This window comes from Tauraco erythrolophus, chromosome 17 (assembly GCF_009769465.1).
Source record: "Tauraco erythrolophus isolate bTauEry1 chromosome 17, bTauEry1.pri, whole genome shotgun sequence".
Taxonomy (NCBI): Eukaryota; Metazoa; Chordata; class Aves; order Musophagiformes; family Musophagidae; genus Tauraco; species Tauraco erythrolophus.
The window spans coordinates 6,117,544-6,404,092 of NC_141481.1; the positions used below are offsets into that span (position 1 = coordinate 6,117,544).

Genomic DNA, 286,549 nt, shown 5'->3' on the forward strand with positions numbered 1-286,549 from the left:
TCAGTGTTTGTCCAATAGGTCAGCGGGGCTTTAAGCACATCTTGAGAGCCTCAGGGCAGACAGGCACATGTGTGAAGCCTCCATTTAAAATTAAAAAGCCTCTAAAGCAAGTGGCTAAGCTACAGGTTAAAATTAAATGGTGTGGCCCCAGCTCCCACGTACAAACCCCCGTGCATGGAAGCTCTGCACACCCAAACGCTCAACTGTGACAAGGGGAGGGCTGAGACATGGCCAGGCTCTGCCCCTGCACAAGCCCAGCTCTAAAATCAGCAAAGTCCTGTTATTTTCAGCAAATCTACAATAATAGGCATGGGATTATGAGGGAAAAAAAAAAAAAATCCAACAAAAAACCCCAGAGCTCATTGTGCAAAACTAATCCAATCAGGGGGACGTCTTGGTCTCCCAGCAGAGCTGAGCCACACAAATAGCCACTTATCCATGAGGCTGATCCCAGCACCTGGCTGATCCCAAAATCCACCTAAACAGAATTACCCCCAAACCAGTAAATAGACTCGGTGCTGCCAAAAGCCTTGTTGGCTATTTGGCCTTTTTTCTATAAGCTGTTCTCAGCAGAACACAGAGCGCTCATCCGTCAGCTCAGCCAGCTAATCAGCCTAATGAGGCGATATGCATCCCAACTTCCTACGGTATTATAATCAGCCTGAAATTAGGTTTTAATGTAAATCTTACAAAACATGTCGCTTGAAACTTCAAAATGATGTAATTGGGCTCTTCGGCAGAAGAAATGTCCATGGGTGAGACCTCAGTGCTGGTTACTCTGCACAGGGTGGGAGAAAGGGACAGTGAGATGTGGGACACACAGAGGACGCGTGCATGTGTTTGTACCTAACATGGTTATGCTATAATAGTAATGTAATATGTAAATATATATGTGTGTATTTATATATAGTTAAACATGACTATATAATGAACATTAATGTATGTATCTATGGTTCAATGTTTTGACTAGGCTTGCTGGAGATGGAGCCTTTGCAGGACACTCCAGAGAAGTCAAATTTTGAAAACACAACTCAGGGGAAACCAACAAATGGAAAATAGGAGGAACTTAATCCTCCTTCAGCTTGCATTTGGTACCCTTGAATGAGCATAACTGCTAGACTAGGAAGGTGTTGTTTAAAGTCACACTTCAGATGACGTTTCGGAGGCAGGAACTCCACAAATGTAAGGCAAAACATATTTCAACTTGTAAATAAAAGGTACCATTATAAAAGGAGCACACTGCCTTCATCTGAGGTGGGGTTCAGACAGCCTAGATGGTGCATTTGGCCTCTTCCAAAAATAAACTTGACTCTGTTCTCCTCTCTTAGGACTATGCATTTCCCCTTGTAGGGAGCATCTGTCACAAGGGTTCTTTTTCTCCAACAGCTTAATGAGGTCTGTGAGAAAGACAAAGAGCAGGGCTTTGGGTTGCACTGCGCTGGCAGCCCAGACAGAGGTGATGGTCACTCTCTTTCTAAGCTGCAACCCCACTCTATGACCATCCTGCACATAAAAAATAGCCCCCCTTGTCCTCCTCTGCTTCTCTTTAGAAGAGGCCTACAAATACTTGAGAAAAGATGGTGGGAAGGTAGGGGAAGGGCTCTTTACTTTAGTGTTGGGTGATAGAACAAGAGGAAATGGGTATAAGCTTAGTCAGGGGAGATTCAGGTTGGATGTTAGGAAGTATTTCTTCTCTGAAAGGGTTGTCAGCCACTGGAATAGGCTGCCCAGGGAGGTGGTTGAGTCCCCATCCCTGGATGTGTTTAAGAATAGGGTGGATGAGCTACTTGGGGATATGGTTTAATGGGGATTAGGGATGGTTGGACTCTATGATCTCCAAGGTCTTTTCCAACCTAGAAATCTATGAATCTATGAATGAATCTTTTGTGAGAGGTACCATCCGGGCAGGGATCTCCTTCCTTTGCTTGTGAGAAGAATTTCAAAAAATTTCCAATAAGGAAAAAGTGTTAAGCACGTTATATCTAAAAATGCCCATTAAAAAAGCAATATATCCTTTAAAAATACATAGATACTAAATCTGTTGCATTAGAGTGCAGCCATTTGGCACATGCCATTAATTGTGTAGATTCCCTCAGTGAGCACAGACGAGGCCGCTGCCACTGCTGGAAAATTCAGACATATCCCCCAAATGGCATATTAATAATGAGATCTTTCAGAGGAGGATCCGTGACTCATCCAAGAAGAAAAATGGGTCATTCACTGCACTGAGTTGTCTGAACAAAACAGCAGCTTTTTTGGGTTTGCTCAGCTTAAACCAGAAAAATGGAGAAAGTAACGTGAGAGGGGATGCGGTGGCTGTAGCTGCCAGATAACATGAGTAGTGAGAGCCTGCACTGGCATTGTAAAGTTAAAAACCTCACTCTGACCAGCATTTTGTGCCTTGTATGGTTGTATGCTAAAAACAGGAGTGGAAGAAACTGCGAGCATCCTTTGCCACTGCCTCACCCTGCTCCACCTAAAGCCACAAGCTGAACAGTCCTTTCCCAAAAGTCACCTCCTGGGGGATGCAGGGTTGAAGGGAACAAACCCACCAGCGCCAGGATGCTTTGGTAGCCCAATGGCTATTGCCCTGGCAGTCGTCCCTGCAAGGGACATCCCTGCAGCAGGGAGCACTCAGGGGCCAGGATAACGTGCAACAAAGGATGAATTCACTGTAGATACAGAATACACCCAAACCCACTAAATCCACGCAAGGATTTTCAGTTCCCTGCCTGTGTTACTGCCAGAGCGGGAGTGGCTCCGTGTACCTGTGCGGTTACGGGGCATGGGGTAATAAACAGCACCGAAATGCCCATCAGGCCAGGTGTGCATCGGGGCTCAGAGGGATCGCATGCAAAGTGACACACAGCCCCCGAACAGCTACAGCAGGTCGCTCAATGGAGTCAACACAGATAAAAGGGCAGGTTACAAAGCTGGCATTTAAGATTTCATGAGAGCTGTTAATCTTACTGCTATTACCAAGTTATAATCACTTTCCCAACCCAGCTAAATTCAGAGTAACTATCCATATTAGATGAATACATTTGTCATTTGCATTCAGGATTTATTTGGGACCGTGACTTTGTATGATGCTTTGGAGATTAATAAAGGCCACAGCCCTTTTCTGCAAGCACTTGCTCTCCACACCGATGAAATATCACATTTAATTACTTTAACCCTCAATGCTGCTGTTTCCTTCCCCTCCCTCTGCCTGTGACCTTCAAGGTCAGTGTCTGCTGGGTGCAACCCATGGCCGGCATTGGGAGGATGGAGGTTGGCCATGATGGAGGAGACGAGGTCCAGCAGCCCCCCTGCTCCACACAGGCACCAGTGCCAGCACCGATGAGCAGACCAGGAGCCCACAAAGGTGTTACGTCCTCACATGGACAAGCTGCACAAAACAACTTCTATCTGCAGACCTGCCATGATATCCTGCCTCCTAATTTAATTATCTTGACGAGATAAGAGGAATTAGTGGCAAGTGGATTTTCACCATTAAACAAATACTTAACAATTAATGCTGAGCTCTTAAACTGCTGCTGAATCGTGTCAATTGACTTTTGGGAGCCCATGGCCATTGAGTCTAAACAGCATCCAAATCAAATTAATTTTGTCTTCTGGACAGAAAAAAAAAAAAAGAATGAACCCTTCCCTATCACCTGCTACAGCCACCTCTGAAAATTCCAGCCAGCCCTGCAGCACCATCCTTTCCCAGTGCTCCACAGCAAGCGCTGGCTTTGCAATACCAAAAATTAGGAAGCATTTAATATAAACTGGCATTTTCCCAAACCTCAAAGTCTCCATGCGCTCTGGAAGCAGAGGATGATGGTTATTCCCCCGGGAGCAGCACCGCAGCCCTCCCATGGCAGCTGGCAGGGGCTGCTGCTGGGGCCCCTCCAGCCACACTGCTCCCACCTCCTCTCCCCATCACACGGGAAGGCAGCAATTCCTCAAACTACCTTCAAGTCAAACCTCCTCACCTTCCTACGCCCAGCAGATTTCATAGCACAACCAAAGGGGGGTATTTTATTCGAGTCCCCTCCACACTGAGGTGGCACGAGAAGGAAGCTCCTGTGAGCAGTCCCCTGTCCCCTCCTTTGCAGGGTCTGCCCCAGCGGGTTGCTCAGGTTTTGTGTTATCCCAAGGAAATGCATGAGTACACATGGATGTCAGAGCAGGGCAAACACACACTCCCTAGGCAGGGAGTTATGTTAGCAGGTTTCTGCAGGAGGGACGCAGTTGTAATGTACATCACACTCCAGCAAAGTTCTCATTGGGAAATCTGCTTAATAACAGCACCAGTCACTCCCCTATGGCCCTGACAGACAACGATCTGTCGGCCCCTTGACAAAGAGCTTCACAAACGATGCAATCAACAGCCCAGTATAATTTTCAAGAAATACAAATGAGCAAATATCTAGTTGCCATGGTAACCCCAGGAGATGGACTAGACCTTTTTTGCAGATTCCCAAATACAGCTACATTTTGCCAGCATGGCAGGAGCATGGCACCCGGGACCTCATTCGGGAGCAGCAACCAGGTGCCGCTGAGGAGCATCAGCTCTTTCAGCTATTTGCCAAAAAAAGCTCCACCCTCACTCCCTGACTCCAGAGGATTCATGTTTGTGGTGCCAGTTGTGATTTGTTTCTCTCTTTGGCTCCATGGCCTTTGAGACCAACCAGTTTTATGAGTCAAAACCACAGCAGGAATCATTAGATCTGCACTTTACGTCTGATCAGCAGCGTCTCTGACCATTTGCACCCAGGAATGAAAGTTTCCAGCCAAGTTACCAAGCCCCTGCAAAGCAATAGCAGTTAATAAAAAGCTTTACCACCCTTTTTAGGTGGCCGTGCCGCAGAGCCCGGTGCCAAAAGGGGGATGAGGCTGCTGACCTGTGGACCACTGCTCCCCATCAAGGCAGTTTTTGTAGGAAGCCTGGAAATCCTCAGCCACAAAGGACAGGAGACTTTTAGGGGTATCAATAGGAGCAATCAACAGCAAAATGGGTGCTGGTATGAGGCAGCCCCTGTGCTGAGCCAGCCCCAGCCTGGGCACCCTCAGGCTGGATGAGTCCCTGGCAGCAACAAGCCTTTGCTGGCAGGAACTGGCCCTGCTTGAAGCTTGACTCAGTTTTTGCAATTAATTAAGAAGCCATCACATGCCACCAGCTTGCACAGTTGATAAATCCACCTTTGATCATGTCTCTGGCCCTTTTCTTGATGGCTTTCTCAGCCAAGTCTCCTGGCCACCCAAGGGGCAGCTGGGCTCAGCCGTGCCCAGGAGATGTGTTTCCTAGCAGGTTTGCCCCACTGGCTCCCACCATCCCACTCATTCCCTGGCAGCAGCTGGTGTGAGATAGGATGGGAAAACCCCACCACAGAACAGGAGGAACATCTCGGTTAAGCCAATATCTGCTGGGACCCACGCAGTATGGGACCAAATCCTGCTCGCCTTCCTCGTGCCCTGTCACTCCATCTGTCCCTGCAGCACGCGCTTGGGATGCTCCAAAGCTGGGGGGTTTCGTGCTAACACCATCACACAGACAGGTAACCTCATTTATCATATGGTTTTGTGGTTTGGGTGGGGTTTTTTTTTAATGATGGACATAACCGCCACAGCCAGTAGATGTCTGTAATTTACTCACTGAGCTGCTGGAAGTCTTTTTTTTTTTTTGGCCCTGAGATATTTTTGTTCCCTGCTCTGCAGCATCCTCGCCCCAGGGCAGGAGCAGCTCTGCTAGGCTGGCAATTAAAACCAAGGGAAACCAAGTGGGGGGGAAGGAGGTACACAAGAAAAAGCTCACAACTCAGCTGTGTGGGCCTTATCCTCCCAGTAATGTTCAGGGGAAAAAAACTTACCGAATTAACAGAGGAAAGGACAGCTCAGCCCAGCCAGCCATCCCAGCAGTCGAGATTAGAAACTGGGGAGGAAAATCATCTGCAGGCTGCCAGTGCCCGGGGCAGGCTGCTCCCGCCTGGCAGCACTCGCGCGCCCCAGCAAGCTGCTGACAGCACCGCGCCTGTCTTCACAGCCCCTTCCCTGGACGTCCAGCAGCGTATTTCAGGAAATAGAGAATAATAATAATAGGAAAACCAAAAGAATCAAAAGGCAAACGGTCCAAGTGGGCCCATCTCTGCCCAGGGCTGGGGGCAACATTGTCTCTACAGACTATGAAATGGGGTAGAGGAGGGTGAAGACATTTGTCACCAAGAGACAATTATTTTTCACTCCTAGGCTACATTGCACACTGCTCACGCTTACCCTGACTTTCATGCGTTACAAAGGAAGATGTTCAGCTCTTAAAATCTCAGAGACATAAAAGGACCCTCTGGCATCAGTCACTTGCAAGTGATGTGCAGGAGAGGTGTGGGAGAGTCCTGCTGTGGCAAGATTTCCCACTGCCTGCACCATATGGTGAGGCAGGACAGAGAAATTCAAGATAACAGGGGAGTTCGGGGTTATGGGACAGAGTACAGAAAAATAAAACAAAAGTTGAGCCTGAAGAGCTATAGTTCTTCCCAGCCACTCAAAGCCCAGGATCATCCATGCCAAGGGAAAGGGCATGTCCAACCTTCCACCGAGCACTGACCTTGCCAGATCCACTAGAAGTTCATTAGGGAGGTGAAAACTCCTGTTGTTTTCTGAATTTTATTTGATTACTGTGAAATAGAGGACACTAGTGAGGAGAGAGGGTTGTTTTTTAAGCAAGGATCCCGGAGCCCGGGGAGAAGGCTGAAGGGGCTGCAAAACAAAGCCCCTATTAACTTCGGTCCCGACTTTCAGGTCACGCATGTTCAGTTCTTTTTACCTGGAAACGAAGACGTTAATTGGAGCCGACAGCTTTCATAGGTTTCCCCATTAGCAATATTTTCAGCCACAGCGGGGCCCAAGTCTTCAAACACTTTCCCAAGGAAAGGTTATAACCTTTCTTTGGAAACATCCCATGCCACTTGCAGGGGAAAAAAAAGAGAGTTTTTTGGCTTGAGGCATACTGAGCCCCAGCTGTGATGAACTCCTGGCTCCTCTAAAAGGGGGACATGGGAGAAACAGAGAGAAGAAACTGGGGAGAGGCAGCCCGGAGCAGAGCTTGGCACCGTGTGGCAGCATCACCAAGTGGGGCAGGTGCCCCTCCAACACCACCACTCTCCCCGTCCGAGTGATGGGCTCTGGGCACAGCTGAGCCCAAGAGGGTCTCTGTAGGGTGTGCCGGGGCTCCAGTCCCCTGCGGTGTGGCTGATCTCCACCATGGAGATGGGACCACAGATCCCAGACCCTGCTGCCATGCTGGCAGTAGGCACAGGACCCGTCAATGAGTGGTGTCCAGGGCAGCGATCAGAATGGTTTCTCAAGCCCTTTTTCTGCCACAGATCAGATCCTACAGGTCGACATTTCATTAGTTTCTTGGATCCAATTTTTTTTTTTTTTTTTTTTACAGCTGGTTTCTTTGCATACTGTTATCATCTATATGTTATTTATTGTTTTCAGATGAAGCAAAAGCTTCGAGAAACCACAGTCAACACTGTTCCCTGCCAAGGACTGAAAATTACACAACTTGCTTACTTTCCATATAAACACATGGATAGTGTGTGCATGTATATATGTATGTATAAAATTCATTAAGATATTTTTATTTATTTGTATTATCCATTTATATATTTTAGTATTTAAAATACTTCTAATATAAAATATAAAACCACAGTAGTTCCTTATTTTACAAACCTGCTCCAACGCACATACATTCCCTCCCACCACCAGCCTTACACTCACCAAGTTGTGCAGTTTCTCTCCAAGCAGAGATGTATTTCAACCAACGGCTGTGGAGGAGGGTCCCATCTCCCACTAAGCTTCCCAAATGAGGCACACCGGGGCTGCCACAACACACACCTCCCAAAAAGTATTACCTGGTAGATAAAAGTACCTCTGTGGTACCAGCACAAAATGGGACAGCAGCAACAGCTATCAGGAAACAGGGCTGCACAGAGAGGTGTAGGCTCTTCCCCACCCGGGAGAGGTTTTAAGGGGCAGATGACCCTCAGCTGGTGCACATCAGCCCTTCACCCACCTTCCTCGTAGCTCGCTCAGCCCAAAGCAGCCAGGGCTAAATCCTGCTCACCTGCTGTGCTGCACAGCCCCAACACTCCATGCCATGATACGAGCGGCCGATGGGAGTCAGGTGAGTGGGGGGTGTGCTGACGGTCTGCCCCAGGGACCCCAAAACCAGCCAGGGTCAATAAAACAAACTTTCGGAGGTGCCTGCTCTCCCCGCAGTGCACCTTTTTAACACAGAGCAGATTGGGGTACAACAGCTCCTTCTGCATGAGACTCCCAGCCCCAGAGAGCTGCTGCGACTCGAGTGCCGGAAAGACGGAGGAGCCTCCACCTGCTGTTTGCCATTTATTGTAGCAGAAAGAAAACCAACGCGCACAAGAGGCGTTTTGCATAACTTAACAGAAAATCACACTTTTCCATCACTCTTCGTGGACCAACGGGCAAAATCATTTCCTACACGTGGCTATTTTCTGGTGCTAACGGTCCGGTGTGTTGATAAAATCATGGGTTTCCTCTCATATGCTGTGGTAGTTGATCTGAAACCCAAAGCCGGGCTCAGGCTTGGGGGGCTGTTTCACTGTTTAACAGCTCCCAGCGCCATTTGCCCGTGGGGAGGGTGAGTGCTGGATTCATCCCCATGGCACTCCCAGGACAGATTTTGCAGCCAGGGTCTGGCAGGGGAGGCCGAGCAGCTCTGTGGCTCTCACCGCCCATGCCACGTCCTGGCCGTTCTTCCCTGGCATGACTGGAGAGGTGACCCAAAACGAGGGGGGCACAGGCAGTGCCGGCAGCTTCAGTCCAGGGCCAGCGAGGGGATCTTGCAGACGAAGGGGAAGGCTCTGCCGCAGGCGTTGTCGTTCCAGGAGCGCAGTGCTATCCCCCAGAAAAATGTGGTGTTATTCCAAAAAAGGTGCAAGGGGGTAACCATGCACCGCCCTTGGGATGCGGACCTCCTGCCATTGCAGGAGGCTTTCCCTAGATGTGCTTCCATTTGGGCTGTTCCCAGCCATATCCCCTCCCAGCATCCCCATCCCTGTCCTGGGCATGCTGGCGGGGACGCCTGGCCCCAGCTTGAACATGGGAGCAGGGAGGAAGCTGTAAACACAGCCGCATACCGCACAAAATATCATAAAATCACAGAATGCTTGTGTTGGAAGGGACCTCAAAGATCATCTAGTTCCAACCCCACTGCCATGGGCAGGGACACCCTCCACTACATCAGGTTACTCAAAGCCTCATCCAACCTGGCCTTGAACACTTCCAGGTATGGGGCAGCCACAACTTCTCTAGGCAACCTGTTCCAGTGCCTCACCACTCTCAGAGTGAAGAAAACATCAAAATATCACCAGGTCGCATGTGGACAAGGGTATAGGTATGTCCAGGGGGCCTGAATACATCTGACTGGTCTCACTGGCAAGGAGGGTGTGAAGTGGGATTTTTGCACAAGCAGGGTCTTGCCCCACTTCAGCGAGATGCCCCGGCCTGGGCGAGGGAGGAAAAAGCTGGCAAACCGAGAGGTGTTTCTACGAGCTGCGTGTCAGAGGGGAAATGGGAAGATTTGATCTTTGGCTAAATTTGGTAATTCTTCAAAGTGGATGATGGTCCCCACCTGACACTGCTATGGGAGAGGGAGATGGGCTGTGAGCAGAGGGAAAGCGAGCGTGGGTGTATGTAAGTGGCAAAAGGGGATACACATCCCTTCTCTGCAAAGAAGAAAGAAAATCATAATGAAAAACTAAAATGCAAATCCTCAGCCCGCCAGCAGCCTCTTCAGAAATGCATGAGCCGCAGTGGATTGAATTTATTGGCATGCAAATAAGACTTCAGGTGCCCTGGTCTCGTGGCGTGGCACTCACCGCTGCTGTGCCTGTACCAGATCTGCACGCAGTCCTCCTCCTCCGGGATGGAGTGGATCCCGTCGTCGGGCTGACTGCCGTCCCAGTAGTGGTAGTCGAAGGAGGAGCCGTCCGTCCACTCGAAGTGACCCTCCTGGCACAGGCGAGCGGAGAAAGACAGCGATCGCAGAGCCGTGCTTGCGGGGTGGGTGCCGCTCCTGTGCAGACCCCGTCCCTGTCCCCATCCCCGGTGCCACACAGCCCAGGGACACGGGGACACTGTCACCACTCAGCAAAGGCCAAACAGCACATTTGGGTTGTACAACTGAAAACTTACCCTGGAAAGCCCCAGAATCCAGAGCATATGCACCAGGGGAGGCCCAGAAATTAAACGCATATATTTTTTAACACACCCATCCAATTCTGCGTTCCTTATCCTTTTTCTTTTCCATTCTCTTCCCAATATCTACAAAAGATTTGCTGGCATGGGACTGTTCTCCTGATGGTCTCAATTTTTCTTTGTTACATATTAGACTATATATTTCCAACATCTCAGCTCTGAAAAGTTGCAGAATATCACAAGAAAGCAATGAAACTGGGTGGTTTTTGACGTTGGAGACATTTTCAGCTTATTTGCTCTTCTTGGACCCGCAATACAATTCTCCTTCTATTAATCCATTAATAAAATATGACGTGAAAAAATAGTGATTATTGATCTATTAATTCTAGTAACACTTTTCTTTTAAAAGCACCCTGAAGGGGATGAAATGATAACTTTCCCTCATGTGCCACACAACAGACCCTACACCATCATCCAATTAATGGGGCTATAAGGAGTGAAGAAGAAAACCAAATGGCTTTCCAGGGGGAAAATGCAGGGAAGGGAATTTTTCAAAGCAGTTTTCCACATGATTACGGGGAGCTCTCACCTGCCGCAGGTCGTTGAGCCCCGTCCAGATGTCGGTGGGGATGCCTGGCACGCGGCTGTTCACCAGGTCGTACACGAAGACGTTTTCTTCCCAGCTGGCAAAAGAGAGCAACACGGAGCCGCGGAGGGGGCGCATCAGGCAAATGGTCAGGCATGTCCCTAAGCATCTGCCCTACGGCATGGCCAGACGGGTCCCCCTCGTCTAATTGCTGTCAATTACTTTCCCAGGTCTGTGCGAGAGGCATGTAGTGTGGGTGAGAGCTGGGGAGAGGGAGCAGGGAGGGGAAACCCTGTATAACCATATTGTATTTCTATCTCTTTTTCAAGAGTAAAAAATGCAGTTTGGGGGAATTTGGGGAATATTATGGCAGTTTTCCTGCCAGCCCAGGAAAAGGCATTTTTTTCCATCGCTTTTTGTGCCCAGTGCATCTGACCTGCCCCGGACGCTGCTGCAGAGCGATATCTAGGCTGGGGCACGAGCATGCAGCTGGTTGTGCTGTGGGAATGGGACTTCATTCCCATTTTCCTTCTTCCTCAGGCCATGCCAGGGTGGGATGACAAGTTTCTGCACTTCTCACCTGTGGATGGAGGCCAGTTTGGCTGATCTGATGCCAATGGAAAACTCGGCGCAATAGAGGTCAGCTTCAGCCCAGGTTTTGTTGATGGGGAAGTACCGGTAGCAATGGCCTTCGTACTCAGTCCAGAAGAGTGGGCAGGAGTAGGCATGGACAGGCTCTGGCATAGCTGGGGGCAGAGCAGAGGACATCCAGCAGCTGATGGCAGAGCAGTGTGGCTGGGCAGCTGAGCAGGCAGTGGAGGCAGCAGTGCCCAGCCCTGCTACCCCCATCTCCCCCAGGCAAATAACCACCAAACACATGCATGGAAAAACCAGCTGTTGCAGAAGCCACGCAAAAGCCAAAATGCATTCTGTGATTCACAGAATTATACAATGGTTTGGGTTGGAAGGGACCTCAAAGATTATCTAGTTCCAACCCCCCTGCCATGGGCAGGGACACCCTCCACTACACCAGGTTGCTCAAAGCTTCATCCAGCCTGGCCTTGAACACTTCCAGGGATGGGGCAGCCACAGCTTCTCTGGGCAACCTGTTCCAGTGCCTCACCACCCTCAGAGTGAACGATTTCTTCCTGACATGCAATTTAAATCTGCCCTCTTTCAGTTTTAAATCCATTGCCCCTTGTCCTATCACCACACGCCCTTGCAGAAAGTCCTTGGTTTCTTGGTCTTAGTATCTGCTTAAATCAGGAGGGACTTCTCAAGCCAGTTTAACATTATTTTAGGCAGACAGTGCTTAAAATAAAGGCCCTGACCTTTGCTACTGGGGAAACCAAGATAAGGGCTCCTCTCGCCTCCGTCAGGCACTACCGCGCCTCCGTGCTGGGATGGGAGCCGACAGCCAGGGGCTGCAGGGCCGCGGCCACACTCTGCCCTCCTGCAAGGGCAGCTTGTGCCTCCTCCCTCCGAGCAAACCCTCTCACCACGTCCCCGGCTCCGGACGCAGCTGTGCACGTACGCACGCGATGGGTTTCGGCCCAGAAATAGCCGGGCGAGGCGTGCGTGCCGCCAGGAGCAGCGCCAGTGTATCCACCTCCTGCCACCAGACACGGACTGGGGGCCGCGGCTGCTCCCCTGCCCCGCCACCGGTCAGCCCAGCCGGGGAGCCACCTCCAAACAGGCCAGTTTTGAGGGGCAGGACACGCTTCTGGAGCCTTTGCAGTTGCTGCTTGTGTAAACACACCGGAGCAGCGTTAACACATCCCTCCGACGCCTCCATGTCACGCTCCCCGTGGTGCGCGGGGAGGACGCAGCGCACAACGCGCAACGCATCACCCACTGCGAGCACACGCAGAACCCCAAATCTCGCGGCACAGGATGAACTCTCCGAGCTGCTGTTTTTTGAGCCTTGGGGAATCGCCAGCTCCCCCAGAACCAGTTCCCCCGTCCCCACGGGATCCTGTCGGAGCAACTGGGGATGCGGGTAGGGTGGGGGGAGCAGCGGGTTATGGCAGACATCAGATGCCATGAAACTATCCAAACAGGTGACAGGCTCAAGCCCGGAGAGGTCAGGGTGGTGCTACAGGGCTCCTGGTGCCAGTAACTGGAGGGGATAGTTTTCCCCCAGGGTGGAGAGAGCAAAGCCCTGCCAGCGGCAGCGCGGGGAGCGCCGAGGGCAGCATCGGCATGGGGCAAAGGGGAGGCGACGTGAATTCAAAGCAGCCGCAGGAGCGCTCGTGGAGCTGAATCCTTCTCCGCCCTGGCACTGGCAGATCCAGGTGATAATTTCATATTTCATCAGCTTTTTCCACATGGGGATCTCAGAGCGTTTTACAAACACCCACCAGCCACGCTCAGGTCCCTCCTGTCACACGTCCCTCGAAGGCGACAAATCACAAATGCAAAGAGCTTTTTTTTCCTCCTGACCAAGGCGCAGAGGCCAAGCCAACTGTCAGTAGCACCCACTGTGCCAAGCCGTGCCAAGCCCCACAGAGCTGCCGACCCATCGACCTGCCTTGGCACCCCCAGCCGTGCCCTCCGGAGGAGCCATGGCTGGGAGCAGCTCTGCACCCCACAGCAACAAACCCACCAAGAGCAGTGAGGGCTCTCCCACCCTCATCAGCGCTAGTTACGGGCTGCGGAGGGAAAAAAGATAAGGCATGCTGGGCTGGAAACAAGAGGAACGGCTTTGGTGGAGGGTCGCCAAGCCACAGCCTGCTCAGTGGCAATGCAGGGCTCAGCTCTCAGTTCACACTCAGCCATCCCTGCGTTTGGAAAAAGCTTAGAATAGCCCTAAAAAATTGCAAATTGTTGCTATTAAAGCAACAGAGCAGAAGGATCAGGAATGCTGAGAGCTGATGCGATTTCCTGGGAGCCAAGCCCTCCTCCCCATGTGGCACCGGCCAGGGGTCCCTGTCCCCACTGAAAGCAAAGCAGAGCAAGGGCAGAGGGTCAAACCCATGGGACGAGGCTTCAGCTTCACCGCCAGACTGCGGATGAGGCATGTCTCCCCCATCCAGGACAGGGCTGGGATCTGGTCCCGGCTCGCAGCGACTCTAGGCTGCTGCTCCCTCCTGCTGCTGGCACCCTGGGGGTCTGCGGCAGACGGGCTCCACCAGCAACTGGGATTTTATTACAGAGGCCGTGAAATGCCTTGACGAACTCTCCACCTCTAGCAGCATGGTGGCAAAATCCACAGGACTTAACCCAGCAGCATCCCAGGCAAATGGGGCCCTTCGCTCCCCAGTGCTAATTGCAGCGGATGTCCCAGTGCCCCGGCTCCAAGCCGGGTCTGTTGGCACCCTGGAAAATCACCCTCATTTTGTTCAGAGCAGCCGAAATCAAGTCAGAGATGGAGACAGTCCTTCTTTGTTATTCCGTACCGCTTCCCATTAGGTAGCATTAATTTGATAAGCTTCAGCGAACCAGAGGTGCCTGAAGGAATTTAAGGTTAAATATACCGAAAAGGAAAATATGGGAGGTCAGCATTTAATTAGCATCTTTTCTGTTAGGTCAGGATCAGAGGCTTTAGCTGTCTTTTTGGAGGAGAACTATTGCTCCCAGTTTTACAGGCAGGAACAACTGGGGATGCTGCTTTATCTGGGGTCTTTGGGAGCTATTTTTAGCAGAAAGGCCGGAGGAAATCGGATGTATGACTAAGTATATGAGGCCACTCATGGCTCTGTAGGAAAACCTCACCACCCAAGCCAGCAGCTGCTGATGGCATTTTGATCTAAAAAGGGACAGGGGAAGCATTTTGGGGCTATTTAAATCAGATCCTCACTTTTAAGCACTGCAGCAAACACCACCCCCAGCAGCACCAGCTCCTCTGCTGAGGGCAGGAGTGGCACAGCACTGCCCATGGGACGCGGTCTCCTGCTGACCCCAAGTCAGTTTATCCCTTTGTCCCCACATTCCCGGTGAAAAATGATGGAAAGAATCTTTCCTTCCTTTGCTTATTTACAGTGCAGCAGTTTTAAGGTCAGCGCCATATTTTAACACAGAACCAGCAAAATGAATGTCCAAACTTGGTTGACAATAAGATTTTTATCAGTCAGCTGTTTCTAACTCAGAAAAGCTGCAAAACAAGAATTTGGGGTCTGAAGAAGAGTTTTGTGCTCTCTGGGTTTGTGTCAGTGCCAAGAAAACTGGAACTTTTTTATTTATTTACTAGCTGAGACCCGCTGCAGAACCACTGGGAAATCACCTGTCAAATCTTGCAGAAGCTGGCACTGCTCAGCCAAAAAGTTTCACTTCCCCAAGTGACCACTTTCCAGCTAGAAATAATCATCTGAGAAAACCCCGGTCAGTTTCACACTTTTTTTTTTTATTCCAGGATGCTACTGAAAAGATAAAATACCAACTGCGTGACTCCCACTGACTCAGCCGGTGAAGAGCAGGATTTTTGTGAAACAGCTTCATCCCGAGGTGCAATGCTGTCTGACCCCCAGCAATCCACAGATTGGAGATGCAAAGCTTGGCACTAGGACCAGGTTGGCAGGAGATGCCCATGCAAGGATGACTCCTGGCAAGTGGCTGGGTTTGGAGGGTGTCCATCAATACACAAGAGGCTTGTTTGAAGTTGATGCCAACAGAGAAGAGCTGAGGAGATCCCTGTGATGTGGAAGGCTGGGTCCTTCCCACGGCAGAGCTGCAGGCAGAGCCTCTCCGCTGGCACCCAAGGGCTGCAATGCCAGGAGCGAGGGGCAGGAAGGGCTCCCCAGCCAGTGGTCAGAGCTGGGGCTCAGGACGAGCATCCTGGTGCTGACCAACACTGAGTCACCTCTTACCAGCTCGGCACCATGGGGAGGGCTGGTGCCACAGCTTTACCCTGTGTTGGTGCTGCCAGAGCAGCAGGCAGTTATAGGGGATGGATGAGACAACAGGGCTGGGACAGGGGAGCCCAGGACCCTCCAAGATGGCTTAAGCAGAAGCAGCCTGCAGCGAGGCCAGGGGGTTCAAAGTGCTGGCTGAGCCAGACCCCCATCCCACCACAGCCTTGACCTGTCTGCCAGCCTATGTCCTTACCAAATAAACCCAAAGAACAAGCATTAAAACAGGGATTTGGGGGGCAGGAGCATGTAGCAGGAGCTAAGACAGTGCTACTGTATGTTGCTGGGATGCCTCAGGTCACCCATGGCTTTAGGAGTATGTCCTTAAGCCCTGACACCACAGTCATTAGGACAAACAATCCCACCTTCATGTGATTTGCAATATTTGTCTTTCATTAATAGATGAAAGCCTCCCACTTAGAGTCCACCTTCAAATCAAGCAGATTCTGGGAGGGTTTTCAGTCTGTGTGTCTAGGGGACGGATGGAGCCGGCAGGGATGATATCCACTGATGGACATGAAGCTCATTTAATAACTGGGCAATATTTAATATACTCTGATGTGTTTTTTAAAGTATGTTACAAATTTCCAAGTAAAATTTTAAACACCAGGTCAACCACGTTGGAAGCGACATCCCTTTGCACAGAGGGCTTTGCTTTTCTAAATCCTGTAACAAAACCAAGCTGGTTTTACAGCTTCAAATCTCCTGCCATGTACAGTTGGAGTCATGAGGCTACCGCAGACACCAGCAGACGCCCTTCTGCAGCCAACACTGACAGATAGGAGTTATCTTGTGGGGTTTTTTTTCCTCCTTAATCAGTTTTGGCAAAGCTCCCACAGATCAGGCATCTGGCAGGAAAGTCGGGCTTGTATTGATTCTTTTTCTTACAAACTCACTGAACGAGTGAGTCCCTTTCTGCTCACATTCCCATACAAACCTAACAGGGTGCAAAGAAACCCGCAAGAGCGACTCTCGCTCACACCAGTCCATTAAAAAGTTTGCAAGAATCGTAAGCGACATAAAGCAGCCGCCGTCACCAACAGCTCAGGAAAAAAAAAAAAAAGGAGGAATAAAGGGGAATCACTTATTTGTGGCCACTTTTCACATGCGGTAAGTGTGACTAAATAAACGAGGAGCCACGGCAGCCCTTCCTGCCTGGCCCATGGGCTGTGTGGCTGCAGTCCTGCTCCGCTCATGCACGGTCACCCACAGAACTGTTTCCACCCACTGCCCCGGCCACCCACGCCAGACTCCGGCAGGGACAGCTGGTGGCCCACGGCACGGTGCCATGCGAGTGCGCGTCGCCGAAGGCCACAGCGCAGCCACTCACCTGCAGAAATGAAGCCAGCCCAGGAGTGGCTTCGGTACCCTGGGGGGAGAGACTGGGGCTGCTCTTGGCATGTCCCCCCAGTGAAGAAGAAAGTTGATTCCACGGAAAGTCAAGAGATCTGCAGAGCAGCCGGAGAAAGGGGCAGGCAGCTGCTGACCCTACAGCGGGCCCGCGCTCCACTCTCCCGAAAGCCGCCGCGGTTTGAGCTTTACCCCCTTTACCCCCGGTCGCAACCCACGCCTCGCGCTCACCTTGGCTGATCTTTATGTTGGTCTGGGGGAAAGCCTGGGCGGCCAGCAAGGCAGCGGAGAGGAGCGCGCACACGGCCCACCCAGCGCCCATCACCGCGGAGGCAGGCCGGGGCGCTCCGCCGGCGGCCGGTGCCCGGGGTCACGGCTCGCTCCGCCACCGCCCGCCTGTGTGGCAGAGGCTGCCGGCGCGGAGGTGGATATAGGCGCCGTGCTGCTCCCTCCCCCAAAAGCAGCGGCTCTCCCAGCGGCACACGCCTCCCCCCGCCCGCCGCCGGCTGAGCCCGGGCGCGCTCGTCGCATCCCACGCCGAGGGACCCGCGCCCGGAGCTTTGCCCGCGGCCTGCCTCGGGGGTGCCCGTCTGCTCCCAGAGGCTGCAGGCGGGCGAGGAAATCCCTTATCCACCCCCACTCGCTTCCCGAGGCGGTGTTTTGTGTGCCCGGCTCGGCGCTGCCCGGTCCCGCGGGGATGCAGCGGGCGGCAGCGGAGCTGGGGGCTGCCCTGCACCTCGGGGCGCCCGAAAAACGTGCCCCTTGCGCGGGCTGTGCGGGGCTGGCAGCCCCTCGGACACGAGATAGGGCCGGGAGCCGGGCGGCGAAGGCTGTGCCAACGCGGGGAGCTGCGGCCGGGGCAGCACGGACCCTGGAGGCAGGCGGGCTGCGAGGCGGGGGGCGAGGGTCCCCAGGGCTGCAGGGAGCCCTGCCTTGTGCTCGGCTTGGGGCAGCCTGTACCGTGGGGTTTAACCCAGCACGGTCCCGTTTTGTGCTTGCTTTCTTTTACTTTTTTCTTTGCTTTTTTTTTTTTTTTTTTTTCCCTTTAAAGTAGGGAAAGGGAACGCTTTGACTCACTGAAACAGCCTGGAAGGAGAAAGCACCAGCTGTGCCAGGAGGTCCAAGGCTGTGTCAGGAACTCACACTATGCCTGTCTGCCAGGTTCATGCCAGGTCCATGCAGTCTTGTTACGGCAGAAAACCTTCAGCATCAGGCAGCAGTCAATATTACTAACGGTCAGAATTATCTAACGTGTCTCCTATGATCAATTTTTTTCTTTAAATAAACTTCAGATTTTTAAAAATATTGTAGAAAGTGTTTTCCTAGCTGTTGCACTAGTAAGGGGAACAGTATAGGCACAAATACTAATCCTGCTCCATTTCCAATTTATACCCTAAATCACCATTAAATGAACTGCTTAGGAACACACTCAGCACTATTCCCTTTTTATTCTTAGCTACAGATAAAAACTTTCAGCTTTTTCTGGGACTTCAGTTGGGATGACCCATTTTTACAGGCAAGATTCAAGTAGAAACAATTTGGGGTGACATAAAGCTTTCAGTATAGTAAAGCATTCAGACTTACTCCAGAGACAGTAACTCATCCAACCCACTTTCATATACTACATTTTCTTTGCATTAAATAAAACCTTTCAAGAAAACTCCCTGCCTCTTTTGCAGTTCCATACATTGATCTGAACCTATATGGCTCAAGGAAAAGCCTACTGATATATCAGACCACTAAAAATAAAGGAATTTAGAGAGTATTAGAAGCCAAGGCGTGCCTTCTTCCTTCTTAACTGCGTGCCATCCCCAAATAAAGCCAGTGTTACAAGCAGTCATCAGCAAACTACGGAACAAAACTCTCTGAGCATACTCACCTATTCCCAAAGCACAAATGTTTATGCTCAAAGAGAGAGCAGAGATCCACAATAACTTTAATCCTGTTTCTAACAACAGACCCACCACAGCAGCATCTCCCTGCTCGAGCACAGGTGGGAGCACCAAGCCGCCCATGGGCTCCGTGCCCAGCACAGCAGCTGGGCACCAGCCTTGCTCCCAGCGCTGGGGAAGCACACGCACGTCATGCACGGAGCTGCAGCTGCGCTCAGGGATACCTCTTGATTTCACAGACCACAAGATGTGTTTTACCTGCTGGACACAGCCCCAGGAGCACAGCCACGTCGTTTCTCCAGCCCTTCGCTCCTCTCCCTCCCCACGCTGTTTCTGATTGCCCTCCCAGTCAGGCACTCCTCACTGTGCTTCAATCCTGCTTTTATTGACTTTTCGTCACCAATTTTTGGCAGCATACGCACACAACGCCCCCCTCCTTGTGAAACAGAGACCCCATGGCTCCAAGGACAGCCTATGGGCAAGAGTGCCTCCAGTTCATGTTTCATCCCCGGTGCTTGACAAAGCATGTGGCAGGTGTCAGGTCAGCTTCCGCGGGTGCCCAGAGCTCGTGCTGCTGCCCATAGACCCCACATGGATATTAATGTCAATGGCAGTGACTGCTGAAACCACTGCCCCTCCACTGAGCCTTTTTGAGTTTCGGGAAGAGATCAGCCTCCTACAGCGTGTGTTTGCCCAGGACACCCCATGGGCTCCCTCTCTGCCATGATTTATTGATGAGACAAACCAGGAGGAAACCAGAGAGCAGAGATTCTCTATCGACCTCTCTGTGAGACTGAGGAGGATTTTCACCTTGCAGAGAGGCAGGTTAGAATTGAAACGCACCATCCACGACATGCTCAGAAAAAAGATGCCCATGGACAGCCCATGGCAACCACTGTCCCCATTGCTTTGTGCTGTCAACATGGAGCAGCTGTGCTGGAGAATGGCAGGGAGCTACGTGCAGTGGTCAGTGAGAAGCGAAGGCGTTCACGAGGGGACGGCGTGCACGACCACACCAACAAGGTAAGCTCCTACCTGTGTTCACCTCCAGCCACAGCAATTGGGCGATGGTTCAGCAACAAGGTCCCTGGGGCCCTTCTCGCCATCCTCTACCCAAGGCGGTGCTGTGCTTTGCCCGGGAGCAGGGTATCCACACTGTCCCTCTCCCCCAGTCGCTGAAAGATGGCTTCTGGATGCAAAGGGAGGACAACATCTCTTGTAGCCTCCTTGTATTTGTCACATTCCCTCCTCCACGATGGCAGGGTCACCACATCAGACTCAGCTGTTGCATGGAGAACACGCACAGGGATGTTCCGAGCGCAGACAGGAACAAAACACCCCTGACAATGCAAACTGGAGCAGGTCCCAGTCTGAAGGCGTGCTGCAGGGATGCTGGTATCACGGACCTTCACGCTGGAGCACTAACACCCTGGACCACAGCAAGGACTATTGACCAACACATTAACATCTGCCCAAACAAGCACTAAGCTTTTTTTTTGCAAGACTCACCTGTCCCTAACTGTAGCAGCCAAACAACAAATGGAGGCGAAACAGGCGTATGTATGTATCGCTTTCTTTCTAAAAATCAAAATATGAAAAGCACAGGAGGTAAGGGGAGCTCCTTCTGGGCTGCACGTGCTGAACAGAGGGGTGGGAGATGACCGCTGCCCGACCCTCTACCCGCCCGCTCTGCACAAGCTCCACTCTCACCCCTGGATTCCGAAGTGGCCACAAGTGAAGGCAGCGGTTCCCGCAGCACCCAGCCCCGAGTCCCTGCCCCAAACACCTTCCTTTTGCTCAAGGCCATTCTCCTGCTTCCAGTCAAACTGGACTTAGCTCTGTGCCAGGACAGACGGATAGCACGCTGGTTGTCCTCTGCCAGGCAGCTGATGGGGATGCCCAGGACCAGCGTGGCTGCGGGAAGGCTCCACTCCACGGGGTGCATGGAGGGAGAGCGGGACATGGGGCCAGGCTACCACGGGGGCTGCAGGCTGCTGCCCGGCCGTTTCACAGGTGACCTCAGGAGCAGGACACAGCCGCGGCCCAGGGCCCTTCCCCACCTTCTCTGTTCCATCATGGCAGCACTGATGCGGCAGCAGAGCCAACCCATCCCAGACACCCCGAGGCTTTCCAGCCCAACTCAGACAGACACCGCTGAGGACAGGACGGATCTTTCCTTCTCCACAACAAAGACATGGAAAGACAATAAAGTCACTGGCCAGGCCCAGCTCTCCTCAGGGCGATGTCCTTCTTGTTTGATTTCTTGAACAGGCTGTAAACAAGATACAGATTTTTATGCAGTCTCAATGTTGATAAACAGAACAATAAAAAATAATAATAATTTGGGCCCCACTCCTGCAAAGAACCAACACCCAGAGACCAGTGCAGACACTTTGACACGTCCAACCCCCAGCACGTTGGGAGTCTTCTGGATGGGACGCACACACAGCCAGACCAACACCCTCGGCTCACCCTCCTGACTGATCTCCATCCACAGGGCCCCAGTTACTCTGAAATTCCTCCTGGCTCATCTGCAGTGAGTAACAAGGGGGTAAATGCCAACATTCTGTCTTTCCTTGTGCCACAAACTTAACCGACGGAACTCAACACAAAGCTGAATTCTGCTAACAAGTATCACCCCAGTCTACGTGGCACAACTAAATAGAATTTTATTTTCAATAAATATACAATCTGCATCATACCAGACAATATGCTGTGAAAAAATAAAATGTACAGAAGCAACCAACAGGACAGCTGGACCGTAGCTAAGTTCACTCGGTGACCTGGCAAACTACCTGGGTTAACACACACGACACACAAAGAGCCACTGCAGTCTGTGAGAGAATTAAAATTGTGTGGTTTGGGTCATTTTAGTTGCAGAAGTCCCCGCAGCAGGTTTCTGTTGCGCAACACAGGTTTGAAGAGAGGTGAGCTGGCTTTCCCAGTACGAACCTTATGGGAAACGTTTACTTCGCTATATCATCACGGTATCTACTGGACGCACACAGACTGCTATCGAGAGTGGCAGGTCTCCCCGCTGACGTGACACCGGATCCGCCTGATGAGGGGCCCCGCGCACACGCACGTGCCCCAGCACACAAATGCACGCGCACGTACTAACAGGAGCTGAATTCTGTTAACACTAGTACAAGGACAAAACTGGAGTTAGAATCGATTTCACCACAGGGTCTATCTACCATTGAAAAAAATATTCTAGCCTAATTACCACATTCACCAAGGAGAGCACACGGGTACTTGGATCTCCGAGAGGATGAGCAATGGATTTGGACTGGAAGGACAGCGGAGGCAACCCCCAACTCTTCCACCTGTTCAGCACTTCCCACGGCACCGCCATGCACGTCCCACGCTGCCCAGCCACGCGCTCCGCTGCGCAGGACACAAGACAGCTGAGCGGTGCTGGGCGCGCACAGCGAGAGGTCCGGCCCGCCAAGCCGCCAGTGGCCCCAGGGAAACAGCCGGGACCCGGCAGGACATAGTTCACAGCGGCCAGCATGGCCAGTTGGGTGCTGGCAGCTGCTTCAATCCAACGGAGCTGCTCTGGGGTGCACGTAGGGTGTGAGGTGGGGTGTTTCAGTCGGTGGTTTGTTTTTTTTCCTCGTCCGCCTGCTTGGTCTGGCTGCTCCACGTCCCTCACCTCACGTTACCTCCAGGGATGCCGGAGAGACGCGGTCGCACTCCTCCCGGGACCGCAGGCTGTGCCACTGCTCCACAGCCGTCCGGTGCGCGTCAAGCATCCGGCGCCAGTGGTTGGACTCGGGGGCCCCCGTCGAGTACTGCCCGATCACGATCCTCCCAATGAAGTCATTGCTGCTCTTCACATTGTGCCCGTACACTGGGGAGAGCAGAAACAGAGACTGGTCAAGGCGAAAGCATCGCTCGTCACCCAGAGCCCTACCTGCAGAAAGCCAAACGTCCTGCCCGTGCCCGCTCACACAGCACACCGGACACCAGCATTTTTGGCATTTAACTCAGCACCTCAAAAACATTAGAGAGACCAAATCAGGAGTCTGGAAGCAGTAAGATAAGCTGTGCTACAGATTAAAATACAATTCAAATAAACAGGACACAAATCCACAGTTCTCAGGGTATTTAGCAAGAAGAGTTGAAGAAGAATCATAGAATGGTTTGGGTTGGAAGGGAACTGAAAGATCATCTCGTTCCATCCCCCTGCCACTAGCAGGGACACTTTACCCTAGATCAGGTTGCTCAAAGACCCATCCAACCTGGCCTTGAAGTAGAATTACATTGTGTAAAGAAACACCGAAAGCTCTGACTGGGAATTGTGAAACGATGAAAGCAGCCAAGCAGCCCACACCTGGGTAAATGAATGAGCAGCATCTCCACCAGCCCTCCTCCAAAAGCACCATTCCAGCGCTGGTCGGTAGCCCTCTTGGCTCAGAGACAGGAATCACACACGTACAGGCTGTCTGCAGGATATTTATATAGAAATGATTTGCCGTAATTATCACTACAGCCCCTTGTTAGAAGTCCAGGAAAGCAACCAAGGGAGCAACATGAAGCCAAAACCCCGTCCTTGGGATTAGCCCAGTCTCCTGGAACAAAAGATCGCAGACAGCAGCAAACTAATGATGGGCCTGATCCTGGGAAAGGTTGCACACTCCCGCTGGACAGGAGCAAAAGCACTTTGCGTTCTGCAAATTGAAGCCCTTCCTCGGCTCGTTAGAAAGTTGAACAAAAAGTCTGTGCAAGCTGAAGCCAGGATAGCCACTGGCACTGGCTAGAATATTAAGGATTAAAAAATCTCCTCAGGAAAGAGAAGGATTTCTAAGAACAGATGTCTGCAGGGGCTCCAAATCCACCGGGGCTTGTGCAGTGAGAGCAAGTTCAAAGCGGGAGCGGAGCCTGGCACGGAGTTGTGAGACTGGCACGGAGCCGAGCGCTGCCACCGCTGCCCTGCCAGCAGCACCAGCACCGCAGGGCTGCCGGACACCGGCACAAAGCCGGTGCAGGATCCCAGCGGCGGCAGCACCACAGCAGCGCGCACCTTTCCAGGCAGACAGGACACCGAGCACTCGACCTCGCTTTTAGCCAGGCATCCGTGTCAAGGCTGTGCGTTTCCTATTATGACACATCCTGTGACTAATTAGTATTATTTTAACATGCTACTCGGTATCTCCACGATCTCCACACTCTGCAAAGGCTGGTTCCCAGCTACTGCACCGGTTCGGGACCTTGCTCTGAGTGACGCAGGTGCCACCTGCCAGCGCAGTCCCAAAATAAAGCTACACAGGTTACATCTCGCTTTATACCTTCCGACAGCTCTGACGTGCAGTTTATGGGCAGAGATGCTTCTCCACAGCAAATTATCTGGGAATAACAGCAAATTATCTGTTGGTAACAGCAAACCTTCAAATGTCCCAATCATTTCTCCAAATAATTGCGCTAAAAAAAAAAATTACACAGCAATTCAGAGCATTTTAACTCTACCTTCAAACTACAGTTAAAAATTGGGGTACGTCTTTCCCTTAGGACAGCTGCATCTCTCCTGCTTGTCACCATCAGTTACCCGGGGTGATGCCATCGGCCACAGTAACGTGCCGCTGAGGACCTGCCCCTGTCAAGAGGCCAGGCTGGCGTTATTTGGAAAGGCCACCTCCTGAGGATGCGGTGAAGAATTTCAAGCCATCCATCTCCAACTAGTACACAGCCTGCCAGAGTTATTAACGAGTTCTCCTACAAGGCAATGGATCGCAAGTGTAGCTAGCATGGCTATGCTACACGTCCTGCTATGATTTATGATCCTAAAGAAAACAAATATTGCGATAAAATCACATAAAAGTACCCCAAACCAAACACTTCCTGTATTTTTTATATAGCTTTTTTTTTTTCCTTCTTTTTATTTTCATTCTTTTTTTCAAGAATGAAAGAAGATGAAGCCTAATCCAGGGAGATGATACCAAGTAACTAAAACCAAGAAGTCTTAAAGGTCATCAATTAATCACAGGACAAATTAACAGTGAGGAAGTACCACAGGCATACCAGTTCTTCAGAAACAATCCACGTCAAGATGGTAAAATGAGCAGGTGTGCTAAGGGGACTTGGTATTTCACTGCTGATCCCAGTATTTTGAATTCTTATATTTGAATTCTTATAAAGCACCTTGCTAATCTCATCGTGTCGGGTAATTAGCATGTTGATTCCTTTAGGGTATTAACGGGCTAATTACACAAGCAGTGTTACTTCTATCGTTAACTAGTTTAGGTAGCACAGAGGTAGACTTAGCCTTGAAGAACAGGGGAGACGTTTTCCAAGGCCAAAGGCTCATTCACTCACAGACAGTACGAGGTGGCACTGGACTTGACCTCACCTTTACAAACTCACAGCTTCACTGCAGCAGCTGTCTCCAAAGATGAGAGATCTTTGTGTGCCAAAAATTCAGCTTCACTCATCAGTTCACGAGCCTTTAAAACACAAGGGCATGCCTTTCTTGGAGGCTAATTGCTTTATTCCACTTTAAAACGGCCAGTATTTGCCAAGGAAATTTGCTGATGGTTGAGGTGCACGGAGCTGTTGGAGGTCCTTACCCAGGAGAAGGTGCTGAAGGCAGTGTTGGGAAAATAAGTCCTTTTCTTTGTTCACGTTCAGGAGCACAATTTTCCCTGTTGCTGTCACCGGCTCTTCCAAGAACAGCTTGGAAAGGAAAACTGTCGGAGCCTGTAAGCCCAGGTGAGAAGCCAAACGTGAAGGCGGGCCGCGTTGCTGGCACCCACTGCACCGGGCTGGAGCTGTTCCGTACCGGGGGCTCCCGTTCCGGTGGGGGAGAGCAGCTCTGCCCTGGCCCTTCTCCTGCTGCAGCAATCACTGCTCTTCCCAAACACATGAGGAACCATGTCCTTGAAGGCCAACAAGCAGGCAGTAGCCGTTGCTCTTATTACACCGTTTGCACTCGCTGTGACACCGCGGTCAGCTCAGCAGACGCAGTAGCATCATGCTCTCGACACACCACTCACATACAGACCAGGACTCCAGGTGGTCAGACACCATCCCAGAACAACAACTTCTCAAGATCCAAGGCGAGCTGCACAGTGTCCCGGGGCTGCCCCTGCCCTGGCTGGAAGGGGACCCGCTGACACAGCAGGTCCCCAGGGAGCCACAGGAGCCTCTCGGAGCAGGAAAGCCCTGCAGAGCTATGGAGTGGCTGCCAGCCTGGAGACAGGTAGGCTCTGCCAGAGCCCCTTCACTTTTTGCACACGCACACGCGCGCAGCAACCCACGTGCCACGGCTGCAGTCCCACCTGCGGTGGAGCCAACTCCGCACAAGCTCATACCTTCAGACTCCAGAGGAAAAAAGCTCCTGCTCTTTCCTTTCTGCTCCTTCCGCCGCAGGCAGAGTGGCAAAGCCCCTGTGCTCCAGCCCACGGAACAGCAGTGGGTGCTGGGCCTCGCTCCAAGCCCAGGACATGGTACGAGTGGACTGAGCTGCTCAGAAGCAGAAAATGAGGTAATTATCATTTGGGTTTTTCAGACTGACCCAGACTCTGGTTATGGACAGGTAGACACTGCTTTCCATTTAAGAAACCTATTTTCCTGACAGAAACTATACACCTGATCTCATGAGCTCTTTTTCCACCATTGCAGTAATTCACACAATAGCAACATCCATTTCCAGGCCAACACAGAGAAAAAAGCAATTAAGGATGCAGAGGTCAAATCAATTCCTTCTGCAGCTGCTCTTTACTGAGGGATGCACCTGGAAATGAAAAGGCTTCTTTAAAAAAAAAAATCTCTTCATAATAGAAATGCTTAAATAGAAAAGAAAATTGGGTTCACTTATGTCCACTAAAAGGGTTGAATTCTTGAGGACAAGCAATGAGATGTAAATAAAACATTTTCATGTTATATAGTTACTGAAGCACCGCTCCTAAATGATCCATGTCAAACCGATGGGACGCTGTCTGCTACATGAGACTTTCCTCAGGGCAGGGAGCAGAGTGATGGGCAGGCGCTGGCCGTGTGCCCGCCTGGCTGCCGCACTCCCTGCGGCGCTGGGCAGCACAGCCAGCGGGCACCAGGCGCTGCCCAGCCCCAGGGGTGGCAGAGCCAGCCAGGCGATGTGATGGCACTTTGGCCCCAAGTGCAACTCCAGCTTGACCTTCCCCATATCTCCTACCAACCTCAGTCCTGGGGAATGGCTTTTACCCTGCTGACAGTTTCGCCTGGTGCTCCATCATCTGGTGCTTGCCTGTGACCTGCTGGGTTGCCTGGGTGACATCAGCCCGGGCACCGGATCCAGCCAAAACTCCCTTTACCTTCCCCATGGCCTCTGCACTGAGACTTGCAGACTGAGCACCCGTGCAGAGCACGCCGCAACACGTGGGTGATTCGAGAGTTGTGTGCAACAGTAAAATCTGAGCTGGCAATTCCAATACTAATTCATCCTTTGATTGCACATATTAGCAGCCTTGAAATGACCAGGAAGGAAGACTAATTCAGCAAATTTCCTTTGGCTAACTTCAAGGCTATCAGCACCCTTTACATGATGGGGGACAAACTTTACGCAGAAGCAACTTGCTCAGCTGGGGTCACAAACCACCCGCATCTCCTGTAAACCCACTGCCAGATGTGCCCAGCAGTTACTCAGCAGTTACGGCCGTGCTGCACCTCCGCTGCTGCCTGCAGCTGCTGGAGCGCCTACTGCAGTCTCTGTGGGAGTAACAGGCAGAGAAATCTCAGCTGGCTTCTTCCATCACTAATGCCGTTCTTTTTTCTTTTTTCTTTCTTAATTGGATCTTAGTTCTCTGCACTGTGAGCCCCGGCTCCGACAAAGCACGTGAACAGCTCCACACATATTCACACAGCTCGGAGGAACACGTGGTGACATCGATGCTGCACAGTGCCTGCAGACGAAGGCAGCGATGGCTGCATGGGAGAGGCAGCTTCAGCTGGCATGTTCATGTGTCTCCTCCGACAGCCATGGCGCCGGGCACAGGCATTCCATCTCCAGACACTGCTCTACCACCCAGACCAGCTACTACCACCAAGATTTTTCCTCATTTGACACACAGAAAGATCAAGGGGCTTTGTGAGACATTTGAACAATTTCTCTCACCACGGCACGAGCCATACAAGGAGGTCGATGAAACACGGAGGTTGAGAGAGGCAGGACATGGCTTAAACTAATAGGCTTGGCAAGAGGAGCAAGCACTGATGATCAGCCTGGAGAGAGGAGGGTTTGCTCCTTACTTTAGGAGAAAAATTTTCCAAAAAAATTCCAGAGAGCTCCAGAACAGCGGTTTTTGCCACGTCTGCAATGAGGTACAGCTATTAACCACTTGAAGAATCTAATTCTGCCTTCTAAGCAAGCAACAAACTGGCTCAGGAAGCGTCAGCATCTTGTTGCTCTCACCAGGATTAATAGCGTTTCACTCCTCGTTAAAGCAGCACGTCTGCTGCAAAAAGCCAAATCCGCCCCTGGAGCATCTTCCCTGAGTGACCCTGAGCCAGGCTCGGGGCTGCAGGACCCCACTCAGCATCTCCGACTGCCCCTCGGCACCTGCTCTGCTGTCACCTGCTCCAGGCTGACAAACAGCACCTGCCACGGAGACCGGGAAGCCACAGGTGGGGATGTGGAGGATGGAGAGTGAAGGAGACCTTCCCCCTCCCAGAAGGGTTTCCAAGCTGCAGAGAGGCTCTGCCAGGCAGGATGGTCCCAGGAGACCAAGGTCTCCCACTGCCAGCACGTGTCCCCACTCCCCAAGAGCAGGAGATGTCCTCATGAGACCCGCTGGGTCTCCTCATGTGGCCACAAGACCCGGAGCAAAGCCATGGGACCATGGCAGGTGCCAGCCAGGATCGCTTGGCTCTGCCCAGACCCCAGCATGGACCATATGGTGTCTGGTGCATAAATACATGAAGTATTTCATAACGCCAGATGCAAAGGCCAAATTCTCATCTAAATTAAACAGGTATAAATCCCCAGAAAATCCAGTGGTGACATCAATGTTTTTTTCTTTTTTTTCCCCCCTTTGGCTAAGACAGGATTACACAGGTTTAAGCACAGATTAGATTCTGCTTCTGAGCTCCATATACGGCAAACATACAGACAGTCCAACACTTCGGAAACACACACCTAACAGACAACACAAAACAATTTTCTAGCAGCAAATTGCCTAATTATCTATCCATCTAAGAGATGTTATGGTGTCCAAAATGATAACGTTTCAAAACAGAAACCACTTCTTCCTCTTGTGTTCCAGCATGGGCAAAAAAAGTTTAATTTGCCTCATATAATAGAGGATTCTGGGTTTTTCCCCCGCCTTATATGTATGCAAAAGACAAAGTGCCTGAATGTTTTTTTGTGGGAAAGAAAAAGCAATAGGAGAAAGGAGAGATGAGCATTTGAAGCAGCAAAGCAAAATGTAGATGGGTAACGACCCCAAACACACGGCGGTTTCTATCCCTGCCAACGGGCACCTGAAGGTGATGGTGCAGGCACCTGAAGGTCATGCTTTCACACAGCCAGGCAAATCAAAATTCAGGTGTATTCCTGGAGAAGCCCGAGGACAAAACCTTTATCAGCCTTCAAACTGCTCAGCTAATTGGGACATCTGGAAATCAGCCTGTTTAATTAAAAAACTACCATTGAAAAACCTCGCTATCTCTGCATCCCATTCACGGGACTTCTACCAAACTCGTGCAGTGCAGGCAAACACCAACAGCACCACCTCGTCTCCAGCATCCATACCACAAGTCTGACCACTAGAGCGGACGGGGAAAAAATGAATAGTTTTAAGGTCTGAGGAGCTTCAGCTGTCGTCTTCTCAACCAGGACCCAAGCCGCTTGGGGCACAACTTTAGGACTCACCCAGGATGAATCCCAGTTAGTTTTATTTCCAGCTGTGATGGCTATGTGTGGGTCTGTGAGCCGTAAGCCTTTCCCCTAATTTTTCCCTCTTTGGGGGCCCTGCCTGCTTCACAAGCCCAAAAGACCCCATCACGTAAACATGTACAAGAGCTTATTTAGATGGAGAAAGACACACGCAGTCACACAGGACCTCAGGGAGATACATATATTCCCCAACTGTGAGAGCTGAAGGTTGTATTTTTTTTACGGTAAGTGATCAAAAGATGTTAACGAGTCACTGGGATGTGGTTTGCCCCCAGCACTGGTGGTTTTTATTGGGCCATCTGGGCTTCACTGCAACACAAACAGCATTACCGATGACTGTCATTAACAACTTTATAATCATTAACAAAATACCACAGTGCTCGGATTGCAGGTGTCGTCTCTCCTCTGCTGAGCAGCCTAGGCTTTCCGAGGGTGAGATGGGGATCTAGAGGACAGTCTGCCCAAAATCCATCAGCGGGGAGAGCGCGCTGTCCCTCATGCCCCACATCCAGCCTGCCGAGCGCAGAGGCTGCACCTCAAATATCCTTTTTTCTGCCCGGGAGTGACCTTGGGCAGCAGCTGACAGCCCTGCTGTCAGGGCCAGACTCCACCATCCCCTTTCCAGGGGACCAAGAATAATTAACACCTTTGCCAACAGGTATCATGGTCAGGAGAACACATCGTCTTCCAAAGCCTGCCCTGTTTCTCTGCAAGAGGCGAACCCACAACTCACTTGCACTCAAGCAGAAGGTGGCACATGGGGAATGTGCGTCAAGCTGACAAAAAACAAGAAGTGGAAAAAAGGACCACCCAAAGAGTGCATTTCTGCTACAGTATGTATATGGATGCTCATTACCTAGACAACATGTCTGAAGGTAGGAATAGACGGGAAGGCAGAGGACAGCTTGTACAAGGTGTCCTGCATCAACGTGGAAGCAAAACCATTTTGGTCTGTAAATGCCAACAATTTACAGTGTTGAATCCTAGTCTGCCTAAGGAGAAGGAAAGACCTAAGAAACAGCCCAAACCTCCCAAATCTTGGCTAAGGCAGAGCTCAACCTACGCACCCCATGTTGGAGGCACCTGCTGCCCATCTCCCCTTGAACCCTGCGCTCCGTCCCCAGCCCAGCTCTCCAGAGCACCATGAGAGCAGCAGGGAGCAGAACGGTGCTTTCCAGAAACCCATCCACCCGTGGTGCCTGCGCACACAGTTCTCATTAAAATGGCAGCAAAACGGCGCATAAGTTCTTACTACAGTGCACTAAACCCAGACAGTTTGATTCAAGATGCACAGGAGAAGAACACATAGGGAAAAAAAACCCACATTAATCTTACTTTGTCTCGATAGTGCCTTACTTTGCAGTGCGGTACCAGCCACAGAGAGGGAGCCGGGAGCCTGGGCTGCCAGGGGCTGGCATGGCTCCACGGCTTTCCCAGGAAGCCAAGCCAACATAAAGACAGCTGCAGACTGGGGCCAAACTATGAAGCTACAAAAACAAGGGTCCTTTAAATTATTGAAGATATACTCACTTCTGGCTCCCATGACTGCTTTTACAGCTCGCTCTCCATTCAAAGCATCACCAGCCACCCTTCAAGCAGGATTATTTTCCTTTTCAATTGGACTTTGACTCAAGAGCAAATTTAATTAACTGACCTAATGGACTAGAGCCGTGGAATGAAAAAAATAAGAAATAAAAAATAACTCCTGCAAAACACACAACAGAAAGAACCACCACTGCAGCCAAAAAAAAACTCCAAGCAAAACCAAAAAACCTGGAGAAAAACACATGGCTTATGCTCCTGCTTTGCAGGGATGCAAAATAATAAAAAGATCCTCAAGTTGCGAGGTACGGCTTCTCCGTGCTGGCAACCGTTTCCTCTTTATTGTCTTATAACAGAAGATCCCAAAGCCTTTTACAAGCTTTTAAGCTGTGCAACACCCTAATGTGCCAAGGCAGCAGCTATATGGGGAACACCACCGTCCCCACCCCAGAACTTCAGCCAAGCTGCACGCTGAGACTCATTTTATGAAAACCTCATAGATGCACACAGGAAGAAACTGGTGCTGCACTTGCTGTTGAGGACACGCTTCCACCAACATCTGCAGCATCTCCATCACTTAGGTGAACACTGAACACGGCTCAGCATCTTCACCACCACGACGTCCCCTGAACCACCTCACTCCTGTGACACTGCAGATACCTGTTCAGGTCTCCTGATTCAAAGGTCATAGGATCACAGAATGGTTTGAGTTGGAAGGGACCTTAAAGATCATCTCCTTCCAACCCCGCTGCCATGGGCAGGGAAACCCTCCACTCAACCAGGTTGCTCAAAGCCTCATGCAACCTGGCCTTGAATACTTCCAGGGATGGGGCAGCCACAACTTCTCTGGGCAACATGTTCCAGTGGCTCACTACCCTCAATGTAAAAAATTTATTCCTTATCTCTAAACTAAATCTCTCCTCTTTCAGTTTAAAGCCATTGTTCCTTTCCTGTCACTATACAGCGTGGCCCTTGAAAAAAGTCCCTCTCCAGCTTTCTTGTAGGCTCCCTTTAGATACTGCAAGAAGGTCTCCCTGGAGCCTTCTCCAGGCTGAACATCCCCCAACTCTCTCAGCCTATCTTCATATGAGAGGTGCTCCAGCCCTGGCATAATCTTTGTGGCCTCCTGTGGATCCCCTCCAACAGTTCTATGTCCTTCTTATGCTGGGGACCCCAGAGCTGAATGCAGTACTGCATGTGGGGCCTCACAAGAACAGAGTAGAGGGGCAGAATCACCTCCCTCGACCTGCTGGCCACGCTGATGGCTGGTCCTTGCAACAAGATGGGCTCTTAGCTTTGGCTTCTCTAATGGTCTTGGCTCCTCTAATAACGAGGCAGTGCAGGCACCGAACCAGCAGAAGACTGTACACACACCAACGTGACCAACACCTTTGGCTCCAGCTGTGTATTGGCTACACAAACTATGTACCTCGAACAACGGAGTCCCGACCACAGCAAAAGCAGCAAGCCCAACAACGCCCGCAGCAGTGCCGTGCCCGAGCCACACATCACCCTTCGGCCTGAGAGCAGCCACAGGTCTCCACGTCCAGCTTTGGTCCAGCTGCTCCTCCAAAAAGCTCTGCACGCTGCTTCCCAGCTCTGGAGCTGCTGGTGATGTTTCTCGCCTCGGATTATTTATTACAACGTTCAAAGCAAGCAACACGTCGCTTAGTGAAGCGCCACTTAAAAGGCATGCCACTGAAATCCGACTGCAGTACATATGATTATAAATCTGTTCATTTCCCATTGACTTATTTGAGAATACATCCATAATACATCCATTTGCACAGGAAAAAAAAACATCAGACATCCACTCATTAACGCTAACTTCATCAGCCACGGCAAGGAGCAGCGCGTTCCCCTCACCCCTCTGAGTGCACAGAGGTGCCACTGTTTGCCTCTTCCTCTTCTGGTAGGAAAAGGGGAAAATCAAGAAAAGAGTATTTCCTGGTTGTCACAAGATGACCTGATGGAAGCTTCCAAGAACAAATTCATCATTGCACATGCAAGGTACAGCCAGGGCGATGTGCATGCAAACCAATGATTAATTACAAACTTTTTGCTGAGGAAATTTCTGAGCACAAAGGGCAACATTTAAATTGCTGATCAGCATCGCTTTTGTTATAACATGTTTGGAAAATAATGGGTTGGAATTAGGCTTCTCATACCAGCTTTGACACCTGTATCCGCTGTGTAAGAAATAAAATTTTAAAATACTTCAAAATATGTTCTTTCAGATGCAGATTCCTGTCTCTTTGTCAAAAGATGATGAGTAATGGGTAGAAAGTTGCCAAAAACCTGTTTGTGAAGTGTGGGAGCTCAGTGTGGCAGGAGAGTGGGGGCCCCACTGCCCACCCTCTCTGCTCCTCCAGCGGCCAAGAAGGTCTGACCCAGCTCCTGACAGTGCCTGAGTTCCACAGCACAGGAGGGAAACCCCCCACCTCCCAGGGTCCCTGCCCAAGACCTATGCTGTGGAAGACCAGGAAAGGCCACTGGCCACAGTGGGTCCCTGGCCTCGGTTCGGCCCCCGCGCTGCTGCCCAGCCAGCGGGCGAGAGGGCAGCAGGGACCCACCCCCGCGCTCCGCTACTCCTGCTCCCAGCAGCACACCCAGTCACCCACTTCTACTGGCTCTTTTCATGCCTAGAGAACAAAACCAGGAGATTCAGAAATTGTTGAAAAATAAAGATTCCTATCCCAGCCAAACAACGCTCTGGAGCGAGGTTAGCTCTGGGACTTCTCCTGCTCACAGCTCGCATGGTCCGTGTCTCAGTCTATCCAAGCCGTGTCACACAGGGCTTGGCATCGAGCACCAGCCCTGCCAAAAATCAAACAAACAAACCTGCTTGCAGCACAGGTGATGTCAGCATCAAACACCTATAGCTGCATTATCTCACTGGCAAATTATGTCAAGCACCAGAGCGTTTGGGCTCTGGGATCGTTCAATACTTCCCTTTCATTCTTCTAATTTTTGACTTTGTGCCTAAGTTGGTCACTGCTGAGAACTGCTATTAATGCCTCCTCCTCTGCACAAAAGTATTCCCAATGGTACCAATTAAGCCCAGGACTGACCAGGTGTGCTCCCAGCCAGCTCCAGCCGTCAGGTGGCAATGCTGGGAACAGCTTCTGCAGAGGACAAAGTGCTAATTAAGCTTGCCTGGAGACCCCAGCAATGGTCACCGCTTGCAGGGTGGGCTACTGGGACAGACACCATCCTGCACAGGCTCATCTGCAGACCCACAGCTGCTTCTCTGTTCTCCTTGGACACAACCGTGACCATGCCAAGTCAGTAACACCATCACATTTACCTGTGAACACGAGGCTGGCATTCTCCAGTTCTTCCTGGGGAACCTTGAAGCTGAAGGACTCATTGTAGAAGGGATCTATCGTCCCCCGCATGCAGGAGGTCTTCTTGGTTTTTGTTAATTTTAATCCATGAACAAGCTGAATTTTCACAAAGGGATCTGACAAAAGACACAAAACACAGACTCTGCGTTACGAGTGTCGTGAGCCGGTAACCTCTTCCTGAAGGCTGGGCACCACAGGGATGGACCAGGCAGGAGAAGGGCATTTGGGAATGACTGAGACTTGTACCACTGTGCTGCTCCTGGGGATCTGCAGTGGAGACAAAAGTCAGGCAGCTGGATTAAAAACGCTCCCTGCCAAAACCACAATTAATGACAGCCTTGATAGAGGCCAAGCATTCAGTTCTTTGTGGGAAATGCCGATATTCTGGCAGCAGCCATGGCTGGGGCAGGGAACACGGGAAGAACACCTGAGGACGTATGAAGCAATTAGCAGCCAGCATGCTCCAAAAGCACAGGGAGCAACCCACAGATTTTGTAAAAACCTCACTAAGCAGCCAGATATCGTAAATGAAACCACTGCGACGCGAACGCTCGGGCAGCGCCTGCAAAACAGCGCAGCCACAAACGGGCTGCCTGACCAAACGCAACACGGGGCGATTCCGAAGCTCCTCGGTCCTCACCTCACCCTGGTTCAGAGTTTTTTACTTGAAACACAGCAGAGGTATTCACACCCTCCATTTTATCCCAGGGTAAGTGTTCCAAATACTTTCGTTGTTGGCTATCTATGAATATCCAGAGCCTTGTATTAATAGGAACTGAGCACCCACATCCTCCTGGGTCCGCCACAAACCGCAGCCTCACCACTGACCTGCTTTAAAAGCACGTACAAGCTGTGCATGAGGAATGTGAGAAGTACACTGCCCTGTACCTGAACCTTGGCTCATGTCCGTCTGAAGCAGCTGTTTTGCTCTAATGATGTCCACGTTCAGTCTTCCTGCGCTGGGAAGGTAGTTTAGTGACAACAGCAGCTCTCCCAGCTCCACTTCATTCTGCAGGGAAAAGGGAACGTGGAAATTCAGAACAAAGCTCCGAGGGGAAGGGACGAGCAGGAAGAGAAGCTAAATAAATCCCATTTGTCTAAATGCCTGAAAAATAAATTTTAGTCACGCTCTAAACTGCAGCCAAGAACCATCTGGTGGTACCTCATGCTGAGCAGAAACAAGAGCGAACACTATCCCAGGTGAAGGTTGCTCTCTAATCCCTGATCCTTCACCAGCTTTTCAGCAGTCCTGGCAAAGAGGACCTAGAAGAAGGAAGGAATATGATATCAGTAGTTTCTACCTGCTCCATTTTGAATAGTTCCAGGTGGTTCTGATCTTACCAACCTCACATCCTCGTTAACGTACAAAACACAGGCCCATTGGAGAAGATACTCTTTTTCCTGCCCAGCTCCCAAGGGCCACAGCAGCCACTTGGGAAGCTCAGGCAGACTGAGGCACAAGATGGCTATCGCAGCCTCGGATCACAGGAAGGCAGTTCTGAGGAGACACCCCCTCAGCACCTGGCTCTGTTCAACCCAGAGACCACAGCACAGCCTAACCGTGCCCTTGCTGCCCATCAGGCTGTACCACGGCCATAGCTTCACACAAATATTACTCTTCAGCCATTATCTTTTTCTTTTACTCAACAATGTTTGCAAAATAAAGCTGGAGAACTGACATCACTGCTTCTCAGACATGACAGCTTAAAATAACCGCTGCCCCTCAGCATGACCTGGCTCTGAGGTTCTGTCATTCTCTGACGCAAAACACACACGATACAACAACTCTGGAGACCGAAGACACAGCAGCCAGCCCAGGCAGGGCATCGATCCATCTGCCTCCTCGCAGGTCCACGTAGGAGCGCAGAGAGAGGTCTTCATCCCAAACAGCTCAAAACCAAGCCTAGGTCAGGCTGTCACAGCACATTCTCGGAAGGAAAAGGAGCTGCTGCGGTATTGCAATCGTAACAAAATGCTTAAATATCTTTAATGACACCTCAAATATTAGATTATAGAAATAAGAGGCTAAAGCACAGAGAAGACAATAAAGAAAAGAGCTCTGAGACACGGTCACAGCCTGAACTGACCCAAAGGACTAGGTCCATCAGCAGGTGGGTCAGCACACGAGGTACCCATCCCTGGCAAAGCTACCAGTGGCTCCCAGGAAACTGAGGCTGGGGCTGCCAGGAAACCCAGCCAGGTCACGGCTACTCAGCTGCAAACAGAAAAGCACAATTTCCACTGAGTGTGGATGAACCAGAAGGCTCAGATCAAACCCCAGGACGTGTTCAGGAAAAAGCCCCATCCCTCTGCCAGGAGCGGCAGGCACCTCCCGCCTGGCAGCACACGGCAGCTCCGGGTAAGCACGGGCCGCTCGGCTCCTCATCTAACGAGCCAAGCGCTACAACCGACGTCAGGAAATGGTATGAAGTTTTCCCCCAGGTGCCTGGTCTCCTCTCCTGTTCCCATTGACTGCCCCGGCAGAGGCAGCAGGACGTGTGTGGCATGCAGGAGCGGGTGCCGAGCTGAGGAAGTCCGGTCCCTCCGATGCTGTACAATACAATCCCATTTCATTCAGTATCTGTTTTTTTTTTTTTACTTTCTACAGCAAATATGGCAGTAGGCTGCCTGACTTCCCATTGAAGGTCTCTGCGTCTCAGGAGGTGGCAAAGCAACCCCTCCGTGCTCAACCCTGCACGTCTGGTGAGCAAAGGAGGGAGGCACCATGCAGGGAGCGTTCACCACTCTTGTGAGGTCAAGCCATGCCTACACGCACTGCTGGGCACAAAGGCTGCACAACGTACGGATCTAAGAGAGTCTCACATCCGAGGTGATTTAAACGTCATCCATCTAATTTAAACTATCATCTTTGGTTTGATTTTTCCCCAAAACCACTCCTCTCAAGTCTGTGGCTGGAACAGCCTGAAGACACATTTATCACTGAGAACAGTCAGTGACTTTTGAATCTCTTACCAGGACAGTGTGGAAGCACCGCAGTGCCCACCTCACCACCCACAACAGAGGTATCCCTCTACTTCAGCTCATTTTTTACAACATACCAACATTTTTAACACATCCCATTCTACTTTCACTTGCATTCAGTGCTGCGTCCAGCTTCACGCAGGCTTTAATTTCTAGAAATTCAGGTACATTTCGACAGCACAAATTAGGAAACTAATTAGTGATGTTATTACCTGCTGAGAAGGAACAGCCAAACCACGCCAGCTGCAAATGCCAAACTTCTGGCAGTGCCAGGAGGCAGACTGGTGCTGGGCAGGGATGTAGGACCTTTCAAGTCACCCCAAGCTTAGAATACTGAAAATCCACAGTAAGGTTTGGGGTAATTACTGACAGATTTGTCCGTTGGTGGAACCTGTTGACCTTATCCAGGACCTGCAGGAACAAGAGCACTTGCCTGGGTCAGGGAGGAGAGGTGAAGCTCAGCAAGGGCAGGCAGATCTCCACACTTCCAATACATGTGTATTTATACACAATACATGTGTATTTATGCTCCGTTTCTAAAAAAAATCACCCCACGTTGTACACTGACAATGTCACACTGGGTACGTAACAGCCCCCGAGGCACAGCCAGAACCAGGCACCTGCCACCCCCCTCCTCAGCACCATGTCCTGTAATCCCTGCAGAGGTTGCTGGAGAGCCACTATAACATAACCACCACACTGCTGCCCAACCCACAAGCCTTCGACAGGCAAAGGTAACACTAAATCCCTGATTTTCCACAGGACCTAATCTAACATGGATATTGGCACCTCCAGAAAAATCTTTTTAAAGATCCGGGCTTAAATTCAAGTAAGGTGAGATACAAAACACTATACTCCATAAGTGACCCACCAACATCAGAAGGCAGATCATCACCAGCTTTAACAAGTCTCAGATGAGGCCCAATTTCCCCAGTATCAATAGCACCTTCTGCCCCTTGATGTTTTTCAGGTGTGCCCAGACTTCTGTTCTTTACTTCAAGGGAAGGAGGACACAATCCAACGCACAGAGGCCGTGGCAGGACAGGTGTGCTCAAAGCCAGCAAGGACCCTAGCAGGCAGAGCACTGGCAGTGCCCACGGCGATGACAAAAGGTGTTTTCAGAAGGCAGCTCACCTCCCCGTGCAAGTGACTCAGCCTTTTCAAGGCACTTAACTCAAGTAGTGAACTGCCTCTGACCGTATAAACGCATTATTTCTAGCTTAGCCACAACGATCTAGGAAACATGCTTCAAATCCTGCCTGAGGCGATGTCAAGCACTCGAGAAAACAACCAGCGGCCCCCAGCCAGCCACCATGTGTTTCTCCCCAGCACGTCAGGCCAGCCCTGCCCCCACCGTGCCATGCCACCTCATGCTCATAGCTGCCTCCTCTTCTTCATTGGTCGTCATTAGCGAACAAGCAAGGAATTAACGGGTTGCTCCAAAAAGCCCGAGGTGTACCTCCTCAGGTTTTAGTTCCCAAGCTCATGCCACGGTGTACCCTTGCTGATGCGACAGTCTCATACATAAGGCACACTGGTGGCACAGCTGGTGCCAGGGGTGACGGTGAGAATGCAGACAGAGCTGTGGCTTAATGCACCCACTGGCTGAGCAAGCAAAACTGAGAACTGGGGAGCACGGTGAGGTCCACTGTGGAGAAACAGGACCCTTCTTGTAACATGTCAGGCAGGAGACTCAGCTCAGGGAGGGATGAGTGGCCACAGAGGTCTCGGGTGGCTCGTAGGGTCCACGGGGATGCCCAGGGCACTCCTCTGGGCCAGGGACCTGCTGGGCTCACCTGCACCCTGCAAACACGCTGGGTTGCCAGAACCATTGACCCCCAGGACCATCACCTTCTTCAAGGGCATCTTTATCAGCAACGGTGTTAAGACACATCTGGCTGGGACTGCAGGCGCAGACACACAACTTTTGTTTTGTCACATGCTGCAGCCTCCCCAGACGCCGGGCTCTCCCACAGGTGCTGTGCAGAGCAGAGAGATTCTCACGCATGAGAGGCGTCATCGGTACATAGTTCACCATAGCGAAAGGAAGCGCCTGGATTTTACTTTTCCTAGGTCTTTTCATCAGGAAACTAAAACGTTGTTGTTTTCGCATATTTTGCTCACAGAAAGTGGCATGCAGAGGTGTCCCTCCGGCACCGCCGGGCAAAGGCATCATTTTAGTTGCCGTTATTATGCTGATGACGCGCTGATTTGTGCCGAGATCCCAGATGACCCTGGAAAAGCAATTTCCTGTTTGATGAGGTGCCGGAGTGACACCAAGTCTGGGATGTCTGAGGCTCTCCTGAAGCTCTGATTAACATTTCACTCCTGGCTGCTCCTCTCTGCAGCTGTGTTACGCAGCCGGTCGCTTGGATTCGCAGCCTTGGGCTCGCCTGTGATCCAGAACCTTCTGCAGTTATCGTTTGGGTTGAGCCAGACATACATAAGAAGGTGTTTTTTTTTTTCTTTTCTATTATTTCTGAAACACAAAGAGGCTACTTCAAGGGAAGAGCAGTTTTTAATTAACACCATTCGCACACCTTGTCTGGATCAGGGCAATTCTTTCCTCGCAGCCCCCCCAGACTGTTCGCTGTGCATTGCTACACCACCAGCACAATTCTGCAGCTGAAACCCTCCCTGGTTCCCGACGGCAACCAGAGCACATTACATCAGCACAGACATCTATGCAATGCTCCTAATGAAGTTTCAGATTGATTTTCCTCCTCAAGGTTATCTGTGATGGTACCTCCAGGCACATCAGAAAACTGATGGTTTAGAACAGTTTGCTCTAACAGGCTTTCTACAGCACCCTGTGACACACAGCAATCACTTCAGGAAGGCTGAGCTATTACGAACCAGAACCTGAAAAAAAATATATACTTACCAACGGACAAGAACAGTGTTACCTACATAACAGACACCGAGAAGATGTATGATGGAAAGAGGCACAAAATCCCTTCTAAAGTCTAACTGGTTTTGCATCGGTTTGGATGGCCATGAGAAAGCCTCTCCTGTGCAAAGACCTTTGAGAAGAAGGTTTCCTATGGAGAGGTCCTGCCCATGACCCCCACCAACCCCTCCTCTCTGGGCTCCTCAGCAAAATACGCCCCACAGCATCCCGGTCCTCTGCAGAAAGGGCGAGAAGTGAAGAGCACAGAGGGGAAGGGATGAGGTGACTGAGATGGCAGCTGGAAGCAGAAGAGACAGATAAGGATAAAGCAGAGAAAACGATCAAGGAGAAAAATGTTTCAGTGCTGGAGCTTTAAAGACTAGAAAAGGAAAGAGGCAAAAAAAATCCACTGAAATGGATCTGGGGAAAAAAATAACAACACACAGCAAAAGAAAGATGGTAGAATGTCATAAGCCAAAACACGACAACAAACCACAGGTTGAGAGCCAAAAATACTGTCATCATGACAGACAAGGGTCCATCACAGCATCCCACCACAGCTCCCCCAACTCCAGTGACCTGCAGGGCGGTGGCATCCTGGCCCGAGCCAGGCTTTGCCCAGGGCATCTCTCCCGCCAGACAAAAGTAAAACACCAGGTTGATTTTAACATCCTGTTAATGAGCGAGCGTAGCCCCACGTGACTAATCCACATTCATCATCAGTGATCCAGCCCCATTCCTTCAATTAAGCAGCCGCTAAGCTTTTGGACAGATTAAAAAAAAAAAAAAAGGAAGAAAAGGAAAAAACCCTGACCCTTCACTTCCATGTTTAATTTCCTGTGAGGGTGTCAGGAACACTGACCTCACGTTCCACACTGCCGCACACAGCCTTGAGTCAACTGTTGGGCCAACTCTCTGAACCAGGGCTCTGCCTGTCCAACACCTCGTGCCGGTACCAGAGACGGGTGCTGGCGTTATTTTCGATAATACACTGTGCTACCAAACGCAAGGCATCATCCATGTTCCCGAAGGACAGCTCCTTCTCAGGACTGCAATGGATCAGCCAAGGAACAAAGATGCCAAGAACAAATCTGGTAGACACACAACCAGAGGCCTCCAAGCCACGTGCCATAACCACCCGGCTGCATGGCAGAATCCAGCGTAGCACTCAAGAGGAATGCTCCGAAACAAGTCATTACCTGAATTTCAAATTCCTTTCTCCCAACCAAGGCACAGTAAGAACAGCAGCACGGTAGATAAGCCTGTTGTAGGCTTATCCCTGAGATGGGAATCAAAAATTGCAGAGAGCTGCCATAGCAAAGCCACTCCATTTGTGGAGCACATCCTATTTTGAAGGCAAAAAGCTGACAGCTCCTTAAATGACTGTCATTCTAGTGCACTCATAGTACAAAGTTAAAAGAGCAAGTCCAATACATACTCCCTCTACTATAAAAACAACTTAATTTGAGGGGAGAAGGAATTTTTACGCTATTTTCCCACCACGACCAGGCAATTTTTTTTCCTCTTGCAGAACGATCTCCAAGCTCTCATTACTGCTGGTCCAAAACATTTATTCCTGCCCACTCAAATCTGCCAAAAGAGAAATGAATCATATGTCAATAAAACTTGGAGTCCTGAACATGTGTTTCAGAATTAATCTTAAAATGTGCAAATCTGCCACAGCAAGGCCTGCCAACTTCATTCATGGTAATTAAGCAAAGCCACACACATTTGAGGGGATATTTAAGGAGTGCAGAGTGTTCCTATGGGGACTGGACTCAAGAGCTACTCCATGAGCCGCTACCGCGCTTTAGAAGCACGTTAATTACCCTGCAAGAAAAAGCCTCTCAGAACCGCCAAGGATAAAGAATTTGGCAATACCTGCACTGACATTTTCTACAAGGAGTAGGTCCCTCTGTATCGTCACAGCCAGCAGCTCCCCTGTGCCTCTGCTTCGGCCTCGACCCCCCTCAGTGCTCAGTGTATGACCCAAACTGGAAAAGCCCTTATGCACAGGTAGGGCGTTCTGCCTGAAGCCTACCACTGAGTGCTTTACTGCACCCATCCCGCGAGACTGAGGGGACAGTGCGCTGCTCGCCCACCATGGAGCTGTTGGAGCGGATCCAGAGGAGGCCACAATGATGATCTGAAGGCTGGAGCACCTCTCCTATGAAGAGAGGCTGAGAGAGTTGGGGTTGTTCAGCCTGGAGAAGAGAAGGCTCTGAGGAGACCTTGTAGCAGCCTTCCAGTACTTAAAGGGGCTACAAGAAAGCTGGAGAGGGGCTTTTTACAAAGGCACGTAGTGATAGGATGAGGGGCAATGGCTTTAAACTGAAAGGGGGCAGATTTAGATTAGAGATAAGGAAGATATTTTTTACAATGAGGGTGGTGAAGCACTGGAACAGGTTGCCCAGAGAAGTTGTGGCTGCCCCATCCCTGGAGGTGTTCAAGGCCAGACTGGATGAGGCTTTGAGCAACCCGACATAGAGGAAGGTCTCCCTGCCCATGGCAGGGGGGTTGGAACTAGATGATCTTTAAAGTCCCTTCCTACCCAAACCATTCTATGATTCTATGTTCGGGTTCTCTGATGACCCATTCCCAACATCATGAGCATGGCAACACTGCACAGCCCTCGCCTCGGTACACCCCAGGTAAGTTCTCAGGCTGTTAGCAACTCCATGAAGCGGTAATCAAGATACTCTGCTATTAACAATGATGGGTTTTCACCCACGGAGGAGCTGTATGTCCCATCCACAGCCCTAAGGAGCTTATCCTGGTCCAGCTCTCGGTGGATCAGCACACTCCATGGCAACAGCTTCCAGGTGGATACAGCATCTGGTACAAAACCAGATGTTCATCTTAACTGATGCCATTTAGGCCACTTTCTCTGCTCTTCCACAAACTCTGCCCCATCCCACTTCCACTGGTATGAAGAGAAAACCTTCTCCACAGCTCCTGCCATCTGGATTCACTTTCCTCCATCTCTCCAGCTCATCATGTTTCTGTCTATAAACGCCAGTAAAATAAAATAGAAAAAAAAAAAATCCACATATTTTGTGTCTTTCGTTTTTACATACCACATCTACGACTGTCTCTTTTTCTCTCCCGACTGTCTCTTTTTCTCTTCTTCCTGTTACTGGTTTTCCAAGCACCTGCTTGAGCATTTTCTCCAACATGATCTTTATGGGTAGGAGGGTGCTGCTGCCAGCTGCTGCTCAGTGTCAGCGCCCCGGGCAGCCAACCCAGCCTGGAACATTTGCATCGACTCACCATCAGAACTGCACAGCGGTGGCTTTGCTCTGCTCTCCAGGATCCGAGGACACCTTCCGCAAAATAAAATGCTGTTGCATGTAGATTTTTTTTGTCCCCATCTGTCACAATCTCACAGCACGAAGTACACTTCAGCAGACTCGGGTTCAACCCAACGAGAAACTAATAAAGGCTGTCTGTCCCTCAACTAATCAAGCAAAAAAGTGAGAAGTATAAAAAAACCCTGTTGACATGTCAAATCTATCATTCCACAGGCAGAACCTTCCAATCAGCAATGAAAAAAAACCTCACAAATTTCTAGCACAAGCATCACTGTTATTAAAGACATTAGAACGCAGTTTTTCAAAGTAATAAGCCTTATTGTTTTCCTTCTTCCAGGACTTATTTTAGCCCTTCCATCAATGCATTTAACTTTAATCACTCCTATGAGAAAATACACCTTATTCAATGAACTTTGAAAATCTTATCACTGAGAAAACATGGGAAGATGATACCAAACATCCTCCCTGGATGTCCCGGTACAAGTACCGTTATTCTCTTTGCAGCTGCAGTCCGCCAGCTAAGGCAAAAAGAACAACGAAGCATGAGAGGACCAAAACAAGGCACTGCACTGATCAAGACGCAAAGGACTTTTTGCTTAAATTAAGTTGTGCCTTTATCTGCTCTCTGTCATACAGAAAAGGGCTTGTAAGGTCAGGCCTGTCCTCTCAAAGGGAGTTTTCTCTTTTTCTCCTTCTTTTTATAAATATCAGAAATGCCTATTTCTGCATAAATAATTTATTTTGAATCCTGGTGAAGCAAGGAGCACTGCTGGAAACAGCAGCAGCTTTCAGCAAAACTTTGGAGAGGGAGGGAGGAAGGGCTGGCTCTGAGCTTGGCACACAGAGGCAGAGATGATCTTGTCTAATCAAGGTCTGTATTAGCTGTGGAATGAATCCATGTCACTAATAAAGAGAGACATAACACAGAGAAGTATTTATCATGCAAAAGCAGAGGTGGGGGGGGAACCACGAGGCGGCACAGTGTGAATCACGGGAGAATAACGGGATGTAAAGAGGAGAGCTCTGTCCTGAGATACACAACGCAGAGCCCATGATGGACGACGAACACCAAAAAGAAAATAAAATTGTAAACAAACATTTGGGGGAAAAGGCCCAGGCAGAGAGGGAAGCCCAGGAATATCCGTCCTTGTTCACTTTCCCTATGAATCACTTCATAACCCAGTTGACCCCTCATCCCCCACTGCCATTCTACTGAGCAAAGCAGATCCCGCCGACATGAAGACACATCCTCCATAAAGACACACTCGGGGACCCCGCGATTTTGACTTACGCCCAACTTTCATACTTTCCCTTTTGCATGAACAATGTTCAGGCTAATCCTGTAACGCTCCTACTTCCATCACAGCAAATCTAGCCGGCTCTCCTGCTGTTCTCAGGGCTCCAGAAGGTCTGCAGAAGGTCTGAGCAAGAGGTCGAAGCGCTCTCGGCCCCTCTGCACACGGAGAGGGGGCAAAGCAGAGCGCGACCTGGCTGACTCACGAACAAGCACTTCTCGGTGGATTTTATTTCTACAAGTGCCTCATCACAAATTTCCACTCCAAACCAGACTCTCAGACTCGCACTGTAAATCAGCGGTGAGGTCAATGATTTACTGTTCATCTTGCCTAACGTTTCTGGCTGTGCCACCCTTTTGTGAGCACACAAAAATCAAAGAAACTGTGATCCGTACGAGTTCACACAGGATTTTGATTCAGCAAAGGCTATAAAACTTAGAAATTGCAATCTCAGAGCTGGTGAGGAACTGGGATCAGCAACCATGTTACACCAGCCCTGCGCAGTACTCCTGTCCTCAGCACAAATGTTTGGGATGACGCTCATGCCACGCTCTTAGCTTGGCTTTTTAGGGAGTCCTGTGCCTCTAGCTATGGGTGACACTGCTAGTAGCAAATGTGGTAGCTAACTGCTGTTCCTGGTGGCAAAGCTCAGACCTTCCCATTGAAGAGCTCTTGGCCTGGCTCGGGAGGAGGTGGCACTGACCAGGGCCCTTTGCTGGAGACAGAAGTGGAAGCACGTAGATCCTCTCTGCACCTTCTCCTCCCATCCCATCGGACGGCTGATTCTAGCCCAAAACACATGCTTGAACTCGCATGTGCACAACGTGCCGCTTACATCAGACAAAACCTACGGCAAGTTTATTTCCTCCAGGGACATGATGAAAATAAATCTACCACTACCTTGCAATTTTTCACTCATGCATTTTTCTGTAAGTCTGTAGAGAGTGTCTTCCATAAGCTTTCTTGATTTAAATCATTACTGAACTGGCACCAGTGGTTCTCCTCATGTCCCATAAACACAATCATGTTAACAACCACAGGAGCCACCCAGATGGGACAGTGTCACTGCAGTGTCTGGGAATGGATGCAGGTCACTGCAGCGACAAGAAAGATCTTCCAAAAGGCGCAGACTTCCAAAGCAGCCTTGAGTTGTTCTCAATGGAGGTGACACAGGATCTTTTGTCATGTCACCTCCTTTGAATATGAAAGACGACAGCTCCTCTACCTCACTGTAGCGGTTAGAAGATCAGTTATTGGCCCAACGTTATTTCAACCCAGCAGATGCTGTAGTAACACGATGACAATGACTAATTAAAAACTGCATTACTTGCCAACAAGAAAAAGAACCGCACAAAGAAACAGCGAGCAAAATTGTGGCAATAATCTGATAAATTCTATTACCTGAGAACTAGGCACAAGGGCTTTCCACCAGTGTCCGCCTTTCACAAGGTCTACATCGCTCAAGGGCATTGACACTTTGCCAATAACACAATGGCGTGAGAATTTGTCAAAATCCACTACGGTTAAAAGCAGAGTTCTTCTCTGGGCTTCTAAAAAGGGGATTTCAAATGTGTACCTCTCTTCAAACACCGGGTTCTGCGTTTTGCGTTTCACTCCGGTCTGCTTGGAGTTCTTCTGATCAGGAAGAAGGCAGATCTTCACATAAGGGTTGGAGTGAGCCATGTCTTGCCTTGAACCATCATAAGAAATGGGAGGAGGCAGATCTTTAGCCTCAATGACTCGCACTATTAGGTAATTATGCAACAGGTCGTACTGAGTGCTAAAATGCAGCATGCCCAGCTGATACTTGGACAAGATCTCCTCATCTGTCAAGGAGTCCATATCATCGTTATTCGAGTCAAGAGAGTATAGTCGTGGTTCAAATTTTCTAAAATAGTCATCTGGGGTGTAGGTTTTTCGCAGGATAGTTGGCTGAACTATTTCCTTCTTAGCTCCTATTATTCCAAACTCAATAGGTTTAATATCAATTAATGGAGAACTCGGCCTCCTCGACTCTAAACCTAAACGAGAGAAATGCACAGATACAATTGTCAGAAACTCAACTGAAGTCATTACAGGCACAAATCCTGCTTTGGGTCCTGCTCTGGGTACCGCTGTGCTGCGCCTGCACAATGCCCGGCACAGCAGGCTTCCCAGCGGGACTTCTCACCAGTGCACGGACAACACCTAACAGCACCCTTAGGTGCACCGAAGTGCAAGCTCAGCTACACTTTACCCACCACCACCCTTTTTCACATGCAATTGCCAGACATTTGCTTCAGCAAGAAAAACAGGGCTGGCCCCTTCCACTGTGCTCCTGCAGAACAGGACGAGATTTTAATCAATGTACCTTCAACCCAACTTGATTCCCTGTCTAAAAGACGAAAGAGCAAGCGCTACAGTTTGATTTTCTTCCCCACAAGAATTACATTAAAGTTGGAAGGACGACCTTACTTGAAATCCGCCTCGTGAGGCTGTAAGTGGACCGTGATGCATCTGAAGACGACCGCCTTCTGTCAGGGGAAACATCCTGAAGAGTGGGAGGCAGCTCACTGATTGTATTATCAGAGTCTCCATCTTTGTCCTCATTTTGGCTGCTTATCCTGTTAAAACAAGAGATCTTTAGGTGATTCAGTCCAGTAAAAGGAGTATATACAGAATAAAAATGCCTTCTGATGCTTTGGGTCTAACCTTGGGTGCACATCCCTGCATGCTGCAGGATATCTCTTGATCTATCTGACAAGCAAAAGGCTGAGGAACTGACTTCAAGCCTGTTGCGTAAAAACCAGATTCTTCATCTTTCTGCCTGTCTTTCAAACAGAGTTATATCAGTATTAGAGCACGACACAGGCCATGCGGGCATATGTGACTCAGATCTTGATCAGAAGTATTGCATTTGTCTTTAAGAAAAAAGAAACAAAAAAACCTCAAAACCCACAAACCCCAGCTTACTGCTGTAAATTCACAGCTCCACTTTGGAAGCACAGACTTCACCAGAACGAACCAGCATGGGAAACCACTGTGCTCAGACATCTCAAACATACCACACGTCCCTCTCAGTGCAATATTGCTTTGCAGGTATGCCACTAAGGCTTCAAAACTCAATCTTATCTATGTAATTAGTTAAGAGCTATTTATTGATGTGCCTTTTTAAATAACTGGCTGCTTTTTATCCATTTCTATAAACCAGAGGCGATTCTCAAAAGGTACTAATTTTACTGCCCAGGGGTCTTAGTGGGAGCAGCAAAGATGGCAAGATCTAAACAACAGAGCAAGTCTCGATGAGAGCTGTAGCATCTTTGAGAAGACTCAACAGAATTATAGAATCATAAAGAAGTCCATGTGTAATTCCCATTTCAGTTTGTTTACACGTATACACACACACACACACACGTATGTTGATTTTATATGTAACAACATTCTGGTTAAAAACCTCAACCTATCACAGCCACAGTGGCTCACGAAAGCAGTCAGGATCTCCCAACCTGACTGAAAGAAGAGCAAGAGCAGACAGTAACAAGTAGAGGAAAGTCAGTCTCCAGCGTTCAGAGGAGAGCGGCTGGCAGACATCTGCCGATGGAAATGAAATCACACAATGGTGTGTGATGCATAGTGCCTCATGCAAAATAAGCCTTTTGGTTAATCCATGAGACAGAATACTCTAAAAAATAGCAGCAGATCACAAGGAAAGCATAAGCATGAAATGGGCAAAGCAAAGAGGGACACTGTGTGAGTTTTGCTCCTGATTCACCCTCTCTACGTGCACGGCTCAGCTGGGTATCAACGAAATATGTTGAATCATTTGCTTTAGAAACCAGTGACTGGACTAGAGCGATAAATGTATTTTGCAAAAAGCAGTAAACTCACAGAAAAGACCCCTCAAATGTAAAATAGATTTAAACTGGAAATTCTTATCCAAATTCACAAAGTTCACAGCAGGGTCCATGCAAATCTCGCCAACCCACAGTCACACAACTCATCCACGTTAAAAAATAAGCCTGTGAATAATCAAAACCAAACTCCGTGCTAAAAGGGGCGTACAACAATTGCACGACTGTGCGGCCCACTAAAGACAGTCCAAGTCATGCAGTTTGACATATAATCAGTACTTGGAACACAAATAGCTTTTTCACGCCTAAACGCAGGTCTGCACAACCCCAGGTAGCATTTGGACATACTTGTGTTTGAGAAGCAACTGCACAGAAGGAGAAGGGAGGGTGAAAAGGGAATCAGGAAGAGAGGCATTAAGGATGTTCTACAATGGGTAAACGTAATAGTGAGTTAATAACGTACAGATGACCTTTAGTAAGGAAATTGCTACTGAGCCACAATATTTTTTCCTCAAATAAACTTTGGCTCTGGTTAAAGCAGCTCTGCTTCTGTTTAATTCAAACCTTTGGGAAGAGGAGCCACATCCTGATCTCAATTCTGTCTCACAGACCGTGCACCGTTTATCTTTGGGGTTCATGGAGAATATTCCGTAAGAGGCAGCGCCAACATACACCCTCACTCCCAGCCTATTTCTGCAAAGATCAGAACGCAAGTGCTCCTCGTGAAATAAGAAGCTACCATGCGTTCAGGCCAATACAATTAGACTCATTTCAGTAAGAATTTTTTTTTCCTAAGTTGCCACTGTAAAAAAAAAATCAGAAAGGGAGAAAAATCAACAATCTCCCAAGAGGAAGGGCTTAAACTTGCAGCTTTAACTTCCCCTCCTCAATTTCCAGGACAACAAGGTGTCTCATAGCTGCCAAAGGGAAAACCTATGGGCAAGAAACAAAGGACGGACTATTAAGCACAGGCATTCAGATATTTGCTAGTAGGCCAATGACGACCATAAAAGTAGTTTCCTCCTGGGGACTAGGTGGGAAGGTACAGAAGGAGCAAATTGCATTCTGCATTACACCAGTGTCCTGGGCCCATGAAGAAGTGGCAAGATGGAAAGATCTCAGCTGAAAACCTAGATCTATTTTTAAAACATTTGCAGGCTGTGACCAGGGAATACAATAAATTGATTTGTTCCCAAATTCAATGCACGCATCTAACTGTGGAATACGGTGGTGTCAAATCTGTCTTCCATTTTAGGGGTTTCCACTGAATCCAAGAGACCCCTTTTCAAAAATAAAGGAAAACAAAAAAAAGGTTGAGGGGTCAGTTGACATACACAGATCTCTGAGCACTTAAAAACATACCCATTAAACATCTTATTCTGAGACCAATTCCAAACCTTCATTCTGCTCACATATCTAACTCCAGACCTTGTTTCCTACCTCCAAAATGCATATGGAGATTTAAGACTATAAGATCAACACAGTGAAAACAGAAATCTTCTTTGGCTTCTGAATTCTGAGCCAGCAGAGGTTGCACAGCACCGTTTCCACCTTCAACCCGCACCCACAAAAAGTGGAGCCCTCCTATCGACTGACAAACAAAATATACCACTTCTGTCTCCTGCCTTTTGCTCTCCTTTCCTCTTCGTCTTCCAGACTCTTGTTCCTCTACAGGCTTATTTTCTGCCCCTCTCCACTCAATCACATCCCCTTGTCTCCCTCACCTCTCCATATCTCTCCTCTGTTCTCTTTGCCCACCTCACTCAACTCATTTCTGGGTTCCCTTGCCATTTTCCAACAAAGTCACTCTGGAAGCTGAAAGCATCGCCATCTTCCCTGGCACCACCCTGGGTCCATCCCAGACTAAGAAAAGGAGTCAACAGCCTTTTCAAGGAAGCAAAGCTTCATCTCCAGCTTCCACATCAACATGTGTTAACAGGTATCCTTCAAGAGGAAATGGTGACTTCAGCGATCCTAAGGCATGGCAGCATCCAGACCTCTGCACAAAGCAAAGCTACCTCTTTCGCGTGTCCTGTTCTTGGATTCCTGCTGCCCCTCTCGGGCACCACCTCTGGGAACTCCCCTTCTCTCAGCACTAGAGCAGAACAGGAAGACCCTAACTGCACCAGATTGCATGAAGCTGGAAGGAAAGACGGACAGCTGACCTGGGCTGAGGTCCCTACCCAGGGCTGTCAGCACGAGTAGGTGCAGCACGACACGGCTGAATAACTGGGCCTTTTTTTTTTCAGAGCGCATTGTCTTCTGCTTATGGTCATTCCAATAAGTTAATGGTAGAGGCTTTCAGATGGAGCAGGACTAGAGGAAAACAACACAGGCTGGAGAGAGCATTTTATGAGTCCAAAGGTCTGTGCATTCTCTGCCTGTGGCAAAGTCCAGCTCATCTGCAAAGTCACCATACATCTGAGTTTTGAGATCAAAAGAAGAACAGAGCTTCAAAGCTTACAATGCCCCTTTAGCCAGACAGATGGATCCAGTCGTCAAAAACTACACTATGAGATAATCACCTCACACCCCCAAACACATGTGATACCCCTTCTGCTCCTCAGCACACGAGAGAAACTTCAAAGCATCCTCTCACAAGCCTAGCTACTTTCTCCCAAGCATGTAATTGTTCCTGCAGCAACCTTTCTACATCCAATACTTCAACCTCATCACCGTGTTCTCCTGTGCACAACGCTTTCCTATTTAGCATTGATTTTGTTTCCATCTCCCATTAATTGCAGGTGAATCCATTTCTGGGCACATCTCAGACTCTTAAATATGCTGCTCCACATTTTAAAAACACTCTAAAACATCTTGAACATCTCTGTTTTTATTGCTTCAGTATTAATTACCGTCCTATTCTACCTGGATTCAAAAGGGACAAGACTGCAATTTAAACCTGAGACAATTTCATGCAGCACCAAGACATGGACCTTCCAGACCTGACACAGAACAGCAGTAGGTACTCACAAGGAATAGATAAATCTAACAGGGTGTCTCAGTGCCTAGGTACCAACTTCTGAGCATCATATGATGCATTAAATAGGCATCTCCTGTGCAACAGCTTCTGGGCACACTGAAGATGGGTCTGTCAAATAATCTGCTCTCACAGAAGACAGCCCAGCCCAACCGACAGAGCAGGCACTGAAAGACAGGAGAACTCTGCTTCCTTCTTGGTTTCACTGATGGCCTCCACAGGGTCACCTCTATACCACAAGTTCCCAAATGAGAGGTAGCAAAACAGGGAAGACTTTACTGACTTTCTTTATAATAGATTTGCAAAATCACTAATCAAAGCCCCAGATAAAACCCAGCATTGCTGTTGTTGTTCTTTAATGATTCAAGAGGAAATCTTGAAGAGTACTAATATGATTCAGGAGATCAAGTCTTGCTAAATGAAACTTTAGATTAATTTCCTCTTTAGAGCACATGCAAAGTACGCCTTTCATCCCCCTGTGCGATAACCACCTTCACACTAGGATCAGAAAATGAGCATTTCAGCTCAGGTGAAGTGCCCCAAAGGGCTGGTCCATTTGAAGATGAAATAGGCCTGAAGATGAAAAGCATCTTCACAAAAGGGTGCACAGCTACACCAGTTATGAGCTTGCTATGCTAGCTTACAAAATAACTTCTGTCTTACTCATCAGAAAAGTCTTTTACAAAGACTAACCTTACTATTTGAGCTAAGAGGGCTGCCCTTTTTCACCTTGCCGTTGAGTAGCCTACGTTCCCACCCTCAGCAGGACATTCCTCCTTTCTACGTGGCATCCTCTGAACATCCTGTCGCCATTTCATATCAATACTTTCATCGCAGCTGAACAGCCCTACTCCTCAGTTAATGCTATGAAATTGTGCATCTAAACTTACAGCCAGGCTGGAGTCTGAGCAGGAAAAGGTCCCAGGATTTCAACTTCATCTTCATTTGTTTGACAACAGCTACAGTCGAAACACTTCTGACAACAATTTCTACAAGTCCACCGGCACAGCAAGAGATCCGAGATTCTAGCGAGCAGACCCTGAAGCCATTGGAAACCAAAGTACAAGATTACAACGCATCAATAGCTATTGAGAAATAACATTCAGCTGTATTTATGTTTGTGTTTCTGCAACAGAACGTTAAGAACTGTATTTATTCCATCTATATCAACAGAGAAGTGCTATGCAGTTACCAGCCCAACTTCACCAATGCCATAACAAGGCAGGGAAACAAGCATTCACTGCAGGTATTTTCCCTCTAGCAGCAGTATATTATTAGGTAGGTTGGCAAGAGGGTGATTTACCAAACACTATGGCGTAGCAATATGCTAGAGTGGAAACGTGCTTATTCTTCCACGCACATCAACAAACTAATAGATCGGCAAACATACAACAGAGGAATTAAAAACAGAAGGTACGCGAAAGCTCCAATTTAATCTGGCGAGGGTCTGTTTAAGTTGAAAGTCTTAACACAGCAATGCGAACACGTTTCGTCCCTGTAGATGCATCAGCACATAATATTTGTATGATCCATACACACAGGGTATGATCCATACCCGATGAACTTGCCACTAGGATGGATTAGCAAAAGCTGCTATCCACATGCCTCTCCTCTGCTATCATGACTAATTTAATCAAAAACCTTCAACAATTTTTTTTTTTAAAAGAAGTTGCTTAACCCAGAAAAGTATTTCATTTCTTAGGGTTCCATGGTGGCACTGGCAGCATCCCCTGTAACAGTACTCCTCAGCTGGTAGGCCCACGGGGTGTGAGCACCCCATAGGAGGGGCAATGGGTCGCTGCCCCGTCTCCAGGCCACCCCTACAGCCTTCTCTCCACTTCAGAGCACTGCTTGCTTCAAGAGCAGCAGAAAGCCGAACCTTAGCCATTTCCCACCCACGCCAGCTCCAACTTCTGCGGTTTGCAAGAAGGCTCGTTAAGCAGCACAAGGGCACTGCTAATAGAGGGCATCGCTCCGTAGTCATTGCAGGGAGACGCGCAGCTGTGAGAGCACACGTGCGCATCCAGGGTCGAATGGCTTTACGATCGTATGTGACCTTGAAAAGTTCCTAAGAAGCTGAAGAAATAAAGCATGTGAGAATTTCTCCGTAGCTATCCCTCCAAAATACTGCAGACATTTGCAGTGTTCACGAGGGTGCGGATACAAGGGCACTATCACACCACGCAAAGGGGTTTCCTCTGAGGAGCGCGGGTCTGCAGAGGAGACTCCACAGGAACATTTCTCTTTGCTCTAGTAAAACACACAGCTTTTTCCACAAACAAAATCTTAACGTTGCAAAAAAGAAATTACCAGCCCAAAACGCGATGCATTACTTATATCTAGGACATCGGTAAAGAGTCAGAAAATACGAGACAATCCCCTCAGGATGGAGCGAGGAGACAGAGCAGAGAGTGAATCATCAGATTAACTCACCTCATTTATTGGTTCCAACTGTCCTTTTAGACATCCAGGATGAAGCAAAGGGGAACAAAATGAAAAAGACAAAAACAGGTTACCAATGCTCAAATAACTTTAAATTTCCTGCCATGACATGCCCCGGCCTGGGATGAGCTTGGATTTCTGGCAAGACAGTACCTCGAAAACATTAGAGGAAGGAGAGGTCTCGTGACCAGGCATCAGCTTCTGATGTTTCCAGGCTATTCCCACCAAGCTCCCCCTGCTCCTCTTTCCCCAGGAGTGAAATTCCCAAACCCATCCTGAAGCATGAAAATCCTGCTTGTTGCCCCTTGCTAACAAGGTATCACAGGCAATCACTTATTTTCTTTTCTTTAATAACCTGTCTCTAATTGTAGCAACTATTCACTGCTGACAGCAAACCACATCCAAATTCTCCAGTTAGATGGCTCAGTGGAAAAAAAGGCTTTCCTCCAGATTCAGCCCATATAAACGCAGTTTCAATGTCAATTTGTTAAAAGCAATGTTTCTGGGAAAGGGTACGGACTCGGAATACTTTCCACTATGTACACATCACTTGAAGTAGCTGGACATCTTCAGTCTCATCCTCAGGTGGGTCTTGAAGAATATAAAAAATAGAAGTGCTTAAAACTGGAGTCACACACTCCAGTTCAAAAATCTGCACTACAGCCATTGCCCCCAAGTCGTGGAGAAAAATCTACAGCAAAGGAAGAAATCCTTGCAAGCCAGTGTTTTATTCACAAAGCCACCCTTGGAGCCTTATCCTTGACCCACTTCATTGATACCTGGAGACTCGGTAGCACATCAGATGCCTGCTGAAACGTCTGTCCTGTTGCTTTCTGTTTGGTATCTAAGTTTCCAAATATTCCTGGCTGTCTATCTATAGAGGCAGTCCCTAAAAAAACAAAACCACAAAACCCACACAACAGAAAAAAAAAACCCACAAACCCCCCATCCCATCTCTTCTCTACTCTTCCACATATAGAAATCGGTTTCTAGCTTTATGCTCATGACAGGGACAGGAGCAGCCTTTTACAAAAAAGCTGGGATGCAGAAGTTGCCTTTAGTTCCATGAACTCTCCAATGGACCACACTTCAGCCGCAGCCTCCCTTTTAAACTTCTCGGAAACCAGTGCTTGCCAAAAAGGCCACCCCTTGTTTGAAACACAAATTAAGAGACTGGAAATGCTGCAGTGCAATGTGACGAGACAGTGATTACCAGGTACCCATGGACCAACTGTTTAAGAAAATCGTGAATGATTTAAAGGGCTTTATCATTCCTTATTAATGCAAAGTTGCAGCCAAAGCACAGCAGCCAAAGCTACAGTGGTTTAGCAAAGCTGCAACAAGAATATTTAAATTGCTCTCAAATGAAGCGGCTGGATCCATGCCATGCGATCGAACGCCACAGCACGTGCTGTGCGAAGGAAGCGGCACTTCCGAACAGCCCGCAGGGACACCCGGCAGGCTCGTGTCAAACAGCCCTCCTGGTCATGACTGGCCACCAGCCATGTCAAACCACTCCTGTGTGCCACCAGCCCCCAGGGCACACCCAGTGGTCACACAGGCACCACAATGAAGTGCCTCTGCGACCACCCACAAATCTCCACCAAGAAAATTGGAGGACAGAAATAAGAACTAAACGTTACAGTGCAGAAGTAGTAAACAAGCAACCAGTGCCATACAGGGCTTAAACGCAGGGACATATGAAAGGAGAGCAAACGTGACCAGCTGTGTGAATCCACCTCGCTCACACAGGGCAGGAGGGTCAGGGAAGGGCAGAGGTTTAGGGAAGGATGCACCAGTCCGAAGGTGTTGGGGGATCCCAGGAAGCAAAGCTACTGAAACACACTCAGCACCCTCGAGGAGAAGGGCTTGGCCTCCAGGGTCAGGGAGACACCATATCATGCCAAGCCAGATAAGCAGAGGACAACCCAGCTGGGAGCCCCCAGACACGAGTGAACCCTCGTCAAGGGCTGACAGCAGCTGTCCCAGGCGCATCCCCTCGCCTGGAGCCAGGGCTGCTTCTCTGCCTCACACCTTGCTGCAGGAGCCCAGCACCCCCAGCCTGCCCAGGCCCACGGGGAGCATCGCCTGCTCCAAAGCAGCACAGCCATCGGTCAAGGGACCAGCTACAACACCCCGCCATGGCAGCGTCCCCAGGGACACTGCAGCAGGGCGGGGTCCCCACTGGGGACGGACTGGGTCGTGCCCCCGCTGTTACAGCCCCAGGGAAGGCTCACAAGCCCCACCACACTGGCCACCGCAGCCCAGGGACAGTGGGGTGCATGGCCTCCCACCACCCCAACCTGACCACCGCCACAGTGTGGGGATAACGCGGTGCCCCCACTGCCCTCGTCCCCGCCTGGCCACCCCCACCTCGCCCACGGGGCCCCCGACGGCGGCGCTGACCCCAGGGCCCACCCGGCCCCACTCGAGATCCCCGCCGAGCCCAGCGGCCCCGGGAGCCCCGCACCCGCCCGGCCGAACGCCACCTCCGGCGAGGCGCCCCTCGCGGGCGGCTCCTGCCCGCCCCCCCGGGGCAGCGCCGGCCACGCTCCCCGCTCCCACCCGCCGGGCGCCGCGGCGGCTCTGTCCCGAGAGGGAGGAGGTGGCTGGAGGCGGACACGGCCCCGCGGGACGGGGGGTCACGGGTGGCGTTGGTAGCGGGTGTCTCGATCAACGCCCCAGCGCCCGGACTCCCCGCGCAGCTAGAAACCCTCCGCTCGGGTTCATCTCAAAACCGGGCGGCACCGTTCGGAGCTAAGGATGGAAAACAGGCAGCTGGGAACTGCAGGGCCGGAGGGGAAAATCTCTCAGGGTTTAAACCAGCCCAAAATTTAATTCAGCCTCACGCTGCTGGAGGGGTCCCATCCATCACGCCCAAGGCTGGGGCTCGCCGCAGCCCAGGGCTCCTGTGCCCCCCACCCCGGGCTGGAGGGGCCGACTAAGCCCCCAGCGCATCTCGGTCTGCCCGCGGGTTTTAGCGTCCTCCTCCAAGGCCCCAGGAAGTCCTTGTGCGGGGCCACCCCGCTCCCGGCGGCAGAGCGGACAGAGGGCGGAGGGCTGCTCGCCGTCCCCCGCGGGGATCCGCTCCTATCCCGGCGCCTGGCGAAGGGCAGGCTGCGAGTCCCGCTCCTGCCCCAGTCCCGCCTGCCCCCCTCGCCGGGGGCTGCTGCCGCCGCCGGGAACTCCTCCCCAGAAGTTAACCCGAAGTTGCGCACCAGCACCGGGCAAGGAGCACGGGGAGCCCCGCCGTGGCACCGGCGCCCGTCCCACAGACGAAGCGGGAGGTCCCTCCCGCACACGCCCCAGACACCCACACCCACGCACACACCCCGCCCGGGGCCGCGGATGACCGCGGGGGCCCGCAGCGCCGCCGCTCCGCACCCACCTGGATGTACGCCATCTTCCGCGGGGCGCGCGCGGCGCCTCCCGCCGCGCCGCCGCTCCACCCGCGCCCGCCGCGCCGCGATACGCCCCGCGGTGCGGTGCGGCACCGCCCCGGGCGGGGGGAGCGCGGCGGGGGGGGGGGGGGGGGCGGCTGCAGCGCCCCGCGGGCGAGGTGCGGCTCCGCGGCCGCGCAGGCACCGCGGTGGCCGGGGGTGCCCAGAGGGCGAGGAGACCCGGCGCGCCCCGCCGCCCCCCGCGGCTGGTCGGGTCGGTAAAGCGCTGCGAGGCGCCGAGGAGGCTCCCGCCCGGCCCGGCCCTGCCCGCGGAGCCTCCGCGGCGCGGCGAGAGCCGCGGGTGCAACAGGTCCGCTGCAGCGCGGGCGAACACTGACCTCCAGAGGGCCCGGCGCGGAAATTCAGGGCTGGAAACCCCTCCTGGCCCCCGGGGGGACACAGCCGGGGGGCGGCACGGCCCCCGCCGAGCCGGCGGCAGCGCGGAAGGCGTCGGTAGAAGCAGAGGCACGTAGGTGCGGAGCGGCAGCCGCAGGTGCGAGAGCGGTGGCCTTGTCTGATAAAGCAGTTTTTGTGGCAGTGCTCTGCTCCCCGGAGGTGGCTGTGGGAGATGCTGTGAGCACACCCCAGCTGCCACAGGGATGCGGTTGGTTTGTGAGCCCGAATGAACAAATTAAAACATACATATCGCTTCTTCCCAAGCAAAGATGAGGAGCTGGAGTAAGAATTGAGTTTTTAATCCACAGACCGCCCTAAGCATCGTGTCCTTTGGCTTCACACCCTCGTGCAGGCTTATCAGGTCCTAGCCAGAGGAGATGTGGCCCAGTGATGGGACACTCCTGGGCAAATCCCACTGCAGAGGTGGTTGGACCTGGGGAACTCAGGTAGGAAAGTGGCATCTTTTGAGGTCAAACTCTTGGAAAGGGAAAGCACAGGAAAGGTGGAGACTTGAGACTGTTCCTCTTGGGCACCACCTTGGTACCACACAAATTACAGGCTTCCCTTTGCGCTGCTGTAAACAAAGGCTCCTGCCCTCAGCTTCAGAGGAGACTCTCTGGCTACACTTCTGGCACCTTCCTAGCACATGGAGTTACGCTGAACCTTGCGGAGAGGCAAGAGGCAGCGTTTCACAGCTCAGCCCAGCTGGACAGTGAAAATCACCCTGATTCACAATCACCCCATTGTGTTTCACTTTGGTGAATGGTAAAACCACTCCTGCTCAGGAGAAGGGCATATGTACAGGTTCAGCTGTTGGCCAGCCTGAAAACACAGGTCACTGCTGCTCCTGGGTGAGGAAGGAGCCTCTGGGGCAGGATGGCTTTGGAAAGCTCTTGCATTACTGATCTCATTTAACAGCCCGTTTAAGTTCTCATTGAATTCAGTGAAAAACTCCTGTTGACTTCCGTGGGAAGGGCCATACTTTGAGTTAAAAAAAAAAATTCTCTTTTCCCCTGGGGAGAGCAGCTACCACTTTAGAAGAATAGCAACCATAGTGGAGATAAGCAAGAAAAAAAAAACAACCTGTAGTACTTGTTTCAGGCAGTTTTGAGCGTATGATTAAACTGTGGTACAAGTTGTTTGTCAATTTTTGCTCCGCAATTCTTTTTCATTCCACTTCTTTCCAAGTGCCAGTGTTTAAAATGTCAGCCTTTACTTTGAATATCGTTGCTCTTTTCATCTTGACTCACCACCACCTTGATGCGGCTTGCAATAAGTGAACACATGGATTTTATTTTTTTTTTCCAACATAGTAGAGAGAGGCTTAAACTTTTCAGGCAGATTTTTTTGACCCCTTAAAGGCAGAATGCTGTGAGTCACAAAAACTATGGCATGCCTCACTATATAAACATTATGGGCATGTTTGTACTTATTCCTTTAAAAACATTTAGGACACAGAAAGGAACATCCAATGCTGCATTTCTTGTCAGCAAGATTTTTTTTTGGCTGACACATATAAGTACTATGAACCTAAAAAAGAAGAGCAAAAGACGTTTTATATTGATTTTTGCATGGAAACATGCCTCTTTTTGTTTGTTTTGCACCCACATTGTTTAGTAGCAGACTGTAGTACAAAGCCATAAGATAGATGTGCTTCCCTTGCACGCTCATACATTAGTGCCATTTACACTGTTGCTTGAAGGCTTTTAGATTAACAGTCTCTCAGCAAACACATTCGCTAAGCAAACACAGCTCTAACCCAAAGAATATGATGGATTCGAAACAGCAGACAGGTGGTTATTGTAAAATCTAATTTCAAATCTGCATATGGCTGATGCTCTGATTAAGCTCTGCTTCTACAGCACTCAGAATAAACAGACCCATTTGACATGATGACAACATAACCTTTGGATGTCCTTTGCTGTGCACGCTCTGTGTCTGATAAGACACATTCCATACTTGCCACATGTAATGGCTGCAATGCAGATGGCGAGGCTCGCAAATGCAAAATTTCTATGCAGAAAACAAGGTAATTAACACTGCTTTTGCAGAATATGATTTTATGATAGATTTCTGTTCTTACTGATAATAGCACACATTGGGAATAACATCAGCCACATCCAGAGCATGCGCTGGAATCATTACAACCAGCCCAGCAAGTAGCAAAATCTACCTCCAGCCCAGCAAAACAGTTCATCAGCTTCTCAGAAAACCCAGAACCAGGGCTGCTGGTATTCAGAATGCCATGTCTGCCTGTGTCTTCCAAACCCTAGCAAAAGGCTTTCACCTGCCTCGTACCTTAAAGTTGAGAGAGAAGAGCATCACTCCAAAAAGTGGAGAAAGAAAGGAAAGAAAAGAAATCTGATGGGTATTTCAAAGGATTGTTGTTTGAATCCTCCTAAAGCAATTGGCAGTGCTTTCTGCTGCAAGGGGGAAAGCGAGGAGAAAATTGGTGGTGCAAGATAAGATGAGATGTCTTACTCTGCTGTTCATACGCCAAGTCCTTATCATCATCACTTAAGCCTGCTGGAATAGCCGGCTACCACTCTGCCTAAAAATAAGCTGCTTATCTCCAGATGTTTTTATAAATGACAAGGCCATTGTAGCCGGTGCTTCCCCACTGCTCTTGGCAGCCCATAAATGTCCAGCTTCTCTCGTCATTATAAGATTAGCTTTGTTCCCTACAGCAACAAGAAAAAGCATCTTCAGCAAAAGCCTTCTCCAACAAAAGCATCTCAGATTCACTCCTCCAGAGCCAGCTCTAGCAACGTGCTTGTCTCCTTGCAGGTTTCGTGAAAACGTGGCTTACCTCTCTGATTTTTCAGGCCTTTTTCTGCTTTGGCGTTTGTACCCTGAAGAGGCAAGTCTATGAGGTTTTATCCAAGAAGTTTTGGGCTACCAGGAGTAGGACTGTCCTCTGCAACCTGCACCTGGGAGACATGAAGGGCCAGTGGGCATCAATGCAGAGACCCTGAGCAGTGGAGTGGCACAACAGGGGCAAGAAACTGGGTAAATACCCCTATTTGGGAGTGCAAGCCAGGTTCTGAGAAGCACACCTACCCCAGCTGTCGAAGTAGAAAGCAGCAAACTCTGCTCACCTGTCTCTGCCCCCCAGCTGCGTCGGAGCAGAGCCACGACATGCGGTTCAGGTGAGAGGGACAGTTTGCTCTGGGGAAGGACAGCTCTGCCATGCTGGCCCCACACCTTGTGGTCTTTCAGCAGCAAGGACTAGCTTTAGCTTTCACTTTGCCATAGGAACGTGTATTTATCCTAGCCGTAGGACTGAGTCAGTGTCAGGGTCTGTGTTGTGCCTCCTTACAAGTGCAGAAAATGCCTGAGGTGACCTGAGTTCTGCTTCCTGCTGATGGCAAAGGTGCAAGGTAAACTCCACCAGCTGCCCACCCACGCTCATGTGTTGATCTCTTCAATCCCTTCTCCCAAATTCCCACATAGCAGCATGCCTAGGCAGCTTTTTTTAGAGTAGAGGAAGGTTATCCCTTTTTCCCAGATCATTCCTGCTGTGCTCCAGAGGCCAGCAAGAAGCTTGGATCTCTGGTGCCTCCATCCCAAGCTCTGGCCCCTTAAGGCATGTGAGGGTCATAGCAGTGGGTCTTGTGCCAGCGATGATGCAGTTTTCAGCAGGAACTGGGCTGACATCAGTGTGAGAGGCACAGATTCCAGCTAGTGACAAAAAGGGAAGGTGCTACAACCCATTTCCATGACTCATCCAGCCTTTGGTCTCAACCGTCTCTAAATTAGCCCATCAACTAACTCCATGGATGCCTGTGAATATGCACAATTCGAAGCCAGGATACCACTTCTCAGGCTTCTGCATTTTCAGTAGCAAACTGTTCTTTGTATTACGTTGCCATATTATGTTACATCCTCCTTCTCTGCAGTTTTCCTAAGCTTTTATCCCTTTCTGGTTTGGCATTACCTACCCTAGGAGCTCCTTCTTGTCACATCTCCCATACCTGACTCACGCCTGTAGCCAGGAGGAAACGGCCGATGCTCCCCCAGCTTGTGGCTGTGCCCTGGAAAGCAGTCCTCTGCTTCACTTCAGAAACACCCTCTGCTGAGGCTGCATCTTCTGTGGCGCATCTGGATTATTAACTGGCCACCTGGCAGCTCCTTAATTGGCAACATCAGTAAAAGCACATTTTTCACTTATTCTTGAGTCTCCAGATAAAGTGGCTAAATTTGATCTAAAATCCTCAGATCCTCATTGCCTCATATAACTTATAATGGCCTTGGTTATGTCATAGAAATTACAGCTACTCTCTTGCACTCACACGCTTTCTGTTTTGTCTTTAACATACGTTCTGGCAGGGAACCGGATGACGCAGCATAATCCACTAAAGCTATTTCTATAGTAAAACAGAGCTAAAAGCCACAGCCGAAGGGCACGCAGCCTCCGAGGAAGCAGGCACCACGTATTATTGTGTCAAGCACTCGAATCCAAGTTCCTGCTCAAAGAAAACCTGTCCCCGGAGGGACCGGTCGCTGCCGGGTTAAGTTGTTCCGGGTTCCGACTCGCTGACCACCTCTCAGCGCTCGCCCCGTCGTAGCAGAGCCCTCGGTGACTTCACGCGACGTCCCTACGTGTGAGCCAAGCATCAGCAGCAGTGTTGAAGGCAAACAGTGAGTGCCAGGTCACGTGTAAATATGCATTTGAGGTCATGTTCTTTCAACGACCTCATTTTGCAATAAAGACAGGACTTCTCTGGCCTGAGACTCACTTGCTCGCAGGGTCCCTCCTCACTTGGTGCAATTTTGGCAGCGGGGGAGTCCCCCCGAGAAGGCACGGTGACGCCGGGACTCTTCTGCTTTGGAACTCGCTCCCTGCTTTTAGGCCAAAAAATCTTGGATATGGTACACTTTGGGTCGTGCTAAAAAGCCCAGAGTATTTTCAGACTTCCGAGGAGAGAACGTTGTATTTATAGGGAAGTTCAGTTTTTCAGTTGCTTTTGTCATTCATTTTGTTTACGATTGGTTTATTCAAGCTGTAAGGCTGAGGAGTTAGCTGCTAGATTTCTTTTCCAGGCTCTCATTTCTAACTGTTTGCAGACATAGGACAGAGCTATTTTTGTCATACAAATCATTAGGGAAAGAATATCTCACAGTCCCCACTGAAGCAAATTCCTAAGGAAGTGAGCTCTATTTTTATAGACAATTCTACTTAGTATTGTTTTAATCTAATGACTGAGAAACAAGCAACATCAGCCTTTCTGAAGCTGAGAAGCATTATCCCTATTTCTCACAAAGACAAATTCAGCAGGATGAGAGTCACCCTACCAAGAGGAGCTGGGTGGGAGCTGCAGAGGTGGCTTCCCAGGCCCTGGGATGGGGGGAGCAGCGTGACCGCAGCGAGGGGGGCTGAGCAATGGGGCACAGAAGCCAGGTCTCCAAGGTGATAGAACTACAGAGATGAACATACTCACGATACCTCGAGTGCCAATCTAAAAAGTAAAAAAGGGATGTGTGGGGATTGTATAGAATAAGGCGAACTCAGTCTCACACTCAGGTCATCTCTCTGAGGCTCAAGGATAAAATTGCAAGACAAATGCTGAGGGATTTGGTTGTGTTACAAACTCATAGATGACTTATTTTAGAAGAACAGTCTCATCCTCTGGAAGTTGTTTGAATAACTGTGCTACGACTCTTCCTATTCGATTCACACTAATAAGTCACAATTTTAAATATTGCTTTCCTATTCGTATGAATATTAAAACTATATCAAACCTAGAAAAGAGGAGGGGGAGGAATTTGCATTTACAGTTTTCTACTTTCCAGCAGTGGCCTGAAGATGTAAGTTAACACACAAACAGATGTGGCCAAGCACATGTTCTTCAACTAAATCAGCAAGGCTTTCTAACTGAACCCCGGGGCTCTGCAGCTGTAAACGTAGCAAAAGTTATCCAAAATCATTTAAACATGGCTGGTACCATGAAAGCTTTTAAATTCTGAAACAAATGACCAAACCAGAAAAATAGAGATTGCTTAAAGCCTTTGGAAAAAACAATCTCAACAGCAATAAAACTGACTTCTGAGCTGCAAATGAACAGCTATGGGGATGAGTTTAGGATCATTCAGCTGCAAACACCAAATCATCATTTGCAAAAACATGCCCATGTCAACTTCAGAATTCAACAGGTTCAAAAGGGCAGGACTATTTTTATTACAAAAGGCTCATTTTCCAGTTGACCCCTCGCAGCAGCAGCAGTGGCCGTTACATCTGGTTTTCCCATCTCATTAAGCAGATGTGCAAAATACTGTATTATGCAGTAGAGTTAAACTGTGTGGGTTAAAGGGGTAATTTGCATTCTAAAGCACTGCAGTGCTATAGCTAAGAAATATATGGAATTGTTGAATATTTCTGCCTTGTAGAGACGTTGGTTTCACCCATCTGTTTCTGTTTTTTTTTTTTTTTTTTGCCCTACACTCCATTTTCCTATGCATTCACCCTGCAGTGTTTTCACTAGGACGTAGCCCTGCTGAAGAGAGAGTCTGTAAATCCAGTATAAATGAAGCAAGTTGAGTTAAAATTTCCTTCTCACGAGAAATCTCTCTCTGGACATTAATGGAAACTAAAATCACTACACAGAGCAACACACTGTGCTCTCTGCCGTTCAGATTCAGAGCTGTACTTGGAAGGCAAAGCTCTCTTCATCACAGACCGAGCCAGCCTCATATGCAAAAGTCTGCAGGAGCTGCTCAAATCCAGGTGATAAAATTTCTCCTTGCCGCTGGGCGTTCCCTGGTGTCTGACTGAAGAAACCTGTTCTTACAGATTAGATGGTAACACGTTTGCTCTTGGGTTTGCTCCCTATGTTACATGGGGAGCAGCACGGTAAGTTCCTCCCTCCTTTTGTGCCCGGCAACTTGCAGCTGATCAAGCGATGCCGTCAGGGGAAGACGTCTCTGCTCCTGAGCAACGTCCTGGTGCGGGTCCAGCTCTATCTGCCGCCTCATCCCACTGTGCCAGTAGCTCAGCCAGTATCACCTGCTGTCACGAGTGGCTGACAGCATGCCCACTGACCTCAGGAAAGCAGTGTATGGAAGTCAAGGACTGCTTTAGCCCTTTCCCAGGGGAAGAAGCTTACTTCCCGCCTCCCTCCCCCCCCTTTTACAGCGTTGAACTGGGAACCTCATTAGCAAAGCAAATAAGTTTCCAAGCAGAAAAGGGAAAAAAAATAAATCCTATCTGCTCCTGGCCTCCTCTCCACCATAAGAAGTGGAGTGGCTGCGGCCAGCGCACAATCACCATCCCGTCCCCGTTCTGCCAGGATGCCATTAAAAGGTTATGGAAATATTGCGCGGGAGGGAGGAGAGAGTTACTCGTCTCATCCCTTCGCTGCAAGGTCCTGCCTCCTCTGCAAGCCCAGACCCATCACAGAGGGGGAAAATCTGCTGAAAGCAAACCCTAGTTGTCTTGAGGGGGCAAAGATGTGCCAGAGCAGCCAGGACAGTGTATCCTGGTACGTGCAGGCTCTTATGCTCTTATGTTCTATCAGAGTGGCACATTGCCCACCCAAAATTAACTTCTGCTCTGCAACTCGCAGGTTTCCAGGGCAGTTGTGTTTGCTAACCACCAAGAGCAAGAATTTTTATTCAAATAAAATACCTGTGCACTTCACATGCAACTACTCCAATGGGAGTCAGGCAAATAGATACTCAAACTGTTGTGCTCCCACACCCCTTTGATATGAAAGTCTCATTGTAGAGGTCTTTGTCAGTCAAGAGATGAATTTCACCACCAAAATGGCCCTTTTTGAGGTAGCAGATGTTGTATGCCTTCAGCTGCCGGCGATGGGGGAACCGCACTTTCACCAGCCGACATTCCGGAAGGCAGAAAGCAGGGCTCAGACCACAACCTTCTTCCACAAAAGCTACAAGCTCTGAAAGCTTTGGCCAAAGAAGTTCATGCAAGCCCAATCATCCCTCAGAAAAGCCATCACATTTTCCATTGAGGGTTGACTCTTCTGATGACAATCCAGTCAAGGTGATGCACGTGTCCCTCCCTGCAGCGTAGCTGCTGCTTTCCCTGCTTTCCCCTTTCTCCCACCATCTCTCCTCCGGCTTATCTACGTGGATGTTTCTGTTGTCTCTCTAAGTTGGATACTAATTTCATCCTGCAGCATCTCATTATAATTAGCTCTTAATTGCCACTTAACACAGGAATCATTGTGGAAGACCATCACGATACTTCCTTGAGGAATTATTTGAGAGTTGAAAGCTCATGACATGCCCCTGTAAATATTTTGGGTAATGAGAATGATTTGAAGAGGCAAATCTAAAACACCACTGCTCACACAAGCTCTGGATTTGCACGGTTTCTTTGAGTACTACTAGTATTTCCAAGGAGCAAACCACACAAGTCAGCATGTTTTGCTACCAGCCTCCCTCCCCCTGGCTCCCACCATGTCTTTATACTGAAAGCGGGAACATTTTAAGGAGCACCTGTAAAATGTGAGGTGTAAATGCCACAGGGACAGTTGCATTGCTGCTGCTGCGCTGGAACTGGCGCTCCCAGCCAGATGCAGGACACCACAAAGACTCTGCACGTCAAGGCAGACAGCCACTCAAGGAGCCAAAAGATGAGAAGACCGTTAGAAGAAACTCGTCCTTAGGCATATACAAAGCTTCAGCCAAGACTTGCTTTGCTCCTGCACAGATCAGACTACTGCGAGATTTGAAAACACAATTTGCCAACTTCTACCAAGATCTCCTGCGGTCTCACAGCAGAAGTTACGACTGAGTGCCAGTCTGCTTTTAGTCATCCACCTGCCAGGGCAGCAGTGAGGAGAGAGGACTGATGCTGTCTTGCGAGCTAATGCCTCACACACACCATGCCTCTGAAACCAGCCATCCTACCCCACCCAGTTTAACATTCTGGTTGCAGCACTCTGGAACAAACACCACACTGAAACAAAAGGGGAGAAATGGGTTTATTGGTTTGTCAGTGTCTACTGCTGTTCTTCTCCCACCCGCTCCCCTTTATTTTTTAAATATTCAGGAGAGGTCATTAGTTTTGGTAGGGTCCGAATGGCTGCCGAGCTCAAGTACCTTCTGGGAAAACACTTACAGGCTCCATATAGAAATACTTTTTGGAGAAGCGCCCATGATTCACAATCCTTATGACTAGCGTGTTTCTCCTTTTTGAAACACACTTAACAAGCCTCAAGTGTGTATGACAAAATAAGGTGCTCGGAAGACACCTAACACCCTCGTACGACCACCTCTTCGGCAGCAGCCTCGCCACCAGAGGACAGACTCCAAGCTGACAGCGGCATGAAATACCAGCTGGAGGAAGACGCTGAGCAACCCTCCCAGCAGAAGCCAAGCCTGCACAACTTATTTAAAATCAAGTCCAAGTCTGCAATGTGCCTGTTAATACACTGATGTTTGTAGCCCAAATGTGGTGCTAGGAGGCGAATTTCCAAGCAGCTGTAAGATGTATTCCTAAACACACTGCACAGCACAGAGAAGGCTTTTGCAACAGAAATAGAGGAATGACTCATTTCCTCTGTAGCTGCTGCTCCGGCACTTCGCTTGCACGGGCAGTGGAGCGGCTCCCTGTGCCGTGCCAGCAGGAATTCAGAAAATCAGGAGCCGTTTCCAGCATACATAAACCTAGCTGAATTTCGACCAGGACTTGTCTTTAAAACCAGTGATCCCAGATTGTCACCTGGGATAGCACAGGAGACAGATTTGCAAACAGTTCCCGAGCACTCCCTCCCTTGATGGGAGTATTGTATTTCAGCATTTTAATTTTGTACAGAATAGAATATGGAAGAGTGAGCCAAGAGTCACTCTCTCCCTTGCCTTCCCCTGAAATGTGGCTTAGTAAGCACGCTGATTTGCCAGTGAATTCAGCTCTAAGTTTCTCTTCTCCCCTACTTGAAACTGGAAAGCAGCAGAATGAAGTAGCAGTGGAGAAGTGGGCTATCTTGTTGGATCTTGCTACTGTTCTTCCTCTGTTTGTACAGCTAGCAGGTTTCTGTCAGAATAGCAAGGCTCTTCAAAGCAACTCTTCCACTTTCTCCACTAGAATTCCACCACGAGGGTAATTTTTCATCCTTAATTTGGTAGCTAGTAACCTTCACAGCATAATCCTCATCACTCTTACCTTCTTAATTCCTTACGTCCCTTTCTTATTTTCCCACCCAGATCATTGTATGGACTCTTTGCAGCAGGGATAGAAGCCTATAGAGGATCACGGGTACCATGAAAACACTAGCAAAACCTTACTACATCACTCCAGCCCTGAGAACTGATTATTCTGCATGCAGCTTTGGTCCTGGTTTTAGGAAGAAAAAATTTCCCAGGAGTTTCAAGAAACGCACGCCTGTACACTCAGTACACCAAAATTTGAGTCTCTGAATGAGCATTGCTATCCTTAAGGAAAAAAAAACAAGGCTTCCTCAACAGAAGACTGGTACCTGATGACATTGATGCATACATGTTTGTAACAACCTTTAGGAGTTCTGCGTGCAAATTGTTACTTGATCATGACAGCCTGTCGCACAGATACAGAACACAAGTTAATCTATAGCTCTGTGCTGATGGAGTATTATGGTGCTTTGAATCTCTTATAAAAAGAGTTGCAAAATGTGCCAATTCTTGGTTACCTATTTAAAACAGGACCCTGCAGGCACACACACGAGAGCACAGGTAGTCTCTCAATTAGGCATACCATATGTTTGAGAAACCCACGACGGTAATATGACGCACAGGCAGATCTACTATGGTCAGCCCTCCAAATCCTACGTCTTTGGAGTCGTGAGCTACTCAGACCCCTCGAGGAAGAAAAGTGCTGTGCTCTGAAGCATCAGCAAGCACTGAAGGTGAATCCATGTGGCTTAAAGGGTGCAGGTCCTTGCCCCTACATCCACCATCAGCTTCCCACTGCTACTGGCCCCGTGGAAGCAGGGCTGGCTGCTTTTCTGCCAGCTACTCTAATTATCTTCAGTCAAAATGTCACTTACCTCAGGAAGACTCACCAGGCAGATATTTAAAGAGGTGATACAGGAAATAACCCGTCTAGAAAAGCAAATCTCTGGTGTCTGAACTCTTTCGGAGCCTTATGAAAATGGGATGCACAAAAAAGAGTGCCTTCCCCTCCAGGCAGCTTTAACTTCAATCAGCAGTACTTAATCAGCAGCTCACTACTGACCTTGGCTGTGTTACAAGGGAGGTATTGCCACAGGGATGGAAGATTTTAAACAATTTATCCAGTGAGTTGGATGCAAAGAGGGTTTTCTTTAAAACACCAAGCATGCAAGTCCTTAGGCCCATTAATTTTTGGTTAGCAGATTCATCGCAAAAGGAAACTCCTATGTTTCTTTAATGATTTTCTGCTGAATAGAAACTCGGGCTTCAAACAGAGAAATATTTCAGAGCAAGGAATGAATGGAGACCAGAGGACGGTTACTGCTTTTAAAGGAAGCCATTAATAAGAGATAATGTTATTAAAGAGGTAAAGATATAAATGCACTTCCTCCTTGGGTGACTGAGCGTTGACACTAAAGGAATGACGTTCTTCCAGTCTTGCCCAGCGAGAAGCCCGTTAGCCAGCTGGGCTGCCTCAGCACTGTGCCAGCGACCCGCTGCCCCTCTTACAGAAGCTACTCCCTGCAAGGTAAGAGGCAGGCGCACAAAGATCTGGACATGGTTATTTTCAGCCTAGCTTTGATTTAATGAGTAGAAAGCTAGGAGTCTTGCTGTTATTTCATTCTTTAATAGGGAACATCAGCACAAGCCACAAGCGCATAGTTCTGGCATCCTACCAAAGACTAATAAAGGACAGGTAGCTTGCTGGCCCATCCACAAAACTCCTGCTGAATTCGGCAGGACATTTTCCATATTTAATAAAGCGCGACCTACGCGGTTTGGAACGGAGATGTGTCTGTACCTGCCACGCTGAAAAGCTCACACAGATACTGTGAAATGAAGTCCTAGCTCTTCATCAAGCACCAGAAAAAGCAGATTTTATGCAGCGACCTGAAACTGGAACCAGGGAAACAAGAACTGAATGCTTCTTAACCTCTGAGCAAGACAGCCACAAACCCCACCGTGCTGCATTTCAGAAGTCAGCAACGCCACAGACGGTGCCAGCTGTGCTCTAGTCTCTCTCCTGGCTCCCCTCCCATATCCCTCTGCACAACTCCCAAGGCGTGGACTTCCTGCTTTCCCATGGTTTTGCCACTTTTGCAGTCCCCTCCTAAAGAGCACATAAACCCGCTGATCACAGTTCTGTGGCTGCAAGTAGCTTTTACTGAAAAAAAAATAACAAGGAATTTAAATCTTGAGGCACAGGTGCTTTAAAACAGCCATTTATTACTACAGTGAAATATTAAAACAAAACCATCAATTTTTTATGGAAACGATAAAAGTGCAAATGTATTTTGATATTAAATAGGAAATGAATTTATAAACGTTCCATTAAAATGGGCTGACACTTTGAGCCTATACCTTTTTTTTTTTTTTTAAAAACAATAGCAGCGGAACACTTTAGTTTAATCTTTGGTCTGATTATTAACCAGCAAAAAATAGTTGTACCAAGAATGTCCATTGCAAACAGACACTTAAAATTTACATTACTCTGCAGAGATTCAAAATCAAAAGAGGAATGTTTTCAAGATATTTAGTCAGATAAGAAATAACAATGCCTTTGAGAAATACACAACATTTTTCAACACAAAATAAAGTCACATTATAGGCATTTTGGTACTGTAAATAAACTTATTCTCTTGCAGGTGTGACTCCTTTTCCCAACCAATGTTCAATGACAACTTCATTTGCACAGAGGTTTTGCAAAATTAAGTTGCAGACAAAGCGAACCAAGAACGCACATTAGTGCTAAGTAGCACACTCGCTCTTCTGTGTTTGTGTTTCGGTTTAAACACAGAGGTAACCCTGCTGAATCTATGGTACATTACAACAGTTACAGCCTTAACAAATACCTACTCGTAATCTTGTTCTGCATCAGTATCCGTGGGTTGAGAGCAGAGGGAGAAGACAAAAGGCCCATAGGATTACTCACACAGGTCAAGTTCTCTGTACACCTCCTTGCAGACAAGGCGCCACAACAGCTCCAGGACGCTGCAGGTACCGCTGCTGTCATGCTTGTTGGGGGACAAGCTGAATACCGTAACAGAACCCAACTTTTATCAGCTCATTTTGTCAATCATATTCATGAATGCACACTTTATAGCAGGTAAGGACAACAGACTTAATATCTCAGTTGTACAGCAGAGCCACAAGTTAGTCTAAGAGATTTTCTCAGACCTCCTACCAACTGCATGCACATTGCTTACTGGCAGGAAGCCCCTTCCCCTCAAGAAAGCTTGTCCAAGCCTAAGGTTAAAGCAAATGCATACATTTTTCTCCCATCACCAGCCATCACAGACTCAGAAATGCCTTAAAAACTCACACTGAAGATCTGCCTATATGGCTAATAAACTGAGGGTTTGCCTGACTGTTCAGCCCTGATGAATTCAACCACTTTGGAAAATATTTGGAAATATTGTCAAAGCAAAACGCACTTAAATCTCTTTTCCCTACACTTTAGATCTGCTTTCAATAGCTCTTTTCCAACTTCCTCCCTGTGTCTTTTGGCTTGTTTGCAGTGCGTCTTTCCTGAGAGTTCACCGTCATTCTCACTCACCCCTCAGCCCAACTTTCATTTCCTGAACTATTTATATTCTCCACCATCTCTCCTTGCCATGCATTTCCTGATGCAACTGTCTTTTCCTGGCATTACTACATTTTAGTAGGAAAGTCCTTACCAAGTCTACTATGGATTTCCATGTATTGCAGCAATACTAAATACACACCAAATGTGCATCCCTTTTCAGAGAAAAGATCACTCTTCAGAGACAGGGATGCATAATGATGTAAACAAACTGACAGCTGACTGAAGTGGTTATGATGCCAGAATTAATAGCTAAAGGGTTTTTATGTCATGAGTTCAGGCAGCCACAATACCCTTCTTTGGGCAAAAGACTCAATGGCATCGATTGTAGAACTGCATTTTCTTTCAAAGAGCAAGTAACACAAGTCTGCAAAAACAGTACATATCACGGTCTACTATAAAAAAAAAAAATCAAAACACCAAGGTAGCTCACTTAGCCTTAAATACCATGTGCAAAGAACATTTGATCAATGCTACCTATAAATACACTATTTGTATTTGTAGAAAGAAGCACAGTGCTTCATATATAAAAATAACCCAACTTGCGGGTGTGACCTAGGCTATAATTACCTGAAAATAAGACTGCAAGAGCAGTTAAAAAAAATAGACAGAAGTAGGCAAACATCTGCCTAGGGAGTGTTTCCATTTAGAAAAATAGATTTTTATAAAGCTTCATAGATTTTGAAAATGTGTATTTTGTACTCTGATGCACAGAACTGTGAATAAAGCACACTGGTATCTCTACGTACATGAGGGAGAGGAGGACTACACTAGTAACTTCAAGGCATCCTGAAGCTTCCCACAAGTTACGCTTGGCCATTTATAACCCATTTCAGACTGCTCACCTAGGACACAGCATAGTGGGCAGTAAGGCACATGCTCAGCTTCCTGAGCACCAGCAATTCAGCAACACATTTTGGGTCTTAATACATGGAATACTTGAGCAGGTGACCCAACAAAGCAAGGATTTGAAATTCTGAATTTGCTGACATCCTGGGATACATCAGGTTCCCGTACACCAGGTACCTGCACCGGGAACTAAGGACACTTGCAGAGCTGGCTGCGTTACAACTCGCCAGGTTATTCATTCCAGCAACTGGGACACAACCAGGCAAGAAGTGGCAATTATCTCGTTGATAACATTTAGAGGACATCAGAATCCATAGCCTAAGACTGCCACTGTACCATGAATCAGTGCTAAGTAGTTCTGAAGTACCCTGAAATATTTTACTTCCTCCTCCCCGCAATAAGATAACAATTTGCTATATAGCACAGCACTAGAAAATCCCATCAGGTTATTTGGTCAAAACACTGCCACAATCAGGCAACTGGTGAGGCAGTCATCCAAAAATCCCACTAAACTCCTACCGGACAGCAGGAGGGCGCAGCAGTTAGCTTACAGCACTGAGATTTGGACTGGTTTAAGGTTTGTTCCAAAAGGTTATACAGAATTTATCAGTTTTGTTGTTGGTCCTCGAGATAAAGTGAATTCTAAGAACATAATACTTGAAGATGGAAAAAAAAAAAAACCACAAACTCAACAAGAACCCACAAACAAACAAACCTCAGAGTATATCCTTAAAAGAAGGTTTTCTTTGGGATGATTCAAACATTCACCCCTTTAACAAAATACTAATGCCTCCTCCGTAGCAATATTTAGTGCAGCCAATTATCCTAAAAAGAAGGCCTTTGTGAAAATAAAGTGCTATTCGTTTCCTTTTATCTGTATTTCAATCCTTCAGTATAACCTTCACTTGAACACAGAAACTTGCAACTAGATTCTTCACACTGTTATCGGAGAGGTTTCGCTTCTTCCCTCAATTTTACATTAAAATACACATTATATTTCTATTCAGCACAATGTATTCAATTACACAGGAAATTTAAAGCACATCGTGGAGCATTTCAAACTGTGATGCACACCCGTGCTCTAGCGCTCATCGCATTTTAAGAGCATCTTGGTACACTGGAGGGGGGAAGGGGTTTGTTTGGACTTGCAGGATTTCTAAATCTCAAATGGCTTTTGTATCATAAAAAGCAAATCTCAGAAAGTGGTCAACTTTGCCACTAAGACAACAAGTTATAGTGGATTTCCAGAAACGTCAGTTTGAGCCGGTTAAAGTTAGGTTTGCAAACAGTCAACTGAATGTAACGCTTCTCAACTAAGGCATTTCCCCAGAAATTTCACAGTTTTCCTGTGAACAACCAGCGAGATTAAAAACAACAGTCCCAATTTCAGTAAGTCTTGGTCTCTGGTTTCCTCAGGTCAGGGACAAAACCGCAGAACCCTGTTTAAACGGATCCCACCTTCCTCAGGCAGACGTGGGCTCTGGACAGACCAGTGAGCTGGGAGCACGTGCAGCCCTGGCAGGGTCCGCGGGCAACACCGGCTCACTCTCCTGGCGGCTCCTGCCTGGCCTCGGTGACGTGCCGGCACGGTGTGGGCGCTGGTCGCAAGTAGCGGGGGCTGCTGTACATCCTGATGACATGCGGGGCCTGGATCCAGGTGTTGATCAGCTGGAAGGCAGCCAGGTCCAGCACTGGCCCGTCAAAGGCAGCCAGCAAGTTCACAGGGGTGGATTCCTTGAGGAAGCGGGGCAGCGCCACGGCCTCGGGGAGGCTGGTGTTGCCCAGGAAGAGATGCATCAGCACCTGCTTGCGCAGACAGTCCCTGAGGTACAGCACCAGGTCCTCCAGCCGCTCCAGCAGGAATCGCTCATCCCAGGCCTCCAAGGGCCCCTGCAGCAGCAGGGAGAAGAGGGCCGTCTTCAGCACGTAGGAGGAGAGCACCCGGCCCCACTGGGAGCAGAAGGGCTCCTCCAGGCCCTGCCCGCGGAGGTCCCGCAGGCCCTTGAGGATCTGCAGGCACTTGAGGTGGCAGGAGGCAGCCGGGGCCCGCTCCTTCAGCCAGCTCAGCAGCCGCTGCTCCTGCCGCGAGGCGTTGAGGCCCCAGAGCGCCTCGGTGGCCGCGGGTGCCCGCAGGCCCTCGGGCGGCAGCGCCGTGAGGTAGAGCGCGTCGCCAAGCGGGATGGCGGGGATGAGGCGCACGGCCATGGAGATGTGGCAGCAGACGTAGTCGGAGCAGGGCACGATGTGCAGCGTGGGCGGGCGGCCGGGGCACACCGAGAGGCTGACGCGGCAGCGCTCCTGCAGCCGGTACCGCACGGCGCCCAGGCACCGCTGCAGGTGGCCCTGGAACCAGCGCAGCACCAGCCCCGAGGAGAGGTGGCTGCGGCCCTGCAGCTCCACGCAGAAGCCCTCGGCGAAGGTCCGGTAGCGGCGCGGCCAGCCGGCCGTCGCCCGCAGCCCGCAGACGAAGGCGCCGCAGGGCGCCGGCCCCTCGGCGCAGCGCGGCTGGGGCTCCAGGCGGGGCGGCAGCCGCAGGGGCACCAGGACGTCGAAGCAGTCGGGGCTGCGCACCTTGTGCTGCTCGTAGGCGCTGCCGATGCGCACGAAGTCGCCGCGCAGGCTGAGCGCCAGCGGGCCGGGCTGCAGCCCCTGCGCCTTGGCGGCGCGCACCAGCTCGGCCACGACGCGCCCGACATGCGCCTTGCTGTGGCCCAGCACGTGCGGCGACAGCCGCAGCTGCCGCGCGTAGAAGCTCTCCAGGACGCTGCGCCGCGACGCCGCCGCCCCCGCCGCCCGGACCCCGCCGGGCCTCGGGCCGCCGCCCGCCGCGCCGCAGCAGCGGGCCAGCAGGCAGCCCAGCAGCAGCAGCGCCGAGCCCTTGAGGAGCGGGACGGAGCCCGCCTCCGCCGCGCCCTCCCCGGCCGCGCCGCCGCGCAGGGCCTGGTAGAGGCAGACGAGCGCGGTGCAGACGCCGGTCACCAGCGGCCAGAAGACCCGCAAGTTGAGGGCGTAGACGGGCACGGCGCGGCGGGGGCTCGGGCCACGGGGGTGGCCGCCGCCCGGCCCCGCGGGCGGGGAGCCCCCGCCGCCGCCGCCGCCCCCCCCCTCCTCCGCCCCGGCCGCCCCCAGCGCGGGCCGCGCCTCTGCCCCCCGCCCCGCCGCTGCCGGCACGGCGGTGGCCGCGCGCCCCCCTGCCTGCCGCCGCCGCTCCGCTGCGAGGCTTCCTCTTCCGAGGGAAGCGGCGCCGCGTCAGCCGCCGAGTGAGCTCAGAGGAAATGCCACGGGCGGCGGGCCCGGCCGCGGCGTGAGGGCCGGGGGCGTTGTCCGCCCGGGGGCCGGCCCGGGCCGCCCGCGGGGCGGGGATCGGCACCGCCCGCTCCTTCTCCCTGCCGCCGCACTGAGCTTCGCGGCGCCTGCGAAGCCCCGCGCCCCGCTAGCGGAGCGGCCGGGCCTCCCGCAGCCCGGACGGCTCCTTCCCCGAGGACAGCCCCTCCGCCGCTTGCAGCGCGGCTCCCGCAGCCGCCTGCCGGTACTGACCCCGAAAGAGGAGCGTCAGCCGCCCTACGGGCACCAAACACGCGTTTCCGTGCCCCCCTCGCCGCAACAGGACACTGCAGGGTTTTTTTTTGGTGTAAAACTGGGTGTTTCGGTATCCCCACATCGGAGGGACGGCTGTGTCGTTGGGGAGTGCTGCTGCCCCGACAGCGGTGCGGTCTCACAAGCTCCACGTTGCACGTCTTTCCTCGAATAAGAGCTAAAGGTCTGTCCCGCTGCAGGGGTCTCTCCCGTTCACAGCCGTGCCTAAGGGTCTCGGTGCCAAAGGGGCTGCTAAGGCGTCACTGTTAAGTCTCCAGGGTGGGTATGGTCTGCTGCTGTACCACCAGCTGCATGCCATCGAATCATTCAAAAGCCTGGTTTTTTTTTCCTTGTGCCCAAATTATTCAGATGCTGACAAACTAAAAGGGAAGAAATAACTCTGGGCAAAGTGACTCTTTTGTTGCACGGGGGTTTTTGGCCTCATCTGTTGTATGAGAGCCAGGATGATACCAGGCCTGCTGTTGTTAACTGTGGCTGTTGTGACACTTCTGCCTGCAGCGTCACCCTCAGCATGAACCAAATGGAAAAACTGAGGATCCATCAGAAGAATGCACAGAGGGCTACATCAGGTGTCATCTCAAGCCTGCGAACACTAGAGCCAAGCATTCAGGTCAGAAGACAGGCACAAAACTATCACTGCATATGCAAAGCCTCCAGGCACTGCTGGAGAGTTGAGCAGTCACATTAAACCCCACAGAAAAAATCACTGGGACTTGTCTGTCACTAAGACTTCTTCACCCAGATTACTCCTTCAGAGTGTTGCAGATCCGAAGAGGTCTTTAGGACCCGCGTTTCCTCATATCTCATATGATGTCTGCCTCATGGCTTGTACCATTATCCCTGTAGCTAAGCTGTATTTCTGCATGTGTATTTATGTCCCAACTAGCGTCAGCTTGGAGAGTCCTCTACGATGGTGATGATGATTAAACCTAAGAAATGAGCACATCAAGCTCCTGCTTCTGCAAGTCTTTGGAGATCCCAATTACCTGAAGATATGAAGGCAGCATTTCAAATTTAGAGAAAAGGAAATTTGTCCAGTCATCCAGGTGGTGTGACATTTTTCCTCTTCAGGACAAGACTTCTTTATTTGTCATTATTATTCTTGTCAATATGATATCATTTGTCAGTCACTGTATTTCTTGACCATAGGACTGGATTGTGTATTGCTCTTGTTTTCTTTCTAGAATTCATCCTCTCCGCTTCCTGCACAGATACTTGAGATCATTTTTAAACATGTATTTTGCTGGAAGTATGTTAGCTCTGTCGCAGATGTTGATGAGGACGGGCTCATCATCCTCAGCTTCTGTTTGTTTAATAAATGTTTACTGAGTTTTGAAGCTGTTTGCTGACGTTTAAGGAGCATCTATGTAAGCATTCTGTAGTGTTTTAATGTCAGGGGATCAAGTTATTACTGCAACTTGCTGCGTCTGCATAGTGTCATGTGTGGCCCCATGAAGGTGAGTGGCCCCATGAAGGTGAAGGATCAGTGCTCGAATACAAGAGACACCCCAGTGAGCTGAAAATGCCATAACAAGGAACGGGTCCAAGAACCAAGTGCCAGAGAAAGGCTGTACAGATGTTTGGTCATGTAAGTTGTCTTTATATGAAACAAAATGTGACTTCAAGTACATAAAAATCATACTTCACAGAAAGAAGCTTATGTTTTATAGCCAAGATGCTGCACTCAAAGTCAAACTACATAACCAAGGTCATGCAGCCTGAATTAATTCACAGGAAACCAAACCAGGATGAGAGTCAAAAGTACACTTGAGAGCTACAGAGGGATGTCCTAACCACTCCAGCATTGACCCTTGGAGTTATAATCTGTTGGTTTGTTTGAGTTTTTTTAATTGAAAATAAAGCAGAGGTAAAGGTAAGAACCACAGACAATTTTATAACATCTCGACCAGCACAATATTCCATGCCCCACAACTAAGAGCATGTTTTCTGACAGCTGTTGGACAGTTGATGCCACAACCTTCTTACTCAGAAACGTCATTCCACAACAGCCATACCTTTGAAAACAACCAGGAAGTGAAAAGCATCTTTCTTCCCCACTCCTTGTTTCATGTTTTCCTGTATTTTTTCACAAAGTCGGATAAGAGGACAAAAACATTCATCATGCTGCTTATTGCCTGTGACCTGTCTCTTCAAACACTTTGCGTCACACTCCCAAAACCCAAAAATGTTTAAAAAGCACAGCTGTGCTGCTATGAAACCCACCCTTCAAGATGTTTTATTGAAAAATACTCTTGAACTCTATGAACCCATTGGCCCATATGTTCAATTTTTACTAGCCTGTGCTTTTTTACACCCTCAAGCCCAGCATGTTTCACATGCCTTCAGGTCTAGCCACAGGCATACTGATTTTTCAAGACAGCCTGCGCTCTCTTTTCATGCAAGGTTGATTTGATGAGCTGCACGTCCGTGCTCAGGAGACAGACAGCTGCATCTGCAGGAGCTGGCACGGCCCTTCGTGCCTGTCAGGCAGCTGCTGCCCATGGGGTGACCTAGAGCTTAGCAGCACAGCGATTATCACGGTGGGACCTGTATACAGGGGAATGGCTGCAGCCTCCCTGCCAGCCGTGGGCCCCACGGGCTGAGAAAATGCATATGTCACCCCAGGCAGTAGGACAAGCCTGGGGCCAGCTGGCAGAAAGCGTGTGACCAACCACAGCAGACCTGCTAGTGCAAACACTGGCTCAACACATGCTTGTACACACGCCAGACGGTGCCAGTGCAGGCTTGCTCGAGATGCAGAATAACAGGTTGTGCGCTGGTAACCATGACCTCAAAATCAGGACCAGAGTGAACCCGCAACATTGATTTTTACTACTGCTGTTTAAATTACAAGCTAGACCTTTCTCACCACCTCAGCCAGTGGCAAGATGAAAGCTGTAGAGCCTGGGGCTGATAAAAAGATGGCCAACGGCTGATTTTCTGAGATCCCGGCTGCTCCACTGCTCCCTGAGCACGGCTGGGTCTCTGGGCAAAACACTGAACATGTCAAAGGTGGGAGACTTCACAGAAGTGCTCAGCTTTACCGTCTGGACCTCTCTTGGAAAGAGCCAATTTAAGAGCCACTCCGTCTATCTGCTGGCACAGCTCAGGGCACCTGGTGGCTGCTGTACCAGGACTGAAGTGGTCATAAACACAGAACTGCTTTCAGTTAGCAAATAGCAACAAGCATCCTTCCTCGTTACCCGTCACTCCAGTCCTACTGAAATACGCTGCAGGGGCTGTATTTACTTAGCAATGGATACAGTTCATCCACATTATCGCAGCTTATCCCTAGCTTCCATTTTACAGCCCTCACAGAGGGAAAGAAACAAACCCTTTTATCTTGTCCAGAGTACTTTGCTCCTCTTGTCACTTCTAGTAATGAGAATATGTTGAACTTGAGAACAAGTCACAGTGAGGTGACTCACCTCTCCTGCATGGTCTTCCACCATTTCCCGGGAGCTGGACCACACGCAATACACTTACTTCTGTGGTGGCAATCAGATTTGTTTTCCTCTTTCTGTGCCTCCCAAAGAAGTAGCAGCTCATTTGTTTGGATTAGAATACCTATAAATTCCACTGCTGGCAAGTTACAATGTTGATGCTCCTCGTTTTTCACTTAAGAAGTGATCTGCTTGTTTCTGTATAACTAAAAAAAAAAAGAAAAGAAAAGTTTATGAGGTTTTTAACAGCACTTGCGTACTCCAGAAAAATAATAGGTTGTACATTAATAACCATGACCTCAAAATCAGGACCAGAGAGAATTCACATTGATTTTTACTACTGTTGTTTAAATCACCCATTGTTTAAATAGATGTTATCTAAACACTTGCTTCAGAATGTCCCATATCCAGGATATCCTGTTCACTAAATAAGGAATAATGTTATACTTGTTCACATACAAGTCTGAGCTAAAAATAGATATCCCAGTATATACGATCTGCATCTCTGGAGGAGATTTGCAGAGGCAAAAGGAAGTGTTGGGTATATAGCATCCAGTTTCTTCACAGTTAGCAGCATTTCATACATCTGTGTAACTGAACTGTTCATGCTACAGCTGCCAGATGCTGCCTGAGACATAGAAGAGCAGTCTGTACCAGTGAGCTCACCATCTGAGCAGGCAGCAGAAAGTGGCAGGAAGACAGAAGGCACAGAAGGTGACGACATTTGTCTGACGCTTTCACGATATACTCGAGACACAAGCCTTGAACTTCCTACCAGCTATCCCAGGTCTGCCCTGGTGAACCAAAGCTGCACGTAGCCTGTTGCAGGTTCAGGAGGAAATATATGGGGATCCCTTCCTGCTCTGGGGATGTACAGCTGCTCTTCTCCAGTGAGTGGGTTATACCTCCAACTTATTATAATGCACTATTAAACAGTCTATAGCAGAAAAGTACAATAATTGATTGAAAAAAAATACAAATCTGAAAGACTGGTCACTTAACTTCATGCTCCGATCATTACTCTTCTAATTATTTCCTCCGAAAGCAAAGCTGCTAGCACATCTCCTTCCCCAGCCTGCTGGGTGGTCCTGCCAGAGAGGAGCTGTGATCAAAATAAACATCCTTCCTTCACCTGCCATTCATCTGACTCCCAGGTTTTACGGGATACTACTAATTACAATACAAACCAACACGATCAGGCAGACATGAATCTGTTTTGTATTGCGGACTAATGAATCTCTGCCAGCGGCAGCAGCAGGGTGAGTGAGTCCCCATGTAGGGGTGGGAAAACAGGAGAGGATGTCCTGCTAACACAAAGAGCTGAGGGGAACTCAGCAACCCAGGACTGAGGAGAGCCGAACCTCCAGAGTGTGTACACGGACATGGAAGAGTTTGGGGGTAGGGGTGTTACTACACATCCTCTCTTAAAATATTTTTTATTTAATAAGTGGGATGTTCTTGCCACCTCTGCCAGTCTGTTTGCTCACTAGCTATCAGCAGGGTGTAGCACTTCTTAATCAGAAAGCATGTAAGCAGACCTGGCTGCTATAAACCACATATAGCCCAATACAGGATTTCCTTGCTGCAGAAGAATGGCTTCCTGAAGAATTCATACTACAATCTCTTGCTCAAGCCTGTCTCTGTCACAGACAGAAATGCACTGGCTCTATGCTGGTGAATAGTACTAGCATCAGCTGGCTCGTCTCCAGCTTGTTCCATATTGTTTGAAAACCCTCAAGGACTTTTTTGGCATAGAAACTCGTGTGAGCAGGGAATTTATACTTACCCATTACACTGGCATTCAGGAAGCCATGCCTATATGTTGCCAGCTAAGCGATGAAGCAGGAGCAGAACACCCCTACCTACGTGAGTGTCAGTGGGCATGCTGGGTTCTGTCTGACACGCTGGGAGCGTGGGAGACTGCCGTCACGTGGCCTCCAGAACACTGAAGTTGCTGCTGTTGTGAAGAAAGCCAACTACAGCATCATGGAAAGGCAACATCTGCCAGCGAGGGGAGTGCAAGCGTACAACCATCCTACAGCAGTAACTGTGACTGGAAACACCCTCAGGTATTTCCACCAGAGGTGTTTCTTACATTGAAAATGGAAACATGAAAACTCTTCCAGTAAAGATTGTAAGCCTTGCATTTGCTCTTTACGTTCAGTATTTGAGGTGATCCACGTATGAACATCAGTCAAGCTGATGTATGGCTGCCAGGGCTGTATCTAAAGGCTCCAGCCAATGAGCCCTGCTAACTCTCCCTGGGCAGTGGAGGGTGACACGCTGTGCTGGTGCTCCCAGCACGCTGCTGGAGTGTGCTGCTGAAAATCATCCCTGTGGCTGTGCCTTATCTGCTGTGGTTCAGGCCCTCGTCTGAGAGCCCAGGGGGCAGGAGAAGGCTCCGGCGTGTCACCCTGCCCACGCAGGGCAGTCCCTGGGTGCAGGAGCCTGCTCAGCCCTTCCCTTTCCCCACCACCCCGAGGGCTCAGCAGAGCCTGTGGGTCTGAGGACCCCCAAGATGGAGCCGGGTAACCTCCAGGTTTAAAAAGCATCAGGTAGACCCAAACCTTGCATGTGCCTGTGTTAAACTAGTTTAAAAAAAACCAGTTTAATACAAATCTAATTAAATCTCGATGCATGGGTGTTCAAATGTAAATTTAATCACTGACTGAAATGGTTTAGCTTAATTAATGGTAAGTCACTTAAATGTGTATTTGCACCATAACTTGCTAAACTGATAAAAACTGATCGCATAGCTGAGCCCTAGTTTGCTCATTAAAGCAGAGTAATTTAAATGAGGATTGTAACAGTTTGATTATACCTGTTGGGGGTTATTGAGCCATTTGAATTATTTTAAAATCCATTTAGCAAGACTGAACCATTTTAAATAGGTCTGGATCTTTAATGCCTGTTTACTAGCAAAGACAGGACTTAGGAAAGAGATTTTAACACAGGTTTCAACTTGCTATGTATTGCTCACATTATTGGAACACACTTTTCCCTTTGCTTCCCAAGGAGTCTATGCCGCTTGTCCATCACTCCCCCTGCAAATAACTTTGCAATCAATTAGGTTGAAATTGGCCATTGGGCTGAGAGCAGAGGTCCAAAGCACTAACGTATGCAATTTCATACAAAAAAGACCCTGTTAATGTCCTCCGGCTGCAGCAGGATGTCGACACTGCCTGGGCATCTCATTCCACTTGAGAGCAATAAAGCCAAAACCTCATCGGCTGCTCAGAGAATCACCAGTTCTTTTTTAACTTCAAAACCATAAGTTTTCACAAAGCAGGTTAAAACTTCCCTCACCTTCACCACCACACGCTATAAAATCCTGTCTACCAGTGCTATGAATTTTATCTTGCAGAGAATCTCAAGTCACACAGTGACAACAGCTCCTTGGTGATACGTATCACCTTAACCACAACAACCAAAAATGAAAAAGCTTGTTTTTCATGAACCAGTGCAAGGGAGTAAGAGAAGAGGACCTCGGGCTCATCCCATAGCATTCTGCTGCTTTCAGCAGTGCTGTGGCTGTGTCACTGATGGCTTTAAAAAGTAGCAGAGCGGCAGCAACCACCTCCCCTGCAGGACTCTGGTTGCCCAGTCCCAGCAGTGACCTTGTCTGGCCTCTGGGTCCTCCAGCTTTGGGGTCATGTACCCCTAAGCTTGCCATGAAATTAGAGGAAGGGCTTTGTTGCCTGACAAACAACTGCAGCAGCGAGCTGCAAAGATGAAGCTTCGACACGAAGCAATGATATGGAGCAGACGGAATCAAAGGCGAGCACACAACAGGGAACAAGCTCTGTTATCAGCTTACAGCCTCAAATAATGAGATGATCCTGGCTGGGCTGACACTCCTCCTCGTGAGTCTGGGCTGGATCACCCACCCAGGGAAAAAGGAGGGAAAAAAACAGTGTGGGAGGAACCCCGAGTGAGGAGGCTCAGTCCAGGGAAGCCAGTTTATCAGCACTCAGCAATTAGGGTGGGAAAAGCTGATGCTCCAGCTCACAGCACCCATTCTGGGGGGCTGGAGGGCAGCGGTAGTTCTAGGAAGCCTCGTCCTGGATGCTTACCTCATCTCATCAAGGATACAGTTGGAAAAAGCCAAGGACTCAAAAGGAAAGCTGTCTGTAGAGAAGGAAAAGCAACCCAAACTGAATAAAAGGGCCTGAGCCAGCACTGTTCCTTACCCCTGCGTTCCCAGAGGGACTGTAGCAGAGGTCCTTGATTCAGGGAGGTTTCACCCCCACACCTATGCAGGGAACCTGGCAGCAATAAACAGCTGGCAGCATCTCCATTGGGAAGTGCCACCCCAGCGACACCAGCCCACGCAGGGCAGTGCCCTCTGCACTGCTCTGGCCCACTGATTTGGATGGAAGGATGCTGGGAGGACGCTGCGGGCACTGCTCGTCATGGGTTGAAGTGAAAACCTTGCAGGACAGTACCTGGTATAGGAGATGTCTGCACAGGTAGTTGTTAAATCGTGCCCAAAAAATCAGCCTCACACATGTAATTTTTCCTGCTTCAAGGGAAATTTTTTACCTGCTGGGCTGCCTGTGAGGGGACCAGCATTACAGCCCTGGAGCCTGAAATCCAGCCGGGAAGGATAAACCTGATCTCTTCCCAGCATTCTTCCACACGATTCCTCAGGCTGTGCCTCTTTAACTAAGATTTAAACATTCCATGGATCGATGCAAAGCAACACAATTACTTCATTAGCAAGACAGCAAGTGCAGCATATATCTCTCTGTTTGGGACCAGTCAGATGAGCTCATTAAATGACAGCTATTTTTACATCTGGTGTCATAGGTTTCCTTATTATTACAGTGCCGACCCCTTGAACAGATGTAAGACCATCTTTCATGTCCAACCTAATTAAATTTAAAATCTTTTTTTTTTTTTTTTTTTTTAAATTTACAGTACAGAACGCATCATATTTGCTCCCTGGAACTGTAAAATATGAGTCGTCCTTTCCATCTCACATCTATGTAGAGATGGAAATAATATAAATATATATCTATATAGAGATATATATTTATCTCTAGATAAATGCAAAGCAAACCCACTGAAACAACAGAACCGCACAGGGTCCACCTAAGGGAAAACTGAGGTCAAGCCCAAACTGCCTTTACAACAAGCTGGTTCATTGGCTGCAATTCACTTGTTACTTTAGCCTCCAGGAACCTGTTCTGTCTCCTGTTCTCTTTGCCACCTCTGAAGTGGTACCCGCAAACAAGGGAGGAGAACGGTGAATGTAAAAGGTTGTTTCTCCCCCATCTCGGCAGCAGTGGGGAGGGACATGTCCATGACCTGGCTGAGGTCCTACTGTTGCAAGTGTGTGAATGCCTCACTGGGGGCTTTTACACCAGGACATTTTGCAGAGTGGAAACGAGGGCACCTTCCAGAGGAGCGAGGAGGATGCTGAGATGTCCTCTTCAGCAGCTGTTGGTACCTGATGTCCACTGACGCGAAGCCCCTTTGACTCCCTGCAGATGGCTTCTCATCAGCATTGGGCTCATTTTGCAGTGCCCAAAACCACCACCTTCCCTAGCAGTGGAGTCACCTGCGCCTCTGGGATCTTTATGTCTGGGTCCTCTCTAAACCCTGTCTGGGTTCTTCTCTCTAAACTAGAGAGGCATGGGTTTGATGGATGGACCACTCGGTGGATAAGGAATTGGCTCAATGGCCGCACTCAGAGAGTAGTGGTCAACGGCTCAATGTCCAAGTGGAGACCGGTCACGAGTGGCGTCCCTCAGGGGTCCGTGTTGGGCCCGGCCCTCTTCAACATCTTTGTCGGTGACGTGGACAGTGGCATGGAGTGCACCCTCAGCAAGTTCGCCGATGACACCAAGCTGTGTGGTGCTGTGGACATGCTGGAAGGGAGGGATGCCATCCAGAGGGACCTCGACAGGCTGGAGAGGTGGGCCCATACCAACCTCATGAAGTTTAACCAGGCCAAATGCAAGGTCCTACATCTGGGTCGTGGCAATCCCAGGCACAAATACAGACTGGGCGGAGAATGGATCGAGAGCAGCCCTGAGGAGAAGGACTTGGGAGTACTGGTGGACGAGAAGCTCAATATGAGCCGGCAATGTGCTCTTGCGGCCCAGAAGGCCAACTGCGTCCTGGGCTGCATCAAGAGGAGCGTGGCCAGCAGGTCGAGAGAGGTGATTCTTCCCCTCTACTCTGCCCTCGTGAGACCTCACCTGGAGTACTGCGTCCAGTTGGAGCCCCCAACATAAGAAGGACATGGACCAGTTGGAGAGGGTCCAGAGGAGGGCCACGAAGATGATAAGAGGGCTGGAGCACCTTTCCTATGAGGACAGGCTGAAAGAGTTGGGGCTGTTCAGCCTGGAGAAGAGGAGGCTCTGGGGTGACCTTATAGCGGTCTTCCAGTACCTCAAGGGGGCCTACAGGAAAGATGGGGAGAGGCTATTCAGGAGGGCCAGTTGTGATAGGACAAGGGGTAATGGTTTTAAAATAGAGGGAGGTAGATTCAGATTGGATATTAGGAAAAAATTTTTTACCATGAGAGTTGTAGAACACTGGAACAGGTTGCCCAGAGAGGTGGTGGATGCTCCATCCCTGGAGACGTTCAAGGCCAGGTTGGACGAGGCCCTGAGCAACCTGATCTAGTTGGAGATATCCCTGTTCCTTGCAGGGGGGTTGGACTAGATGACCTTTGAAGGTCCCTTCCAGCCCTAACCATTCTATGATTCTATGATTCTCTGAGTGGAAAAGAACATGCTCATAATTAAAGGAGAACATAAATGTTGGAGGAAGCATAGAGCAGTATAAGACCACACAGAAAGTGTTCAAGTGAAACAGACTCAGACACCTTTGCAGCATCACACGTTAGAGACCACAGATCATAGAATCAAAGAATGATTTGGGTTGGAAGGGACCTTAAATATCATCTAGTTCCAACCCCCCTGCCGTGGGCAGGGACACCCTCCACTACACCAGGTTGCCCAAAGCCTCATCCAACCTGGCCTTGAACACTTCCAGGGATGGGGCATCACCAGACCCCCTCACGATAATTCACTGATCCTCGTGATAGCAGAAAAAAGGGATACCCATGGTGGCCAAAGAACGAAAAGCTTGAATTGAGAAATAAAGAGGAACCGTTACCCACCCAAAACCAAGACTTCTGCTCGGATCACAGCTCTTTAAAGGACACGACATTGTCTTCATACAAATGTGTTATTCCCCTCCCACCTCTCTGCTCTGTCTGCCGCCGCAGTGTGACAGATGACAGAAGCTCAGGGAGAGATGCCTCAGGCTGAACAAATTTCAAGCTCTCTCTGAGAGCACTTTGATATTGAAAGTTATACACTTGAAATTTCCATACCTTTTGCTCCGCTGTGATTACAGCTTTTCTGGGATCTGATCTGACGGGAGCTTTAACAACTCCTCTCTGCGGGAAGATTTTTAGTCGCTTAAGAAGTATGAAATACCAAGAGTTGCCTCTGAACTCACTAAGAGATTTCAGTTCACACAATTTCAGCACCAGCCTTTGGCTCTGGAATAAATAATATACCCTCTTTCTAGATCAGTTTTTTTGTCCAGTTTATGAATTATAAGCCTAGGAAATATATTTTAAATATCACTCCTAAACATATTAGAGTACAATGAATTATTCATCATGATTGAATGCTTCATTGAATTTATTTCCCTTGTTTTAATGAATTATTCATGGACTTTTGGAGATTTATCTTACTTGAAGCTGTTCATCAAATACTTTGAACGAGCAATTTTGTACCAGCGGGTGTCTTGGACACCACTTGCCTCCAGTATCCTCTGTCATTTATAGTCTGTGCTGCGCGTACAGGTGCACATGTGCTGCAGCACTGATTTAGCTCCCTGAGTAGATGACTAAATAAATACTAACATAAGATTAATCGAAGGCAGGTATTTGTACAAATAGGTATCTCCCAAGCAGCCAGCCAACAAGCCCATTTACACCCTGTCCATTGATCAAAGAAGGGAGGGGGGAAGAAAAAAAGAAAAAAAAAAAAGAGTAGAAACAAACATAACTTAGTTTAGTGCCCATCTTCCTCCATCAGCAAACGACAAGCCATCCAGTCAAAATGTACCCGAACAGGGCTCGGTGGCCTGGTATGTGGAAGCTCAATGGCAGCCAGGTTGTCCTCTCCTGATCTCCAGCCACCTTGTGGGTCATTGTAACAGTAGGAAATCACTTCTTCCCTGCTTCAGGGAACCCCAGCTCCTGCTCAGCAGTGTCAACACACCGTTTGTTTCCAGCTCACCAAGAAGGGCTGAAAGGCTTCAAGTCCAGGAAAGGCGCAAAAATGCCTGTGCGCTTTCTGCATCCCAGGAGAGCCAGTGGAGATCACCCAGCAGACCTGAAGTTGTGGCTAAGGAAACGGGCTTGCCAGCCCTCCTAAACTTAAATGGCTCCAACTACAGCCACGTTCCAGCCTGGCCACTTGTCACCCACCCAGGCACAGTCGACTCCACACCTGAACGTGGCCCATTGCTCGTGATGGCAGGAGGGTCGGAGCAGCTCTTACCTCTGTGAACACCCTCGGAATAAAAGGCACGTTGCCCATTCCTCAGCTCAACAGAGATACAAAGTATGAATAAGAGGCAGGCAATGATGTGCGTTTGCATAGATACTTTCACCCACCCACCAATAATCAAAATCAATTGTGATTATAATACTTGCACTTCAGCACAGGAGTTTGATTCTTTCTGTAACACCCTGAAGCTGAGCACTGCTGGATAAGGGGCACAGCTGGACTCCCCCAGTGAACTAATGATTCGAATCAGCAACACCTTATAAAACTATTTTAGAAGCCAAGAAAACCAAAGCCCACAGAAAAATCAGACCCGACTTATGCCCAGCAAAGTGAAGAAAAATGAAACACCTAAAATCCATCTAAGACGTTTGATTTAAGGCGTATACAGATGGGTGGAGGCTACAGCTTCTGAAATTTCATATCAAGCAAGTCTAAACAAAGAGACAAGAAGCAGGGGCATGGATCCAGCTCCAGAGACCAAATGGACTTTGATCCACTTTAGATTCTTTATCCTTAACAAAAAAGAAAAGAAAGCAAAAAATACCCAGCTACTGTATCAAGTTCACAATGGTGTGTTGTAGCAATTTCAAATTGTTGACTGGTCGCATGAGAAGCAGATTGATATCTTGGTATGTGGGAGAACTCAGGAATGAGTAAATGTTGCCTAAGATGAACATTGAGTAAGAGCAAAGTGTGGAATAATAGTCAGGTGCAGCAAAATTTATCATTAGTTTTACAATGTGGACAAATATTTTCTAGGAAATCTCCTCTGTAAACTTCTCTCTTGGCTTTATGCTATGTTTTCATGCCTAACACATGCAGCTCATGTACATAATTTATTCTATTAGGTTCTCTTGTCTGTGATGATAAGACTGTAAGTGAAATGGTTTGGTGTTTTTTTTTTTTTTCAGTAAATCAGAAAGAGAAGGGTATTAGAGTTCTGCTGACTATTCTTAAGTCACTACAGCTCAGCCTGGAATAAGTACTCAGTATGAGGTTACATACATGACACATCTTCTAAAAACAAAGGCTCTATCAGTATCAATGAGTATTCTGGTAAGTGCAAGGAAGATAAAAAGAGGGAAAAATATAACCATGGATTTTCTTGTTAATAGGAAAGTCAGTGAAAACAAGACACGGCTTTCACCACTGTCAGTGGTGAGTTATTTCTGTTTGAATACCAAGTCTATGGAGGATGATGAGTCAATTGGAAAGAAATATTGAACTACCAGGTCACTCTACAGGTCACTTGAAAGCAATAGCTTTAACTAAGCGTTTTTACCTCAAACCTTTTGCAACATCATATCCAAGCAATGTATCAGATAGGTCCAGAGGGCTGCTTCAGCAGTCATGGGTTGCCAGTGGTGCAAGCTGAAAACCAGGCCGTGCTTTGCCCGCTCCCTTTGAGATTTTTCCATGGACTAGGCAACAATCCACAGGAAGGCTCAAGGTTACTCATACCAGTTTACCAGGATAAATCCTCTTGCTTGTCACTAACCTGAAACATCCAGCGAGCATTAGGATTCGTGCCACATCTGTTGGAGAGGAACATATGTTCCAGCTTATGCTGGAAGTCTCTGCATTTATGACAAATGATAAGCAAGTACAGCCAGCTCTGGAGACTGCCTATAAACACATGTATCTGTCATCTTCCTGTGCAAGGCTCAGCTCTGCAAGAAGAGAGAACTGATTTCTCATACATTATCTCTCTAAACATATGCCTGATGTCTTACTAGGTTCTCACATTTCGTGTAAACAATAGCACTTGTGTCACTTAAAATTGAGATACAATTATTTCTCATTAGCAACTATTGCTGCAATATTTGGGTGGGAGGAATCAAAAAGAGGACAGTTGTTATGCTTTTTTAAAAATCACAACATTTCAGCCACCTTCAAAGTCTTCAAGCAAACTGCATTTTTCCTGCTGAAGTCAGAACAATGAGGGCTGACAAGAGGAGATGTGAAAGACAGCTCCTCATCCGTCACTAGCGGTTAGTGTTCCAGGTCAGGGCTGGAATTGAGCCATTAAGCTATACTTGGAGAACAATCTCACCAGTGATTTTAAGTCCTGCTGCTGTTCTTTTGTGAATAAAAACACTTAAAAGTAGCAAAGTCTGCACGTTTTCACCAGATACCAGGAGTGCTGTGTGGTTAGTACAGACACCCAGGAGGTTCAACTCCTCTCAAATTGTATTTCCAGTGTATTTCTGCCACAGGCTTGCTAGGTGGCCACGGGCAAGTCACTAGAGCCTCAGAACAAGCTTAGCCTGGAGCACCCAATTATCCCCATTGCTCTTGGGCTTAGAGCTAAGCATAAACTTACATCCCTAGTAGACTTGCACCTGGTAGCCTACTCTTAACCCAGTCCTAAAGCAAAGCCCCTTTCTGGTGGGAACACTGTGGGCTAGCAGAGAAGAGATGTTTGCTGTAAACATGATAGTGTCACTCCTGCAGGAGGCTGCTGCTCCTGCCTCGGCATCTGCAGCCGTCAGCACAGGGAAGCTCGGGACAGGACATCTGGAGAGCAGAGGCCCCGCTGTGTTTCAGCATTCAGGTGCTGGTCCTGGGAAAGCAAGTTGTGTGTGTTCTCCGTCCTCAGAAGCTGGGTGCCGTCTCTGGAGCATATCTCTGCCCCCACAGTGGGGAGGAAACAATCAGCAAGATGAGAGACAGCTTTAAATTAGACATAGGCTACTGTTTAAAGAGGAAGTTTACTTTAATCCAGAGATAACAAAAAAGATCTACGGGAAGGAGTCATCCACCTTGGCATTGTGCATCTGTCTGCTCCTATAAGCAAATGCTTTTCACTCCACTAAATGTTTTATCCGTTTGCATACACAGTTAGCAGCCTCTGACTATACAGCTGCCCGCAAACTTGGGAGAGTTTGCAGCTGGCAGAGCTCGCCTTCAAAACCTCAAATCCCCCTCACTCGCTGCTGCCTCTGCTCTGACCCGAGCAGTCCCTGGCAGGTGGCTGGGCAGCAGCCGCAAAGAAAATAGAAAAACCCTTCTAGTGCCAGAAATTATCTTTTTATTCTGCAGTCCAGAAAAGATATTTTAAATAGGAAAAACACCCACTGTGCGTATGAATTGCTTTCATTAATACCTTGGTCTACGCATGTCTATCTGTACCATCAGATCAATAAATCCATCTGTCCTATGCACAGGTAACACTAAAAATCAAATCACTGACATGCAAATAGTTGGATAGAAAATATCTGCAGGGAAAGAAGACAGCTTCAGGCATCCACATGAAGCCTGGAGTTTAAAACAAATGAAGAGACTGTCAAGGTGGTCACAAGATGTATCTCTTGCTTTCCTCTATGCCAGTTCAGAAACCAGCTGTTGCAAGGAGAGCTACAGCTCCGCACTCTCCTTCCCGGGAACACAGTCCCACAGCAGGTACCTTTTGCTGTGAAAGTCACAACTGCAGCGGAAACACAGCAGGAGGGATGCAGCCATACAGAGGAGGAGATGGGCACCGCAATCCGGGTCCTGCTTCACACCACCTTGCTCACCACCTCCCAGGCTGCTCTTCAGCACAAGAACACGTATGCTGGGGAGGTAAGAACTGAGTGATCTAATAATTGCCTAAAACTACTCAAAGAGTATTTAGCAAGGGAGTGGAGCCAAAGTCTTCTCCGTGGTGCCACATGACGTAACAAGCAGCAGCAGCCACAGTTTTGGAAGGTTCAGGATGGACATCAGAAAAAGAAAAAAAAAAAAAAACCTCACTGGTAGGGTAATGCAGCGCTGGAACAGGCTGCCCATAGAGACTGTGGAATTTCTGTCCTTGGAGGTTTTCACCACCTGGCTAGACAACATCACAGCTGACCTGCTTTAGTGCTGGCCGCAGTCCTGCCTCCAGCAGGAGGCTGGACAAGATGACCTTCAGAGCTCTCTTCCAAGCAACACTGCGTGATTCCTGGGCTTCCATCAGAACATCATTTACTTCCAGTTACAAACAAGCACAAGTAAAGGCAGTGCCATGGTTTTAATTTGCGAAACTAAGATATTCAGCACCAAAAAAAAAATATCCTTTTTAGTATCAGCAGAAGTGTATTAATCTGCATCCTAAAATGATGAAAGGATGCTACTGCCATAAGCTGTATTACTGGACACACAGGTACTGTACCCTGGTCTGCTTAGGTTTGGGTTCTGCTCTGTAAAACTGTAGTATAAGGTGGGAATTTTCAAAAACACTTCAAGGGAACAGGAAGCTGCATTTATTGAAAGCACTTAGTGACAACGCACGGAATTTTCCTTCTAACACAGTCAAGTTGTTTTAGAGGTCTGTTACCCACTGAACCTGTTCCAATTAACTGTTGTGGTGGGCTGACCCTGGCTGGACCCCAGGTGCCCACCAAAGCCGCTCTATCACTCCCTCCTCAACTGGACAGGGGAGAGGAAACACAAAGAAAGGCTCAAGACGAGGACAAGGAAGGATCAGTCACCAATTACCATCATGGGCAAAACCAGACTCAACTTGGGGAAATCAATTTAATTAATTACCAATCAAATCGCAGTCGGTAATTAAAAATAAAGCCGAATCTTAACACACCTTCCACTCACTCCTCCCTTCTTTCTGGGCTCAACTTTACTCCTCATTTCTTTACCTCCTCCCCCACAGCAGCACAGGGGGACAGGGAAGAGGGGTTGCAGTCAGTTTGTCACATGTTTCTGCTGCTCCTTCCTCCTCGGGGGGAGGACTCCTCACACTCTTCACCTGCTTCATTGTGGGTCCCTCCGATGGGCTGCAGTCCTTCAGGAGCAGCCTGCTCCAGCCCAGGCTTCCCACAGAGTCACAGCCTTCTTTGGGCGCAGTCACCTGCTCTGGTGTGGGGTCCTCCACAGCCAGCACATGGATCTCTGCTCCACCGTGGACCTCCATGGGCTGCAGGGGCCCAGCCTGCCTCACCGTGGTCTTCACCACGGGCTGCAGGGGAATGTCTGCTCTGGTGCCTGGAGCACCTCCTCCCCCTCCATCACTGACCCTGGTGTCTGCAGGGCTGTTCCTCTTATATATTCTCACTCCTCTCTCTGCTGCTGTTTTTGCAGCACGTTTTTTTTCCCTTCTTAAAAACATTATCACAGAGGTGCCACCACCATTGCTGATTGTCTCAGCCTTGGCCAGCAGCAGGTCTGTCTTGGAGCCAGCTGGCATTGGCTCTGTCGGACATAGGGGAAGCTTCTAGCAGCAAAGCCACCCCTGTAGCCTCCCTGCTACCAAAACCTTGCCACACAAACCCAATACAACTGTTGATTCACTTACTCGACATCAGATCAGCCCCCCCAACTCTTGTTTAGAGTGTGAAGTAAGATTTCTTCAACACAAGTTCTGCCACTCTGGGAGCAGAGCTGCAAAGCTGCTGTCATTCTCCTAAATCTATTCAGATTTTTCATCTCAGCTGCTCTGGGGAAACTGAATTAACAAATAGAAAAATGGTACTTTTAAACAATCTCCTCCCTTATCACACACATTTCTCCTTTAAACTGGCTAATATTTTTTACTTAATCCCTTCAAGCTCCCCAAGCTGAAAACATGCACAGAATTCAATGCAAGTGACATGCCACAACTTTGAAGCTAGTGACAAAACATGACTGGCATACTTGAAATGATATCTTCCCTAAAGTGAAGAAACAAGGCAGACACAAGGGACTGTATAGATTAAATAACCTCTAAAATGCTAAGAAAAAATAGAGGTGTACAATCCACATCATCCCCAGCATAGGAATTGTGTGGCGCATCCTTAGTCGATCTGTAGCAAGCCAAGTTCTATTACGCCCAAGTGAGCCACAGAGATTTACTCCAGACAAAGATCAAGCCCATCAGATCTGATATTTCTTCTGTGTGTAACATTTATTATCTCAGACAATGATTTAGCTCTCTGCCAAACAATCTTATGAGTCCCATTTTACGTAACTCGTGGCATAAGTCCATCCAGCTTATGTCAGCATCACCACATCAATCACAGCCACGGCGATTTGATTTTGCCTAGCCCAGCTGTGGCAGCAAGAGGCTGAAACACGTGCCGGCACAGCCAGACCTACGCCGCCGTGGCATCACGTGCGCCTTACCACCCCGGTGGCTTTCCAGAGCCGTTACTGACAGGCCATAGATCTTCAGAGCTGCTTTGAATTTTCATAACCATCCTTCTTGCTTCATGAGACAGAGCAGCCGTTGCCTGTTTGCTTTCCTTTGCTGCGTTTTCCTCCTCCTGAGCCAGCACGGTGCCTACAGACGGTGCAGAGATCCTGCTTCGGAGCTGTTAGAGCACCAGACAAAGCCCCAGTGCTCAGCACAAGGACCGCACCATCTGGCTGTGTCACTCGCCTCCAAGCACTGTTATTACCTTAATCTTTGACTCAGAGCAGCTTTGGAGAATAGGGGCCAGATTGTCCCCAGCAGTGGTTGCAGGAGAAAACAATGAAAGGTGAGATGCTGACCCAGGAGCAGATGACAGCCCTGTGCACACACAGATGGACACCCTCTGCTCCTGCCCACCAGGAAGTAAAACTCTCCTTCAGGAGGAGAAAAATCAGGATCAAGTCCTTGGTTATCACAGGAGCTAGAAGCAGCCCTCATTACTTTGAGGGGAAGGATTTCATCCCACTGCATATCACAAGACCCAAATTATGTGTTTATTTTACGGTTCAGAAGGGAGCCCCAAAACCCAAAGGCGCAGTGAAGACCCTCTCGTCTTCCCCACTCCCTGTTTTGAACATGCACCATTTCACAGCCCCCCCCCGTCTGATCCAAGTTCTTTTTCCTCTGTCAACATGACCAGAGTTCATCGAGAATCACTATGATAACAGACTTGTATAAGCTATATCCTTTGGCCTCCGCCTGCCAGTAACCCCTGCCAGGATGGCTGACATTAGTCAGCTTTAGTTCTGCCTCAAAATAACTTAAAAAAGAAACTACAGCTTTGCAGCAGCCGTACAATAGCAGTTCTGAACAACATTGAGCTTCTCTAGTTCTTTTGTGACCTTCTACCCACCTTTTGTAGTCTTTCAAAATCTGAAACAGGTTTTTAAACAACAACAACAAAATGTCCCTTTGCATGAGGAAAATGAAAAGCAACTCCATTTCCTATGTAAAAAAAAAAAAAACAAACAACAAAAAAGAGTAACTGCCAGAGAAAGGCACCGCCATTGGCAATGGCAGAAGAACAGCTCACCCACACTTTAATGGATGGGCACAAATATGCTGCTTCAGTAAAAAGAAGGAACAAATCCTGCTCGGGATCATAAAGGAGAGTTGTTCTCCTGATTCATATTTTATGCTCACAGCTAGAGACAGTATCACTGTCTGACGGCCTACTCAAATGTGCAGGATGTTTTCAGCTGCTGAGGACAAAGAACTCACTGTGAGCGCTTTCACAGTTGCTGCAGATATGGCCAAAGACACTGACCTCACGTGGTGATTGCCTGGCATTTGATGTTCCCAGCCTTTGGCCAAACTAAAGGCATTAAAAACGAGATTTGTCTCTTACATGTTGCTGCCCCAAGTGAGCAGTGCGCAGTGATCTCAGAGGCCACCCCCATCTTGGACGCAGGATCACATGAACGCTTCTCTTGTCAGCAGCAAATCCCACAACTGTTGAACAGCACCACAGACATCTTCAGAGAATCTCTATAACCGCTGTCTTGCAGAGTATCAGGCTTCAGCTGAGCACCATCCATCCAGGAAAGCCCCACGGGTGCCTTGTCCAGTACTCAACCCTGACGCAATGGCTAAGAGACCAAGAAACTGTCTGGCTCCGTTTCCAGTTTATATGACAAGACCATTGTATGCACGGGTGTGCAACCTCCAGCTTTGAGTCAAAACACACTGTGCCCCTCCCTCCCCAGCTCTAATAATGGACTTACAAAAGACGCCATCCCATGCTGCCCCTGTTATTAAAGACTTTACAATGGACTATTCATCAAGCAATCTTTTTTCCTCTTTTTACTCAATTATTGAAATCCATGACTTACACAACTGCACTCCACGTTTTTTTCCAACACCGCTTGTTACCCCTTTGGCCACTTTAATTAATCATTCTTTTGTGCTAACTCCTCTTTCCTTCACATTACCTAGGAGTTTTCCACATGCCAGCGTATCAAACACTTGAGGGAAATTAAGGCAAGCAATCTGCTAGAAGTAACTTTTGTTCAGAGAATTGGTCAAGATTAGGGAAGATACATTAGTCTAATATGACAGACCTTTAGTAAACTCACGTTTACATGAACACTGCTCACAGCTGTTTGGAACTGAGGGAAGCAGAAAGAGAATCCCTTAGAGCTATCTTCTTATTACAGTCCCTGAGAAGTCCATGACTTAGCTTTGAGCTCCTCGAGTCAAGCTATTTCAGTGGGTGTGCAAACCAGTCATAGAGAACCTAACACTACTTTGTTTGGACAATGTAAATAACATCAGTAGTTTGAGTATAACCAGGCCACACTTGCAATGGTGTAAGTGATAGAAATTATTCTTAAGGAATGCACAAAGTGTCAGTCGTAATAAATCATACAGAACAGGGGTTTCTATATTAAGATTTAACCTTCAGTCTAAGCTCCTTCACAAAAAAAAAAAAAAGGTAAACAATCCTCTTTAAGAAGTCTTTCATGTCAAATTTCACACCAATGAGTACCTACAAACACTAGTAGAGCTACTCAGAAAGGTAGACCCAGATGTACCTGTATTAAATGCTGTCTGCAGCCTCACCAGGCTCCCATATGCTTGGATTTGAGATGCTCTGAGGTGCTCCCACTGGTCTTGGTTCCTGGCAGCAACTCTATGCTTCTTATCCTCCTCTGGTCTCAAAGCAGCTACAAAGTCAGGACCTAGCACTTGGCCACACAACAGAACTGAAACCAGCACACAGCAAAAGTTCGTCAAATTACTTAACTGGCCTCAATACAACTGTGCAGTTTTTCCATGTAAGTTGAAAGTCAAGATTGGCAATGGTGGCCCCATTCCGCATGACAGTAATGGGCAACACTTGTTACTGTTTTTTTTCTTGATTTCAAATTCTTTCCTTTTCAGCCATGTTTATCCCCATTACATCCCACATCCAGAGCTGACCTGTTCGATTAGTTACAGCCCATTGCTTGGGCCAAGAAATATTGCCTTCTAATACATCATAGCTTTTAACCAGAAAACAAGGTGCAAGAAAATTCTGCTCCCTGATCTGTCAAGCTTAGCTACTCTTATTAAGAAAAAAAAACCACTCAACCAAAACAAAACCCACAAACCTGTAGAAATTGGAAAACTTGTAAAATTGGGGAAAAAAAAGGTCAGCTTACAGCAGTTAAACAAGCTGCATCTGCCCAAAGTTCTAGAAGCATGGATATAAGGGGAAAAGCATGTCTAAGGGCTTTCTCTGTGACTCATAATTGTATTCACAGGGTTTCCCTCCCTTAGCACATGTAGTCAAAAAATTGTGCTTCTCAGCTATAAAAATGGAATTCTCTCACAGGAACTTTAAACATTTCTATCAAAATATTAGTGTCTTCTATATTATCCATATGCATTTGGAAAGTTACCCTATTTCCATTATGATGCAACAGAACAGTCAGGATGTTCTTAAGACATAAAGAACAAGAGATGCAGTATTTCAAGTTCCTTTCATTCCTAACAATTTAAGACATTCCCATTCCATTGCTGTACTTTTATCATCTCTGATTAGTATTTAGCAGAAGGGATATGCACAACTTTGTCTTTTTTATTTCTATTGCTCCGTGCCAGGATGCCAGCAGAAAGTGTGGTGAAATTGTTCAAACATGGAGAAAGCCAGAGTGTCTCTGTTCAAGTGCCACTGAAGACTAGAAGCAAACTACGATAATATTCTATTAGAGCTTTCAAGTTTAAGTGCAATTCCACAGGTGCTCCAAGTTGCCCTCTCCACTTGCCTTATATCAGGGATTGGTTCCTTATGCACACACTCAGGACAAAACAAAAAAAACAAAACCCACAAAAAAATCCCCAACCACAACAATAAAACAAACCCAAAGAAGAAAAATTCTCCTTAAATAAAGAATTCAGAATTGAGCCTGAAAGAAAACAAAACAACCACAAACAAATCTTCAAATGAAAGTCTTACAATACCAATCTTTATTCAAGGTAAGCCGAAAAGAAATACTTACTAGTACTTCATCTACTTACCCTGAAAACGGAACTCAAAAATATCCTACTTAATCAGTATTAATCATTTTAAAATGAGCTGATGAGCTCCAGCTTATTTCAAGTACATATACATTCAAGGGCAACAGAGAGTGTATTTATCATTTTTATATGTGTGTTTATACATACACACTTTTTATATATATATATAAATCATGTATATACAAACATATTTTGCTGCCACCTTGTGAACAGTCTCTGAATAAGGAGGTTTAGTTCACACGGACCCGATTCTCCCATCTTTATTCCCATTTAGCTCTCATACATAGATACTTTTTGAATGAGTACTCAGCATTACAAAGGACAGCTGGATCAGATGCTTAGTGAATAAAATTTTAAAAGGCTGAATAAAATAACTATTAGTCTTCTGCAATTTCCATATACTTTTGTGTCACAGTTTATTGCCACAAACATTATGGAAAACATCCTTAAATTCTTTCTGATAAAAATATTGCAGCTTTGCATCCAAGTTGAATAGCTGTCTTCAAAACTGAATAAGCTGGTGCCTGTAAAACAAAGAATAAAAGATTAAATGCATCTAATGAAGTGTTTTCTTTAAACCAGATTGTGGTAAGGAATAGTAAACGTTATTAAAAAAAAACCAAAAAAAACAAAAATAAAAATAAAACAAAGCAAAAACACAAACAGAAAAAACACACCAAAACATGCCTGTATTTGCACTCTAATTGACCTTAGAGAAAACTAAATTAAAAACAATCATTTTGTTTTACAAAACTTTCACAAAATCACAAAAACTTTGCAGAATGTTTCCATTTCTCCACAAACGTAAGTCAAGAGAAAAAAAAGGAGAGCAGTCACATTCATACGGTATTCAAGGGAGCAGAGAATTAGTTCAGTATTTCACACTTCCTAACCAAAAACATGGTTTTGTTCATCTGCCAAGATGATGCCTCAAGTTCCCAGCTGTATGGACAGCACTTATCTTCAAAAATATTTAATCTAAACTGAAACTAAAATAAAATTAAAAAATTGCACAGAGGACACCTCTCAGGAAAACACAATCATTTTAACACTTGACGTGAGTTCCAACAGATCCAATTCTGTTATAGAAAAATGAAAGCTATAATACACAGTGCTTTCTTATATTTATCTTTGGGAAAGAATATCAAGTACCTTATTTTCTATTTCTCAAACAAAGAACTACATCACAGCCACCGGGTAAGGCAGATAAGAGTATCACATCAACATCTTCGCTAACAATGCCAATTAGTTAACGTTGTACTTACTGCTTCTGCATCGTGCTCGAGCCCAACGTCATGGTGCTCCCGTTCATCATCCCGAAATTGCTTTATTATCTTTAAAAACAGCAATTATTAAGACTGCTTTACAGAGAAATCAAGGCAGACAGTATACAAAACTAGATGCTGTTGACCATTGCATGCACCAGGCCAGGCATCTGAGGCCCAGATCTCTCAAAAGGTTCCCGAAGACCTGAATCTCCAATTCGGCAAGAAGGGAATTATTTACAGGATTCCCCAAACCTAAAGTTCTTTTAATATTCTCAACAAAGGTCTTTAAAAACCAAGCTGCTGTTTAATATATCACTATTTTTTCATTGTTTCAAGAAAATCTATAGTCATAGTAACTTGTAACGCTAATTAGTTTCACACACTAATTATTCTGACAATCTAAATAATGCAATTAAGGCTCCTGCCCTGCCAGATAATCAGTAACGGTGTTTCCCTGTAAGCCCACAGGGCTTTTGTCCATTATAGCATACTCTAAGGAACACTATTTTTCTCTTCTAAGGCTTAAAGAATTTTCCCTTGAGATGCCTGCACGTAACTAGGATTGCTTAATAAAGTGCTTAGCGTTTACACACACCCAAGCACTGTCTCTACCCAACAGGTTCGCATCGCTTCTCATTGCGTCACTAGTCCTCCTCATACTGACACTGCAAATAACTTCCTGCTTCACCTTTTCTCTTTATTTTGTGCCCTCAGGTTATAGTCTTTATTTTCAGGGGTAGTATTTCCCTTGTGCACATCAGCACAACCTGGGTTACTTCAGATACACTCTTTCTGTAACAAGAAGACACGTTTGGAGTAACCAGATTTGGCTGCATGTTAACCTATAGACAACTGAACATGCTGGTACTCAGCAAAGCTGGAAATGAACACGCAGACCCTAAAGCAAGCTCCCACCAAACAGAGCGCAAACGAGCTCAATGTGCTGCGTGTGGAAACAGGTCTGTCTCCTACAAACACCCTACAGGAATGTGTCCCAAATTGATGCCTATACTACTTGGGAAACCATTTTCTTGCAGAGCTAACAAACATCAGCTCCTGACGTGCTCTGAACAGCGCTTGAGACTAGAACGTGGCTCGCTGAGTCAGCAGCATGCCCTGGCAGCGAAGAGGACAAACCGCATGGCTGGGGTGCACACACAGCATGACCAGCCGGTCCAAAGAGGTGATTATCCCGCTGTCTTCACTGTTGGTGCGGCCTCACCTTGAGTGTTGTGTGCAGTTCTGTGCCCCACAATTTAAGAAGGGCATGAAGGTCCTTGAATGCAGTCAGAGGAGGGCAACAGAGCTGGTGAAAGGACTGGAAGGAATGACCTACGAGGAGCTGCAAAGGACTTTGGGCTCATCTAGTTTGGAGAAAAGGGGGCTGAGGGGTGACCTTATTGCTTTCTACAGCTTCTTGAGGAGGGGAAATGGAGAAGAAGGTGCTGAGCTTTTCTTCCTGGCATCCAGTGATAGGACGCGCGGGAATGGTTCAAAGCTGCGCCAGGGGAGGTTTAGACTGGACATCAGGAAGCATTTCTTTACTGAGAAGATGGTCAAACACTGGAACAGGCTTCCTAGCGAGGTGGTCGACACCCGGAGCCTGTTGCTGTTTAAGAGGCATTTGAACAAGGCCCTTAACTGCACACTTCAACTTTCGGTCAGCCCTGAATTGGTCAGGCAGTTGGACTAGATGATCATTGTAGGTCCCTTCCAACTGAAATATTCTATTCTAACTATATAATCATACCCAGTATAAACAAAATGTTACTATGCAATCATATTTTCTACTTTTGTTTCCCCTCTAGCCCTTCCTTTCAATTAAAATTAATCAAAATCAAAGCACAGTTCTTCCAATCAAAAGGGAAACACTGAATTACTGAAAGCATGCTGAAGTTAATCCAACATAAATTTTAATTTTGGTGCTTGATCAATTCAGTGCCACTGAAGAAAAAAACATCCTTTTAACTTAAAGTTTCTGTTGCCTTCAGCTTTCTAAGTGATAGAACAAAAAGAGATCTAATGTAAATTCTGTGAGCATGTTATTTTCAAAGGCTAAAGTCACCTTAGATCATTCAATGACTTTATTAAACTAGTTTTTAAGTCACAATCAAATACCTGCAATAGTTCTTTGTACTTTTCTGGATCTTCGTCCACAAGAGTTCGGATCTGGCTATTGTAGTGATCAGATATACTCTCTTCTATTGCCACTGTGCAAGCCATTGCACCCTTCTTTCCAAGTAAAGCACTTCCAGCCCCTTTGTGATACCAAAGATATGAAAACTATGAAATCTGAAGCAATGCAAATAATTTACATATCTGAAGACTTCACAAAGCAACAACAATAGTAATAATATAAACTCACCTAACACAAAGCCTGCTACATTCCAAAAAGGCAACAAAACAGTAGGTCGAACTCTGTATGCAACCATCAGTTCATTGAACTTTTTCAAGTGGTCTTTCTCTTGATTCCACATTTGCTGCAAAAGAGCCAGATCGCAGTGAAGTATAGAACCAGGAAAGTTAAATGCTTCCAATAAAACTAATACACCCAAAGAAAACCAAAACAGCTCAGGACACTCACATTTTGATTGCAGAGGTAACACTATTCACATTGCAAAGAAGAAACGTTGAAGAGGGGCAGATGAAAAGAGTTATAAAAAAGGCAACACAAAAACATTTTCAAAGTAAGAGTTTTGTGACAACACTACAGTAACTGTAGTATCGGAAACTCTCTTACCAAGTACTCCTGCCACTCTTCACAAACTCAGGTTTGAAAGCGTTTGGAAAGAGATGGACAGCTATGTCCCTACGAAAGCCATGATCTTTCGACTCCATCCGACCATCGTTCATCAAACGCAAATTAAACAGAAACACAGCGATCGCTTTTAGGTCCACTCACCTGGATAACGGGTCCCACGCTTGATCTACCCAAGACGGCCATCTGCCCCGCGTAAATGCGGTTCGCCCCGTACTCCCCGGCATGGTCCACCCGGATGATGCGGTCTATGACGGGCTTGTTGATGCCCTCCAGCGTCACCCGCGTGCTGCAAAGCCTGAGGGATGGCCGAGGCCATCTCCCCCGGAGACCTGCCGGAGAGACAAAGGTGACGCGAGCTCTGCCGCCGCCCAGCCGCCGTCGGGGCGGGCGGCCCGAGACGGCCCCGGGCGGCGTGAGGCGGGCGCGGGCGGCGGGGCAAGGCCCGCGGCGGTCGCTCAGGGCGGCGCCCCGCCAAGCTGAGGGGTGGGCGGGCGCGGGAGCCGACCCGAGCCCCTACCCGCCCCGCAGCGGAGGAGCCGGCGCTGCCCCAGCGAGCGCCCCACAGCCGAAGCCGCGGCGGCGGCCACCTCCATCGCCCTGACCCCAACGCCTCCTCCGGCGCGTCGCACCGCCGCAACGTCATCACCACAGGCCGCCTCCGCGCGGGCGTCCCACCCTCACCCCGCCCCGTCACGATTCCGATTGGCTCCCCCGCGCCGCCGCACTGGAGAGCGGAGCTGTCAGTCAAGGCCGGCGTCCCTCGGCTGCCATGGGAACGAGGGCGTGGCCGCCCCTGCGCGCGTCCCCGCCGGCGGGGCTGCGGGCGCCCGCTGGTGCGAGCCGCGGGCGGGAAAAACACGGCGCTTCCACCGCTGGCACAGGCGGCACGCCGAGGCAAAGCGAAGTATTTTCAAAAAACAGCAGACGTCAGATTTTATTTTATTTAAAAAAAAATCATTGATTGCATGTTAATTTCTTTAAAATTAAGACAGAAAACACTCCGAAACGTTACACAAAAAGAAGAGTCACTCACGTAATAACTAGCACTGTTCTACTGGCAAAGTTCAAGTAATAAACACGATCCTGCACAGAAAATCCTTAAGCATAATTAAACGAACAATCAGTAGTCTCAGAAATACTGTCCCTCCAAATCGCGCAGCTCTGCCGCTTCATTCCAACAAGGAGGAACATTAAGTTAAAGGGTACTGACACGTCAGCTTCCGAATGCTGCGTTTCCAAACGATAACTTAACTCTCAAACATTCACATTCTAGAACAAAGAGAACAGTGTTCAAGATATTTGTACGAGAATAAAACACAAGTAATAATGCCTTAACACGTTTAAAAAAAAAAAAAAAAAAAAAAAAGGCTACTCCACAGCAGAGGCTGGCACCCGAGCAATGGCTGTCCCTGCGAAAGGCGAGCACCGCTCGGTGACCTGGTGACTTCTTCCTACTCCCAGTGTTTATCCAGAGCTCTTTTATCAGCTTGTTTTCTCCAAACCATTCTGTTATCTAGTGTTCGACTGCGCTTGCTATTTTAGAGCAAAATAAACATCAAAGACTCTTCTCTAAAAATACCTAGAAAACTGATTTCAAACCCATGCCATATTTTCTTCTCCGATGCACTATTTCAAAATACTGATGCATGTCTCTCTTTTGCTTTGGTATTAAAAGAGATGTGAGCTGGAAACATGTAAAACCACACCTTTCTATCCTCTCCTGATTCTTAAAGCATAATTTGTAAAAACAGTACAAAGTTTTTAAACAGAATTTCAGTTCTGATCACAACTTACCCCAAGCTCCTGAAAAACAGGGACTTAACATAAACCCCAGTGACCCCGAAATTGTAGCAGCAATAAAGTCTCCTACCACACAGTTTATTGGATCTGTCTAACACAGTATAAATTAGCTACATTTCCAGTCTTGGAAGCTTCAAGGCCCACTAGCATAATCAAGACTCAGACCATGAGCGTCCCCTACAGATTGCAGTGCCAGGGTGCCAGTCAGCTGCTCAGATTTAGGTGCTGCAGATGGTTCTGCTCTTATCTTGTGGCTCTGGGAGCTGCAGGAAGTCAAGCTCTTCTGCCTTCTCATGGTTTTTAAGGACGTGTCTGAGCTTCTGTTATCTTTCTTATCAGGAAGTCCTTGTCACGACTCTCCTGGAAAGACAGAATAAAACCCATGCTTTAGATGAACAGTAGTACAAGTTATCCATGAACAGCTCATTTCTTCAACAGAAACAAATAGGCGCACTCACCACGTTATACTCTAATTAGCGGCTCCCAGCACACCCTCAACTGCCTGAACAATTTTACGTTTACAACAGTCTTGACTTCATTTATCTCATGTTAGGTTCCATATTAACAGTTCTGCATTGAGCCTAGTAAGAACATCTCACACACCTAAAAAAAACTTAAAACCATACTTCCAAGAAGCCTCACAACAGTGAACGAACAAAAATAAAAAGCATATAACAATTTTCAGAATTCCTAACTGATTCGAGAATCCTTGAAAAAGCAGTAAGGCTTTTGCTCCTAAATTCCTTACTCTTCAAAACTCTTTCCCCAGCACAGTGTTTTTCTAAGGACAAGCTGCTAAATGCCATATCTAAAGCACATACTGAGAAATGGGCTACTTCCTAAGCAAGTGAGAAGTCCCACTAGTGAGGCCAGGTTCCGACTAGACAAGAGTTTGACAGACCACAGTATATGAACGCTGTCAAACATGGCAGCAGCTTTTGGTGGCCACAAAGAAGCATGTCTGCACTGTAACATTCTCCAAAGGACTAGTTAGCAGTGACTCGCTCCACCTTGAGTACGTTGCAAGTGGTGCTGGGACTAGACACGATGAAGTAGAAAGATAGACCTGGAGGGAAGGGGAGGGAGCTGGGTGCCTGCATGTGAGAGGAGAAAATGAAATAGAGGTGGAGGGTGTGTAACATGGTGGAGGGGACAGGAAGCACAAGAATCAGATTCTTGTTTGGCAGAAAAAAACCCATGCAGATGGATGGATTTAAGCAAGACAACAGATGAAGAACAGGGTCATCGCTTCTCAGAGGCATATCTCATGTGTGTATGTTACCTGATATAATCAGACTTTGCTGCAGTTGCAGCTGATACCCAATAAAACCAACTAGACTGGGAAATACTATAGTGCTTCAGTATTTTTCTCGTGTGATTTGTAAAATGTTCTTCACTGCCTGTGCAAACACCAGGTATACAGAAGACTATGAAAAGTGTTGTTTCTCTGCATGCCTAATTACTGACACAACAAATAAAACTTTAGGAGTACAGAAAAGTAGGTCAAATCTTACCATAACCAATTGTTCCCTCAGCTGCTCAACCACTCGTTTGTGTGCTCCAGCCAAGGCAATAAAGTAGAACATAAAGAGGCTACAAACAACAAACCAATGTTATACGTTAGCATCATGCTAAACAGAATTAGTCAGGAAAAGCCTGTTATGGCCTAGAGAAACTGCCAGTTTGTGTGCTTGCTTCAGATGAGAAGCTGCTGGAGAAAAAAAAAACAACCTAAAAAAATCAATATACAGCTGGGATAGTTTGGGCACAGCTTTGCTCAAAAGCATCTGCTGAAATATTTGTGCTGCCAGCAGGCAGGGAGAGTGCTAGAGGATGCAGAGGCACAGCCATGTTCAGATGCTACAGGTTGTGTTCTGACAGGTCTCTCTAGACTGTCAGTTCCTGCCCTGCTCTAAGTGTACGTATGGGGGCTTTGCTCCTCAGAAACTAAGTTTAATGAGGTTTCACTGGAGTAACTCTTTGCTTCCACTGGGGTTTGTAACTATGGTAAGCAGCCACAGATCAGTATTGCAGCCATTCCTTATAGCACATATTCCAGATGTAATCTGTGACCCAGATTATCCACAGTGCATTCAATGATGGAGAGCAGCAGCAAGAACTAGAATGGCACAAATGCCTATACAAATCATATGTGTTCTTTTCTGAACAATAAGTAGCACAGTAGCAGTGCAAGTCATCCTCTACCTTGCACACAGCTTTTATGATAAAGTAAAAAAAAAACCCAAAACCAACAATCAAACAAAAAAAAGGACTTGATATTTGCTGTGTACACAATAATAGGTTCAGTTCAGCAGAAAACATAAATGTGTTATGGAAGAAAGGAGTGGAGTCTGAAATAAACTGCATGGTTCCTCAAACATAAAAGTTGTAGAAAGTATCAAGTAACAAGGGTCCAAGATCTGAAAGCCTTCAGGTTAAACATAAGAAAAAAAAAAAAAAACCACCAACACTTTTTTACTGCAAGAGTGACCAAACACTAGAGCAGGTTGCCCAGAGAGGTTGTGGAGTCTCCATCTTCAGAGATATTCAAAACCCAACTGGACACGGTTCGTGAGTACCTGCTCTGTTTGACCCTGCTTTGAACAGGAGGGTTGGATTAGATCATCTCTAGAGGTGACCCTCAACCTTAAAAATTCTATGATTCGATATTGCATTTTATCGTACAGAATGACTGCTTTGGAGCTTTTGTTAGTTTCATTTTGTTGGGTTTTTTTAAAACAAGGTTTGGGTTTTGATCCTTTTGGCAGAAGATGAAAAAATCTGGTCTTACAGTTGTTTGGGACCAGCTCAGTAAGGAAGGAAATGAACCATGCAGCTGCATGACTGAATCCGGTCTCCACAGTACTCACCAGAGGACCACAAAAAAAGGCACTGCAAAGGCTTCTGATGCTATACCATAAAGGATATTCTGCAGAAATTTTGGAAACTCAAGTATCGTATCTGGAACAACTGCCCATGAAGTGTTAAAACTCGTGAACGGCCCACATGCCTTGGAGGAGGGGATACTGTCAAAGAAGCAGAACAGAAAGGAGATGCTACTTAAAAATATAAAGATCAAATAATCAAACAGAAGCCTACCACCATCTTGCTGATAAGGTAAAAGTGTCCTTTGTCTTTAAAACTGTAATTTTTATTTATATGAACTAAATAACAATTCAGTTTATTACACACAATGTATTTTATTCCGATTTATCATTCTGAAGTTGCGTGTCTGTTTTCAGGGAACTGACAACCTTAGTGTAAATGTCGACTTCATAGAAGTTAAATTGTAACTCACTGTGCTATGCTGATTCCCAAAGGAATAAAAGCCAAGACAAGCCCAATCAACAGCACAACCAAGAAGGCAAAATTGGAACTTGATGCTCTGATAGGCCTAGTTGCAGGTTTACGTGTGTGTATCAAACTGATCTGAAGAGGAAAAATAAGCAAGACTGTTACCAGTACATCTATATATACACATATCCAAGTATACTTTCCCCACCAATTAAATTTTCCATCTTCAAACATGCTACCATCTACCAGGTAATTATCCCTCCTTTGATGTACACTGACTGAAAAGGGCTAAGGCAAGAACGCTTTACATTCCAGTATAAGTCAGTGTCTCCTATTTTGAGTAAGAATCTGATCCAGAGGGCCTCATACGCTTGCATAGAGTCAACTGACAGAGTTATTTGTTATAGGATCCACGGCACAGCCTTTAGCTCTGATCTGCCAGATATTCACTGGATACATCCCCCTTGTGAGAACTAAAATACCAGTAAGAATTTGTTGCACAGAAGGAGCTGTTGGGTCACAGAGCAAAACTTCTGATACGCAGAAATCACGTCTTGAACATCCAGTCCAGCCTGGATTATCCATTTTGTTTCCAAATTTTTAGCAGCTTGACAAAATCTTGTCCAATTTCTAAGCTCTGTTGTTAATAAACAGATTACTGCAGAAAAGTGTTATAAACTAGCTTTATTACATAAAAAGATTTTATTTAAAAAAAACCCAGGCAAATAATTATGAGCTAATGATTAAAATGTTGCTTTGCTTGATTTCAAAGCAAAATTCTTCCTGCTCTTAAAAGCAAAAAAACTACAGAAAATAGAATACTATTACTCCATTTCCAGTACGTCACATCCTTGGCCGGTTTTTTAGGGGTTTGTTTGCATATATACATTACAAAAAACAGAGATATGCGGAATTTTATTTGTTTACCACGAACCTTCATTACCTTTTTAATGTAAAAGATGATGAAGTATTTTATAGTTGCTATTGCAGGGAGAAGTGGTGAAAAGAAGGTTCCAATCCAGCAGATAGTCTGCCCATAAACGATTTCCAGGACATGGTCAGAAATTCCAAATTCCTGCAATCCACACCACTGAACTGGCTTGCAAGAGCAATGAGTAACTAACAACCTAAAACCAAAGAACATTATTAGTTCTAAATTGAACTTACAGAGCTTAGCTGAATTCTAACACATTTGGAACATACAGATACTTAGCATTTAAGCATTAGACAACATAACAGAAAAATGTCTGGAAGGAAAAAAAATACTCAAGTACAAAAACGTACCAAAAATACGTTTATGTTTTATTTTAAAGCTGGTAATGTGGTTAGAAATATGGGGAATTAATAACAGAAAAAAGAAACAGCTTTCGTAAGTCATCCGCAAAAGTATGGTCAAAAGGCAGAGATACTTACTTTCTAGGAAAATCTACAAAAAGGGTCACAGCAAGAGTTATAATAAAATCAAATATCATCAGTTTATACATTTCTCGCCCAACTTCAGATTCCCAGCACTAAAAAAACAAGTCAAGAAAAAACAAGATTAGAAATCTAAATAACAAGTGAAAAATAGATCTGTCAATTACTAAAGCAACAAACCTCTCAGTCAGTTAACACCATAAAGTTCAAATTGTATTAACTCCCATTTCTAAAATACTTAAGTACTTCAGAGATTCCATGCCAAGCTGTTTGTTTGTTTGTTTTGCTGGATTTTGTTTGGTTGTTTCTTGGTTTTGTTTGGTTTTGGTTTTTTTTTTTTAGGAAAGACCATATGTGTTATTGGAGCAAAAGGCAGTAACACAACTGTCTGAAAACAGAGCTACCTCAAACAATGCACACGGTAGTCAGAAAGACTATGCTAAGTGATTATCTGCCACTGGACTAACTGTAATCAGAGTTTTAGATAAACAATATATATATATATGTAAGAACTGCATTGGTTTGCAGTGAACAGTAAGAATCAGCACCAGGTATAACATGAACGGCAACAGTAGGGCTGATTCTGGACACCTCTAGACAAGCAAGTTTCATGGAAAACAAATCTCTATTCACAAGTGCAGATGATTAAAGACCAAGATAAATCTGCTTACAGGATAGAGTTCGTAATTGTATCCACAGGCCTTACACTTGTCAGTGGTACAGCTGATCGCACTCAACAGCGAGAACAAGAGGACAGCAATATTGGCCAACCGCACAAAGACACACCTGGAAGAAAGGCAAAACCCAATCCCAAACCTGCCAAAAAAGAGGCATTCTAACACCTGGCTGAACTCGCGCAGGAGTCCAAGGAAGGCTTGAAACACAAAAGGGTCGTACAGAGCTTTAAGGGAACAGCCAGCTAAATAATAAACACATTTCTTTCCTTAGTAGGAAGATGAATTGCTTTTCCCCTTCCCTGCTTTAGGCTACAGTCCCGTCTTTCTTTTCTCAGTATCGTTCCCAGATCAGTCATTTCAGTTGCAGATCTTGACCCTGCAATGGGCTGCAATTCTCTCAAGTACAGTTTGAGAGGCCAGGTAACAACTCTGTGTGCAGCATTTCCCTCTCAGGTGGCTTCAGGCCTTCAGAGGCACTTAGCCAAATTGGAAATACACAGCATAGAGGCTTGACTGAGTCCAGATGCTTCAACCCAGATCTTACTGCCTTAAGCTGCCGAATGCTAGGTCTTCATGCTCTCACATTGCCACATCTTTTATCCCAAAACTTTTAACTTCTGTCTTGAGCAACGCTGTGCTTCAGTCACTGCTGTACGCACACATTTGCTCATTCAACGATCTGCTGCATGCAAAGTGGTGTGGATCCACAGCTCTGCAGCCACAACTTCTCTACTGACTATTTATTCACGTTGTTGAAGATGTCCAGATCACACAGCTAAATGGGAGTGAGAGGGAAGCTTGGACACTGAAATGATTACACTGCACTGTCATCAAAACAGGAGACTGTTGCCAGATTTAAAATTAAAGTTTCCAACTAAACACAAGTCAAACAATGCCTGCTTGGCTTCCAGTACCCAGGCCCTCCAGTGCAGAGTGTCCAGCTTCTCTGCTCCTTAACATTTCAATGTTCACAGTACTTATAAACTACCAAGATCAAGCTGTTGAAACATCAAAGGCCAAAACAAAAATGTCTTTACCTTATGAGTGTCATCTTGATTTCAAAGGCTGGCGAATAATCTTCAAATCTGATCAGAAATAAGAAGATCTGAAGAGCAATGTAGTTGGCTAACGTGATCACTATGGAAGGCAAATACTGCACTAAGAGATTAGCCTGGAAGTTCGTATTGCTGACATCCTGTACAAGAGGAGAAAGATAATACTCAGAGAAACATACCTTCCTGACGTCATGCTCTCTCCAGCTACCCACCAGCCTCTCTTGTCCAGGATTCAGGTAGTGTCTTTTACTCTGTCTTCATCCTCCACCCTTATCTGGAAATACAAGCCTGACCCCTGCTATCTATCTCTGCAGTTTGGTGCTACACACCCTTGCTTTCTCCTGCTCCCTTCACCAGTAACTCCCTCCACCTCCAGGTACGAGTATTTTGGTGCTTCCCCAATGCTGCTGTTGGAAGAGGCTCATCTCACCAAGGCTTATGTCTGACTATTGTCTAACTCAGCACTACGGCTACCAGCTTTTACATCTACGTCGAAGTGCAGACACTTTTCAAGTTATTCTCACTGATGCCAAGCAACTCCCCTCACTTTCCTACCATCTTAACCAGCTCCTCTACCTACTCATTTAGGCAAGGTCAAGATATCAACCCTTACACACAAAGCCCACAGTAAGTAAAGCTGTTTTTCAAGTTGTTCAGTGTTATGCTATCCTGTCTCTGCCCTCAAACATCACCTCTGACACAAACACTGCTGTCGTCCCTATTTCCTGCTTCTCTCTCTGCAATCCTGGCAGTTTACAGAAGAGTCAGGTACACCACGAGCACAACCTTCTCCATACATAGCCAGTGTCCATCATATCACCAATGAACATAGGTGAGACAAAAGTGAGGTCTCCGTTCATACCAGACTAAATCTACCCTGAGGTCCTACAAAGAAGTGAATTACTGTTGCAAAACTGTTGTCTGCTCTTGTTCTGTTTCTGAATCACTCTTCACATCCGCTTGTCCTGCCAGGGATGAATAACCCCACCCGACCTGACTCTTTCCACTACTGATGCAAGAACCTTTTCTTCTGCAAAGCACCCTTTCAAAGCCTTCCTGTTTCCCCACACAGCTGTAACTCAAGCCACAACACACTTTCCCCTTCCTTTGCTTTTCAGTTTTGCTGTTAAGCAGTAAACTAGGTCAAGAAACTGATCACAATGAAGTTTGTTTTAACCAGAGCAGTTGCCTCAGCCAGTTGACTGCCCAGACACACAAGTGCTTGCAGTACCAGCTTACAGTGAGGTGAGAAGTTACACTGGAAGAGGAGGGAGGGCTGCTTTTCTCGTCAGCTGCATTAGCTCCAAGGCAGACGACACTGGAGCCCCTAGAGACATCACTGGGGCTTTTTTCGTACATGGTTCTCAATTTTTCTCACTCTCTCCTACTAAAAAAATCTAAGCCTGTACAAAGCGTTTTCAGATACCCTGTATGAAAGGTGCTATATTAAGATACTTGACTCTTTCACAATAGTTCCTCTTGCTGTAATCACCAGCCCCGACTGAATCTGTCATCATGTTACGTCTGATACTTACATTGGAGTTTTCTTGAGAGAAGACAGTTGCTCTATAAATAGAGTAAAAACATCCTGATAAAACTGCCAAGACGATTATATTTATAAATATTCTCAGAAAGTAGATGCATAGCTTTTCTTTAATTGTCCTGTCAGCTTTTTTTTGCTTCAGTCTTTCTTCCTCCAAGTCCGTCTACAAACAAAAAGAAAGGATGTGTAATTTTCTGGTGCAACAGACACCACTTTCCACCATGTCTTCTACCTCTGGGATGTGTAAATCCATAGCCTGTTCTAGGAGGGTCACTCCGCCTGCCAAAGCACGCTGATCTAAGAGTGCCTTTCCATTGACACAAACAGGTCCATGCAGGAGTGGAAGCCCCCATGTGCTCAGTGTCCTCAGGCTGAGGGCCCTCTACAAGACAAGTGTCTTGTAATCCTCTTATCTCCACGATATCAGCAGCATATCTCCCTGAGGACGGAAATTCATCTGTTTATCATGAGAGACTGATCTCCGATAGCTTGGTACTAAACTCTAAAACGGGTAAATCAGCCCGCTCATCTCCTTACTTCTGCAGGTAAGTAACCAGTCCCCAGGGCTATGGTGCTAACTTCCTTCTCTCACTCTTTGTGAAGGAAAATTGAGGTGTGGCACAGAGAGAAAGAAGTACACTCTTGAGCAGACAGTCATGTACACTTGATATATTTCGACTTAGCTGATACGAAAATACGGTGTTGTCTGTGAAGGCAATTTAACCTGGGCAAACCCACAGATTAACCTGGTATTTTCTACGGATTTCTTTTCATCAAAAATATTAAGGGTCCAGTTTTTCTAAGGTGTGAATTCTAGAGGCAGAAGCGTAGTAAGTGAAGGAAGCTCTGGTTATATGATGCAAAAAGATGACTGAACTTTACTAGAGCAGAACGCAACTCATTGTAATGTATGAAATCTGTAATTACTGCTTTGTGGTTTGATGTGGAAGTATCTTTTCAAAGGTTATTGTTCCACTACACAAATCTCTGCTTCCAGTGTACAGAGAACAAAAAGAAGGTACTGGTTTCACCAGAAAAGCCTTTCAGACTCTCTTTTCAGAGAGCTTTACGATTCGGGAAAGCTATTAGCTGCATCAGTGTTTTTTATTTGCATGTGTGCCAAAGACACCTAGTGAAAAACTTTCAGTATCTTCTTACTGCAACAATGCTCTCAAATGGCATAAAGAATACCATGGTTTTTTATTATTTTATTCCTCCTCAAACTACTGCCTACCACGTTGCAGTCTCATAACCCGGAATACTCAAACTGATTTTCCTGTAGCTGGGATAGTTTTTCCTGTTGGATTGTGCAGAAACTAACACAGGAAGCAGGACTGGAGTGTGAGGAAGAGGCAGATAAGACAAGCAGCTAACAGACTGGCTTCAGTCCCCAGTGGGTGGGGGAAGGGACATCAGCCTCAGTCCCAATCCTTCTCACATTGCACCACAATTCTAGCTACCTAGAAAGCATGCAAGAAAAAGGATGTGGGTTGCCCTGCTCCCAATACAAACTACTTCAACACTTATTCCGTTATCTGCAAAATTATACATCTCTCTTTTTCAGCCATCTAAGCTATATGAAATTGTAATCATAGAAAAATTAAAGTTACTCACTTGGAGCTCATATTGCAAGCTGCGATGTTTTAGCCGTGCTGCATTTAGATCTGTAATGCAGAAGTCCCAGCCTGCAAAGACTTTATTACAGTAACTCTGAAATTGATCTTCATCATGCACCAAGTTCTGCTTAAGTCCTTCTGCAGACCTAGAGAAAAACACAACTTCACTTCATTCATGAAAAGACATATTTTATTCACAGAAAAAGAAACAAAAAATCCCACACCTCAAGCAGCCTGGCTCATCAAAGACTAAATGACGCCCCTATGAGCAAACAGCCACGTTTGCTTTATATCCACCAGTCTTTGGGAAGCTTTCAGTGTGAGGTTCTGCAGCAACCAGTCAGCTGAAGCCATGACTGACACAGGTTACTTCCCTCTGCACTTAGCCATAGTCACACCTTCTCACCTCATCCAGTGCTTCTCTGACACTGCAAAGAGCTGGGTCAGGAAACAGATGGAAATAAAAAAAAAAGGGGGAGCGGGGGGGGGGGGAAGAAAAGAAAATCCTCCAACAACTACTGTATAGTTCAGGGTCTTTTATTTATATGTAAGTATACAAATGTAAAACTAATACTCCAAATTTATTTACTTATTTTTGTTTTGCTGGCTCAGTTTCCTGAAGACAGACAAAGGCTACTATGGCACTGCATTCTCAAGCAAAAGATTCTCCGTTTCCATATGAAATGGTTTTAGAATGCAGCACATTGCCCACAAGCAAGAATGCAATCTAAGCTGTGCAACAGGTGGCAGTAAATAAAATATACCAACATCTTTACCTTTTTATTATCCAGAGAAGACTTAATGCAAGGTAGGCAAACGTAGACAGCAGATACGCTAGGGGCAAGTTGTACCTCTGGAGCCATGCAACATCTATTGTGTAATAGCCATAAAACAAACTTGTCACTTCAAGGAATCCCTGTGAAAATATGAAGTTTAAATAGAATTTGTAACAGTAGCAGCAACTGCCCAGTTAAGCCAACCTGGTATTAAGCAATCATTTTTAAATTTAAAATTACTATCGGGGCCCTCAGCAAGCTACCATAGTCTGTAGCCTCCAAATACTGCCATTGCCTCTACCAAACTGTAATGTGGACAATGGTGCCTAAAATCCCTCCCCTCTTCAATCAAAGAGCTCTATGACAAGGACACTGAGACCCTACACAGAGAGTACAATAGGCAGCGTGATCCAGAATATGTGACGTTTAGCAGCTGGGGAGGGGAGGCACAGGCTGTGGCACGTGGCCAACCAGGCCTTGTGGGCGCTCAGTAAAAGCCAGTTTGAAAACTCCCCTTCTCACAGATGAAGGCTAATTTTACTCCAGTGATGCATATGACTTATCATTTTTCAAAATTATCAAAGTTCCATTCCCCAGGTAAAATGTTTTCACATTTTACATGTTATGCAAGACACAGAAACTTAATAAAAAAGAAAAGTAGTTACTTACAGTGCCGCTGAGCAAATCTTTGAGGTAAGTATAGAAGTAAACAAGTCCCTTATTAGCACTAGGTTCATAAACTGTGCAGTTAGGCTCTGCCAAAAGAAAGGCAGGAAATGTCACTCACAACGCTAATGCCCATTAAACTGCGAGACCAAGTTAATTCAAAGATGGTAAGTTCTCATAAAAAAAGCACTTCTTTGTTCTGAGAGGTGGAGAAGCAGCTGACGGAAAGAGGGAATCTTACAAATAACAGCAGTACATAGAGAAGACGTTTACCTATGTTCCTTAGAGAAATTTTAACAAAGCTACTGTTGAATACTCCATATTTAAAAATGATGCTCGGAAGGGTAACAAAACTGAACATCAGGATAAAAATTATAAAATTCAGCAGGACCAGAAAACGCAGGAAGGAGAAGTAGGACTGGATGCCAGTACCATATTTCCCTGGGAATAAAAGAAACATACCAATAATTAAGATGATAAAATCATTGAAAATATAGAATGAGCAGATTATCATTTCAGCTACATTGAGTTAACTGATTAAACATTACTAAAGCTAGTTGTAACTACTGCAGGCTTTTGGCAATATAACTGAAATAGAAATGTGACTTTTTAATAATTTTCTCCAATATATTTCCTTCTACCCCACCACGGATTTTACAACAGCAGTAATAAAAGAAGCACACAACTTCTTAAACACGTACAGTTCTATCTGAAACCACGCTCACACATGTAAAACTACCAATAACAGAAGCAACTTGAAAAAGGAGAAATCGACATCATAAGACAGTAAATACCTTCTATGCTGTGAATATCACGTCGCCAAAGCTCCAGGTAAGATGACAACTCCTTGACTTCATTGAGGACTTTCTTCAAGGACTTACTGCTGGTTCTTTTCCACTGTTTCCATCCAGATAAAGATTTTATATCAGCCTGTTGACAGTCCCTAAGAATCAAGAAATACAGTTACTGAGCACAGGAAATACTTTTTCACTACAGGTGACAGCACAACAGAGCTTGCTTGCAGCCTTCAGAGGGATAGCACAGTGCTAAAACTTGGAGCAACACACAGTAGCCATCCCTAACCTGCTCCTCCTGGCAACTGCAACATCAACTTAATTCAAATATAGCAAGTCCTGTCACAGAAACTGTGCCCTGTCACACAGTTGCCTTTCTTGGACAAAAAAAAAAAAAAAAAAAAAGTCCTATCGACAATAGCACAACACAGAAAAAATATGCAGCTGAACTTCCCAGTGGGATCTCAGGGAAGTTGCCATTAATGATTTCTTATTTACAAATGGCTAGAAGAAAAGATTCTTTCCTCAAAACTTCTGATTAGAGCATTTTCACCAAGAAACTCTTAAAAAGCATTCTCTAAAATATTTAGCTTTCCTCTTTTAATGTTATAAGTGCAGCTATTCAAAATAGAAAATGATTCTTTTTATTGTAGAAAATTCAAAGATCTCAAAATCATAATGAAATGTCAAAATATGTTGGGGGAAAAAAGTAAAAAAAAACAAATAGAGAGAGTGCTATAGAGAGACTTAAATATTTCATTTTGATTTCATAATTTTAACTTTTAAACCATATTCCAGTACATAATAGAAAACAAGTGTTCTTAAAATTATTAAATTTTAATGATTTGGGTCTTACAGCATTTTGAAAAATTCACTGAAAAGTGCCAACTCAATGAATTTGAGAAACTATTTCTTTGCCAACATGTGTCGGGGTGTACTGTTCTAATAATAAGCTGCAAACAAACATTAAGGATGTGCCACAAATTGCCCATAACTTTTAATCATTTCTCACTTATAGATTTTCATACTATATGCATATATTTGCATTTTAAAAATTGCTCATGGTCAGCAACAGCATCAAGGAGAATTCTGAGTGGCTCAGAGTTTGCATTTCATTTTTTCTTTTAAGAAACTCTAAAAACTTCCCAGAAATATAGCTTGAAGATTGACTTGTATGCAGCAAATGCTGGTCCAGCCCCTGATGGCACTGATGAAGGGCAGCAGTTCAGTACCCATGAGGGCACTGTGCTAGAGCAGAAGACAAAGGTTTCAAATTTAAAAGACTTTGTACACAGCTCTACTTAAGTGCATAAGTGACTCACTGCCATGCCATGCGTGCTTTATATCGATAAAATTTCCAGATCCTTCTCAGTTGAAAGTAAAATTAGCATTTTGGCAGGAAGCTAAACTAAATCCTATACGGAAGAATTGAACAGGCCGCAGATGACCTCATCTTTAAGTGCGAATACAGCTACTCTCAAAAGATTTCATTTTGTGAAAACCACAGGCTGCAGCATGTAGTGTTTTAAACAGACACTCTGAAGAACTATCTGGCCTGTGTTTGGTCTGCATTTTAAATAGAGGCGTGGGATGCATATTCATCTGCGTTACAGAAGTTGAGTGTTCAGCTTTCAGGACATTTATATCAAGCATCTTATGTTGGCAGCTGCTGCACAATACATGCAGATTAGTGATCTGTAGAAATGCCAAGAAGCCCCACCAGAGTCTCAGTGCTAAAATGTGTCAACAAGCTTGGGTCATGCCAACTCTACCACTAACATTCCCCATGGCCACAGGACTGCAGTTCCTTTTTCTTGAAGGACTGAGCTTCAGATACTCAACTTCAAATAACAATTCAATGTATCGAGCACTTTCCTTCACCACTGCAACTTAACTCCAGGGTCAGGCTGTAACCCGTTTCCCAATGCTCTTACAAGTGATACTCTTATTCTCTGTGGAGCACCAGACATTAATTGTACTTTCAACTCTCTCCCGGTTCATAACCACAACTACAAAGTACCTGATTTAAAGGTGCAGCTGTTCACTGACAATGTAAAAACACATCCTGTTTCCTCTCTCCTCAAAGGAGTTTTCAGCCTAGCAGTAAGACATGAGACAACAAGCAGAGAACTCCAGGCGGGGCAAAGCGTGCTGTTTGCCATCCCCTCCCTGCTGAAAGTTACTACCAGCGGGGCAGGAACTGCTTACAGCTCACAGAACAGAGCTATTTAAAAAGGGATACGGAAAAAAAAAAAAAAAAAGAAAGTGGTCCTAGAAAGCTTCTTTCCACCTGTATTGAGCCACACCAGAGCAAACAGCAGCACTCACATAGCAGAAGAAGGTTGCTGACCACAGATAAACCACAGCGACCCTTTAAAAGCACAAAACCCTGAGGGGAAAAAAAAAAAAAAAAAAAGGGAGGAGGGGGAAGCCAGTAAGAAATGCGTTTGGCTGCTGCAGGTAATTCCAGTTTTGACTCATTTCTTCCAGTTCAACCTATTCTCCCTCCACCCCCCCCCCCCCCAGCTACTCCCTCCTGCCGGCCGAGAGCACCCAGCCATGTCCTGCAGCTGGAGATGCCGCTGGGAGCCTGCCACCTTTGGCACGAGCACTTGGCAACTTCTTGTCAAGACCACATGCCACAGGGTGAAACACACAGATAAGCCCAATTCTGCCTCACCTCTCCGTCGCACTTGTGTTTAGTAAAAGGTAACTTTAAAAGAAAAAAAAAAAGAAAGGGAAAAAACGCGTAACGCTTAACCTTAATCTCCTCTTGTCCGCGATACTGCAGGGGTACGCTCTCGCAGGGACAGCATCCAGCCCGCCTTCCTCCTCCTCCTCCTCCTCCTCCTGCCGCCGGGCCTCAGCCGCGCGGAGCCGCACGGAGCCCGGCGGGGCCGCCCGCCGCTCCTGGGTGCCGCCGGCGCGGCGCCTCAGCGCCGTCTGGTAACTGGGCAGCTCCTGCAGGAAATCCACAGGTGCTGCGGCGCGCGTCTCCTCGGGAAGAAACACCTCTGCGAGAGGGAGCGAACACAGGGGCTGCGGAGCGGGGCTCGCCGCAACATGGCACCGGCCGGCCGCCCCCGGGGCCCCGCAGCGCTGCGGGGGGCGAGGTGGGGGCAGCGCCGCTCCCTCGCGTCCCTCCCTCCCTCTCCGCCTGGCAGAGCCGCGGGCGCCCGCCGGTGGGTGCTCCCTCCCCGCCCGCGCCCCGCGCCGCTCGGTACCTGCCTCCGCGGCGGCCCCGAGCCCGCTCATGTCGGCGTGAGGGCAGCCGCGGCGCCCGGCGGGCGCTGCCGTTTCCGGGCGTTACGGAGCTGCCGGAGCTGCGGGGCGGGAAGACGGGGCCGCCGGCGAAGCGGGGCGAGGCTCCTCACGGGGCCCGCCTGCCTGGGGCCCCTCGCCCGCAGGGGGCGCAGCGGCGGGGGGGCGGTGCGGCGGGCGGGGCCGCGCCCGGCGCTGAGGGGGTGTCGGGGGCGCGGGAGCCGCGCTGGGGCTCAGCCCCGAGGGCGCGGCGTGTGCCGCCCCCCTCCCACCCGCACCGAGCTGCCTGTCCTTAGTCGTGGCCTCCCTCCCTCCATGGCATCGCTTTGTGTCCTTAAACCTGTAGGATTAAAATAAGGGTTCAGATTTAGGAGCGTCAGAGTCTTTTTATTCCTCTTACCCAGGGCTTTGTTTAAAAATGCCGTGAAGAACCACAGCAGGGTGCAAACGCCGCCCTCTCCGTTTGAATGAAAGCCCCGGCGTGCAGGGCTGGGGTGTTGTGGCTGCCCGCTGTCTCTCGCAGGCGTCGGGCTTAGAAATAGGCTTCGTTTTGTTGTCTTCTGTCGCTATTAAATAGCTGTGCTGAAATACTTCTTGCAAACTCTGATATTTGGTCAACTCCCGTTAGCTCCCTGGCTGGTTCACAGTGATCGGATCCACTGGCATGGGCTGCAGCGGAAACAACACAACTTTGGAGTGTGAAAACTGAGTATGAACTTGAAAAAACAGTCAGGGTTGGATCTCTTTTTCCATCTGACAGGGAGAGTGTGTTTTGTGTTAAGCTGTAGTAAACATCCCCGAGAGACTTATTTCTTGCAATAGTTCTTGCCTTTAGTGTGAAAATAGCAGCATGTGTGATGAAAAAGAAAATGAAACCTCCAGTGGTTTTAACAGTACTACATGTGAGGGAGAAAAAAAAAAGCATTACTAGGGTTTCTTACTGTATTCTACTGGCAGTTAAATCGATAACCAGCTTTTTCTGAACATTCCTCATCCGCTTTCTGCAGTACTTTTAAAAATAAGTCATCGTTAGGTTTTATAATGCTGAATCAGATATACATTTCTTCCCTCAACTGTGTGTCATCAGCTCAGGTATGCAATTTTTGAATTGCTTTAGCAATAAGAATCTATGTGGATAATCAGTTTTCGTAATGAAACCATCAAATGTTAGTGATAAAAATGTAAGTTGTCAAAGTAATTTAGGTGTACATGTTTATGGTCTCGAAGTCTATGTATTACTGGCAGAGGAGAAAGATATATCTTAAGGGGAATTGTTGTGAAATAGACACATGGAATTAAAGCACGGAAACTTCCTTATTGCACTGAACTACTTAAAAAAAAAACAACCTACAAACCACTTTGTAGGTGTTCTTGCCTTTGTGCTGGTAGATTGGTCTAGAATGTAACTAATATGGTTTTTAGTTATTTTCCCATGAGAATCCAGACTCGGCTTGTTTGTAACAGAGCTGGATACCTCAGTGAAGCCCATTACATGAGTAGTTTTGGTTCCTTGGTTGAGCGTCACATTTCATGGGCTTGGTTTGAACAACTTCCAGTTGATCGCTCCTGACAATTCAGGAGATGGAAATTGAGACCTCTCGGCAACATTCCTGAAAAATCATTTGGTATTGTACAGCACTCATGCTCAATGTACAATTCATTTGCCGGATATGAATGTGTATTGCACCACCAGAGCCTAAGTACCCACTTTTTTTGGTCCCTTGAAACCAGCCGAGCGTGGGTCGTGTGTTTGGCTGTCAACATAGAGCAGGGCCAGTCCTGCCTTAAATAGGAATACTTATGTTGTAAGACTTCCCTGGGGGTGTCATCCGGGGTGTCAGTATTGCTTTTATTTATGTTCTTTTTCTTACCACTAAGAATACAAAGAAGAAAGGTGAATAATACACTTGCTGATTAATTAGACTCTTTCCAGAAACTCCGTGTGCTAGAAAAATATGAGGTTAATGACCCTGGGAGAACAAATTTAAATAAAGATTGGAGGAATTGAAACAAGATTGACTTCCCCAGGAATTTTGTGAGAACATTGGCTATTCTCTTTTTTTTTTTTTTCAGTTGAGAAAGCTTTTTAGACACTTGGAAATGTTTCAATGAATTTTATGGATCACAGCAATCCCAGGTGGGAAAACAGAAAGACAGGCATGCTGAGGAAGAGAGAATAGATGATTCTGGCAGAGCCTGGCACATGCAGGAAGTGCGGTAGGTTCCTCTTGTGCGTTATTTGGCCAACGTACTTTATTCACAAAAGCAGCAGTTTTTAGTCTGCTGAGCATGGAAGCCAGTGCCATATACTGTTTCCCGCGATGGTAGAGATCTGTCTGACACGTTGAGTAACACCATGTATTTCCAGGACACTTTTTCTTTCATATGGTTCTTCTTCATAATGCCACAGCTCAAAAATGTTTCCAAACATTCAGGGAAGTTCTGAGCGATTTTTTTAATTTTGAGGGGACTTTGGGTTCGACTACCCCCATGCTGTGGGCTGTGCAGCAGGCCTGCAGCTCCTGGATCAGTACAAGAGATTTGCAGACAAGTCCTCTGCAGTCATGCCAGGAATGTTGCTTTGGGCAAAACGTAATCTTAAAGTAGTAATAGAAAACTTCGCTTAAGTCCATGTTGAATGTGTCTGGTACAGGATAAACATGTTTTACCCAGTTTAGAATCTGGAAAAGCACTAGCCGTTTGCTAAAAGTGATCCTGAGCCATTACAACAGCACAACTTCTGAACACGAAGCAAATTTATTTATTATCAATTCACGACTGGCTAGCGAGGGTGCCTTTAATCCAAAATCTGACAGGGGTGTTTCTCATTTATTTGTTTGTTTTTTAATCTAGCTGACCAGAGAAGTTACTTAGGAATAGTTGCTGGAGGTTTTAAGATGTGTGTTTTTCTGAGGAGACAAAACATGTCAAAATGGTGTAACAAGCTCTTTTACAAAAGTGGCAGGGGTTCTATAATTCTGTACAGTATTAGCAAAAAGGAGGAAAGTACTGGGCAGAGCACAGGTCTGGGACAGCAGAGCCAGTCTTCTCCTTACCCTCTTTCCCTCTTTGCTTGTGCCTGTGGCAGTGGTGGCTGTTGGGCCCCGCATTCAGTTTGAGGATGCCCCTCTGTTCAGAGGACAACATTAGCCTTCGGGAAGGACACTGAGCACGAGCCTGGCAGTGACTATTTGGTGGGTGTGCTGGGGTAAGCCTGAGTCCACCTGGCAGCTTCCAGGTGCAACAGAGTGGGTTAAGGCAAGGCAGGCATCCCTGCTGAGCTGCTTTGGGGCAGAAGCTCCTGCAAGATGCATCACCCCAGCACTTCATTGCCTTCTCTGTGTTTCACCCTGCCCAGTGCTCAGCTGTAGCTTTGTCCAGTCCATAGTTTTGCACGTGACTTCTTCAAAGGGACACACATAGGGAGAGGACGAAGACAAGAAAAATCAAGAGCTCTGTATGTCTGCTCTGCAAATGATTAATCCAGGGACCGTGTGTCTGAAAACCGTTTCATTGCCGTGTTATTGCGATCCAGGCCAAAAGCAAGGCATGTTTCAATTCGTGGAGGGAAGGAGACTGAATAAGTTGGAGATCAAACAGAAATAAAGTAAGGTGTTCTGCGGCAGGTAATACGAGAAGGACTTTTCTTTGTTGTTTTCCCTTCTCTCTTTGAGCCGGAAGAGCAGGAGTTCAGCTCCCCCTTGTCGGGTTCCCAGCACGGCCTGTGCAGGGGGCAAGGAAGCGGAGCGGGTGGCCGTGGCGGTACCTTTCAGCACTGGGGCGGGAGGCGGGACGAGAGCACCGGGAGGAGCCGCCACCGGGGCGAGGCACCCGGCGCGGGCGAGCCCGGGGCAGCAGCCGTCTGCCGGCCGGCGGGCAGGTAAGGGGCCGGGGCCGGGGCCGGGGCCGGGGCCGGGGCCGGGGCCGGGCGCCTGCGGGGCTTGGGGCTGCCCCAACGCCCCTCGCTGCGGCGGCTCTGCGGCTTCAGCAGCGGCGGCCGAGCGGGCCGGGGTCGCCGGCAGCGAGGAGCGGCGCAGGTGCCGGGGGCTGGAGCTCGTTGGGGTCCCAGCAGGGTCTGCACCAGCTCCCGACGGCGGGACTGGAAGATGGTTTGTCCGTGTGCCCGGCCTGGGGAGCCACCCCAGCTGCCTGACACGGGACTGCAGTTTAATCATGCTCCCTGTTAATGTAGGGCGATAGAACTCCTAGGGCTGGACTGCGCGTGTGCTCGGGGACGTGCTTGCCTTCTGCTGGCTGAGAGATAAACAGCTGCTCGGAGCAGTGCCCTGACCTTGGTATCGGCCCTGCTGCATGGCACCTCGCAGCTTTGTCTGCAGTCTGTATGTGACTGATGCACCTCGCATCACTCACATACCAGCTTCTGCTGTCTTCAGCTGGGAGGGTTGGTCCTGTGGGGATTGACAGCCAGCCCTTCCCTCCTGTATCTAGCCAGTGTGTGGGGTGTATTAGCTTCAGTCTGTGATAGTTGCACCAGCTTTGCTGGGATCACCAGCTCGCAGCATGATGTCTGTTTTCGCTTTGGTGTTGGTTGCGTGTAGGAATCTCCGAGCTAGTGAATTAATGTGGCACGGCGTTTTCCAAATAGCAGGTTGTGAGTTTTGTATGTTGCAATAGGTAACAGGAAACCAGAAGTAGTTTTGTATTAAAAAGGTGGGGAAAATCTCAGGTTTAAGTAGGCATGTTCTTTGTGGTCAATCATTCTGTCACTCCCTCAGAACACACAGGCATACTGTTTCAATATTATTCTGTTTTTCTTCAGTCTCTTCCTTTATGCCCTAACCTATGTAGTTATCGATTTAACTGCCAGTAGAATACAGTAAGAAACCCTAGTAATGCTTTTTTTTTTCTCCCTCACACGTAGTACTGTTAAAACAACTGGAGGTTTCATTTTCTTTTTCATCACACATGCTGCTATTTTCACACTAAAGGCAAGAACTATTGCAAGAAATAAGTCTCTCGGGGATGTTTACTACAGCTTAACACAAAACACACTCTCCTTGTCAGATGGAAAAAGAGATCCAACCCTGACTTTGTTTTTTCCAGTTCATACTCAGTTTTCACACTCCAAAGTTGTGTTGTTTCCGTTGCAGCCCATGTCAGTGGATCCGATCACTGTGAACCAGCCAGGGAGCTAACGGGAGTTGACCAAATATCAGAGTTTGCAAGAAGTATTTCAGCACAGCTATTTTTTCACTCCCAGAGGAAGCTTGTTGGGAGGACTTTTATTCTTATCATCAAAGTGATGGCGTGGTATGGCTGTACGGGCTGACATAACAGGAACTGTCAGTCTGTGGTGGTGTCCCCTTTCACATTTTTGTGAAAAAGCCTCTAATTGTGACTTGTATAGTTCATAGCTTCTGTATATGCATTGTAGAATAGAACCCTAACGTACTAACATGTCACACTTCATTTTAATGTAGCTGTATTTTGTCAGAAAAAAATAATTTATGTCAAATTATTTTTCCAACAATTTGAAAACTGCGTATAAGGATTTTTAAGAGTTAGGAAATTACAAACACGACAATGCCCTTTTTTTTGGTTCAACAACATCATGTATCTTTAAAACCCTGTTTATTATCTAAAATGACCATGTGTGTAGTTCTCATAAGCTTTTCCAACTGAACTTCTAAATGAGACTCCTGTAACTGATACTGCTCGTTAATGCAGAATTTGATGGTTGCATTTAAACTGAATAGGTATCTGTTGCAAGTACAGAATAAACAAAGCTTTCTTTTAAGGCAAAACATTAGAACTGTTCTAGTAAACAGTATCTCATGCCTCTAATAGACCTGGTGTGGTAGGCTGCCTTTCCAGTCAAAGCAGAAAATGAATTCCAAACAGGTACTCAAAAACTGCTTCCTTTTTTTTTTTTTTTTTTTTTTTTTTTTAATAACCAGACATTTCCTTCAAATACAAGTAGCTGGTAATGTTGGTTAATAGACAGACTTACAAAACTTGTTTTCCAAAGGAAGATTTAGTCCTGCTATATGCAAAGAATGTGATAGTCTGCAGTTTGGAAATTTAGTCACAAGACTTTCTTGCACTGATAGGAAGGGGTTCTTGCCTTAGTCTTTTTTTCCCCATAGCAGTCAGAGTATGAGCTAGGTAATGTCTTTCGAATGTTAAAGAAATAATGCAGAGTTCTGCTCACAATTTCTTATTCTTGTTATTCTTTCCTCTCTCTGCCAGGTATACTGTTCTTACTCTTCAGTTCCCTCTTTCCAATTTTAGTGGTTATATATCCCTGATTGTTCCACTTTATCCAGTGCTCATTCTTTTCCCAATGGATTAAGTTTGCAACTTGTGGTCAGAGTTAGGAAAATAAAACAGCAAAGCAGCAAATGAAAAGAGATTTGCTGTCAAAGGGGTCTTGGGGAAAGGTTTAGATAATGCAAAGTCACTGTGATACGTGCTTCAGTCCATAAGAACTGTGATTCTGTGGGGCCTTTTGGGTGGAGAAGCCGGGATTTGTGTGGTAGGTTAGGGAGACTACTATGAATTTCACAGAATTAATGAAGTATCTGAACTTTCCTCCACTGCCATTATGCAAAAACTTTGAAGTGATTGCCACACTTTACTGGACACTAAAATTTAACTATATGTTGTAATGATTTTTTAAATTTTTCAGGAGCATGTTTGTAATAAAGATGACTAAACTCAGGGGAAGAAGTAGAATCCTGCTTGAGACACTGCAAACATGAAATAGTCAGCAGTCCTTCTCCAAATGCCTGATCTAAGCAGCCCCAGGTGACAGAAGCCATTTAACTTGCAAGCAAAGTGAACAGGATGAAAATGTTGTAGTCTTACTGTATTTGGGAGAAGGGCAAGGAAATTACAAGAGGAACGTTAAATGGCAAAGACAAGGCAAACAAGTGAGTAGGTGCAAAAAATGGATAAAGAGCAGATAAGGAGCAGAGCTCATGATGCTGAAGCGGTAGCTGGAGGCAATGGGAGCAGCCAGCTGAGAGCAGAGGTAGTCTGACAGCAGCATCATCCCCCATGTCAGACAGACACCATTCTGCCTGCTTCTGCCAGCCTGCCTGGCTACTCTGTGCACCCCACTCTCACCAGGAAGGGCTGGGGGGACAGGGAGGATGGGTTCTGAATTCTGGTAGGTAGCATTGGGCTACAGGACTAGGAAGTACCTTCTTTTGTGAGCTTGAGATCCAACAGGCTGTCGGGAGAGACAACAGCATTGTGACTGTAATGGTGATGCCATCACTCCTTTCCCTTCCCAGTTTAGACGTCTGTCTTTTGCCTATGGAGAAGTAAGGAGATGAGTCTTTAGTGCTACCACGTCATCTTTCACTAGGTAAATCTTTTGTAGCAGAGGCACAATTTACATTTCTGAAGTTGATTGAGGATGTAAAATAACAAAAATTGACCTTGGTTCCTGTAATTGACCCCGCTGATGTCAATAAAAACACAACAGAAGGCCAGTAAGAGGTGACATTTGTCAGTGCAGACTGAGTACTTTGGCAATATGTGTGAAAGTCAAGTGACTTTCACTTCCGTGTATGATTCATGCTTGTTTTATTGCTAATATGTCAATTAAAGATCAGATTTTGTTGCGTGTAGTGCTCAATTAGCATGAATTCACAAGCCCTTTGGATTTTCTGAGAGGTTTTCCTGGTTTGTTGCAGCAGTGTTGAAACTGTTAGGATTGAGATAGTGGAAGAGTAGTGGTCAGTACTGGAACGTAGTTGCTGATGCAGCATGTAGTCTAGTTTTAACTCTAGTCTGTCTTCCAAACTCCCTTTTGAGGAGTGGAATGGAAGTGGATGGATTGGCGTGCTGCCTGTACGCCCGTGGCATGCTACCTGCACACCATTGCCATGCCACCCATACACCCTGAGCATGTGTGCTCACACACACCTCCATCCCACCCTACAGCATTTATGTACCAGGTGGCATAGTAATCTTTGAGTGACTACAGCCTCAGACGAGAAACATACGGGTTATCCATGTTCGTGTTCTTGCTCACTCCAAATGCCTCAAGGTTTGGGATCTAATGCTTTCAGATAGCAAGAGGAAAATCCCTAGTGTTTTCAGAACACAAAATGCAAAGATTTGAATTTGCCTCAGTGTACATGGGGAATTTATTTAAAATCCTTAAAACTTTGGGAGTGGAGAAAAAACAGTGGCGTCACATGCTGGGTTCAGTGTTAGGCTGTAAATATCTCTGTGGATTTTCATAGAAATCCTGGCATAAAGTGCATCTTAAGACTCAAAGGAAATAAAATGGATAATGATGAAACCAATAGACAGTCTGGGCTTATTTGAGTGTCTTAGCAAGCCTTTACGGGTATGCCTAGAGGTCTTTAAAATGAGTAAGAGAAAGAAGTGATGGATGTATATTTTTGTTAGGCTGATCTGTTTCTTCTGGTTGGTTGCACTTTATCAGGTTGTTTAATAGAGCTGGTTGATGCTTCCTTCCAGTTTGCTTCTGGGTAATGCTGGTTCTACACAACCCATACATTTCCATCAAAGTATCTGTTCTGCCTACAGTTTGAATGAAGACCAGGCGAGCTGACGAGCTGTTTAGATCAGTGCTCAGCTTTCCAGCTGTGTTGCTGGCAGGCTTCCCAGCTTTCTGGATAGCTGAGTCTGAGTGAGTTGAGTTCCTGGGAAACCAGTTAAAAAATAGAAAAATGTAATTTTACACACTCTTCAAAGGGAATTGTCTGAGAATTTTCTACCCCTGAGAAAGTAATCTTTTCCTCTTTAGCTTTTCATTACAGGTTGAAATAGGAAACACTTTTATAGGGGGAAATCTAGTTTTCCAATCAGTTCTTTGCAGAAGACCATTATTATCTTTTTCAGTGATTTTTTCCATGCTTTTTAATGAACTGTAAGGACAGAATATACTAATTCCTGAAGAATTTGTATAAAACTTCAGATATATTCTAAGCTAGGTTTTAAAAGATCATCAGGAGCAAAGTGGTTACCGTCAAAGAAAACTACCTCTAGGAGACATAAACTTCCTATGACTTTTATGTAAGAGCCTTAGATTCCTGGAATATTTATTGGTTTTCTTTGGAGATAAGGGGAGGAGGCTCTGCTAATTACTTTTCGGAATACATGAGAATCTCTCTAGATGTGAAATTGTTGCCTGAAAAAACACGAGTTTCACCTAGGGAGGACTATGTTTATAGGTTCTCGTTGACGATAATCCCATTCCACTATTTACAGAAGGGATGAGTGGCGCACTATATATTCACATTTCCTGGTATGCTTATTTACTGAATGTTTGCTGAAGACACGGGCCTCATATTGTGCTTCATCACGCTGTAATGAAAGTGTACACAATGTTCTGAAGTGTTGGACTTCGAATTCAATTAACCACCTGTGTTTAGATGCAAATCTCTCTGCAAGTCAGTGTGCAAAACCTGGGTAGTGTTCTACAACTGTATGTCACACTGCAAGATTTCAGACTGTCTTCCAAGATCTTTAGGTGTGTAAATGACACATTAGAAATTTAAGAGCTTCCTTTGGCAAAATGAGAAAATTTTGACAAGCCTTCAGAAACTAGACACTGTACAATTATCCGTTTTGAAGATACTTTTCTTTATGTGATACTTCCTTTACTGCAGCAGAAATTAGAAATTAAAACCACTGCAGGCATAAAAGTTGTTGAGACTGTACTATTAAATGAGATTCAGCTCTGCTTTTCTGGGAGTGGAGCTGAGATAAAAGCAGAGTCTGATGGGTTTTGCCAGATGTGTCCTTTATAGTTTGTTTTTTTTTCTCTTTTCTTCCTTCTTGTTGAATAGCTTGCCAGCTGATCAAATGTGGCGTGGTGCCTTTAAGAACAAAGGTCAAAAATTGCTTGCTTTTTAATTTTGAGTGTGACTTTTGATTAATTGCAAGAACTGTCTGTTTAATTCGGATTCTGTTTTTCTAATATAAGGCTTTTTCACTGACTTACTTGGACTTCCGTTCATTAAACTCTGACCAAATCTGGTTTGTTTAAGACTAAAATGGAGCACTCTGTGAGAAATAAAGCTAAACCCAAACCTATTTACATGATCAGGACATGAAGCCATTAAAGAGCCCTTTTTAAGAGTGAGTCTCTAATGAATGTCAACTCTGTGTGTAGCAGTGGTCCAGTGGGTCTCTTGTTCACAACTAAGGCTTAGAGATGTCATAGTTAGTAAGAAAGTGGGCAGAATTCACCTCCTCTTTGGTTTTGGAAATGTAGTGCTCAGAGAAAATTTGTGTATTTGGCTTTTCCTGTATGACGAGGAAAGAGATGATAATTTCTTCTTCTTAATGTTTCAACATGCTTCTAAAACCTGGCTTCCTTGTCAATGCTGGGGAAGACTTCATGTGGCATTCTGGTTCCTTAGTTTTGTAGAGAGCTTACCATAGAGAAATACTAGTTCCTATTTTACCTGCAGCTTCTGGTGGACCCTAACTTCCCAATGGTAAATAGCACTAAGTTAGAACCATTTCCTATTTATATTGTTTCATGTTATTTGTTAGCAAGGTGGCAAAGTCTTCTAACTAAGATGCTAAAATGAAGTTCTTTCTTTTCATTTTGTATGTACGTGTGTCTATTTTGTAATTAGGTCTATAATCAGTCTTCTCACGAGCATATTAATGAAGCAGTAGAGGCAAAAATAGGGAAGATTTAATCATTCCAAGGACGTGCCATGTCTCATCATTACAATGAAGCCTTTGAAAGTCCAGACTACCACTTCTCAGAGACACTGGAAATTGATAGATGGTGAGTTGATTTAGTTTTGCTGTTGTGACTGTGCCATAAGACATTAAATTCTCTATTACATGCAGGAGAATCTTTTTCTCCAGAGTTTTAATTTGTGGAATTCTTTTAATCCTTCCTTTATGCTTGCATTATCAGACACAAATTTTTAAAGTTATTATCAGCAAGGCAGCATTCAAGAGAAATGACATATTTGGTTTTCTACACATTAGATGAATTTATTAGTTAAATGTATTTTAGGATTTATGGCATAATGTCGTGGATATTTTTTAGTTCAAGTAATTTTCACAATGTGCTATAACCTTGGATGTCCTCGCTTTCCAAGCAGTTATTCCTGTTTAGGTAGAGTCCAAGCTAACTTCAGGTGGAGAAAAGTTTTAGTCTTTCTAATTCAATTGATGACCAAATCAGAATTATGATGTTGGACTTCTAAATACTAAATGCCTCTCAGTATTAGAGTTCGTTTTATGATGTACTCAAATTTGATGATAATAGGTAACAATTTATTAAGGCTGTCTATCGAGAGTTTTTGTGCTGCTCAAGGTTTTCTTTTTTGTTACTCACACAGGAGGAATTCTCAGAAGAATCCGTTCTCTCATGAAAGCTCTTATGACTCTTCACCACATGGTTCCTTTGGGCAAAACAGTGGAAGAGGACAGAATTACCCTCTGGCCATACCAATGGCCTCCATGACACATGGCTCTGAATACAGAAGAGGTTTACCAGGAGTTAATGTCCTAAGTAGAAGTCCATATGGAAATTCCAGGGGTATGTAATTTCTCATACAAACAGTGTAAGAAACCCTGAAACAAGTAATGGCTTACTCTGTCCTGATGGAGTCCTGCAGCTCTGGAAAGCTCAACTCTATATATTTTTACATGGTGGCAGTGGGGTGTTTCCCCTGGAAGTAGTTCAGATGTTATAGTAACAGATCCATGGACTGTCTGTTGTATTAACAGCTCAGTAAATACGGGCTTGTGTGGGCCGCCTACGTTGTTGAGTGCCAGGCTGTATGTCGGAGTGAGATACAGGAGTTTTGTTGATAGGATATATTGCTGTGTTTGCAGCAGAGCTATCTTTGGTCAATAGGGCTGATATTCTGTGTGTGTAAATAATCCATAGCAGTATACAATTTCCCGTATAATTCTGATTCCCTTCAACAGATAATCTTTCCTTTGAGCCTGAGCCAGAACTGGCATACAGCCCACCTTCCACCTTCCATCTGCCAGATCGCCCCTATACCCGCAGAATTTCCAGCGTATCGGAAGGTAAGACGTAAGGATTGTGGTGCATCAGAATATTAAATGTCAGTCTTGCCCTCCGTAAAATAATAAATATTTTTAAGCCTTCTGATTGAGGTATGAAGATCGTCATGTAAGAAAAGGACTCGTAAAACACAAATTCTCTTTTACTATCCTACGTTGTTGTAGCTGAATTTTTCAGTATCTTTCTGAAGAAACCTTTGTTTCTTGAGCAGTGAAAGATATAATGCCTACCCATTTTAACCCAAACTGCCTATAAGTGAGTCCACATAAAAAAACCTCACACAGTTATGTGAAGTGACTCATTGTAGGAGGAAATAAGGGGAGGATAGGATGAATTTTTGAGACTGTCTTTGGTGAATTTTTCACTATGTTGTCTCCATGTAAATTCTAGGCTATAATAGTAATTAGAGATTTATATTCCTTAAAATACAGGGGGTCTGAATAGTATAATCTGGGTTCTGTTTTAAGCTAGCATCGTAGTTTGATGTTCATGTTCTGGGTAGGAACTGTTCTTCTCCTATCGTGTAATTTTTCTGTTAAAATCAGTTCGGTTCCTGTCTGCTGCTTCTGGAATGTAATTAAGAATTCTTTTCTGGAATTGTTACCTAATGCATTGAAAGAACTATCTCTCTGTGCCCCAAAGTGAGGAATTGTTGCTTTTTTTTCTCTTTTTCATCTTTAAGAACATGGCCTTTGAATTAAGATCTGATTTGGCAAATCCTGTATTCGTATTAAAAAACAACAATTTTATTGATACCTTGCTCCATGAGTGACCATAGAAATAGGACATTTCCAGTCATTAACCATCATGCATGACTTTTAATACCTGATAGGAAGAAGAAAATATGTTTCCAACACAATCAACTAGCGGATAAATGCCTGAGTGCTGAAAGTTCAAGAAGTACCTCCATAAGGAGACACAGATGCTTTTCTTTTTTGATTTATTTTTAATTTCTACAAAGGAAGTTGGCTTAAAGTGGAAACGATGCTAACGTCAGGGAACCATTACGTCTAAATAGTCAATGTGGTGAAGGAGCCTGCACCATGTGCATTAACTAACAGGCACATCAGTCAGTTGGGGCCTTCCACACCAAAGGGTCGAGCTCAAAATGGGGATGTAACATTGTGCAGACTGGCCATTAGTTTACTGGGAAAGCAAGGCAAGGAAAGCTGTGGCTAAACTCATCTGCTGCATAGCAGGAAGGTGGATGCATTTAAGGAATGTAGTCACTTGTGTTTGAATAATTGGGTGAAAGAAGGTTGAGAGAACAGTTGCGTTTTGGCCACAGGGAAATGGGAGTCTGGTACATATAACTTACTCAGCATAATCGAGCATGGTTCTGAAACAATCACTCTGAAGTAGAGTGGAAGGATTTTTAGAGTAAGGACCTGTCTTCTAGGAAGAAAGTCTTGAATAATCAATGTGTGCATTTATGAAGAGGTTAGGTGACGCGGTTTTCCATGACAGCTGAAGACTGGGCTCAGTACCTTTTTTCCAGCATGTATCTGAAAAATTGCATATGGTCATCAAGCATGACCAGGGAAGAAGTCAGTGAGGGAGTCTATGTTTGCATGTAGGTAGTGAGATTGAAGGGTATACTTTTAAGTTGTTTCTGTGAAAGTGAAATTTGAATTTCTTAAATCAATTCATCAGGAGTATCTGGGCTTACTAAACAGTGCATTTTTTTTAGATGGCTTTATTCGGAGACGCAGCAGAAGACCATCTGATGAGATCTTCATGACTTCTTCTAGCCTGTTTGAAACAGAGCCAGTGTGCAAAGAAGGTTGGAGTTTAGAGACGTGGTTTAATATTAAATAGCATTTTAGAGAAAGATGGTGTAGTTGATAGTATTCTTGGTTGATCACCAGAATTGCATGTACAGTCTTTCCATGGTTATGGAAACAACTTGAGTTTGTGTTAGTGCTAGCGATTAATCTTTTATACTCTACTAGCACACTAAAATCCTGTGATAAAGGAAGCACAGTACAGTGTGAATATGTGTTAAATTGTAGAAAGAAAAGCTAAACTCTTTATGAGAATTTGTTTGACCAGCTAATGGATTGTCTTCAGCCACTGTGTCTGGAACTAGCATCGAATTCCAACTATGCGAAAACAGCCTGATTGTCAAGTAACACAGTTCTGTCAAGTCTGGGCACTAACATCAACTAAAATTATAGAATAAGCAAAACAAAGTTTAGCTTTCAAGTCAATATGTAGCATCGTAGAAATGTAGCTGTCAAACAGTGATCAAGTGACAGACCAGAATCCTCGAGTTTCTCAGTATTTTGTTTTCCTTTATATTGCAGCTCTTTGTATTAACTTTAAACAAGCGTCAGACAAGTGATATTTATTTTTTAACATTCAGTATTGTACTACTTACTGACATCTGTATTAGAGTACTGATGGTACTGAAGATATTCTGGGGAGTGTTATTAAGTCTCAGAACCTGCCACACCTTGGTTGCAGTGAAAATGGGAAATGTTATTATATCCATTTCAGATTTTGTGTAAGAATTACTGTATTATTATCTCAAAATTTGGATTTGTTATGGGTTTTATGCAGATGAAAAGTTAGTTGAAAATCTTGCAAGTATGTCCACCAGCGAAAGAATTAAAGCAATCCAGAAGATGCCAGAGACCATGAAAAAAAAAAGAGAGATCAGGTAAAAAAAATTTATCTGTTTAGTTTTACAAACACTCTACTTTCAACATCTAGCTGTCAAGTATGGGTGTTTACTGTCTGCCCATCTTTGGTTTGTCACTTTGAAAGAACTGAAAGTAGTTTTTAATGCACATTTTAAAAGTTAACATCTTGCAAGGGAAAATAGTTTAAAGATGGTTCATTGTCCTTTCTCTGGATGAGAAGAATCTCTCATGGTAATACAAAACAGAATATCAAGGCCTTGAGATTTGATTATGAATGATGATGTGTGATTTCTTTTTAAAGGAAACTTGGATGTTGGCCATTGAAAATGGAGAAGAGACCACATGATCTTAACCATCCTTTTGTCTCTTCACAGAATATATTTAAATTTTGTTTCCAGAATGAGTTAGTGTAGGGCTTAGAAGATGCTGGCATAGTTCAGCTTGTAATGGACAAGAGCTGTGGTATAGCTAACAGAAAAAGAACCAGCAGAAAATCTCCATGTTTTATTAAATCTGTTCACGTGCACTTGTGTGAAACTGTATTTGCAGCAGCTTCTTTGGCTTCTTGTTTCAATTACAACCCACACTATAATGCTTGTCACCCTCTGCCTTGCTCTTCCGCAGGAATGAAGTTCTTAAAGAAATAACAAAAAAATCAAGCAACCGCAGTACACCAGTCTCCTGCTGTACACAGTGTCTGCTGAGGCCAGCAGTGGTAAGTGTCGGAAACTTGTGTCAGTCACAATCGAGTAAACCACTTCAGCTGCAACGTTATCACTGTCTCCAGAGGTGTCTGGTTTCTCGCTTTATGTTACTTAACAAAGAACCAATTAATTGCTGCAATATTAATTAATAATGACTTACGTTATGGTAGCACTTAGGAACACCAGTTAAGCAACTTATGGTGCACGTAGTGGGGAAAAGATGTTCTTATCATCAAATGGGATTTGTAAAAAACGTGAGCTAAATTTAGCTTGGGCTAAATTCCCTTTCAATGCAAATAATTCACATTTATTATGTGAATTTGAGTCCTGTTTAAGACTGCTTACTGAGATCCGTGTCTCTCGCCTCTTTTGTACTTCAGTTTTTTCAGCGATTTGGAAATAGCTTGTCAGAATATTTTCATGTACTGCATTTATGGCACAAGACTCTGAAGATCATTGGTGCTGAGTTTGGAACAAGTGTTCTTTCTTATTTTATTTTCTTGAAGTGGCTGCTAACTTTCAACATCTTCTCATTCCTCATAAACTTTGGTTTCATCACAATCCCTCAACTTATTGCAGCAGAACCAAATAACCTTTCATTCACGGGTCTGGAGCTGTTCACTGGAGCTGTAAGTATGTAGCAACAGATTTGTATTAGTGCTGTGTGCAACAGATCTACTTTAAAAACTCAGGATAGGGTAAAAAAGTTAGTTTTTCTTAGTAAGAGGTGGAGTTAGAACTTTACATGACTAGAAATAATATTTAGTACATATTTGAAACAGAAGCTGCAACGAGCATTGACTCAGAGTGAGGTGAATGGAACTCATTCTGATGCATTTGTCTCGCTGCGAATGATTGCTGTGTTCAGCAATATTTTGAGACTTTCATCACTCTTTCAGAAAGAGACACAAAGGAAGCCAGGCCTTCCAGAGGTAGCTACAATACTCTTCAGCAAAACATTTTTCCCATGCTAATTTTCCTCTGAAAATACAGTTCAAATTTCCATAGGTGATCCTGTGAATTTTGCTTATTTCCAAATTTTTATTCTTCCAAGGAGCACACAGATCTTTCTGTGGCAACCTGCTGAACTCAGTGGGGCCTGGAAACAGGAGTATCTTTTCATTGTGTGATCTTTACATTCAGGGAATAAAGGCTGTTTTTATAGGAAGATTTTTGCACTGCTCTAACTTGACTAGTATTAATCAACTAGGTGATCTGAGAGATGCTTTACTCTTTTTTTTTATCTGTTGTTGCAGTAAAAAATGTGTCAATATTATTATTGTTAAAGGATTTCTCTAGTAAGTAAACAAGACTCTGCTCTTACTAATGCTTAGTTGAGAAGAGGTCTTTCTAAAAGGAAAAGTGTCAGCCTTTCCCTTCTAAAATTGCTTTTAAAGTGCTATGTTTTGTAGTAATGCTGCAAACTACAGTCACCATTGCAGGAGTTCAGCTATAACATAGTAACTCTAGTGTTGAATGTCACGTGCTTCCTTCCTAGTTCCTTCATAGTTAATACAATTTTTCAGTATAGAACCTTGCTCCTAGAGAAAGAAGCAATTAAACCTTTTCCTCTTCAGGAATTTTTAGAAAAGACCGAATCCTACAAGGGTGTCAAATGCTTACGACCATCCCACATGAATCTTAAGAAGCATACAAGTCATTTATGTATCTCTAGAAGCTCTCAGAACTATGGAAGATTTTAGTTGATGGAAGGAAAACAAAGGGCCTGATATTTAGAAATTTAATCACATCTGTGATTTCACAGTAGGGAATGGGACAGCTCTCACTTCCACTAATGGGCTTCAGATGATAATCCTTCCCACCACATGCAGATGACAGCAAACATTCTGAATGATGTCCATATCTTTTCAGGGTTATTTTCAACAAACAGTACTCTACTATGGCTTTTACACCAATGCTACAATCAGTGTAGTAGAGAATGGTCCGTCTTACAACATGCAGCTGGCCTATATTTTCACTGTTGGAATATATTTTGTCATCTGCTTTCTTACCTTGTCGTTCAGGTAAACTGACTACATATTCTTGTTTCACTTACATTAAGGGAGGGGAAAAAAATCCCACCAAAAAAATCCTTACCCTGTAAATGGTTGGCAGTAGTAATTACCTGAGTATGTGCCTGTAAGTCCTTGTTTTCAGGTCTAGAGTTTAAGTAGAAGATTCTGCTCAAAAGACAGTCTCTAGAAAACAAATCTTTATTAGAAAAATTAAGAATAACTGCCAAACAGTAAGGGATATGCAGAGAATCCCAGTTCAAGCCAATGAATATCATGATTCCGCTTTTGCAAGCTGTTGCTTCTAATATTGTCTGGTATTGGTGTGGCCTTCCAGAAGTAAAGATTGGCAGAAACAACTAGGAGAAGGAGATGTGGGAGTTGTTTCTTACATAAAAGTTTATTTTTCATGTCTTCTTATGTGACAGGCTCTGACATAGGCCCAGTAGCCTTGGGACGGGATAGGAAAACTAACAAATCTCCGTTCTTGCCCTACTGCGCAGACTTGATGTATTTCCCCATTATACTTCTCACAAATACAATTTTCATTGCAGCACAGGAAAATCCTTCTGCAGGAATTTTCTTAATCCTCAGACACACCCTGGAAATGCTAGCAAACTTCTCTGCACTTGGGACTTCAATATAACAAATGAAAAAGCTGTGAAGCTGAAACAAAAGAGTTTCAGCACACAAATAAAGGTACAAAGCACAGAGGAACAAAAAGGTAGAGAGGTACAAAAGTAGCATACATCAGCCACTGTGCCAGAGACTTATTTGCGTATGCATGTACAGGTTTCTGGCAGAGTGATGCAAGCATGCTAGTCCTGTTCCTAACAGACTTAAGTCTTCCTGACTGTTAAGTTTCGTTTGGTTTGAGCTCCTGGAGTTGACTTAGCTACTTGCTTTTCTTTTCTCTTTAAGCTACATATAAATATTTGTATGCTTCTGTTCCACTGAATGAGTCTCTGTGACTATTAAATATTTGCCAAACAGCACATTTCTTCTGATTTTCCTTCTTGCTATTTAACCATTTTCTAAACAAGTGGCAGGCTTGTAATATTATCTGTGAAATATAGTGGAATTGTCAAGAGATAAGACTTTTAGGATAGGAACAAAGTTGTCCAGTAAATGTTCCCAGGATATTACTCTGCCCATATTCTAGACAAATAATCTTTCGTTCAGTCTCTCAAGTAGTTAGTTGAAACAAGTTTTGCTTTATGCTGTTGAGTAAGAAATTCTTCATGAGGAATTGTTTCCTTGCAGGAAAACCTCGCTGAAGTAAATCGAGAAGTTCTACATTTTTCTGTAACACAGAGAGTTGTTCGTATTGTTATTCATCTTGTTTCTTGGGTTGCTTCCCTGGGAACAGCAGTAGCTGCTTGTGCTGGTGTTTACTTCCTCTCCATTAATAACCTAGAGGTAAGGGCAGATTTTGCAGTCTGTATTTGGGGATGCGTTTTTCCGTATGGGCATCTTAAACTGGGTGCAAGCAGGGGTTTGTTCACTGTGAGGACTGTAGAGAAGCAAAGCTGTTGTTTCTGCCAATGCAAACACAAAATCTGCTGTGCCTAAAAAGCCGGTTTGCAAAGACACACACCAGTAGGGAATCTGGCAAGAGTGTAGGGCCTGAGGGGTCTGAGCAAGTCTCCCTCCTCACCCCAGCAGCTGCTTGCCTGAGCTCGTGGCTAGCTTAGGGATAGTGCAGCTGGTGACCTTGAAAGAAATAGCATGAAGACGCCTCAGCAAGGCTTGCTTCTCCTTTGCCTAGAAGTTACTTTTAAGCTGGGGCTCCCACCCTTGGTCCTGTGTAACACAGGGGATGGGGAGAGGGTCACTGTGCTGCTGAGTATGGGCCCGTAAAACGTGATAGTCTCTCACCTGAAAACATACAGGGAGGTGTTCCAAGTGTCTTCCCTGTGGACATAACTTGAGGCAGCGTTTCAGTTAAGGCTCTAAGTTGAGGTTGTTTGGTTGGTTGTTTTTTTTTGTTTTTGCTTTTCCTCTCTAAGCTGTTTGTGAAAGAGCACAAAAATGATCTGGAGAGCCAAGCTGCCATGTTGGTGCTACCTGTTGTCACATCGCTCCTCAATGCATCCATTCCGTTTTTCTACTCGTGGCTTGGACACCTGGAGAGATTTCAGACTCCTGTACACAAGATATATGTCACTGTTACAAGGTATTTGTTGCTACCACATCTTAGTGAGTTTTGCCTGGAGTTGTCTGACTCTTTGACAGCAAGCCGTGTCTAGGTGGTGTGGTGGGCAGTAGGGAGCTATGGAGGAGAATTCATCTTCTCCAAAGGCTTCTATGCTGTCTTGCCTTCATGTTTTGTTTGTCTTCTGTGAGCCTTCTGGGGTGTTACATCTCTGCATGAGGACAGAATATGATTTCTCTCTCAATTACGCACACCATGTCACTGCTTGGTTTTGGCTTGTAGCTTCCCTAGATGGCCCTTGGGCTGTTGGCTCCCTAGGGAAACGAGGAGCATGTAGAAGTGAGGAGGTCTTACTTCCCAATAGATACATGGAATTAACAGCACATAACCTCTGGTGCCCCTCAGACCTTCCTCCCCTGTGGAGCCCACACACTAAACCATCTGCCTGTTTAGCAGAGTCTTGTGCCAAGGAAAATAGAGTAGTGCTGCACCCAAGCTCTGAGGGGAGCTCCTGTTGGTCCTGGCACTCCGCACTGCTATTGTTGTTATAAAAGGAGGTAACAGCGTGTAACCAACGGTCGTTCTGCCATCATTCCCTCCAGTGAGCTTGTGCACCAGCTGTCAGTGCAGTGTTACTGTTACTTTTTCTTTTTAGAAATATCATCCTGAAGATGTCAATTGTTGGAATACTGTGCTACTACTGGCTTAACATTGTGTCTGCTTCAGAGTCACAGGTAAAGTTTCAAAAATACAAATCTTTGACTTACAATGCCAGGATAGGAACTGCTTTGATAAGAGGCTTGCTCCAGCAAAGAGAAGTACGGGTAGTGTCTTGGGAACCTGAATTTGCCACCCCAACATTTTTTCATTCGCATCTTTCAAGAAATGAACTGTAGGAAAAAAAGAATCACCCAACTTGGGTCTCAGCTGGTTTGTAGCATTGTTCAATGAGAGGTCAACTATGATTAGTCAGGGTATTAGAAAAACTTTGATCTGTAGCCCAAGTTTCAGATGCTCAAGCTTTTGGGAACAATGTTAGAATTGCTTGATTTTTGACTTTGATATGCTTTTTCTTCTTTTTCTTAAAGTGCTGGGAAACTCTGGTTGGCCAAGATATCTATCGCCTTGTTCTAGTTGACTTCATATTTTGTTTGCTTGGCTCTTTCTTTGGAGAGTTTTTACGAAGGTGAGTACTACGTTTCTAATCTTGTTTTTATTCCTTAGCCAAAGGCACTAAAGACATGGTCTTTTATTTTTTTTCCAATGTGAGAAAAGAAGTCCAACGGAACCATGGTTGTGGCACCACTGAAGCTCCCTGGTTATATCTACCAGGCATAGTCTTTGGGTACACACCTTGGATATATTAAAGCTCCTTAGGAGGATGTCAGAGTGTGTACTGTTCTGCTCTCCCAGTGTGTCCTTTTTTGCTTTGGAGATGGAAGCACAGGCAGGGAGGAAGCCACACCATACTCCTCTAGATCTGCTGAATGGAGTGACAAAGGACCAGGTGTCTCAAACAGAAAATCTTGCTTTTCTGCATACGCACAGACACACTGCTGACTTTCCTTGGGATGTGCCCCTGTAATTTTTTTGCTCTTAATTGCATCACTATACAGAGTGCACACGACTTTAAAATCTGATTTTAATCAATACTACTAAGGATGTGAGTCTCAAGTGTAGAGTTCTGCAGCATGGTAAGTGAGAAAGTATTTTTAACTGAACAGGAATACAGTTAAGCATGTAAGCAAAAAGTCATTTACTTCTGCCATCTGCTGTGTGTACCTTCCTATTGCCAAACATCATTTGTGACTTGAGGCAGTAGAGTATTTAAGTGCTTGCCAGGTCTACAGAGCATTTAGGGTTCCTGGCCGTGCTTGTGTAGGAGATCCACTGCTTGCCCTTTGCACACAGTGGGAACAAGACTGGTTTACAAGGTAGGACTTTGTTAACTTTATGTTAAATCAGCACAAAACAACATTGATAAGCCCCTGAAGACTTTCCCTCCACAGCTCTTGCCCGTGTACTTTAATCCTCCTTCTGTTCTCATTCTGTTCAGACAGAAAACCACCTCCCAGCAAAAGGTCATAGCACCAAAACAGCCATGTCAGCTGTGATGAATGTCCTCCACTAAGCTGTGCAAAAGCACCAGACTTAACAGCTGTAAAAAATTAAAAGTACAATTGCTCGTATTTATTCAGAGTCACCCCCTGACAGCCCAGCCCTGAAACATTGTTGATGATGCAGTTGTTAAGGTGGTACCAAGACCTATATTCAAGACGAGCTGGGATGGATACCAAAATCTTTATTGTTCTTGCTACAAAAAGCAGAAACTGAATCTGCCCAGTTCAGGGAAAAAATAGATCATAAAAAAGGATGGTTAGTCCTCAGTAGAAAACCTCTGAGTACTTGTTTACCTGTGTATATCTCAGCTACTTGCATCCTCAGTTAGTTTGAAGTAGGATACACTTTAGGATATATTAAGAGTACCAGTCTACAAGATTCAGTTTTTTGATAGAGGCTGAAAATTCTCAGGACTTGAGGACTGAAAAGCTGTCACAGTTTTGTACTGAGGCAGTTTGCCATTTGAATTGTTTAAGCGGAAGCATACTTTCCTGATATAGTTACAAATCCTTTTTTTTTTTTTAGTTGCATGAAAAATATCCTACATCTTATTTCAACTCTGCTGTGTGTTGTGGGAATCTGCTTTTGCCAAATTCTGTTTCATTTCTGATGTGCTGTCTAATCAACGAGCTGTGGCTGCTTTGCATGATGTGGTTAATGCAGCCCCTGAATAAATTGCCACTGATGCGTGTGTTCAGGAGGTCATTTGCAGAGATTTCTACAAAGGGTTTTATCATTTAGAAAATGCTATTGTGCTGTAGGATTGTTTTTTGCCCCCCCAGAATTATTGGTACTACAGTCTGTGTGAGCCTGGGGATGCCAGAATTTGACATCGGACGGAATGTTTTAGATTTGATCTATGCACAGACTTTGACCTGGTAAGTGTTACATTAGAGCCAAAACTTCATTTGCACTCAAAAATACCGTGGAACATTCTTATTCTGACATTTCTGGGTGCTTCCCATCATGGAGGAAGGAACAGGATAAATGCCTGGGAGAGACGATACATTAAGTGCCTTTGTAAGGACTGTGACTTGCCAGTTCCCTTCGTAATTGTGCAGGTAGTAACAATGACTTTAGTCAGTAGTTTACCCTGTGGCCACTTGGTCTGGGAGAAACCTGTAAAAGGAACATCCTAGAGTTTCGTTTACTTCCCCACTGGAATGGTGTTCCTGTTGAAATAATCTCCATATTAAACACTGGAAAAGATGCCTTATTTCTAAGAATGTTACTCCAACTATAAGAGAGTTTTGCAGGTATGTACACAGATATGTATGTTTGAAGCTGCGTATTTTTAGAGGTTGACTTACTGTTACAGGATCAATGTTAATGTAGTTACATTTCCAAATAACCAAACACTAACTGTGTGTGAAGTTACTGCGGTATTTTCTGCTTTCAGTGCACTTAGAGCTGTGTGGTGAATAGTGAAGATTTAACGTTTCTCTTATAAATCCTTTCTGGTAGGATCGGTATCCTCTTCTCACCTCTGCTGCCTGGTATCCAGATGATATCATTTTCTCTTGTATTTTACGTGAAAAAGGTAACAAGCTTTACACGTATTCATCATAAACTTACACCACTTGAAATCTGGGCAGAATTTATCACGTTGAAGTGCTGGTTTTGTCTGGAGGCTGTGGGGTTTTGCATTTAGGGGTGCAGTTTGGTTGGTTGAGTTTTGGAGGGGAGGAGTTGCTTTAAAGGAACACAATTCAATGCACGCCCTTGAATTACAAACCTGTGCAACTTGAGAGGGGGGAAAAGTGTGGAAGGGTTATAGGAGAGGATAAGAGAAGAGAGAGAATAAAGTGGTAAAATTAAAGGCTGGGGAGTTAACTGTGTACAAGTGCGTATGGGAATATAGACATTCAGCCTGTGGCTGTGACTTTGGCTTCCCGCTTACTCTCCAGCAATGCCCCCCCCAGTTATCTGAGTGTAAGCAGGGTGATTCAGCTACAGATCATGGTGGAAACTACTTCTTTTCAGAATTCTTTGTCTTAGTAGTACGACTCAATGACAGATTGTTTGTTGGGTCATTGAACAGTTTGTAGTGTTGAATGTAGAAGAACAAAGCTGTAGCTAGAAAAATGGATTCAAACTTCCCTGAACTATGGGTTTGCGTATGCTACAAAAGCAAACTCTACCCAACAGAGTCCTGAAGAGCCATCAGAACCTCATTTTGCCTCTTACTATTGAAATACTATATTGAAGTTTTCTAAAACTATAGTATATCTATCAAATTCATATAAAAGAAGTTCTTGGAAACTTTTGGTAGATGCTATTCCAGCAGTTGCCGCCAGCAATTTCAGTGGAAATGGCTTAAACTGTGTTGAAGTGGCAGGTAATACCATTCCACAATTCAATGTAACTTCATCTCTTTGAAGGTCAGTCTAATGATGAATTGCCAACCCACTCGTAAAGTCTGGAGAACCGCTCAAATGACAACATCCTTCATGATCCTGCTGTTTTTCCCTTCCTTCCTTGGAGTCCTGTCTGTCATTGGAGTCACTGTCTGGAGGTATGGAAGATCACTGGTGTTCAAGACTACTATGTTATGCTGTGTGACCCAGTACCAGGCAGAGGAATCTGCATTTTTCTATAGGAAAAGCTGTGTTAATTGCTAATGGCAGGTTTCAAATGTTCGTGGGATGTTCTGTGTTCTGGAAACAAGACATGCTCAGTGAGTTTGCGAGAACAGTGGTCAACACAGTAATTTGTTCCATAAGAAAGTGGGAGAGGAAACAAAGTTACTTTGAAGTTTTGGGTTCCTATTTAAACGTCACAGCAAATTTGGCTTTTCCTCCTCCTCAAAATTTTCTGTGACCTAGTCTTAGTTCCTGGTCTTATTTATGTTATAGGCCGTACTGGGTCTGCAGTGGAGAAATCCCTGGAAAAACTCAATTGAGGTCAACTTCTCGACTATGAACTTCAAAGGCTCTTTTTGCAGGGAGTGCTGACCTCTGCAATAGTGCATCTTGGTTGTTACCAGTATTTTAAAGCTGCTTTTTTAATGTGTGTGTTGCTGTGGTCACAGTAATGAGGACAGCATGGGTGCATCTTTTATTTTTCTGGACAATTCTCAGGTACATGATTTCAATATTTAGTAAGGCACGTGACTACACATGAAACCAAGTGGGATGAAATATTTCAGAGAAAACATTTCCATATGGCACGTGCGAATTTCAGACTGTCTGGAGTGGTTCAATTTCAAAGCAAACAACATTTTCCTATTTCAGTCTACCTGAAAATGTTAATTCTTTCTACGGGCCGCCTTAGTTCACCACACCCTGTTGTTACTGTAGTGATTCATGTCCTCGAAGGACAGATGAGACGATGGTTCCCTTGAGCACCTGTGGTGAAACTTTGAAAATCCAGATTTTCAGTAATTTTCTGTAGCTTGTGCTACAGTGATTGACGTGTTACGCTGAGGTCAAGGTTGTGTTTACGGGGCTCGATGCTGACCCATTGCAGCGGGGTCTCTTACCTCTCACTGCGTCGTCTGAGGTGAGCGTTTTAAGGCTGGAGAGTGACCCAAGTTAAAAATCAGACATAGCTCACAGATGTTTCCTGACGGTCCAAGGAGAGCAGAGGGCTATAGCAAACTAGCGAGCGTCGTGATGTGCAAAAGCACAGCATTAACTAGATCACTGGGTAACATATGAAGCTTTAAGTAGCTGTTTTCTCACACTTTCAGGTTAAAACCTTCAGAAGAATGTGGTCCTTTCAGAGGTTTGTCTTCTATGTATGCTGCAGTCTCTGAGTGGATAAAAATCCTGGAAAATTACACTGCCTCAAAATGGGTAGTGTGGATCTACCATAACTTAATTATGAGTGAACTTTTCTTCTTCATCCTCTCTGTCCTTGTCCTGTAAGTACCTGCTAATGAAAAGAACTGGAAAAGGACCTGAAGTGGAAAAAAATGGCTATGACATAGCCATTCTTCAGGAAAAAAAAAAAGCAAAGTGTATTTTGAAGCATCAGAAATGGTTAATATATTGGAAATTCATGCATTTGAAGTACATAAAACCTATTCCTTTTATGTTAGGATGGCAAAGCTCTTTACAAACCAGCTTCATGCTAACCATAGGATACGCTGCTTTTAATCCAATGTTTCTAGTTTACTGCTGCCTAGGTTCCAGATCTTATTACCGTTGGCACGCTAGGAGGAAATGCGCCTGGATATGAGTACTCATATGTTGGACTTGGCATTTTTTTTGTTTGTTTTTTAGAATTATTACTTATCTTTACTGGCAAATAATAAAAGGAAGAAAGACCATGACCAAACTCTTATATAAGCAGATTAGTAATGTAAGTTTGACTTTCAGCTTTATCTTTTTTAAAATTTGGCTTCCTTGTTGATTATCTCATCCTGCTATTGTGGAGCTGTAATCTGCTTTTCCTCTGAGAGTCAAGGGAGTGTGAGAGTGCTCCCCCATGGGAATTGCAGGGAAACTTAATTCACGAATAGAGTTGTTGCAAAATAATTTTACCTTCAAGCTGTGCTGCTGCAGCTCCCTCTGTAGACAGATTATTTAAGAATAAAAGGAATTTTGATGATTTTCTGGTCAATGGTTACTTGAGCCTCTCAAGAATGAGTAGTCCATTGCAGCTAATGATCAAATGTGTCTTGACCATAGGAAGGAAAAGATAAAAAGTTTTTACTTGGAATGCTACGGGGACTGCAAAGGGCAAAACCAAACCTGTCTGCACCAAGAGGACAAGAGCAGCAGGTCAGTTTGATAGTTCAGATACTACTCTTTCAATTACAAGCTTGGTACGATTTCACAGGGTTCCTATAGCCTTGCAAATAGGCTGCCAATTTGGGATATGTCTGTATTTAAAACTTCACGTAAGTTGATTGATTACTAGTTAACTCCAGGTAGCAGAAAGACACCGTGGAAGTTCCTTAACGTTTTGTTCCAGACTGGAATTTAACCTGGGAAGGATACGGAAAAGTCCTTATCCTCACTAGACATTGTTTCTGGTTATGAAACTGCAAGGGAACATTCCTATCTAAGTGTGCAGTGATGTTCACTAAAGGGTTTGGCCACACTTGGACCTTGCCTAGACTAAGGAGGAGGCTGCCTTCCTCCCCTGGCTCTGGATTTCCTTAGGGGGTTATGGCTTGTGCCCCCCCGCTCCCAAATCTTTTCAGCTGAGATAAAACTGAGTGCTTTGACCTAACTTCATTTTAAATCCCATACAACACCAAGACAGACATCTAATGTCTTGAACTCAAATTTATGTTTCAAATCAGTCCTGCCTGCTGAGCCGCCAAGTTAGTGTTAAAATGTGCACATCTAGGTGCAGTGCAGTGTTTTTATTTGGGTTGAGTGAAAACTTTGACCTATGTACTGGTGAAGAAAAAGGGTTTGTTAGGTTAGGTTCACCTCCATCCCCCAAAAAAGACAAATCTCCCCATATGACTGACCATCATTAATGTGATAATATAAAAAACCCCTGATAATAGTTGATATTAATATATTGATAAATATAAACACATGTGTGATAATATAAATAAATAATGACTGTTAAGAGGGGAGCTTAAAGTGAGTGAGCATTTTCTGTGGGGATTTTCAAACACTGGACAACCCTGTGGCCATGTCCAGAATATAGTACTGCTAATTCCCCATTTCTATTGAGGCCCTGAGCAACCTGATCTAGTTGGAGATATCCCTGTTCCTTGCAGGGGGGTTGGACTAGATGACCTTTGAAGGTCCCTTCCAGCCCTAACGATTCTATGATTCTATGATTCTAATGCCAAGTATTCTGCCTTTCAGAGAAGCTCTTCCTCATACCACCTGTCCAGGCAACCTGCCCAGCAAGTGTCAGGCTACCCAGGAAGGGAGTTCAACAGCAATCGAAATGCATCCTACAATGAGGTGAGATGGTCAAAAGAAGGACGTCTCTGCTACATTTCCCTATATAGAACCCGGGCCATGGTACAATGAGTGTGCATTGAACAGAGAGGATATCCTCTATGTACTGAAATAATTTTACAGATTAATTTCAGCAGGTACCAAAATGTAATCGGAATAGCTGTTGGAATACTCATACTCACAAACCTGCTTAAGAGCTGGAGAATACGGTTTGTTACAGTAACTGATATCTTTTTAAATGCAAGATAACTGGCATGTGAGGGAAACATGGAGCTAAATCTACTTGTGAATTTTGTTTTCAGTATCCCTATTCTGCTGGGATCTTGCAGAGGACTGGATTCCCACTAGGTAAGCAACAAATGCTGAACACAGAGAGCAGCTCTTGGAAGCTCAGCTCAGTAAAAGTGTTTGATACGGTAGAGAGACAGCACGTCACAGCTTGATGTAAGACACAGCATTTTAGCATCTTGTATAAAGAGAAAACAGAAACAGTGGGTTTCTGGGGTCAACATTTCTATAGGACGTGCTTATTGGTAGCTTGTTGCAATGTCAGTGGTGACTTCTGAAGACTGATTACAAGCTTCTGTACACTGGAGAGTTTAATGTCTGTGGGTAAACGAGCCATTGTGTCTTATGGGAGCAGCCACAGGCCAAAATATTACACCACGTTAGGGATGTACTGCACATCGTAGTGTGAATCTCAGAAAAGGTTATTAATGATGTAGAGTCCCTTGGACATTGTATACCCAAATAAAAAAAAAAAGCTATGGAACCTTCTGTGGTAGCTTGAACTGTTCCTGGTTTACACAAACATGTAACTTCATTCCAAATACTTGGCAGATGAGACACTTAAATAGCACGGGGATTTCACTGGGGGCGGTTTTTATACCAGCACCAGCACCCTTAACATCACTCCCTTTGTGAAAAACAGATTCAGAGACATCCCAGCCCAGCAGCAGGCCAGGCATGTCTGAGGCAGTGGCCCTCGCTCTGCGTGCTAGAGAAGCAGCTCAGTGGGAAGATGAAGACGACGACTAAAATTCTTGATCGTGAGCAGGCAGAATCAATAATAAACATGGAGTCATTGACTGATGTTCTGCAGAAAGCAATACTTACTTGCACTAAGAAGAAGAAAAAATAGAAGAGCAGATTGAAAAATGCTCCCTGATTGCAGTTTATTGTTATGATGGGGAATATCATGTGTGCTTGGTTGGTTTCTGAAGTAGTGATGTTCTGGTGATGATTAGCCTTCCTCCAGGACTGGCTATTACCTCGATACAGAAAGGGTCCCTCGACAGCTGGTCCCTTGTTGTTGCCTAAATATAAGGAAACTTGTGCCTAATGGTAAATAAAAGCTTTGGTCTAAAAATAGTATCATATCAGTTATATTGTTCAAACTGCTCATATCTGATCTAAACCAAAAGTAAAGTATTGGTCAAATAAAAATCCGATGGCTGCACAGGGGACACCTGTAGAACACAGCAGTACAGGCAGATGCCACCACACTCATGAAATGGCTGGACTGAAACTGGTTGATGGTGTAACATACACATGCTATAAGATGTGCACCAGGAGACTGAGATCATTGGTTCTGCAGCACAGGGTGGACGAGTGACGTGAACTGAAGAGGCTCTCATCATCCTGACAGGAAGACCCACCTCCTTACTCCTGTTTTTCTTTGTGCTTATATATAGCTCAAGACACAAGCAAAAATCCCTCACCCCTTGCAGAAGGTAGTGTTAATCTGCTGCTAATTCAGAAGTTGGGACTTACCCTTAATTGGGACAATTGTGTAGTTCTTTCCACCAATGACTGATTTTTTTTTTTTTAATTTATTACCTTTTGCCTCTTTTATAGAAGTTTTTTTTAAATCTCAGCTCAGTAAATGAGAACTAATTCTAACCATGAGGCATACTATCAGGAACATTTATATCCAAAACAGTGGACCAGACTGCACCACCCATCCATGCAATGTGCTGATGCATTTCGGGGAAGTGCAGCTTCTCCCTAGCACGTCGTAAAGCAATCGCCCAGTACAGAGTGCAGCCCCTCAGCTGAAACACAGCAACGCCCAAACACAGAAACAAGGAATGCCACGACGCTGAAGTAGCACAAGGAACTCCCTTACTGGAACAGGGTCACACTTTCTAGTCAAACGCACGCGTTGCTACATGTGCAGTCTGAGGTATCTCGTGAGACTATGTCTAGATAACTGATGGTTGCTGGCAGCAGGTTAAGTGTTCAAATTCCCCATTTCTATTGAAATTAGTATCATATTCTTCTGAAATGAAATTAAACTTAGTAATTCCATGTATTGGCCATGAAGAAAAGGTGATCTAATCTACATTAGGGCTGGCCCCACAGGAGTTTCTGCTCTTGCTAATCGTTGGCAGCTGTTTCTAACTACCACCTTCTTCCAGAGCACAGCCAGAACTTTTCACAGCACATTGATGGTAGCTGTGATGAGAACACCTGGGGGTTTTACTTGTGAGAAAAAATAGCAAGCAACCTGCACTAATTTTGACATTTTACATGAATCTACTGCTGCACAGCTGATAAAGAATACCATACCAGTGAGCCATCAGATCCTTGTTTATTATAACTGCAGACTCTTGATTTCAGGTTAAATCTGGACTACAGTTTCCCACATATCCTTGTTGAGCACCCTTCAATCATGCAAACAATAACTAAAGTAAAAAGACATTTCAGCTCTATTTGTTCTACCACTACCAGCACTCAAGATATAGCTTTCTTTTAAAAATAAATACATTCGTGTGCTGTGTCATTAGAAGACAATCTTCTATCCTCTCTCAGTTCTTTTTAAGAGTCTGGAAGATAAGAAGATACTCAAGTTTTATTCATTAATTCTCAGAGCCTTCACATTGAACATGGGAAGCTGGCTTTCTTTTCCTTGTCAAGATGCAGCACAGCCAGCTTTCCATGCAGGAGGAAAGAAATACGTTCACCCTTTATTTTGGCACCATTGTTTTCAGGTTCTGTTTTAAGAACAGTAATGTAGATATTTTTAAGATGCCATAAATAAACCTAATTATTATACAGTCATAGAACAGAGTTTAAATTACTAAAATCAGGGTCTGATTTTAAATTTTGCCACCAAAAATTGCTGATATGACTTTATAACCAAGATTTAACCGAAGGAACAGTCTGAGCATTATAAAGCAACCTGCACATGCAGTGTATTGCCCGGTTAGCTTGCCAAAACGGATCCTTTCACGTTACAGTGCCGTTTCCTCGGACTGCGAGTGGCTGTACCTCAGCTTTGTCCCGTGTTGCAACAGAGGGTTTTTCTGCATTCGAGCTCTGACTGTACAGCAGCAGTAACTACCGCTCTTCCTTTTCCCAGAACTATCGCTCGCAGTCCTGTCTGCACCAGGGGATGCCCTCTAGATGGGGAATTCAGACCTGCCCGAGTAAGATAGCTTATTTAGGTTCGTGAGTGTCTGCAAAGCACAAGTCTAGTAATGAGGATCACAGTCTTCCACCAAGCTGTCAGTGATGTAGCTACATTCAAGGACGGTTTCGTAGTAGCTTTTTTCAGCAAATGTGTTCACTGTCCAGGCAACCACTTGAATTCCTTTTGAAGACCAATGCCTCACATACTCTCTGCAAGGAACAAAGACACCGTAAGAGGAAGGCTGACGCTACCACATTTAAGGCAGACAGTGCAGAGGCTACAACTGAGTTTTAGCCTCACATCAGTATTGTTTCATTTTTTGCAATGTCATCTTTTTGTGTTTTATTACTGTAAACCAACAGTTTTCTTCCCCTTTGAGATTAAACGTAGGATCTAACATAAGCTAAAAATATGGATTGAAAAGATAGAGGCTTAAAATAATAAAACAGCATGCGGTAGAGAAACTGTCTAAACAAACTTTGCACAACACTAAATAGAACATTCTGATTAACGTATACTATGTTAGCTCCACCCTTATACACTAACAGAATGATATTGCCTCCTGATAGATTAGCAAGCTTTAACACTTACTGAGAAACAAAGTTTTTCTGTATGAGGAAAGCTGAAACCCCACACAATCGCCACAAGAAACTGTGTAGGCTCCAATCTAGAATGACATCCATCGTCATATACAAATAATGTTTCCAGAAGGAAGTGAAACGGGGTGTCCCATCTCCAAGATGACTCAGATGCCAAGGCCTGTGTGTTAGTGCTGTTACAACGTTTCTGTCAGCTTGTCTCATCTGGAGGATGAAGGAGAAAAGACGGCAATTCATACAAAAGCAATATAAATAGGGACAGGTTAGATACAAAGTGCATCTTGCACTTGCAGCTCTACCAGAATCCTTCTCCCCAGATCCTTTTGTAACCCTTAGAAAGCTGTTTATGATATTTTACTGTTTTTTTCTTTAAAACATACTGAATAAACAACTGCTCTTATGTTAAAAAAATTGCCTAACGGTCAGGCAATGGAATAAAATACATAGTAAATGGACTTGGCAACAAGAATTAAGAAACAGTTTTAAGAATAGTCTGTATTTACACTGAAATATGAGGTTTGTTTAACAGGGACCTTGCACACAGGTATCTGGCCATATGCCAACTGTAAAAGCAATGCACTTTTTTCTACATAGCTTTCAGAATAGAGGGAATCGCTGTAAATTCGTACATGCATCTAATGAGCACAGGATGATCTAATAAGATTTTGCAGGAGACTTATGATTTACACTGCTTTTTTTTTTAAAAAAAAAAAAAAGTCTTGGCAATTTTAACAACCCAAAAGTAATCTGGAACTGGGAGTTGTATATCTTACTGCAATTCCCCGACAGAAATAAAAAAATCCAAAATATACTTTTAGGAAACATCACCTTATAAACAACATCTGGCATGAAAGAACAAACCACGCTGTTGTTATACAAATGCGGGAATTCCAGGTAGAGTTGCTTTAGGGCACCAACCGCCTGCCAATTAGAGACAGATGCACACAGATGTTAACTTTATACATGCACTCATTTTTACTTTACACTGCAAAGTCATTTTAGAATAATGCCTTTTAAAAAATACTTTCTTGCTTTGTGTAACAAGATTGAAAGGCAGAGAGGGGAGAAGAAAAACAGCATCTTGTTTATACCATTAACACGGAAATGACATTTTGTTTTTTGCAACAAAAAGTCCTTTTCATTATACTGTTTACAGCAGTGAGTAGCATTCTCAGTGTCTGAAATACTCTTAAATATATTGTGGATAAAATTCTGAAGCACTACCTAGGGTTTAGTTCAAGGGGAAAAATTAATTTATTTCCATATTTTGCTATGCTAAAGAAAAAATTGTTCTAATTTGCATAAAATTTTAATGATAGATCACTTGTATCTCCCTTTAGTAACACAAATTATGGAAACGCAGGACCCTTAGTTCAAGGCTGAAGATGAGGGACTAGCTCCCCTCAGCACAGGCAGGGAATTCACTTTGCTGTGTTTCGTGGTGCTGTGAACTGAACTCAACACTCACTCAGCTTCCCAGGACAATGGATGGGACAAGGGAACATGTTGTCTTTGCTTTGACAGCCTAGCTTTGGATGACACAAATAGCAGAGCCAGTCTCATTCATATTAGATAAGGGACTGTACCACACATACCAGTTTGAAACCAACAAAAACGCAGGTAGAAACCCAAAGAAAGGGTGAAGGAAGGTGTAAGTAAGTAGTAAACAGTAGCACAGTAAGCGGTACCTGATTTGCATGGCCTTTGACATCGAAGTAGATTGTAAGATTGTGATGCATAGACTCCACAACAGCTTCTCTCAGAGTTGGTACCTTTTCACCCTGGAATTTGTTCCTGTAGAAACGGAGACCTGATCACTGGGATGCAGTAAAGAGACACCTGGACACACACACAGGCACTCACATCCCCAACTACACAGAGCCATTCCCTAGAGGAATGTCCCTGAACATAGTTTGCTGATACACTAGTATTATAGGTGGGATCAAGCACCACTAGCAGTGGCAGCAGTGGCTCCATCACCCAGTAAAAGGCTGCACATGTATGTGCACATCTCCTCTTCCTCCAGAATCCCACTAGACAATCCCACCCCAAATTCAAGGTCTAATCTGATGCTCACTGACCCTGCATCCCACACCAAAACCCTAGCCTCAGTTCTTAACCTCCTTCCTCAATTTCCACAATATTCAGTCCTAACTGCTGACCACCTACCTACCCACTTCACCCTGCTCTGACTGCGCTACCTAGCCCTGAGCCAGAAGGACAAATCCCAGTAGAATAAGCAAGACAAGCTGAGGATGTAGGAGAAGCAGCTTCACACATCAATAAATTATTCCTGACAAGGTGACAGTGAGCAACAGCAGATCAGTGGTAACTGCCTACATGGAAGCTCTCACTGAGTGGCTCATGTGATCATTTTTCCAGTAACAGACAGGGAAGATGCTACCTGTACCACAGACTCACAGGTCGGACCTTTACAAGAGTCTGGAAATTCCTAATGCAGTGTCTCAGGAGCACACACTAAAAGTTCTTCCTCTAAAATGGATTCACTTACGATACTGTAGAAGTTGCATTGTTATCAAAATTTTAGTAATGTATAAAAATATTTTCCCCTGCATACAACTGGAAAGGACCTAATCAGCCACTGGGGTCACAGCTCCCACCTGAGACTACCCAGGAAATCTGCCTAGCTCCTTTTCAACAGCATAATCCTGATGTTTAGAATCTCCAAGACACAATCAGTCAAGAAATATATGTGAATAAAATTAGTTTTAGAAGTAATTACTCAAGCCCCTTTTGACATATAGTGAAACTCCCAGTATCTTTAGTGTCTTGCAGTCTATTTAGGAGAAGCTTATGGAGAGATTAACCTTTTCCATATCAGGTGCCTGTGGACTTTATCCTTGAAAGCAAATTATCTTGACTCTGCTTCACTGTTCCTATTGCAAGGATGGGTAAGGAGATATAGTCTCATGCGCTTCTACAATCAAATGAGAAGTAACATATGGGACTAAGTTCTAAATTTACAAAAACTTTCATCAATGATAGATCAAATCAGTAATTTTGTTTATCAAGAATGTTTTTTTCACTGTTGAAACAGTAGTTTCAGAATAGCAATAGTTCACTTACCGTAGCTTGTGTTTTGCAGATGGATTAAGCCTCCTAATTTGATCAAAAGTCAAGTCACACAATCTTCCAGACCCATCAGTTGTCCTTTCTACTGTTTCATCATGCATGAGAATGGGAACACCATCTGCAGTAAATTCAAGATCCAGCTCAACACCCGTTGCTCCATTCTCAGCTGCCTTAAAAAAAAACCCAACACATACACAACAGAAGAGACAGCTTTATAAATTTAATATAGGTACAGCTATAATTAGTTTGTATTTTGGTAAAAAATAATAAACTATTAAGGTTCTTCTCAGTAGGCTTGATCTGCAGAACAAAGTGAGTTTCATCCACGTTATTGTGAGAAGCATTTGTAGGTCAACTGGAAGTATTTTTAAGACTACTTTACAGATAAAGCCATATTGATCATATCTCTGTCTTGGGATTGGGACTCTTTCAGGATAAAAACGCAGAAAAGAATCCTGATCTCTCCTTCTGATCTAATAACTCCCGAATCCTTAACTTCATAAAAGAGAAGGGAAGCGAACGCCTACAGTTTAGAGAATTTATAGATTAACACTTTGAAGCTAGAATCAGAGCATGCCATCAGAGCATAACGTCTTTGCTTGTACAAGGAAAAGCCATCATCCCCTTTTTAGTGGAGCATAGGTGAAATATTTCCTTTAAGAGTCAGATTCTTCATTCACGTGCGGTACAGCCGGTCCACCATATGCAGCAGATGCAAAACTTCCCAGAAGCACCACTTACCATGCTTGTACTAAGTAGATGTTGGTAAGCAAATCCCTGCTCTTATCTCAGGAATCCCCATATCAGAGACCAGTAAGTAGCTGGGCTGCCTTAGAACTTTTCATACACCCTGCTCTTGCCCTGCCTCTTTCCCAGGAACTCCTCAGAAAAGCACCCAAGTGAACTGCAAGCAAGACGAATTGTTCTGAAAGTCAAATGCCCTCCTGGGAAAAGTGCCAATGCACCAGAAAGACAAATGCCAGGTGTGCACTACAGGTATCTACCAAGTAAGGATGATTATTGTGCAGCTTCAGAATTTATTAGAACAAACAGCCCTGCCTCCCCAAAAGAGTAAGAAACCATCAGAGCAGCAACATCTCATCATCACAGATACACTGCATTTGAGAGACTGCTAATCACAATTTCAAATGATTCTCAGAAACCGATTTTGAACCCTGGCTGCACCATGATGTCTCCCAAATGAGGCAGCAGTAAGCTTCATGGCAGGGCTGCACACAGTGAAGTTCTCACAACAGCAGTTTTTCCCATAACTGTGGATTCTCATCATAGATCTTCAAGGCTTAGAAAGCAAACAACCTGTACTAAGTTGCCGTCTGCTCTCTATATTCTGTTGCAACATCAGCAAAATACAGTATTTCATGATTGCTACATTGCTAAAATACGCATCAGTACCAGTAATTCAATACTGTTCTCACAGCAAGACTCAGATCTGGTCAAACTGTTCTGAATTTGCTTGGGGATGAAGAACTGACAGGCCATACAACTTTCTGCAGCAAGTCGGAAGAAGCTGGAGTTCTTCAGGGTGCCGAGGGCTTGATGCCTGCTGAACAGGCGGATTACCGAACATAACCCCACAGGCCTGTGCTACTGCCCGCCGGTGTCAGCCTAGCACCCACCAGACCTGTGGGCAGACAGACGCCCCGAAGCTCGCTCGCTCACTACAGAGCATTCGGCAGCTTTGCCTCACCCTTCTAACCCCGCCACAGGCCCGGCACGTCTCTGAGCGCCTGGGCACGTTAAACGCGCCTCCAGCGCCCCCCGGGGCACGGCCGGCTCGCCGAGCCGGGCCGGGCCGGGGCAGGAGGGGCTTAGGGAGAGGCGGCGGGCGCGGGCACGGTGAGGCCCCGCTGTGCTAACCTGTCGGATGGCCGCCAGCGTGTTCTCGGGCGCATCGTGCGCGCCGCCGCGGTGGGCGATGCGGGCGGCAGCGCCGCGGGGCCGCAGGACGCGCTGGGCGCTCTGCGGCGCGGCGGGCTCCAGGCTGAAGAGGTGCAGCGCCAAGTAGAGGCCGGCCGTCAGCAGGCAGGCCAGCGCCGGGCTGCGGCTCAGCGCCAGCACGGCCCCCAGCAGCGCCGTGAGGGAGCTCAGCAGGCCCTCCCCATAGCACAGCATGGCGGCGGGACCGGGACCGGGACCGGGACCGGGACCGGGACCGGGACCGGACACTACCACAACCCCCGCCTCTCCTTAGGGCGAGGGCGACGGTTACACCGCCACGCCCAGCTCCAGCCAATCAGCGCCCGCCGCCAGCCCGCCTTCAGCTAACCAGCGCGCGGCAGCTGTCACCGCCAGCCAATCCCCGCTGGGCACGCGCGGGCTGCGCACCGCCCGCCGGCAGGCGCTGAGGGGCGGGTGGAGGCGGCGCGGAGGGGCGGCCGGGCGGCGCTGCGGGGCGGCGAGGCCGGGGAAGGCAGGTCCCAGGGCGGAGAAATCACCTCAGGTAAAGTTCGGAGGAGCACTGAAAGAAAACAGGGGTTATTCCTCATAAAAAATGGCACAGATAAAAATAAATGGTGTTAACTGAAGGGAAGGTACCGCTGCCCAGAGAGTCGCTGAAGACCTGTGTGTCTGGAGAGTGTCGGGGTTTTCTGCCAGCTAATTAGAAATATGATAGTAATTAGTTATTAATTAGTTATTTTCCAATTAATTTTTGTATTTCTGTGTGCAGTGTTATGTATCGTATGTATTATACAGCTAACGAGCTATTCAGGCCTGCTCACAAACTAAACCCGAGACCTGACACTGTGAGGAGGCCTGAGATCCCAAGAGCCATCCAAGGGACAGCAGTTCCCTCTTGCGTAAATGTGGAGAGGCTTCTGCTGGAGAGGGAAGTTCACTTTTGTCACTGTGCATGAGGAAAGTGTAAATAGTCGGAAAGAATCCAGAGGAAAGAGCAACAGGACAGGGAAATTGTTGAATGCTGAACAAACTGGGCTTGTTTAGTCTAGAAAAATAATAGTGAAGCAGAGGAAAGTTTGTTGTAACATAAATGAGGATTTTGACTTTTTTTGGTGTTCTCTATGGGAAGGATGGGAAGAAACGGACTTTGAAGTGAGGAACTCTTGCCAACCACAGGTGGAACAGGCACCAGGTAATCTTCTAAACTGGATTTAATTTATTTTATTTCTAATAGCTGAGATAAATATTTGTCACATTGTCCTAGCTGGTTCTGAGCATCTCAGATCCTATTTTCTGTCTATGTTTTTGTGCTTCTGTCAGGTGTATCTGAAGAAAAATCAGACATATATATGCAGGCACATAACAAATAATGGAACGTCTAATTAAATGTCTTACATATTTAGAAATCTTTTGATAAAGACCAGCATTCGTTAAGATTAAAGACGAAGATTTAAAAACGCTCAATAATATTTAACGTGTTGAAGAGGTAACAGATGAAGGAGTTGTTTTTTCAAACAAGAACGACAACATCTCCAAGTGCTCACTGGGAACTAGATGTTTCCATAAATTTAAGTTAATTTTGCCTGGGCCAAGCGCTGGCAAACAAGCGTGTGTGTTCCGCCTGACCTGCATGACGAGGGAGTATTGCCTGCTGCTCTGGCTGGCAGGACCAGCAGCTGGCTGCCGCCCGGGCAGGAAGGACAGGATGTCTGCGGTGACACCGTGATGCTGTCCTCAAAGAGCATGTTAACAAGTTCTCATGTTTATCTTCCTCATCACAGTCCGTTCAGTGAAACTGATACCTGCTGGCAGCTCATTTGTGGTCCTGACTGTACAAGGACTGCACAGCCACATGATGTTTAATGGGATAAAGCAGAACAGACGTCACTTGTTCTCATAGGAGAACTTGTCTTGGAGACCTACGGGTGGAAGTCACCGGCAATCAGAGTACCTGGATGGCCCTCAAGCCTGTCTCTCTCTGAAAATGTGAGCTCCCTTTGCCTGGGAGCTCGCCCAAAAATGATAGACGTGTCCCGCGAGGCTCAGATACGTGAAGAGGTTTGTAGATCGAGCTCACGTCCCTTCTAGACCAAAGCGAGAGGTTTTTTTCCCAAATTTTCAGGCCAAGAGAAGGCGGCGCCTCGCCTCTGCCCGCCGCGGCCCGCCCCGCGGAGGGCGGAGCGGGCCGGGCCCGCAGTGCGCGCTGGGGCTGGTAGTGCCGCGGGCCCCGCGCGGGGCGGGTGCCGGGAGGCGGCGGGGCAGCGCCGCACGGGGCGCCCGGCTGCGGGGGGCGGTTGCCGGGAGGCAGCGCAGTTCCGAGCCCCGCGCAGGTACCGAGTGGTTCGCCGGGAGCGCGGGGGCCTCGGCGGGGCGGGCGCCGGGCCGTGCCCCGCGGGGGGACAGCGGCTGGGGGTGGGCGCGCTGCCGCGGGGCCTGGCCCCACCGGTGCCACCCGCCTCCCAGAGGCAGGTGTGGGGCAGGGCAGCCGGGGAGGGGAGGGGAGAGGAGAGGCGAGGCTGCCCCCGGGCCCGGGAGTAGAGGTCCTGCCGGGCTACCTGGCGAGGGCGCGGTGGGCCCGGAGCGGGCGGGAGAAAGGCAGAAATCAGCCGAGGGGGTGTGCGAGGGGAACAAAAGCATTGGCAGACCTTGGCAGGTGGTGCTTGGCTCTGCATTTTTACTCCGGTAGGGTAGGACAGTGTTCATTTAAGGAAACTAGGCTGTAATTTATTTTTTTGTTGGAAGTATTGGCGTCTGTTTGTAGAGGGATGTATCAAGGAGGAGGCTCATGGGAGTGAAATACAAATTCCTCTCAACCCTCTAAATATAAAGGCTGATCCTGCTTTAATACCAGCTTAATTATTTTTTAAATTTAGCTGCAATTCTATTTATTGTTTTTTTACAGTTGATAATATCTGATAGTCATGGGAGGCCTTAAAGGTTTAGTCTTTGGTGGAAATTGTTAAGAATATCTGTAACGTAGTTTTGTAAATCTTGATTATCTCAATGCTGGCTTTCTTCTCAGGGTACCTGTGATCATCTGTTTTTGCTCGTAGATACAGATTCTATTTTTATATGGGGAGAAATAGAACAGCTTTGCAGCTTTTGTTAATGACAGGAAGAGAAACTGAATTGAGTTTTCTAATGTATGATTTGTTTCCTAGAATATAGTGATACAGAATTAGCTACAGTGTTCTCGCTTCATGATCTTGGAAGTACATGGAAGAGTAATGTTGTTATTCTTTGCAGCAGTTAACATGAAGATGGAGGACTATGAAATATTCTGTAAGAAGCATCTTTCCAGAATCCAAGGAGAGGCAATAAAAAGAGAAACCTCTTTCACTCTTCAGCACAAAAATATCTCCCTCATTCAATTCCATGGAGTTCCCGTGCTTTCCCCTCTGGTAAGGCTTTTTTTTTACCTCTTTTCTTTTCTTTCTTCCCTGGTGTGCTAACTGTGCTATTGGCACTAGCTTTGGTGTCCACATGTAATGATTCTACTGAAGGTAGAGCTCTGTCTCTGTTTGAGGTATCATCTGGCCTGCCTCTTAGTGTATTCTAAGCATCCCTAGCCTTAATTTTACAAGGTAAAGCGATAAAATGTACTTTTTTTTCACGTTGACTATGTTTGCTTTCATTTCTTGAGCATTTCATTTTCTTGAACAACCTGGCGTAGTGGAAGGTGTCCCTGCCCATGGCAGAGGGCTTTGAACCAGGTGATCTTTAAGGTCCCTTCCAACCCAAACCATTCTATAATTCTATGATTCTTGAAATTTGTTATCCTCATAAGGGGAGTAAAAATGTCTGTGGTATTAAATTGCTGAATGTTATTGCTGGGCTTAACTTTATGTAAAATCATGCTGACATTTCAAATATTGAACATGTGAGCTTTGTTTAAAAGTGTCAAAAAAAATGTGCAAATAGGAAATACCAAGATAGTTAAAAAACTTTTAAGTAATTTTTTTTTCTCATGTGTTTGCAGCTTCCTCTAATGTATTTCACAGGCTCATCAATTTTGTTAAGTCATTCTGTGCTTAATGCAAACAGAGCCAAGCAGAAGACTGTTGGTAGTTTGTGCAGTAACACAGCTGACCCTTTTTCAGTGAATGGAGAGACTAACAGTGATCTGCAAGACCAGTGTTACAGATACACGTTGCAGACTAAATGATATATTGTATTATTTTTCATTTACAAATGGGTAGATATTTTAAGGTTTCATAGAAGAATTGCATAATTTGACTTGAGACTATTTAATTTTGTAGGACTTTGTGAAACCAATTTTGGTAGATATAGTTTTGTAGATCTAGCTTTGACTTCTATCCAAACTACATACTCTAAAGCAGTAACTTGAAGGATTTTCAGATTCTGATTGTTGAAAGGATTCAGAACATTGCTCGCATACGCTTCTGTCTTCTTGTGAAGTTCACCTCTGAGTCAAGAGGGTGAGTGCAAGCTAGTGCTTCACAGAGCCTAATAGTCTGAGTATGAGTAGGAAGATAGGTCACAGAGTGCTCTACAGGATGCCCAAACCTCCCATCTCCACAGAGGACTGGGAAAGACCTGTCCTGCAGTCTGAGTCCTGTGTCATTTGAAGCTGGTATTGTAGCGTGTGATGTTCATGCAAATTTTTTTAATAAATGACCTCTTACATTGGTGTTCATTTGCATGTGTGCCAAGAAGGCATTTTGTGCGTCTTCCATTAAAAAGAACTATAATTGGTTAAAAAGAAGCTGGCATTGAAAATGCGCGCGGAGCCTCAACTTAGGTGATTGTTGTTCTTCTATTGTGTTGTTCTGTCATTTTTCTTTTAATTTATTTCTGTAATTCTGGATTGAAATTTGCATTTGGTGATATAAACCATGTTTTTTGCACCCTGTTTTGCAGCTTAGTCTTGAAAAGAAAAAGGAAATACAGCAATATAAACAGAAAGCACTGGACCTAGAGACCTGGAGGCAGAACTCTCGGAAAAGAGCTTTATTGAATCGTGTTCAGGAGATTCTAGAAAACGTTCAGGTAGTGTTAGTCCGAAGTCGTCTTATACCTTTACAGAAAACCTCTGCTTATAGACATTTTGAGAAAGTGCTGAGTTTTGAGTATTCACCAATATAAACATGAAATTAATAGCAGTTAACTATCCAGAACCAGTGTTTACTGGTATTTCGTGCTGTATGACCTAATAATCCATTATTTAGTGATAATATCTACGTTCTTGGTAATGCGTGGGACTTGGTTTTCACTGCTTGTTTTGGTATATTTGAAAGACAGACCACACCAGATGACTGTTGCTTTTGTAACTGTTTGAAACAACTAGATTGTAAAAACAAATGAACAAACCCCCCAGTGTTAGAGCAACCGGCTTGCTTTATTTGCAAGTTTATAGTTTAACAAGAAAATAATCTATATTCAGTCTTACAATTACAGAATTAAAATTACCTTCACAACAACTCGTAATCCTGTTGTGTGCTTTGTAATTTTACTGCAACTATTTTGTCTTCTTTGCTGCTTCAGTGATGAATTTAGTAGAGGTTTAAATTGAAAAGAATATCAAATATAGCTAATCAAGTGGTATTATTTGTCTTTGAAACAGTTGTAATACAGTCTTTAAATTTACCTGTTGCTTAAATAAGTACAGTTAACACTGAATTTGTTGAGTTACTAAGGTGGCAAACAAAACCTGCTAGTTTGCATTGTTTACTGGAGTGTACATGGCAACAGTCATCCGGCTTGGGATTTGAAGAGCAGACCAGGAACATACGTTCAATACAAAAATAAGTTACCTTACTTTTTTTTTTTGTCTCCCTAGAGATGTCCCCTTGGTAACTGAGTTGCAATACATAGGATAACCTATAGGATAAATTTAGTGTGAAAATCCTTTTAAACAAGTGCTGGCTGTAGAAGTAGCATTTAATTCTAACTTAAATAAAGTTATTTTTCCAAGTACTTGACAAATGAAAACTCATATTTAATTGTCTTTGGGTTAGTAAAGAACTGAACAAATTATTTTATAGTTCTCCTATTTTTATTAGGAATTTTGTTAATTTGTTCTGAGTTATCTATAGGTTACTCTATATTTCATGCTGAAATTTTTCAGTTAGGTTTCTTATTTAATATAAACATGTTTTCATATTTTAAGAGGAATCTTGCAAGATAATTTCAAGCATAAAATTATTTGAATGTACCCAAATTACCTTAGGAAGAAAAAAGCATCTTTGCATCTAGACGCTTGTATCAGTAAAACTGCTGAGTAGACCACCATTCAAATCTGTGTTTTAGTTCCAATAACCTCTTTCTCATTGTGAAGAGCTCTGTATTTTAAATAATTTGTAGGAAATCGGTAACAGTCAAACTGAAAATTTGTATTAGTTTTAAAGTGGTAGTGGTTGTTTTTTTAAAATTCAGATGAAGCTTGCAGGAATCTGAGAATCTTGAGAAGATGGTGTTGAAAATATGTTATATTTTTCAATTTTTATTTACAGAACAGGAAAGGACCTAGCGTGAGTGATGTGAACGCACTGGAGGCTGAGAATACTTGCCTGGATTCAGATTCAAAAACTTCGACTGACTTCACAGCTTTATCAGATGTCAACTCGACATGTTCTCCTGAAAGGCATGGTCCCACAGAGCTTGAGAAGACACCTGAACTTATGCCAGCAGATACTTCTGGGCAGGAGACATCAAATGCGACAGAAGTAGTTAAAGCAGCAGCAGATGATGTATTTTCAAAGCAAAGCGAGAGTCACTTCTCAAAAGACATACCTTGTCCAAGGGCTGCGTCTCCTGACAATGTGCATAGTAAATTTGTGTCACCTGCTTTGCAAAAGCAAGAGGGACTAGGAGTGCCATCGTCGGATGAGGAAGTCCAAGATCCATACGTAATGAGTCTTCAGAACCTGATGAAGAAGTCCAGGGAGTATATAGAGAAAGAGCAAACCAAACGTAGCTCAAAAAGTAATTCAAGGAGAAGCATGAGTGAAAGTCATTCAGATAAAGAAAACGATGGCGTTAAAACAACTGACTCCGTGAAAGAAAGAGTAAAGCTTACAGGCAGAAGTTGCACTGCTCCGACATTTGATAAACCCAGTCTTAATAAATCAAATACCCTTCTCCAAGGTGCCTCTACTCATACAAATAACACAAGTATGTCAACTTTATCCAGTTTTTCCAAAGTGGACATACCTATGAGAGTTGGAACACCGCCATTGGTGGATTCTGATTCGGATGAAGAATTTAAAAAGACTTCTATGTTCGATCGTGACAGTAGCATCATTAGGAGCCTCACGGGCTCTTATGCCAAGTTGCCGAGCCCAGAGCCAAGCATGAGCCCTAAAATGCACCGAAGACGCCCCAGACCTTTGTCAATGGGACACATCGTTATAAATAACCCTGTGAACGCTTACGAGTTAAGTCCTAAAGGCAAGGGTAGAGCGATGGATTTAATAATGCAAGACATTGCTGATAAAAATAATGTGTCTGAATCCGTGCCAAAGTTCATGGTGGACTTCACTATGGTTTGCCCTGGCAGAGTTCCTGGTGTCCACAGGAATTCTTCAGGCCCTTGTGATGGGTTAGGGATTGGCAAACCAAATCGCCATTCCTTTGGGCATTTGGAAAGCAAAGGAACGTTGTCGGCTGCAGTGGAAGGGCAGGTCGTGATGGACAGCAGAGGGCCATATAAAGTAGACACTAGTACTAATATCATAGCTCCAAAATCGAATGAACCATTTGCCATCAGTGAGTCCACGGTAACACAGAAGCTCCTAGTTGTGAATGAAACCAAACCGTCTAGTTTGCTAGAAAATACTAAATGTAGTTCTCCGGTAGAACTCAATAAATCTTACGATGTAGAAAACCCATCCCCACTACTAATGCAGAGCACGAATGCGCGACAGCAGATGGACACTCCAGCTGTTTCCCCAGCAAATGAGCAGTTTCTAGAAAATAGTTTCGAAAAGGTAAAACGTAGACTTGATTTGGACACCAACAACTGCCAGAAAGAAAACAGTCCCTGTGTTCTAACAGCTGGAATGGAAGAACAAGGGAAGCAGTGGTTGCAAGAACAGAAATATCCTGGGGGATCAGTTTACGTTACCAAGAATACAGGCCCTGATAGCATGGCAAAAGGTAAAAGATTTCCCGAGTTGAGGGTTTTCCTTAAACTTACTTCTCAGTTTATAAATCTTTTAGAAAAAACCCAAGGATCATTAGTCCTTGGTGTTTCTAAGTATTTATATATATCAAAAGGCTAAAATTTTGAGTGTAAATTATCCTTTTTTTCAATAACCTCATTAATTCTCTAATTTTTAATTAATGACATTCTGAAATTCAGTTTGTTACTTGAGCCATTTTTAACTGCTAGAGAGGGAGTAATTGCTGTCTTAGGAGTCACTTGGAGTCAAAAGTCTTAGAACAGTTATGTGTTACAAATACTTGATTAAACAATTTATGAGGAAGTGTCAGCTAAAACATCACGTATCTGTTTTGTGAATTCTGTATTTATTCTCAAGGGTATCTTTTGACAGCACAAATACTAATTTCCTACTTGAATGCAGAAATTGGAATTTAGTTTTACCAAGAAAATTATGTCTTACTCCATGAGATCTAAATAAGACTACTAAAAGAAAAGCCTGTGTATATTAAAAGAAGATGCCTTTTAATGGGTTGCAAATCAGTGCATAGGTATTTTCTTCTAATTCAAGAGCGTGTCACATCTCTGTGTGTCTCTACAAGTCAAGCTGAAGTGGCATAAACAATTTTAATTCACTCAAGCAAGTGTAGGTATACTGTTCTTAGAGCCAGACTTTTTTGTGTCCTTATTTTAATATAGACTCAGTTGGTGTTACTGCTGTTCCATTCGCATGCTTATCCCACAAATATGAACATGCGAATATTTTGAAGGACTGCAGTAACTGAGGAGGTTCTTTGCAATACATAATGGAAATCTGATGTCAAAGATATGTTGTGCTTTTTTGCTGATGATGCAAATTACTCCTGTTAAAAGCACATCTGTCTATGGCAAAGATTGTATAGAAATTATTTAATCCTTGATTCTTTGTAATGTATCTTCTCAGAAGATATTCTAAAAACTAAAATGTTGGCCTTTGAAGAAATGAGGAAGAGACTTGAAGAACAGCATGCACAGCAACTGTCAATTCTGATAGCTGAACAAGAGAGAGAACAGGAGAAATTGCAGAAGGTAAGGTAAAAAAAGGAAAAATTCTAAGCAAATGGCATGTGTGTTATATTGCAGTTTGTCAGGAAGCAGTTGGTTTTGAAATGTTTATTCTGTTGCTTTGCCAAGTTAGAAAAGTAGTCTTCTAGTTGGTTCTTTCTTTTGTAGGAACTGGAGGAGCAGGAGAGAAAGTTGAAAGGAAAGAAGATCACTACAACGGAAATAGAAATTTCCAAAGTGAATATTAACAGTAGGATGGAGTTGGAGTGGAGGAAAAAAAGCGAAAGTGGCTTGCTGGAAAGCATGCAGTCTCAGCTGGAGACAGTCCATAATGCAAACTCTACCAGCATTGGTAAAACTGAGAGGGTCGAATACAGATGAAATGTTGTGATGTGTTTTGCTTTACAGTGCCTGACGGGGCCAGCTGCCCCGTCGTGTTCCTGTCCCAGGGCACGTGTTGGTCGGGATCTGCCGACAGCTGCTGCCTTCAGCTGCTGGCAGCCCGTGTAAAACAAACACCGTGTCGCATCTTTGTCTAGCTGGCATTTAGCATGGTTTCTCTCGCCTCTTCCAGAACATTGTAAAATGGTTTGTTTTGGTTTCTGTTGGGCAAATTTTGCTAGGAAATGGATCAGAAAAATTAACATTGCTTCTTGCCTGTAATTGACCTTGTAAACAAAGCTGCTACCTCTGAGCTGAGTGTATACGTGCACGTGGTCACTACGTTATGGACAAAATTTTGTGTGTGTTGAACTGTATGTTCTGCCTTGCATGCAGGTTTTGCTCGTACTACAACACCTACCACCTTTGCTTCTACAAGCGAAACGTCGTTCTTTCTCTGGGGACCGTCAGGTAGTGGAGTTATAAAAACCTCGGTATCTAGGCCGAGTAACCGAATCAAAACTAGGTGGACTCAGGTAAGGAAAAAAAGTTTTATTCATAGTTTCAAAAGCCCTGTTTTTTGTAAGACACTGTTAACTTTACAGTAGCTGTGCAGTAATAAATCTCACAGAAAAGTTCAGTATCCCTTCCTTTATCAGCTTCAATTATAGGAGAAAACTGTACAGAATATTTTCCTCATTGTTTATGTATGCAAAATAATCACATAACAGCATATTGCTTCTGCTAACTTAATATTGTGGTAGGTACTTCTGGCCTGGCCAAAACGTTTGTTGACAGCTTGTTTCTTACTTGGAAACTTCTGTCATGTGATTGATGTTATTTGAGAAGTAATTCATAATTCTTGCTTTTTTTATTGAATGTTTAGAAAGTGCTTCTTTTCTTTTAAGGTTTTCAGTCCAGAGATACAAATGAAGTTCGATAAGATCACTGCTGTGGCAAAGGGGTTTCTCACTCGTAGACTCCTGCAGACAGAAAAGCTGAAACATCTTAAGCAAACTGTAAAAGTAAGATCAGCATTTTTATATTATGCAGCTTCTCCTCTTGTTCCAATCTTCAGTTGACAGGTGAAAGAATGCATTTTCTGCTTTCAGAAGAATTTGGGAATGTCTCTAGAGTGGATGTGTTTGATTGTTGCATTGCTTAGTGTCATAAGGTCCAAGTCAAACGATGACTCTACATCCTGTGCATACAGTTTTAATGATCCTCTGTTGTGAAGGATTACGCTGGTGCTTAATCTTCTTTTTCCACCTTCCCCAGGATACCATGGAGTTCATAAAAAATTTTCAGTCTGAAGCCCCGTTAAAAAGAGGAAGTGTTTCAGCACAAGATGCATCCCTTCATGAAAGAGTAATGGCTCAGGTGACACTATCTAAACCTTTTCTTTTTTTTTTCTTTTTCTTTCCTAGCTATTCTGCTTTTGTAATATAAATACTTAAAACCTTCACAGTGACCTTTTAAAAAGTTTAAGCTATGGCTGTGAAGAGAAGATTCCTTTTTTGTGCTGACACTTTAAGAGAAATTTCAAAATTATCTTTTCAAGTGTTTTATTTAAATTGAAAGCAAGAAGAGCTTGATGATCAAAGCCATGGGAATGTTAACTTGACTGAATATTTTATTAAAATTTTAATTATTCTCTCCAGCTGCGAGCTGCTCTGTATGACATCCATGACATCTTTTTTACAATGGAGGCATCAGAAAGAATGAATATTCTGCATCATGATCGTGAAGTTCGTAAGGAGAAGATGCTCAGGCAAATGGTGCGTTATATTCAAGAGAATGTAAGCTGTTTAAAGACTTTAAGTACTGAATCATTTTTCTTTTAAGAGATTCTTCTTCACGCAGTAAAAAGTTTTCTAATTCTAAATTGTACTTTAATTATGCTTCTGTGGGTAATTTTATTCAAATAAAAATAAAAAAAAGTTACTGCAGTAGGAGACTAATATGTTGAAACTTTTAGTGTTTAGATGTATAAGAATTAGAATGAATAATATGGTGAAAGTAATAATGAAAAGTTCATACCTTAAATAAGAATTTGTTATGGCACACAAACCTTTTTAATCTGGTAACATAAGGAAGATCCTTTAATTTTAGAAAAGAAAAAAACCTTGAATTTAGCCTGAATGTGAACTTAGTGCTGAAAAACTGTTGGTTTTGTAATTTTATTTTTTTTTTTTTTTTTAGTTTTATTTTATTTCTTTAAGTGGGGTCAGGTCAGATGGGATTAATCTCAATTAGAGCAGTAACTATTCAGTTCTTTTTCTTTTTTAGGATAAAGTAAAGAGCCCAAGAGAGAGACTGACACTTTCAACAGCTACACAGAAATCTCTGGACAGAAAAAAGTACATGAAGTATGTGCAGTCTCCCTTTGTGGTGGGGGGGGTGGGGTGCAAGAGGATGAGTAGGAGGCATTGGAAATAGTGAAAAGAAGGTTTTGGAGTAACAGCTTTTTTGTAAACTAACATCTCTCCTAGGAAGAGTGAATAAAATACTGTCTTCAGGTTTGTGGTGTCTTACTAATAGTAGTTCGCTCTTACTTTTAAGGAACTTCTTGTTTGTATGGCAGAAAAAGGTTTGTTCTAAGTTGTGCATTTATGCTATATTCCAGTGGTGAGCAAAATGATCCTTGTTTATGGTTGATTTTTGTAAATCGGAAAAAGTGCTCAAAGTTATCTTATCAGTCTTTCTAAAAGGCCTAGCAATAGCGATCTTTGGTAGAGTAAATACTGTGGCAAAGTTTTTCAGGGGATGGTAGCAGGCCCTGCAACACAGTGGACTGAACAGTTGTGTTACACTTTCTTGTGAATAAAAGGTGATAATCTGTATTGCTGCTCTGGCAGTATTACATGTAGATGCAGATCCTGTTGTGGATTTTCTCTTACTGTTTCTGTTTAAGACCTAGATGATAATTTTATAATTTAAGTATGTTTCAATACTTTTGTTTCTCTAGGGCTTCAGAGATGGGAATGCCAAGTAAAAAAATAATCATAAAACAAAAAACTCCTGAAAGCCGGTGAGTGAAAATTACTTGTATTAAGATGCTTTTAAGAACTCTGTTATAAAGACAGACTCTGATCTGTGTTGCTGATTTGCCATCAGTCAGCTCAATTCCTGCCACTATTGTGACAGGCAGTAATGAAATCCGGTTTAGCACAGTCTGAGAAAGGGGTTTATTAGCTCATAAGAAGTTAGAAAATATTTATTTTTTTTCAGAATCAGTTTTGAAATTGTATATTCAGAAATTAATTATTTATGGCTTTAAATTTTTGTACTGAGGTTCAAAGTTTTTCTTTAAGATACATTACTAGTATCTCTTAAGCTTCAGTTTGACACCACTTTTCTTAATACCCTTTACTTTGTGATGTAAACATTGATATGCTTATCTTTATAAAGCTGTCAGAAAAGTGGTGGCTTTCTCTTGCGAGGAAAAGTTCTTGCTTCTCGATTGTGTGATTGTTTGCTTAAATCACAGAAATTATGGTGTTCAGGAAGAGCGCAGCCCTTCTCTTATGAGGCCTGTCTGCACCTTTTTCTAGCGTAAAAAGTCAGATACCTGGCATCCCTCAAAAACAATTTTTATCCCTTGCCTACCAAAAGCTTTGAGGACGTGCTGTCTACTAATACAGTTCAATCTTCAATGACTAGTTCAGGTGATTCAGCCCTTTTTTTCTTGTATGTCCTTATCAATGACTAGGAACCCAGGGCACTGTTGAGAGGGTTTTATCTGTGTGCTTTTTTGTTTCTTTGTTTTCAATAGTGGAAGTAGTAATGCTGTTCTGGAATTTTAATTCCTGCCACTTGCTTACATGTCCACCTGCATTACAGAGCCTGTTAGCCTTTCTGAAATTTGTTACGTGAAACGTAGCGCAGAATTCAGTATTCCTTATGGGAGTATTTTTTTTAAAGAAGAGAAAAAAGCACTAATGAAAGTTTTTGTGCTTTAACAGCGTGCTTCAACCAAATCAAGGACAGAATGCCCCAGTTCATAGACTGCTTTGCAGACAAGGGTAAGGGCACAGCATGTTTGTAGCCTAAAGACGAAAGTAAATGCAAAGTGCAAGAGCACTGTAATTTCTGAATAATATTTACACATACTGGTGCAACTGTTGTTCAGAGTAAAAATAATTACTTCACACAGTATTTTTGAGAGAGTGATGAAGCTTTGTTTTACCTTATACTGCAAGAAAATGTTTAGTGTTCTCATCCTCTTGTGTCTTGTCTCCATTTACACTGTTCCAACATTTCTATTTGTAACATTCATTCCATGAAGCTTTGCTTCCACTGAATGAAATATGTATATTTTAAAATGTAGACTGTAATGCCACAATATCTGAACTGAATTGATTTCTTGAACAGAGTTTTTCAAAACTGTTCATGGGGAGATGTTCTCCTGTTTGATATATCTGCTTAAGCCATAATAATGTTGATAGGAATTGTACACATGCTCAGGAGGAGGCTCTGTGGGACACTGTAAAAAATGTTTTCATGCCAGACATAGTTTGATAGTGTCTTTATATTTTTGGATACAGCCTTTCAACTTTGATGCAAGTGACTTATTAACTCTTTTATATTTAATTAGAACCCCTAAGACCTCAGTGAAGGGGGTTGAGCAAAATATAAAGAAGGCCTCAGAGAGCAGAGTGTCTAACAAGGCTGTTTCAGGTGTGTAGAAAATTGGTGCTTGGATCTTATAGTAAATAAGTTCCTAGTATCTAGAAAAACTAAACGGAGGATGTATTGTTTTCCTTTTCTTGTGCACCTGCTTTGCTTTGTCTTCAGTCTAACCTATCTCTTTAAACAAACATGTGCTAGTACCTTAACCATCCACTTTCAAATTCTATAAACGTAGTATATAGAATGTTCTGCACAGCTCATTTGCTTTCACTCACCAGATGCCCAGTCATGAACAAGTTTGCCACATGTATTCACTGTAACTGTTTAAGAAGTTGTCAAAATAGACTTGGATTAGGATCTTAATGTCACTTGATTCTTAGTTCTGTATACATGGGTAACTTTTCTTCAACAGGAAGCCTGTTGAAAGGACAGGAAGGACAGTTTCAGATTTGTCAGTGGGCGTTCAGTCGTCACACAGTCCTAAAATTGTATATATTAGTGCAGCATCTTACAGAATGTTTGAGTCTTAATGACCCAATTTTAGAAGTGGAGTATTCCTGTACTTGCATGCAGAGATTACTGATTGGTTACCGTTTATCAAATAGGTTTGATAATAGTGCAAGACCTCTCAGTTTTCAGCCCATTCAGGCATGAAGGAAATAAACCACTATGAAACAGCTTATACAGTTTCCGTTTTTAAAATTGGATTTTAAATTTCTTAAGTGACAAACGTTAATTTATCAAAAGGTAAAGTGATTTATAGATTTGAAAACCGATTAAGGTCTTAATTACACTTTGTTCTCAAAGGAAAGTTCCACAAGTCAAGTATAAAAAATGGGAATTTTGGGGCTCAATAAAGGCAGATTATAATGTAGTAGGATGATTTCAACTGGTTTCCATAGTGATCTGAATTATCTTTATGTATTAAGTATCAAACTTTTCCTGTAAGCTAAGTTCTCCATTTATTACTGTCCTGGAGCAATGCTGGCAGGGAGCATCTGCAAGCTTTAGTGCAGTGTGTACACTGCTTAAATAGAATGTTTTCCCGGAGCATTTGGTTTTTTCATAGGACTTTGTAAAGCCAAGAGGAGGGGCCGTAAAAGGATGTATAGTAAGAAACTATGCATACGCATTGGTAGCGTTTCAGTTTGAAGAGGAGAAGGTGGGGGAAGGAAGGGAAAATAGAAAAGTAAATAATGAGATTACAACCAAGGTTTGTTCATTCATTTTTCTCTTGCCAATTCTCCTGGTAGTGCTATCACCACTAAAGTGGAGTAAGGCAGTTGTTCAGTTGTGCTCAGTGACGCTACAGAAAAGTTAGCAAAGGTAGTAAATAATCTCTCTGAAATATAAAGAAAAAGCTAAGTAAGCAATATAATTCTAGCAACCAGAGGTAGCCGTTAAGGCAAGTTTTCATCTGTGAGTTTGCAAAAATGTGTCTGGTATTAGCTAGTAAGTAAGAGTGCTGAAGAGCAGGGACGACACAACAATCAAGACCTCTGCCAGTTAGAGTATTACAGAGGTTGTTAAAGAGTAGTAGTGCGAGGGTGGTGTCAGTGTCAAGTTTAGCAAAGATTTGAGATTTGGATGCTATCCCCAATCTCGTATCATTCATGCTCAGCTTGTAATGATCTACCGTGTGTTTTACCTTTGTGCCTGGCATCAGACATCCAGTTGAAGCATTCTCTCGCTCATCTGTGTCAGCAGTGTGTGCTGTTCTGCCAAGTCCCTGAGATTATTTTAGTCGTGATTATCTAAGTCTTGACAGTTGGTGCTTGGCAATGAAAAGAATCCTTTGGGATATTTCTCTGTATTTCTCAGTGCCTTTCTTTATTGCAATTTGTTGAATATCTGGAAAGCTATTTAATGCCTTCTGTAGTGGCCGCCTTGGAACTTAAAGCAGATGTGTCCAACCAGTTGTATACTGCCTAGTTCTGGTTGCACAAAGTAAGGTCATTTAGTATTTGGACATCGCGTGTTCCCATGGCACAGTACCAGTACTTCGTACGCTCCTTTGCAAATAGGTTAGACTACTTGTACTAAACGAATAGAAATGCATTCTGAAATTATTAGATGGGGAACACTTGGCATGAAAGAAATAATCTGCGTAATTTTGCAATAATGAAAAAGCCTGCAGTTGAATAAATTTAAATGGAACATGGTTTTCTGTATTTATGAATAAAATGTGAATAGTGAAAGGCTTGGCAGTATGTTGAATAGGGTTTTTTTGTTAATAATTTCTTTTTAATCTTTTTTTTTTTTTTTTTTTAAAGTAATAAAGAGAGATCCCTGAAAGTCATCTTTCAGTGAGGCAACAAGTTCTATCTGGGAAGGACTGTAGACAGAGAAACTATAATCTCAAGTCAATTTGGGAAAAAAAAAAAAAAAAAAGCCAAACAAATGCGTATGCTTTTTTAGTAGAAGTTGTGCATGCCACAAAATAAAGACTTGTAGCAGTGGTTTGGTCTAGGCAATACAGAGTTTTATTTATATCTGCAACTATGTCAGTCTTTTATACTCCTAACCCGTAATATTTCTGTTTAATTTCTTGTCTTTATTCATCCCTGACTCTCAATTCAATTGTGCTTATTAGAGGGCAAAAGGGAAGGAGGATTAGTAGAGTGCAACTATTATATATAAATATCACTTATGCATTCAAATTAGATGAGAGACATACCCTCAGAAGAAAACAATAATGTACTCATCCATCTACTTTCTTCTTTTTTTTTTTCATTCTTCTGATTGTTTTAAATTCTGTCTGCGAAGTGCTTTGTAGCTTTAATACTACTCCGATTGATTATTGTCTTTTTCTGGCAAGAAGGCATTTCAGCTGGTGATCATAAACTTAATTTTTGTTGTTTTGTACTGCTTGAATCCAGAGTTCTGTGCGAAAGAGAAAAGTACAAACTACTAAATCCATAAGGAGTCTTATTTGTTGATTTATTTTTTTATTATTTTGAATGGGACAGAGATGCTCAGTCAATAGCTGCAAGCTGTGCCAGGCAGGGCATTTTAATGTGGTCTGATTGTGTTATAAAGAAGGTGGTTGAGATGAGGCGGCTGCTGCAACTAGACCTATTTATCTCCTTTGTTTCTGCCCAGGCTCACTAAGTGTTGTGGAAAAGAAACATGTGGCAGGAGGCACATAGCGCATTTGGGTGGCAGCAGCACTCGGCCAGGCGTGGTCTTTCCGTGTGCCTGTCCAGGCTGAGCAAGGAGCAGGTTGCCCGTGTGAGATGGTGTGTGCTGTGAAGTGTGTCAGCGTTCAGGCCAGCGCTTCAGGAAGGCTCAGACTTGCTGTGTGTGAGGAGCAGGGCAGTTGTACCGCAGAGGAGAGAGGCCTTGTGTAATAGCCCCCTGCCACTGGAAAAGGTTGGGTGATAATTGCATTCAGAAGGACTGTGACTCTTTTAAACAAAACTTGACTTCTTCACTCTCTTAGTCTAGATTGCTGGGATTTTTTACACTTCCCTGTACTGTCCTATTCTGTATGTAAGACTTTTATATGATTTGGAGTGCCCTTAAGAGGCAGTGTTAACATACTAATAAAGCATCACGCCTGTCAGCCGGGTTGTTTGTCCTACAAGATCATAGGTGGGCTGAAGAGTAGAGCACTTGGAGAGCATTGGGCCAGCGAGATGTGCCTTTCTGTGTAGTGGGAAACAGTGTTCAGGTGTGAGGGGTGCTGCTGTGATAGGGTCTCTGTGGGCTTTTCCAAAGCTGCTTTGCACTGTCCTGAACGTAGCCATTGGAGACCTGTAAGTAACCACTGCTGCTCTGACAAAGAGCAGCTGAAGAGCCTGAAAAGGACTGGCATGTACTCTGTCACATTCATTTAATTGCCTGCTAATTATTTCCATTCCATGGCTGTCTTCCATTTCCACTGCTCTGCACCACGTGGTATGATTTTCACTGCTTTGAGTAAATCTTTGCTCACATTGCGGGACACTCGTTAACTGCCTGAACCGAAGGAATGCCGAGTTGTGCTACTTTTTAGCAGCCTGCAGTGAGTGCGAAACACTTATTACTGGAAGATACTTCTGCTGTGCACACTATAATATGGCTTTCTGCATATATACATATATATGTATATATTTGTTCCATGTAGAGAGATTTATTTATTTATTTTTATACTTGAGTAGCTTTCCGTTTGTAAGGGCTCTGCCTGATGACCTTATTCATACTGCACTTTAATTCTGGTTGTATATGTCAACATACGGAAACCTACAACTGTCTCTTGGTTTATTAGGGAAAGAGTTATCTTAAATATTTGACTTGATAGTTTGTTTAAAAGTAGTACATGGCATTGTTAAACTTATCAGTCATTTAATCTCTGTCTTGTTGATGTTACAAATAGACTTATCTTTTGAAAACTTGTAAATTGTAGTTGTAGATGTTTTAGAGTAGCAGAAAAGAAGATGGAATAGTTACTGAGGAAGGAAGTACTATTAAATATTGTTATTTTCAAACATATAGGTAGTTTTTGTAAAGCATTTTGGGTGTAACGTTATGAAAACTGTCATTCTAAAAGTAGTCACTGAATATATAATACTGCTTTGAAAAAAATTGTCTTAAACTTCTGGGCTGTTTTTGTTGGATAGTCCTGTTACAAAAACCAGTACTACTAATTGTAAAATGGTAATGTTTCTACTTCATTTTTAGGAGCATATGCAGGAAGAACCCAAAGAAAGAAGCCAAATGTTGTGACAATTTAAGACGACAGCACTCGCTGGGATAAAATGGCTATTTTTTAGTGATGCCGTTCTCAGCACTGATTCAAATACTGCATCTTCTATATGTATATGTTTATTCAGAAATTACAAACATACAATGACACATTAAAACAAGCATATTGAAGTAGTAAAGGGCTGTGAAGCTCTAACACTTGTGGAAAAACTGCGTGTTAAAACTTCTTATATATTCATTACTGTGTACACATAAGATTCATAATCTTGTTTATTTAAAGACCACCATAGGGCAACATTAAGCTAATTTGTGACTTTTTCACACTCTTTCTTGTGTCTGACATATGCTTTTGCATTACTTTAAAATTGCAATTTCTGTACATGGTTGCCACCATAAATAAGTCACGTGTATATTTTTAGTTTCATACCATAAAGTTAAAGCAGTTAAATAAGAAAAAAAAATAACTTCCTTCAAACAAAATTGATCTCTTCCATCAATGACTTTGTCAGCAGCCTTTTTGAATGTACTTTCTGTATGAATGCGATTACCTCAATTCAAATACTGATGGCCTAAATGTTTTGCATTTCTGCTGAGTTGGACAGACATGGATCCAGATTAACTTCTGGGCAGACAGACGTACTTTCTATGACTCTACTGAAATTGCGCATTTATACACGTAGATCAAACCACCGTGCTGGAACAGTCCTGGGATTTTTTTTTTTCCTTGCTATCTACTGCATTTTCTTATGGAAGCAACTTTTGACCAAGATGAAAAGAAGCATATGTTCTACAAAAAATTCAGAAAGCAAGATTTTAAATGTTGTACCAGTTCAGACTTACAAATGATTGCCCATAACAATAATTCAGATACCTTATGTGTCATTATATGACAGTCGCAATTTTTCTAAGCAGTTTCTCTTCTACCGTGATCTAACAGACCCTTGTACTGAAATAATGATTTCAAGGGGGAAAAAAAAAAATCCCTACCTGACCCTGACAGCAAACACACTCTAATATTTATGAAAATCTAATATTAAAAGATCATGCCCATATTTTGCCTTGGTCTTCCTACTGATAGATGTTATCCTTCAACTTGAGGGGAGTAGAGTTCTGTAACTTCTGTCTTTTAAGGAATTTGAGACAGGATGTTAACATTTAAAGTCCATTAGAGAAAAGTGTGGCTGTATGTCTTTGCAGTGTTTGCTGTTTTGCTCTCTAACAGTGCCGGCTGAGAACTGACTGTCAGAATGTGGAATGGGTTGTATTTTGTTGCTTTCCCAGTATCCATACAATGCAACCCCTAACTTTGGAAGCTTTGTAACATGTTGACACATGTAAGAGAAGAGAGACTGACTGAAAATTTCATTGTGTTAAATAGTCAGCATGAAAGAGGAACATGAACGGTGGGATGAGGAGAGTGTCTTCATGGGCAGTAATGAGTGCCTTGTCTTGCCTGCGGTGCTAGCTGTGGCTTGTACCTACCAGCAAGTCTGTCCTCTGCAGCTAGTGACGTTCAAAACAAATGTTTTATCCCATACAGTTAGTTACCCAAATTGCATACTTGGAAAAAGGCAGACATGCTGCCTACAGACTTATTAAGAATGACACTGCTCAGTGGCTCTTTGCTGTGGCATTCATTTGAAAGCTTGGGGGGAATCCCCTAATGGTGTAAATTTAAAAGCTTACACCAGTGGAGGACCTGCCTCCTTCACATAAAGGCTCTGGTTCTTTAAAATTTAAGACGTAATACAGAAAATGCCTGAGGTAAGCTTCCTGCGCACCCAGTAGGCATCAAAGCTCTGTTTTGGGTCCCAGCTTGCTTCAGGAGTGGAAAACGTCTCAAGAGGGGAGAAATTCACAATGACAAGAGTAACCTGTGTCACAGGTGACAAAACGTGCTGTTGATGTGTCAGTGCTACAGATGGATGTTTTTAAAGGATGTTTCATGTGCTGTATTTATTATTAGCATAGGCAATGTTGATGTAAAAATAGGTTTAGTTTAAGTGTTAGTAAAAGTGAACACTTACCTTCTGTTCAGGTTTCACACCTAAACCTCCTTCACTTTTAAGCATGCTTCCAATTTCTGTAATAAAACATTGTAGCACAAGTTTTTTTTAACTTTCATGAGGCCTTTCTCTTGACAAGTGCCAGGATTTGGTTTTGTATTTGATATGTTTTGTATTTATACGTATTTAATTTTGGTTTTGTGTGGAGTTGTAATATCATTATAAAAGTGTATTTATTTTTGTACTTTATTTCATTCTCACCAGTCTTGCTTTTTACTTAAAGCATACTGCACAATAAACTTTAAATCTTTGAAAAGAACTGCATTTATTTTCTCGTTCTGGGTTGAAAAGCCACTTGCTGTGTAATTAGGAACAGGCAAACCCCCTGGTGCAAGGCTTCCCACCTCACGACTCGCTGCGATCCGTGCTGCTCCGTGACGGCCTTTTCACCTCTCCGCGAACAGTTCCGGCCGTGGCGTTACCCCGGGCAGCACTCAACGCGAGAGCCTGGAGAGGAACTTCCGCGGCCGCCCGGCGGCAGCAGGAGCGCGGCCCCGGCCCGTCACCGTCACCGTGCCGCCCCGCCGGCCGCCAGCTCTGAGGCGAGGCGTTCCCGCCGCGGGGCGGGGCGGCAAATGGCGGCGGAAGGCGCTGCCCGGCCGCGGCGTCACGTGATGGGAAGGCAAGATGGCTGCCTTCCCCTGGTGAGGCTGCGGGGGGAGCGGGTGGGTGTTGCCTGCCTCCGTCCCGGGAGCGGGCTGTGCTGCCCCGGCCTCGGAGGCGGCGCTGGGGGAGGCCAGGGCCGGGTGACGGGCTCTGAGGGGGCTGCGGGTTCCCGCGGCTGTGTGAGGGCGGCCGTCATCCTTGGTGCCCCTCGCAGTGGGGGCCGCGGTGCTGCGGCGGTGGCGGCTCGCAGGACGCCCGAACGTGCCGGCGGGGGAAGCCGCCCTGCTGAGCGGGGGCCGCGGGGCTGAGGAGCCCTCGCCCTGGGGACTGCTCCTTGCGGGGCGCGAGGCCGCTCAGCCAGAGGGGCTGGAACCTCCCCGAGTGGCGGGAGGGAGCCGGGGCGCGGGGTGCGGCCGGGGCGCGGGGGGCCGCCGCTCCGCCGGCTGGCAGCGCGGCCCGGCGCTCTCTTGGCGGCTGTCTGGAGAAATCTGCCGGCGCAGATCAGATTTATAACACGCTGCGTTCGCTGCGTGCGGTGCCGGGGCGGTGGCGCAGCTCTGCACCACGTTCCGTGGGGTTCCCACGCAGGAGCGGGCCCTCGGGTCCCTTTCGTGTTATTAATGTCTGGGCAAACTTGTATGTTTAATAAAAAGTGGAAATAATTCGTGGATATAGAAGTTTCACTGTTAATGAAACTATTCAAGGTTTTACAAACAAAATCACAGCTGTGGTTTTTAAAATAAATTCATTGGGGTACGAAATACTTTAAAACTTGAATTTATGTAGCTAAGAAATTGTGAGGGCATAAGATGGCTGTAATGCCTTGGTTGGCTCTTGGAACTGTTGCTGTTTACTTCGGGTGCAGTAATTTCAGTGGGATCTGCGTGTGTGGTCAGTGAACTTGCGGAAACTGAAAAGAATACATGTGACTGCAACTTCAGAATTTCTAGCAGTACCAAAATCTAACGAAAAACCAAGGACTGCAGCCACGAAGCAGAGCAGTAGGGATGCTGACAAACTGATTTTTGTGTAATGCAGCAGTGGGGTAGCAGGCTAATACGTAGGTCTGGTAGCACTGATGCACAAGTGGCTGTGCAGAAATAATGAACCAGAGTAAAATGTTTTAATGCATGTTTATCTGTAATATGGGAGATATTATCATGCTACAGGGTTCAGAAGAATGCTAACTATTTTTAATCATTGTTGGATGCTAATTTTAAAAAGGTGTTTTGCAGGCAAGAAGAAGTAGGTTGACAGTTTGGCAAGTGTTGAAGGCGTGGAGTGGTGGCAATTGCAGTGATGCTCGTGTGGGTAAAAAGGTTGAAAGCCACTGTTAAAAGAGCACCTGCAGGAAGGGGTGTATCTTGCAGTGTGCACTGGGGATGAAACCCCAGCTTGGCCCGAGTCTTATCTTTATTTACTCTTGGAAGTTGGCTGTGCTGCTGTGGCCAAGAAAGGAACGCTTAGTCTCCTTTCCCTGGAGAGTCCTAACACTTGTCTTCCGTGTTAGCTGTGTTACGAGCTCTCTTGTCTCTTGACTAGCCACATTGTAAGTGTACTTTTTACAGACATATTTGCAGGGTGAATAGCTCTTCTTTATTCCCACATGTATGAGACGTGTATACTTGCCCAGTGATACATGATAATTAGAGTGGGATTGATTTTTGGCCTGGGAGTGGTATGCCAAGTGTGAACTGTCAGTGACATCTTTCTTTGCTACTAGTTTGGAAATAACTGTAAAGGAGAGGTATGGAAATGCTGACAGAACTGTAACAGAGTAAAGAAATGTTATAATTAAACAGCCAGAAAGAGTCTGAAAGATTTTTCACCCAGATGCTAATTAACCCATGAAGCAAGTGAGCAAAGAGAGTCATTGAATCATGGGACTATTGAATCATTAGTGAATTAAAGAGACTAGTCATGTATACGGAAAAGGAGCTGGAGATCAAGAAAACAAAAGGAATAAGCATGTAGCTTTCACTGGACTCTTTCTCTTGCTCTGCTGTATCTTGTTAGATGTCAAAGCTTCTCCTTGGAGTAGCACAACTGTAATTAAACTAATTCTTAATATTTTTTTTAAATGAATCTGTTTTTTTTTTTGGGAGTACATAGTATCTCTGGAAGAACCGGCTGCTTAACACTGTTGAAATTCTTCCTAGTGAGCTAGATCTCTGAGTAGGAATGGAATTCTTTAAAGTTTGGATTAGTTTTTCTGGCAAAGATGTGTATTATGGGAGGGAAAGCTGTTTGTTTTCATTAGGAGTCTGATTAAAGAAATCTTTGTGTATCCACTGTTTCTACTCATTCAGCTGAGACCTTTGTGTGTGCTATAAACATTCTCAGGATCCTGAATGAAACAGGAAAGAAGAATTAGCTACTCTGTGTGTTTCAAAGACTAAAAAAGAAATGAAGAAGTTGTGAAGGGCAGAATGAGAGAAAACCTTTTCAAATATATTTTTCTAGTTTTTTTTGGATCTCTGCCTTAGTGCTTAACTGTTGTACTGTGCGATAGCTATGATGGCCGTTGTTTTAGGAAGCAGCTGTCCTATGTATTTTTGTGAGTTCATATTTTTTTGTCCCTTTTTAACCATTACTACTACTCCATACAATTAAAAGGAGTTAATTTCATATATTGATGTGTTGTCAAAGATATTAGAAAGCGTTTGTAACTCTTGAGTCTCTTTTGAAATTGTCTTCTGTTGCTAGTCAGGGAAGTTTTCATCCCCCTTTTTTGCCTTCCTACATTGTCAAAAGTGCTTTAAAAGCCTTTTTAAAATGTAAATTTATTTTTGAGCAATTAAAGCCAAGATGAATGGTCTGTTTTACAAAAAAGCAGCATCTTAAACTGTGATTGATAAATTAGTGTATGCTAATGTTAGTTCCTCGTGGCAACTAAGTTGTTTTACTCAGATACTTTTACTTCTGTTCTTTTCTGGATTCACATCTTCTTTTAATTAGAGATGGAGGCCATAGTTCTCACAGTTCTCTCTTAATATCAGATTCAAAATAAAACCTGAAATACATGTATTTTTTTGTTATTTCACTTAATGACATACGTAATCATCATAGGTGAGGCAAGGCTTTTTATACAGGGGCTTACCACAGTGCAAACATATGAGTACTGATAGTTTTTTTTCTTATAATTTGACTTTTGCAAGTTTTATTATGATTACAGTGAATAGATGCAAATAGATTTCTCAGGGAAGAGCTTTGCAGCTACACAAGTTAATCTGTGCAGTCCCTCATTATATCTGTGCGTGATCATTTGATTTCTTCCCTTGTGTTTTCATACTTACCTTTTTCCTTTACTCTGACTGTTCAGTTTGAAACATGTGTTTAATAATCTCCATCACCCTGTCACGTATACAAATGCTTGGTTAAATTGCCCTTTTGATGTCCACTGGAATGGAAGAGAATCTAGCTGTAAAGGCAGAATACAGTTCAATGGCTGAAAGTAAAATTTCTTCAGTTTTAGTTTTATGCATCTCAGTAGGAGGAGAAATTTTGGTCTTTACATTGACTTTTCAACGTTTATTTCTTTGTAAATATACCTGCATCTATATAGACGTGGGATATGTTTCTCTATTTGTGTGTGATTATTTGTATGCGTATATATTTTCCCTTTACTCTTGCTTTTTAAGGCACGCGAGATCGAGAAGCTATGTTTCAGAATTTGAAGTGTGCAAACTGGAATCTGTACCCTTGGATTTTGGTGACTACCATCCACTGAAACCCATTACAGTGAGTTTCTTTTTGTGCTTTTGGAAAATGAATGCATATTAAAACCAATCATGTTCCTCTTTTTACTTCTGTTCCTTTAAAATTAAAAGGCTTTGAAGTTGGTGGTACTAGTGCAGTTGCTTTCTATATTAGTGGCCTGATATTTTAGAGGCGTGAAGGTTTGTTCTCTTTGTCCTTTACAGAAGTTTGCTGGTGCTGTCATGTGTCAAAAACAGTCTCTTTCTGACAAATACAGTGTTCCAGCTTGTGAGTTTTCCTGGTTGCATTAAATGCTGAATAATGGATAAGTTTAAAATCAAATTGCTGCATTACAAATAACCTGCATAATTGCTTGATGTAAGATTTGTTTTCAGGTTAACTTCCAGTCAGCTGTATGCTTTAAAACATTTATAATTTCTTTAATGTATGAGGCTTTTAAAAATCTGGATGTACAAAAATATCCAGCTTCAAAGAGACGATAGTAATATGCTAATGAATGATAAATGGACAGCAGTTTCTACTTAGGAAGGTCAGTAGGGAGGCAAGACAGAGGCCTTAGAAATAGATTTGATGCTCCAGGCTTGAGTATCATAGAAGAAAAGTGAAGATGAGACAGAGGAACTCAAACAGCAAGAAAGAGGTTGGAGGAGAGGGAGAAAAACAATAAAATAGAGGAGAGGTACTAGAAAGAAATTTAGAGTGGTTGTTGTTCAATTCTAGGTCTACAGAACTGTGAAGGAAGAAAAGAAAAAGTAATGGAAATGCTCTTGAAGAGTGCCTCCAGATTCATGGGAAAAGGAGGTGCTTCAATTTAAATGCAGATGCTCATACCAAAGAGTTCCTTTTGTTGGTCCTTGCTTTAATTGCAACAGCACGATTTATGTAGCACACATTTTGATGATTTATTAAAGAAAATAGGGGGAAGAGAAAGCTTTTTCATTTGACAGTTTTGAACTTTTCTTTTAGGTTACTGAATCCAAGACCAAGAAAATGAGCCGGAAAGGAAGTACTTCTTCTACCTCCTCTTCTTCTTCTAGTTCTATAATGGATCCATTGAGCAGTGTATTGGATGGTACCGATCCTTTGTCATTATTTGCAGCAGCTGCAGATCCTGTGACTACTGCTGCTGCCACGGTAACACTGGAGGCAATTAACTAAATAAAATAAAAAAAACCAAACCAAAACAAAGCCAACTCTGAATGAAATATATTTATCTCACCAGTTAGGTTAATGCAAATAGGAAATATACTGTATTCATAGAATAATATATTCTTTTTTTATTTACCTATTTTTATCTGGTTCATGTTGACATGTTTATTTAAATATGGATTTTTGTTTTAATATTGCAACTTTTGGAAGGATCAGTTAGCACTCAAAACATTAGGTTGACCTTTATCAGCCTTCTCTTTTTTTTCCAGATTTGTATTTAACATTTGCACTCGTACTCTCCTCGTAGGATGGCACACGAAAGAAACGAGATAGGGATGACAACTCAGCAGTAGGAAGTGACTTTGAACCATGGTCAAGCAAACGCGGTGAAATCCTTGCTAGATACACAACAACGGAGAAGCTCTCTATTGTAAGTGACAGCTTCTCCAGTTTTATTTATTTGCGCTAGTCCTTTCATGGATTTTGGATGTTGCTGTTTTGTAAATATTTCATGAGTAAATACTGGTCCTCTAAATTTCAGTTTTAATATTGTAGAAAGCTGTACCACCAGATCTCACTTCTAATGATTGTTTTGGAGTTGAGTCCAAAAGTCTTAGAAGCAATCGCTTTGTCTTTTTGCAACAATACAAATAACTTCTGGTTTTATGTCTACTTCTGAATGATTAGAGGCTTAATTAGCAGTGTAATTACTCTGTGCATTCTTGGAATTCTAGCAAGTACATGTTTTCTAAAAGTCTGCTTTTTCTGTTTCTTCACAGAATCTGTACATGGGATCTGAAAAAGGTAAGAAGTTGCTTTAACAGTAACAGATTTTGCTTGAGGGTAGGGTACAGTGACAGGTTTGTGGTCAAGAATAGCTGAAATGTGTTTTCCTGTCGTCTCTGGTTCTGACATATGGTTGGATCTGTATTTTTTTGGTGAATAAGACTTCTGCTGGATTTTTACTTAAAATAATTATTGCAAACAAACCACCCAACCCCCAGTTCTTCTCTTTCTGTAGGCTAATGAATTTGTGACTGTGTTATGGAAGGAAATGGAATTCACTGCATTCCACTGTAGCTTAAAACTGTCTTCCGTTTAAAGTGAGCAATAATGTTTTGAGGATCCTGTTTATCAGCTCTTCTGCTTGCTGGAAGAAAGCAAAAAAGTCCCTTGGGAACTTGTTCAGTTATTCTCTTTACATGAATGTGAAATGATTTCAACTGTATGCTGAGTGTTCAAAAAAGAACCAAATGTTAAATATTTTATCATGTTTTCTAGTGAAGCAAATCTGGGCTAAGTAGTCATGGCTGATTGCATAGTAAACCAGAATTTTTATATATGAGTAAACAAGCAGTGTTTCAGCTTCTGCAAAAATACGAAATACCTTTTTGGAATGAGAATGGCCAAACATTGAAACAAGATGTCCATAGAGAGTGTGACATCTCCATCCTTAGATATTGTTAAATTAACTGGATATATAACCCTGTGCAACATGTTGTAACTTCAATATTGGACCTGCTCTGAGGAGGAGAGTTGGACACAGACCTCCCTAGGAGTTTCTAACCTAAACTATCCTATGGTTCTAGCCAGTGGTTCTTTCCTTACCAGCAAAACTTCCAAGAAAATCCATTTATATTCAGTTTTGCTTACTTGTCATTGCCTGTTCAAAGTGAATGAACTGTAGGTGTTTAAATGTGTGTCTTAGAGAATAGTCACCAAATGAATCAAACCACTTTTCTTCTCTCATGGAAGCTGACTAGTTGTCTGAGTCTGTCAAGGTCCTTCAAGTTTGTTTCTCTTCAGAAGTCCAACTGTTTAAATGTTAAAGAAACTCAACGATATAATTCTTTACAGGAAAAGCTACAACTACTGGCTCGGCAGTTTCTGAAAAAGTGAGGACAAGGTTAGAAGAACTGGATGATCTGGAAGAGGTGAGAAAGTTTTCTGATCCAATTACATCACCATTTAGAAAGTGAAATAAATTTGCGAAATAAAAAGCTTTTATAAAATCTTTTAAAAAGGTCCTGATTCTTCATGTGCTTATGCAGTACTTTGATAAATATATACTTTCCATGGGACTTCTCTAGTAATTTCAGTCTTTATTGTTATAGAATTCAGGCAGAATCATATTTTTGTATCACTAGAAATTGTGATTCGAAAATTCACCTCATCTACCGATGTGGATTTACCTTGGTACTGTTCATGGTCTGCAGCTGCCATAAAACCTCGTGGAGCCTGGTAGTCTTAACACCTGATAATTTTGTTTGCGCCTGTTGCAGAAGCTGCGTGCTGTCTACCTGAGCTTAGTTAAAGTTACATTGTGTGCTTGATAGAAATACTGAGTACTCAAGTTATTTCTCAAACTGCAGTATTTTACTGAGCAAAGATGAGATGTTCCATAACTTTTCTCAAACCTGAATTGTTGGGGTACTGCTAGAATTGTTTTGGGTAGTGTTGTTTTGAAACCTTTGCCTGTTCACTAACTTCAGGTTGCCTGTTGCCTGAGCCAGCACAGTTCTAATAGTTGCATATGACAAATAAAGGATTGGATTCTGTTAGTAGAAAAATCAAGTATCCTTTATCATAAGGAAATATGTAACCCTTTGTGAAACTGTAATTGCATTTGCATGTTATCTCTTCATCTGTGATTGTTTTTACTGATGGTTGTTTCTAGACTGTCAGATGTTATGAAATCTGTTCTGTAATGTAGCTTAGTAAACTCATCAAACCAGTCCTGAAGGCAGTTTTTAATGTCACTCATACTTCTACTGAAGACTGTTCCAGAACCACCTTCTAATTTTTCTAAATGCATTTTTACTCACTTTGTTCCTGTGTCAGTTTGGTTCTAAAGCTTAAACAATTATTTCTGCTTCCAGTGTTTCACTAGTTCATTTTTGATACGTAATCTTTTTATAAGGTCTGTAAAATCTTCAGGAAAACAGATCACTAGAATGCTCTGATATGGAGCATGAAATGAAGATAGTTCTGTGTTCTTACTGAGGGCACAGCCAGATTTTTCTTGCTGTCCACATGTTTCTTAGGGCATTGCTGGTAAAACGTTTCATTTCTCTCTGATGCTGCTTCTACATAGGTGCTAGAATGCTTACGTATAGTGTTAGTGCACTAATTATACCATGAGTAAAATACCACTGAAAGAGCTTGGCATTTCTGACCTCACAGACAACTTTCTTTGGGTACCAGCATGTATGTCTCTTGAAAAACAAAGCAACTGTTTGATTGTGATGCAATCCTGTGCTAAACACCTGCAATATTGATACTGCAAAGGTAAGAAGGGAAAAATAGGGAATTCCGTAATAAGTTTTGTGGTTTTTTTTGTCTCTCCCCACGGTTATTTGACTGTGTAATAATGGCACTCTCCTTCCTTCCTTCCCTCCCTCTCTTATTAAGTAGGCTTGTGTTTTCTTGCCAGGGGTCGCAGAAGGAGCTGTTGAATTTGACTCAGCAGGATTACATGAACCGAATTGAAGAACTGAACCAGTCTTTAAAGGATGCTTGGTCCTCTGATCAGAAAGTAAAAGCTCTGAAAATAGTCATCCAGGTCAGTTTTACATTTTTGTTCTGTACACAAATGATGAGTTTGGTGTGGCTTGTCTGATTTCTTTCTTGGGGAGAGGAGGGTTTCTATTATTTTTTCTCTTATTTTCTTCTATTCTTCACTGAAACTCATTTCTTTATGACTTCTGACAACAGTTGGATTTTTAACTTTGTTGTTGTGTATTGAGTTTGACTAGGGTATGTGGGATGGAATTCTCATTAAAGAGAGTGGCCAAATGACAGATAAGGAAATTTTACCTGGTACGGGGTAATAGAATAAATAACGTGTAGTGATATCAGCTCCTCATAGGGCATGCAATTTCCTTTCCTCTCCTCTTCCCTTCCAGCCCCTTGCTCCCCACCCCAAATAATATCAGAATAGTTTTTTGAATGTCAGTGTTTTCCCATCCAGACTTACTAAGGCAATTGAATAATCTGACTCAGGACCCTAGCAAGCTACAGAAAACAACTCCAGATTTTTTAACTGTGTGTATTTTGCTGCTGTTGTTTGAGCTTGTCCCAGTCTTCCTCTGGCTCATTTAGGGTGATTGGCTTTGAGGGGGACAGGGGGAAATAGGACAATTAAATGCTCTTTTGTTTGGCTTGGCCCTCAAAAAAGGCCAGAGGCAGAGTGCATCAGAGGACAGAGGAGATAATGACATCCTTAAAAGCTGTAAAACTGATGTAATGCTAATAGTCATCAAGTGGGGTTATATAAAGTCAGGGTTTATTTTTTTTTTTTGTCATGCTCGATACTCTTGTGAAGCTGTTTGCAGTAATTTCAGCTTAAATTGTGGTAAAGACAATAAAGGAAATGAAATATAAATGAAGTGAGATCAAAAAATAATATGTGACCTAGGGTGACTACTGTTCTATTGTAATACTATGAAATCAGCACTATTATTCTTTTTAAAAAAATCCATATATAGCATTGTGAAGTTTGAATATTTTAGTGAGAGAGAATTCAGTATTAAGTCTTTGGATGAGAGAAAAGGGGCACAGATGTGCTGTATTTACAGTGCATTGTATTTACAGTGTATTTACAGTGTCTGACATGCAGTGATAATCTACATGCTAATACTTTCAGGTATTCTTTTACAAATGGTTTCACAAACAGTTTTGAAGTAATGTAGTATCTAAGATGGGATTCAGTGCTTTCTTTTAGGAAAGTAGTATCAAAATTGCATGTTTATCTGTCTTAAAGTGATGTCTAGGTGTTCACTTTGCATTTCAACTTCGTGCTGCAAACGCTCATTGTTAATGTTGAAAGACTGGGTAAGAATGAAATAGGCATTTGGGTTAACATGAAGAAAACAATTTTCGTAAAGTAGACTGCAAGTACCTAATAATAATTCTATACTTAGAAAGCAGGATAGAGTAGAAACCTGACTGAACTTTCCTGGTTGTGGTTCTTCCTAGTAAATAACATGACTTTAAGAATGTTGTATCTTCTAAAAGAATTAAGCAGTTTTCTTGACATCAGACTGTGATTATGTTCATAGTCTGTGATTATTGTCATCGCATACTGATTAGTGTGCAATAGGATGATTAAGTTTGGCCTTTTTTTTGGGTTGTTATTTTCAGAAATGTATACTGGGCTGGAAGAAGAAATTTTAATTTGAATACTAGAATTATCTTGATTTAAGAACTAATGATGCAATTACATAACATCTTTCGTTTGGACATTGAGGATGAAACTGTCATTCTCTGCACAAGAGTTTGAGTTTGACGTGCAGGAAGAGTTCTGGTTATTAAGGCAGGGTCTGAATTTACAGCATGTGAATTCCTCAAGTGCCATTTCACAAGATACTTTACTTGTCAAGATGGAATAAGCTAAGCTACTTAGAGTAAGCTGAAGTAAGTTGATTATGTATGTGAGCTCTAAGAAAAGTGATAATTAAGTGTTCATGGTACATGTAGGTCGTAAACAGCTACTGAATTACCATTCTTTGAAGGTGACTGACTTACCACCAAGTAGGGAAGATTCTGCTTTGGTTGTAAGATGTGAATGTTCTCGCCTGTCTTTCTGGTGAACTTAAGTTCCTCTCTGATAGACTAAGTGTGGTCCTCATTTAAGCATGTTAAAACGTTATGATTTCCTTGTTTAAACAAAGCAATATTGTGGGGTATCAGATTGCTTCCTGGATTTTTGGAATGAAAACTTGAACTTTATTTATTCCATTGAGACTGAAGAACCCTCTCTCCTGATGAAGGAGAGAGAAGGGTCAGATCACAGACAATACTGTACTTATCAGTCTTGAGGTCAAAGGCCGCATTTGGCTCAAGCAGGAAGGAGGTGGGTTTCTCTCCCAGTCAGTCATTTGCCTTTTTTCTTCAGGTGGAAGTTGATTTTTTGTGAATAAACTTCTGCCAAAGTTTTTGACTCCAGTTTAGTCTGCAGTTTTTGCACCATCCTGGAAAACAAAAGTGTAGCTTAATTAGATATCTTAAAAATATCTTCATTCCTCAATGTGTATTTTGAATTCATATCATAAATGGCATTCAATGATACTAGAACTAAGTTAGCTAATGTGTTTTCAAATGTGACTTTGTACCAGCCATTGTTATAGTCCAGATGCCACGATCGTGTTGGGTGCCTGGGGGTGGTGATGGATTACCGATTCCTCCCTGGAGCTGCCTATGGACCAGCTGGCCTGTTTCCAAAATGTTTAAACTAGTTATGTGAGCTGCAAAGATGTGTTGAAAAGCTCATTAGCTGAACTTTTAAAATTGTTTCTTAATTTAGTCTATATCAAATTTTGTGTTTGATATGGATGCTTAGAGAGATGATGAGAAGCTGAAAAATGCCCTTAAAAAAAGTTGGTTTAGAAAAATGCCTTTTTATGCTTCTTCTGGGAGAGAATTTGTCTTGTCTGAACAAATGCATAGATCTGCATGGTCAGCTGAAATTCTGCATTGTAGATTTACTTGCATAAAGGAAAAACAGGTCTGTGACTAGTTCTGCTGGAAATGAACAATAACCTGAAAAATACGAGTACCATGATGTGCTATGTTAGAGGTTCTTGAGCTTTTTTGCTGGATAGTTCATGTTGATTCTTTCCATCTGTAGCTATTCGTCTGTTCCAGCCTGTCTGGAGTAAAAACACAAACTTGCATTGTCTTCTAAAAATGTTTCTTTCTTTTTTTGTTTTTTTTCCTTCTAGTGTTCTAAGCTTCTTTCAGATGCAACAGTAATCCAGTTTTATCCAAGTAAATTTGTTCTAATTACAGATATCCTTGATACTTTTGGTAAGTACCTAATGTGCCAGACTTTATACACAATTTTTAATAAGATGAAATTATTTTTTTGTAATGTTAGAAAACGCCAAACTTATCCAAAAAGTGCTGAAATGACTCTCAGTTTTAACACAGAGTATTTCCAACATGAACATTTGGACAGTAGAGGTATAAATGTGGTATATAATTGTTCAAAAACTCTTATGAGTGAAGTTTTTACAATAAAAATATTTTATTTTGTAGTTCTATGCTTTATGTATATCTAGCACAAAACCATTGGAAAAATCATTATCTCTGCATTTTTAAATTTAAAACACACTGTCGTTATTGTGAAAATATTTTAGTTTTGGCACCTCTTGACTTGATATTTCATTCTATTTATATTTGAAGAATAGAAGTCAGAAAGCTTTCTTTAGCTGAATATGGACTATAAAGTGATAAAAATGTAGTTACTGCATTTTTTAATCTATTTTTATAATTTTTGTAATTAATTGAAATTGTCACCCACTTCATACGATTCTCTTGGTTTTCTGCCATGTTATGAAAAAGATTTATGACAGCGTTCAAAGTCGAAGGGTATTTTGATTTCAGCAGGATATGCTATGACATAGATCCAATTGTTTTTTCAGGTCTTGCTTCCTCTTTGTGCTCTTTCCTACTTAGCGAAAGTTGCTGAAGATAACATAATACCTGAACTCGGCAAAGACAGGACACCAGCTGTCCTTTCCTGGCCTGGGAGAAATCTGACCTGTGTGCTACTTCTGCTCTTAAGGGAGCCAGAACGAGTTTTTTTATAGTGTGTGAAATGCTAAATTCAGATTTAACATTTCAGCCTCACTAGAGGGCAGTGTAACGTTACTGTTTGAGGAAGGTTTTTTCCAGCTAATTTCAATGTATCTTGGAGAGGAAACCTCTGTATTAACATTTAGATGATCTTAAAGGTCCCTTCCAACCCAAACCATTCTATGATTCTATGTTTTGGTGTTTTACAGTTCATTAGTTTGTTATGAATAATTTTTTAATTTTTTTTTTTTTAAACAGGGAAACTAGTGTATGAAAGAATTCTGTCAATGTGCGTGGACAATCGTGTCACTCTGCCAGGTAACTTCACGTTTGTTTCTACTGAGCTACTGGGAAAAATCATGTCTGAGCTAACTTGAGAAAGGTTAAACAGGACCCATGCTACTGTATCTCCTATGGAAAAAGTTCTGATTTGAATCTAGTAATTTTTGGTTTTTAACAGAGTAAAATCCATTGCTTATAGCTTCCATCATTCACAGTGTTTATGCAAGTTTACATTTTAGCTGTGAAGAATATACCTAAGGTATAATAAAACGTGATGAACGAAGACTTTTTCCTTTTTTTTTTTTCTTGGCATATGCTGTTTTCTGAAAGTAAAACAAAACAAAGTTGGACAAGAACTCCCGTGGTCCTAGATGAGAAAGAATGTCTTCCTGTACTTAGTCAGCATCTAGTGTGTGGCTTCTTTAGTCTTGGAAGTTGGAAACTTTATTGTGGAGCAGGAGCTTCTCACCTTCTGGGAGCAGGGATGGGAAAGCACTGGTATTTTAAAACTGTTTCACAAGGAGTTCATAAACACACATTCACAGCAGAAGCTTTATCACTGAGAGAAGAGGGACCCATCCTTCCCAACCATCTTGCCTCAGACTGGGGTTGATCCCAAGAAGCTCACTTCTGCCTTGTGCTGCAGGCAACCTAGAGAAAGAGGAGGCAGTTAGCCATGCAACTACATGCCTGCCTGACCAGAGCACTGTCCCCCTAACCCATCTGTTCCGTCCTGGGGTGGCAGCTTTTTGCTGCTGGCAGCTGACACAAATAGTCCCAGAGCTCATGAGCTGCAGCGTTAGATGTTTAGTGTACAAAAACAAGTCTTCTGTCAGCGTTCAAGATTTCCTACTTCTTGCAATATGGTTTTGAATAATATTATTTAAAAATTGTATTAGTCTTTTAAAGTAAAGAATTTCAGGGCTTAAATTTCTTTATATGTATGTATTTGTTATAGATTTATATACATGTATTCATTATAGATTCTTTTTTTTTTTTACAATTTCTGCTTTTGTGGGGAGGCAGAGGTGAGATTTCTAAGTAGCGGATCTGAGATTAGCTGTGAGCGCTTCACTTCAGCTTTTGAAACGTTACTTGATGTGAGATGGAAGCTTTAGTCTCTTCTTGCTGTGCGTGTACTTGGCTCTTCCTGCTGCGCCGGGGAGCTGAGAAGCAAACTTACTGCCTAGTTTATTCTGATGAGCCTAATTTCCTGTTGAAAGAGAATAGGATTTTAAACCTAGAATGAAAAGTAACTTGTTTCCACAAAGAATGTAACTATTTCTGGATGGTTTTTGTTTTTTTTTTTTTTTTCCCCAGATAATTTTTCACCGGAGAGTGTTAATGATACTGCTAAAGAAACTTGCTTAAACTGGTTTTTCAAGATTGCTTCAATCAGAGAACTCATTCCCAGATTGTATCCTTGTCAAATGAGACTCTCGGAGTGTGACTGTGGGTTTTTCGTAGACTTTTCCAAAACCAAATGTGTTTGTTTCAATAAAACCCACAGCAATCTGATGTTTATACTGACATTGTTTTGTTTGTTTCAGGCTGTATGTTTTGAATTTAATTTAGAGTCATGTTTCTAGTAAACTGAGTGCTGAATTGTTGGATATGAGCAGCATGGCAGCGATGAAGTAGAGTTGATGTGTGAAAACTTTTGAAAAAGTAAAAATCTTGTAGATGAATTGTAAAAATCAACTAAGTGTTGTGAGGTTAATTACAGAAGGCCTTGAAATAGTTCATTCAATGTGTATTTGGTATGTAAGTTTGGTTTTGTGTTTTTAAACGGCATGTATGTTAGTTTTGTTCCTTAACTTGGTTTCATTTTAGTTATGTGGAAGCAGCAATACTGAAGTGCAATAAGTTCCTATCCAAAACGTAAGAGTAAATGTTAAATATGGGAAGAAGGGAATGGGCAGGCTTGTGAACTAATTTAAGGAGATAAGCATGCAAGTTCTGTGATTAATGGTGGATAGGATCTCAATTGATCTGAGAAGAAGCAGTACTGAAAGGTTTTGGAGTTTTTAGTGAGAATGCCATGGAAAAAATTCAAGGTGAACTGTGATACAATTTGAAATGCAATACTGTTTGCAGTTTTGGAATATATGTATAATTGTGATATCAGGAGTTTTCAAATTAAAAACCAGTGGCTTCAGATTGTTGAGATGAGGAGTGTGGCAGAAAGACCGGATAGAAAACTGAAAGGAATATATTGATGTGTTGTATTGCTAGAGACAGAGCTGGAGAAACAATGTAGGAGCAGTGAACCATTATCTATGGAAAATTTTGGTATAAGCTTCTTATGTTGCCAAACAGTGCCACTTGCTGAGCTGAAAATGTTTCTTCACGTGTTCTCATCCTTTTTCAGTTATATTTTGAAATGACTGTTTTAAGCCGAATTGCTACTCTAGTGACAACTTCATTATCCTTAAAAAGCAGTTCTTTCACTGGAATTGATGGGTCTCATCTCCAGGCACTAGTACAGCTCTGTCAAAAAGGACCTGTGGGAAAATAAGACATACAAATAGTTCTGCTTTAAGCAGCTACTTTATTCACATTGAATTACAGCCCTCCTATAGCTCTGCTGTTCCTCCAAACTGGAGGAGGAGTTTTTTAATTCTGCTTGTCTTTTACAAGCCAAGCATCCAACCTGGCTATCTGTGCTGCTCCTAATGGCCAATACTGCAATTTGAATATAGGATATGTGTTACAATAAAATTTTAAAATAAAATAAAATTTTACTTCTGAAATGAAATTTTGTGCTAGTATGCTTCCTCTTTGGTGGATGTTTCTATAATTCACGCTCAATTGTCAATCTACAAGGCAGCTACTGAAGTTATTTGTAGGTGATATAATTCTGTTATCAATTGTTAAATCTCATTTTCATTTCTGAAAAATCTTAACAGGGGGATTTCAGAATGTCTCCCACGGTTAACATCTATGATTAGAGGAATTGGAGATCCACTGGTTGCAGTCTATGCAAGAGCATACCTTTGCAGGGTAGGCTATTGTTTAACACTTCAGATCTGTATCGAAGGTTTACTTCAGCTATCTCTGCCACTAAAGGAGAGTATCTTTTAACTACTGTTCTTGCCTGAAGTAGTCATCATCCTGTTTCTTCCTTCCAGCAGACCAAAAAATAAGATTTCTCTTTTGTTTTAATGATGGGGAATCTTTCTTTAAGTGTTTATAATAAGTAAAAATAAATTTATGTGCTGCTTATGCCAGTTTTTCATCTTCAAGCAGGACAAAATGTTAAGGACCTTAGTGGAAGGAGAGTTTGGACTTTGAGATCACACACTGTTGTCTGATTGCTAGGTGCTGCTTTTCATAGTTAATATATGCACTTTCCCTAGGTTTATCTTCTTCCTCCTACTGCTAGAGTGTACAGGGCAGGCAAAGGGCTGGTAAGCTTCTTGGCAGATGAGGCAGTTGGTAAAGCTTTCAGACAGTGGATTTGTGTCTGAGTGCACAGTGTGGCCATGTTCTTATTCTCACCTACTCCTGCAGTTACCTTAACAGCTCAGCCAAGATAAACTTACCCGAGAAGAGACTCTGAAATGATTCATCAATACTGGAAAAATGTTTGTGAAATACATTTTTGAAGTAGTGGCAAAGATCTCGACTATAATTGGAAAATCGTAGGGCTGCTAATTAGCAGTACTTGCATGAAATCAGCTGCCCTTGTGAAATGCAACGAGTTTGTTCAGTATTGATATATCTGTAATGTTCGAATAAACTGTCCAGGATGCTCTTGGTGTATGTATGGGTGCCCATATGTATTCCTGCATCTTCAAGAGATCACTAACCTCTGGTTTACTCTGACGGATGAGCTGCTTAGTTTATTTGAATCTTGAAATACAGTAATGCCTGCATTTTTGTCATAGCCTAATCAGTCCTGCTACACAGTGCAAGGTTCCTGAAGGTTTTTTAGGAAACAGTTTGTATGCACAATCCACCTTTCGCTGTGCCTGATACAGCTAAAAGAGATGCATAGTGATAGAGCAGTTAGGACTAATAATCTAGTAGTAGTAATTGCAATAACGTAGTAAGGAAGAGCTTAGCTGCTCCTTTTTGTCCACAAAGATGAAATAGTGAATTTTTTTTTTTTTAAATAAGAAAACTCATTGGAATGAAAGGCATTTAATCTTCTGTATTCCAGCTACTGACACTATTTACTTTGACAATGAAGATAATGAAAATAGTTTTTTTTAAAAAAAAAAACATAAATTCTGGAACATAGAATCTGTAGTATTGGTGCAAATGATGTCTAAAGCCACAGCGTAGTAAAATGTGGGAATAAGGGCTTGCATGAAACCAAAGAACCAGATCTTTACCCAGCAAGGTGATGCATTTCAGTTTAGCCTCGTGGTTTGAAAGGAAGTGGTATATAAAGAAAAGTGATGCATGACTAGCATGGGTCTGTGCAAGGTACCTCTGCTTTGTGGTGAAGTCGGCTAGAATTGCATCTGCTCAGGGACCCCTGGGTTTGTTAGAAGAGGGGAACCTTAAACTGTTGAGATGGATTTGTTTGTGTATTTTTTTTAAGCCAACTAACTTCTCATTCACTTCTGCATCTTTCCCTTTTCTTTAGTAACATGTCACATTTATTTTTTGATATTTTTTATCTGTGGTATTGAAAACAGTCCTGTATGGATTAGTTTCCTTTGCAACTCCGGCCTTTACTATATAGGCCTTGTGTTTGTGCATCACCTTGTGTTATTTATCAATCTTTTACCTGTATCTGTGTGTTCATATTTTCCTTTGGGATCCTTGCTCCATTCTGTTCGCAGAATAAATACACATGATTTAAAGCTATTTCTGAACTTTGACTGACTTTTAAAAAGTTCTTTGCTGTAGGCTTTCTCCGTACAATGAATATAGACTGTTGCAGTGCAGGTAATAGGGTAGACATTGATTTCCTCACTGCTTACACATACTTGGAGCTGGTGTTAGGAGAGCCATATTTAAACACAGCTGTAACTACCTGAGGGTAGTTGTTAGTGGACATGACTGTAATAGTAAGCCAGGAAATAATCAGTCAAAATGATTCAATTCTGTTGGTAGGTTTGATGTGTGTGACTAGGTGTACTCCTCCGGAAAAAGCATTTTTGTCTTCAGTTGAAGCAGAATCGTATTTGATAGATGGAGATAAAAATCTTTCTCTTTCTTTTAATACAGGTTGGGATGGAAGTGGCACCACAACTCAAAGAAAGCCTTAACAAAAATTTCTTTGACTTTCTTCTAACATTTAAACAAGTAAGCAAATAGGGTTTTTGTTCACAAAATCACATAAATACACTCCTTAACCAAACTACTACATACTTTTAAAAAATCTTTGAAGTTCTTAAATCTAGATTTAGGGATGTTCCGGTACCCAGATATAGTATGGAAATTTTACATTCTGATAAGTTGAAACTACTCTATTCAGCATGTTTCCATACTTGTATGTTATGAGCTTGATATTTTCTTCCCCAGCATGCAAGGAATGCTTCAGAATATCTGTGTATCTTTGTAATCTTGTCTGTTATCGTTTCCATTCATACACGAACTTTGTCCAGTTTATCATAGTTCCTGTTAAATACCTTTTCACAGCAACATGTTTTTGTCTTTTATTTGAACAGATTCATGGGGATACGGTTCAGAATCAGCTGGTAGTACAATGTGTGGAGATTCCTTTGTATTTGACTCTATATTCTCCTGCTATAGACTGGATTTTACAGTGTATTGCATACCGTGCTCCTGAAGTAAGTAAATGTGGTAATGCTCAATATTAAAGGAAGTGCTAGGGTGAAGAGTTAATTTTGCCTATCAAAAAAACCCCTAAATCAGTATTTACATGAGTGTGAAAGCAAGAGCCTAGATATGACTGTCTGTTTCTCTCTTCTGTACAGGAAGAATGTTCATTTCCACAAACCTCAAGTTAGACCGCTTTAAAATCATAGGCAGTGTTCCTGTTTGTTTCTTGCTGGCCTTTAGCTAGTTTAATCTTTGTTTCCTGAATTCATTACATCCTTCTGTCATGCATATATAAAAACAATTTGAGTAAACTGTAGCTTTGTAATTGCTTAACATGATCAACAGGCTATTTTAATCTCAGTCAGTCTATTTCGTGTTCTGTGGCAGAGAATTGGTAATCTTCACCTCTCCTGCCAGGGTTAATTGACCTGACTGGCAAATTATTCTGAGAAGTGGCATTGGCTTGAAGGATTGCAAATTTGACTTCCATAAAATGGTGGTTTTGATTGAAATGCCACTGTATCTATTCCAGTAGGTGTGTTTTATGTTGTACTACTTGTGTTGTAAATACAGAATAAGATAGGATTATTGGAATGTATTGGGTAGGTAATTAAAACAGGTTTTAGTAGACTTCACTACAGTAATTAAAGCTGAATTTATTTGCAGAATCTCTACTCACTAATTTTAATAAGTGATTCTTCCAGGTTCTGCTTACTGAGATGATGGAAAGATGCAAAAAATTGGGGAACAAGTAAGTATTGCACAATGTAGAACACATGAGTCTGTAATGAGCACCCGTGAGTCCCTGTAATATAGTCCTCTCTCTCCCTTTTGAAAAAATTTTTGGATGCATAGTATAGCTTTTGTTCTCCCAGTGGCTTACGAAGTTGTGATTGTGAACATCTGTTTTCCAGAGAGGAATTCTAAAATATGGTAGATTACTCGTAGAGCAAAAGTTAATTAATTTAACTTGGTTGCTGCATTTTGGCTCCTAAGCCAAAGTTCAGGACATATAATGTGTTCCCCATCAGCCATGTCTCCGATTCCTGGTTGTGCTTCATTTTCCTGTTTTCCTCACCCTTCCTTCCCCTTAGCCTCCACTGGCTATGGTCAGCCCATACACGTGTTTTGCAACGGAAGTTGTAAAGCAGCTGACCCCTTTGCAAGATGGTAATATTTAGGTGACAGCTTTTTTCAACATGAAAATTAGTATACCAAATGTCTCCTACGAGTCTGTGTGCAGACTAATCACCTTCAGTAAGCAGTTGAGCAAGATGGTCTGAAAGTTTTGGATGTACTTTCTCAGCTGTGTGAATGCAATTTGGCCTGCTGATGAGCTAATCTCAGTTCATTTTATTGGGTAGGTAGGCTGAGTTCTGTGATGGTTTTCAGCTACCTATTTTTTTTTTTTTTCTGATGGGCTTTGCACAGTCCACTTCTGCAGTGACTGAGGAACTAAAATACCTTAGTCACTTAGATTAGGAATGCCAGCATTAGCATTCTGTGACGGAGCTAAAGAGTGCAGGAAAAGTGTGATTTTTAAAAATGTGATGCAAAGATGTTGTTGTATCAGAGTGTATAATATGGGTAAAAATAATCCACATACTTTGCTGTATTGATTATTTTGTATAGGTGTTGATTTGCTTTGTGGGACTTATTTTTAAATCACCTTTTAGTATTTCTTGTAGAGATGGGCTAGATGCCTCTTCCTTATGCTTGTTTGCTCTTTGAAGAAAGGACAAAATGTTAAGTATAATGAGGCTTTTTTTTTAAGACATTTTTTTGGGACATGTCTTTTTTTATTGAGAAATTGAATAATCCAGTTTAGATGATCTATAAAGCATGGTAATTTTCCTTTAAAGTGGAGCTATGTTTTTATGTCTTCTCATGACTGTCAAAATATTACAAGGCAAGAGGCATCAGTATATAAATCTTTAAATAATCTCAGTATGTTCCATGAACTATGTTGCAACCACCTAAGTGAAAAGTGACAGCCTGTTTCTCTGTGTTGCAAAGCATATGCCTAGTGAACTGGAAGTACTTGTGTAAGGATAAAATGCAAATTCCAGTCGAATTGCAATGGGACCACTAATGCTCAGTCAGAAACACAGAGGATAGTGGGCTATTTTAAGCACTCTATAGAATTTCCCTCAAGGTAAACTGCTCTGTTTTCAAACTGCCTGTTTCAGACTAGCGAAGGACACAGTGTTTTATGAGGCAGCTTCTGTGCTAACTCATGGCTGAGTTTGCCCAAAGGAATTGCCTTTTGAATAATACTGCATTTTGGTTCTTATGTTTGCATAATAGTCTCAATAAACTGAGTTTTACAGTAACACAATGAGTTCACTCTTCCATCAGTAACTTTGGCTTGATAATGATACAAATATGTGTCTGAATGATTAATCATAGATGTCTAAATATGCCATTGCCAGTTATCATATCATAATGACTGTTTGGATTTCTTTTAATGCTAACAATGCAGCTGCTAGAAATCTGACTTTTGTAATGCATATGTATTTTAATTCTGTGAGGAAAAACTTCTTCAAGAGAGATTTGCCCTACCAAAGTATACTTCTGATCTGTGGTTAAAATGACTGTTTCTAAATGTGTCAGCTACTCCTGCTTTACTTGATCTTTCTAGTAAGCTTCTGGTAAAATGATGGCTTCATAAAAAACCTATGTGGAATAAGTATGCTGCAGGCTGGGTTATGTTTTCCTTATCTTAATGTTTTCTTGTTTTGCTTATGCACTATTAATACTCATCAATGCAAGCTCAATTTGTGAGTGTTTTTCGTTCCTTATCCCTTTTTTAAAATTTAGAATAAATGCTGGACAGTTGTTAGTCTAAGAAGTTCATTTGAATGTAAATGAAGGGACAACAGAATTCTAGTTGATGTTGAGCTGAATTGATTTGCGTTATGTCCATTGCAGCGCTTTGCTGTTGAATTCAGTGATGTCAGCATTCAGAGCAGAGTTTATTGCTACAAGATCTATGGACTTCATTGGCATGATTAAAGAGTGTGATGAATCTGGATTCCCAAAGGTAAATCTTTGTGTGTGATTTGTAACAATTCCTGTTCCTTGTCTGATAGAATTATTTATACTCTTAATTGCCTACATAACTTGCACATCATTTAAATAAAAAGTGGTTTGATGCAAAAAAAAATCTTTCTGCACAGTGTACCTGCTAGAGCAGTGTTAGATAGACGTGCATCTTCTGCTATTAATTTAAAATTTCTCATTAACTTTCAGCATCTCCTCTTTCGCTCCTTGGGATTAAACTTGGCATTGGCTGATCCTCCTGAAAATGATCGCCTTCAAATATTAAATGAAGCCTGGAAAGTTATAACAAAGCTAAAGAACCCACAGGTGAATTATTATCCATTCTGTTTCACTACTGATTCTGTGTTTAGGGTAAAACTGTAGTCAGTTGTTTGGTAAGCATATGCTTAGCATGACATGGTTTACGTTTTCTAGATACGCACAGTTGCCAAAAAATAGGATGCCTGGTCCCTGCTTTTCTGAGCTCTCCTTAACTCTAACTTAATTCTGTGTAACATGATTCTACATAAGCAACTTTTGAGGTTTGTCATTAGTGCTAGATCTCCAGGTCTGCATGAATTGGACCTCAGGAGTTAGTTCTTTTAACTGTAATTTTTGCAAGCGTATTTCTATTAACATCCTGTAAATACTGGTGATCATAAGACATGTATTTCTAGGATTACATCAACTGTGCTGAAGTGTGGGTGGAGTATACATGCAGACATTTTACGGTATGTGAAAATTATTTTGTTTCCTTTGAAGATTTTCTGAAACAGACTAAGACACTATATTAGCAGTTTGGTATTAAAAATGGAAAAGCTATGACTATTCAATATAAGGGTGTAGGACTTTAGTAGTGAATAAAAAAATGTATTTCCTTTCATGAAAGATGAACAGAGACAAAAGATGCAGCTTTGAAGGAGTCTTCACCACTCCTCAGCACTGCGTATTTTTTATCCTTTCATTTTAATGGCAGATGGACCAGTTTAAGTAAGGATTTACTAGAGCTATGGCCAAAGTTCCTGGCTTAACTAGAGCTCCGTAGAAAGCTGATGCTTTGGCAAATGGAAATAAATTATCCAACTGGTTTTCAGTGACTTGATTTATGTGCTGATTTCATTACTGTATTTTGTAACCTCATTTTTGGCTACGCAGAAGCGAGAAGTCAATACAGTTTTGGCTGATGTTATCAAACACATGACTCCTGATCGAGCATTTGAAGATGCTTACCCACAGGTAAAGAGTTTATTTTGCCAAATCTGTAAAAATCTGATGTGTATTTTCATAGATGAAATTAATTCTTAAACATTACTGATGTCTCTTACCACGAAATAATGATTTTTAAACACTGGCTAGAATTTGGGAAGCCTTTTGGAACAGTACTGTGGTTTGTTCCTCCATTTTTCTCTGCACATCAATCTTTCACTTCAGAGAAATGCTAAACCAGAATGATTTATGTATTTAGAAGTGGGAGTAGTTAACTCCTACATCAACAGTGGTGTTTTGCAGAAGAAAAGTAGCAGTCGTGGCAGGCTGGTTAAACAGAAGGAAACCATAAAACAATCCATCTCTACTTGGCATTGTTAAGGCTTCGGTGAATTATTGTGTCCAATTCTTGATACTGCATGCCAGGTGAGATATGGATTAGTTGAATTGGTTTTAGAAGAAGGTTTTTATGGTTACTTGGAGGGTAGATAAAGTGCTTACAAAAGAAGATTTAACAAACTGATTTGGGTTTTTTTGTTTGTTTATTTGAGTGTTTGGTTTTTTTAGTCGAGATGGCTGGAGGACATGCAGACTATAAATCAGAAAACTCTGTCTAGCTATAAAAAGTAAAGAACAAATAAGGCCTGGGCAGACTGGTCAGCCTCTGTGCATATGAGTTCTGAAAAGCATGTTGGAAAAACATCTGTTAGCATATCTTTAGTCGATGCTGATTTGGGGAAAGAAGTTACATCGATGAATGCTTGAAGTGTCTTCCAAGCCAGTTTTCTGTGAATAACTAGGGAAGAATAATCTCTGGTGTGGATAACCTTAATTTAACTTGCATTACAATCATTTTCTTTTTTTTTCTTTTTTTCCACCTCAGCTGCAGTCAATTATTCAGAAAGTTATCACCTATATCTTTGACTTCTCTCTGCTTTTTTCAGTGGTAAGTGTTTAATAAATTTTTAAGAAGAACTGCACTGTTTCTATAAGAGAATTTACCTGATTTGGATATTTAGATTGTTTACAAACTCACATAGTAAGAGGACTTTTGTCAAGTAAATAAGTGCAGAAATGTTTTGGAAGCTCTCTGCTGCTTACTACTTAAATATTCATTATTCTAATTCCAATTTTTGATACTTTTTTTTTTTCCTTAAGCTGTTAGATTTTCTAAGTTTATTACTATGGCATAAGGGACAATCAAGGGAAGATAAGATACTATTTATTTCTCTGTGTGTTTGTGTAATTGCTGATAGCTGTTTCTGTGGTATGATATGTACTTAATGTGATCTCTCATAGGGCTTAAGTTTGGCATTGAAACAAGGTGAAACTTAGAGAGGTCAGAGACTGTGTATGAGGTAGAGAAAGAACAAAGACAGCAGGTGTCAAAGAACTGAAACCAGTTGAAGAGCAAAATTCAAGACTGACTCTGACCCTGTAGAATTGGAGTCAAGTCTTGTTCACAAATTGCTCACTTAATTCTGAAACACTTACCCTCACTATATTTTTGAGATGACACAGAAACTAAGTATCTCAGAATCTTAACAACCTAAACCTTTATCTTTGAAGAAAATTTGAATGTCTTGGACCTTTATAAATTGCCCTGGCTGCATGCAAAATGGTTGCTGGCCTGTGGCCTATTTTCATTTTTTTGAAATATCCTACCTTTTGTTCCCATAGATGTCTGAATTTGTCATGATCTTAAGCTGTTTCAAGAATATGATTGCTTCTGAAATATTTGCAACATTTGATTCAAACAGTTCCGTGGTTTGTGTTTTATTCTGGCTTTCTGCAATCAACAAATTAATAAATCTTTCAGCCATTGGTGCTTTTCCATTTGTTTCACTCTTTCATCCTTCAAGATCAATTACTGTCTTCAAAACAGATTAAAGTAATTTTAAATAAAACAGCTATTATTATAAAACCTAGCCAAAATGTTTATTGTTTTAGTGTGGTGTTTGTAAAATGCCTAATTCTACTTGTTTACGTATTTGTACTTTCAGGAGAAATTCTTGCCATTTCTGGATATGTTCCAGAAGGAAAGTGTGAGAGTGGAGGTTTGCAAGTGCATTATGGAATCTTTTATTAAGTAAGTGGAGAATATTGAGATGAAATGCACTCTGGAGGGTCTGAGGAATGTATTGAAAGATTGCTAGGGAAAATGGGCAAGGATATAGGCCACTGAGCTTGTGAAGGTGTTCCAGGCTGTGGGAGAAAAAATGAAAATGTTTCAATTTTGTTAATGTATTGATTGACTGTTTAACTGTTCACAAAGAAAGTTGGAATTGAAGTGGTTGTATTGACGTTGACTTGCTGTGGATTAATGGAATAATTGTTCTCTGAGCTTTTTTAATTTATGTTGCCTTAGTTGGTTCATGATGTTTATTCCGTATTCCAGCTGATGTGACAGCACAGAACTGTTACCTTGGTATAATGGAGGAAGAGAGACAGTCTCTTGTTACAAGCTCCATTATGTAGAAAAATGGGTATTTCCACAGTTGAAAATTATCTTGGAAGACAAGGCTTCATCTTCAAATATTGTAAACGTCAAAGTCCTTTTCTTTGCAAATAATTAACAAGTTCCTTGAAACGTTTTTTTCACTTTCCCTTCAGTTATTTATAGACACTGCTAAGCCCCCACAAGCCTTCTCTTCTCTAGGATAAACAGTCCCAGCTCTCTTGGCCTTTGCTCATATGAGAGATGCTGCAGCCCCTTAATCATCTTAGTGGTGTTCCACTGCACGTGTGCCTCTGTACCTAAACGTGACATTTATCCTTCCTGTCTGTCCGTCACTAGCTGAGAAACTGTGTTACTTGGTAGATTTAGGATTGCTTTGGTTTGATGTTCTTAGATTGCCTTAGTGAATCACATGTCTATCTTGTTGTGTCCCTTAAGGAGTCAAATTCTGTGGCTTGGCAGTAAAGCTCGAGGTATTAAGATAATATTTCTTGACTGGCATTTGTTGGAATTGTACGTTTATTAACCATGTGGTCTTTGGAGTTCTGTTGGTTAAAAAATGAATATAAAACTTCTGTAGTGTCATATAATGCTGATATTTTACAATATTTTATAGGCATCAGCAGGAGTCTACAAAGGATCCTGTTATACTCAATGCTCTTCTGCATATCTGCAAGACGATGCACGATTCTGTGAAGTAAGATTAATTTTAGTCATACTAGTAGCTATCATTTACACAAAGTTTGCCTGCTTGGTGTACAATTTCACATTTCTGAGGCTGTTTGTTTTATGGCGGATTAAGACATGAATCCAATTAGTGGTGAGGGAAGAGCTGTGCAATGAAGTGGCAGCATGTACCGTTTGCTCTTTAATTACAGCTTTATTTTGAACACTGACGCAAAATTTTGAAAGGAAAGTAGCAACAGTTTTGTAGAGTTTTCTAGTCAAGCAGAGACACTAAATGATCCAGTCTTTTAAAAATATTTTTGAGAGTGAAACCGATGTGATCTTTGAGTTATAGTGAATAATAAACAATTTTTGACTTTTAAGTGAATATGTAGCTATTAAAGCACAGTTGCCATACTCAATTATACCTTTTTTTGGGTGACTTTGTCAGCCGTTACAAAGGAATATGGAATTTTTAAGAGGACACCCGGAAAACCTGTAGGAACTTGAGTAGGAGAAGCTCTTGAAACATCTATGTCTTTCCCCCAAATCCTCCTCTTCTTTGCCCTTGACTTTGAGTGCTGAGGTTGTGAGGGATCCTGGGTGCCCTGTTGCACCCCCAGTTTGAGTAGCAGTTGTGCAATATGGAAAACAGTTGTGCTTTGCAGGTAACTTGCGAAAGTCACACAGAAGCCTGTATCTGATGGGAAAAAGAGCCAGAATCACAATGCTGCAAATTCTAGATCTTAAGAGCAAAAAATCTCCTTTTTTCTTCTGCTTTGGGTTGAGTAGTATTGTAAGGGCACAGTTTCTTTTGGCACTGAGCCCAGATCTATGGCAGATCCTGTAAAGGAACTTGTAACTTTCTTAGCCTTGATATGTAATGAATGCAAGATTTATTGCCAATAAAGAAGTCAGATTTGGCATGTAATTCCAATTTATACCAGCTAGAGTGCTTTATTTTGGGTTAGAGCACCTTATTTGGCTGTACGTTGCACTAAAAGCCACTTCAGCCTTTAAATAGAACAGTATATTGAAGCTAAAACAGCTTATTAAAAAAAATTAAGGTGTTTATGGCAATCCATGTTTGGTGCTTCTGATGTTTTGCCAAAGCAATTTTATAGTTTACAGGGATTCTTAAAATCCCTTAAATCAGCAGTTCTTTTAGCTGAGATAAGGTGGTGTACATCGTTAGCTTGGTTCTGTTGTGTCATCTCTTACTGGCAAATCATCATAAATTCTAACTATCTTAAAGTAACTCCTGCATCTGTTTTTACATCCTGGTTCAGGAACTCCCAGCCTATTGTGTAGGGCTCACTGACCCCCGTAACAGCTGTTGGAGGATAACAGCCTTTGGACTAGTAGGGGTCTGATTCAGAATTGAACTGGAAACCTATAACTGACCCGCAGATCTCATTACAAGTCTTCTGAGCCTTTCAGAGCCCATCAGTTGACTCTTTTGATTGGCAATGCACTAATGAGCTAATCATGCTGAGATTTTCTTTCCTTCTTTACTGAATTTGTATAATAAAACTATTGTTCTCTTCCCATCTGGTGTCTGCTAGGAAATTGATAACTGATACACTAAAGGTCAAAGCTGGAGCCAAGTATATAATAGTAAAAGGATTAAATTGTATTAGTTAATTGTAATTTAACTTTTTGTTCATCCATTTTCAGTGAAACAGGTTTGATTTACTGGGTTTTCATGTGATGTAAATTTGTTTCAAATCAGATTTGGACTCTCGCTATAGAATAGGTATCTGTGATAAGCTTGAAAAGAAACTCTTTTTACATGCCAGTTTAGTTCAGTTCTTACTAAAACATCTAAGTGCTGTAACAAGGTGATGTTAATTCTTTTTTAAATTATGTGGCAGCATTAGTTAAAAAAAACCCTCCCCCAATAAAAACATAAACAAAACAATAAACTAATACCGTTTCTAATATAAATACATGAATTATTACCTATACTATTTAAAGTGTGTTTTGAAAGCTTTTCTTCTTAAACAGGGTAACTTTCTTCTAAGAATAGATTTACTAATTTCTTTAGGTTTTTATAATCAGTTCCTACTCAACTTCTCAAGTTTGCTGCGGTAAAGAACATTAGCTTAGCTTCCTTCTCCTCATGCCAAAATCTGAGTTTCTGTAAAATCTAAAGACACTCTTGGCAATTGTTTTTTGTTGTTTGTTTTTTTTTTTAATTTGAAATTTAGTTTGGTGTATGGTTGACTTGGCGATACTCATTAAAATTGGTTTTATTGCTTTATAACTAAAATTATGAGCTTAGTGTATAATAAATATTTTGCATGGACATAACATTATATAAATTAGTATGTATCATTTGAACCTTTACAGACAAATAAGATAAGCAATATTCTAAAATTTACTATATAAATTTTCTCTTATAGTGCACTAACACTTGAGGATGAGAAAAGAATGTTAGCAGCATTGATAAATGGATTCATAAAAATGGTGAGTGACAATTGTGCGCAACTGCTGGGATGTACCTAACAGCTCGGATTTTCTTGAGATCCCCATGAAAAACAGGTGCTTATGTAGCTGAATCAGAGACTGTGTGTCTGACTTGTTTAAGACCGTTGAAAACCCCAACCAGTGTATTTTAGTGGAAAAAGTATGCATGTATTGAAAGAAATATCATATAGTGTTGAAATTGACACGGTGCAATATGAGAGTTTAAAGTGCACGTCGTTTATTGAATCATATTTTCTGCTAGTTTTTTAAATGCCATGTAAAACATGTTAAGTATTTAAAAGTTAAACAGCAATTAAATTCTTGCCTATTATAGCATCAGAGAGGTCACCAATTTATGTGAACGAAGTTCCACTACCCAGCTCTAAATGGAACCAATACCAGCTTTAAAAATCACAAAATAAATATAACTTGTATACTTATCTCTGTTTATTTTAATTTAAAAATAAGATAATTTGTGTCCTCAAATTAGTAGTGCCACAACAACTCCAGTTGTTTTGTCTTGAAATTACTTTTTAACCTTTCCCTCCCTCTTATCCCAGTAAAATCTCTTGTTCTTGTCTGTTGTGTTTGAGATGTCGGATTGTTTCAGGGAAGTGTTCTCAAGCTTTATTTTATTCTCTAACCAGGTACTCTCAATGCTTGGCTTCTCTTTCACATAGTCAGAACTGACAGACTTTATCTCTACTTGTCCTCTTTGTTCTTTGTTGCAATTCTAAGAATTTATCTCTAGACGGTTGCTTTCTCTTCAGCTATAATAATTTGCTATTTAATATGTTTCTAATATAATTTTGCTTTATTAAACTTTATATGCAGTATAATATTGTATAATTTCCCTTTAGGAGGATTTCTCACATTGAATAATATTTGATGTGGCTTTATAGTCTTGATTGAGGAGGAAAAAAAAAATCCCATAGCAGCAAAATGATTAGTTAGAAATTTTAAACCAGCTCACATTAAGATGTGGAGGGAAAAGCAGTTTTAACAGTCATCCTTACAGTCAGGCTTTTTTGTGGAAAATTTCATATTTTTAGAGAAGCTTTCTTGAGACTAGGACTTAAGAATCAGCAGTTGCATAAATAGAGGAAAGTCAGAGACAGTTTGTAATGTAAGAAGCAATCCTTTTTTTTCTGGTGCAGTTCCTTTCATCTTTCACTGTACGGATTAAAGTAATTTTTATTTTAATTCTGTAAAAACTTTTTTCATGTGTGGCTTGAGAAATATTAAATAATGCAACCTTTACTTCTATTAGAAAAAGATTCCACTTGAATACATAAATGTAGACTGCCTGGAGACTGTTTCTCTTGCTAGGCTTTTAATTGACAGCTGAGACACTCCAGCTGACAGCACTTGGTTTTTTAAAATCTGGAGGGTTGGAAGTAGGGTGTTCTCACACAAGGGTTGTTTTTAGCTTCTTTTCTGCCAGCATGCAAGGTTGGCAGGCTTTTGCCATCCTATGTAAGCATATATTTATTAACCAAACTGGAGGAAAACCTGCTTTTCTTACTGGTATATCAAGTTAGGAAAATGTTAATTTCTCTTGGAGGCCCTTTAGCAACTAGAAATTGCAGGAATCTGGATACAGATTCACTGATCTATTTCTATTTTTCTGGGGTTTTTTTGTGTTGCCTTTTTAAGTATGAACTATACCAAACCCTTGTCCCTGTTCTGTAAAGAATCAAAAGTTCTGCTGGTTTTGAAAACATTTCACAAATTTTAAATTTAGGATTTAAATTTTGTTTTCTTGGTAAATACTTGATCTGTAAAGTAGAACAACATGTGGAGTGTGGACAAAAAAAACGCCAGCAAAACCTTCAATTTTCCCTGAAGGTTAAGTATTGGAAAGCAGACAGTTAAAAGGATAGAGATTCTCCAGGTGATATTTTGTTGTTAATGGTGGGGTTTTTTCTTATCAGTATATGGGGATTTTGACTTTTGAATATCCGGGGTTTGTCTGCATGCAGTTTTTGTATTTCTTAAAGTTAATGGCCTACAATGGTAAAATCTAGGAGTTTTTTGTTTTTTACAGGTTTCGTTTGGCCGTGACTTCGAACAACAGCTGAGTTTTTACGTTGAAGCCAGGTCAATGTTTTGCAATCTGGAGCCTGTTCTAGTCCAGCTGATCCATGTAAGCTACAGCTTATCTACCTTATCTTAATGAGTGAGGATATATTTGTGGTTCTCCCATTCCCTGCCCAGATTATTGGTCTATGTCAAAATAAGTCTGAAGTCTTTTTATCAGGTGTTTCTAAAGTAGACTTTGATCTCATCTCTCATCACTGCAGACTCTCTGAAGTTCTTGCTTGACAGGCATGCATGGTATCATTGCAACTATCCTGCAAGAGATTTCATGTCTAATAACATAAATGGCACTTTTGTGCATTCAGAATTTGGGTTCTTTCTTCTGTAATCCTCCATCTAGGAGAGATCAGGCTGTGTCTAACTGCAGATACAGGCAGAGTCCTGCTGTGACTGGGAAGGTTAATCTCTTTTCTGTATTGAGTGATGTGTCAGGTGAGCAATAGCTGCATCTGATTCTTTTGCAACATTGTATCTTCTTTTATATCCTTTTATTATTCGTTTGGATTTATTTTTTTTTTAATAAGTATGTTAGCTAGAAATCATTATTATTATGCCAGGAAGGAAGTGATGACTATAGCTGGGAAGCAAGAGATTGTCTAAAGCCTTGAATAATTCAACAAGTCTACCTTTACAAACGTTCAGAATTGTATTTGCTTTCAGGAGCAGTCACTACAATTCTTAAAGTGAAAACTAAATAATACAGTGAGGGCACATCGTATCAGGTTCCCTTTTGGCAGTTTCTGTTCTCTAAATGCATGCAGTAAAACGTGCAGTTTGTTACTTTTTGCTAACCTAATAAATCTGTGCATTTTGCGTAGTTATTTGCTTTTGGTTTTTATATGTAGTCTGTGAACCAACTAGCAATGGAAACAAGAAAGGTGATGAAAGGAAATCATTCCAGGAAGACTGCTGCATTTGTCAGGGTAAGTCTGACTCTAACAAACTTTGAATCTGCCTTAGCAGATAGTATTATCTGCTGCCACCCACGTTTATAATTTTTGCAAAAACAACGTTAGTATTTTTGACACTGTTTGTAGTCTCGTTTTCTCTTGTTACCATTGATCTTTACTCTCTAAAGCCAAATGCTGCTAAGAAAAGACAAACCCAAAGCAGATAATAACAGCCTTGTGTTAAAAAAGAGAAGCAAGATTGACTCCCTCTCCAAAGGAAAATCCAGTAGAGAGGTGTTTGTTTGAATTCTAGAAAAATTTTCAAATTATATTTGAAATAAAATAATTTCTACAGCTCAATCATAGAAAATAGGAGATGGGGAAAAGGAATATATTTAAACTTGTGTCGCATATCAGTGTTGATATTTGAAATTCAAACACTGATTTCAGCATAAAGCCTCTGAATCTATATAGATATGGTCAAATGAGCTTTGAACTCTGCGCAGGCTGCACAAGTTCTGGTGTTCCCCTCTTCTCATCTGAAACGTAGCAAATAAGATGTCTTCATCTTCATGTGTTGTGAAGGAGTTGGCACATGCTACCGTTAATTCATGGATTTTTGTTCACGGCACCTGTGCATGATATGCTGAACAAAGGATAGCTGAGGTGACACTGGCCAGCTTCTATATGCCTGGGAGTCACTTGCTCCATCTTGGTGTTTGGGCTGCTCCAGTAGGTGTAAAGCTGCAGCGTGCCGCACTGGATCTGCTTTCTCCCAAATATGCATGATGCCCTTGCTTTGACCAGTTTGACAGATGGATTGTCCCTGAGGACCAGTAGTCTGCTTTTCTAGTTAGATTTTGAGCTGCAAGCTGGTTACTTGAGGAGGGAATAACTCTAAACTAGAGTCATAGAGTAAGTTTTGAGTTTATCTACTCATAATAACAATAATTAATATTGTTATAATTATTGTAATAATAATTGGAAATTTGAAGATACTGATTTTGAACTTGACATAATATTCACTTTTTATTGAAAGACTTTCTCAAAACTGATTTACAGATTTTGATGCCTAATCGTCTATAAAATCAGTAATGATTGCTGTAACTCTGAGTTAAGAATTTTGTTCAGTTTCATTTTTCTATTTGTTTTAGGCTTGCGTTGCCTTCTGCTTCATTACAATTCCATCTCTGAGCAGTATCTTCACACGTCTTAATCTGTATCTACACTCTGGACAGGTTGCTCTGGCAAATCAGTGCCTTTCACAAGGTAAGGTGCAAATTTGTCTGCAAAAAGGTTCTCTTATTTGAGAAATATTTCTAGCTGTGAATAGTAACTTGGTTGAAATCGTAAGTCATATATTTATGATGTAATTAAAATACAGCCCTGTTTCAAGCACTGTTACAGTGAAAACGTGTCATATTAAAGCAACTCTTCAATTCTAACACTAGTCCTGTGATCTAAATAACCAAGACAGCTGACTCTAGTTTACATAGTCATGGATATGAGGTAGGTTGCCCTAAATTACTTAGAAATTATGGAAAGCATGGAATGTTTCTCTCCTGCATATTTATGCAAGCACTCTAATCACAAATTATGTGCTTTATTATAACTGTGGAAAAAGAAATGAGTTATCTGTGTAGTAGTTCACAGGCTGAAAAAAATCCTACGACGAGCTGGAAAATAATTAAAACTTAGGTCAATGACACCAGGAACTTGCTATCAGAGCACATGTGTCATCAACGCTTAGCTAAGAAAATATGCAGCAAGTTTGGTGATGACACCCTCAGCAAGTTTGCTGATAACACCAAGCTGTGTTGTGTTGTGGACACACTGGAGGGAAGGGGTGCCATCCAGAGGGACCTTGACAGGCTGGAGAGGTGGGCCTGTGAGAACCTCATGAAGTTCAGCAAGGCCAAGTGCAAGGTCCTGCGTGTGGGTCGGGGCAATCTGAAGCACAAGTACAGGCTGGGCGGAGAATGGATTGAGAGCAGCCCTGAGGAGAAGGGCTTGGGAGTACTGGTTGATAAGCTTAACATGAGCCAGCAACGTGTGCTTGCAGCCCAGAAAGCCAACCGTGTCCTGGGCTGCATCAAAAGAAACGTAGCCAGCAGGTTGAGGGAGGTGATTCTGCCCTCTCTGGTCTGCTCTCATGAGACCCCACTTGGAATACTGTGTTCAGCTCTGGAGTCCCTAACATGAGAAGGACATGGAGCTGCTGGAGCAAGTCCAGAGGGGGGAAGCAAAGATGATCCGAGGGATGGAGCACCTCTCCTGTGCAGACAGGCTGAGAGAGTTGGAGCTGTTCAGCCTGGAGAAGAGAAGGTTCCAGGGTGATCTTATTGCAGCCTTCCAGTACTTAAAGGGGGCCTACAGGAAAGCTGGAGAGGGACTTTTTACAAGGGCGTGTAGTGATAGTACAAGGGGCAATGAATTTATACTGAAAGAGGGCAGATTTAGATTAGATCTAAGAAAGAAATTCTTCACTGTGAGGGTGGTGAGGCACTGGCACAGGTTACCCAGAGGAGTTGTGGCTGCCCCATCCCTGGAAGTGTTCAAGGCCAGGTTGGATGAGGCTTTGGGCAACCTGGTGTAGTGGAGGGTGTCCCTGCCCATGGCAGGGGGGTTGGAACTGGATGATCTTTGAGGTCCCTTCCAACCCAAAACATTCTGTGATTCTACGATACCATTCCATGCCACTATATCAGAGTGAAACAATTGAGTAGTACCAGATAATATGAAGAATGAAAAATGTATTTTCTTTCTTTGGTCTGAACTATTGATTGAACCAGGGCCTGAGTACAGTTTTTAGCCATCCTGTTAGCTCAGTTGTAAGTAATTGGAAATTCTGACAAAAAGTGATTTGGGGAAAAAAATTGGAGCTTCTCTGGGACCAGAAAAGGCATTAAGTCTGTATCACTGTTTAATAGGATCTTGTTCCTGTTCATATCACAAATGACAGACAGTTACCTATTCTGAAAGTCTTCTCATACTTGTAGTATCTTTCTTTTAGTTTTTAAAGTTATGTCATTCTACTTTGTTTTGCAGTTTTAATACTGATTTTAAATGTCTGCTTTCCAGTGGTAAATGCTTTTCCTTTCCATGTGTTCAGTGGAGCTGTGAGAGTAATGAATTGGATTACTTTGCAACATCTTTTGTTGTGGCTATTAATTCTTTGTTTTAGCTCTGTCCTTCTTCACGAGAGCTTGTTTTCTAAGCTCTGCATTTACCAGTAAGTTCCAGCTGCACAAACAAGCTGACTTAGGATGCTGATTAAGACTTTTTAGTACAGGGTGACTGTTGTACTTCTTTGTTTTGAATCTGATGCTGCCCATATAGCAAAACAGAGGGATTTAGAGTAAAGCTGGCTGTTGTGTCCAAGTATGTTGTGCAAATAAAAGATCTGCAAAGTCTGTTGTTGTGCAATTAGTATCGTGCAGTTGCTTTGTAGATAACAGTTTACCGAAAATGGACTCGGTTTTTCTTCCTATGGTGTTTTGATTAATTGACCAGCTAATGTTATCCTTTGTGTCAATTTTTGTTATTGTTGCTGTGTTGCAGTGCATCTCTTGTTGGAAGCACATCCAAAGCAGTTTTTGTGCAATATTCGAACTTTGAGGACTATGCCCTGCCCATGTTAGGACCAACTCTGTGGTTAATAATCTTTCAATTTATACAGTGCTTTTCCACTGTTTTTGTGATCCAGGTCTCTGAGTGAGATTCCTGGGCCCCAACAATTGTCCAGATTTTTCAGTGTGAGAGTTTATGAATGTGCACAGCTGTTGTTTGACATGCGAACACAGTGCACTCACTAAGCAATGGGTAGGATCCTCATTTTGAAATCTTTTTAAAGTAGCAGATCTATGAACTCAATCTCTAAAAGGCATATTTATTAACTACTCCCTCCTGAATTTTAGACCCATCAGCTTGAGGGAGGAGCATTTGGTCCATCTCGGCTTTTGCTGAAATGAAGCATGTACAAAACTCTGGTGTACATATCTCACTTTGTTTACCAAGGTTTTATTGTTACACAGTTCTTTGCTTCCTTAGAAAAGATATTTTGGGCATAATTCATATTCAGAGACATGTCACTTGCATGTGTAATTTAGCATGTGTTAACCAGTCAGCAACAGTGACAGCAGTCTTGGGACGTTTTTTGTGAACCGTCTTTGCAAATTCTGAGGTATTGTAGTCAGATAACATGACCTTGAAAGATACTTTTAACACAGGTTAATCTATATCTCAACTGAATGCATTTCGTGTGTATCAGAAGTACTGATTAATTCATAACAGCAAATTTAAATCCAGTCAGTTAACTGAGTGAACTGATGCCAATTAGGCACTGATCTACTAAAACCAGTGCAGCATGAAGTGAAGTTTTAAGAGTGTGCAATTAATGATAGCATTAGGCTGGGAAGTGAAATTGTGCCTTGGTGTAACCTTTATTTCATGCTGATTGGAATTAGCTTAATCAGTTTTAAACTGGGAAGAGAAATAAAACTGAAAGGTAATGTACCTGATCTGATAGCCCACTCACTAGTGAGGCACGCATGTGTGCATGTGCATGCAGCTTCTCTTTAAAGAGTCCAATTGTTGGTTTTGACAAGTTAAATTCTTGGATTTTTTTTTTATTATTATTTTAAGTTCATACAGGAAGTCTAGCTATTTCACTGTGTTGAGTTTTCACTTCAACATGTAACAAAATTGAATTTCACATGATAGCCTTCTGTTGGCAATAGGAAGATTTCTCTAAATTGCCAATGTATGTAACTTGAAAAAGGAGTAAAATTACCTGTTGGAGTAGATAAGGGGAATTTAAAAGATTGCTTTTTATGAAGAGGATGTGCAAGTCCTAACAGTAAATAAAGTTTGCTGATCTGAGGATTGCACGGATAAACTACCAACAACTGGAGAGGTACAGCTAATCTGTTTATAACTGGAGGAGTTTGGGCTTTGCCTCATTCCCAATCTCAAGGGGCAGCAGTAGACCATGAGTCCTGGTGTCTCTCTGTTCCAAATTCCTCCTTGCCTGCTGGGATTTGCCACGCTGTTAATCAAAGCAACTGGGTGGTGCTTGTTTGAACTCACCCAAATACTTCAGTATTAGAAAACTGTAATTGTAGTTTTTCTTGAAATAGATTTTCTTTAATACAATGAAACTGGGTCAGAAATGTGAATTTAAAAGCTCATGAAAAGTCTAGTATTAATACACTGACAGATGTCTGTCCTGGTATGCTCCTCAACATGTATTAAACATGAGTTTTGTCTCTTTTGTCTCCAGCTCCCAAGAGGTGCTTTAAATAAAATGAATCTGTAGTTATGTTCAGGATGTTTTAGGTAATTTCTCCTGGATGCATAGTTCGTACCTCTAGAGAGCCTATTAGGAGCCCACCTCAGAAACCAAGACACTAGATTTTAGAGATGTGCTTTTCTTTTCTTTTTCTTTTTTTTTTTTTTTTTTAAATGAGCCACAGAACACTGCATGCTGCCAACATAGGATAATAAATTCTCATCAGTCATGCTTGCTGACATGGGGAGTGCTTGGACCAAATTGAGATTAAATGCAAGCTCCATTGTGTCACTCTTCTGGATTTTTGAGATATAAGTAGTATTTCCTCTCCATGGAAATGGTGCTTTTGCATGTCAAAGAACAGACAGCATGATTTTTTAATTGTTGGTCACAGCATTCAGCAGGTGGGTAGAGATGACGCAACTTTCTGGTAATGTTGAGCAGCGGTTTTATTTTAAAGGCTGTGAAATCCTTCCCTCGCTTCAGAAGTAACATGCTGAGTGAATAGAGTAATTCAACTGATTCTGTGTGACTAATTCCACTGGGATATTGTCAAACATAAAACTTTATAAAAATGGAGTCTTTGTCCCCCAAATCAACTGACACACATCTTTATTTTGTTTAGCAAATGAAGATTTTAATTCTGAAGCATAGAGTGCTTAATGTACTTCTAGATATTTCTTTTGTTCTTCAGATGTAGCTGAGACACAGTTTCAGTAGTAGATTGCAAAAGGAATTTCTTTTTCTACTTTAGGAAATGTTACTTTTCCATTAATGGTTTCTAAACATGACAGGCTTCAGCCACACTTTGGAGAAAGTATGGTATGTAATATCTAATAAGTAATTTTAAATCATAGTCTAATAATGTTTTAGTGTATTTTCTGAATAGCATTAGATTACAATTTTTAGTATTCCTTCCTAATCTCCTAAAATCTTAATAGATGTGAATAATATAAATAGAGAGAATTTGAGGTAAAGAATTTAGAGAAATAAGAACCTGAAGACTTTCTCAGCTACAGATTTTGAGATGGCTTGGCTCATGCTTCTCTGGTGAGATTGGTGTATGCTGTCTCTCTTATTTTTTTTAAATACTGTTTTCCTTGAAGGCATCAAAGTCCTGTGGGGGAGACCGATGAGATACTGTTTTCCTTACTAGTAACACTAAATGTAGCTTCATTTGTACAAAATTATGACTTGTACTGTTACCTGAGATTTCCACACCTGGAAACTTCTCCCATTCACTGAGCTTTTTCTTGTTCCTCTCTTTATCCCAGCCAATAGCTTTTCCATATGATTTCAGAGAGATGACATCTCTGTCTGTAAGCTTTTCAGACTAGCATTTCAGATCAGTTTGTCAGTTCTGCAAGTCTGTCTAGCCCATGACCTGTTTTTGAAAGTGTCTAGCAGCATTCACTAAGGGGACATACAGGAAACAATAATGTAGAATGATGCTTCCTAGTTTTTAGCTGCAGGTGGTCTAAATACATCCTTCAACGAAGGTTGCATATGGGCTATGGTATTTAATAAAATAGATGGACCAATCCTTAGGAATTTAATTTTTTAATCAATTTTTACTTTTGGCCTTTGTAACTACATGTGACAGTGAGTTCCACAGTTACGTGCTACTTGGAAATATGCTTCTTAGGGATTTATTTCTGTATGGCTTTTAAACGTTAGCCGAGTGTTTCAGTGCATGCAGCTAATCTACTAGTGATACTGTGAAAAATTCAGTTGTTTTTGCATCATTTTTTTTTGTGCTACCTGTGACATGATGGAGTTAATAAATTCCTGAAGAATTTGTGTGTAGATAGTATAGACTTTTCTAATAAGGAAAACTTTAGCACCTTTTTTATCTTCTTTTATCCTTTTGGAAATGGGAAGGTCAGGACTGTATTCCAGGTATAAATGCACAACAACTATATAAGTGATAGTGACACCTTGGTTTTCCATTACTGTCCTAATGATTCTTATAATTGCCTTGCCTTTCGACAGCTGTTTAGGATGTAGTTTTCAGAAAACTGTCTATAATGACTCCAGAAATCTTTCATGAGTGTAAATAGCCTATTTCGAGCTTATCTTTCTATAGTTACACCGAGGGCTGTTTCTTTCCCTGCATACCTTACTAATATTAGGTTTCATCTGCTGCTTTATTGCTCAAAATCATGAGATCCATCTGCGATGCTTTGCAGTCACGTTCCAGACTAGTCTGCAAACATGGTCACCTCCCAGCTCATCGTTAAGGACATGTATCTCTGCAAAACCTTAAGGAACCTGGTGGTAGTTTCACTCCACTGTGAAAACTTTTTATTCCCACTCCTTTCCCCCTCAACCCCATCCTTTATTAAGTTATGAATCTTCAGGAGGACTTTCCTCTTATGTTTTATCAGCTTAGTTGTTTTAAGAGCCTCTTGCATGAGGGACGTTTTTAAATATTTTTAAAAATTGAAGTATTAGCATTGGCTGGGTCGCTTTTAAACACAAACTTGCTGGTTCTTTGGAAAACTTGAGAGACTTCTGAGGAGTAATTTCTCTCTGCAAAAACCATATTGACTCTTCAGTATAGTATTATGTTTTTCCATGTGTCTGCTTGTTTGATATTTATTTTTTTGTCACCTCATAATAGCCAGTAGAAACTACAGTACTTAACTATAGCATTTATTATTTCAAAGTTGCCAGTATTACTAATGGTGTTCTCTTTAAGGACTGCTGCTGATGCTTTACCTCACCATCTTTAGCGATTACGTGGAATTTAGAGAGGCAGGCTGAAATTTGTGGTTGGATTTTTTTGTTTATTTGTGTTTTTTTGAGGGTGGTTGAGTGGTGTGTGTTGCATTTACTGATTACAGCTTAAGAATAAAATACCTTGTATCCAGTGTTCTTGCTTATATTGTATGATCTCCCTGGAACCTTCCCTTCCACTTATGCCTCTGTATGCCTTTGGAAGTACTAAGGCCTTGCTAATAATCTATAATCAGGCTGTTCCTAAAACTAGCACTAGCAAGCTTCATCCACATAAATCCCTTTTTTTTTGCAGCTAATTCATAGTGTGAAATAGTGTGAATTAATATAATACATTCGAGTTCACCCAGGAGCAGCACATGCATTTTCGTATTTGATCTTTGTTACTTCAACTAATTCTTTGTAGTTTCTGGATTGGAAGTGATGTGTAGAGGGTTTTAAGACGGAGAATGTTCAATAGCTCAAGGGAGAAACACATTTCAATAGTGTGGCAAAACTCTCAGTGACCTCACCAGTGTCAGGAGAAGGCGTTCCAAATGTTAGCAATGCTTGGTCGTCAAAACAGTAATGCATTAATTTATTTAGCAAAAAAACCCCACAACACAAACCCAAAAAACACAGGAACAAAAAACTCCACTTGCTTCCCGTTAATTTTTTGCATGGGAGTACAAGGCTTCATTAAATTTCCAACATCTGTCAGATGTGGAAGCAAAATCTTTGGAGTATTAAAATACGTGTTGTAGGGCACAAAGGTGATGTGGAATGGCAAAGACTGCGCGTGGTCTGCGGTTTTGTCCTTCGGGTGGACTTAGTCTTGTGTAATTGTATCCGTGACTAAAAATACTTTGTGTAGGTATGTCAGACTCAATCCCTTTTGCTCTCTGAAGGTGGACTTAAGGAGCTTAATTGTTTTCCCATCTCTAATGGCTTTGTTCCTCCTTGGGTTTTTTGCCTGCCTGAAGTCTTAAATTAGTACGGTTTAATTGACTATCACAGATGCAGCAAACACAATGTAAGCTATATTTTTATATGTAGAGAGATTGCTATATAGAAATATATGGAGGTACATATATTTGTGTGTATATATAATTAAATGTCTGTGTGTACGTACCATCATGGAATATGGACATCACCAATTTCACTTGCGTTTTCTGTAGGAGAGTATTGCTGGAAGTGCTGACTTGGATATCCAAGATTGTTAGTTTTCAGAGCCTGAAGGTCAGCATGTATGCTCGGGGGAAAGATTTGTAGGATTATGGTCAACCAAAATGAAGGAGCTGCTGTGAAAGGATCAATTTAGCGAAGCATGAAGTATGTCATGTTTGGAGCACTGCACAAGATATTAACAGCAGTCTGGGAAGACTTTATCGTGATGATTTATTGTAATGTGCAGGCTGCTCTATCCTTGTCCAGCTTAACAGTGGCTCCCTTCAGAAGCAGTGTCATACTTAGGCAGATAAGAAGACAGCATCCTTCACCAGAAGAAAACTTTTTAATCTTTTTCTCTCTCTTCTCTCTCTCTTTCTCTCTTTATTTATTTATTTAAATCAAGAACATAACATTGTGGTTTTTTGGTGAGTTTTAGATGGTTCCTTATACCTTTTGGAAGCCAGAAAAAGTGAGTGTATGGTTTTCTCTTGAAACATCTCTACAGTAATAGCTTTATAAATTAACTTCTAAAAGATACAGAGAAAGGACTGTTGCATAACCTTGTAATTAGTGTCATTCAGAATTAAACACTGATGCTTATTTCATGCCTATTAAAAATAGCACTTCTGCGACAACCTGTGTAGTAAACTTTTCCTCCAAACTCCAAGCATATGATGCATACTCTGACACCTCTCTACAAGTGAGTAGGGTGGTAGTGTTTAGAGGATCGTTAGTTTTCTGCAAAGTCTCTAATAAAACCTTTGCATTAATGTGAATTTACTTTTATTTTTGCTTCTTATGAAGGACGTATACCTTGGATAAATGTCCTTTTAGTGTTCCAGTGTAAGAACCATTTTGTGGTTATCACAGATTGGCCGAACTTGTAGCAAAATGAACATATTCTCCTTTGCCTGTACTTCTGGATGTACCCAAGTAAAATATCCATCTCTTTAACAGGAAACGCAACTAGATGCTTTTATGCTCTCTGGCTTTTTTGGTTTGCTAGCTGTGTTGGGGGAGGGGCAGGGGGAACAAGGCAAGGAAGAAAAATTAAAAGTGTAGGGGCAAGAGCCCCACAGTCCCCCCATTGTGCTGAGGCAGTGACATATCTCATGGTTGCAAGGTGACCTGCAAACACAACCATGCAGCAGCAGGGAGGGGATGGCAGCCACACGGAGACAGCACAGAGGCAGGAGCTGTGTGACTGCCGTGGTAAGGGAAGAAAAAGATGGAAGCGCAGAGGAGCTTGTTGCAGCAAGGGCAGAGCCAGGTGAGCCATCAGTGGTGTGGATGGGTCTCTCCCCATTCCCAGCAGAAATCACCTGAAGAGGAGCTGGGCATGCTGCTCTTACTGGCAGGTCTAATGAGGGAGCTCATGTCTCTGAAAACGCTCAACCAGATGAGAAGGCAGCTCTCATTTGCAGCAACAGCAGGAGGTCAAGAAGAGTAAATTGAATCAAATTGCAGTTATTCATAGAGAAGATAAGAGATTTTGGTTTTGTGCTAGGGCAAAAGTTGAGAGGAGAGTGCCTAGGACTGAGATTGCTGGGAGAGCAGGCAGTAAATTAAGGTGAGGTACTTTGCAGCTCTTCTCTTTCATTGCAGAGAATGATTGCTGCACAGATCATTCCTGTTCCGTTGTGAAACACCTTCAGAAGGCAGGAAGATTCTCTGCACAGACGTAGGTACTTTGGTATGCAGACTGTTCTCTGAGATGCGTTTTTTCATTTGTCTGGTCACAAGTTTTGATTATATGGTAATGTGGGGCATGCAGTTTTTTTCTGCTGAGACAACTGTGGAAGTGACAGCAGTTCATTTACTCATGCTAGAATGAACATCTGCTGCTGCTTTCCTTCCTCTAATAAAGCTCAGGGAAAGATTACTTACCTTCCTTTGGGTTGGCTGTGTAAACTTATATCTTGTTTGAAATAAATAAAAAACATTCTTTGACCTCAAAATAAATGTGCAGAATAAAAGGAAATAAGACGTTTGACTGAAGGGGTTTGCGTTTTAAGCACTGAAAAGTTCAGACGGGTTTGAGCGCTTGTGTGCTGAAAAGGAATGAGTTAGAAGAATTACAGTTTTTCCAAAGCACATGTTTGCCTGGTATTCCTCATAAGCTTAAATTAGATATCTGTTGGTACTATATTTAGCAAATTTGCTTGGAGTCTCATGTGCTCAAATGAATTCTTCCAGAGCAAACTGCACTCTGGGAAATGCCCGTGCATGCCTGTCAGTGATATCTCCATCCCAGCCATGTAACACCTCTTGGCTTTCACCAAGAATTCTCTTTTTCTCTTTGCTAAAATTTGTTTTCATGGCCTCAGTCTCTGTTCCTGTAAAATAAAGATACAGTGTTAATTCTAAAGGATTCTTTGAAGTATATGACTGAACAACTTGAATAGGATTTGGATACTTCGATATTTTGAAATGTAGCCAAGAAAGTGCAGAAGAATGTTGCTGTCAGAAATCTTTTTGTGAACTCTTAGCATATATAGGACTTCTAGGGTAAGAAGGAAAATATTGTTGTTTTTAATTGTGAATATTTAACTTAATAAACTGAGGAATAGATGTTCTAGTGGTTTTGGGTGTGTTTTTTTAGGATTAGAGACATAAGAAATTATTGAAAACCTCATAATAGCTATTTAGCCAAGGCCATAATGATGGATGAGTTATGCAATTTCTGTATTGTGATTCTTGGAAAGAATCATTTTATCTAGGTAATGAGCAATATCTTAGGTTCTGGTGCTATATTGGTATTTTACTTTTAATGACTGTGAATACTTAGAGAAATGAAGTTGTCTGTACTTCCTTATAACTTTAACAGCCTTCCGTGAATGAATTTGTGAACAAGTTAGCATGATCTAATACACGTTTTTCCCCTCTTTGGATTCCTTGTTCTCCTGGCATAACCATTTCTTTAGATAAGTCAATTTTGAATTGTGTGCTGATTTTAAAAAAATTATGTATGCGCTCTATAATACAATGAAACAATGGTGTCCTCTTGTAAAGCAAAGGAGAGAATTATAATTTCACAAGTCTCGAGTGATGTGGGAACTTCTTTTGGAAAAACAGCATCATTTGAATTACCACAGGTTTTGACTGCTGAGTCTTGAGTTTCTTTGCAGTTAAGCATGCGTTCCTTTCCTGTAGTCTCTTTGAAACAAACTCGAAGCAATCATTGAATCACAGGCACGGCTGCCACCGCGGTTGGATTGATAATACAGCAACTATATTTTTATTTTGTAGCTGATGCTTTTTTCAAAGCTGCAGTGAGCCTTGTTCCTGAAGTGCCAAAAATGATCAGTGTAGATGGGAAGATGCGACCTTCTGATGCCTTTCTCCTGGAATTCCTTTGTAATTTTTTTTCCACGTTATTAGTTGTTCCGGTAAGTTGTGTGTGTATGAATAGCACATAGACTAGTAGACTATTTTGGCTTTCCTGTTTAAAAATTTAGAGTAGATGGGGCTTTTGGGAGCAGCAGATGCAGTGTTTAGTTTTCCGGGAGCAAGCCGAACCCAATTGCTCATTGGCTGCAAAATCACTCACCCCAGTGCAAAATGAGGAGGCAGAACAGTTGTTCAGACATGGAGGTACAGCATTGCCTCTCTCAATAGCATCTTGCACTTAACTGGATTTGAGGTAGAGTGAAATCTTGCCATCATTTAACTGTGTAAAAGTCATTTACTGTTCTAATAGATCCTTGCAGAAAAGTAGTATTTTAGCTGAGCACTCATAAAATCTAATACCTGAGAAGGGGAAAAATACAGAGCTCTAGTTTCAGTTAATTTCTTTGTTAGAGGTTGCCTAATCTTTTGACTGAAAACAATTAGGTGATGTGTTTTGACATAACCTTCCTCTTCTGATTAATATTCACAAAAAACTAGCATTCTACACCCTTCCATTTTTTACCAGTTGTCAAGTTTAAATAGAGATCTATAGGTAATTTTCCTTCCTATATTTTCAGCTATAGCTAGAAGAGGAGGAAAAATTGTAAACTAATCTGGAAGACCCGAGATAAAACTTACCTGTTCAAGGTATTTTGTTGACCTTAGAGAAGAAAGACAGGCCACTGACTCTCAAGATTTCACTGCACTGGAAACCTAGTGATTAAAGATTTTACCTCCCTCTGTTAAAAGCTCCGGCCCTTTCTGAGATATTCTTCTTTCCCAGCAAGAGTTGACTTAGTATAATGGCATGCTTAAAACCAAAAAAAAAAAACAAAAAAAAAAAAGGAAAGTTGGAGGCTTATTCATTTGTTCTTGAAGAAAGTAGGTTGCGCTTCCTCACTGAAATGTTCCTTATGGTTTCCTCCTTCTCTTTTTTCTTTGACTACATGTTTGGTGAAGCTGTCCAAATCCTCATAGTCAGAGCAGCGTATTCTCCTTTTTCCAATGAAGGGATCTTCCAAGCCATGCGTGTTGAGCAACATGGAGGTGCTGTGTTGTTAGAAGGGAAAGGCTAGTTGCCACTGACGTGTCATTGCTGTCCACTGACTGCAGAAGTAAGACTTTGAAGGAAAGCTATGTCAGAACTGGGTGCTGCTCAGAGAAATGGCTCAGATCATTAGCAGATGATTGAAGGAGGGAGATCCAACCGCTCAGATTCAGTAATGAAGAACTTGAAATGAGATAACCAGGATTCAGAAATTAGATTCCATAATTTTTTTCTCCTGTTTACTTCACAGAATACATGATCAGAAGGCAGTGTCCTCAGTGGACTGTGATTTGACCTGCATATTATTGCACCAACTGCCAGCTTGAAATAAGCTGGGTGCAGTATTAAAACTGCTTGCAAAAACTCATAGCTTATGTAAAGTAGATGTCTTTATAATTATATTCTTTTTGTATTAAAAGATTGTTGATTGTCTGTAACTTTGGCTTCCCAGTGTAGGTGTTCTTCTGAAACTCATAATTGTATGAGTAATATACTTGTTTCTATAGCTTACTGACATTATCTCAATAAAAAAAAATCGACCCAGTGTGTTTAATTTTAGAGGCTTAGCTGTTAAGAAACTGAAAATTAATTTTGTACTACTCCTTTGTAACTAGAAAACAAAGCATTTCAAAGTTTGTGGAGGCTGCCTAGATGAAGTTTATGATTATGAGTCAAATCGCTATTTTAGAAGGACACTGGAACAAGTTTTTAGAAGGATTTGCAGGAAGCACGCTTCAGAAAATTAGTTGTCAGCTTTAATTATATTGTAGTTTTTGCTTTTATAGAGCTGATATTGTGACTCTAAACCCTGAATGACCAGAAATAATCTCATTTTTCTTTCGAGGTTCTTGTGTTTGTTGTTTGTAACTTGTCTTTTTTTTGGTTCTCTAGGACCATCCAGAACAAGGAGTGTTGTTTCTTGTGCGAGGATTGCTAAATGTGATCCAGGATTATACTTGGGAGGATAACAGCGATGACAAAGTCAGGATTTATACTAATGTTTTGCATCTGCTGTCTGCAATGACTCAAGAAGCATATATCTACCATGTAGATAAAGGTAATATATAAGGGTGACTCTGAATCCTTGTGTTCTGCCATGCAATTTGTAGTGTTGTGTTATTGCTGTACCTAGTTAATGAAGATCAATGGTAGTCAATCTTACAGAGTGGATTACTGTCCTATGCAGGTCCAGATATTGTAACTTAAAATATCAGAGGAAGTGGCTGCCAAACAGATGTACAGTCTGTCCGTAGTTTGTTCCTGATGATGTTGATGCAAGTACTTAGAACTGTGAACCCTTCAAGTAAATATTAGAACTTAATCCGTATGGAGGGTTTTCTTTTAGTGTAAAATATCAACTTGATTTATATTTATCATTGATGTTTCAGTCACATTTATTAACAACTCCAGTTTTCAGAATGTAATGCCTAGTCTTCATTATTTAAATGATGTATTTGTTGCTTTAAATGCAGGCTTTCAGTTTTGGAAATTATGGTGATAACTTACAAAAATCTTCAGAATAGCTAGGAAAAAAAATCTAAAGATTTTGCATTTTATAAAATGACTGTGGTCTTTTCGTAATAATATTTTGATTGCTCTAGAATTCGAGTGTTTGCCTTCTGATCATAGAGAAGTTACTAAATTAAGGTAGAGTATTAATCGAGTCTTTTAAAGCATACTGTCAAGATTATTTAGTCTGAGAGGCCAAGCTACTTTGGCTTTTTCTTTCAGTTGCACAGGGCTTTCACAAAGACACAGGCTGGAATATATTCTGCAGTTCTTCTGGGGAACAGTCCATCAGAGTTACCAACCGTGACACAGTAGCTCTTGCAGTTAGCAACACAGAAGATAGTTGTCAGTTGAACAACTACTGTATAATAAATCTGCTGTTCAAATTCTGTAAGGAAATGTGGTGTAGCTGCTTTGTCTTTCATTCCATTTTTTTATATGACCTGAATAACTACATAATCCCAAAATGAGAAATTTAAATGAATTAGGTTTCAATGTAGAGAAATACAGAAATACAAATTAGTAATTTCTCCCTTGTAGTTGGATGATAATTTTTTTTCTAGGTGGACCATGTACCTTAGCTTCTTAAAATATAGTTTACTTGGAACAAGGGATCACTTTCTATCTTCTGTGCTGTCTAATTTACCCAGGATACACTTAAACTTACAAATTTCTTGTAACTTACTTCTTAGTAAAACATTGTAGAGTAAATGAGGCCAAAACACATGTTTAAAATCACAATTATATAAACTCTAAAAACATCAAGAGCTCTGTCCCTCAAAAAAAATCCTTCAAGGTCTTTGAAATTGAAAATACACTTTATGAATTTCTCTCCATGACTTTGAGGTAATCCAGGTTTTATTTTAGGAAAAAAAATAAAATGTGGTTTCCTTTGAAAATCTTGTTGTTTTCACTAAGTAAAATATAAACTCTTTGGCCCAGTCCTGCTGCCATTGAAGATGATGGCCATACCCTCCTAAATTGATGGGAGCAGGGACTCTGTCTCTGTGGAATAAGTGAAAATTGACGCTATATGTTGTTTTGCATTTAAGTTTAGCAGATAGTTTTGAGCCTGGCTGCATCCAGGAATACAGGACTGACTTTAAGCTAGAAGATTCTTTTCAGTGTTTTGTTCCTAACATCAAGAGGACGTTGTAGCCAACCAAATGGTAGGCACTTAGACAAGATTGTTCTGTTTGTGTTTGATGGAGGAGGGTCATTTTATAACTTCCAAATCTGGTCTTCTATAAATAGTTGGTGTTTTCAGTAGCAAAAAAATGCCTAGCTCTTCAGACCTAAGCCTGAATTCATCTCTGCAGTTGATTCCAATGATACCCTGTATGGTGGAGACTCCAAGTTCCTGGCTGAAATTAATAAACTGTGTGAAACAGTGATAGCACAGATCCTGGATCATCTGAAAACCCTTGGAAAAGAAGAGGTATGTTCTTACTCAGCTTGATTCAATAGAAAATCAAAACTACTTTGAAGCTGAATAAACGGACCGCCTTCCTGACCAGGCATTGGTCTTTTAGAAAGCTCCAGGATCCTTACAACGAGAGGAAATTAGGGAAATTTACTTGTTTAAAAAGTGAGACAGTTACGTAGGCAGGCTTGAGGTGGAAAGACCTAATGATGTGAAAGAGATCGTGTAGCAATTATAATACGTTTTTAAGATGCAGGGTAAAGTTACCTGCTGAGTTGTGTGCTGTACAGGGATACTCTGGTAGAACCACCAGGCGGCAGAAGCTGTGCTGGTGTACTCTACAGTATCGATTGTGGCAGTGCACCGAAGGATGTGATTCTGCTGCAGTACAGGATGATGATTGCAGAGCAGCATAGTGAGGTTAGAGTTAGCTTTAAATTAACTGGCTTGAGTCCTGCTGTAGTTTGGTTATAGAAATATGATGCTCAGTGTGAGATAACTTATGAGAGTCTTTCTGCCTATGAAGAGCTCTGTGATGCTGGTATTGCAACTACTGGTCTAAGTTAGGTAATAGGAGACAGTGCCACAGTCACTCCTTTGATTGCAGCACAGTTATGTCTAAAATCTGCTCTGTGTCCGTCCTTCCCGTTGTTTCCTCCTAGCTGTCGCCTTTTCTCTCTTTGTAAATAAACCGTATTTTCTTGCCAGCAAAGTTAACAGTAGCCTGAAATGTCCAATTCTGTAATGGGCAAAGTGAGAATTCACAGTTAGTCTGTTACTGGGTAAAATACAGTGGAAACCATCTTTACTTAGTAGAAGTTTTGCATCCCAGATGCTAAGATGAAGTCAGGAGAAAAGTGCAGGGGAGGGAAAAGGTGTCTTGGCTTTACCTTGGTTTTAGTACAGGGTTATATTTGTTCAATATAAAATAAAGAAAACTCTAGGCAGCTTATTGGATTTCTTGATTGGACTTCAGAGGCTCTGAGAGATCAAATACAGCTTAATGGATTGTATGTGAAAGGCAGGTGACTAATATTGTCATTATTACTGAAATAATGAGAACTTACTGTTCTGCTAACGTACCTCTTTCTGAGATTGAGCTCCTCCAGAACTTTCTAATCACCCCTTATTAAACTGCTGTGTAATGATAGAAATCTTGTGGTTTAGACACTGAAATGGGAGGGCAAGGGATGATTAATTTGGTGGAATATTTTAGATAGCCTGTTTGCACAGTAGCCTGTAGTGTTTGCCAATACAGAATGTTTTCAGTGATACATATTTGGAGAACACTATGCTAAGTTTAGTCTTTTCTCTGCTTTTGCTATCCTGTTTATCCTTCCTTGAGCAATTGTAGAGATGCAAGATGAATAAATCTTTTGCTCAAATGCCTCTACATCATTGTACCCATCACCACAGTGAATAGCAGTTCTTTTTCAGAACAATAACAGCAGAAAACAACTATTTTTGCACAGCTAAGAATGTCCAAGCGGATATTGGAAGGAGATTTTTAACAGTTTTCAGGACTGTGGGTTGTATAGAAAGGATTTTTTGCATCTGACTCCAATACGGATTATGTGGGTGGGAATGTTTGTAGGGCTCGAAATCTGTGGTTTCTGAAAGGCACTGTTTGTTTTTTTTTCTTTCAAGCTTTAAACTTTGAGTAATGAGATCCTGTGTTATTTCACTGAAGCAGTGGTTGCACAGAAAACTGGATTTAAAGCTAAGCAGCATGGATATAGATTCTTGTCCTGCCTCTGTGGCCTTGGATTTACCCCTCTGCCCATCCTTATTTACAAAGGGGGAGCATTTGTTTCACTTTGACTAAAAGTCCTTTAAAGATTCAGATAACAATTGTTTTGTAAGAATGTTTTTTTGAGGAAGGTGATATTGCTGAGGAAATAGAGGCAACGAGGGTGTCGTCGTAGACCTCCATTTGTGCTAAAGCAGGACCGATCATAAAAATCACTGTGGTATTTGGATTGCTTCAGTGTTGGTGACCTTTTATTATTCATCTGCTTGGCTGCTCATTTAAGCAAACAAGCCTCTGATGATTCTGTGTTTTTATTGGTTCATTTCCTTTAAAAGCTATAAAATAGATTTTTCTCACAATAAGATGCTTTCACCAAAATGGCAATTTGGAAGAGAACAATGCATCTTATGTTAACACAGCGTGGTGTTTTAGCAATATTAGCGAATGCTTCATTTGTGTTACAGTGTTTGAATGGAGATTGTTCTGGACAGCTCTGTAAAGTTCAAGCTGTTTCTGGTCATCAGAGCGTGTATCAGTGAATCCTCTCTGCCTTTGAGTGGGTGGAAGACTAATCTTATGCTCCAGGTTTCTTAGAAGTGTAAATACCTTGCCACTTGCTACTCAGTCGTAAATGTCCAGATGGAGTATGTTTTATTCAAACATGACTTCTGATCCAAAACGTTAGGAGCATGTTGTTGTATCCTTGGCAGTGCCATGTTAGGATGGCAGTCTTCCCGTGTGCCATCAGATACTGGACTTTTTATAGCAAGCATCAAAAATGGAGCAGTAGAAAGCAATTCCTGGGTATGCTCTTGAGGCTTCTCCTTTCAACACAATTGATTTTTAATTGTATATAAACTTAGAAAAATTCTGTTGATTTCAAATGTGCTTGAATACTGAAGCAGAAGCAGAGCTGGACATAGTTCTCTGTTTGTGTGTGAGTATGTTTTAAATTGAGAAGAGGTTGCTCATCTTGAAGAATTTTGTGTCCTTGGCTAAGATTTTCTAAAGGTGGTTAAACATTTTATTCCTCTTTGGGAGTAGGAAGGCAAGAGAATTTAACTGCTGCATTTTGAGAAGACATGGCAGGTGATGGAGGTGCCTGTTTCGGCACATTTGCAGCTGATGGCTCGGCAAAGCAATGGGTGTGATGAGGAACTGTGGCTGGTTCCACAGGTGGACTCCACTGCTTTGTCTCAGAGTTGGAGAGTCCTAACTTCCTGATTAATCCTTTTATTACACCACTGTCTCTGGCATGCTGGTGGAGTTTAAAGACTATAAATAGACTATAAAAGACTATAAATAGTTTGATTTGACATTGTTTCTGCATGTTTGTAAATATTTGGTAAATTATGGAAAACCAAATAAATAAAAGGGGATTCTGCTAATGGCCTACAGCAGGATTACTGAGTATGGCTTTGGAAAGTATGATCTGATCCTCCATGAACCACAAGTTCCACATGGAGCACATCTTTGTTGGATTAATTCTAGAGCGAAATCAAACTGATGTGAGCAGCACCATGAATATTGAAAGCTTTAAAAACACATTAAAGACTGAAATAGAGATGAACCTACCATGGTGCCAGTATAGAGCTAGGAGTCAAATGTTTCAGCCTGCTGTGACTAAGAGGTGTGTTACTGCACCCTGAGCCAGCAGAAGCTGTCACTGAGACTCTGAGTACTCTAAAGGGAGGTTCTGGACTGCTCTTTAAAGACTGTATCCAACAGAAAGAACTTTCTCTTCTGAACATCTCAGTGTGCTAGAGGAGTGGTGAAGTAGGGGATATGCATCCTCTTGTGTGGTATATGAGCTCCCAGCTGCAGCTTGGTTCTGGTGTTTTCTCAAATAATTTCCTTTTGTTATAAATGAACTTATATCAGATGTCATTGGTGCTAGGTGCTTTGTTTATCCCATGTTAAGACAGTTGTGTACTGAGAGAGTTGAGAGTTGGTCTGCTCCATGCACCTTGTGATTTTTTTCCAGTGAACTAACAGATGTTAAAAGGTTCCCAAAGGGCTTCACGTGAGAGCTGTTAAGGAAATGCAAGGCTGCCTGTCATGGCTTTCTTTAGGAATATCTAGATTTGGATCACAAAGATGTAACCACCAGCATCATGGTAGTGCTGGAATTAATTTCAGGCTAGATGGTTCAGGTAGTACTAGCAAACAGGTGCTATATCAGCATGGAGACTTGGCCTAGACTGATATATTTAGTACCCTGGAGGAGCCGTACAGCCCGTGCTGAGCTCTGTGCTGCCACAAGCATCAGAGCCAGTTACTTTAAAGCTGTACATGGGAGCAGCAGCAGGCTAGATGCACCTTCAGAGGAGCAACCTATCTAAATGCACAAATGCTTTTCTAATAGAAGGCTCAAGGTATCCTTATGACATAGGTGCTTAGCAAAAGTCACTGAAAGACATGAATGAGTATTTGAATTTTGTGAAATACAAAGTTACATGGTCCATTGTATAGAAAGATCCTGTGTTTTTCTGTTACGCCACGTGAAATTTGGATGTTGCTCTGCACTTTGGTGGAGGGGCTAGGACACAAGGGGATCGTGTTCTGGGATGATGTAGTCTGTTCTTTGTTTCATTGTCATCAGCGTTATTCCAAAGTTTATGGAAAATGTGCTGTCTAGAAAGCTGGCAATTCTTTTTGGTGTGGGAATTACTAGTCCCATTATGTATGTGGTTGCCAAATAGCTGAGCTGTTACTTTCTTCTGGCTGCTTGTGAGTACATCCTGAGTTGGAGTGCCACCCACAATTCAGTCTCAGTTATGTCAGCAGGCTTGGCAGCATGCTGGCATAGATCTCTCCCTTGGGTTGGAGGTCGGTGCCGCGTTACACAAACATTCCTGTTCATCATCATGCGAAGCCTTGTCTGACTCTTCTTGTTTGTTTTCCGACTGGGATTTACTGCGTACCTGAGCCTGCCTCTCCTCTTCACTTTGCGTTGTGTAACGGATGGCTGGATGCCAAAATCCAGTATAATGAGAGTCAGTGTGCATCTCATTCTTCCAGCTTTTTAGTGTGTCTCTAGATCCTTTTTGAAGTATGATTCTTTTTGAACTACCTATGTTTCAAATTAGTCAAAATGTCATCCTTATTTAAAAAAATGGATTTTGTATTTGCGTTGATACTGCTTGGAAAACCTCGCTAGTTGATACTCAGAGTGGAGTACTGCTGCTTTTGCATTCTGCCCAGTAATTTAACTGTCCTACTTCATGCGATGAAATTTCCAAGCAATTCTCAGGAACCTCTTGAAGTTTGTATTCAGCAGAAGACATAAGGACATTAGATGGTCAATGAGGAAAAAAACTATAGGTAATATAAGTTATTTTGTTAATCCAGGATGCGTGGTGATGTGGCAGGATTCCTTGTAAATAATGTGGCAAAACATGGACTAGCTGGCTATACCCCGTATCTGTTTTTTCCCTAAAGGACATCAGTCCTACAAGAGAAATACTACAGTAATATTTAAGCATTTAAGCATAACTACTTTTCCTTTTATTGTCTTTTTGAGTTGTATTTATGCTCTTTGTATTAATACTACTGGACTAAACTGATCAATTGTATTTCTTTATCTGGTAGGGAGAACAGTTCAACGATCCCAACTGATGGTTCTAGTTTTAGCTTATAAACAGGTTTTGGAGCTATTTGGATGGAAATTGCTAATGTAGATAACTTACAGGGTGAGCTGTCATCTTGGTAGTTTCATGTAATTAATTTAGTGCTTAGGGAACTTCTCCTGGGCCCTTGAGTGGCTCAGGGCATTGCATATGCATGCGTGTGTGTGTTTGTGTGTGCACACAGTTTCTGATGTGTCACATTTGTTCTGCATGTACAGATCTACCATGTGGGTCGCATACATGCAGTAGCAGTCTGATGCTTCTAGTTTGGGGCATGCTGTGTCCTCTTTTCTAGTTAGCCAATTTTATAATGGCATGGCTTTCTCCTTTTCCCTATTTATCTGGAGGACTGATAGCTCAGTGTGTGCCATTTCTTTGATTAATAGCATCTGACCTCTCTTCTGCTGGCAATGAGAAGAGAAATTAATTTACATTCAGTCCCTTAGGGAAGGGGTGGAGGCTGTGTGGCTGCATTGGTATCGTCAGGAGCACACAAGTCATAAAGACCACCACACTCTTCTTACCTCAATCTCTGCCTCATTCTTCCTGTAACTTTGTATCTGAACACTGTATATTAGCTACCCTAACACGTATTGAACTGAGGGGGCTGAAGTGAAGTATTAAGTTCATTAATCGAGGTCCTCAGCTGACAGTTTTGTTTTAACTACAACTCTGCTGCTGTGGTTTCTGTGTAAGATTGAGCTATGCTTTTATCTGTGGTCTTCCTTGAGCAAAAAACAAAGGACAGCTGCAGCAAAACAGTATAAACAAATACTGCATCTTGGATGCATCCAATAATAATTTGTCCTTTTAGCCTTTTAAAACTTATTCTGTAGGAATAGGCAGAATCTGCAATAGCATTTTAATTACTTCTGTTTTCCACTCACCCCAAATCAGAGTGGTAGCACCCTGTAACCTTAGTGCAGGATTGTCTGTGCCCCAGAACTCCTCCATAGAGGTTGAAGGGCATGGTGCTCCTCCATGGCAGATTACCACAAAGCAGATGTCCTCCTCAAGGTCTCTCCTCAGCAATTTTAGGGAAAGTAGCTGCAAACATGATGCAAATATGTTGCTATCGCTGAAGTTTCCGTGAAAGAATAACAGGGAAAAAACATCTTTGGTTAAATAAATAAAACTAGAATAGACTGCTGGGAAAAGCCTGAAATGGCATTAATCTAGATTAATCATCAGGAGCTCTCTGAAAAATATATAGCCATGGTGATGCAAGTGCAAGGCTGGTTGGTGGGAGGATGACTTCTATCCAATTTTAGGGAGTCTCGAGTTAAAAATGTGTCAGAGCTATATACTGTGCTGTGCCAGAGTGGTATGGGATGTAGGAGTCTTGTGTAATTATTTTATTCACAGCAACTTAGGTTGATTCATGACTATGGCTTCTTGTTGCGCTTTCAATGCAACATGAAAGCTATGCCTGTATTCTTGTGTCTGTAATTACTGCTGTGTATTACAGAATGAGTATCTGCCACTTAACCTCCCTGGGTTCTCTGAACTCTTGGAAGTGTGTGCTGGATATTTTGAGATGACTATATGGTAATACAGGATTTTTTATTTTTTTTTTTTCATTCTAGACCCTAAAGCGGCAGAGCCAGCTGGCACTCTATTTCTTTAACACTATTCTAGCTCATGGGGATCTACGAAACAACAAACTAAACCAGCTTTCAGTCAATCTCTGGAATCTTGCTCAGAAACATGGCTTTGCTGACACCAAGACTATGGTAAGGAAAACAGAGAATGCAGAGAAATTTTAGTTCTTAAGGTCTTTTTCAACCCCTCATTTGAGGAAAAAGTAACATTTTCTTGATCTGAATAAAACTAATCTCTTTTCAAGTTGCTCTCTTAAAAACAAAATTACCTTTAAAAACCCCAACTTTTAAAAAAAAGGCTTCTTAATGAATAAGCACCTTCTCTTATTTCAAGTGGTGTATATCTTTCTAGCATTTTTTAATGTATTTCACACATTAAGGAACCTGAAAATGTTGGATGCTGTAACTTTTTCAGTACAGAATACTGTCTTTAAGAGGAAAGTGGGCATTCTAGAGCCTTTAAAGATACACATAACAAGCTCTGGAGTAAGAATGTGCTCATGTAGCCAGTGAAATTTAGGGAAAATCATGAGTGTCTATTAAAACACCTTCACATAGATTATAGATGATGGCCTATGAAATAAGTCAAAGACACTAGAAATCGCAAAATACCTTTCTTTTCATACCCAGGTGAAAACGCTGGAATACATCAAGAGGCGAAGCGAACAACCTGAAACGAGTCACTTCACAGACCTGGCCCTTCGGCTTCCTCTGCAGTCCAGGACCTGATGAATGCTTCTTTTCCAAAGAGTCATCTGTACAAGAGAGCATGTAGCTGAGGCCAAAAATCACTGATCTAGATTTTGACTGGAGGAGTTCAGTGTATTTTTATTTTACTCAGTGTGACAGGTTTACTTGGACAGAGGTAAAAGTAAAACTGTTCTGAGTGCAATAATTTAACCTGAGTTTCTGTTTCCAGTTTTACCACTACGTTCTTATTTTAAATACTGATTTAGATTTAGTAAAGGGTATTGTGAACCTCTGAGGTTGCAAAAAACTTTTGAAATCTAATCTGTTGTCATTTTAGCCTCAAAGGAAGAAGATAATCTGCACAGATCAATTCACAGCCTCCAAACTTCATCCCACTTGCAGAATAGTCTTCCTCCTATGTAGAAAGCAGCATTTCAATATAATATCCTACTAAGTAGTTTTTCTGCTTTGGGATGCTGCCAACATTTGTTTGGTCAGTTCCAGTAAAAGAGAAAAATGGCCGAGGTGTTACTGTTCTAATTTCTACAATACATTTTCACAGACATGTTTATGCTTTCATTTTAGTTCAATGATGTTTTGTAAAATGGAAGGAATCTTCAAGTGCTGTCTGCAAAGGAAAATGGAAATGTATGCAAAGTACACTATCACTGAATAAAACAATTTGCAGTTCATCTGTTTGTTCTGGGGGAATTTATTTGCGTTTGCAAATTTATCACCTTACCCTTGCAGAATTTAGTTATGTGTACTGCTATTACACCTAATAAATTTCACTCTCACGAATTCTGTCCCATGGTAAGGAACCATGTTGAGACCCTGCATCTATTGCTGCTTTTGCTTAGTGGTAAGTATTTTAAAGAGCTAAATCCTTATATAGATATTAAGATATATTTTTGCACAAAAATGTTTTATTTTGTTAAGGCTAAACAAGTAATCAGTTTTGCTAGAACCATATATTTAAGGAGTTAGCAAGCTGATAATAAATACCACCCAAATTATTAAACCATTCTTGTTGCATGTTTTTAATCTCCTCAGTGGTTTTTGAACCAGGGTACACCTAAAATATGTATTTTGTTTAACGATTGTAAAGAAGTGAACTAGGACCATTTGGTCCTGGTACAGACTATATATGTAAGCTGAGTAAAATTGCTGCAATACTTATGAAGTGGTATGAACTTGATATAGAACCTTTCCAACCTTTAATACATAGCTATTTTAATTATACTGACTCTTCTTAAATAATTTGGTGTAAAGCACACATCATGAAATGATAGTTCTGCATATGTTATCATGTCCCACTTTAATTTAGCTTTCCTTCTTGCCGCAGCTGCACAAAACGACTCTCAACAGCACGAAGATGATTCTTCCTGTTGGGCTTGGAAACATAAACCATGAACTGGGTAAGTGGAATTAACTCTGAGCTTTCTAAACCGCCAAGTGGGTCACACTGAGCAGCTGTGGTATGGCAGAAATTGCCCTCTAGGGGCAAACGTACTGCTCTAAACCCAGTGTGAAGTTCTTCCAGATTGTATAAAATGGAAACTCTTCCAGCAGGCTTACAAATGGCCCAGCCGTTCCTCTTCCCTGTGGAGGCACCAATTTTTGCCTGTTATCTTTTGAGCACAGTATAACTTTGGTTTCTTTATTGATGCAAGACTACTATGAGAAGTGCCTTCAAATATTTTACTACTGTTATTATTAGCGCAAAAATAGCTCAATGACAGGCTGGTTAGTTATCAGGAGCAAATTATAAACATCTAGCTTAGAAGTTAATATAAGCACTCTAATAAACTGCTTTTGGCTTACTTCCATGTTAGAGCAAAATTAATTTTAGTTAAAGCACTCTACTTGTTAGAGACATTCTCTTTCTTCTGTATATAGCAACTATCCAGGCCAGACCAAGTTGGACTGATTTTAAAAAAAGCTGACAGATTTTTCCTGAGGTATGTGTCTTGTTTTTGAAACTACAACGTTTTCATGTGCACAGTATTATCAAGAGCAAGGTGCCAGGCCATCCACAGAGCTGTAGTTCAGCAACACGCTGGTATACATTATGCAGTTCTAGAGGGGAAAGAGTCCTTATCCAAAGGCAAGGCTAGGACCAGTATCACCTTCAGCCTCTTCATCAGTGGCAGTGCAAGACCAGTCACTACCCATCCAAGACTGGCTCTGCACAGGCATGCTGTCCTCTCTTTCTCAATGAAGTCATTGGTTGACATTTTCCTACCTGTTGCTTTAACTCATTTTTTTGCCAGGCAAGTAGCTGAGAGCCTGAATTCAGCATTTGTCTCAAATCAGAAGAGAAAACGGAACCTGCACTACCTGAATTTAAATAAAGCAACAGCTAAAGCCTAGAAGGGCTGGCTGAAGCCAGTTGCTGAGCTGTGAGAGCAAAACAGACTCACTCTGAGGTAGTGGTGGTTTTAAATGACGCTTTAAAGGAGATGGTTTCCTCAAAGACAAGTTCAGAAGTGGTTCAGCATCTCCCTCTTCCCAGGTATGGGAATGGATTCAAGGCAACCCCTTAAACTAGAGTCTCTGCATAATTTTAATTTCCCCTCAGGAGTTGCCCAAAATGCACTAGAACCAACAGTTATTTTGCTAAGTGTATTTTCTGCGGGAGGCAGCTGCTTTCAGGTAGAGCAGTTCACTGGAAAAGACTATTGTGGAAAGTGCCTTAAAAGAGCAAGAAATTAGTAGATCAGTTGGCATGATCTTATAATAAAGGATAGGTAATTCAGCAGAAAAAACATGAGCTGGGTAAGTAGAGACAGTAACCTAATTCTAAGAGGCTGGGTTACATTATTAAAATTACCTTGCTTTCTAGAATTTAGGAAGTCTAGATCTATGCATTAGGTGCTGCTATCCAGAAAGTGTTTATCTTCATTTACAGATAACAGCTGCTGCTTGAAAATCCAGCTTTCAGAGCACAGTTATAGAGGATGTTCAATGCTATTCATTATTATAATGGAGATGCTAATATTTAAGAAACTACTTTCTGAGTTAAAAGTCTCTCCTCATCAAATTTGTAGGCATACCAGTAGTTTCTTCAAGTAAAATGCCATCACTTTGTACCACTCACTGAGTGTAAAAATGTGAAGATTTTACAGAACACTAAAATCCATTTGAATTACTAAAATGTAGCTAAAAATAAGTTTATGAAATCAGCATTTTAAGAAAAAACCTACTAAGTTTCAGCTTGTTGTAGGCATTGCCCACATATCTTCAATCAAGGAGGCTGTCTCTTGTCTTGTACAATACATTGTAAAGGTTTCAAGAACTTACTGTTTAGCTGAAGTGAGGACATAGTTCCACATAATCTGGCATATGCAGTTGAAAATTTGTACTAAAAATGCCTCATAAATCAAATTTCTTAAACATTTTGTGTTTTATTTCAAGTAAAAAGATATGAAATTTTCCTGTTGAATTTTCATTCCTTTTATTACTTCAGAGTTTTAATCTTCAAGTTTGATAGATCTAGATGCATATTTGTCTATGTATACTTTTTTGTTGGCAGCAGGTTGAAATCCAAGACCAATTCCTCTATGTTGCTTGAAGTCCATTGCTTTATCAAATTCCATCTTCAGAGCCTGCTGTAACTTCTCCTCTCCTTCCCTGTTCAGAGCCATGTTTGGTTTGTTTGCCATTGCTGAGAGATTTTGGATAGGCACAGAGCCCTTTTTAAAGCCACCCATCAGTCTAAAAAACTTCATTTCTTTCTCAGAACTTTGAAAAGCAGCTGTACTCCACTGGCCCAACTTTGTATCCTGTGAAGCAAAAGAAGGATGACACTAAAATTAAATAACACCAAGACCAAGGACGACAATTTCTGGCTGTGTGCCATGAAAAGAGAACCAGCTACAAAAACCTGACAGGGTTGACAAAGCTGGGAAGCAGTCATTCCAGGGGCAGTACCTCTCAAAGAACAAGATAAAAGAATGACATAGTCCTGCATGATTGCATCTTCATTAGCATTTCAGGTCATTTAACCTGGAGACAGAGTTTAATGCACTTTCAGAATCTCTTTTCCCTCTGTCTTTAGGAATCCTGACTTTTCTGCTCTCTGGATAATAGTTACCTAGCTCAATGAGCCAGACATTGCCCAGTCATTCTCTTTTTCTAAGACAATTGTCAGACTTAATCCTCTTCCACTCTGTCACTTCGTACGGTTAGCTTTTCATTCTCCTACTGCCTAGTTAGGTAGCTGTTGTTTTCAAGCAGTGTTTTGTTATGTGAGTTTTGGAGACAGTGTTCAATCTCACTCGTCTGCTTTCAGTAATATTTCTATTCTCATCCCACTAATCACCACTAATATTGCAAGGATGCAAAAACTGAGGGCATACCCTCATCCAACAGGACTAAATATAGTACTGTTAAAGCCTTCCCTCCCTCGCAGTTTGCCATTCCTTTGCTCTGCCTTTCACTGTATTCTTTGAATTAGTTCCCTCCTTCAGGATTTTTCTTTTGTCTGCAGGGACTGGCTCCTTTCTGAGAATATAAGTAACGTCCAAGTAAAACCAGAATTCAGCCATTTGTGGGTAACCCAAGATACATCATATGATTCACAAAGTTAATGAACTTTTGGCTTACCTAAGAACAGGTTTCATTATCTATGGATCTTAATTGATTCCCAAGCTATAGCTAGGAGCTATGCAGTCATTTTTAACTATTTTTGGCAGGACTGCTACTCCCAATTTTTTCTTTAAAATGGGGGGTGATATTAAATGGAAGAACGTTTGATCATTAATTCAATAGACTGAGCTGGCTACCTCAAAGGAAAAAAATGTGAATATCGTGGTGTGTTTATGTACACCTGAAATCCTTCCAACTGAACAGTTGTAGCTTGCATGAAACAGTCATTCTCCACTAGACAGCCAACATGACGCACAGCATGCTACACAATATTGCAGGCAAGCTGTAGCAGGTTTTTTAAGTTAAAAAAATGCAAGGCTGGAGTATCATTCACTATCACAGGCCAGAATACCTGCTGTTAAAAGAAAACTATCTGTAATACTTTGGTATTTTTACCTTGCTCAAAGACAAGTTGCTGTATAAGCCCAGGTTCGTGATACAGACACATGCACACATATACATATATATGTCCTCCCTTTGGAATGGGAGACATCTGCACAGATGCAAAAATAATTATGGCTTGTCAAACCCTGTAATTTTTTTTTTTAAGTGAATTGCTGGCAGGCACTACACATAGCTTTTGCTACAGCACTTCCAGCTCACTCTTTGTGAAGCTGATGAATTAGTTTCCATAGCTTTTATTCTTCTGTGTACTTCTACACAGAGACAGATCAGCACCAAAGAACTGAGATCCACTGCCAAGGATGTCATTTTTCTCAATGACTTCAGAGACTATTAGATAGTTGCAGTTCCAGAGCTATTGCAGTCTGCCTCCCACTATGTAAAAACCTAGCAGAGCCGTTTCTGGCATTTATTTGAGGTATATTCCAACTTTCTAGATGTACTGGCAGTCTTGAAAAACAACTAAGAATCCTGAATTACTAGCAAAGCTCTCTCACTTCCTGAATCTTACTACACCCGCTAAACACTACTGCAACAGTTTCCACGACTCTACTGTAAACCTGTCAGGAGGCAGAGTGAGTAGGATGCGAAAACAAAGAATAAAGAATCATCTTTCAGAGTGGTGAAGGAAAGATGTAGAAGTTAGGAGAGGACCGACTGTAAATATCACACGTTATCAGTTGTCATCCCTTTTACCTTTCCACGTGCATCCCTGTTTCTGAATGTCTGCAGTCTTCCAGATCACAATTCAGATACAATCCAGTAACTGCTATATCCATAGCCTAGAATTATTTGTATTTCACAGTAAACAGAAAATGCTACTGTAGCAATTTGTCATGGCTCATTCTGCAGAGGAACCAGAGAAAATGTTGCATTTCATAGAATCATAGAATGGCATAGGCTGGAAGGGACCTCAGAGATCATCTAATCCAACCTCCCTGTCATGGGCAGGGACGCCTCTCAACTGGACCAGGCTACTCAAGGCTCTGTCCAACCTGGCCTTGAACACCTCCAGAGAGGGGGCATCCACCACTTCTCTGGGCAATTTGAGGACTGGTGATGGGAACTAGATCTGTACAATGTCTGTACAATGCCAGCTGCTGCTGGAGTTCACTGGTCAGCTCCCAGACTCTCTTGAGGTTTTATGAACTTGTTCTATAGCATGACCTTAAATTTACAGTCAGAAGGAAGACTGTTGTGTCAAGCCATGTATCTAAGCCACGTACAAAAAAAGAGTGCAGTGATTTTTGCAGGAACCTGCTCTGGGAGATAGTATTTCCATCATATCAAGGTCTAAGTTCATACATACCCATTCCACTTCGGGGCTGAAATCCTTAGTTTTGCCAGATTCTCTATCGATTTCTTCTTGCAGAGCCTGCCGCCTCACCTGGCACACACGAAAAACAGCACAAGACACTAAGAATAAAATGGTTATCTCCAGAATTTTGCAAGGACAATTAAAAAGCTGCATGTGATTCTTTTACACACTCAACACAAGAACTGTGATTTTTTTTTTTTTTTATAGTGGTATTTTAAATGAAGATTTTGCTGTATCAGATACGTTTAATCTTTTAAGTGCAGGTAACAGCTACACTGAAACTGCCAACATTGACTGGAGGCAAAGAAACCTGTATTTAACCTGGTAAGCTACTTAGAAGCTTCTGACATTGACCACAGCTGTACATTTTGGACTTAACCCATGGAAGGTAAACCACATTTTAAGCAGAGCTCTGTTTAAGGAAATCTTGGCATACACAAGCAACAAAGCAGTTTTTTTGTTACAAATTCTATGTCTATACTAAATGCTGACTTGCTTGAAATCTTACACAATTAAGACAAAGCATACCTTGTCTATGTTAACTTCATCACAGTTTCCTTTTTTTACCTGCACAATAGTTACATCATCCACATGTTCCTGTAAAACAGGAAAAAGCTTGTATTAATAGTTTTATCCATTCTGGTTAATTAGAATTTACACAGCTCTGACCATATAAGTAATACTACTAAGCAATAAAGTAGTAGTATTCTGGAGCAAGAAGAAATAGTCGTATCTAAGCTGAAAATGCCAATGAAACCTGTGTATTTCTATGGAGAGACTTTCTCCTCAAGGAGAAGATCCTATTTTTAACAAAGAGGATAAGACATTTTTTTTTAAATCACACATTAAAATGGACCTGCAACATCACTGGTACATACAGTAATGCTTGCAGCCAGGGTAATCTGAAATTAAAGCATTTTATAAAAGTTTAAACTTATACTTGAAATAAGGGACAGAAAGACTGACAGTTTAAAAAAATTTCAAAAATTGGTGGTAAGACAATGGCCTCTCTGAAGGCACAGGACAAGCCTGAGGCATGTTGATCCCACTAGCCACTTAAAAAAAAAATAAAAATCGAGAAGCATCATCTTGTACAGATGCAGAGTAGGTGACTGGTGCCCAAGGAGCTTCCAGTTTGGAAAGAGCACAGGGAGAGGTGTGACACGTATAAAACGCGTCTCCTACAATGGCAGCAAACAGTATGTTAGTTCCACGTTTGAGCGCAAGGAACAGGGAGCTGATGTGAAGGGCCATGGCAGCTACGGCAGGAATGGATGGGCAGGAGGGCAGGAAATAAATCAGTGGCAGAGTCCACAAGCAGCAGATACTGCTAACTCTTCCACAAACTGCAGCCCTTCAGCAGCTTTTGCTCCCATTGACTGGCCTTTCTAGATCATTGCCCTCAGCCTTTCTTTTCTAAATTTCTAAAAAGGATAAGGATAAGATTTTTGGGCGTTCAGTGTAACAGGATAAGTAATAAGTCCAGAACAGTGGTAAATTAGAGCCATAAGCTTTAGACCAGGCTGGAAAAGGTGGCCAACAGGAAGATCTATTGATACAGCTAACATAACAATCCAAGCGTGAAATAGCCAGGGAACACTAAGACAAGGAAAAGATTTGCAACGTACTTCTGTCAGCAGAAGCTGCTGTTGAGAGGTTACAGTTTTATTTAAAGCCATGCACGATTTACCTCGTTTTCCAAAGCTACCTTTTATACATTGATTTCACACACACACAAGTACGTGCACCATTACAAATGCAAGAACATTGCAATAAGGAGAGCTCATTCTCTTGGATGAAAAGAAAAAACAAACAAACAAAAAATCAACTCAGTTTACTTCTAGATGGCCTGGTACTGTCTTTTCAGATCTCTTAAAACAAGCAGGAGAACTGTCGTGACAGGATTCTGCAAACAGCTGCAACATGTTTTTTTTTTTTTAGCTGGAAGGTCAAGTGGCAGACAAGGAAGAAGGAAGGATGCACCCCATCCTTGCTAATTCACAGCATGTCGCTGACCTGCTGAAGGCTACTGCGTGGCAAAAATTAACTCCTTTCTGGAGGTATGCCAGTCTTCCCCCAACTCCAGGGAAGGGGAGCACATTCACACATGGTAGAATTAAGCTATCTGCAAGCAAACAATTTCAAAGAAGTAAATTGAGTCCTCACTCCTCCTCACTCTGCCCAAGTTGACTGTAATGGCATCCAAAAGGAAATATCAATCACTGATATTAAGTGGGTATTGCTCCACATTGTCTTTAAAAACTTACTCTTTTGCTTGCTGCACAAGCCCGACAGGATTTTTCAAGGCATCCAGCAGTACGTGTGACACACTGTTGACTAGAAGATGGCTCAGGACAATGGCACAATTAAATGCAAGACCAACGTTATCAGCCATTTCTTACAGCAGTGTCTTTTGGCTTGGCACGAACTCGATTTCTCTAGAACCGATTTTTCCAGACTTCTCAATCTTCAGGAGAATTTCTCTAAAGTACTTTTTATTATGAAAGGACAGAGCTAAATATGGAGAAGAGAAACAAAACATGCATCACCCTACACCCTTCTCTGCAATTGCCTGCAAGGTATTTGCTGTGTTTTCCATTGCAACTGGTCACTACCTTCACGCAAGTGTACTTGTCCTTGTTAGGCTTATCTCGCCTCCACAGAATGTGAGCAGCTGCAAGAGTCCAAATGTCTCAAAAAGGTAATGTCAATTTAATTAGAAAATATATCTCAGCAATAAAACCACCTTGTCCTTTGAAAGGTCAAAAGGAGAAACCTGAGTAAAAAGCCCCAAACATCTGCTCACCTAATGACTGATAAGTGTACACAATCCCAACACAAACCTTTGTGGAAAAAGCCTGTATCTGGGTCTCCATGAAGGCTGAAGAACCTGCTTATGCAAATCCATGTTTAATAATTAGCACGAGACCCCAGAAAGCTGCCAGGTTTCCACAGAACACGAAGCAACTGGGTATGTGAGTGCGTAACAAAGCGGAGCACACCATGACGTGTGCTCGAGAGGCAGCCGGCGCTACGGCCTGCTCTGTCCCTAGTTTACGAAAGTCTTCAATGATCTTTTATTATCTAGTGCTTGACTTTTAAACAAGCCAAGCGTTCAAAGTTCTTGATAAAAAACGAGAGTGCAGTTTCTCGTTACCTATGAAAATAAAAACAAGCTCCTAATGACTTGCAATGAGCTGTTTTCAAAGTTGATAAGCTGTTATCAAAAATACAGATAGATATTTACTGAATTTCTGAGTATCTCACAGCTTAATTTCTAATGACAACAGAGGTTAGGCATGTAAGTACTAAATTTAGGCCCTTAAATAGCTGTGAAATATGACCCTAAACATATAAAAAAAGAATAAATATTAAAAAAAAAGTTAAAGCAATAAACCCAGATCTTAGTCTAATTTTTGAAAAAAATAGAAGAAGAAACCTCTGTATTTCATATCTTTCATCAGATCTTCTCCATGTTTGTTTCATCTAGAAATCACAGTACTGCAAGACTCTGGGATGGGATTTCCTTTAACAGTCAGTCAGGACACAATTCCAGGTACCTTCAGTTATAATTTACAGAACTCTTAAATCTGTTTCTTTTCTTGCACATATTTTTTTAATTAAGACTTTGTGTTTAGGTTGTTCTCTAGTATTTTTCCTTCAAAATTTATACATCAATGCTCTAGGCCTAGTCTGCATTTAGGATTCTTAGGATTTTCTCTTAAGTTTTGTCCAAGTTAGACAACAGGTTTTGGCTGAATTTACCTCTTGTTTCTAACACTATGCAGTTCCAGCAGCAAAAGCTTGAGGAAAAGTCTAACAAACAGGGTTAGATGCACTCATGCTGCTACCAACCTGCTCAGGTTAAATGAGGTATTAAAATTCTGTTTTGTAGGAGTGCTGCCACTTTGCAAAGAGCAACTGAAGTAGGGATAGAAAAATGTTTATGACTGTATGTACTAGTTTTCTTTTTGTGCCACTACTTGCTGTTAGTTGTAATACTTACATTTTCACAATTGGAACACCAGATGACTACAGCAGTAGGCATTAAAAAATACTTTCCCGTGTTTTACAACGTGCTGAAATCAATAGATGAGCTGATCCTGCTTCCCAAAACCCAGAGGAGGCCCCTATTGACCTAAATGTAACCGAAGGGTCTGAACAGGCAGAACAGCCTGCAAAACACGAAACTGTCTACCTAAAAAGCTTTCAGTTCCTTAGCAGGAAGATGCAAAGATACCTTCTTTACAACTTACCAGTGCCTCATTTCCCATGTCTTCTCTCTTGATCTTTTGCTTTTCTGTATTTGCTTTTGAACCTGGTTCTTCAGTGAGGTCCTCTGCTACTTTTTTTCTTCTTCGCCTTTTTCTGTCACAGAGCGTATGATTAGTATTGTGTAATACCCTATCTACAGCGTCCCCGGTGACACATTCAGCTCGCTGCGTTTTGCTCTCTTTGTTCTTTTTTTTCCTTTCTAGTAGTGTTATTTTTTGGCTTTTAGATGCACTGTCGTTGTTTAAAGAAACTTTCAAATATGTTGTTTCCTCCTCCTCTTTCTGAATCTTCTTTTTCTTTTTCTTCTTGATGACTTCATTATTATCTGTGATATTCTTCCTGCCTTTTTTCCCAGAAAGCTCTTTGTCCTCAGGCTCAACTTCTTGCTGTGCTGGGAGATGCTTATCAGGAACTCTGTGACTGTAATCTTGATCATATTCACATGTTAAGGAAGAAACATCTTTGCTTCTGTTCTTCTTTCTCTTGGTCTCTCTGATACTTCCAGAGTTCTCAGTACCGTCCTCTTCCTCTGTCAATGTAATTTCCTGGGAATTCTTTCTTTGCCTTTTTCTGAAGTCACTTAATGCAACAGGGCTATCAGGAACTCCATAGATGATGTTCTGATTATCTGCTAGTGGTAAGAAGGACTTGGACTTATCTTTCTTCTTCTTCCTCTTCCTTCTTCCCATATAACTCTCCCCGTCATTCTGGATAATACCTGTTCCATGGGTTTCACCTGTAAAAGCTTTTTCTTGTGAAATGTATTTCTGTGGTTTTTTACAAACTTTTTCAGACTGTTCATGTTCACTGTCTTGGATGTCCTCTAATGAAAAAGAAAAAATGCCTTTCTTTTTTTTCTTAGTTACTTCACCATCCAATTCCAAATTCAAAGCAGTATTCTTCCTGCTTTTTTTAAAAGCAAATTGATTTTCCTTAGTACCATTTGTATGATGATTTGAAACCTCCCCATCACTATTCTGATTATTCTCCAATGATAAGGAGGAATGACGTTGGACTTTTTTTTTCCTCTTTTTAAGAATTTTAATTTGTTCCTCTGATGATTCTTGAGGTTCTGAATCCAGATGGCCGCCTACATTGACAAAGCTTTCTAAATGTGCTTCTTTCAGTAATTCAGAGATAACTTTCTTTTTCTTGTTTTTCTTCTTCTTCTTCTTCAGTTCTAATTGGTCTAAACATTCATCATCATTTAAATTTTCCCTTTTCCTGACTTTTTTTTTTGACTCACGCTGGTCATCATCCTCAATTTTAATGACAGTTGGAACATCTTTCTCAATTTTAACGATAGCCTGGCTCCTACTACTTTTCACCTTTTTCTTTTTCTGTACAGGTTCCTCATGCACTTTTCTCTTTTTCATTATTATCATTCTAAAAAATGAAATTAAAATGTTAGTGCATTGCTTCAACAAGATGACACAAGTCCTAGTCTATTTGGTCTTCCTTTATTCTGAAACCATTCCATACCTCTCATTGTCCCCAGCACTTTTTTCCAATTTCATAGTCTGCTTTCCATGATGGAGGGAACTAGAACTGCATGCAGGACTTAAAATATAGTCTACTGGAGTGGTAAAGGGGTGATTTTTTTTCCTCTTGTTCTTTATTGCTGTCCTAGTTAGTTTGCGACTTTCTATTTGTCTCTTTGACAGCTGCCGACATGACATTTTCACAGAAATACCAACCCTCTAAAAATCTTTCCTAAATGACAAAAATATATAAATCGGTAAGTGTAGTTAAGGTGATTTTTCACATATGTATGACTTCACTTGTTTAACACTGAACTTCACATCACTTTTTTGACCACTCAGCATTACAAGATCCTCTCAAGGCACCTTGGTCATTACCTTGAATTTGCTTGTTTGTGATTTCTTGTCCTTGCTACCTGTTTCCTTTCTCAGGATGTCGGTGCTTCCCAGCAGTCACAGCAGAGAAGTCTGTGGTCCCTGCTTGGTGACAGACACTTCTTGCCTCTGCTGAGAAACCTACTTATTCCTACTTGGTTTCCCATCTTTTAATCAACAACTAATCCACAGGATTTCTTTAATTGCCTCTTTCAAGGGACCTTGTCAAAATCTTTTTAAAAAAATCTAATATAGAATCATAGAATGGTTTGGGTTGGAAGGGACCTCAAAGATCATCTAGTTCCAACCCCCCTGCCATGGGCAGGGACACGCTCCACTACACCAGGTGGCCCAAAGCCTCATCCAACCTGGCTTTGGACACTTCCAGGGATGGGGCATCTACAGCTTCTCTGGGCAACCTGTTCCAGTGCCTCACCACCCTCTGAGTGAAGAATTTCTTCCTTAGATCTAATCTAAATCTCCCCTCTTTCAGTTTAAAGCCATTGCCCTGTGTCCTATCACTACATAATGTAATAAAGACAAAAATACTCCTTCCTTCTACTGATACTTCAGTTCTATAGAAGTTACTAGCTTCGGACACAGGTGAAGCGGATTTTTATGATGCCCGCTCACAAACACGACCTCCTGCTGTACCCCTGCCTGCTCTCTGCACGCGTGCCAGGGCTGCCACCACCGCCAGCAGCGCTGTGTGCCGCTGCCGCCCGCCCCTCCTGCCCGGCGCGGTCGCTGCTGCCGGGCGGGCGGGCCCCGCGCTGCCCACGGGTAACCCCCGCGCCCTGGGAAGGAGCCGGACTCCCGCCGGCCGGCCCCGGTTCCAGGGGACCGCCCCCCGCCTCCCGGCAGCGATGCGATGTCAGCCCACATTCCGCCCCGGTTCTGCCCCCGTTAGAAGGAAGAAGCGGAGCGCGGCGGCTGCGCCCCTTTCCCGCCCCGCACAGAGGCCGCCCCGGGGGCGCCTCCGCCGGGCAGCCCGTCCCCGCAGCCCGTCTCCTCGGGCGGCCGCGCCGCCGCTTACCTGCGCGGCCCACGTGCAGCGCCCGCGTCCCGCCGACCCGGAAGGGGAACGCGCCCGCCCCGCGACGGGGGCTGGCGGGGCGGTTGCCGCGGCGACGCGGAGCGGCATGGCGGCGGGCGGGCGGCCGCCGAGCCTCTGGGAGCGCGTGTGCGCAGGTGGGAGCGCCTCCCCCCGGGAAAGGGGCGGCGAGAGACCCCCGGGGAGCGCCCGCGGGGCCGGCCCGGTCGCTCGGGGCTCTTCAAGGCCGCTCCGCGCTGCTGCCCGGGCCGAGGCCGGTGCCGGGCCCCTGCCCTGCCGGCGGGGCGCCCGGTGCCGTGTCCGCGCTGCGGGGCCGGGGGGCAGAGCCGGCCCGGCGGGGGCGGTGGCCGTGCCGCCTGCAGCAGAGTGCAAAGGAACCGCCGTTCTCACCACCGAGAGCAGCTCCAAAGGCCGTTCTGCTCCTGAGCCTCACGCTGCTTCTTCCTGGTGTCTTCTTCGGACAGAAACATACCCTTGTGTGTGTCTCTGTAACGTGCAGCAGGGCCAAAAGCATCCAGTTTATCGCGATAGTGTCACGGCCTCTAGTTTGCTGTGCTCTAATGGATCCGGGTTTGTGTGTTACCCTGGTAATGGAGTTGGGTTATTGCCTTGGGAGAGCAGAGCGGTGACCATGTTACTGCTACCGTGCAAGTTCAATGAATACAAAACTTCTGTTGTCAGAGTCCGATCCCAATGGCAGAAGTCCTGGTCTTTTCCTAAAAAGAGAGAGCGCTGAGACTGGTCAGGAAGCCAAGGGACCAGCACCGTAATTCTGGGGTGCCCGAATGGGGTTCTCCTCACTTGGTACTTTATAGTGCCTTAAAGTAGGTATTTGTGTTGAAACAGCCATTTTAATGTAGGAATGAAGTTGCTTGTTCTAATACGACTCAGCTGAGACATCTGCACTACACATGGAAGTAGTGATGCCAATAAATCTAATTATAACAGCAGAAGGGTAAACCTGCTGGGTTTGGCTGAGAGAATTTTTTGTGTTGTGTAATCCGTAAGTTTTTTCATATCAAGTCCATTGTCCTTTATTTTTCTTATCTTGATTCACTCAGTGATCTATATAGATCATGTACTGCTTTTGCGTTACTTAGCCATGTTCTGGGGATGTAGTTGCTTATAGGGGAATTCGAGTTGAAAACCACTTGGTGGACGAGAAGCTCAATATGAGCCGGCAATGTGCTCTTGCGGCCCAGAAGGCCAACCGCGTCCTGGGCTGCATCAAGAGGAGCGTGGCCAGCAGGTCAAGGGAGGTGATTCTCCCCCTCTACTCTGCCCTCGTGAGACCTCACTTGGAGTATTGCGTCCAGTTCTGGAGTCCCCAACATAAGAAGGACATGGACCAGTTGGAGAGGGTCCAGAGGAGGGCCACGAAGATGATAAGAGGGCTGGAGCACCTTTCCTATGAGGACAGGCTGAAAGAGTTGGGGCTGTTCAGCCTGGAGAAGAGGAGGCTCCGGGGTGACCTTATAGCGGTCTTCCAGTACCTCAAGGGGGCCTACAAGAAGATGGGGAGAGGCTGTTCAGGAGGGCCAGTTGTGATAGGACAAGGGGTAATGGTTTTAAAATAGAGGGAGGTAGATTCAGGTTGGATATTAGGAAAAAATTTTTTACCATGAGAGTTGTAGAACACTGGAACAGGTTGCCCAGAGAGGTGGTGGATGCTCCATCCCTGGAGACGTTCAAGGCCCGGTTGGATGAGGCCCTGAGCAACCTGATCTAGTTGGAGATATCCCTGTTCCTTGCAGGGGGGTTGGACTAGATGACCTTTGAAGGTCCCTTCCAGCCCTAACGATTCTATGATTCTATGATTCTATATACTAGTAAAAACAATGGTTAATTCTTACATTAAAGTATTTTAAATTATTATTTTGGTTAAAAATCTTTTTCCCAATAAAGCATTCTTTTATCACTGAGAACCTTCAATTTGACTTAAAGCCAAGAGGCTCTAAAGTTCTCATTTGTTTTAAAACATTAGATTTCATGTTAACCAAATATTTGTTGTATACTAATTTCTATTGTTTCAAACCAGAATAAGTACCTTTAGAAACTAATGTTTGTTTAGGAGAAAAATAAATATGTTTTTAAAGTCTTCTGATAAATGTACTTCTTTTTGCTTTCAGAGTATGAAGCAGAACAGCCTCAATTTCCAGATGTTCCTGAATCAAAACATGGATCTGTAAGTATTGTTCAAGTAAAAAATCTGCATAGGGCTGGTTTTAAAAGATTTTAAATAACTAAATGAGAAAATTAGGTACTCACAGAGTAGATTCTTTCATAAAATCAAAAGAAAACTACGTTTTGCAAACAACTTTTATGAATCAACAACTGTAATATTCCAAATCATTGCTTTTGTTTAAAGCGACTTGGGCAGTGCTATCCTAAAATTAGATGACCAGCTGTGTTTGGTTTGTACATCTCGCTGTCTTTGCTGTGACTGCCTGCTTCGTAGGGAGGACTCCGGCGTGTGCACGGATCTCCTTTTGGTGTTGTTGCAAGCAGGCCAGATACTGAAACATGCAGGAGAGGGGAGCAAGCGCAGAGGAGGAGTTAATGCCTCAATTTCACATACGTGATAGATCCCTTAGATGTGGCTGTTGAAATTAGTGGAATTAAACCTGATCAAAGTTGTTTGAAGTCTAATTTCGACCAAATAAATCCAGTCTAGGAAGATTTTTTTGGCAAACGTAAAAACTTAAGACAAACCGCTTTAATTCTTTGTTCCCAGCAGTTCTAGGAGCAGCAAAATTAGTTCTTTTGGGCATCACACGCAGAGTTAACTTTCATTTAAATTAGACATTTTTGTAGGCATTTTATCTTCTTATTCTGTATTTTTGTTACTTTCTTATTTTAAAACTGTTTTAAGACATTGTGGTTTAAAATGTCTGACAGCTGGTCTGTTTAGACCTATCCTGTTTCCCCAAATGAAACTGGCTTCATTACAGGCTGCTATTAAATTTGAATGGTGAACTGCTTAGGACATTAGTCTGGGCATAATATATTGATATATTGGAGCTTCAAAATGAAGTAAAATACCTTTTTATGTTGATGCACTTTTTTTCATTTTCCAAAGGATCATTTTTTGAATCTTGCATATGTTAAAAAGGAGTCTATCTTGGGTCATCGACATGCAGTGTATTCTAAGTGTAGTGGCCTGATCCCACCACCTGCTTTTCAGTAGCTCATAAATCCAACTGAATTTTGGAGTTAAATTGTTCAGATGACATAGTTTTCGTAATGCGTTTTCATAGCAAACTAGCGGTGATGCATTCTTGGGGATAATAGGAGGTATCTGCCTTTCTGTAACAGGGTAGCTCAGTGTCTGTAAGGAGTATTCTGCTAGCTCACTACTTTAGGAGTTCCTACACTCCTAAAAAAACTATGTTAAATTGTGGACCGTCTTTTTTCCTGGTATCCACAACTGTTTCTATATGGGGAACGTTAAAATTTGAATCTGCTCTGAATTTGTCTATTTGTGCTTTGTTTAGAAGGAAAGTTTCTTTTCTTTAGAACGTGAGTGTCAGGACTTCTGAACAATACAGAAACAAATTTATAAGCTTCTGAGTGGAAAAACACTTATTCAGAAAGTGTTGCTGATTTTAATTTTCAAAGATTTACTATTTCTTACAATGGCTAAAATATTTTTTAAATTGTGGTGCCTCACCACATTATCTTAAAAGCAGTCATGTATCTTCTGTTAGGTTTGGGAACTGCATAGTTCTTTAAAGTGTAATTATTTCTTTTCAAGTGCTCAGAAAATACTGAAATAATTTAATATTTAGATTAGAAATTATAATTCCATATTTTTTAAACTGACTTTATAATTTCTCCTGTTGGATTGGCTTCTATATTATTTTCTGTCTGATTGGGGTATTTACATAGGTTACGTTTATCTTGAACAGGTGTCTTTGGAAGCAGGAATATTGCAGCCATTACGTATGGAACAGTTATATTCAGCCCCTGCAGCTGATGCTATTGTCCAACAGCTGCTTCCCATAGCTGGGGCAGCCCCCTTTCCAGAACCACCTGACCCAAAAACATGTAAGTAGGAGTATATTATCTTGAATCCTGCTGTGATTATTTTTCTTGCATGTGGCAAGGGTTTGTCATTTGTTGAATTTAAAGTGCTAGCAGCTACAACACCTTTTCTTAAGTGGAATAGCCCCCTGGTCTTTAAACAGGGAGCCAGCCTGGCCACTTGGTCAATGGCAGAAAGCTCAAATGGTGCATTACAAATCAGTATGTGGTCCAGCTGTTAAGATAGTTCTGTTCTCTTCTGAATAAGTGACTTTTTATTTAGCCACTTAAATCAGAGAAAGGAAAGCATTTCTTCCTCCAATTTAACCATACAAAACTAGGATCAATAGACTAAATAGGCAATTGAGTTTGAAAACTGCTTTCAAAGTATTACCTTTGCCCATCTGATTACAAATTAGAATAGAAACAGCTCTAAAATTTTGTTCTTCCATTTTTATCAATGTCTATCCTTTATAAAGTTTACCAAGTATCCATGTATTTTAATTACGCGTTTTAGCCCTCCTTTTTGTCTTTTCTTCTCTTTCATTCATTCTTGATCATTAGGAATTCTTGTTGCTAGTCAGAAGCAGTGTTACCCTTGGCTTTTATATATATAGTGTCCTTCCAATTATGAACATTTTCTGGCAGTGTATGAACCAATTAAGGGTGTAAAGCAGAGAATAAATTCAGTGTTTCAGCTGAAGAGAACACTTCTATGGCTTAATCTTTACTGACCACACCAAAACCTGAATACTTATTGGGTGACAGGCAGTCTGGCTTTAATCAAGGACAGCACTTCAGCTGATAAGCCACACCTGTTTGTCTAGGATCCTTACAGGTTTTGGTTTGTTCACCTTTCTGAGGGAAGTGCTCTTACAGCTTCACATAGGGTCATGCTCCCTGTTCCTTCTGGCCCAGGGAACGTAAGTTCTGCTGTGTGCAGTGTCTTTGTCAGAATGAGTAGAAGGTTTCTCCGCTTCACCAGTGGGCCATATGTAGAGCACAGGCAATAGCACTGCTGCTTTTTGGGGATGCTGACTGCAGCTGCTTTCTTCTGCAAGGAGCTCAGTGATGCCAATGTGATGGAGCAGATGGGAAGTATGGTAAGTAGACCTCGTGTCAGGGCAGTGAAACATGAGAGAGAGATGCCAACCCAGACAGCCCTTTTAAGGTGGAAGAGTTTGGTATATGGAGTCGTGTTCAAATTTCTGAAGGATCTGGCAAGTAGAAAATAATTGTGAGAAAGAAATCACAGCACCACTGAAATACAGCCTTTGTTTTTCCTCTGTCTAGAAATTCAGTTTTATGACCAACTCTGTTACTGCAGGTTGTAAAGGGCGTGAGGGTAGATACTAAAAGCGGTCTAGCTCTAAGAGCACTGAGTTCAGCACGGGCTAATTTACTTTTCTTTCTGTCAGGGTAAATTAGTCCACATTGCTTTTCATTTCCGTGGCTGAACTGCTTCTGGTGTCTGAGTTTACTCATTTAAAACTAAGTCTGACGCCTCTGAGGCATACTGTAGTTTGTGATTTTGATGCACATTTAGTTTAAAATTTACTCAACTTTCTGTTGTCTTGGCTGGAGAGAAATGAAGACAGATCCATGGCTGTATCTGAACTGAATGAGTCTGTTTAGTTCAAGCTGTGGTGGTATTGATAAAATGACTGATACTTAGTTTATGATATTTAGTGTTTGTCTTTTTCTGAAATCTAAGTGCTTACCTGTAAGTGAAGGCTGTACTGTTTTGCCCAGGTTCTCCTCGGGAATACTTAGAGTATTACATATTTCCAGTACTCTTACCTGCAATGGCTGAACTTCTGCATCGAGCAAAGAAGGAAAAGTGTTTTGAGGTTAGTTTTTAATTTTCAGTTCAAATCACTGGCAGAAATTTACAGCCCTTTATTTCACAGGTGGTGTTTCTTTGTTTGGTCTTTTGCAAGAAAACCAACTACAATAATATGAAATAACATACCATAAGTTGTTTTGGATCTGGTCTTGAATGTTGTTTTCTCCAGTAACTCAGAACAGATTGCATACTATACACACCTGATTATTATGACAATTTTCCTCCTTAAATATCCAGTCGAATCTAGCCTAAGTAGTGTTGTATTTTAGAGAAACAGGCTGCCTTTCAGATTAATACACATCACTTACTTGAGGGTGATGTAAAGAACTTGAATTTTACTTCATTACTCAATTGGTTTTGCTGATCAGGCATTCTAGTAGAGGTACATTTTGTATTTTAGCTTTTTAACATTCTGTGTAAATTCCATTTAATTGTGAAGCAGGGTATTCACCATTAATGAGCTTATAAAAATTGTATATTTTAAAAATAATTGTTTGCTACGTATGTTTTTTTAAATTTGTTTTCAGTGTATGTGTCCGTAAACACATCTAGAGAGACATTGCTCATTGTATATAGGGAATGCTTAGAAAAGGATTAGAACTGGTGCAAAATAAAGTTCATTGTATCACTACAGCCTAACTCACAGATCACCAGCAATAGGTTAGGTACTGGGAGTTGTGAGATCTTCCATCATTTCTACTATTTTCTCCAACCATGACAGTAATTTTTTTTCTTTCATACTTTCTGCCTGTCATCCACGCTTTCCAATGTAACGCTTCTCTGCTGAGCCTCCTCTTACGTGCAGCTTCATAATATAAAGAGAAATTAATATAAATGATAATGAAAATATCTTCCTTTTTCTCCATGATACAAGTCTGAGGAATACAGTCTGTGCTCTTGGAGTTATCGATTAAAATGATAGCAAAGTGAGGGCTTTGTGTTACTAGTGGGTTATTAATCATCCTAGGTCTTGATTTACCTCCTCTCCAAATACTGACATTGACTTCCTGTTATAGGTATGTGTATATATGATAACAGACATTGTGGATCAATTTTTTAAAATTACACGTGTGCTATTTGCCACTGACTCATACATGCCTGGCATGGCCAAAAATGTACAAAGCTTGCCAGGCTCGAACGGACACCCTGAACTTGCCTTTCAAATCCAAATTTGTACATTTAATAACAGGAAATTATTTCAATTTTTGCTTAGTCTTCTCAAGATTTGTGTGTATCTATGAATTGATTGATTTATAGATGTGTATATATGTATTTATAATCTGTAATTAATACAAGGAAGATGGGAAAATGGTTCATTTACATGTCGTTATGGCATGACATCTCTGTACATCATTCCTGCCATCACATTTACGTTACCTAGCCAAGAACAGATTGAAGATATATATTATTCATTACACTTTTAATGAAATCTATATTGATTCTTTTTTTTTTTTTTAAAGAAGCACATATCCTTTAACAGGAAAAAGGCATGACTTACAGCTGGCTTAAAATACAGTATTTGATAGATGTTACGTATTTCTGAAGGAAATAAACCAGCATTTAATACAAAAATATGAGAATTCTTAAAAACATTTCAGTTTCAAACTCAAGACAAATCTGAGGTTACTTTGTCTATTTTTAATTGAGAAATTTTGCAGAGCTTCAGGGGTTTATAGATTAGAAAGTATCTGTTCTTAAAATGGATTTTATATGGGTCTGTGTGTTGCTTTATAGAAAACAAGTAAGCCCAATTATTTTCTAATGTATAGAACCCTCATAAAAATGAGCACATCTTATCGAAAAGACACTAAGTGATTTTTGTTGTTATGGGAAGAGATGTCCTGCTATTGGGGAACCGAGTTTAGGAAAACAAGCTTATGTCAGATCATCATTTTCCACTGTGACATCATTTCTTCCTCCTTTTAAACAATAACTGGTAAAACAATAGCTCTTTATGCTTGCCATTTGACTGAATATTTGTGTTCTTTTCCATTATTGCCCAGGTGCTTGTATTTGGACATTCTGTTTCCTTATCTGACTTAAATACGTAATTTCTAATTATACTTTTGTTCCATAAGAAATGTGTTGTTCCGTATGGATTTGGAGGAAAAAAACATGCTATAATTTGTATTAAAATGGTTAGTGCAATAGCTGGAACTGATTTTTAGGATCAAAACCAGAGCTCTTAGAAACCCAAAGAAAGTTAGGGACAGAGAGAAAGGATCTTGTGATAAACACACCAGAAGATAGCTTCAAAAAAATTGGAGAACAAAGAGTAGAGAGATTCATGGAACTGATGAGAGAACAGGAGAGGAACATGATTAATTGTGATTAAGCTAACTGAAATCATGAACAACGAGAACAGAATACTGAGTTTGAATTTTGGCTAGACATGAGTCATTAAAGCCTGTAAAGGGCAGCTGTATAGAATAAACTAGTGGAAGATAAATGGAAGAAGCACTGGAAGAAAGGGAGGAATAATCAAACTGACTGCAGTCAATGTTGAACAAGCCCGGGAGAAAAGAGAGGGAATTGCAAGGGAGAAGAGTGGGTTTTTGATGAGAGGGACTAAAGGTTTTCATGTTTTGAAGGGGAATGAAGATGAATGAGAAGAGAATGCAGAATTAAGTAGGAGAGTTGGTTAGCAATTGAAATTGTGGTAAGGGAGAGCAGATCATGGGACCAACAGTGGAATTCAAGGAAGAGATCAGAAAAGATGCATCCGTGTCTGGAAAGGAAGAATTGTAGACTCAGATGGGAAAGTCAGGAAAAGGAGATGGTTATGCTGAAAGCAGTTATTTGTGTAGGAAAGAAATCTGCAAGATCTTATTTGGAAGGTGCTATAGAAACATAACAGCTTAAACATTTTGTTTAAAAGAGGCTCTCTTGCATTATGTAGGGCATGTGAAAAATCTGAAAAGCAAAAACCTAGAAAAAGCACCAGCTGCTAGATATATTTGCAGACTTCAAACTGACGTGAATATGAGAACAGTCTGCAGAAGCTTCGTTTTTAAATTAGAGATGAAAGAAACCTATTAGGTTGCCCAGTGTATTCCCTTGCTGATTTTTTTTTCCCCCACCATGACTTTTTCCTGTGCTTTATCCTATATGCTGTCAAATGTCTCCAGGGGAAAGACTATTTTCTTAAATATATTCTCTCATGAGAACTGACTAATGCATTAATTTTTCAGCATTAAAACTGAACAGTATTTAAATGTTTTTATTAGCATAACTCCGATTTTTCTTTCTGGTTAGCAATCACAGAAAGAGGATGCTGTATGAGACTCTTTATTGGAATATGCTATATTTAAAAGTATGATAGATCAGGGAAAGTGAATGAAAGAAGGCTTCCGAATGACTTTGCTATCTCTTGATCACCAGAATTTGCATGATTATTACCAAGCACATAATATTTAAACTGAAAAATGGAAAATGAATTCTGAGTATAAATAGTTTATAAACACATCTGCAGGTTAACAATGCACATTGTGCAGATATTTCCTGTGTTTATCCTGATTCATGTAGCACAGGAGAAATGTGTCAAAGGCAGGTCAATTTATGTCATCTTTTCTCTTCTGTAAATGTTGACTGCTTTGCAACTAATGATTTAATTCACTAGCGAAGTGAACTGTTTCTTGGCAAAAAAATAACAAAATTTAAAAATATTCAGTTTGACTGAATTTCATCCTGATGAGTTCGCTGGATCTAACAAGGATAAAACAAGATGAATTTGAGTCCTTTGGTGATGACTGTTTTGACATTGTTCTGGACATTTTTTCCTCTTTCAAAGGAAAAGCAATTTACTTAAAACAGATTAAATTACAACTGCTAGATTAAATTGAATGTTGTTGTCAAAGCATAGAATGTGTTCTCTGAAACACTTCACTAAGTAATGGGATCCAGTTTCATACTGTGATTGAGAATTGCTGTACAAAGACGACGAGACTCTGCTATTTGTTTTCAGATTCTGTTCAAGTCAAAATTTGTCCATTTAACATTTAAAATGACCTGTAGAAAGCTCTTCAGTGAAGGTGTTGGTCTCCTAAAGCTTAGGTGTTTGGCTTCTCCGAGCAGTATCTGGTATTAGTGTGACAAGTGTGAAAATTCCTTAAGGAGATGTGTTTCTTCACAGTCAAGCACTCTAATGAAGTTCACCACATGAACCCCAAAGCTTCTCTTGTCGTGAAACAGGTCATAAAGGCACATGGGGTTCAGGACTGATAATTGTTTTGCAATGTTCTCTTTCTCTGCCCTGCTTTTGTTTGTTTGTTTGTTTAAAGAAGTTCTCTTTCTTTTCTATGGGAGTCAGACTATATGTCTACCAAGGATAAGATTCACTTAGAAAAGTAAAAACTTTCCTGGGTGTCAACAAGGAATGCTGTGCAGTCTGGCTCTAAACTTCCCGTTTGTCACCCCCTAGCTACCTGTGTTCTTCACTCTGCGTTCAGCACCTCACATAACGTTCCCCTTCCGCTTCACCCGTGGCCCCCAAATTATGCCATATGCTAACACCCCAAACTGAAAGGGTGTTTCAGCCATGTAGAGGGCTTTTTTTCTGTTTCTCTGTTCACATCCCCTAGTCCTTTTTGCATCATATTCTTGTAGCAGAGGGAGAAACGCAGATGGTGAGTATAATGCATAGAATAAAGTCATTTGTCATGCATTAAATTTCCAATTGCATATTTATTGTATTTTTCTTAGCAAGTGGTAGAAGTACCTTCATTTCTTATGTTTTAATCAAGACACCAGCCTCTTTCAATGACATTTAGCAGTTTCACAAATGTGTTTGACCAGTGAATTATTTTCCTAAAAAGTAATAATTGCAGCTGAATCTCCCATTTGACAGGGTAAGTATTACCTTCTAGATGGGAGCTAGACTTTCTCTTAGCTCCTATTTTGATAAAGCACTCCGTGTCTCTGTTCTGCGGGGGCTTAATGTCTTTTAGTGTTGGCTCTCTGGCTGTGTACATCCATAACACATCTCATATAAGAGGGGTTCAGAAGACACTAGTCAAACTCTTCTGTTATTCCGACCAGCAGTCCACATTATATTCTGCAATCATAGTTACCCTGGTTTGTGATAAGCAGAATAAGCATCTGTACTCATTTACACATTCAGTCTGTAAAGATGTGGAGAGGAAATCTCTAAGAAAAGGAAGGCCCTGATCAATTCTGTATTGATCAAAATTCATGCTTTGAATTTTGAACTCAAAACGTACTTTACAGCGTGCAGTGCTGTCCAGATAAACAGCTACTGGCTGCATGAGTCACTAAGGATAACCCGCTGCAAAGCATTTTGCAAAATTCTCTTTGGTGGTGAATAAGTCTTAGAACTGGGAGTAAAAGGCACAAATGTTTGGCTCTGAAGCTCCAGGTTTTGAACTTTTTACCTGATCTCTGTAATGTCCATGGTATCTGTGGTTGTGGATATACATATGCCTTGTTTCTGCCTTGTTTCTGCCTTTCTTTCTGGACTACCTAACAGACAATTTTGTCTGCTCTGTGTGTTTGTCTTAAGTATCCACGCTTTCAAGCTGATGCAGGAGGAAACAATGAAACTCATATATGAGTTATGTTAATTTCTTTGCAACAAGATTGCCATTTAGAAAGAATGCCATTCTGAGATATTTGTTATAGCTATACCAGATAGTGCAGGTAGAATTTTCTCATTCATTTTTGACCTGACTTGAAAGCATTCTACAAAATTTCTAAAATTTTGACTGAGCCACTTGCTGTTGGCAGTAGCGATATTGGAACAGACAGAGTGGTATACTGTGTATTGTATTTAATAAAAGCAGTCAATTTAGCTTCTGTTCCTCTCCAGTAGTAAAAACATGTGACCAATCCAAAGATAATAAATAATTTGAAACTATCTTCTATCTTTAGAGAAAAAGGACCAAATTTATTGCCTGTGATTTCCTAACTGAGTGGTTATACAAGTAAGTTAATCATGGCTTTTACTAGGCTTAATGGTTCAAAGGCATTAATTTGCAAATAGAATAGCTACAATTTAAATTAATATGAGTTGTATTCTTTTTTTTTTTTTTTTCTATCAGCAAGAACCCAAAGAGGAAAGATGAGTCATTCACAGAATTCTTTTCCATTCCTTTTGTTAAGGACTGGCTAAAGGACCAGTAAGTTATTGCAATACTCAAGTAACCTCTTCTCCTTTTATTCTTTTTTCCCTGCTATTCCAAAAAAGTAATAGAGCTTCAACGCATGACGGTTGTACCCTCTAAATGCCCTTTACTGCATGCAACAAAGAACTGTGTGATGCTTTCTAACTTGGTAGTGTGTTAGTTACAAGGTATTTTGTACCAGACTTGTTCACAGAGAAATTAGTTTAGAATTCTTAAACATTTTAATTGTAGAGTGCAGGGCACTCAAATAGTCTGGTAGTATTTTGAATATATTTGTACTAAGGAGCAAAGCAGTGTTTTCAATGCTGCTTCCTACTATGGAAATCTTTGAGGATACACAGTGTAGAAATTCTTCCTCTAACTGTAAGCAGCTGTTTTAAAAATACCTGTAATAATCCTTGGCATTAGGATGCATTTCTGCAGGCATTTATGACTTTGCATCTGAAAAATTAAAACTCGTTTTGGCAGCCTCAATTGTATATTCCTCATTATTCCTACTACACAGTAGTTTTGAAAGAAATGTTACTCTCCTTGAGACTATTTTGTTTTAAAATGAAGCTGTTATATGAGGAAAAAAAAGAAAAGTAAAGTAATAGTCGACAGTGAGATAATAAGAAAATTACAGAGGTCAGATTTTAAAGAAAATTTTCAGTTTGAAAACTTAATTGGAGGCTAGATTGGTGGTCAGTGAAAACTTAGAGGTTAATATATTTGTAGATATGTTTACTTCATTACACTTTGTAAGTGGAAATTGACCTTTCTTGAGCTCTTGTCATGTGAAACTTAGTATCTGGAGTCACTGATCCAGCAAGAGGAAAGCTCCTTGACAGTCACAGGTCTTTGGAGTAAAGCTGGTGCTTGTGGCATGAACAGTTAGTTAACTTTGACCACATGACAATCTTTAAGATAGTTGTGCTGGAGGTTTCTGCAGTAAGAGATGGACATCTGTGGAGACTGACCCATTTCATCTCAACTCTGATACCTTAGGTACCTGCCACTGCATCATACTGCCCAGCTGCTGTTGTTCAATCTTACCGCTGGCGGGACACTTCTAACAGTTTCATTCTGTAGATCCCTAGGTCTGGTCAACAAGATTCCTGTTTAAGGCAGTGAAGTTTGTAGTTTGGAAACTGGTTATGAACTGCAGTGAGGCTGTCATGCTCATTTCTTAAGCATACTGAAGAGCCATTGGTTAGCAAAGCAGTTTTGATACCACTGAGTTGTGAGGATGGATATTTATACCTGAGATAAGTATCTAAGATCACAGTTTTACAAACGTTTCTCTTGGAAGTAAAACTGACCTAAATGGTTCCCTGCTCTCTCCTGTTTTTCACCCCAACCTGCTTGTATGCAACCTAGTATCCCCCTGTCTGTTTGGTAGGATGCTTGATTATTCTGATCAGGGATCTCCTCTGAGTTAAAAATCTCGCTGCCAAAATGTGTGAGGAGGGTTTGTATATCATAAAATATAGGTAACTTGTCCAATCTGGTTCACCTGGGAGCCTGACAAACCTTTGTATTGGCACAAACGAAGGATGAAAATGAAGGGCTCAGGGCAAGGTGAAGAGAACAAATGAGCTGCTAAGATATAGAGGTGGTGGCAGGAACTGCTTCAGTCAGCTTTGCCAACAAGAGGAATACACTGTGGAATCACAGCCTGGATGACTCATAGCTTCTGTTAGTACTTGTGCTCCTAAATAACGTAGTGACAGCTCCGCAAGGACGCTGGAGTGTCAAAGTCCCACTTAAATCAATACACACCTGATCTTAAATCCTATAAACAACTAGGCCTTGAAAAATAATAGTTATTAAAATTATTATTAAAAAACAACTTTTGGTGAACTTATCTTAAAATTACAGGTTTCCTAACAAATATTGCTTATGAAGTATTATTAGAGCAAAGCGAAAGACTGCCATATTAAATAAGAATAAAAATGAACTAATTTATTATTATGTCCTTCTGATATGTCATTAAAGGTTTATTGTTATGTCCTTCTAGATATAACATTTAAAATTTAATTAATTCTATGCTTTTTATTGTCATTTCCATTTGTATTTGTAAAGGAGTTTTAATTTTTAACAAGATTTATTAATATGTAAGAGACAATATGCTAAAAAGTCAAATTTTGATGGGAAACATCCTTATCCCAACTGTTCAGATGATATAATAAAGAAAAAGAAGTAAAAAAAAAAAGTGTTGCTGCAAATTTAAGGGTAAACTTTTGTGTTGCTTTTTCAGTTACTTGTCTAAATTTGAAAAGCTTTCTGAAAGGTCTGTTAAATAGGAATACATTTCTATGCTGTGTTAAAATAGAGTTAATCAGTGCAAAGCAGCTTTCATGCTTAAAAAAACCCAAACCAAACAAACAAAACCCAGAGGGATGAACTTGTTCTATCAGAGATCCAGCTTTCAAAAATATATTCCATACTTGAGTATGACTTTTTTGGCTCTCCTGGAGTGCATCCAGTTTTTTCTTTGAAGCTCATTATTTTTTTAAGAATAGTCAGAGCCACAGTCTTACAAGCCTCACTCTCTCTATGATGTGTTTTTGAATGGGATCTTGCAGCCTACTTTTCCTTTATAAGGAGACCCAAATGCTGAATTGATTTCCAGATTTTTAAATGCAGACATTGTACCTTCAAAAGCTGGTTACTGTAGGTGAAGGAGCTAGCATGCTTTGAACTTGTTTCCACCTTTAGTGTGTATAATAATTGCTAAGACATCAGTAAATAAAAGCCTCAGTATAGTTATCTTGTCTTCCACTGGGTTCTGTGCATGAACAGTAGCACTGACAAAATATTATATCCCTTGGGAATCCTTGATTCCTGAAGCAGATTTCAAAAGCAATAAAAGGAGCAGCCTCAAGACTGACTGATGTCTACATTTCACGTCCAGGAGAACACAAAACATTTCTGTTGTCTTAAAGGACAGCTGTACGTTTCAGAGGACAGGAAACTGGAGTTTTAAAAAGAAACTAGCAAAAGTTTTTGGGAATTTGCTGAGATACATACTGATGTCCCTATTCCTACATTCAAGACTGCTGATATAGCCAAGTAAATAGAATTAGAGCCTTGAATGTTTTGTACTCCTATAAATATGCTAATGAGCAACACAGTTGCCTTTTGTCAGCGTTTCCAGTGGTGTTTCTGGTTGAATAGCAGGGAAGCTCAATCGCAAGTGTCCAAGCTGTATGTACTGGGTCAGGGACAGGGAACACGTGTGATCTGTGTTTATGTCCTGATCCCCTTAAATTTTACTTTTCTAGCACAGATAGGCTGAGTTTTTATTCCAAGTATCCTGGGAGTATCATTACCCAACCTTCTTTAGCATATTAATGAAAGAAATATGAACAAAACAATAAAAATAGTTCCACTGCTTTGAAAAGTACTGATATCATAAAAGTCTACTGTCACGTGAATTTAGTAATATGCCAGTGGTGTTCAAGTTCACCTTCAACCCATACATTCAATGAAAGAGAATGAGAGATGGATCTAGGTTAGGAATAAGCATAAATATTTTCCTGGCTGTTGAAGATTAGGCTTTGTATGCATATTTTACAGGGGTTACAGGAACTGAAGGCGTATTTTATAATTAAACATTAATTCACAAGAATTTATTTATCTGCACTGTCTCATTTCTATATAAAAGTATTTATTTAATACTTAGTTCAGAAGGACATTTCCTGGTTTAATCTGTGTGTACCAAAACAAATGTGCAGATACAGAGAAAATAAACTCATCATGGCTTTGATGAAGTGGGCAGCTAAGATAAATACATAAATGTCTATAAATGATTACTAAATCTGAAGTAGTGGCTTTTTGCCAAATATCTGTATATACATATATATGCATTGATTTTTTTTTTTTTTTTCCTCCCTCCCCCCTACTATTTTAATTAGGTGAAGTCTGCTGGTCTCAGCTGCCTTTACAGTTGACTTCATTGTCAGTTCTCAGATGGCCAATAGGGGTAATTTTGCACGAGTGACTGATTTCTTTCTTTCCGTAATGTGCCCAGTTTCTACAGGCTTTGCTTTCTGCACACTGCTATATTTCACTGGTTTGTTGCTAAACCAGCCATATTTAGAATAGATTTAGTTTGCATTATGTTCTTTCTTTCATTTTCTTTAATAATTTGAGTTTTAAATTATGGGGAAGGGTATGGTGAGCAGCACATTTAATTGTAATAACAGAAAAGTCCAACAAATATGTCTGTATGGGTGTTACTATATGTGGATCCAAGTAAAGAATTGCCATTCCAGTAATGTGGCAGAATTCAAGTTAATGAAGGAGAAAATTTTGACTTAAACTACAACTGTGACTTGGAAAATTGCACAAAGTTTATGTATACAATATTTATGTTGTGCAATGGTGTTTTATGAGGTTGAGGTTTTATGGCTATAAACCTGAAACTTGCCTTAATTATGTAAAAATTGTCAAAATGGCAATGAGAAAATTGGAAATGTATTAGTGGTTTGTGACATCTTCCTAATGTTGCTGTTAGAACAGTAATTGGCAATTATTTTTGCTGCTGTTGGTTTTCCGTGTTTGCAGGATATAAAGTGTCATCTAAAGTACACAAACATAGATGGAAATTTTCCCGCTGACATGAGTGGACTTGGAAATAGGTCCATGTTTGGTTTCCTTCAGTTCAGGACCACAAACACACAGAATACATAAATATTGGTCCTACAAAAGAGAAAACTGAGGCAACGCATTTTTTGTGACTTGCAAAATACGTAGAAAGTGTGCAAACACAGGAGGAGGACTGAGTTTCATCATTAAAATGGATAAGTCCTCCCCAAGTAGAGAGCATATTAGGAGGCAAAAAAAAAAATCTATAGTTTTCAGGCAGAACTTAAGATTCTTGCTCTGTTATTGTTTTGGCATCTTCTTGCTACTAAGACTTCTTGCTGCACTTCCTCCAGTTCCGCTGACCTTCTTGTTACCATTCACCTGTTTGGCCTCGTTCTTCTGTCCGTTACATGACTCTGCCTCCACACTTCCCAACTTTCTCATGTGGGTTCCACACTATCTTTTCTTTTTACCACATCTTTTCTTCATTATAAATAGGTAAAGAAGTATATAAATAGTTTGTACATGTTAACAGTTGTATGCATATTATCACTTTTACCACTTGAGTAATACATCTAAGTGTATTTTATAGTTTTATCATGCTGTAATATTTTTCAGCTTTTTTTGTTTTGTTAGAATTGTGGCTGAGACAGATATGAAACAGGGGATTTAAAAGTGAAATGTTTTGTTTGTTCACAACCTATAGCCTTTATATTTGAGGATGTTCAAAAGAGAAAAGTGTATTCAAAAGACTGGCAAAGCAGTGGAAGATGCAGAGAATGGAGGGGGGACAAGAGGGGTCAAAATATATATGTATATTTTTTATTCTTCATTTAGCTATTGACAGAATCAAGGAGCTTTTATTTGGAGAAGATAATAGAGAAGAGTTCATGCAGTTTGCAGGAGTCACACTTCAAAATGTCTGCTCATTTGCACTTCCTTTCTTCAGAAGATTAAATTTGGTTATTTCCACATTCACAATCCTTCAAAAGTGTACACTCCATATCATGCACAAGAATGTTTTCTTATCTATTGTAAGGATTTTTTTTCTCCAAATACTTTTCTCTTATTCCAGTGCATTTAGATTACTGCAAAAGAAAGCCAGTAGTTAGTAATTTCTTTCTGAATGTTGAATAGTTGTATTGATACTAACAATGTTACAAAGAAGGGTCTCAGTTTATGCTCAGTTTCACCTGTGAAAATGTTGCAGGCTACTTTTGTCGAGTATATGTGGGAATATTTCCCTGTAAACCTGTGAGGCCTATACAGTGATAGTATAATATGGGATTAATAGATCTAATTGGTTTTAAATACCAAGTCAGATAAATCAGTACTCTGGTGTTTGTTTATTAAAAATCTTTTTCCTGCTTTTTGGGTAAATGTTCTTAATAGTATCTAAGTCAGAGATTTTTGAGATATTTATTTTTAATCCAAGCAATAGTTTTTTATTGTTGCACACTTTTGCAACTCTGGATAGGCATGAAAGAAGAAGGACTTAATATGCTGTAATATTTCTAGATTCTCTAAGTAGGAATAAAAAATACTGAAAATATAAAAGAAAACTGCTTTGAAAAATTTCCATAACAATTTTTTCGATTGTTCAGACCAGCATATGAATTTTTGGAGTACTTTCCAAACCAAAAACTTTTTCAGAATAATTTTTTTTTTAAGAGTTACGCAGATCACCGTGTCTTACATTTATCCCTATTCTTTGGTCTGTTCTTTTGTCTTTCAGGTTATGAATTTTGCAGTGACTCTGTCACTGCCTGGGTTCGTACAGGAGATAAATATTCAAAACCAATAACCGTCACGGTCAAATTAAAGGTGAAGTGGTTATGGCTGTTTAATATGGCAGTGCCTGTCGTGTTGAAACTTGCAGGCCTCCAGAAGGCCTGATTTTTGTTGCTCGGGTTGCTTCAATATTTCTAGAGACGAGCTTTCTAAAACCAGAGAGGAGCCCTGACCGCCCATGGACTGCGCCTGGATATTGCGCTGTCGCCTGCGCCCGTCCGCCCCCGGCACGGACGCTCCCTGTAGCTCGCGCTGTGCTCCTGCAGGCAGCTGCCTGCACGGCTGGTGCTTAAATTTGGTGGTTGTCTGCTCCTGTTAGGGAACAGATTTGAATAAAAAGAGCAATTCCAAAATTCTGAATTATACATAGTGAAAATTTTGCTCGATTAGTTTTATTTTCTTATATTGCCTTTTCAAGGAAGAAATCAGACCTTCTATTTGTAGGACAGATTGGGGACTTAATGACAATTGGGGTTTCTGGACATTACTTTATAAAAATACTGACTGTACACAGTGCCCATCAGAGTGACTATGAACCCCCCCAGGTGAGCTTGTCTATTTTGGTGACAAGATAATGGAGGGCCTTTTTTTCCCCCTTGAGAATTCATTGAGAAACTCAGCTTCTGTCCACAAGGAAATCAGATACATGTCTTCAGTAAGAACCTTTTTCAACACCTCCTGCATTTACTTAATGCAAGTCAGCTTTATGTCTTCTGGGTACCAAACTCCACTTGCATAACGTAATATAATTAGTAAGTGTCTCACATAATCAGGATCTGTACAAGTTTGCTCAAAAAGCAAGAAACGTGTTTCTGGAATTTAACTTCCCTCTAGTCAATGTCTGCTTTATTCAGATTTGGTAGAAGACAGTGCTTAAGAAATATCGTTTTACTGATGCCCTTTCACAGGTGCAACTTACATTAAATAATATATCTGATATATATATATATCTCAAAATAAATATCAATATGTTTAATGTGTGGGCTTTTAAGATTGTGCATAATCAAAGACTAAATAAGCAGAATATGGTTAGTGTACATTTTACTGTCAGTTTTAATCTTCTTGGAGGCATACAGCTGTCTTCTGCCACAAATGGCATTTTTCCCCTTTTCCCAGTTCACTGCTGAGGGGTGATTTGCCTCTGCTCAGATTCTATTTTTATTTGACCTGAAGCCAATTGCGTATATTCTCTTAGACAAAACTGGACCTGGCATGACTTCTGTTCTTTGTAGCTGCCCTGCTGAAATGATTGATATTTGACAGTGATTGTCATACTGAAAATTAAGTCCCGTTTCTTACTTGAATTTATATTGGTTTCTCAAATTTAGTGTTGGATTATAAATGAAACATTTTTCTGATTTGAAAATGAAAGCAAATTAATGCTGGAGGCAGCCTTGTGGGCTAGGAGAGATCTCAGTTTGTTCTTCAGAGATGTACCCGTTCTCAGAGAAAGTTCAATGTCTTTGGTAGAACTGCTCTAAAATATGTAGGTCTTTCTGTGATTTTCCCACTCTAGGTTTTGGTTTTCAAAAAGATCAGAAATAGAACAGAGGATGAAAGCCTATCAGCCAAACCAGCACAGTCCAACTTCATATTTTTAAATCTGATTATAAGAAGCAGTTAGCTCAAGAAGCCTTGCTCGTCCAGCACTTACTATTTCCCTTGAGCAGTGGAAATGCTAATTAATGTTCTCAGAGCTAAAACTGTTTAGCTTAATGGAGAGACTTCTTTTTATTTCTGTCTTATTTCTACCCTTCCAAACAGACCAAGGTTTTCTTTCACATTAAAATAAATGTGGGCCAAAACCCAGCTGACATGGTGATGAGAGCAATTTAGCTGAGCACACAGACTGAAACGGTGTAGTCAGTATAGCATTAGATCATAGTTAAGATTGTGCTCTACGTTGAAATGCTCCTTCAGTGAAGGCAAGCCCTAAGAGAAAGGCATCAGAGAGCACAGGAAGCTTACTAGGGCAGCAACTAATATGAATGAAATTAAATGAAAGGAAAATGTAAGCTGTCAAGCCTCCTAGCTTGAGCTGTAATATGCTGTAAAATAGATTTCCAAGAGAAATGGCAGAAGTAATGTTTTAGCCAGAAAATGTAAGACTGCATAGCTTTGCAATAGATCTGTCTTTATAGTATAAATACTATAAATAATGTTCCGGCATGGGTTGCATGTGTCTCTAGTTTTGGTAAAATAGACAATTTACAACTCGTATAGACAAAAATATATTTGATAGTTAAATCTAAATGCTTGCTGCATCCAAATTCATAATGCTGTGGTCTTCCAGGTCAAAGCTGTGTTGAATGTGTGTCCCATACAGGGCGAGCAGCTCTTAGCAGCCGTTTTAATGCTGTGCCAAGTCTACTGTTTATAAATGGTGTTTTCATGAGTTGCGACGTTGTTGCCCTATAGTTCGTTAGCTTTAAATTACATTTATTGTAAAAGAAGCCATGTAAGTTTATGTTGTATTCTCCTTTTCTGTGGAAGCTTTCTGATCATTGTGTGTGAGAAATAAATCAATATCCATAGAAAATGGCTTTTGAGAAGCAAGATTTGATATAGTGATTTGAGTTTTTGTTAGTGATGGCTGAATTGTTATTACAATTTAGAGTGTTTCCCGTTAAAATTGGTAGCAATAGAATCATCAAAAATGCATTCAAATTACTATATATTTTGGCTGAAAATTGTTGACTGCACATGTGTATTACTTTCTCTTATCACCAAACAATGTGTATATGCTAACAAAAGTAAAATTTCAGCATTTTAAGAACTTGTTTAGACATTTCTAAACATGGATCCATGGTAGCTATGATAATCATTACGTTTTTCAGTACATTTTACTTTTAAGTGAAATCATAATGTAAATTAATGTACTAAAATATATTTATGTTCTGTGTATTTAATAGTTTTTAGTAGCATTTATGTCATAAGTCTGCTCATTGTCGCAGGCACACTAAAACCTCCTCTGCTTTACAAATGGCATTTCTGTTTCTCTTGCTCCCCTCCCACCACCTCGAACTCTACCTTAATGGTAGGAATTTGAAATATGTGTAGCAGAACAAGAAAGATTACTGCGCTTGAGGTGCCAGTTGTGTATTACTGTTTTAAAGAAGAAATTATTGTAGTGTACATAACACGAAATATATTTTATTGTATTTCTTTGTGCGTTTTGTCTTTGGACCAATAAGAAATGGTATCTTTCAAGATCCTGAACAGCCTTTCTCTTTTTTTTATAAAATATACTGTTAGGGAAGAAAGTATTTTACATTTATAGACTGTTTGTTTAAAATACATTTTTTTTTTTTTTTAAGTCCTAGGCCACCAATTCCTCTATCTCTCCTTCTATCCGAAGAAGAAGCAAGCATAGTAATTCAGTCCTTCTGGAGAGGTTATCGGGTAAGAGTAATCTATAATTATTTTGCTTGATGTTGGAAACTGTAGGACTGTGAAGGCCCCAGGGAAAATCCTTACATAAATTTTAAGTAGGGGATACTATAAATAGCTGCTGAGACCCCCATGGTTCATTGGCTTTGGATGTTGCTCTGCCTTATGCCTAGTGACTACAATTTTTTCACCGGCATTTATGCTGATGTAATCTCACTGTTTTCCTCAACAACAGGTAATCTCCAGAAACTGGATTTTCAGAAGTACAATTAACACTGAACAATTTTCTTTTTTTTTTTTTTTAGTTGATCTTTGGCTAGTTGCTAAAGGATGAAATGTTATTTTGCTTTGTGCAGGGATATGTGAGTGATTATGGAGATGCATAAAGAGGATTGGTGAGGTCTGGCAAGAAATAAAAGCATACAGAAACAAAGGAGAAAAAATCGAAAGCCATACTAGTAGTACAACACTAACAAAATCTCCAGTTTAAAGGGGAAAAGCAAGGTGCATAAAATAAATGCAAAGAAAATTGGCTAATACAGTTATTTCGGAGGGTAACAGCCATGCTAAGACTAGGATATGAAATAAATTATTTTGAAAATCCTGAACAGATTCTGTCAAATATTTCTTCAAAAAGCTCTAAGACCTTCATGCCTTGGAAATAAATGAATTCGAAATTCAGGTGACTGTGGTGACAAAGAAATGTCTTTGACTACAGTTATCAAAATTTAAGCTTGTAAATAGTCTCCAGATATAGCAGTAATTTTGTTGTGATGGACAGTGACACTTCTCTGTCTGTACGTCAGGTGTTTAAATAACAATCGGTGTAAAACATTCTCTGTTAAGTTTTTCTTTACTACTTTTAAAAAGCATGAATGTATGAATAGCTACTATAATGTGCTGTGCAGCCAAATATGATGAAATACTTGAAATGATCTTCTTGACTGATAGATTTTTGTGATGCTTTCTGCTTGTTCGTTTTCCGTTACTTTTCTTTTTTTGAACAGAGATGGCATTGACACTAACATTAATTAGCACTGACAATATCACTGCAGGCATCCTTACAGTGGAGTAGGACAAAGGCAACCGTTATCCACTAACACTTATGTTTGATGAACAGTGCAAGGTTGCTCCAATACCTTGTGCTTCTACCAAAGCTCATGAAAGGCATTATCCTTCCTTGCTATGTATATTAACTTCAAAGTTTTTGCAGTAGTATTTATCATTCTAAACTAGTTCCCAGAAATGAGAGACAAACTGTAGCTATAAAAAGTAGGTGACATCAAAACTAATTCAGACTGTGAAACTAGTTGTTACATTTTTTGGCTTATTAGAGCTGAAAGAACTTGGGGTTTTAAAAGTCTAAATTTAAATTAAAATCAAAATATAAAATCAAAATCATTAGTAGCAAGTTACTGCATAGGGCAATGTGTTATTGTTGGGCTTGTACATTAAGAGAACACTAAGCTTAAATTGGATTTCATTGCATTAATGATAAAGTATATTATGAAAATTTACCAAATAATTCAGATTATTTGCTTTTAAAATAAATAGCTCTGTCGGCTAACACTGATTGATCATGGTAATGACTGAACGCTTACAAATAATGCTCTTTTGCATTCTAAGGACACTATTGTGTCAGTATTTTAAACACTTTTGTGATATTTTTCATTAAACCTTGTTTTATAATTCACTGAATTTGGAACTTTTAAACACTATTATTGAAATAAAAATTTATACATTGTGAAAACATTGAATAATTAAGCTCAAGCATATGTACATATTTTACATGGCACTGTGATAAAGGAAAAACGTACTTCAGCATCATTGGTCTTCTCAAGAAACACTTTAAAGGACATAAAATCACATGCTGTAGGTACTTGTTTGAAAGATGGATGGAGAAGGATTCTGGACTCACTGTTTGATTTCAGGAAAAGTAAAAGGCTTAGAAATCTGGGCAGGACAGTTTTGTCTTTAACAACGCTATCCCAAATGTGAAACTTTTAAGTTTTTTTATTCTTAAACAATGTTACATAAAGTGTGAGAAACCGCAGCAAGTTATTTTTCTTGCACATATCTTCTATGGACTCAGACCATTTTTGAGATATGTTGTTAACCATATTGATCTAGGCAGTAGAGTTTATCTAGTTATATAACTGACTGAGCATCGTGTCTTCTCATGACGCTTCACTTGTTTCTTCCACATCTAGCTGAGTGTGCCATTATCAAAAACACATGGCAATCAGCAAAAATGCATCAGGCAGTAAAGGTTTTTCTACATAAAGGGAAAAAAAAAAGCTAGAGGTACAGAATATTGAGAACTTTTCATAATAAAGCATGATCAAAGCAGTACATTCATCCTTATCCGAAGCAAATTTCAGAAAAATCCTTGTATTCAGTACCTGAATCCAGTATTCAGTACCTGATGAAAACCCTTGTTTGGTAGGTATCAATTTTCCAGGCACTTTTAGAATCATAGAATGGTTAGGGCTGGAAGGGACCTTCAAAGGTCACCTAGTCCAGCCCCCCTGCAAGGAACAGGGATATCTCCAACTAGATCAGGTTGCTCAGGGCCTCGTCCAACCTGGCCTTGAACGTCTCCAGGGATGGAGCATCCACCACCTCTCTGGGCAACCTGTTCCAGTGTGCTACAACTCTCATGGTAAAAAATTTTTTCCTAATATCCAATCTGAATCTACCTCCCTCTATTTTAAAACCATTACCCCTTGTCCTATCACAACTGGCCCTCCTGAATAGCCTCTCCCCATCTTTCCTGTAGGCCCCCTTGAGGTACTGGAAGACCGCTATAAGGTCACCCCGGAGCCTCCTCTTCTCCAGGCTGAACAGCCCCAGCTCTTTCAGCCTGTCCTCATAGGAAAGGTGCTCCAGCCCTCTTACCATCTTCGTGGCCCTCCTCTGGACCCTCTCCAACTGGTCCATGTCCTTCTTATGTTGGGGGCTCCAGAACTGGACGCAGTACTCCAGGTGAGGTCTCACGAGGGCAGAGTAGAGGGGAAGAATCACCTCTCTCGACCTGCTGGCCACGCTCCTCTTGATGCAGCCCAGGACGCGGTTGGCCTTCTGGGCCGCAAGAGCACATTGCCGGCTCATATTGAGCTTCTCGTCCACCAGTACTCCCAAGTCCTTCTCCTCAGGGCTGCTCTCGATCCAATCACCACCCAGTCTGTATTTGTGCCTGGGATTGCCACGACCCAGATGTAGGACCTTGCATTTGGCCTGGTTAAACTTCATGAGGTTGGTATGGGCCCACCTCTCCAGCCTGTCGAGGTCCCTCTGGATGGCATCCCTCCCTTCCAGCATGTCCACAGCACCACACAGCTTGGTGTCATCGGCGAACTTGCTGAGGGTGCACTCCATGCCACTGTCCACGTCACCGACAAAGATGTTGAAGAGGGCCGGGCCCAACACGGACCCCTGAGGGACGCCACTCGTGACCGGTCTCCACTTGGACATTGAGCCGTTGACCACTACTCTCTGAGTGCGGCCATTGAGCCAATTCCTTATCCACCGAGTGGTCCATCCATCAAACCCATGCCTCTCTAGTTTAGAGAGAAGAATGTCGTGCGGGACAGTGTCAAAGCTTTGCACAAGTCCAGGTAGATGATATCCATTGGTCGACCCTTGTCCACCGATGCTGTCACCCCATCATAAAAGGCCACCAAGTTGGTCAGGCACGATCTGCCTTTGGTGAAGCCATGTTGGCTGTCACCCACCACCTCCTTGCTCTCCATGTGCCTTAGCATGGTTCCCAGGAGAATCTGCTCCATGACCTTGCCAGGCACAGAGATGAGGCTGACCGGCCTGTAGTTGCCCGGGTCCTCCTTGTTCCCCTTTTTAAAAATGGGGGTTATGTTCCCTCTCTTCCAGTCATCGGGGACCTCGCCAGACCACCACGACTTCTCAAATACAATGGCCAGTGGCTTGGCAACTTCATCCGCCAGTTCCTTCAGGACCCGCGGATGGATCTCATCAGGTCCCATGGGCTTGTGCACCTTCAAGTTCCTCAGATGTTCCCGAACCTGCTCTTCAAGTACAGTGGGCGGTGGTTCATCCTCACAGTCCCTGCTAGTTCTTTCCACAGCTTGGGCAGTAAGACAAGAGGCTTTATCAGTGAAAACTGAGGCGAAAAAGTCATTGAGTACCTCAGCCTTCTCTATGTCCCGGGTAACCAGAGCACCAGTATCCTTCCGGAGGGGGCCTACGTCCTTCCGGAGGGGGCCTACTATTTTCCAATAAGATATGTTCCTTCACCTCTCTAGTGCAGAATCTGTGCTTAATGCCATTTGTTTTTTGAGGTCTTTTTAATCTTTACAATTTGCATAACTATTCTAGACTGAAAGGATTTTTAATTAATACGATTTCCTCTAATGTCTGTGGTCAAAGCTTCAGTGTTATTCTTCCACTGTTGTGCAACATGTTCTCACCTAGCAGTGAAAGCAGTTTATTTTGACTAAATCTTCTAATATCATGGAGTTTAAATTGGATAGCATTATGTAAATATTCAGTGCTATTTTATACATAAATATTGTTTGAGCAAAAGGTAAATCAGTATTGGAGGAGGTTTATCTTTATATCTTACAAAGTGTTATTGTGCTGTTGCTATCACAGTTTATGTTCCTTTCCAGCACGTTGTGGCTACTAGCAAAGTCTCACACTCGGAAGGTCACACAAATATTCACTGTTCTTTACAGCAAGCGTAGGTTCAGTCCAAGTGACTTGAGTAAGAGTGAACTCTCACTTCAAAGTTGAGAATCCTTTGTTGCTTCATGCATTACTGGTCTGCAGGAGATACACATTGGTTGTTTGGACAACTCTTGACCCTTTGATTATTTGCCTGGAGATTTTGCTGCTGAGTCACAGCTTTTTAATCATGGTAGAATTGCACTCTGATTACAAAATAAAAGACTACTTCCTGAGAAATTATCACAACTGTGCTAAGCTATAATCTATCAAGCATATTTGGAACATGTTGATAGTATTTTGTTCCTATTACCTGTTCCTGTTACCGGTTTTTACTGCAGGTGATGTATCTGTGTTCCATTTTCTTTTCTTTCACTTTTCTAAAAAATCACACTGTTCTTGGGAGCTCATGTTCATTGCTTGGATTTAATGTTGGACTTCGGAGTACTTGAGTCTATCTGACTATGCCTTTATCTCAGAGCCCTGTATTTTGCTATGTGTTGCATTGTACTTTCACTATATTTACCTAGGGAGATATATATATAGAATCTACTATACGTGCCTTTTAAGAGTTTCTGTCTTCATTTTCAGTATAGAGAGATCACTGTGGCCCTATCACAGGCCAAAACACAGGTCTTGCATAGCTGCAGTTATAAACGGACACTTCATTTTTTCAAAAATTTTATAGTTAGAAATAAGGGTAGTAATTTCTCTATATTCCCGCCTCTTTTCTGCTACTGTCATTTGTATGCCTCATAAGCATTCCCTTAACCCTTTCCCATGCAGATAAGCTGACTCCATGTGATAGGGAACTATGGATTCCATAAAAGCATACATGACAGTTTAAAAGAAAAAATGTCTCTTGCAAGCCTAAAGAAAGTATCCTGTGTTTAGGATTATATTGTATTTTTGGAAATAGTATTTGATGGTTTTAGTAGAAAATGGTTTTGGTTTTTTTTTGTGTAACTGAAAAGAAGATCACTAGTAACAGTAACTTTGGTTTTTTTTAATTTTTAAAATTTCATGTCAACCTTGTAAGAACTTAATATAACTTTTATAGCAGATGATACAGGACTATATTAGTATAATGGGATATTTTTAGAGGCCTGAGAGGTATCTGATGTCAAGTCACTGAATAAAAGTTTTGCATGTCTTTATTGAACATGTAACCTTGTATTATATTTCTGCTCTGCCAGCACACTATCTGAAATATAGCAAGTTATCTTCTCCTCAGTGGATTGAAAAGTGCTGTGGGAGTTCAGCGACTGTCTATTGCATTCTTAGCTGCACCACAAAGGAGAAATTCTGGGTGGATAGAATACTTCTAATGAATAATTTATAGCGTTTTCTTTAAGGTTTTGTTTTGTTTTGTTTTTTCCTAACTAGTGGAAAACCAAGTCCTGCTCTTTTGCTCTGTATGTATCTCAGGAAAGTGGGAGAAAACCAGAGTGTTACGGAGTAGAGTAACAGAGTTCAAATCACAGAGCAAACTCATTACCATATGATGTAAGAATAAAAAGATATAAGAAATTTTCTAGAAAACTAAGTAGTTGGCTTCCTGAAATTAAAAATGTGCCAGGAGAAACCAAGCTTATTGCTGCTTGTTTCTACCATGTTATTCAACTTCAGCCTGAATTACTAGGACGTTAAGTACTAAAACATAATGACATTTTATATACGTAACATTTAGAAAAAACAGAAACTTCATTTTTAATAATTCTAATTTGAATATGACTCAAAGAAAATAATCACTTAGCAATGTCTAAGCTAATACTAGCATGTCCCCTTCCCACTATTGTCAGAGGGATGGTATCTATTCTGGATTTTTACTCTAGCACTGGAGGTAGTAATTGTGTGAATGCCAAGGTAGACAACTGGCAACACACTGCGAATTAATCAAATTCTGCTTAGAACAAGTTTAAGTAGCAGAGTGGTAAAAGCTGTTAATGCAAAACTAGCTCTTTCTTGTATTAGTAGGATCTACATCCGTCCAAAAGCAATAATAGAATTGAACTTAAATGGAGTCAAGACCTGTGACTATTGTCATTTTATGTGGACGCAGAATTACGCCCTTCATACGGCTGATTGACTGACAAAGAATAGATATCATGTAGTGCATTCCAGTTACTTTAAATTACAGATTAATGGCTCTCCTGCTTGTGAAAATTGTATGGCTGGGATTGTCAGTAAGCCTATTTGCAGCTGGTAGCAGGTGTGATTCAGTTCGCTGGAATAAATTTCCTCCTGTATGACCCTTCATGCTCCTCTTCTGCTCTATTATGTTGGTCAATGGGTTGGTTTTACACTGTTGTGGTTTTCTAAAGGCTCTCATACCCTTCAGCATAATGCTTTAATTAACTCAGACAATAAGCATCTCACTGCAATCACATTCTCAGGAGTCCTTGGTAAGCAAAATGATCCCTTAATTGGCATATTTATGTTTTCAATGTGGTTTGTCAATTATGTGGGTTTTATTTCTATATAAGTTGAAAACTGTAAACCTCTGGGATTGTGCTTTTGTATCAGGCCCTGGAAAAAGAATGGATGTCACATATTTTCCCGGCCACAGCCCCATGAGAAAAATTGTCTCATCGTTTTAAGTAATATGAACATATATAATTTCAGTTGCATTTTCTGTTGTCCCTTTACCAGGTCCGCTGTGATAGTGAAATACAAGAGCTACGTCGGTGGCAAAAGCAGTTGAGAGAGGAAAAAAACATTATTGAAATAGTGAAAGAATTCTGGACTAAGCAGGAAGCCAAAGGTAAGTGAATTAAATTGTGTATTTCAATGATTTTTCTTTTTGCATTAAGTGTTTAGTTTTTATATTTCAAGTTGTATTATGAAATGGGACATGCAGTAAGACACGAATCATGAGAAGAGAAGGCAATGTGTTGGAAATGCCTGACTATTCCTTACAGTCACTACTTAGAGTAAGTTAGTTGCCTGTAGAGCTGAAAGTCACAGTTAAAACTACAGTGCAGGGCCAAAGCTCAGTAATTTCGGAGAACCATGACAATGTGCTGGCACAGTATTTCCTAGGGCAGGATCAGACCTCTGCGAGCTACACAACATGTAAATACTGATCTTTACTAGACGGGTTGTTGTACAGTTTTTCTGAACTGTGGGATTCCTATTTGGTAAATGTTCTACTGGCATTTTCCTGTAGTTATTTGTAGCAGAAGTTGGCCTGTACAGTTCTAGAAAAAGAAAACAATGCCAAACAACCCAATGTAGTTGCCAAGGAAAATGAGGCCAGATTGCTTTAAGAACCAACACTGTAACATGTTTCCTTTTTGCCCTGATTGTGGACAAGGCTTTACTGGCAGGGCCAAAGTTATCATTCACTTACTAAGGCACAGTGGTGTAATTATGATTATTCACCCAGCCTCTTTGTCTACTAATGCGAGAGGATTTACTAGCTCCTCAACTAGTGTACATTTTATCAGCCTCTGTGGGCTGGACTCAAACATGACATACGTAGGGATGAGAACTACGTGCCAATAGATGGAGGTGAGAAGTGGTCATTCAGCTACATTGTTCATGTGTTGAGGAGAGGGAAAATTATGTTGTACCAGTCACTATTGTGTGGTCTTTCAATATGATGGCACTGTCACAGATGTCTTCTCAGTTGGCCAATCTTTGCCCTCAACTACATAAGAGTGTTCAGGGTGCGGTTTCACACACACAATTGGATCAAACTCAGAGCTGTCAAAAGAGTCGATCCCACTCTGTAGCTCTTGCATCAATTTTAGTGATTGTGTAACTGCACCATGGGTTTGAATGAGTGAGGTGTTTTGGTATGGGGCAGGTTAATTTTCTACAATGTTGCCAGATGATTGCTGTATCTAAGACAAAGGAGAAAGTGAACTGGGGAGAGAGAGGGATGATGACTTCCAACAGCCCACAGCTTGGTTAAATGGAGCAGAAGAACATGAGATGGTATTCTCATACCTGGTTACTCTTCATGGCTGAGGAAGTGCCAATCTCCAAGTGATTGACAGGAGTTAAAAAACAGAGGCAAGTCATGGCTTAGAGCTCTTCAGCTCAGTACACAAAAGCACATCTGTCAATGCTCTCGTTCTGAGCCTGTTTTTCATGGGACTTCAATGGAAAAGGAAAGACTTACATCTGAATCCCTGCAGGATGAGAGAGTTTAGAATCAGGTTTCTGTGAAAGGTTCTAAAATGATGAGTCCTGGTCAGTTGTAACACAAAGGATACCTACTATCCAGAAAAATCTACAGCTCTGGATTTCAAGTGGCAGAAAATTGCTGATGTGCAATCTGGAATTACGCAGCTTAATGGGAGGCCTCTGTCCTCTGTGTTCCCTAATGACCTAGGCAGCTTTTCACTCAACACTGAATATTTGTGAGTCATCATTTGGAGCTCTTTCTCTTTCCTGCCTCCATAGACCATGCCATTATTTCCTTGGTTCACCTTCAGATGCCCAATTTCTACGCATTTAAAGTCCAAGCTGAGACATTGAATATGTCCTGCTGGGTCTTCTCTCAATTTTTTTTTATTTATTTCCTTATTCTCTATGCAGTGGAACTGTTCTTTTTAATGCAATGGAGTTATTGTGCTCATGCACAGGTATGAAATAGGGTATTCTGGAATTACGTGTTTGATCCTCACAGTATGCTTTCTTTTAGCAACTACAATAAGAATGTCCATACATAAATAGTACTTATTAACATAACTGCTGTAGCAATTGGAGCTTGTTGTAGATAACCAGAGCCTTGCAATTCTTCAATAACTCCAGTCATCAAATCTTTTGTGGCTATTGTTAATTTCAAAACTGTCTTGTGTTTTAATAGATGATATAACTAAAACTTCCCTATGAAGCATTTTAATTATAAAATAGTCCATGCTCTGTAAATATCAAAGGAATTAACAGCAGACAGGTCATTAACCTGATGCACTACAATTATTCTTTCATTTTTTTATTGTGCTTCCATTCTACCTATAATTAGTTACAAGTAGATCAGGCTAAAAAGGTGGCATGAAAGTTCCACACATTTCCTTTTCTGTTTGCAATCTTTTGAAATTTTTGCCTAAAGGTGAAAGGAGTTTCTCCTTTCACATATGTGAAAGGAGAAATCTGTTAGTACTAACGGTCATTATAATGACTGGGATTACAAAACAGCCCCTCATTTGCAGTTTTCCTTATTTTGATATTTTTTCCTTCACACAAATAAATGTAATAGGCAGTTGGGACTAATAGTAACATTTTAAACAAATGTTAGACTCTTTCTTGTGTGAAATCCCAGCACTTCCAGATGGGCTACTTTTTATAATGGCAGCAAAGACAAAATTACATATTGCTCAATTCTCTATCCTTTCAAGCTCCCCTACTGGCAAACCTTTGATTCCCTAAACTTCTTTTCTGTTATTTCCTATTTGTACTTGCATATTTGTTGGATAGCATTAGTTTTCAGGACATCTAGTCAGGATAATGTTGCAATTATACTGTGTTAACTTCGCTGTCAAACCTTCTGAAGGGTATGCAGAACACCAACTAATTCTGCAATCAGACATGGATAAGTAGGTATTTCCACCAGCTATTTTCTAGCAAACACAGGGTTCGGTAGTTATAGTATAAATCTTTCCAATAAATATCTTCATATATGGTGCATTGTAACACAATTTCTCCTCTATTGTGTGAAGTGGAACAGTATTTAAACCCACTCTCACACTACAGCCGTGCAGCAAACTCCAGGCAGTACTGGGAGCAAACATTTTAAACTGTTGCACTGGATTTTGGAATCTTTGGAATATCAAAAATGTCATAAAAGGCTAATTTTTCAAAAGACATTGTTTTCAAAACCTTCCTTTATGTATCATGGCCTCCTCAGTTGCCTTGCTGTTACAGTATTAGATATTGCAAGGTGTTATGAGCTGACACACTTTTCTGTGTCTGCACTGTGCTATGTGCAGGACCTTTTGATCACTGCTTCACTTAATTATGAAACGATCAGAACAAGGAGAATTTTCTTCAGGGCAGTATACATTATAGTACAAATACTGAAACTGGAAGACTGTCATGATTTTTTTTGGTGATAGCAGTTTGTTACAAGGGCTGCATAGATTTTCCAAACATTTATTCATATTTATATTGCAATTTTAATCCACAAAAGATCAGGTTTTGTTTACCAACCCATGCAATTGCCTAAGGGATATTTCATAGCTGAAAATAATTTATTCAGAGGAGCAAAATCGTATATCACAAGAGGGAAAAAATGCATTTATATGTATGTATATATATGCGGTGTTCATATGCAGTAAGTGAAGTAGAATTCTTGGCTTTAGTAGCTTAGAGGTAGAAGATTAAACAAAGGAGTAACTAGTAACAGTGTACAAAATGATGAAAAATAAAATCCATGAGACATAAGTTGTCTTCCAGCAGACTTGTCTGGTATGTAAATAAAACCTTGACAAAGCAACCAAGGTTTTCTTCAAATCTTTGTGGGATTTCATAGCATATTACTGTGGTTTATTAAGAGTTTACTTTGAAAAAAAAAAAAAAAGAAGACATAAATAGATCTGGTTTTGAAGTTCTGAAAACAGTGGATTCAAATTTACTAAGATAAAATTAATCTTATTATAAATTTAAAAGTAAAATTATTCTCTTTGTAATACATGTTTAATTCTGTCAGTGTTAATTGTTGAAAAATTGCATTCCTGAAGGTGGTGATAGAAGTTGACCTAGCAGGCTTGCTAATTCATTTTAAATGACTGCAGTTTAATGTTTGTGTTTTGGACTCTGTTTTCAATTTGTTAGCATTCACATCATCTCATCAAGGCATGTTTTTTCACATGTTCCATTGTCCATGATACCAGTAAGAGTTACAAATGCATATGTTTCCCACTTCTTTCTAAGAAATAAACCTATATATTTACAACATACCGCTGTGAAAGACAGGCTGAGAGAGTTGGGGTTGTTCAGACTGGAGAAGAGAAGGCTCTGAGGAGACCTTGTAGCAGTCTCCCAGTACCTAGAGGGGGCCTACAAGAAGGCTGGAGAGGGACTTTTTACAAGGGTACAAGGGACAGAACAGGACAAGGAGCAATGGCTTTAAACTGAAAGAGAATAGATTTAGATTAGATATAAGGAAGAAATTCTTCACTCTGAGGGTAGTGAGGCACTGGAACACGTCACCCGGAGAAGTTGCGGCTGCCCCATCCCTGGAAGTGTTCAAGGCCAGTTTGGATGAGGCTTTGAGCAACCTGGTCTAGTTGAAGGTGTCCCTGCCCATGGCAGGGGCGTTGGAACTAGATGATCTTTAAGGTCCCTTACAACCCAAACCATTCTATGTATATTATAGTAGGTGAGTATACAATCATAGTTTACGGTCTTCATGCATGTAAAATCTTAAAGGTGAAAATTAAAAGTGCATTTTCAGAGGACAAGATGAAACCATTTTCAAAATGTTGCAACTAAGAAAAGTAGGGGCTAAGGGTGGACTGTGTCATTTGGCAGTGGAATTGATTCAAAAAACTCCTGTCTCTGAAGAAATTTAATCTTTCCATAACTTTATTTATGTTGTTTTGGAGAGTAATTTAGTGATAACATTTCCTTTGCCTTCTTTGCCAATTTTTTCATAAGGAAAACCAAATTTCCTTTTAATCACTCTCATAGAGCTTTCCTGTCATCAGATCAATTATTTTAGGACTCTAGGACACACAGCTGTTTCACCACTTCAAAGAAAGTTGTAAAATTGCTCCTTTTCAGTTTTTTTCTTAAACCAATGCAAGTTCATATTACTTATGTCACATTAGCTTTCAATATTATCACATTGTTTCTGTAATTCCTTAACTGAGCTCTGCTAAGTTAATTTAAGAGTATCCATACATAAAATAGCCTTGGGGCCCAGACAGATGGCTATTTGGAAACAGCTGTACTAGTTGGAGAAGTCATTGTCCAGGGGTTTTCATTATCAATCTCAGCTGTGATGCCATAATTAATTTTGTTAGTGCTCCGGCTGCTCTCATTTCTGCTATTTTTATTCTGCTGTTTATTAGTGTCTTTAAACTCTATTTCATTGTAAAGTCAGGAAGATTAGTTTGAACTGTTTTTACCAGAGATTCAATCTAACCCAGCTGACTTTGCGCTGAAGTGGACTGTGAGCACTCGTACAATAATGAATAGCGTAACACAACTACTTCTTAACCTTGTCTTTCTACACATTTGGTTTAACTGGATTAATTAATTCAGTTAATTCAGTTAATCCCCTTTAATTAAACCACTGAGCTCTTCACATCAAGCAGACAAAGCATTTATTGTTACTAAAAACTCAGATGTCACAAACAAAGCACTGAGATTCGTGATCAAAAGGAAAACATTTTTAAATAGGGCAATTTATTACAAAGTTAACTACATTTAGAATAACAATGAAGTATCTCTTAAATTTGTACATGAGACTAGCCCTGTTTATTAGATGCTGTAAACAGTGTTGAATCTCACTGTAGGGGATGAATGGTGAGCTGCCAAATAGTTTTTAGAAAATGCTGACTCGAGCAGTAATGTGATTCTATTGACACTACTAGAAAGATCAGCATACCTTCCATGAAAATATCAGCCAAAGACTCGGATAATGTGAGCTAACAGTCAGATTCTGCTTTGTTGTGGCTTTCAGCACAAAGCTATGTATATCTTAATTCAAGGGTATGTTTTAGGCAAAGACGTATAATTTTATGAACGTGTGTTTGTATAATCTTGACCGGTGTGATACTTAAAATGGATATTAAGAGAAATGTAAACTGATTGTAATTAACAAATCCAAAGGCATTCTTAACACGCTTTCAGAGACCAGAAAAGTAAATTAAAACATGTTCATTATTATTGAAATCAATAATGACATTTTAGTTTTCATTAGAACATAACCAGAACGAAACACTTCTCGAGTTGTTTTTCAAGTAGAGACCAAAAGTCTCATTTTTGTGGGGCAGCTAAGGTGATCCAGCAACTTCCCCATTAAAAAGGCAGTCCTGTCCTTCCTTTGCCAAGGCTTCTGCCATGCTTTCGCAGATCGTACTAGCGATCATGGCTTCTCGGTGAGTTGGTTCAGCTGGCAGATCTGACAAAGAACTACTCTTCAGTTCTGTTCCGCTGCCCCTTGGGTTAGTTTTCTGCTGGATCAGCCTGATAAACTGACTTGCCGGGTAACGACACAATCCTTACATCCGATACAAGGGAAATGGTGCAACAGTAATAGAGGGAAGGAAAACTGCACATTTGTGATGGCCACACACTTTTAGATCAGCTAATCTGTCCTGTGCTTGCTGTGTCATGTGAAACTATACCCTACACGGTATGCCTGCGTGGTGTGGTAGACGAGGGGATAGTGTAGCCTCATCTAAACCACTGATTCTCTCCCACTTCACAGCATGTTTAAAGCATCTCTTTTTTTTTTCTTTTCCTTTGTAATTCTTTCTTCTTTCACTTTATACTATTTATTACTGATTTTGAAAATTATTCAAGGATAGAAAGTGTGAAAACATTGAATGAAAATTACTTTGTAAATGAATAGCATCTTGCAGGACTGTTGACTTCTTAATGCACATGCCTCCTAAATTTCTTCTGAGTGCAAAGAAGAAGATGTGTTTCTTTCAGCCTTTACCTAAGACCATAAACCTGTAGCATTCTTAGCTGACATTTTGTTTGCCATTCCATTCCACTGCTGTAACATTACATTCCACAAAATGATTTATATTTAATGTGTGATAGTCCTTACTCTTAACAGTTGCTACTTTCAGACTGAAAATGTGCAGAGGAGCATAGCACACCAGTTTAGTGGCTCACAGCTTTAGACTTGTAGGAAGAGAATTCTCCCCAATATAGTACAGCTGATGGGATAAACTTGTTCCAGAATATTCTACAGAATTTTTAAAACATATTACTTTCTACAGAAAATACAGCTACTAAAAAAAACAACCTCCAGAGGATGTGAGTGAATAGCTGATGAGCTGGGGCCTTTTTTTTTTTAATTTGGAAAATGATGTCCTTTCTGATTTTATTGTTCTGATTTGCTGAAGTTACTTTCATGTAAATATATTCAAGTAGTTGATTTAATAACCTGCATGTTATTTGAGATCACGTTTAGCAGGATATGACACAGTGGCACACACATAGCAAGACCTGCCTTTGGCTTCATGAGGCTGATGTTCTACCATGAGATTGTCTGTTTAGGAGAACTTCTTTTCCCAGCGTGCACATATCTAGGGCTGTCCCCTATCAATTTTGTCAGTATCTGCAGCCTAAAACATCCATTTGAAACTGGACATAATTTACTGCACGTTCTTGTTTTCTAGCTGATATCCTACATAGCTCCAGTCGTGTTTTTGCTTTAGTGTTTCCAAGAAGAAATAGGCCTTCAGTTGTTGGTTAATGACCTGGTTAATTTGATGTGTGCCTCCATGCAGTGGACAAACCCCATCTAGTCGTGATTCTGAGCAGTGTGTTGTGCAGATGCAGTACTGATGAGACATCACTGGAAATGAAAAAGTATCTGTCCTACAATGAAAGGAATTTGAAAATATTTGACCTTTTTAATGAAAATAACTAAATCTTCATTCATCACTTATGTGAACAAAACATTCTACTGACCCTGTCTGTTACAATGGTTATTTCTCTGCTGGTGTGCTGTTGGAAAGACAATTGATTCTGTATACGCTAATACTTTCAGCTATTTTATTTCCTAAGGGCTTACTTTATTTCTTATCTGCATAAAATTTGTAAGATTTTATATTTAAAAAGCGTTGTTCTTAGGGAAAATAGTAAAAGAAATAAATATTTCTTGTTTTATGGCAAACACAATTGTGACCCTATTAGCTAGCAGTTCTTACAGATCAATCATAGCCTTGGCTTTGCAAGGTACCTCTGTCAGAGTGAATGCACACAATGTGTGGAAAATCTAGTGAAACTAAACTGAGACGGAAAGTAATCGTCACAGCAGGTGGGGGGGTTGATTTCCAGATACAAGAGGGAATATTCCTTTACATTCCATTTGATTTTCAAGCTGTATTTCTTCTTTGGTAGTAGAAGTTATTACTCACCTACATTAAGAGACTTTAAAAATATTTCTTTCATAAAAAGAATATTTTCTCTTGGTAAGATGCAACCAGCAACATGCTGAAGAACTCAAACTGTAGGTGTTCTGTCACTGGAAAATCCTTGAAAATATGAATGAGATTGCAGCTAAAGGGGAGAACAGGCTGCATATTTTAGGAATGCTGGAGCAGGAACAGATGCGTACTGTCAAGAAGCAAGGAATTGCAGTCAGTCACTCCTTATACAGCTGTGATATGTCTCCACCTGAATTATGAGGAAGGATTCGAAAGCTAAATAGGCTCACCAAGCTAAATTGAACAGGGGAAGTCTAGTCTGCATACTTTTGAAGGATGGCTGTATGTAATAATATCAAAGTAAATAATCATGACATGAAAACCCAATGAATTGGGGAACGGAAAAATGTTAAATTCAGTACCCAGGAAAAAATGGCTACACTATGAAACTTCTTGGAATTCATTCCATAGACAAATAAATACATGAGTATAGTCATGAGCACTAATGGATCTTTATTAATGGGGCCATAAAGAAAATACTGAAAATGGAATATATATAAATGAGATGTCTTACACTAGGCTTAAAAAAATATTTAGAATGTACTGTAGGTAATAATGCTGGATTAGGAAAAGACGTATTCTGAATAGCTAATGGATTTCTTAAAGACTGCACCTCTGTAGTTTATTTGGGAAAATTCAGCTCAGTAAACTGTAATGAATTCATCAGTTTTATGTGAGAGTTGTTTGTTGGTTTTTTTTTCCCCCACTTTCACCAAAGAGAGTTGACATATAGTCATGTTTTAGGAAGATTTTAAACATTTGTGTGTAATTTCATCTGCCCTCCTTTTACTACAGCTGTAATTCTTTAATTAACCTCATTATGGAGCTCTTGTAAGTGGTGACTTCCCCATATTCCATGACTTTACACTTTTAATATATCTGTTACATAATATAACATATATCTATATACACACATATATATGTTAAGATCTGATGTGTTAAAGGTATTGTCTCAAATTATTTTGTTTCAAACTGAGCTGTATCAATAGGTTTAAAGTAGAAGGCTACTTGCTGTCAGTAGGACACTGCAATTAAAAGAATTTGACTCTTTTTTAAAAAACATTACTGTTTTTACAGGTAGTCAGTAAGTTATTTCTGAAAACAAAAGTTCTGCAGTCAAAATGGTTTAAAATGAGTTCATATATGTGATGGCTTTTGATTTAAAGCACATGTATAATATTTCAGTTACACAAAAATTTATTTTTTTTTTAAAAAAAGAAAATCTGAGAACAAAGCAGTGCCGATAGCTGAGTATGTGGTGGTTTTCATCAAGCCTAATTCAAGATGCTTGAGATGTTTCTGAAAGTTTAATCTTGGCACTAACAGCTGAGAATGTAGTGATAAAAGTCATAAGACTCATGATGCAGATTCCGATTTATTGGTCCACACCCCAGACTCAGACGTCTTTAAAAAGTTATAAAGATTACAGTAACATTTAATTTCTGAAACTATGTTGGGAATGTTTGGGGGGAAAAAAAAAAGGAAAGATGATCATTTAGATAAGCTACAAAATACCAAATCTTCTGAATGTGCTTACACAGGCACAGCACTGTATCTGCTCGCACAAGTCTGAACGAATCCTCCAGTACCAAAGCTGTATTTTTACTGCAGTTGTTTTATCCATTTGTAATGGAAAAAAGACAATTGCAATTTGGTGATTTTTCTGTGATTATATAACCATAAATATTTGCTTGTTTGTTTTTCTCTTTTAAAGGAGAGGAGGAATTCTTCATGGGTTTTGCAGTCTGTTTTTTTCCCCTTTTTCTTCTCTTAACCTTTTTGAAGATAATAGTGAAAAAATGGGAACGTTTTTATTGAAAATTCTGTTGGTGTTTTTTGTTAGTCATTTAGATATGCGAAACTAAAATTTCTATTTATAAGTGAGATGCATTAAAAGCCTGGAGAAAAGGTTGTCACCAGTTAAAAAGTAAAACCTCCAAATAGTCCTTCAGCAAAACTAGACTTGAGACTCTTTCGCTTAAAAAAAAAAAAATGGGGAGGAGGAGGAGACCACAAACTGTTAGTGGAGCCTTAGAATATGATTGAGAGATTAGCAAAGAAATGGGTGACATTGCAGAACATACAAGCTACTTGCCCCAGACCTCCCCTTAAACACCCACTGCAGTTCTAGTCACTTGGGCGTCTTTTTCAATGTAACTGTCTTTTTTCTTTTCTGTTTTTACCTAATCATTTGTTTTAGTCTGTGTAAGTTTAAATTTGGTGACTTTACAGAACCTGTCCCATTTTGCAAGTAGGAAACATTTCAAAAATAAGAGGGGCTAGTTGGGGGTAAATGCAGTTTTCATGAAGCTGCCCAGCAAATCTGATGTTCTAGTTTTCTGTGCATGTTGGCTTCTGCCTTTAAA

At 42.6% G+C, this 286,549-nt stretch overlaps 10 protein-coding genes across 28 annotated transcripts; 3 read left to right on the plus strand and 7 right to left on the minus strand.

The window, feature by feature from the left end:
- Positions 1-8,842: 8,842 nt before the first annotated feature.
- Positions 8,843-17,329, minus strand: CLEC19A (C-type lectin domain containing 19A). The gene is made up of 5 exons (XM_086622382.1): positions 17,239-17,329; positions 11,391-11,556; positions 10,814-10,907; positions 9,906-10,038; positions 8,843-8,922 (listed from the first exon to the last, which is right to left on the minus strand). Exons 1-5 carry the CDS (start codon positions 17,327-17,329, stop codon positions 8,843-8,845), a joined length of 564 nt encoding a protein of 187 aa, XP_086478508.1.
- Positions 17,330-22,555: 5,226 nt separating this feature from the next.
- SYT17 (synaptotagmin 17) lies at positions 22,556-57,791 on the minus strand. The gene is made up of 8 exons (XM_086622365.1): positions 57,777-57,791; positions 54,380-54,397; positions 52,837-52,985; positions 47,591-47,739; positions 46,538-47,157; positions 35,547-35,667; positions 34,619-34,774; positions 22,556-22,752 (listed from the first exon to the last, which is right to left on the minus strand). The coding sequence occupies exons 1-8, from the start codon at positions 57,789-57,791 to the stop codon at positions 22,556-22,558; spliced, it is 1,425 nt and encodes a 474-aa protein (XP_086478491.1).
- Positions 57,792-74,311: 16,520 nt separating this feature from the next.
- On the minus strand, positions 74,312-75,829 carry ITPRIPL2 (ITPRIP like 2; the record flags this gene model as incomplete). Its single annotated transcript, XM_086622479.1, has 1 exon — positions 74,312-75,829. A coding segment is annotated over one exon (1,518 nt), but the record flags the coding sequence as incomplete, so codon positions are not given.
- Positions 75,830-98,703: 22,874 nt separating this feature from the next.
- COQ7 (coenzyme Q7, hydroxylase) lies at positions 98,704-103,124 on the minus strand. Its single transcript, XM_086622354.1, has 6 exons — positions 103,049-103,124; positions 102,673-102,860; positions 102,136-102,250; positions 101,889-102,028; positions 99,768-99,836; positions 98,704-99,026 (listed from the first exon to the last, which is right to left on the minus strand). Exons 1-6 carry the CDS (start codon positions 103,122-103,124, stop codon positions 98,949-98,951), a joined length of 666 nt encoding a protein of 221 aa, XP_086478480.1. The 3' UTR covers positions 98,704-98,948.
- A 336-nt stretch (positions 103,125-103,460) lies between these two features.
- On the minus strand, positions 103,461-119,423 carry TMC7 (transmembrane channel like 7). Its single transcript, XM_086622146.1, has 16 exons — positions 119,370-119,423; positions 118,930-119,180; positions 116,169-116,317; positions 115,648-115,815; positions 115,378-115,463; positions 114,709-114,848; positions 113,931-114,078; positions 112,309-112,479; positions 110,756-110,913; positions 109,713-109,827; positions 109,039-109,136; positions 108,569-108,752; positions 107,630-107,760; positions 107,202-107,357; positions 105,846-105,924; positions 103,461-104,691 (listed from the first exon to the last, which is right to left on the minus strand). Exons 1-16 carry the CDS (start codon positions 119,421-119,423, stop codon positions 104,632-104,634), a joined length of 2,148 nt encoding a protein of 715 aa, XP_086478272.1. The 3' UTR covers positions 103,461-104,631.
- On the plus strand, positions 119,245-148,314 carry TMC5 (transmembrane channel like 5). Of its 4 annotated transcripts, none has more exons than XM_086622142.1 (24): positions 119,245-119,281; positions 121,503-121,646; positions 130,022-130,179; positions 130,745-130,944; positions 131,340-131,444; positions 133,133-133,225; positions 134,005-134,104; positions 134,712-134,802; positions 135,172-135,420; positions 136,664-136,815; positions 137,358-137,502; positions 138,067-138,222; positions 138,813-138,979; positions 139,614-139,692; positions 140,047-140,144; positions 141,862-141,957; positions 142,544-142,619; positions 143,461-143,594; positions 144,771-144,944; positions 145,306-145,384; positions 145,714-145,806; positions 146,857-146,958; positions 147,258-147,303; positions 147,887-148,314. In XM_086622142.1, exons 3-24 carry the CDS (start codon positions 130,106-130,108, stop codon positions 147,991-147,993), a joined length of 2,616 nt encoding a protein of 871 aa, XP_086478268.1. In that variant the 5' UTR covers positions 119,245-119,281; positions 121,503-121,646; positions 130,022-130,105; the 3' UTR covers positions 147,994-148,314. The 4 variants fall into 4 exon arrangements, with proteins under 4 accessions (XP_086478268.1, XP_086478267.1, XP_086478271.1 ...); XM_086622141.1 differs by lacking the exon at positions 119,245-119,281 and adding an exon at positions 120,469-120,521; XM_086622145.1 differs by lacking the exons at positions 119,245-119,281; positions 146,857-146,958 and adding an exon at positions 120,469-120,521.
- A 1,270-nt stretch (positions 148,315-149,584) lies between these two features.
- On the minus strand, positions 149,585-156,195 carry GDE1 (glycerophosphodiester phosphodiesterase 1). Its single transcript, XM_086622056.1, has 6 exons — positions 155,941-156,195; positions 154,057-154,232; positions 152,658-152,763; positions 151,798-151,890; positions 150,962-151,173; positions 149,585-150,579 (listed from the first exon to the last, which is right to left on the minus strand). Exons 1-6 carry the CDS (start codon positions 156,193-156,195, stop codon positions 150,432-150,434), a joined length of 990 nt encoding a protein of 329 aa, XP_086478182.1. The 3' UTR covers positions 149,585-150,431.
- Positions 156,196-156,491: 296 nt separating this feature from the next.
- Positions 156,492-174,899, plus strand: CCP110 (centriolar coiled-coil protein 110). Of its 11 annotated transcripts, none has more exons than XM_086622047.1 (15): positions 156,492-156,523; positions 159,232-159,383; positions 160,864-160,992; positions 162,456-164,100; positions 165,048-165,172; positions 165,317-165,500; positions 165,926-166,065; positions 166,438-166,554; positions 166,808-166,909; positions 167,191-167,328; positions 167,819-167,898; positions 168,498-168,560; positions 169,495-169,554; positions 170,127-170,209; positions 174,824-174,897. In XM_086622047.1, the coding sequence occupies exons 2-15, from the start codon at positions 159,237-159,239 to the stop codon at positions 174,874-174,876; spliced, it is 3,066 nt and encodes a 1,021-aa protein (XP_086478173.1). In that variant the 5' UTR covers positions 156,492-156,523; positions 159,232-159,236; the 3' UTR covers positions 174,877-174,897. The 11 variants fall into 11 exon arrangements, with proteins under 11 accessions (XP_086478173.1, XP_086478171.1, XP_086478170.1 ...); XM_086622045.1 differs by having other exon boundaries at positions 156,495-156,523; positions 159,229-159,383; XM_086622044.1 differs by lacking the exon at positions 156,492-156,523 and adding an exon at positions 158,286-158,312 and having other exon boundaries at positions 159,229-159,383.
- Positions 174,900-177,530: 2,631 nt separating this feature from the next.
- On the plus strand, positions 177,531-233,578 carry VPS35L (VPS35 endosomal protein sorting factor like). Of its 5 annotated transcripts, XM_086622248.1 has the most exons (31): positions 177,531-177,557; positions 181,161-181,260; positions 182,206-182,373; positions 182,696-182,818; positions 183,168-183,192; positions 184,246-184,322; positions 185,822-185,950; positions 189,111-189,195; positions 190,225-190,284; positions 191,569-191,665; positions 192,082-192,129; positions 193,158-193,251; positions 195,433-195,510; positions 195,876-195,998; positions 196,695-196,741; positions 198,922-199,033; positions 199,243-199,359; positions 199,710-199,763; positions 200,188-200,268; positions 201,122-201,184; positions 202,242-202,327; positions 203,313-203,393; positions 205,768-205,831; positions 207,879-207,977; positions 208,777-208,854; positions 209,976-210,090; positions 221,249-221,388; positions 223,329-223,494; positions 225,266-225,384; positions 232,335-232,481; positions 232,980-233,578. In XM_086622248.1, exons 1-31 carry the CDS (start codon positions 177,541-177,543, stop codon positions 233,076-233,078), a joined length of 2,892 nt encoding a protein of 963 aa, XP_086478374.1. In that variant the 5' UTR covers positions 177,531-177,540; the 3' UTR covers positions 233,079-233,578. The 5 variants fall into 5 exon arrangements, with proteins under 5 accessions (XP_086478374.1, XP_086478375.1, XP_086478376.1 ...); XM_086622249.1 differs by lacking the exon at positions 208,777-208,854; XM_086622250.1 differs by lacking the exons at positions 195,433-195,510; positions 195,876-195,998.
- A 2,934-nt stretch (positions 233,579-236,512) lies between these two features.
- KNOP1 (lysine rich nucleolar protein 1) lies at positions 236,513-246,684 on the minus strand. Of its 2 annotated transcripts, XM_086622392.1 has the most exons (5): positions 246,590-246,684; positions 243,666-245,070; positions 239,938-240,006; positions 239,401-239,478; positions 236,513-236,824 (listed from the first exon to the last, which is right to left on the minus strand). In XM_086622392.1, the coding sequence occupies exons 1-5, from the start codon at positions 246,682-246,684 to the stop codon at positions 236,513-236,515; spliced, it is 1,959 nt and encodes a 652-aa protein (XP_086478518.1). The 2 variants fall into 2 exon arrangements, with proteins under 2 accessions (XP_086478518.1, XP_086478519.1); XM_086622393.1 differs by lacking the exon at positions 246,590-246,684 and having other exon boundaries at positions 243,672-245,069.
- Positions 246,685-286,549: the final 39,865 nt, after the last annotated feature.

Coding starts and splice junctions, on each gene's coding strand:
- CLEC19A (XM_086622382.1), bottom strand. CDS start 17,329: ATGGGCGCTGGGTGGGCCGTGTGCGCGCTCCTCTCCGCTGCCTTGCTG. Junction 11,557..17,238: donor CAACATAAAGATCAGCCAAG/GTGAGCGCGAGG, acceptor CTCTGCCCCCAG/CTATGCCAGAGCCTGTCCAT. Junction 10,908..11,390: donor AAACTGGCCTCCATCCACAG/GTGAGAAGTGCA, acceptor CTCTTTTGCCAG/CTGGGAAGAAAACGTCTTCG.
- SYT17 (XM_086622365.1), bottom strand. Junction 47,740..52,836: donor GCTCAGACTCCAGCCTGGCT/GTAAGTTTAGAT, acceptor TTGTTTTAACAG/GATAAGCAGCCAAAATGAGG. Junction 34,775..35,546: donor GGACATGAGCCAAGGTTCAG/GTACAGGGCAGT, acceptor GTCTTTTGTCAG/ATCCCTTTGTGAAAATTCAG.
- COQ7 (XM_086622354.1), bottom strand. CDS start 103,124: ATGGAGGTGGCCGCCGCCGCGGCTTCGGCTGTGGGGCGCTCGCTGGGG. Junction 102,029..102,135: donor TGTAGCAGGCTTTGTGTTAG/GTGAGTTTATAT, acceptor GGTATCACAAAG/GGGCTGGAAGTGCTTTACTT. Junction 99,027..99,767: donor TCGAGCACGATGCAGAAGCA/GTAAGTACAACG, acceptor TTTGTTTTACAG/GCACCAGCTTATTCAGTTTT.
- TMC7 (XM_086622146.1), bottom strand. CDS start 119,423: ATGAGCGGGCTCGGGGCCGCCGCGGAGGCAGGTACCGAGCGGCGCGGG. Junction 116,318..118,929: donor GCGGACAAGAGGAGATTAAG/GTTAAGCGTTAC, acceptor CTTGATTCTTAG/GGACTGTCAACAGGCTGATA. Junction 110,914..112,308: donor TCTCTCAAGAAAACTCCAAT/GTAAGTATCAGA, acceptor CCTCTTGTACAG/GATGTCAGCAATACGAACTT.
- TMC5 (XM_086622142.1), top strand. CDS start 130,106: ATGTCTCATCATTACAATGAAGCCTTTGAAAGTCCAGACTACCACTTC. Junction 134,803..135,171: donor GTCTGCTGAGGCCAGCAGTG/GTAAGTGTCGGA, acceptor TTTGTACTTCAG/TTTTTTCAGCGATTTGGAAA. Junction 135,421..136,663: donor TGGAGCTGTTCACTGGAGCT/GTAAGTATGTAG, acceptor ATATCTTTTCAG/GGTTATTTTCAACAAACAGT.
- GDE1 (XM_086622056.1), bottom strand. CDS start 156,195: ATGCTGTGCTATGGGGAGGGCCTGCTGAGCTCCCTCACGGCGCTGCTG. Junction 151,891..152,657: donor TCAAAGGCCATGCAAATCAG/GTACCGCTTACT, acceptor TCTAATTGGCAG/GCGGTTGGTGCCCTAAAGCA. Junction 151,174..151,797: donor TGCCAGATGTTGTTTATAAG/GTGATGTTTCCT, acceptor TTCATCCTCCAG/ATGAGACAAGCTGACAGAAA.
- CCP110 (XM_086622047.1), top strand. CDS start 159,237: ATGAAGATGGAGGACTATGAAATATTCTGTAAGAAGCATCTTTCCAGA. Junction 160,993..162,455: donor AGATTCTAGAAAACGTTCAG/GTAGTGTTAGTC, acceptor TTTTATTTACAG/AACAGGAAAGGACCTAGCGT. Junction 165,501..165,925: donor TGCAAACTCTACCAGCATTG/GTAAAACTGAGA, acceptor CCTTGCATGCAG/GTTTTGCTCGTACTACAACA.
- VPS35L (XM_086622248.1), top strand. Junction 202,328..203,312: donor ATTATGGAATCTTTTATTAA/GTAAGTGGAGAA, acceptor AATATTTTATAG/GCATCAGCAGGAGTCTACAA. Junction 210,091..221,248: donor AAATCAGTGCCTTTCACAAG/GTAAGGTGCAAA, acceptor TTTATTTTGTAG/CTGATGCTTTTTTCAAAGCT.
- KNOP1 (XM_086622392.1), bottom strand. CDS start 246,684: ATGCCGCTCCGCGTCGCCGCGGCAACCGCCCCGCCAGCCCCCGTCGCG. Junction 240,007..243,665: donor ACATGGGAAATGAGGCACTG/GTAAGTTGTAAA, acceptor CCTGTTTTACAG/GAACATGTGGATGATGTAAC. Junction 236,825..239,400: donor TCAGCCCCGAAGTGGAATGG/GTATGTATGAAC, acceptor TTTGCTTCACAG/GATACAAAGTTGGGCCAGTG.